The 267630-nt window shown below is 35.4% G+C and overlaps 9 protein-coding genes, 1 long non-coding RNA gene and 1 other non-coding gene across 17 annotated transcripts; 3 read left to right on the top strand and 8 right to left on the bottom strand.

Moving 5' to 3' along the window:
- Window positions 1-45742: 45742 nt before the first annotated feature.
- LOC140742509 (uncharacterized) lies at window positions 45743-47251 on the bottom strand. The gene is made up of 2 exons (XM_073073404.1): window positions 47067-47251; window positions 45743-46793 (listed from the first exon to the last, which is right to left on the bottom strand). Exons 1-2 carry the CDS (start codon window positions 47142-47144, stop codon window positions 45849-45851), a joined length of 1023 nt encoding a protein of 340 aa, XP_072929505.1. The 5' UTR covers window positions 47145-47251; the 3' UTR covers window positions 45743-45848.
- Window positions 47252-48638: 1387 nt separating this feature from the next.
- Window positions 48639-50142, bottom strand: LOC140742508 (protein G12). Its single transcript, XM_073073402.1, has 3 exons — window positions 49835-50142; window positions 49463-49532; window positions 48639-48987 (listed from the first exon to the last, which is right to left on the bottom strand). Exons 1-3 carry the CDS (start codon window positions 50081-50083, stop codon window positions 48689-48691), a joined length of 618 nt encoding a protein of 205 aa, XP_072929503.1. The 5' UTR covers window positions 50084-50142; the 3' UTR covers window positions 48639-48688.
- Window positions 50143-51245: 1103 nt separating this feature from the next.
- Window positions 51246-52947, top strand: LOC140742507 (uncharacterized). Its single transcript, XM_073073401.1, has 2 exons — window positions 51246-51780; window positions 52649-52947. Exons 1-2 carry the CDS (start codon window positions 51447-51449, stop codon window positions 52768-52770), a joined length of 456 nt encoding a protein of 151 aa, XP_072929502.1. The 5' UTR covers window positions 51246-51446; the 3' UTR covers window positions 52771-52947.
- Window positions 52948-63810: 10863 nt separating this feature from the next.
- On the bottom strand, window positions 63811-66148 carry LOC140742831 (uncharacterized). The gene is made up of 4 exons (XM_073073866.1): window positions 65764-66148; window positions 65267-65391; window positions 64920-65009; window positions 63811-64356 (listed from the first exon to the last, which is right to left on the bottom strand). The coding sequence occupies exons 1-4, from the start codon at window positions 66044-66046 to the stop codon at window positions 64246-64248; spliced, it is 609 nt and encodes a 202-aa protein (XP_072929967.1). The 5' UTR covers window positions 66047-66148; the 3' UTR covers window positions 63811-64245.
- A 781-nt stretch (window positions 66149-66929) lies between these two features.
- LOC140742833 (cilia- and flagella-associated protein 36) lies at window positions 66930-70371 on the top strand. 3 transcript variants are annotated; one of them, XM_073073870.1, is made up of 8 exons: window positions 66930-66992; window positions 67225-67316; window positions 67477-67553; window positions 67713-67916; window positions 68273-68409; window positions 68690-68885; window positions 69440-69566; window positions 69920-70371. In XM_073073870.1, exons 4-8 carry the CDS (start codon window positions 67722-67724, stop codon window positions 70078-70080), a joined length of 816 nt encoding a protein of 271 aa, XP_072929971.1. In that variant the 5' UTR covers window positions 66930-66992; window positions 67225-67316; window positions 67477-67553; window positions 67713-67721; the 3' UTR covers window positions 70081-70371. The 3 variants fall into 3 exon arrangements, with proteins under 3 accessions (XP_072929971.1, XP_072929970.1, XP_072929969.1); XM_073073869.1 differs by lacking the exon at window positions 66930-66992 and adding an exon at window positions 66999-67140; XM_073073868.1 differs by lacking the exon at window positions 66930-66992 and having other exon boundaries at window positions 66999-67316.
- A 4411-nt stretch (window positions 70372-74782) lies between these two features.
- Window positions 74783-86957, bottom strand: flfl (serine/threonine-protein phosphatase 4 regulatory subunit 3 flfl). 5 transcript variants are annotated; one of them, XM_073073861.1, is made up of 10 exons: window positions 86893-86957; window positions 86079-86492; window positions 84936-85871; window positions 84027-84219; window positions 83209-83351; window positions 82690-82865; window positions 81705-81895; window positions 80474-80674; window positions 78901-79037; window positions 74783-77635 (listed from the first exon to the last, which is right to left on the bottom strand). In XM_073073861.1, exons 2-10 carry the CDS (start codon window positions 86373-86375, stop codon window positions 77534-77536), a joined length of 2376 nt encoding a protein of 791 aa, XP_072929962.1. In that variant the 5' UTR covers window positions 86376-86492; window positions 86893-86957; the 3' UTR covers window positions 74783-77533. The 5 variants fall into 5 exon arrangements, with proteins under 5 accessions (XP_072929962.1, XP_072929961.1, XP_072929966.1 ...); XM_073073860.1 differs by having other exon boundaries at window positions 86612-86938; XM_073073865.1 differs by having other exon boundaries at window positions 78928-79037; window positions 86612-86938.
- Window positions 86958-88013: 1056 nt separating this feature from the next.
- LOC140742828 (uncharacterized) lies at window positions 88014-101840 on the top strand. Its single transcript, XM_073073859.1, has 12 exons — window positions 88014-88184; window positions 88498-88612; window positions 88737-89518; window positions 91508-91726; window positions 92364-92530; window positions 93143-93258; window positions 95293-95539; window positions 98168-98336; window positions 98582-98689; window positions 98898-98987; window positions 99457-99599; window positions 101393-101840. The coding sequence occupies exons 2-12, from the start codon at window positions 88581-88583 to the stop codon at window positions 101444-101446; spliced, it is 2127 nt and encodes a 708-aa protein (XP_072929960.1). The 5' UTR covers window positions 88014-88184; window positions 88498-88580; the 3' UTR covers window positions 101447-101840.
- A 19405-nt stretch (window positions 101841-121245) lies between these two features.
- On the bottom strand, window positions 121246-222179 carry LOC140742837 (uncharacterized). The gene is made up of 5 exons (XR_012102306.1): window positions 222043-222179; window positions 208898-208962; window positions 198226-198383; window positions 176048-176087; window positions 121246-121924 (listed from the first exon to the last, which is right to left on the bottom strand). It is a non-coding gene; the product is annotated as an uncharacterized LOC140742837 (long non-coding RNA).
- A 3672-nt stretch (window positions 222180-225851) lies between these two features.
- LOC140742557 (nose resistant to fluoxetine protein 6-like) lies at window positions 225852-247054 on the bottom strand. Its single transcript, XM_073073460.1, has 12 exons — window positions 246723-247054; window positions 244475-244698; window positions 243346-243560; window positions 236554-236743; window positions 234931-235082; window positions 234023-234191; window positions 233043-233236; window positions 230588-230735; window positions 229532-229715; window positions 227667-227809; window positions 226976-227085; window positions 225852-226281 (listed from the first exon to the last, which is right to left on the bottom strand). Exons 1-12 carry the CDS (start codon window positions 247024-247026, stop codon window positions 226155-226157), a joined length of 2160 nt encoding a protein of 719 aa, XP_072929561.1. The 5' UTR covers window positions 247027-247054; the 3' UTR covers window positions 225852-226154.
- On the bottom strand, window positions 242376-242494 carry LOC140743023 (5S ribosomal RNA). The gene has a single exon (XR_012102336.1). It is a non-coding gene; the product is annotated as a 5S ribosomal RNA (ribosomal RNA).
- An 8304-nt stretch (window positions 247055-255358) lies between the features above and the next one.
- Window positions 255359-267148, bottom strand: LOC140742506 (uncharacterized). The gene is made up of 5 exons (XM_073073400.1): window positions 266982-267148; window positions 259255-259991; window positions 257939-258133; window positions 256596-256847; window positions 255359-256154 (listed from the first exon to the last, which is right to left on the bottom strand). The coding sequence occupies exons 2-5, from the start codon at window positions 259924-259926 to the stop codon at window positions 255978-255980; spliced, it is 1296 nt and encodes a 431-aa protein (XP_072929501.1). The 5' UTR covers window positions 259927-259991; window positions 266982-267148; the 3' UTR covers window positions 255359-255977.
- Window positions 267149-267630: the final 482 nt, after the last annotated feature.

Here is a 267630-nt window from a genome sequence, read left to right as displayed (position 1 = left end):
AAACGAAACCGACGCAATGGTCCATGATACGTCAAGGGTTGTTTTTTATTCAAAAAGATGATAAAATGTTCACCTGAGACAAAAGCTGGCCAGATATAATTTGTTAATATAAAGGCACCATATTCCGAGGTGTTCTAAAATTAGCACCAAATTCCGAGGTATATAGAAAAATAGATTTTACTATCAACTTTTTTCCAAAAATATCAGTTAAATTGCCCTATTGGCTACTAAATGTTTGGGCATTTCATACATTTTGTATATTATTCTTCTATTTTTTAGATTTCTTAAAAATTATGTTTATCTTGGAGCAGTATGGAGCATTACGAATATATTTGGAATCAACAAAAATATACAAAAGCCGCTATTTAACTTTTATTATCCTTACTTAATATTATAAGTCCGAAAGTAACTCTGCCTGTCTGTCTGTCTCTCTGTTTGTCTCTTCTTCACGCCCAAACCACTGAACCGATTTTAATGAAATTTTGTACAAGGATAGTCTGAGACCCGAGAAAGGACATAGGATAGTTTTTATTCCGGAAATCCCACGGGAACTAGGGATAGCGATCTAAGATCGATAAATCGGAGACCCAAAACATCGATTATTTTAATCGATATTAGTAAGGATTGAATCGTAAACATTTGACCAAGTTGACCAAGATGATCTTTAGCAAAGTTGAAGGTACGAATTTTCAGTGTTATATATGTTATGTTATATTATTTCCTTTTAAACGCGGGCGAAGCCGCGGGCAAAAACTATTTTTATATTTTTATTTTTATTAGACAAATATACTCGCTACGCATAGCTCGTAGTTACTCGTGTAAGGTCCAAGTACCTAATTATGCAGCGTCGGACCGAACGATATTTCAAGTTGCGAGCGTTGTTCGTTACAGCGTCACTTTTAATTTTAGAACGTGTCGAGTTGAGTTTATTTTTGCCGTTGGTAATAAAGGGTGCTGGTTGCACAGAATATTTATTTTATATAGCTAACTTACTATGCACAGACCTACATTTGTTTCGTTAGATATAGGTCTGTGTTACTATGCTAAACTTATAATTTCATTGTACTTATCCATTATATTAAAACTAGTTATTTATTAATAAAACTTAAAAGTAACATAAGAAAGTATATTTATTATTTAATTAACTTCTTAAATAAATACATTGTGTTTTTCGGTTAGTTCATTGTGAACTACTACGTCATAAACATCGTCCATTACTGCCGCACGGCTGGGGCCCTCTCACAGTACATACATTAAACCTGTTCTACGCTTACGTCTACTCCACTAGCCAAGTGCAAATAGTAGACTTCATACTCATTCCTGCGTGTAGCAGTGCTATGGTAGTGATAGCCTAGTGGTAAAGAAACTCGGACTCTCGGTCGAGGGGTCCGAGATTCAAATCCCAGGCACGCACCTCTGATTTTTCATTAGAAATTAATTATCACCTGCTAAACGGTGAAGGAAAACATCGTGAGAAAAGGAAGGAGAGATTTATAAAAAAATCACAAATTTATGTGAAGTCTACCAATGCACGCACGCATACGCACTAGGCCAGCGCGGTGGATTGTGGCCTAATCCTTCTCATTATGAGAGGAGACCCGTGCCCAGTGGGACGATAATGGGTTGATGATGATCTCATAGGTTTGTTCAAAACGTTTTCTTTCTCCATTACATCAAGATTACATTACATTACATAATTTATAGATTCTTAGATATTAATAGATTCTTACCTATGTGTACCTGCATAATTTTGAAAAATCAAGGATGAGTGTTTTATAAACAGGTAATGTTTAAAAAACGCTGATCTATAATATAATATATTTATAATTACGTTTAATCTAAGTTCCTTTTCGCTGCCAAGTTATCTTTTAATTTACGAACGAGCATGCATTGGGCGGAGCTCAACGAACGGAATGTACTTATATGTGCAAAGTTTTGGGCAAGATTGGATGCCGCGCACTGAACGCATTGCAATTTTTATATAAAAGATAAAATATAAGAACACAAAATACTAGATATTTGAAGAACAAAAAATAATATAAAATATTGATGATGAGACCTTCTCGGTCCTAAGAAGAACTTGTCTGTAATGCTTATACTCGTAAATAAAACCTGTTCCGTAGAGAGTGGGCCGCAGGAACCACTTACCATCAGGTATGCTGTAAAATCATTTAACTACAATCTTATAAAACATATTTCTGTGACCTGCGTATGTAAACTACCTATTGAATAGATACTAACTACTGTTTCCATGTTTTATACAATACACAAAAAATACTTTATAACTTATAACGATGATTATAACGACGATTATAACGACGACGACCCGCGTGGCGGAGCGGTCACAATACCGGTCTGACGCGCAAAGGGGTTCGATCCCCGGCCAGACAGATGTCTGAATGATGAGTTTAGATTTCTGTTTCTGGGTCTGGGTGTTTGTGTATTTGTCTTTGTGTGTGTCCATGGCACCCACGACACAAGGAATCCTAGTGTGGGGCTGTGAGTGTAAAAAGCGTTTGCGTTTGTTTTAAATTTATAATTAAGTGTTATTAAATTACGAAATAGCAATTACTTTGCAATTACCGAGAAACTCGACAATTTATTATATTCAGTTTCTTTCTTGTATTTGTAGGCACTTATTTTTATAGTTTCTATTATAAAAATCTCGAGACGGCGGCATTGTAGTTTTTGCTACTTTTCAATTCTTGAACATTAAAAATCCATAGCTTCATCTTCGCATTGTGTTCTGTTTGAAAGCTGGCTTTATTGTTCGATGTTTAAATAAACACAATTTTAATAAGCAAAAGTAAAGAAAATTAAAACTAGATAAATAATAATATGATTGAATTTTTTTATGCTTGTATTTTTATGGTTATGAAATAGGGAATTGAGTTAAAATACCAATTAGCTAGCACAACTTTTGAACAATAAAAGCAAATTTGAAATTGATAATATGTAGATACGTTGCTACCCACAAGAACTAAGTTACTATGCCTAAAGCAAAATACCGTTCTCTTGACTATATAAATGGGAACTTATTATTATAAATATAACACATCATGAAAATAACACAAAATAATTAATTAAAATAATACAATAATAAAATAATTTGAATAGATTTCTAACAGTAGCAATTCACGGAGCGTTTTTCTTCCGTTTCTACCACGGACGTGGAGCCGCTGTTTTATTTGAAAATTCACGAAATCGCAGTTTTGTGTGCTACGTTGCATGGAGATCTTTCAAACCTGCTCTAGCTTACGCACGAAACCCCTTAATCCCGTTCTAAGTTCTAGATAGCTAGCTACCTACTATGGTGCACTGAATTATGCGTTTTACGGATCAATTATCAATAATCCTAGTCAGGTTTGTGCGTTCGAATCCTTCTCAAAATCGCAATGAATTTATATATGGGAATTTCGTGCGGCATAAAAAGTCGTTGTCAAATAAGGTAAATAAATTATAAAGTCGTCGTAAGTATTTAGTTAGTGAAAGTAAAAGTCGTCGTATAAATAAGTTATACTTTTCTAACTAATTACTTAACACTTTTAAACCTAATTCCGGCTACGGTCGTAATCGAATCCATATTTTATAACTTTAATCTCGTCACTAAAATTGAATTTGACACTTTTTATTGGATTGTAATATCAAATTTTTCGACAGTGACAAAGCAATAGCAGAGGATTCAGACAGATCTAAACTTCGCTGACGAATACAGCGTAAACTTTTTCAAAACTCAATGCCGATTAAGACACAAAAATAACCGTGATAGAGGTGCCAACGATTGAAATAACAAAAATATAACCCAAATGAGAAATATGATTAAGAAGTATGTGAATGGTATAATTAAACATATCTCTGAATACTTAAGCAATTTGCACAAAACATTCGTTTTCAACCATGAACTATTGCAATGGCTTTGAATTTCAAATTTTAAACCTATTATGACGCTCATATTTCCTCCGCGATTTGCATAAAGGAAGAAACTGGGCAAAGTACGCCTGGCGTTTTGTGGGATAGTCTTTCCTTATTTTGTATTGGACCATAGCCTTTTAAACCACTTCAAAATGCAATATTTCTCTTTCTAGATATAGGACAGTAATTATAATAGTAAATGTTAACTCCATAAAATTCTTAAAGCTTTACTAATAAAAATATTAACAAAATTGCACTAAAAAGATAAAAATACGGTAAAGAGAATGCTGGTTACATAAGGAATTTTGGTGTATGGGGATCACACATGAGTCACATATAAATGTGTTAACTCATATGTATAATTATATTCCGTTTAAAATCATGTCACCTATATACCTATGTCCCCATATTCCAAGTATACAGAAGTTGTCAAATCTCTATTTTTAGTAGGCAAAACATTAGATAGATTGATTATTGAAAACAAGCGTAAATCATATAATCACTTGTTTTAATATTTTTAACACCTTTTTTCTATTAATATCTACTATTAATAAATCTCTAGCCGCAGAAACACTGAAATCCAGACTTAATTTTACATTCATAAGCGTGTTTATTCGTAAAAATAAAACGATTATAACCCCACATATCCCCCCCAACCACCAAAGTGTTTTATAGTCAAACTGAATGCAAATGAGATCAGGCGTTAATCCGCTGGCTTCCAGGGTGTAAGCGTCAACAAGTTATTATTAATAAGGAGTCAGTTCATTATAGCGCCCCCGCTGTCTCCTGTACTATGATTTATGGGGCATTTAACTTTTATGTTCGCGCTAAGTGGCCGACGACTTTCATGGGCGAACTGAGAAAACTCATTTGGAAAGTTAAACAAATAGTCTACGGCTTTTTATGTTAGGATGCATGCAATTTTGTTTAAAATTTTGATTGGAAAATGTTTCACATTTAAGTTTTTTTTGTTGACGTTACCTTTAAAAGTCACATAGCGCTGTGGTAGTGACACCAAGTTATGTAGGACTTTTACTTACTAAAACCGCCCCAGTAGCCGTTCTCAGCGTTACATGGAGGACTCCGGGATCTCCAATGGTACACAACCCTGAACACTGTGTCCTCAGAGCACGGTGCCTATATCGCGCTCTGTATTTACACTCACCACACTTTCGGGTGTTTACGGCGTTATGCCGCCTGTTTTTGACACATACTGTTTTCTTAGGAAAATGTGTCACATTTAAGTTTTTTTGTTGACGAGGCGGATACCTTTTAAAGTTAAAAAGCGTCGTAGGAGCGCCAGGTTATGTGGGAATTTTACCTACTAAAGCCGTGGAGGATTCCAGGAACAAAACCGGAGTCCTTGGAGCGCTATGCCTCTATCGGGCTCTGTATTTACGCACATCAGATTTTTTAGTGTTTATGACGGTATGCAACCATATACCATCATTCTTTCCGGGGTCGTTGGGCAATTCGAGCTCCCACTCTTGCCGCTCGCGACCTTGAAGGTTTTTACCAAGCACTTTTGAGTACACGTTCAGTTAAAGGTGGTAGACTACTTCTTGCTTTCACTGTAGAGACACCACCGCTATCTACACCCGTCTACATTCATGTAAATAGACATTCATGTGTCAGAGACCACAATACATTTATACAAACCCAAGTAAGTCAGCAATCATAAAAAATATCGGAATAAGCTTCTAAAAAAATATCTCTACTTAAGCTCTAAAAGCCTTTTCATAAAAGCTCGGTCTTATTAGCGTCGACTTTCAGCGCATAAACCATTTTGATCGATGGAATCAATAACACGCTTTAACGCCTTTAAAAAGTAGTCTTAGTCAGTGCCTACTTTTAAAAACTAACTAACTTTGTGTCTAGATTTATCGTCTCATACTAGCGAAGACATAAAATGGTTCGATTTTTTTAAGACGCTTTGTATACTTATGAAGGTGGTGGAATCCTTTGTGGCTCGACTCCGGCAGCACCACCGCCACATCTATTTCTGCCTCATAACAGCAGTATTGGGCTGCTTGTATTGGACTGCTGTGTTCCAGTTTTAAGGATGTGGTAAGGGAGACATACTTTTCTGAGGCGTTCCAGCTTAATCCTCAGGGGTAGCGGCGCATCTGTGGCCGAACCCAGGTAGGAATATTTAATCCTTTCTGGGGTTGATTGCATATGACCATGGATGGCAGTAGCCACTTATCATCAGGAGGACTGCAAGGTCGTCTGCTACTCCTATATTATAAAAAAAAATTGTCGGGTACCGAACTAAGAATCCTCTGCGCGCGTCAGACCGGTATAGTAACCACTCAGCCACGAGGCTCGTCAAATTGATGTATACAATAACTTAGGTATAAATACCTGTTTTTTTATGAGATAGTAGTTGCAAACAAGCGTACAATGGTGACATTGTTAAGATTTTTTGGAGTTTAAGTCTTAAATACCGTCTACTACAAGTTGTGCCTACATTGTGATTTATACGTGTAAGCTCATTATTCCTGAAATACTATTTTATACAATAAAATATTCAATTACAACTCCATTATTTATTTTCTCTGACAAATAGACTCTTATTAACATAAATTAACTAAAAAGTATTGTTATAAAAATATACCCTTACATACGTAATACAGTTTTAATTACTTCTTTCTTCCCTTCATCTCCTAAAATCCACCTGATAAGTGGTCACAGCCGCCAATGGACATTAGTAACCAATTTCATATACAGAGATTCTACCTTGAGTTGCAAGGCGTACCAAAGAATGAGACATACATATACACGAAACATTACCTTCCTCAGTCAGTTCAAAATAGTACTCATTTGCTTCCACGGCTGCCACTTGAAGATAAAAGGGCGAAATCGTAGTTCTGAATACAAAAATGAGTAAAGCATTTTAAACGTACATTTTAAATTGGTAAAAGACATAACTAGGTTCATGTTCCCTCTATTTTTCACATTTAATACTCAAAAGAAACGGTGCGTTCCATATACTGAAGTAATACATTATGTATTCAATATGTATAATTTATTTTTGCTATGTACGTATTTTGTTAGTTATTAATTATAAATCGAATTCTTACGAAGCTTAATATACATTTTTATATTGTACAGTAATTATAGTGTTTGCTGTCCACCCAATAATCCTCGTTACTCCTCACGACTAAGTTAGAAAGCCTCGAATAAGTACATCTCTCTTGCCACACCCTCCAAACCAGACCACAGCAGCGCTTAAACTCGATATTATAATAGGTATGCAGGCGGTGCCGAAGTACAACCAAAGGGTATCAATACCGAAATACCTTCATTAATACTATTCGAAATAGTATCATTTACAAAAGCACCCAGATAAATCAGATAAAATTACAATAGCCACCGATCAAATAAAATCCTACATCATTAACCAACATATCGAATATTGGGAGCCTTCTGGACCGACACTTGAAACGTGAGAAAATAGTGAATTAATAGGCTCTACGAAACCTTCCTATCGTATTAAGTTTCCCAATTACGAAGATATTATGCGAATATGATACTTTATTGAAAGAAGCGTACATGATAACGTAATCAATACATGTACAGGTAACAGGCGATATAGTAATTGATACTATATTGTTTAAATAAACATTGGTTTATTTAAACTAATAGAAAATAACTTACTGCATTTATATTTATTTATTACCAAGAAGTAGAATTACTGTTTTTAATAATATGCTTTTAGAGAGAACAATATCTTTTAATATTTATTTAACGCAATTAAAATATATGTCGAGAATATTAATATTTCTTTAAAGTAAACCTCTTCGTATTTCGTTTCGTATAAGCCATATTTTACATTTAAGCGACAAAACGTCATTTATAACAGAACTCTGACATATACGGAGCTTATTCCCCGTTTATAGTACAAGCAGGTTTTTACAGAAACCTTTCAAAAGCTCGTTAAAGCGACCCAGGAACATAATAGTTATTTCCAGGCTTTACTACCGCATCCCACTGATAATGGAAGCCGTCTTTTATACTTCAGTTCACATGTTTTAAATGTCTGCTTCGTAAAATAACTTTCGTTATCGTTTACGTATGACTGATTTACTAATGACTTATTATGTTGCTCGATTTAAGTTGACTTATCTGCACATCGATATCTTAATGAAATTAATAAGTTGGATAAATAGGGTAGGAGGGTGGTAAAAATAATAGGCCAAGTGCAAGTCTAACTCGTACACAGAGAGTTCCGTACCACAATTTTTTTATTAGAATTTACAGAGTATAAATGTATGTAAGTTCAAGTAACCCTATATCAGACAGACAGACAGCGGAGGCTTGGTATTGGGGTTCCGTTTTTACGTTTTGAGTTTGGAAACCTTATAAATGATAAGAGTCCGTGGATGAATACCGGATATTCGAAGTAACAACTACAGTTACAAAATGACATATTTCAAATATATTATGACCATGTATATTTCAAATGCGTATATTGTGACCTTAAATATTTAATTAAACAACATGTCTGCAGATTTTAAAGTCTAATTTATTATTTTAAATTTTTAGTTTTTTAGTAATTGTAATTATAATTGTAAATATTTTTCAGTTTCTAAAACAATTCAGTAATCAACATATCTAACTAATCTTTTCGTTTAAATGTCCTCAAAAAGTTATCTTTGTATAAAACTTCTATGAATAAATAATTCTAATATAAATTATTCTACTAACTTCTAAACCTTTTACCGATGTGACTACACTAAATAAATTGTAAGCCAACTCATTAACTTGACAAATAGCTTCTCTAAAGTAAATTACTAAAATGTAGCATTTATTTCATTCAAATAAACTTACGAACCAAATTTAACCAAACAGTAACTTCTTAATTTATTCGCAAATAATTTAGAGTCAGGTAAAGAAGTAAGTTGTTTTCAACTAAACCTTAATTTCTTGAGTTCACAAAGCTCTTATTTTCAAAGACTTATTTAATTGGTTTTTCGTATAATTAATATGTCTTGTCTGTATATCGTTAAATAGTTTTAGTCCTCTGTTGGGAACAGGTGTCTTAGTGGGTTTAGGTCGGTAACCATCATGGCCAAGCATGGATTTGTAGACATCATTTTTCAAAAGAATTAAATAATTTTGTTTGCGGTTTTTTCTTACGACGTTAACTCAAGTAGAAAGTCAGAGACGTATGTACTTGAGAGTCGAACTCTGGACCTCAAATTTCAAACCACTAGACTATCATTACTTACACTATGTGTATAAATTCATTTACTAATTTATTATGAATATAACAACATATTTTTTTGTATTTTACCTTCTCTGTTTTAGTTTGTTGTATTACGAAGATAGTCCAGAGCTATGCCTTCGGGATTCATAATGCATTCCGGATTCATTTTTTCTTACATGATGATACGCATCTTATTATGTCGCCAAAAGATTTTAATCAAAAAAAATCTATCATATCCCCCAAGTAATCCTTCCCAAATCTTTACCACAAGAAAAGATAATTTAAAATAAAATATTTGCACCCAACCTTCATTCAAATGTTTAACTAAAACATTTTTCGTAAAACCAACAAAACTTTTTAATCGTCTTTAAAACAAACACACGATAAGCCGAGATATGAATTAAATTTATTTGGCTTAGTAAGGGACTTGTCGTACTTACTGTTATCGGATAATATTAAGCGAAATTTTACTCACTCCACTGAAATCCCTTCTTATAAGTAGCCCTTTCTAAAACTTGTTGCATTTTCCAAGGACTAAACTCAACACACACCTGACAGTGATTTTAGTTCACCCATGCAACTTCAAATAGTCCCTTCTGAAATAATTTGCCTAGAATTAAGCTACAACGCCAATCAAAAATATTTTTGATCCTTCTTTAATCCAATTTTCTCAAATTTATTTTTAATTAATTTTTCTTTTATGCTTGTAACCACTACTTCAAGGGTCTCTTACTCACTTTATTGACACGTGGAACAATGTGCGGGTAAGACATGCGTGAAGTAACTAAAATAATTTGAACCATCTAATTATATATGAGACGATGGCACGCATATAGAACAAAACCATACACAGATCCTTACCGCGTGACACGAAAAGCTATCTTTCTGGCCCCATCACAAACTCCGAGCATAAACTGTCCGAGGATAAAAAAAATATCGCCGATTACTAGCGCGTGGTGAAACAACTTAATAAAATAGCAACCTGCACAAACTTTTCCCTAACTTTGATGTAAATGCAAACATTTCCATTAATTCACCACTCTCCATGAAGCTGCAAAATCTTTTAAATCAGTCTCCATTTAAAGTTTGAGTAACTTTAAATTCAAAATAGTATTATACAAGCCAAGTTGCGAGTGAATAAAGTCAGTGGAATAATATTGAATTATTATTTAGTAAAGAAATCTATTTTGATACATAACACGAATAGTAATAAAAAATATTTTTATTTTGTTAAAGCAAAATAACTTTTGACAGTGTTTCTAATCTTAAGTGGGATTCTGTAATTGGTCCCAAGTTAATCACGAGTCTTATCTGTAGTCTATCTCAATTGCACTCCTATGATAACGGAGTAGATGCCTATTTAAAGTTTCATTATAAATAAATATTATAAAAAGGCCTTATTTCTTGGGTGGGTGCTGCCGCCCATGAACATCTGTGAGCACTGTGAGCAACTTCATATAGAATAAAGATTCAACTTGAAACTGATCATGAATACTTTTCCGCTCCTGACTACTATGATGGTCGCCTCATGTAAGACAGCCAGCATCCCCCCCCCCCAAAACGCAGAACTCCTGCACTCTAAAAGTGAGGCCCCCGTAGCCGAACCATACTGGCTCTACCATTTTCAAAGTGGTGTGTGTGTGACAGTGTGTGAAAAAACAGTGATAGCCTAGTGGTTAAGAAACTCGGCCTTTCGCTCGAGGGGTCCGAGGTTCAAAGGTATGTGAAATCTACCAATACGCACTTGGCCAGCGAGGCGGATTATGGCATAATCCTTCTCATTCTGAGAGGAGACCCGTGCCCAGCAGTGGGACAGTAATGGGTTGATGATGATGTGCGTCTGAAGTTCTTGTTTCATCATTATCCTAGTACTCCTTATTATTATATTATTAAACGCTATTATATTAATAACATTTTAATAATACCACCAAAATCTTCTTTAAACCAATTAAGTCACCACATCACAAACCGAAAACCGGCTCACATATAAGCAAGCTAGATAACGTTAGCGCATATTTAAATCGGTCTACCCAAGTGCACTTCACAGCCACAAGCACCTAGCCATCTGAATACCTGCATAACATTATTATGGACTGAGGCGACCACTTGAATCCGGCGAAGGGAATTTTTACACAGGCACGACACGACACCGACACGGCAATGGCACTAACAGTACTTGTAGATACGACACGAGCATTCTTAATTACTAGGATTGCCGATTAAAATACATAATATCGTACTGTATATTAGTCAATTGTACTATTTACAAAATTAAGTACAATTCTACGAAAGATACTATATTTTCATCCATTAAAATGTTCAACTCCACTAAAATGTTCAAAATCCACTAAATATGTCAGTGTGTCTGCGAAGAATACAATGTATTGTCTTGTCAGATATCAGATGATATCAGAGCAAGTTTGAGAAAAATATATGTGTACTATACTTTACCTAGATTTCCAATGTTATATTGTGGTAACTAATATAATGGAACGATGCCTTGGAAGACTTATTGCCGAAATATATAAAATTTTGCGTCCACTTTCAGCGTCGTTGCCGTACCGACGTCGTGACGTAACATTAAAGATCCACCCAAAGTCGTAGCCTAAATTCAAACCACCTCTTACAAGCGCTCCAACTGATCCCTTTGTTATTGTTGGCTTTGCTCTCGCTTATTCTAAGACGTTTTGTTAGCAGACTAACAAGAAAAAGCGGATAATAATGTGATGAATCTGTTTTACTGAATACATTACTCTTTTCAGCCCTTGTAATACATATTTAAGTTAACTGAATCTAGAAATAGGGAGTGACTTTTCAGGAACGTGAAAAATTAGATTTGCACAATGTATCGTGTGACATATCAAGTTTCATAGTTTTTAAAAAAAATTGACCATTGCCCCCACCCCCTTCTTCCTATCTTTGTCTAGAATATGGCTATAATATATATTAGGGCTAGAATTAAATATTACTGGAAAACCTATAGAAATATATATGGTTTAAAAAACAGTAACTCTCTATGTATTGCAATGTTATGCGTATTTTTAAATACTTCCAGATTGTATGCGCTAGCGCCTCACGAAGTTCAATGATCGCGTTCCACTTGAAGTACACGACCAAGCTAAAATTCTTCCACTAACGTTATTATTTTGTTTTTTGTTACTTTTTGTCTAGTGGAACGTGTTAACGACTGCTTTCATGGACGTGCTTACGACGTGGACAATAAAGTGACCTATGCAGTTTCTATTGCAACCAAGTATATCCATAAGTTCAAGGACTTCAAGTTTATGTGAAATGTATTTTATGTTATGTTGTATAACTATGTGGAACATATTTTGTGGTATGTTGAATAACTATGAGAAATAACTAACCTAACCTAACATATTATGTTAGGTAACTGTAGAAAAAAATAATATTACATGAAAATTCTCTATTATCTGTTTTTCTGTAAGTTGTTTTTCTCATGAACATTCATAAACTTTTATTAAAACCACTTTAATCAAAGTTACAACTGATACCAGTAGAAACCACTATGTTCTGTTGATAGGGCTGAATTCTAAAAGTTATTTGAAATACGTCATCTGCTTAACGTGCCCTTTGGTTTTTACATTGTATCTTTTTTTTCTTTTATAATATAGGAGTAGCAGACGAATATAACTGTAATCTGTAACCAACCCCAGATAGGATTAGATACTACCTGACGTCAGCCACAAATGCGCTGCTACCCCTGAGGACTAAGCTGGAACGCCTGGGAAAAGTCTGTCTCCCTTACCACACTCTTCAAACCGGAACACAGCAGCGCCTAACACTGCTGTTATTAGGTAGAAATAGGTATGGCGGTGGTGCCGCCGGAGTCGAACCACAAAGGGTTCCACCTTCAAACTGGCTTGTCAATGTCACCTAATCTAACATATTGCTTACAATATTCGCTTGCCAAGAGCCATAAGATCTATGAGCAATCACTACGCCAAGACAAACAACAAAACAACTCACGACATACCCATTTCAATTTCTAAATTTAAAATCTTTTTAAAATATTAAATCCCAAGATTGAATCGTTTGGAACGCTCCACCGCGCTTTCACTTGGAATAAAATCCTAAGTGCACTTGATACGAACGGTATGCAAGTGGAATATCCGAAATATCTTACAGAACCACCGATTGAATCGCTAGATACATATGTACGTAATGCGACGCCTTAAGAAGGATTTGCCCGCTCCACCTGCCACATACCACCCCACGCTACGTCACTCCGAGGCTTCGACGTCACAAAATGCAACGGGAAAATATATAAACTACAATCTGAAAATAATCGTGTCGGTTTGACTACGGCACTACAGCTATTTCGGCTAATAACGGCATTGTTATTTTAATATAGGAGTAGCAGAAGAGCACGCAATCCACTTGATAGTAAGTGGCTACTGCCGCCCATAGACAGATGTATTCAAACACAGATAAGATTACATGTCTAATCTGAGGTCAGCCATTGGTGCCATCCCTTAAGACTAAGTAGTAATGCCTCGAAAATGTATGTCTCCTTTACCACACCCTTCAAACCAGAACATCGACGCTTAAGACTGCTGTTATTAGGCAGAACTAGGTGCGTTAAGAGTTACTAAGAAGTGGTTTAAAGGATCTGGTAAGGGAAAAACACAAAAGCGTTTCAACATAATCTTTATGGGGTAACGACACAGCTATGACAAAGTTTAGGCAGGTCTTTTCATATGTCAAATAGTTTGAATCTCACAGAAAAAAAGTTCAAACATGTCGTTATAATCGTACTATAAACTAAGTGATTATTTGACTGACAAAACGGTGTGGTCTTAAGTAGTTCCAGCTCCACCTGTACCATTAGGTTAAGTTTAACATAGTAACAAACATTTTTTTAAAATATGTGTGTTACGCAGTTTCTTTCGCCGCTTCTTCTCCATAACAAAACACCTTGTGAAGTGGTGGTAGCTGTATTGACATTCAAAAAGTGCTCAGTAAAGAACCTATTGAATAAAAAAAATGATTTGATTTGATTTGCAATCTCCACGGGTGGCAATGACCAGTTACCATAAGACATGCTTATTTAAGATTTCAATTTCAATAAAACTATTTTAAATCTATTTTTATATAAAAAAAGATATTTTTCTGTCCTTTGAATACCATTTGGATTCAATGAAATTGGAATCGTCTCCACAAAATTGATTAAAATTATAATAGAATTAGACTAAATCCAGCCAGACTTGTAAAGCTGAGCGGTTTATTGGCCAACCAATGGTCTACAGTCCAGAGAAATATGTACCAATAGATATGGCATCGACGCGAAGCGCGATTTATAATTAAGCATAATAAAATTATGGCAGACGGTATTCTTTATAAGGTTTCGTAAACAAAGGCTAAAAACGGAAACCTATTAATAAAACTTCGCTGACTCTCCGTTTGTCCGTCTTTCACAGGGCTCAGGAACCGTAATAGACAGACACTTGAATTTTTACGGAGGATGCATAACGGTGGCCGCTATAACAACAACTACTAAAAATAAAAAAGTTAAAATAAATGGAGGTCGCCATACAAGAAACCGTTTTTTCTGGTTTTCGCTTTATCTATTGAACCGTAATAGTTCTAATTTTCACAATATATTTACTTCAGTAGCTGCTACAATATCAAATACTAAAAATAAAAAATGAAAATGTTGGTGATACGAAACCCTCCGTGTGCGAGATCGACTTGCACTTGGCCAATTGATTATTATAGTTAAAGACATAGATTAGTAAAGATACTTCCCGCCTTGTAATTAAATGAAGCCACAAACGGCTTATTTTAGTATGTTCTTTTTTTGAATTCTTGACAAATAAAAACATTTTTAGAAAAAAATTACGAATAAACTAATACTGCATAATTTACGTAATAAATTAATAATTATTTCAAATATTTTAGGGATATTTTAGCACGGAGACGCAAAACAAAACTTTTTTACGCAACTATTTCAATTCTCAAAACTGGGTACATTTTCTTGTTAGGAGTGAGTAATCTTTACTAATCTATGGTTAAAGATAACGATATGACTGATGGGCTACCTGATGGAATGTAGTTATCTTCGTCTATCGACATTTGCAATGCCAGAGGAGTCGCCAATGTAACGCCGGCTTTGGGAGTTTCTTTTTGAAACTTTTTTTGCAAACCCACTCACTATATTTTATCTGTGATCCATGTTATGTTTTACGAAAAATAGCAGTTATTATTTCAATATGATTATCAGGTGTATTATTTATATTTACCAATGAATATATTTAATTTTGAAGGTGGTAGAACCCTTTGTGGTTCGACTCCGGCGGCACCACCGCCACTCTTTCTGCCTAATAACATCAGTGTTAGGTGCTGCTGTGTTCCGTTTTGAAGGGTGTAATAAGGGAGACATAGTTTTCCGAGGCATTTCAGCTTAGTCCTCAGGGGTACTGGCGCATGTGTGTCCGTCCTCAGGTAGGAATATCTAATCCAATCGGGGGTTGAATACAGATGTACGTGGGCGGCAGTAGCCACTTACCTACCATTAGGTGGACTGCATGCTCGTATACTAATCCTAAAATATAAAAAAAAATAAAAGAAAAACTATAATTGACTTAAGGACACATTATGGCGAAATGGCTTCGCTCTAAATGGAAAGCGTGGTATTTCTATAGATAGATAGCTGTGGTCTCGATTATTGAATATCAAGTTGAATGCTCGGCAAATCTTGTCAATAGACATTTGAATAAGCTGTCGATTGGAGTTAACTTCTCCGGTGTCCATTATTAGATTTACATCGTTTTGTAAATAGAAATAATACAGAGAAAAAAGATTTTTGCGATTGTATAAGTTTTGATGCTTTTTTACTATTTATTTTGGTAAAAATAAGTTATTTAAACGAAATGACACGCTAATACGATGCAGTTTACTATAACAGAAAACAGAACAATCCAACGCATTTATAATTTTTCGAAATGTTGTCATATCACGAGCCAAATATTTAATTCATTCGCCGTTAGAGCAAATGGAAATAAATTACTATTTAGCACATAATTCATAAAAGTCGGGAAAGCCTTGACTGAGATTCGAACCTCAAGTTACAATGTAAGAGGTCGATACGTTTAACACTATGAATTGATATAATCTATATTTTTAGATAATATCTTCACACCATCCATACTATGTTAGATCCAAAAATATCAAAAATCCAACACATCAAAGTATTCCAAATACGTTTCATATACCACCTTTTGTAGGTATTACAAAAGGTGGTATATGGTATATATGTATCCTATCTCTGCGATTTTTATAATCTGTGTATTATTGCTCGAATTCCCCTTCACACCGTCCGCATTCGTAGAAACTCGAGAAAGTTGCATTTTCTCCAACATTTTATACGGAATGCTCTCACAGCGATGTATGAACGTAGGTATGTGTATGTATTCTTTGGAATAAGTTTACTTGAAGGTGATTTTAAAATTAGCTTTTTGTAAAGACGAGAATCTATAAATTAAAATTCATTTTCCTTTACACTGGAATGTTCAAGAAGACAGATTATACATTTTTTACCTATATCCTATCTGTGGATTTTTATAATCTGTGTATTATTGCTCGAATTCCCCTTCACACCGTCCGCACTCGTAGAAACTCGAGAAAGTTGCATTTTCTCCAACATTTTATACAGAATGCTCGCACAGCGATGTATGAACGTAGGTATGTTTATATATTCTTTGGAATAAGTTTTCTTAAAGGTGATTTTAAGATTAGCTTTTTGTAAAGCCGAGAATCTGTAAATTTAAATTCATTTTCCTTTACATTAGAATGTTCAAGAAGACAGATTATACATTTTTTACCTATATCCTATCTGTGGATTTTTATAATCTGTGTATTATTGCTCGAATTCCCCTTCACACCGTCCGCATTCGTAGAAACTCGAGAAAGTTGCATTTTCTCCAACATTTTATACGGAATGCTCTCACAGCGATGTATGAACGTAGGTATGTTTATATATTCTTTGGAATAAGTTTTCTTGAAAACGATTTCAAAATTAGCTTTATGTAAAGACGAGAATCTATAAATTAAAATTCATTTTCCTTTACACTGGAATGTGGAAGAAGACATATTCTGCATTTATCACCCTATCTCATATCCTATCTCTGCGATTTTTATAATCTGTGTATTATTGCTCGAATTCCCTTCACACCGTCCGCATTCGTAGAAACTCTAGAAAGTTGCATTTTCTCCAACATTTTATACGGAATGCTCTCACAGCGATATATGAACGTAGGTATGTGTATATATTCTTTGGAATAAGTTTTCTTGAAGGTGATTTTAAGATTAGCTTTATGTAAAGTCGACAAGCCGTAAAATTTGCTCATTTTCTAGTGGAATGTTGATGAAAGAATATCCTATCTACTTTAATAACATTACATGTTCTGTAACGAAAGAAAACATGTTTCATTATTTAGTAACCCGCGACCCGCGTGGCGAAGAGGTCACCATACCTTTCTGATGCGCAAAGGGTCCCGGGTTCGATCCCCGGCCAGACAGATATGTAATGATGAATTTAGATTTCTGTTTCAGGGTCTGGGTGTTTGTTTATTTGTCTATGTGTGTGTCCATGGCACCCAGCAGGGAATCCTAGTGTGGGGCTGTGAGTGTAGAAAGCGTTTATTTATTTATTTATTAACGGTTTATTAGTATTATTTTTAGTTAGTGTTAATGTTTTTAAAAATTATATCTGCATTTTTAATATTAAATTTAATGATAATACTCTTATACTCATATTGTTATAATAGTATTATGTTTATCAACAGTACTACTACGATTTGAAACAAAAATCGCAACCCTCTATTGCCTCTCCTAGTCCACTGCAGTAGCAAAGTACGAATTGACTAAATTCACGAATAATATCAAAACTTTAAGAACTTTACTTATGACCATAGGTTTAGGACAGTATAATTTCGGAAAATCAGATCTTTATCTAACATTCGAACCATCAAATTTCGAAAGTAAAGCTGAAATTTAATCCACTGGAGAGTCCTATCCGTCACCAACATAAGTACAGAATATAGTGAACTTCAAACGAAATTCCCGTTAAATTTTGAATGCATCAAAATCGCGGCAAAATTATGGCGTGGTTTGCATTACGTCCCTATGACCACATTTACAAGCATATTTATTTAGTACATTATACCGGTGAACTGGATAGGATACATGGCTCTTGGGGGATGCATTAAAACGTAATAGCGTTTTGTTATTGCCATTTCCGACAGATATTTCCAACCCTAAAATATTTGCAGCATCCGAGCTACGTTCTAATATGAACCGCATCATCCCAAATGGATACCATTTTGAATTTCGTTGCAAAAACGTTTTCATGAATCAACTGCTGTAATATATTATTGCGTGTTGTGGCGACACGCACTGTCAACGCAGTCGAACACTATATATTTTAAGAGGTTTTTTAACATTGCAGTGCATGCAAGCAAACGTAGCAATTCACCTGATGACAAATATCGCCCATGGAGATGTGTGGTAATATAACAACGCTATACAGAAAACGGGTCCTATTTTCGATCACAGATACGTCACCACTCCTGAAGACTAAGATCTAATCATTTCTAAGTCAACCGACACCCACAGTCACACCCTTTAACCAAAATGGAAGAACTGCTTCAAGCTAGAAGGTACCACCCCGGTCTCACCATAGTTCTATCACCTTTCGTTCTAGGTTCGACTTCCAAGCTAGGGTTTTATACTTTTCTTTGTATTTGTTGTATTGTATCCACACATGGAATATGGCTAGGAATGTAGAGAGTGTAAATGTACCAAATTCAAATTTGGTAAATACGAAACGAATTTGTGTATTAAACACCATATTTTTATATTCATAAAATTACGTTTTTGTATATAACTATATTAAGGCGTGGTTATTTTATGTAACTTTCCAATGGATTTTTTAATTTCACTTTGCTTAGAAGGTATTTAATAAGCTTACGTGCGCAGCTTAAGAAGATTAGTCTGAGCAAAAAAGTAAAAAAGTACTGGAATAATAGAGAGAAATAATGAGTATTCCATCTTACGATACCATACCATATCACTTCGTATGTAATGTAAGACTATACAATTATAAATGATAGGAGTAGTGGTTAGAAATACGGCTTCTAATTCAGGGGTCCGAAGTTCGAATACCAGGCAAACGTCTTGGATTTTTCAAAGGTATGTGCCTATTAGAAATTAATTATTATTTGCTTGTAATAGAAAACGCATCATATATGATCGGGAAAACTACTTAGGAAACTTCATACATTATACATTTTTAAGCTATTGCATAGCTTCTATCGCGGGCCTTGAGCGTGGAGACCGAATCCAGAAATTCCGTAACGAAAAAACCTAACACCCCCCACTCCGACCGGCACAGCGGTGATACTTTTTAGTAGCGATCTATGCGCCCCGGGGCGCACACGCCAGTTGACGGGTTAATGACATTTTGCATATTGCATAAATAAAATAAATATATAATTGTAATTGCATAAGTTGATAAAAAATGCTATGCAATAGCTTTACCGCGGCAGTCTCCGAGTGCCACACGTATTTTTTTATATATTACACATATAGCAGTAAACGCTAAACTACTACGATTCAGGCTGGCATTATACCTGCATCATCAGAATAGAAGCGCTAAAGGTGAAATTTTTCTGCTCAAACTGCTCAAGAATCTTTTTATGTACGAACGTAAGCTGCATCATCAACGATAAAAAGTGAAAGATCAAATGTGTCATCATATGTCTTTGCTTACAAACCTTTTTTATTTACTAGCTAACCCGGCAAACTTTGTACCGCCTCAAAATCTATTTATCAAATATATTTCACATAAAATATAGCCTATGTTACTCGTGGATAATGTAGCTTTCGGATGGAGTAAGAATTTTTAAAATCGGTCCAGTAGTTTTTGAGCCTATTCATTACAATCAAACAAACAAACAAAGTTTTCCTCTTTATAATATTAGTATAGATATGCCAGCACCAAAAAGGCTAACTTTTCATGATTTAGTCCTACAGATATTTGTGAGGTCCAAATTTACGGTGACCCCCGTTACAACTTTAGTATCCTTCAACTAAAACCAAGTTCTTATCTCAGTGACTTAACATTACGATCCCCGCGAACCAACGTTTTTAGGTTTCATAGCCGCGGAGTCAATTTCAACTGACTGCCAACTTTATTAGAAAAGTTTATTTGTATTTTAAAACGTAAGACACTTTTCTCATCGTCGGCACTTTAAAGTGGAACGAAGTAGCGATTTGGTTAGTACCAAATATTCGATTTCGAATTATATTATATTCGAATTATATTATATAGCGAATTATATAAATATTTCGAATATTAGTGCAATTGCAAACAGTCTCTATTACCTGACAGTGGTTTCTGTTGTATAAAACACCTATAGAACGAATATTATTTAACAATAACCTTCTTCAAGGGTCACATCTTAAGTGACATTTACAATTACGTTTTATTAACCTAGTTAATTATTTAGTATTTTGGACTGGCCAAGTAACGAAGAATATATTTTTTTAGTTGACGTTTTGATCATAAAATACAAAGCTACAGTCACTATTCTTACGTAGTATTTGTGTACTCTTTGGTGACTATTACTCGAATTTCGGTATATATTATTTATTAATTTGGTTACAGGACTCTCGGGAACATTTGTGAAGTGTTAGTGCATGGTTGACCGGTCACCAAGACTACACGGGGAGACGGGAGGTATTTATTATTTTCCTCCCTGCCTTTTAGGTTACAAGTGCACAAAAATCTGAATTATAATCTAATTAACCAGTGACCTAAAATTCATTTTTAATTAATTGGTAATTTTTTTTTGTTTATCTAAAACGTTATATAAATTTTATGTTGTTTTGTAAACAAGAAAGTCATTTTATGTCCGAAATGATCACAGGCGTGTAATTGACACTAACTTGCCGTCCCTTCGATACGGCTTAACAATATCTAATGAAACCTATTAAGTTCCTTCGCTTCTTATCACTGAACAGAATACCCTTCGAGACGACGGCATACGAGTCGTTCAAAAATAATTCCGTAAATAATCTTACAATATCACAAAATCGTAAATATCTATGTAAAGTAACACCATAAGGTGTCTTTAGATTCATCTCAATTGTAGGAGTAATAAAGTCTACATAAATTAAAATATAGCGCCTGCGGATAGAATAAAGTTGTAGAAGAATATTATTATAACCTAACCTAACCTAACAATATTTAATTTCTAGATTAATGATTTCACTACTATTATGCGGTACATACACGTCTCGCACGCCTATGGAACGGTATAGTAAACTGTAGTATCCATAGAATTGTGATACTTATGACACGATCCTTATTTTTTTATAATATAGGAGTAGCAGACGTGCATGCAGACCACTTGATGGTAAGTGGCTACTGCCGCCCATGGGCATCTGTAATCAACCCCAAATAGGATTAGATATTAACCTGAGATCGGCCACAGATGCACCGCTACCCTTGAGGACCAAGCTGGAACGCCTCGGAAAAGTATGTCTCCCTTACCACACTCTTCAAACCAAAACACAGCAGCGCTTAACACTTATGAGGCAGAAGTAGCTATGGCGGTGGTGCGGGAGTCGAACCACCTTCAAACTTTACTATTATGATAGCTTCTTACTAGCAGTGAGACAATGGAAACTGCGTTTTAGTATCACGGTGCATTTTATTCTGTCACGTGTCAAGCAAATATAAAACAGACGCGAGAACGATGCGACATAAAGTTTTCACTCGACGAATCAGGTTCCTCTACTATGTTGCTAACGCGTTTAATGGGCTATGTAAAGTAGTTTATATTTTATTTTCGTATAGTTTATTGGTGGTATGAAATGGTGGTAACGATTCTCACGTCTTTAGGATGTCTTAAATTAGTAATTTATCTTTTTAATTTTTAAAAGTAGTATGTCTTATAACGGAATTCATTACCATAATATTCTATTGAAATCTGGTAATTCAAATTATTGAAAAATCGTACCGATGTTTTAAGGGCGGGGTATTGTGGTTAAGTTCGAATGCAGTCCGAATGTGAGACCTTCTGCTTTGAAGGGTGCGACAAGAAACATTTACACAAGACTTTCCAGCATAGTCCGTAGAGGTACCATGGTCCCTGTAGTTCCGGGACCAGAATAGGGTATCCGCTGCCTGTCGTAAAAGGCGACTAAATGGGGCTTCCGGGGTTGCGGGTGGCAAGAGTGGGAGCTCGAACCGCCCGGACAGCCACCCCGAAGGACGGCTCGCCATACCGTCGTGCACACCAGACGGTATGGCGAGCGTAACGCTCACCTGGGCGGAGCCCGACGGGGCAACGCGCTAAGAGGACTCCGTGTGCGTTCCTCTGGAGATCCCGGCGTCCTCTACGCAGTGCCGAGGACGGCCACCGGACACCGATTTTAGTGTGGTAAGTGGTAAGAATTTAGTGTGGAAGAATGGGTACCTTTTGAACGTTTCCCCCTCGTAAAGTAAAAAAGGGGGTAGCCACTATCTATACCCAACCCCAAATCGACATCTAACCCTATCTGACTTTGATATCTGATACAAATGTCCATAGCAATACCCACTTACCATGGGACTGCTAGTTCATACTTCCATTTCATAAGAATATGTGAAATATCTCAAGCCCGTTTTACATAAGGTCTCTACGGATCCCGCATTACCCTTAGCCAAATTACACTCAAAACCAGTTTACATCCAGTCAGTCAGCATAATCGTTTATCAGAGAATCGGATGATTGAGTTGGCAGCTGAAGAACAATGTAATAAGATCAAGAGGTGTAAAGGGTATCTGAAACCTCTTTTGAAGTCACGTTTCATAGTAATTCAAGTAGGGTTACCATTCACGAATGAAGACAAGGATTTGTAAGGAAATTTTAGGATATTTTGTAAAAGCAGAATATTGTATGAACATAAAAAGCAGGAATAGTTAATAAATCGTAATTATTAAGGTAAGAATAAAACTACTTCGCAACAATCCGCTACAAATACGTATGATGGATTATATTTTAAACCATGCAGTATGTACCACCCCCCCCCCCTCCCTCAAAGGATGCGTGCAGATGCAAAAAATTAAAAATATACACCACCATACGTACCACCACCAACACGTGTTTCGTAAGTTGACGCTACGGCGGTTAATCGTTAAGTGACGCTATCAACCTAATGCATGCCTTTTATAATGGTATCCAAGCCTCGTAATTAAATAAAGGTGGTAGAATGGTTACTGGTTCAACTCCAGAGGCACCTCTGTCGGAACTATTTTTGGCTGATTACAGCAATGTTAAGCGTTGTGTTAAGAGATGTGTTCTGCTTTAAAGGGATACAAGCTTATTCGAGGCGTTACAACTTTATTCTCGTAGCAACAAATTTTAGCCGATCTCCAATACAACGTATTAACAAAGCACGTCTCAGCTTTTGAATTACAATAGGCAACTAAATGATCTTTTTCTTCAATTTAGCAAAAAAGTACTAAGACATTAATATATTTGTGATCTCGACGCTATTCCATCAACATTTGTAAAATAAAAAGTAAAACAAAATAAATTCTAAATCCCTTTTAAATCAGGACATATCCCGGAAAATCAAAAAGTTTGGTAACACGAAATCCAAGCAGTGTCTTGGAAATAAGGAGTGCGTACATTAACCCTTGTTAGATGCTTTGACAACATGGACCCTTCTCAAATAGCACATAAGCGGGTATGCAAATAAAATTTGCGAATGCCTATGACTTTGAACGATAAGGCCGGATTACTGGAACTCTTTGTAACGTAGCGTAGACTTGTTCTGCCTCATCTCTCATCTAAGGACCCTTAAGGTCTATTCAGTACAATATTCTCCATAGTTAAATTGAAAGTATCCATATTTAAACTAGTTAGTGATAAAATATCTATTTTTTTGGCTCGACTTGGCGGAGGCACTGCCGTACCTCCAGATACTTTTTAATGAAATTTTTAATAAAATGAAAATCATAATTTTCATTTTATTTAAAAAATCGCTCATTAAAAAGTGTTTATTATCTTCTCCTTCTATATACAATATAGGTAAAAGCAGCACTCTGACTCACTCACTTACGTATTGGTTTATCATGGCAGAACCTAAACTACTGAAGCTAGAACAATGAAGTTTCGACAATAGGTTCATTTTGTGATGTAGACACACCCTGAGAACGGATTTTTTTGGCCATACTATTTCAATACAAACACTCGTGCACACGCACCAGTTTTAGTGGAGGCCCTAAAAGTAATTTCCATAATTTACCAAGTAATATTGGAAATGTATTTAAGGTTAGTACAACAATATATGTCATAGCTCTATTTTTTCCTCTATCTACGTCATAACATAGTGAAAGGTGAAATGTGTTGCAGCGAAACATTTTCCAAGCTACATTACTAGCAGCCTCAACTTTATCTTTCCGCACGACTGCCTTCCGATACTAGGGAAATAGCAAAACAAAAACTGTAAGGTAGTAACAGGAAAAACGGGAGTAAGGAGTAAGGAAGTAAACCGGTGATATCATAGGAAAAATCTTTTTTTTTTTTAATAATTTACGAGTAGCAGACGAGCGTGCAGTCCACCTGATGGTAAGTGGCTACTGCCGCCAATGAACATCTGTAATCAATCCCAGATAGGATTAGATATTCCTACCTGAAGTCGGTCACAGATGCGCCACTACCCCTGAGGACCAAGCTGGAACGCCTCGGAAAAGTATAACTTTTTCATAAGATTGAAGTAGCAACCTGGCATGAAGTCAATCGGTAAGTCACTGCTGCTCATGACCATCTGCACCTAGCTTCATATTATAGAACAGGAGTAAACCTGAAATTGATCACCGATGGGTTTTCCCTCCTGGGGACTAATGTCCGTCTCAATGTAAAGCTACTTCTTATATATAAAATTCTCGTGTCACAATGTTAGTTACCGTACTCCTCCGAAACGGCTTTACCGATTTTCACCAAATTTTATACGCATATTCAGTAGATCTGAGAATCAGCTACTATCTATTTGTCATACCCCTAAGTGAAAGGGTTATTCACCCTTAACATTTTTTATTTATATGGCAACACAACAATTGCCGAATCAGCTAGTAAAATATAAATATTAATACTTTGTCTGGGACTGATTGGGATTGATCATCAGGTGGGCTGCAAGCTCGTCTGCAAAATAAATTAAATAAAATAAAAATTAAAAAAATCCAAAATTATAGAAAAGTAATGTTAGACGCTGCTATGTTCTAGATTAAAGGGTTAGTTAGGTAAAGGAAAATCCTTTACACAAAATACTATAACTTGTCTGCAAGTAATGCGTATGTTGCTGACCTCAAGTAATAATAGGCAATATAGAATTAAGGGCATTTAAGGGCAGGTGTGACTGCCGTAGTCAAAGAGTAGGTGCCATTCAATAGAAAAACACAAATGAAACTTGCACCTTACGCAGGGTCTTACCACATCTATTTGTGGTGTTATGCTCAGACCATCGGCTATCTAAATCATTTATATTATTTTATTGTTATCCTTATTGACAATCAACTTAATACTCCTTTTATAAATATATTTCTTTCTTTCTTACTTTGTACGATAATCCTGACTAATAAGTTAATCAATCTTAAAAATGTCTGCCATGGTCGTGTCACAGAATTGAACTTTTTCAATCCATAAATATAAAATAAATATAGTTCAAAAAACTAAAAAACACGCTTTTATGATATTATCAACTAAAAAGTAGAAAATAATTATCAATCTAGCAATCAATTAAGGAACAGTCAATAATATAATTGTGAAAAAAGCGTGGGGTGCTCCATTTATCACTTTTCGAAAAGCATTATATAATAAAAGCGTGTTTTTTAGTTTTTTGAACTATATTTATTTTATTAATTTTTAGTATTTGTTGTTATAGCGAACATCATGCATCGTCTGTAAAAAAATCAAGTGTCTATGTATTACGGTTTAAGAAATAAAGCCCTGTGACTCTCGAACAGACAGCGGAGGGTTTCGAAAACGAAAACCCTTTGAGTACGGAATCCTAAAAATCAGTCTACAAGACATTTGAGTTATAGAGAAATAACATTATTATTTTTCAAAACTAAAAATCAATCTAGTAACTATGCGTGAACTTTCTCTAAGGCGCTCAAACAATCTCGCCTCGAAAATTGTTAATCCTGAGGATGTTGATAAGTACAATGGTACAAAATTATTAAAATCGTGTATTGTCATCAGTTTTTGATAATTTTTCAAAATGTTGAATTAAACTGAACATTCAAAGTGGATAGAAATCGGGTTCAAAGATTCCGTTACTCTATTACGTACATACATACATACATACAACCCAAGCTAATAAAAGCGTGTTAAAAAATATCCAGGGGGAAATCTGTCCCTGTAGTTCCGGGACCAGAATAGGGCTACGGTATCCCCTGCCTGTCGTAAGAGGCGACTAAAAGGGGGCTTCCGGGGTTGCGGACGGCAAGAGTGGGAGCTCGAACCGCCCGGCCAGCAACCCCGGGATGGACGGCGGTATGTGTGGTCGCATACCGTCGTGAACACCAGATGGTGTGGTGAATTTCAAGCTCACCTGGGCGGAGCCCGACGGGGCAACGGTGGACTCCGGTTGCGTTCCGTTGGAGATCCCGGAGTCCTCTACGCAGCGCCGAGGACGGCCACCGGGGGGGTTTTAGTGCGGTAAGAATCCCACATAACCCCGTGTCGCTCCCACGGCATAGGGTACCTTTTGAAGGTTTCCCCCTCGTCAACAAAAAAAAAAAAAAAAAAAAAAAAAAGGGGGAAATCTATGGTATGGAAGGTGGTAGAACCCTTTATGGTTCGACTCCGGCGGCACCACCGCCACACCTATTTCTACCTAATAACAGCAGTGCTAGGCACTGCTGTGTTCCGGTTTGAAGGGTGTGGTAAGGGAGACAGACTTTGCCGAGGCGTTCCAGCTTAGTCCTCAGGGGTAGCGGCGCATCTGTGGCCGACCTCAGGTAGGAATGTCTAATCCTATCTGGGGTTGATTACAGATGTCCATGGGCGGCAGTAGCCACTTACCATCAGGTGGACTGCATGCTCGTCTGCTACTCTTATATTATAAAAAAAAAAAAAAAAAAAAAACAATGGAAAATTGAAAATTATTACCCAATGGTGTAACATTTCCCATTAAGAAATGTTGAATTATGCAAGTTGAGTTGTGAATGAAAGTTATGCCACGAAGTATATATAAAGCATATAATATTCGGATATTGTTATTCTAATAATCGAATAATTATTTAATAACAATGAAAAATATACAATTAATATTTTATTTGCTAAACTAGGCAATATAAAACATAAGACCTTATTTCTTATGTATCTTTAAGTTTCGCTTATACTCGCTAATGACTGATGTACTAGTAAATACGAGTAATAGACGACCAGGCAAAATGCTAACCTAACCTAACCTAACCTAAGCACAAATATTATTATGCGATTTTGTCACAAAATGTAGCAAACTAGCATGCATGATGCAGTCCACAGATGGTAAGAGGTCATTGCCGCTTATAGATATCTGTAATCAAACCTAATAACGATTAGAATCCTACTTGAGAACGGTGACAGGGGTAGCAATCCCTATCCCTGTAGTTCCGGGACAAGAATAGGCCTACGGTATCCCCTGCCTGTAAGAGGCGACTAAAAGGGGGCTTCTGGGGTCATGGGTGGCAAGAGTGGGAGCTCGAACCGCCCGACCAACGGCCCCGGGAAGGACGGCGGTATGTGTGGTCGCATACCGTCGTACGCACCAGACGATGCAGCGAGCGTTAAGCTCACCTGGGCAGAGCCCGATGGGGCAACGCGCTAAAGGGAACTCCGGTTGCATTCCTTTGGAGATCCCTGAGTCCTCTACGCAGCGCCGAGGACGGCCACCGGGGGGTTTTAGTTTGGTAAGAGTCCCACATAACCCTGTGTCGCTCCCACGGCATCGGGTACCTTTTGAAGGTTTCCCCCTCGCGAAAAGGGTAGCAATCCCTCAGGACTAAGATGGAACGCCTCGGATAACTATATTCTCCTTCCCTTCAAATCGAAACACAGTAGCACCCAAAATCGCCGTTATTACACAGAAAAGATGTAACGATGTACAACGTTATAATTTTGCGAACATATATTTAACCGACTAGATAGTGTGCAATGACCCTTACGCCGGCGATACGGTGGAAATACTGCCACAATAAAACAGCCTGCATCTATATCGCACTAGCCGCCCCTTATCGGAAAACTGTTACTCTGATTCATAGCCCACCCCTATTTACTTACAGCTCTTAAGGTTGTATGCACCTGAGTTATATAAGATTAACTTGAGCGCTTTTCAATTGTTGGGAACATGGATTATTAGTAAAGATTACTCACTCCTAACAAGAAAATGTAACCTGTTTTGACAATTGAAATTGTCACTGTCATCTATCTTCGTGTTAGAAAAATATTAATTATTGAAAATATTCGTTTTAGAGCATTTACGAATGAAACGATATTTCTCCGCATTTTTTCTTCGATTCCGTGTTGTTTTTGCACCACTTAACCACATGTCGGCATTGTTCTTCCTGATTATCCTGACGAGGACAATCATTATCATCAACCCATTACTGTCCCACTGCCGGGCACGGGTCTTCTCTCATAATGAGAAGGATTAGGCCATAGTCCACCGCGCTGGCCAAGTGCGTATTGGTAGATACTTTAGAATCTATTCTGGATAGAACTTTGAAAAATCAGAGCTGCGTGTCTGGGATTTGAACATTGGTCCCCTCGATCGAGAGGTCGAGTTTCTTAACCACTAGGCTATCACTGCTTTGCACTGTCGAGGACAATGGGACAAAAATATTAAAATCGTGAATTTCCATCGGTTTGTGATAATTATTCAAAATTTTGATTAAATCTGACCGTTCAAAGTTAGTACAAATCGAGTTTAAAAAATCCTTTACATACCCAGATACATACGAGTACATTCAGGTGAAGACAAAAAGAGCGTGGTAAAAAAACATTTTATAACGAGGTAGAAACCGAATGTTCGAAAATAGTATTTCACGAACCGACCTTTAGCAATGTAAGTACTTTTATCCTGCACATTTTGCCGTAGGCTCACTCGTCGAATAGTAATTCCGGCCAACCGGTGTAAATTGAGGGTCTATGAAAACACCCTTCCTAAGAAAACCCACATTCGTCATAGAAACTTCCGTTAAACGGTATGCTAATGTGTGGGTTCTAATGTGTTGTAAGACTGTGTGTTACGAATAATTATGTGTTCTATTTTAACAATTTCTAATTATTTTCTAGAGATTACCAGTATAACAATCAAAAGTGAACATAAATTGACTTATAGTCATATGAATTGTGAACTAAGAATTCAGAATTCTAGTCATAACTGATCTTAACTGATTAGAGTTCTTAATCTAAATCTGATAATTAGATATCAGTTAGTTATGTTTGTATTTATGTGTATGTGTCAAGTACGCATACACTACGTCTGTAAGTGTTAATATTTGTTTTAATGAAGGGTTTTTATATTAATTCATTTTAATGAATGAATTTTGAAGGTGGTAGAATCCTTTGTGGTTCGACTCCGGCGGCACCACCGCCACACCTATTTCTACCTAATAACAGCAGTGTTAGGCGCTGCTGTGTTCCGGATTGAAGGGTGTGGTAAGGGAGACAGACTTTTCCGAGGCGTTCCAGCTTAGTCCTCAGGGGTAGCGGTGCATCTATGGCCGACCTCAGGTAGGAATATCTAATCCTATCTGGGGTTGATTACAGATGTCCATGGGCGGCAGTAGCCATTTACCATCAGGTGGACTGCATGCTCGACTGCTAGTCCTATATTATAAAAAAAAAATGTTGACAAAAATTATGGTAAGATTACATCTCCATTACATATCAGAAAGTTCCCAATAACGTTCTTAAAAGTGTGTCTACCTCAAAAATAAAAAGCCAATCAAATATCCCACTGCTGGGCTTGGTTCTCACCTGGAGACCTGTAACTCCTCTGCGCTTTCCAATAAGGATTCGTCGAGAATACCTCTTAATAGATACCCCTTAGCAGTACATAAATTATTCCTGAGGGTCTTACAGTAATAACCGACACGATATACCCAAATTCACTATGTTATGCAAAGCTTAACATTGATCCAGTTTAAATTAACGGTAACACCCAACTTAATTGGTTTGCTATGACGAAGTTAAATTTAACTTCAGATGTAATTACACTAATTAAAGTATATTTATAATATAGAAGAAGCAGAGGTGCATGCAGTCCACTGGATACTAAGTGGCTACTGCTGAATATGGACATATGCAATCCAACCTAGACAAGTTCAGATGCCTACCTAAGTTTGGCCTCGGAACAGAATGTGTCCCTTACCACACCCGAACACAGCAGCTCTTAATACTGGTCTTATTAGGCAGAAATAGGTAGGTGTGACGGTGGTGCCGTCGGAGCCGAAACACTAAGGATTCTATCCTATTCTTTACATTTTCAATAAACAGTAATATAAAATTATTTCAATCTATGCATATTTCTATTATTATATTAAGTCACTCTACTTCTTTAAATTAGATAAAATTCAAACATAAAAAACGTTATTGGGACTATTGTAATCAGTGCCACTGCAAGTCTAAGTCTAATTCTATTACATAAATCTGAAATCATTCACTCAAACTCAATTAACTTAAGCCTCAAACCTAGCACTCAGTTAGCATTCATCAGTGGATTCCCACAAGCGGTAACCAACGATTTTGATTTAATCCCTTAATCTTAGTTAATAACATTTAAAATTTGCTTCCGTAGTGACGGCTCCAGGGACTAAACAATTGCAGGTTATTGGGTCGCGCGCCCAATGAGCCAAACTCATCGAATTTCCGCTGGACTTGATCTAACAAAATTCGCTATAAAATATTTGATTACTCATCAAAATCAATTTTAGTATTTTTCAACGTCAAATCGTTTTACGTTCTATTTCTAATTGGTATTTTTTATTCCTCTTACTTTTATATTTTTTTAATTGTAGTAGCGAAAGATCATACAGTCCACCTGATGATAAGTGGCCACTGCCGCCCATAAACATCTGTAATGAATCCCAGGTAGAACTATAATCCTACCTGCTGTGATCGTGACAGATGCGTTCCTACTCCGGAGGACTAAGTTAGAACACCTCGTCCAACTATATCTCCCTTACAACACCACACATAGAATTTGTAACACAAACATACAATAGAATCGTCACAATGTCTTATTCAGGTAACATTAAGACGCTATCGAGTTCCCATTAGACTGCACTATTTCAATTACGCTCCGCATGTGCACGTGGCGACTGCGCTGACCGCACGCCGCAGCCATTTGCAGATCACTCAGCTGCACTTGAATTAAATTATTGGAAACCCATGCGATATCCTGGCCCCATTCTATTACATTACAATAGAAATTGAAACCGCGCGGTTTGTTTGAATGAGATTGATCTTAGAATAGTTCTCTTACATACATTTTCTTACACAAATATGCAATAGAAACGTCACAACGTCGTATTCAGGCGACATTAAGACGCTATCGAGTTCCCATTAAACTGCACTATTTCAATTACGCTCCGCATGTGCACGTGGCGACTGCGCTGACCGCACGCCGCAGCCATTTGCAGATCACTCAGCTGCACTTGAATTAAATTATTGGAAATCATGCGATATCCTAGCCCCATTCTATTACATTACAATAGAAATTGAAACCGCGCGGTTTGTTTGAATGAGATTGATTTTAGATTTATTCAGTCATACGTTTGATAGTATGCTCCAAATATTTCGATACTCAATTAGTTAACAATTGAGTAGGAGTTTTGCTCTTTGTGCGTATTTGAAGGATGTCAACCACAAATGTGGAAACCTGTCATACATTTTATTTAAACAATGATAAATTTAAATAAGTAAACAAAATTAATTAAAACTGTGTTTTTGTATTGTATACATTACTAGCTGACCCGGCAAACGTTTTGTTGCCATATAAATAAAAAAAATTAAAGGATGAACAACCCTTATCACTTAGGGGTATGAAAAATAGATAGCAGCCGATTCTCAGACCTACTGAATATGCATGTAAAATTTGGTGAAAATCGGTAAAACCGTTTCGGAGGAGTACGGTAACTAACATTGTGACACGAGAATTGTATATATCTTAAATGCAAGTGGAAAAGCGGAATGACAGCTTTTCAATGAGAATAGCCACTATAGTATATGTATTTAATCTCCTTATTCGATTTTTATTAATAACAATTTATTTTATTAACTAAAAGCCCCACAACGTACTGCAAACCTACTAGTATATTAAAGGGGTTCTAAGACCACTAAAGGCAATTAAAAATTACTAGTTGAAGCACACAGTTAAACAACATGTTACGTAAAGTAAATACCTAGTAACTTACACAGTTATTAACTGAAAATAGTCTTTTATCCCACGTACAAGACAAGCTCATAAAGCAACGAGTGCTTGAGAATTACTAAAAATCGAAGTACATAGTTGTATGCAGTGTTAGGGTATGTTTACACAGGAGGCAATATGGCCATCGACTTCTTTTAAACTTAAACATAATACTTGCTATAATAGGGTAGCCAACCAGTCGAACGTGGTAAAAGTTGACAAAGTTTTTTTTACCAACAAAAGTTCCTTAGTAGCAGGTAGTAAATATCGGGTATGTCTTACAATAATATTGGCTACCTCTGGTTTATACAATAGGTATAATAGTAATATTACTACTTATAGCTGTAGAGTAGTTTGTAAGAACAATTAAAGTCTACTTATATTGTATTCCTCCACTTTGAATAACGTTTTTGTTTTGTTTATTTTTGTAGTAATCTGTGGTTAACGGTGTTGGCTAACGACATACAGTGTTTGTAATTGTTATTCAAATGTAATTTTTGTTGTTTACTGTTTGTTAACCCAAATAAAAAGAAAAAAAATAGCTAAACAGTCGACGCGACGATGTAAATGATACACACAAAATATTGCTAGGATTAAAAAAGTGAACCATTAAACACATATTAGTTTTAAAATGTTTATTGAATTGGATTTTTAAACTTAATGTCCTTTTAATGCAATTAAATATTTTGCGTTCATCAGAAAGACGCACGTTTTTTATCCGCCGTTAAAGACTGGGTGTATAAACGCATCCTTTTCCACAGTGCCTTTGTTACGGTGCAATAAAATATTTCATTACTGTGTGAGGCATCCGTTGGAAACTCCATTTTATTTACTCTTTGAGTGACGGTTCAAAGTCCGATGGGAATAAAAACTGAAAATACAGTTAGAGAGATATTATGAACGTGGTTTCGAGCGCAGTTCCACTCGCATGCATCCCAGTTTAAAACATCTGTGTTTTTAACATTTTTTTACCACGCTTTTATTAGTTTGACCTGCATGTATGTAACGAAATCTTTGATCTCGATTTTTCCCACTTTGAACGATCCCATTAATTTAAAATTTTGAACAATTATCAGGAACCGATGACAATACACGATTTAAGTAATTTTATTCCATTCACCTCATCAAGATCGTCAGGAATCAAGATTAACGATTTTCCTTGTGCGATTATTGCGTTGCTTTTAGTTTTTAAACTATAATTATTTAATAATCTGTATCGTATTTTGAAGCCTGCTTGAATTTGGTTTAAACATTTTTAAAATAAGTAAAACATTCTAGTTCTAACGGCTCTTATTTCGAATCATATGTTTACATGTAGGGATATAACAATTCGGTATTTAAAGTATTGGTTAAATATTATATATTCATTAGTACTAGAAAATATATTTTAATATACTAATTGTTCGTTGCAGTGATCGAAATTTAACCATAACTGATACCTAAATAAAAACTAAAGATATTTATTGAAATTATAATATGAACATAAATTTCAAAATCTTTATATATTTATTTCTTATGTGCGTGTGTATGTCACTGAATTCCTCCTAAACGACTGGACTGATTTTGATGAAATTTGTCGCATGTGTTCAAGGGGACTTGAGAATGGTTTAGATTCATAATTTAGTCCGTGGGAAAAGGTTTTTTTAATTAATTTTTAATTCGTAAGTAGTTATAGAATCGGAAACTATGCATTTGATCAAGTGATGATCTTTAGCAAAGTTGTTATCCAAGAGCCCACGAGGGTTTGGGAGATAGTAAGACCAATTTTCGACAGATGGCACCATTGTCATTCCAATGCAGGTACAAATTTTCCGTTTTATGTATGTCATATCATTTCTTTAAAATGTGGGCGAAGCCGCGGGCACCACTAGTATTAAATGTATTTTTGATAATTCGCAAACATATTTTAAGTCCCAAAACCCTTTTTTTCGCTTCACAAACAAAGCGATTTTTACTGAAACTGAAAAAAAGATAAAATTTACAATTAAATACAAGTAGATACGAGTATAAAAGGAAAATATATTTAAGCTTCATATTTCGGCTGACAGGTTTTTAAGGGCACTGGCTAGTAAACGTTGTTCAGCAGACTATAACAATAATTCTTAGTGCTCAAATGTAATGACAAGTACAGAGGTAGTCGTGCAGAATCCTTTGTGGCTTCACGTGGCTTGTCTGGCAGTGAATAGGGTCTGACATCTCAACATCAGCATCGGTATCGTGGTAATAAATTAATATCGTTAACCTACTGTATTTGGTGTAGACTGATATTCCTTTACCTTGTTCCATACATAGATTAGTAAAGATACTTCGCAGCCTTGAAATTGAAAGAAGCCACAACGGCTGATTTGTAAGTTCTTTTTTTGAATTCTTTACAAATAGAAAGAAAGAAAAAAAAAGAAAAGTAAAGTAAATTAGTATTAGTAAATTCTTTAAAAATAAAACATTTTTACAGTAAATTTACGAATAAATAACTAATACTGCGTAATTTACACAATAAATAATTATTTCAAATATTTTAGGGACATTTTAGCACGGAGACGTGGCAAAACTTTTTTACGCAACTATTTCAATTGTCAAAACTGGTTACGTTTTCTTGTTAGAAGTGAGTCATCTTTACTAATCTATGGTTCCGTCATACAATTATTTTAATTGATCCACATATACAATATGTTCATATATCCTTACCAAAATTCATTTAATTATAACACTTTTTAAGCATTTTTCTGTAATACACTGAATGAATACATGTTTAAATTCTGCATATACTCGTACGTCGTAGGTTTTTTATAAAAAAAAAAAAACAAGAAGCTATCTACATTTTAAATATAATGCCACTTAACATTCTCGACAGGGTATGTTATTATCTATTGATTGAACCCTATAGTACCCTCGTTAGTTGTCACGTAATATGTAATAGCAGTGGTTAGTTAGCTCATATCTGGCCAAAACGTGGTTACATCAGGAAATTATTACTCTGTATTAAATTTAGTCATGTGTGAGAGAATATAATGTAAATTATCATTTAATGTTTGATTATTAAACTGATATTGTTGTGTTCGATATTACGTTAACTATTCATGAGTTTCATAGTTATTTTTGTAACACATAAAATAAATAATGAAATTGAGGAGAATTTCAACTTATTTTTTTATAATATAGGAGTAGCAGATATCAACCCCAGATAGGATTAGATATTCCTGAGGTTGGCCACAGATCCGCCGCTACCCCTGAGGACTAAGCTAAGCCTCGGAAAGTATGTCACCCTTACCACACCCTTCAAACCAGAACACAGCAGCGCTTAACAATGCTGTTATGATACAGAAATAGGTGTAACGGTGGTGCCGCCGGAATTGATCCACAAAGGGCGCTTCCTTTAAAGAAGTAGTTCTCAGGATTACTAACGCATTATAATAAACGAAACTATTCAAAGAAATACGTAAATCTTATAACAAACATTTCATAAACCTCATCACGGTTTACTTAATACATTTTTTATCTTATATATAAAATTCCCAGTGTCACAATGTTAGTTACCGTACTCCTCCAATACTGCATATACAGTAGGTCTGAGAATCGGCTACTATCTATTTTTCACACCCCTAAGTGATAAGGGGTATGAAAAATAGATATTAGCCGATAGTAGCCGGGTCACCCTCAACATTTTTTTATTTATTGGCAACACAACGTTTGCCGAGTCTGCTAGTAAATAATATATTTTCAAAATAATACATGGATATGACACAATATCTGACGTAAGTCGTTTATTCATTAACATATATACAAACGGAAAGCATTATTCAACTGACGAGCAATTACGTAATAATTATGATGCACTAACATTGGTAATGAGTGTAATGACTCGTATTTGGAGGTAACAAGAGCGGGGTTACTCGTGTGGAAGTTCCTTTGTACCTTGGATCGTTACAATGAATAGGGTTTGACAGCTTCCAAGGTAAGGCTGATTGGTAACTGAACAATTTGGTCGTATAAACTATTGATGTCATCTAAATTCATTACTGTTCCATAGATGGGCCTTTTCAGAATAAGATATGTCGTAAACTGTGACGCTGATAAAGTGGAGATGGTTTGACTTCGCACAGCTGTAAGAAATTTTGAAGAAATTATGCTAGTAAATCTTAAGTATTCTCCTTCTTTCGTGGGGCAAACTTCCATGGGTTCCTCTCAACCGCGGGGGCAGCGAAGAGGATATGCCGGACTCTTACCGGGTAAAACCCCACGGTATTCCACTGGACGCCCTTTGCCGGGACCACGGGTACGCTATTCTTCTACTAAACAGGTCTCTTTCTTCTAATCTTCTTTCGTTCCAAGTTGAAACGCCTCGGATTAAGACGTCTCTCTTACCCTTCAAATAGGAACACATCAATGCTTAACACTGTTGTATTAGGCAGAAATAGGTACTGTAAAAATTTAAAAATTCAACAAAAATATTGGATTGTATAAAAAACTTGTTTTTTTGTTTATAAAATCGACTTCCGAATTCCGTTATCATTTGCAACGTGATAAACAACCACGAATATTGCACGTGTTTATCTCAAGTGCAAGTGACACTTGTGTCTCTGTGTCAGTCTTATCTGATACATCTGGGAGATAACGTGATGTGATAAGCTCTTAGTCATGCACTTGCTGTACCGGCTAGAGCTAATATACTTTTATTGTAATAATTACTTTAATATACTTTAATTAATTTAATATACTTTTACAGTCATGTATGCTAGCGTTGCTATGTGTGAGGTTGATCGCTAAGGGATCCACTACAATAAAGAGCTTAACCATTGTCGAGTTTATAACTTGGTGTTCACTAGTCAATAATCCACATAATTATGTAATTGTCTATAAATCTGACTAACCACATGTACGACACTTATTCTATTTGGGGTTAATAGGTTATAGACCACTTATTATCTAACTATCTAAGGGTCCTTACAGACTATTTTTTTAGCAACCGAAACGGATGATGTAATTGCTTTTCAGTGCCCAGATGCAGCAATCAATCCACACTGTAGACATAAAAACGGAGCTAAAGTCGTTAAGTGCGATGGGTGCATGTGATCTCAAATATATGCATTTTCAATACAACGGCCAAATGTATCGTGTCGACTAAACACGATGCAACATGAATACAGTCGCTAAAACGCATACTTTTGATGCGAACGATCGAACGTAACTAATCGCCAAAACACACATCGCTGCTAAAAGTAGCAAGTTCATTAAAGCCAAAGCTTAGTATCCTCGTACGCTTAATTTCAAAATCAACACAATTGACCAAAGTAAGTAAGTCAAAACAAAGTAAATCAAAAACAACTAGCGATCCATTCGCCTCATTGAAAATAGACCTGACCTTAAAATAGCCGCTCTCGTATTTTCCTCTGAAATATTTATCGAAGTTCCATTTCTTCGATGCCTGCACCGTGTTTCCTTAATTAGTGGTGGAAAAGTTTATTCGTCTTACAATCGCCTTCTGTTTACTTTTTAACCTACTTCCGACCAACAAACAAGTGTTTTCTTCTGATTTGCCTCACGCTATTAAATCTTTTGGCGATAAACGTTGTGGAGCGATTTTTTTATTAAAACGAATTGATTTGCTATTTTGTTTAATTTACAATGTGTTATTTGTTTCACTTCGGGAATAGTATTATTCTCTGAATCGGATTCAGTGGTTCGGATTCAAATCGGTACAACCCAAATTTTCTCGACAATTTGAGTTTTTGGAGTTTACTCCTTAAGAAACGATTTGAGTTATAAGGCCCGGTACGGAAATTTTATGAGGAGTAAAATCAAGTGTAACACGAAAAATTGAGGCGTAACGGTAACCAAAATATGAATCAAGAGTGCTTTTATTAATTTAAAATACAGTAAGTTCAAATCCCATATGAAAGTAATTATTACAATAAAAATAATTAGCAATATATAAAACATTAAAACGTCATTAACTAATTTGTTTACATTTTTGCATAAATTAAGTTATAGGTTTGATCATTTATAAACACTGTGAAAAATATGAACATTGGCGCCATAATATGATTAACAATCTTTTATGAACGTTTTTAAAGAAAAGTAACATATAAAATCAGTAAGCAATTGAATAAGATATAATATTAGCAAAATAAGTTTTTAACATAAAGAGGCTTTTGTAAGTTACTGATATATTAATTTAACTTATAAAAATGGATGCATTATTGATCAGCACCATCTATCAACGATAAACGGGCAAAATCAAAACAGTATTATTTAATATTTATTACAGAATTATTGCTAATGAATTATGTTCAAAATAAGTTATATAAAATTAGCAATACGTTTTAAATGAATTCTAGAATTATAAAACATTCAGAAACAATCCAAATTACATATAATAACATGTTTATTGAGTCTCATATAAATTTCATCCGTAAATTGCAACAAGGATATTTTATAGATGGCAAAGAAATTATAATTATTAAGTTTTAAGTTATAAAACGTTTAACATTGTTTTAAATATAAATAATTATATTATATTAAAATTTACTTTAATATAAACACTTATATTAATTTACCATTATAATATTTGGAACCAAAATACATAGATTGATAAACTTGCAAACTTACAATTTATAAAACTTGCCACTAGATGGCGCTATTTTATATTATTTTGTAACATACTTTATGTAATACGCATTATTGAAGTAATATAAATAATCCGAATAATTACAGATATATGTTTCTCTTATCATTTTAGCAGATGCGTTCATTTACCTACCCTTTTTTCTATTCGATATATATCATAATTATCATTCGTAAGGAGTAAACTCCAATCGTGCGTCGTAGCTGACACACACACACTTTTTTTTTTTTTTATACATAAGAGTTAAAGCCATATTCCTACTAATTTACTTGTGAACTATAAAGAACACAACAACAAAAGCTTGGTAACTTGTTGAGCGGTTATCCTATTACGCAGTGTTCCGCTTTCAAAGTGTAGCGTATCTTGCTGAACAAACTTCTTTTTTAGATGTAAAGCAAGATACTGGAGCTAATGCTTTATTAATTATATGTAAAATGATGGCACTTAAAAAAAGGGAAAAAGAGAATAATTATTATTAAAAAACAAAAACAAACGCACTGAGTGTCTTACCGGATCTTCTCTGTAGAGGTCGCGTTCCGATCCGGTAGTAGTTTAAGAAAATATTGTAACTGACAATTTTTAAGTGCCGTCGTTGGGCTATACAAAATAAATATATTTCATTTCATTTCGATTCCCGGCGCATCTAAAATATGAATTTACATTTCTGTTCTGAGTCTATCTTTGTGTGTTCATCAAATGTCATGTTTCAGAAATGTAGCATATCTCCATATTATTTTAAAAACTACAAGATATATATTACCTAGTTCTTCAACTAGATTAAACAAATTCCTTCCTGTAACGACGCCCTATCTAGATTTCTTGGTCGCATCTGTGCAAAATTCTATGCTTGAAAAAGTACAGTGATGCTGAAAATTAGTAATAGTCATATAAAGGTACCTATTGAGTAAGTAGTCATATAAAGGTACCTGTTGAGTAAGTAGTCATATAAAGGTACCTATTGAGTAAGTAGTAATATAAAGGTACCTATTGGGTAAGTAGTCATATAAAGGTACCTATTGAGTAAATAGTCATATAAAGGTACCTATTGAGTAAGTAGTAATATAAAGGTACCTATTGAGTAAGTAGTAATATAAAGGTACCTATTGGGTAAGTAGCCATATAAAGGTACCTATTGAGTAAGGTATACTTCAAATTGTGTTTCAGTGTAAAATAAAGTACAATAGTAGCTTACTTATCTTCATTAAAACCTTATGGGTGACACTAGGTTAAATTTTCACTACCTCATTGCTTTTAAATCGTACACACATATTTTGGGTATGCGCACGATTAGGGGGCTGCAATTTTTTAAATAGGATGCCTTATTCTTTGACAAATATCACAGAGGTACATTTTAGTGTCCTGTACATTTCATGTATATTTAAGACTGTTCGTTCTAGACGACGTTTTTTTGCAGACTATTCGAGGGCGGCAAATTACGCCTCACTTTTATTACCTATATGTACCTATATATACAAATGTTTTCAATCAAAAGTAAGCGAGGTAAGTTATAAATGAGTCAATAAAACTGGGGCAAATTAGAGGTGAATTTCTTGCCTCTGAGTGGCAGCACATCAATCAACCGAGTGACGTGGAGAAATTGAATGGTTATTAACATTATATTGGGATAAAAGTGGGCGCATATTGTCGCGTTCGATTTTGCTTCTCAGTTCCACCTATAATATTTGTAAAGTGTTACTTTACATTTATTTCTGAAACCGTTTCTCACTATGATAACTGTTTCACACACTACAAATGTCCAACAATATCGACGAAATTGGAAATGAAGATTTTGAAATCATATTTTAACACCATATTTACCAAATTTGTAAATAGTCGCATTTTAAAGATTTCCACGTGTCCTTATCCATTCAAAACTAATCTGTCACGCATCTCAGTTCACACACTGTAGAATGCAAGACCCTCCGTACCTCCAGCGATGTAAACCCCGATAGTCTCACCACGTCTACTTTTATACCTTTCCAACCTTTAGAATATGTCCTAGTGAATAATATCACATGTGGTCACATGTGGTACAAACCTTTTCGCATTAAATTGTAACTTTGCGTTTCTATGACTTAATTAATTAAGGAAGAAACGCGCAGTAATGTCTGTGGAAATTGTATCTTATAATGTATTAACGTCATCTTTCTGTGTATGTTTTACCTATATGTGTCAAACGAAATTACAGCTTGCTTAATTTTAAGTTGTTAGTGCCGCCGATGGACATCCATAATCAATCCATCGTCAAGGACAAGTCAAAGTCAAAATAGAATGGAATAGAAATAATAGAATGGAAGTCTGAGGTCAATGTCTCATGCGTGATCCTTGAGTCTAAATTGGAACGCCTTATGTGCCTCTGAACAGTAGCAGTACTACAATACAATACTGCTACTGCCCAATACCCAGTACTCAGTACTCAGTACTGCTCAATACGCAGTATTGAGTGAGTGGCTTACCACTCTCTCAATACTGCTACTGTTATACGACAAAAAATAATGTCAAATCACAAAGCGTTATGTCACCTTTAAATTTAACCAAAACATGAGTAACCCTTCTACTCACGTGAGTTAACCGCTCACCCCAATAAAACCATAAACAAACCTCCATTGGCGCACCCAAAAATGCAAATTTACTTCAAACATTTACAATCGACGCTTTAACGATGCAGAAAACACCCGACAACGATAAACTGATGAAAATTTACCATATAAAAATAAATAAGGCGTTGTCAAACTCAAGAGGGTCGTTTATACCCTCATAAAGTAAGTAAATGGCTACGATCATCCGCATCTACATAATTAAATAGGATCCGCGTGGGAATCCTCCTTGCCAGAGTTTTCAGATGCGAAATAAAATATGCACATCTCGAGATTTCGAGACGCTTTTCGATGTCAAACTCGGCTCGAGTTTAAAACTTGAGAACCTGTTGAAGAATCACAAACTACGCTCGATTTAAATGTTGAAATTCTCATTGTCGATAATACGTAGGTAAATAAGTGAGGGAGCGAATGTTTTCAGAATGCGAAGTAGGTGGAATCGAGTTAAAATCGACTTTGAAAGGAATAGCCACGGTTAGGTATATTAGAATAGATTGTGACGTTAGATTGCTTCAAGACAGTAACCGGTTAAGATTGATCGGATTAATTACCTGTTTATTCAATTTTACGAAATTCAATCGCTGATCCAAAGAGTAACGTTCCATTTTATGATTCAAGGACTCGTAACCATTATAGTAGCTTCTCTGATTTTGTAAATAACATTCTGCCTCCGTAACAACGACACATCAGTGATTAACTTTAGGTAGATCTCCTCACAGTCCTTAGCAGGAACCACTTAAAATTAAAAATACCAATCAAAATAAAAATCAAAAATATCAAATCTACACTAATATTATAAAGAGGAAAACTTTGTTTGTATGTTTGATTGTCATGAATAGGCTCATTACTGGACCGATTTTAAAAATTCTTTCATAATTTGAAAGCTACATTATCCACGAGTAACATAGGCTATATTTTATATGAAATATATTTGATAAATAGATTTTGAGACGGTACAAAGTTTGCCAGGTCAGCTAGTAGGATATAAAGAGTAAATTAAAATTGGGAAATATAGCGAAATTAATCTACAGTTAAGCTCTGAGTATTTAATTAGTTATTAAGCTACTTGATCACCTTTGACCGCTAATCAGCAAAATGAAGGTAAAGGTTACCAGATAAAGATAAATACTTTAGAAATCGGACATTTGAAAATGTCCTAAAAATCTTCAGGCTGAAAAAATATAATTATTTCGGCGTTCTTACAATTCAAAAACTGGACGTCTAAAAAACCTCTATAAATAAAAACATCAGTCTTCTAAAGTAGCCAACTTGGGGGCACAAATATTTTCGAACAATGTGAGTCCGAGCGAAGTCATCTCCTTCAACAAATACAGCTAAGAAAAGTTTAGGAATAAGTTTTACTGGATGTAACACATAATAATATTAAATGTATGATTACATTTATTTTATTGTTTTTTAAAGGTTTTAAGTTCTTAAACATTGTTAAAATACTATAAGAATTGATACATTTTATGAGAAATAGTTTAAACCTTTCATTACATGTCATCATCATCAACCCTTCACTGCCCCACTGCTGGGCACGGGTCTCCTCTCAAAATGAGAAGGATTAGGCCACAATCCACCGCGCTGGCCAAATGTGTATTGGTGGACTTCACATACTTTTGAGATTTGTTTTTTTTTATAAATCTCTCAGGTATGCAAGTTTCTTCACGATGTTTTCCTTCACCGTTTAAGCAAGTGATAATTAATTTGTAATACGTACATAATTTTGAAAAATCAGAGGTGCGTGCCTGGGATTTAAACCTCGGATCCCTCGATCGAGAGGCTGCATTTCTTAACCGCTAGGCTATCACTGTTTTTTACATATATACCTACTGGTAAACATCGTGATCATGACGGTAAAAAACCTGCACTTATAAGTGCTTTGCAATCGTGTCAACATCTCATTGATAATCATAAAAATCAAAATTTTGATGTGTATCTGTTACGTATGAGGAAAATCCGATGTATATCTATGCCTGTTAACTACCTGCCTATACGCCAGACAACGCGATTTCAAGCTTGTTCCTTAAACCATTACTTGTAGATTTAGGTTAAGTTACTTTTAAATTGGATTAAGTTATTGTTCCTAGGTAATAGTACCCACCCCGGGAAGTACGGCGGTATGTGTGGTCGCATACCGTCGTGTACATCGGACGGTGGGGTGATTCAATCTCGCTTGGGCGGAGCCCGACGGGGCAGTGCGCTGAGAGGACTCCGGTTGCGTTCCTTTGGGGATCCCTGAGCCCTGTACGCAGCGCCGAGGACGGCCACCAGGGGGGTTTTAGTGCGGTAAAAGTCCCACATAACCCCGTGTCGCTCCCACGGCACCGGGTACCTTTTGAAGGGTTCCCCCTCGTGAAAATAAAAAAAAGGTAATAGTACCCAAAAATATATATGGAATTCCTCTACCTTAATCTGTGCTACTCTGCCTGTCAAATTTCTGCCTATTTTTCTATGTTACAGTGCATGAAACTTGAAGCGCTGTTCATTTGTAATATTGTCTCTTCCAATAGCATTGAAGCAATGTAGCGTTCTATTGGCATCTCATATCATCTCATATATCTACGGCGCGGAACACAACGATCACTTGCGCGTCAGCTTTGAGAACTCATATCTCGATCCGGGACTGCCATTCCGTCACGCTGCATACATTCAACCACTTTTGAATTAAAAATGCCGTAAATTTATATGGCACGTGTCATTGATAAATATATTAAAGGTATAATACGCAGACGAATGAGTGATAGATACGTATACAGATATATAACATTCTTTTGGGTAAGTTTACTGACTAATTTTATGTTTAGGTTAGGTTACTTCTAGGTTGTCCCTGTAGTTCTGGGACTAGAATAGGGCTACGGTAACTCCTGCCTGTCGTAAGAGGCGACTAAAAGGGAGCTTCCGGGGTTGCGGGTGGCAAGAGTGGGCTCTAGCCGTCCAGTAAGCGATCCCGGGAAGGACGGCGGTATGTGTGGTCGCATAGCGTCGTGTACACCAAATGGTGCGGGAGGAGCGAAAACTGCTCTCCCAGGGCAGAGCCCCATCGGGGCATCGCGCTTGGAGGACTCCGGTTGCGTTCCGTCGGATATCCCGGAGTTTTCCAACAAGCGTTGAGGACGACCACCGGGCGGGTTTTAGTGCGGTAAGAATCCCACATAACCCGGCGTCGCTCCCACGTCGTCGGGTACCTTTTGAAGGTTTCCCCCTCGTTAAGAAAAAAACGAAAACCCCTTTTAGGTAACAGTATACGAGAAGATATAACGTTTATATCTCCGCCAGACTGTCAATTGTTCATTTGTAAGATTGGCGTCTCTTCCAGTAGCAATAGAGCAATGTAGCGTTCCATCGGCTATCTGTGCATCTCGCGCAGTGTTTGCGTTCCATCTCTCGGCGCAGAGGCTGCGGCGCGGAACGCAACGATCACACGCGCGATAGCTTTGAGCGCTCATATCGCGATCCGGGACTGCCATTCCGTCACGCTGCCCCTACACTCAGCCACTTTTGAATTTTTCATCTACAATAGCTCGCTTTTCTTCTCCCATCTCACTAAGGTCACGAGTTAGGGCACGATCTATTGTCGCAGAAAATATGAATAAAAACAATAGGAATACACGTATCCCCCAAGTCGACAATCATTCTTTTAGTTTTAAGTCGTTACGCAATGGAACTACGACCTCGTTTACGGGAATGGAGGAAAAGTTCAAGATTTTTGCAAAGCTGTATTCACTTCACATGTCAAGATGTTTATCAAAACAACGCATCGTCATATATTATCGTAATAAATCTTGTAACAGTTACAAAACTGTGTCCACGTTTGTAATTATAACATGATTACGATACTACAAGATTGGTAAAAATTACATAAATCGAGAAAAATATATTTATTAAACAAAAAACTATACATTTTGTGTGATATACTGTTTCGTTCATTTGATTTTCTGTCTTATTTACTTAAACCACTTAATTGGCCAACCTAAACTAAATTACATCGTTGACTCTCCTTTGGTCACATTTCGTTTCTTTTCCCCTAACTTTGGGGTGACCCTCTTAAATGTATAAATCTCCCACATTTACACCTACACTCCAGATCCAAACGATTGTTTAGATTTCTTATATTAACTTTCTGGCTACATTCTAGACAATATTTCAAATAGTTCAAATTATTGTCATTACGTCTTTGTGATTTTTCTGGGGCTTGTTCTTCCAATGTATGCTGAAACAAATCATTTTCGGAAAAACTGTTTCCATTGACGTCGTTTAATACTCCGGGCATCTTAACTTTAAAGAGTGTATTTTCATAGTTGCTCCTAGAATTATCAGTTTGTTTACTTTTAAATTCATTACGTTGTTGCACCACGTTGTTTGCTTTATTAACTGTTTTAAAATATTTTCTATCATCAGTCGTTTGATCGTTGATCTTGTTATAATCATTAATTATATTATCCACCAGATTCTGCCTTCCACTTGAATATATGTTTTTATTACTTTTTACTGAGGATTTTATCGCATTTTCATTTTCTTGGTGATACTTTGAATGAATATCACTATTACTTTGTATGTTATATTTATCAGACAAATTATTATTGTTCCTATTTATTTTGTTTTGCTTCCTGTGTTCATCGGAGTATATAGCACTCTTTTTAATTTGATCTATTGGCGTTTTTTCAAAAACATTTAAAACAAAAGATCTATTTAAGTGTGAATTCCCTGGTTTAGTATCAACTAAATGAGTCTTAGTAGGTATTTTCTTCCATCGCTGATTCACAAAAACAAAGGATCTTTCATTTATATTTTTATCCTCTTCTAATCCCTCGCTATATAATTCCTTCTTTATTTTTTCTTCTATATTATGATAGAGAAGGGAATCATCTGTTTTGTCGGAATGATTCGTTTCATTTTTTGATTTATCCTCATCCAGCGAAAACACTGCCTCTCTTTTTGAGGTCAACATTTCTTTAGTGAATTTATATACCTGTAATAAACCAAAATTGATTAAAGACGTGATTTATTTTAAGTAATTCATGCGTTTATTTTAAGGCAAAACGAATTGTAAACGAATAAATATGAAACTATTTTTATGCGTTACGAATTACAACTGTGACCTCCCAAATGGCATTGCAATTTCAGAAATAAACAACCCTTTATTAGTCGCAAGAACAACAAACGATGATATTTATTAACCCCACCAAAGTATTTTAGTGCAGTAAGTTCTGAAATATTGTAACTCGGAGACGTTATTACTCACCTCAGAGGTACCAGTGGTAACGATAAATCCGGAACTAAGTCCAATACACAGGGGAACTAGAACAAGCGCATTTCTCATTTTCCAGTATTTCGAAACAAATAAGAAAATAGAAAACGGAGTACACTTTCAAAAGACAATTACGAAGGGTATTAAGTATTTTCAGGAACGTTTGTTTCAAGCGCTGTGATGAGTTGCACTAACGGTTTTCATGTCTCGTTATGAAAATAAATTACTGTTTGTAATTTGTAATTGTAATAAAAATAAACAACCACTGGTGTTTGTTTTGGTGTTAGAAATGGCATCATCATTACAATAAGAACGATGACGGTAAATTTTAATGGTGGGCTTGTGTATCATTGGAACAATAACAATTTATAAGACGTAATCGTATGTCTATTCTTCGTGATATCTCGCACTGAATGCTTGCACTAACAATACACCAACTGGCTGTCTTACATAAAGCAACCATCGTCGTTTCCAGGAATTAGTTTCTATTGATGTTTCGTAGAACTCCTTTATACATAGAATTGGTTACAGAAGTCCATGGGCAACGACGACCTAGTAGAGTTGATTAGTAAGGAATATCATAAGTCAGAGTAGTTCTGTTGTATCGTATTCTTCTGTTGTCTATATACTTATATATACAATATTATAAAGAGGATTTGTTTGTTTGTTTGATTGTAATGAATAGGCTCAAAAACTACTAGACCGATTTTAAAAATTATTTCACCATTCGAAAGCTACATTATCCACGAGTAACATAGGCTATATTTTATATGAAATATATTTGATAAATAGATTTTAATAATAAATAAGTTTTCCGGGTCAGCCAGTATTATATAGACCAGTTAAGTAATAAATAAGAAAAAAATAAAACTTTTTCACAAAAATGACTTAAATAAAACATTTGTAACAAACAAAACGAAAAATAATTATTCTAATGTATGAACATGTGTTTTAAAATGAGAAAGTACAGTCACTTCATAATTGTAACAATTGACGAGAATTCTCGTCTTGTTTCCGAGTACCATCTTAAACTAAGCATCTAGTTGGGGCGCGGAGCAACTTTTTGTGACTGGATGAAAAGACAGGTCCATAGAAAGCTTCAAAGCCGTCCAAGTCCTACTTAAGATGATGAATTAAGAGCCTTTTCAAGCCCGTTATTAAGAGATGTCTACAATATTTTCTAACATTATACAACTCTGGGGAAATTTTATAATTAACTTTGCTTTTTAAAAATTTCAATATTACGGAGTGGATGAGTAAATTAAAACATCTTTATTTTGCTAAGCGCACTTAAGTGTTGTTGTGAAATGTCATGGTTTTATAAAAAATATTGTTATATAATGTAAAATCATAGAAGGTTATGTAATTTTTATATTATTGACCTTTATGCGTTGCAGATTTCATTATCCTATCATGTATTGGATGAGAAAAGTTAGAAATAAGAGACTTCAGTTGAATATTCCTGTAAGCAACGAACAGGTAAGTAGCTATTCAAAACACAATTATATTTTAATGTGACTTTATTGAGAATATCGTAATGTTACATTAAAATAACGTAATGAGGCATTCGAGTTTTGAATATTTACATTTTTGTGACTTTAAAAAATTGAGTATCTTTAGTTCTGGCCGAAGACTGCCATAATCTCGTCGAGGAGCATGTGCATTTCGATGCCGTTATCAGCAAGAGTCTGAACCTCCTTCTGGAAGGTCTCATTCTCCCACAGAGCGGACCAAACGTTGTCCCATTCCTCGCTTTGGAGATTGTCAATGGCAGTTCTGAACTCCTCTTCCTCGGCCATCTTCTGGTCGAAAAGAGCCTGTAACTTAGCCTTAGGGAACTCGGCGATGGCGTCTGTGATGAAAGCGCTAAGGTTTGTTCCACTGATCGTGTGGCGAGTTCTTGGGACAGCTTGTTCTGGAAAAAAATACCAGATTAAATTTAAGTTCAATAAATTTAAAGTAGAGACACGCATCACTTTGTTTTTAACAATTATTGAACACCTTTCTTTTCAACCGGGATTCTTATAAAAATATTTCGATTGCCAATGACTACTATATTACAGATGTTTAGGAAACAACTAATTTTATAGGAGGACTACAATAATATCTATAATGTTTTATCAGTCTCATAAATATGTGATTTTTACAAAATGTTAAATTAATAATTATATAGTTTAAAAACTCAAAACCACGCTAAAATCGCTCAACGAAAATCGTTAGTATTGACGATCAAGTGAATGGGAAAAGATATTAAAATCGGTTTTTGACAAATGTTCAAAATTTGAAATTCATTGGACCGTTCAAAGTGAGTAAAAATCAAGTTCAAATATTCCCTTACATACAGGTCAAGTTAATAAAAGCGTGGTAAAAATAAATGTTTATCAACTTACCAACTAATTCGTTAAACATGTCGATGAAGAACAAAATGTCGATGTTGTCATTTTCTAAGAATTCAACCACCTGTTAAAAAATAATTGTAACATGATTATTATTTAATTTAATTACTAATCTTAAGGACATCAATATAAATAAAACATACTTAAATATCTTATGTAATGGTATACAATTTACAATTAAAATAATAATAAAACAAAAACGATTTAAAATTAAAATAGAAGTAGGTACTACAACTACTTCATTAAAACGCTTTATATAAATCTTACTAAAGTCAGTTTTATGATTGTACTAGTACGTAGTGCTATTATAAGCTGTGAAGCCAAGAAGAGCTGCTACAATTATGACATCGTAACGTTTCAACTTACCGCCTTGAATTCAGGCAACGATTCCATTTCATAAACGAGCTCCTTGAAGTTTGTGGTCTGCACGTAGTCCAGGGATGCTCTGAACTCTTCGAATTCGATGTAGTGTTCGAAAAGATGATCAAGATCGTCTCCGGCTTCCTCGAAGATGATGTTCATGAAGTCATCGAAGTGTTCGTGGAACAGTTTCCTTGGCTGAGGAGCTGAGAAGCCAAGAGCCAGCACGGCTAGTAAGACAACTGCGACCTTCATGTTTAACCGAATTGTTGCTTGAATTCAATGGATGCTGTAACTTTTCTCACCTTTTTATACTCACTGTTATCAATAACGATACCATATCAATAGCTATCATGTTTTGAATCAAGGAATGGATAGCAACCATCAAAAATGTCTGACATGACCGTCTTAACATGTATTATTTAGTTATCGCTCCGTTTGTTCGGAAATTCTAAGCACTCTAGTAAGATTAGAAACTGATGACCTGCCTACTTTGTATTAAGTGCTTACTTTAATATCATGGCTCAAGGAAGTAATGATAAACACTTTTTTTTTAATATTTCACTGGTATTAGTGAATGTTAATATAGGCCTTCTTTTATCATAATATACAAAAATGCCGCAGACGAAACCGCGAAATATTTTTTTGATCACCCGAATGTTGCGCCTTCTATGTTTAGTTTTAAACGGCTGTTTTTAATAATAAATAATTGACAAATAATACGCTTATCAATCCATTTCTGTTGGTTTTGATTTTGATTATTATTATGGTAACTCAATAACTATTTATAATTAAAAGTGTGATATTTATAGGGTTATTCGTTTTTAAATCTAATAATTATTTACATAATTATATTCTATGAAAATGTAATATTAAAGGGATATGAAAGCTATAATGTGGATTTAATAATATGGATGTTTTATTTAATTAATCAAAATGTCTTTAATCATAATCATAATCTTTATTTGCTAAATAAGGTAGAATGGGTGTTAAGACAATGTATAATATCTTCTTATTTTGCCTTTAAGGCTTGCAAATATACAGTCAGGTATGACAAAATTATTTCCAAGATTATTTATAATATTAAGTAACAATTGTCAGATTCATACACACATCATAATTATTATTTACAAATAAATGTCAAACATTATCTGTCATGCAGTTAATTAATATAATAATAACACATTCACAAATGGTCAAAAAATTATTTTAGGCCGTAAAAAATATTTATTGGTTTTCATTTTTAATAAATCTATCAATTATAATAATTTGGGACTGGATGTTCCTTGACGGCTAACTTTTCCAAAAACCTTTATATTTTGCACGTACTTTTTTCAATGTGAATATACTTATTGAGAACAGAGCTTAATTTACCTTATAATTCTAAACATTTTCAAATAGTGTTAACAATATTATTCCTATTATTTAATTTTAATTTCATGCGTTTTATTTGTACATGGCAATTTAATTGGTACAAAGCAAATAATATTCCAAGACATCAGAAAGTATGAAACGAAAAGTGGGTATGTTTAAAAATCATTGCGCAATAAATAACATTCTGTTTTCTCACGATTACAACGCAAAATACTGTTTAGCTAAAATTTGATATTGAATAACGATGAGCAACACGGAAGATAAGACGTCATCAATTTTATCAACGTCAGAGTTATCCGCGGATGATGGCTTCATTGATGACTACTCACATCTGAGGCTTTCGTATTATCAAGCGAGGAGCTTCGAAGACTCGATGACAAGTGGCATTGACATCCATTATGACCCTAATCTCACGGAGGCTGACGTAAATACCACTTGTGACAACACGGTTGAAGAAATACAGGAGCAAGAACGTAGGAAGCTTCGGGAGTACCATGTTTCTCAAATACCTGACCTTCCGCCTCCAACTTTTACAATGGCTTCGATTGTATCGTCTCTATCTAGTAAGATGAATTCAGGTGGGTGCTTTTATATTCAGTCAATATAAGGTGAATTAATTTGGATTTTTTTTTATAATATAGTAGCAGACGAGCATGCAGTCCACCTGATGGTAAGTGGCTACTGCCGCCCATGGACATCTGTAATCAACCCCAGATAGGATTACATATTTCTACCTGAGGTCGGCCACAGATGCGCCGCTACCCCTGAGGACTAAGCTGAAACGCCTCGGACAAGTCTGTCTCCCTTACCACACCCTTCAAACCGGAATACAGCAGCGCCTAACACTGCTGTTATTAGGTAGAAATAGGTGTGGCGGTGGTGCCACCGGAGTCGAACCACAAAGGGTTCTAACTCCGTTAAAAATAATAAAATAAAAATAATAATATAACATTATATTTAAAAGAAATTCTTAATGGCTAGTTTAAAGGTGTTAGAACTTTTCGTGGCTCGGCTGCGGCAGCGCCATCAATGTACCTTTTTCTGATTAATAATAACAGCTGTTGCTAAAGATGCTGTATTCTTGTTTAAGAATTGTTTTCACTTAATTATTCTTATATGAGGCGTTGCAATATAATCCAGGAATTCATCTCTTATGAACTTTAATTGGGGTACCGACTTTATTTAAGTCTTAAGTCTATGTGCAATGACCACTTAACATCAATTTGGGTGCAAAATTAAAGTATTTTTACGTATATTCTTATAAAATTTATCTAAGTGAGTGTTATACACACATCTGTTATCAACCTAAGTATCTAGTCTTAAGAAATAGGTGTGGCGTTTTACTGCCGCAGTAGAATAATGAATAACGCTTAACAAAAATAATGCGTTGAAAATAATAAATGTGTTACAATCGACCTTTATTTCATTCACATATGTTTATTACAGGTCAACATAATTTCAAGTACGAGTCTCAAATTGAGCATGGTATAAATACAAATGGGCGTGATGCAGAAAATAGGTTTGCCCCGAATCGCAGGTCGACGTTAAATCCACAACCAAGAAAATAAATCAGTAATCTGTAGACTGTAGGTATTCATAGGTAATGTTATATTCGCTAAAAATCATAATTTCGCTCTCTCTCATTTTTACTTTATAAAAATTGAAAAACTACTTTATTCATGTTTCTTAATTATTTTTAATGTTATCGAATAAATGTAATAATAATAATTTAATATCAGAAAAGATATTCGTGTTTTCTTTTCAATTTATTTCAGTATCTTTTTCCAAAACATATGACTTATTAAATACAATACGTTAGTAAGTCTTTTATGGTAAATCGATTATTAATTTCAACTCTACTACCTACATCTTAATTACGTTTTTTATATGAACAAATGTTCAGACCTGTTTAATAGCAAGAGATTTGTTTGTAAGTGACCCTTAGTTTCCAAAGAAGTCTATTCCTATTCGCTTCAGCTCTCAATTTTTAACACCGTACACATAGATTAGTAAAGATACTTCGCCGCCTTGAAATTAAATGAAGCCACAAACAGCTTATTAGTAAGTTATTTTTTTTAATTCTTGACAAATAAAAACATTTTTAGAGAAAATTTACGTATGAATGACTAATACTGCGTAATTTGCGTAATAAATAAATAATTATTTAAAATATTTTAGGGACATTTTAGCACGAAGGCGTGGCAAAACATTTTTACGCAACTATTTCAATTCTCAAAACTGGGTACATTTTCCTGTTAAGAGTGAGTAATCTTTACTAATCTATGACCGTACACAGTAAAACCAAGGACGAAATTAGTAGAAAGAAATCGTCAGCGCATCACAAAAAGAGCACAAAACATGTAATTACTGAAGCGGTGATTTCCCAGCGGAGCGCAGCTATGCAGAAAACAATTCTCGCTGCTGACATTTTTTACAATTTACTAATATTTTTTATCTGTGCAAAAATATTGTGACACAGATTAAGTATAATATCATTATTTTTTATATTAATAGTAAAATATTTATATTAATAGGAGATTATAAAATATACCTAGATTTATTATACGAGTCATTTTGAACTTACTTTACGTACTGATTCGATATAAAATAATAATAGTTATTATTCGCCGTAATCATCATCATTCAATATAAACGGATTTTTTTAAACTTTCATTAACCTAATTAAGTTATTAGATACTGTTTTAAATGGAATATAAGTAAGTAATTAATTTCATGGATTTAAATACACTGCAGGTTAAATTATTATATTATTACAAAGAAGTGAAATATAATCAATGAATAAGAAAATTACTTACCCATATTAAATCATGATAATAAAATTAGGTAATTTCACTCAACTGGCAGAAATCTATCGTTTTAAAGGAAGAAATAGCATTGTGTATGTATACACACGTAAGGTAGGTAAGTATTCTTAGTCTTAGGGATAGCTCAACGCATATTCTGTGACTGACAATCCTATTGGAATTGTTGATACAGATGTCCACAGGTGGCTGTAACTTACCACAACATGGAGTAAGTTTTTGAAGGTGCTAGAACCCTTTGTGGCTCGTCCGGCGGCACCACCGCCACACTTATTTCTGCCTCATAACAGCAGTGTTAAGCGCTGTTGTGTTCTGGTTTGAAGGGTGTGGTAAGGGAGACATTTTCCGAGGCGTTTCAGCTTAGTCCTCAGGGATAGCGGCTCCTGTATCTGTGGCCGAGCTCGGGTATTAATATCTAATCATATCTGGGGTTACAGATGTCCATGGGCGGCAGTAACCATTTACCATCAGGCTGACTGCATGCTCGTCTGCTACTCCTATGTTAAAAAAATATATATACTCATTTGCTGATATATAAATCTGGTTCGATATTGTAGTCATTAAAAAGCATCGCTGTCGTTGCAACAAAACGTGTAACTACTGAAGTTAGTGATTTCCCTTAGGAATACGATTCTTCTTTCGTTGGCTTTAAAACCACAAAATAATTATTTCTATCACAGAAAAATAAGGTAAGGTTTATGATTACAAAGTATTTGTTACAATTAATATTTTATAATAAAATAATATGTACCATATTTTGTATGGATATAAAATACAATAGGGAAACGAAATCAAAATACAATATAAATAAATAATAATAATTATTATTAGTATTACAGATATAAATAAAATAAAAATGCATTCAATCATAGTTGTATTTAAAAACGTTATTTATTTGCTAAAGTATGTAGTTAATAACCTTTTTATTACCTATTATGCTAATTTTTAATAATATTTTGGAATCCTATGATATATGTTTTACATACAGACATTTTACTTATATGTAGGTAGGTCTCTAGGTACAGGGAGTACCGCAACGCGACCGTGGCGCTTCAGACTGCCATCTCTGATAGCAAGTCTCGAAGCTGGTCGGGACTCCTGGACGAGCTGGATAGGGACCCATGGGGGCGCCCTTATAGGTTGGTGCTTGGAAAGCTGCGTCCATGGGTCCCACCGTTAACGGAGACCATGGATCCCGACTTTGTCATGGTCGTTATGGGAAACCTGTTTCCTTTCACTCCGGATAGCCCCGATGCCGCGACAGGGCCGTCGGTACTGCCCGAGTGGACGGAGGAGTTGACAGTCAGTGAAACAGAACTAGGATGGGCTGTAAAACGGTTGGCCGCGCGAAACACCGCACCAGGCCCTGACGGAATCCCGGGTCGGGCCTGGGTGTTGGCCCTGACCGTCCTAGGAGAGAGAGTGCGGTCTCTGTTCACTGACTGCCTACGTGCCGGTCGCTTCCCAATGGAATGGAGGCAGGCGAAGGTGGTACTCCTCCACAAACCGGGCAGACCTTCAGACTCACCCTCGGCTTACAGGCCGATATGTCTGCTGAACGAGTTGGGAAAGCTTTTCGAGCGGATTATTTCCGCCCGTATCAGCAGACATTTGGCGTGCAGCGGTCCGGATCTATCCGACAGTCAGTACGGCTTCCGAAAGGAACGCTCGACTGTCGATGCTATACTCCGTGTTCGCGCAGTGACAGAGCAGGCCGTATCCAGTGGCAGAGTGGTTCTGGCTATAAGCCTGGACATTGTTAACGCTTTTAACACTCTGCCCTGGAAAGCGATAAGGGAGGCCCTCGTATACCATCGGGTGCCTCCCTATTTGCGTGATGTGCTGACGGCCTATCTGTCGAACCGGAGTATAAGCTATCCGGGCCGTTACGGGAGTGTCGGGGAGAGGCGTGTCGTGTGCGGGGTTCCGCAGGGGTCGGTCTTGGGGCCACTCCTGTGGAATCTCGCATATGATGTCGTACTGCGGACGGGGCTCCCTCCTGGTGTAAGCGTTATTTGCTATGCCGACGACACTCTCGTACTGGTCGAGGGTGAGTCTTTCGAGAGGACGGCGAGGTTGGCCGAACAAGGGGTGGCACGCGTTGTCGCGAAGATACGTGAAATAGGCCTTAGCGTTGCCGGCAATAAGACCGAAGCGCTATGGTTCCACGGCCTACGGCGGGGCGTGGAACCACCCTGCATGTCAGTGCGGGTGGGTGACGCGGATATCGAAGTGGGCAGGTGCATGAGATATTTGGGGCTCGTGTTGGACAGCCGCTGGCGCTTCGACGAGCATTTCGACCGCCTGGTCCCCCGGATTCACAAGGTAGCGGGTGCTTTGCACAAACTGCTGCCAAATCTAGGGGGACCGAGGGAGGAAGTCCGCCGCCTCTACGCAGGCGTCGTGCGCTCTGTCGCGCTCTACGGTGCGCCCGTATGGTCTAATAGACTGTCGGGCTGCCGGCGCCGCGCGGCCAAGCTGAATGCCGCGCAGCGTATGATCGCGATCAGAGTCGCACGAGGATACCGGACGATATCGTATGAGGCGGCCACAGTCCTAGCGCGATTTCCGCCCCTGGACATACTGGCGGATATGACCGCAGAGATCTTTTTCAAGATCCGCGGTCTCCGCCAGAGTGCCCACCCTCCTACCGATGAGACGGTCGAAGTGCTCCGGACGAGAGCCAGCTGGCGCGCCCTAAGACGCTGGCGTGATAGGCTCCAGGAGCCACGGGGCGCACGCCAACGCGTGGTCAGTGCGATCCTGCCCAACTTCCGTGCCTGGCTAAAGAGGAAGAAACGCGTCACTTACCGACTGACACAGGTGCTCACCGGACATGGCTGCTTCGGTGAGTACCTGCACAGGATAGGCAGGGAGGCCTCAGCGCGGTGCCACCATTGTGGACATGCCCAGGATTCTGCGCAGCACACGCTCGAGGAGTGCCCAGCGTGGCAACCTGAGCGGCAGATCCTGGTGCAGCACATAGGGCCGGACCTCTCCCCGGAGAATGTTGTTGCTGCGATGGTCCGTTCTGGCGAAGCGTGGGATAGCGTGGTCGCGTTCTGCGACCGCGTTATGCTCGCAAAAGAGGACGCCGAACGGGCCAGGGAGCGCGCCGATCCCGCGCGGAGACGGAGACGCCGTAGGCGTCGATAGCGCCCACTGGCGCGGTGTCCCTGTAGTTCCGGGACTAGAATAGGGCTACGGTATCCCCTGCCTGTCGTAGGAGGCGACTAAAAGGGGGCTTCCGGGGTTGCGGGCGGCAAGAGTGGGAGCTCGAACCGTCCAGCTAGCGACCCCGGGAAGGACGGCGGTATGTGTGGTCGCATACCGTCGTAAACACTACATGGTGTGGGAGGAGCGAAAACTGCTCCTCCAGGGTAGAGCCCGATCGGGGCATCGCGCTTGGAGGGCTCCGGTTGTGTTCCGTCGGAGATCCCGGAGTTCTCCAACAAGCGTTGAGGACGGCCACCGGGGGGGTTTTAGTGCGGTAAAAATCCCACATAACCCGGCGTCGCTCCCACGTCGTCGGGTACCTTTTGAAGGTTCCCCCCTCGAGAAAAAAAAAAAAAAAAAAAAAAAAAAAAAAAAAAAAAAAAAAAAAAGGTAGGTCTCTAAATGATGTTGGATTTCCCCGTTCGTCATATCATTATCAAAGAGAGAAAAACCGGTAAATGCCATCACAACAGATAAGATACGTAAAATAATAATTTGTGTTGCTGAATGACTTGACCTCTAACAAGGTTTCTATCAATACAGTTTTGTAAAAATTCAGACAAAAAAAAAAGACCACACCGTAAGCAACTTGATTTTGAAACGCAACTTTTATGCGTGGCTGTGAATGCAATAAGAGACTTCTATAAATTGCAGTAATGAACTTTTAATGTGATGTCCACAACTTAAAGAATACGATACAAAATATCCATATAATTTTGCAACATAATAACTTACTAAAGTTTCCACTTTCTACAGAACAAAATAGGTGCTAAAGTGCTTAAAGGCTTCTTTCATGTCACGCGTATTCATCCTGCACGCATATCCCACAACTAACCTAAATTACCTCGCTGTATTCTTCTCCCAACCTTTATGCGAGTCCGTATAATACGATCGATAGCAAATGACATGCATGCGGGTGGGACACGCGTAACAAGCACGAAAAGAAAGAGGGCCTAATTCTAAGAATTTGGTAAGCATCAATATTTTATTTGACAAGTTACGTCTAGCCATTTTTTTATCAAAGGATAAAGTGTGCAACTGTGCATCCACGGCCCAATAAATAAATATCTTAAAGGTTGCACACAAGTAGGTACAAAACAAAACATTTATTTTACTCCACATCTCACCTTAAAGGATAAGTAGAGCAAGAAACTTTAATGTCCGCTTACACTTTCTGCTGCTCCTGGCGGACCTTTTACGATCATGAAAAACACTCAGTAATCCTGAAATTTCTTCCTTCGGGAACACTATTTATAAGGTCTTAAAGCGAACTGTCAAAGAAGTAACCCCGGGGAACAAAGTTGGGAATGGCGGAAAACTTTTCTAACGTGTCTTTATTTCTGATTGTTACAACAGTTGGATAATGATTTTACTACGCTTTTACGACTGGTGCAGAGCAGTTGCAGTGTACTGCGTTTTGTTAGCAAGTAAAATAAATTTTAGTCGTAGTTGTAGGTATACAAGAATATATTTCGCGAAATTGGTTAAAGTTTTCTTATGAGTCGGTAACATATTTTTTGGTGATTTCAAAATAATAACTTTACACATGTAGTATCTATCTACTTAACATACCTACTTAATATTAAGATTTAGATAAGATGCATTCAAGATCTATGATCATAGAAGGTTTCTACTAACTTACAAATATTTATTTATAATTTGAAGATGTCTTCACATGTAGGTAATAGATTCCATTCATTATACTTGAAATCGGAAACTCTGCCACTATTTTACCACACTTTTCAAACACATTTCGCATATTATTCACCAGAATAGACACATTCGACAACCATCAAGTGGTTCTCGCCAATTCGTACAGAATGCAGCTAAGCTTCACGAACGCGTGGAAATTCGAGAGATCCGAGAGATTCGAGAGATTAGTTATTGGATTCTGTTGAAACCGTAACTGGTAATTCCTAAATGTAATTAACGTTGAATTCCGTCGATGTTGATTTGCACCGCAACGATGCACTATAACGCATCATTTAAGCGCCGATTTGCTTATTTCTAAATTCTAAATTTGCTAAATTCATATTATTTCTAAATTTGCTAAATTCATATTAGGCAGGTAGCACACGAGCGACAATTCGACAATTGGCGACCGTCGATTGTCGACATGAACTGTCGTTTTTGTATTTACTACGTAGCTTTCTTCTTAATTCTAAATGAAAGTTTTAAACGGAAAATCTCTTTAACAATATAGGTAGGTACCTACTTATCTTCCTAGCTAATAATGATGGCGATCGTTGGCGATGATTGTCGATGAACCGTCATTTGTGTATTGGCTACCTTTCTTCTGAATTCTAAATTAAATTAATAAATAAGAAAATCTCTTTAACGATATACTTATCTTCCTAGCTAATAACAAATCCCGGCGTACCAGTATAAATATATTTAACGTAATACACCTATACAGTACAATATTCCACAAAGCCCACACATTTATTTTGTTTATTAAGACCAGCCAGGCGTTGACAGATAAGAGAGCTTTTATTATAGGCACTCATAAGAAAAAGATGGCTGAACGTTAGTGCCACCATGTTGATGTTAGAAATTCTGGGATAACGTAGGCATTGACATTATTACTGTCCCACTGCTGGGCACGGGTCTCCTATCAGAATGGGAAGGATTAGGACATAGTCCTACGCGCAGGCCAAGTGCGTATTGGTAGGCTAGACTTCACCCACCTTTAATATTTTGTATATATCTCTCAGATATGCGGGTTTTCTCACGATGTTTTCCTTCACCAATAAAGCAAGTGATAAGTAATTTCACGACAGCTCTTTTCTAGACGACTCAACGGTCAGATAGCAGATGATACGTAAAAGAGCCATTTTTATCCTTACGGTATCCCGTAACGTTGCCCATATTTGATCTACATATACTGTATTGTTCCTACATTTCATCAAGTTTGGCGACACTACGGACAATATTAAAGAAGTAAGCATTGCCGATCTGCTGTCGCTTGATTGATTGCGTTGTCTCCTCGCACACAATTTATATGCTAATACCGCGAAGCCCGGTCTTTTTAAGGTTCCCCGCATTATGTAAATACACGAAGACTCACCTAATCCGTAATCGGACGTTCTCTAGACTGTTGTGATGTTTTCCGTTCTTATTAAGTAGCCTACCTATCAGCGGACATTATTAGGTTTTTTTCTATAATCATAGATTAATTATTTTATTAATCTTTATCTATAATAAAGGATTAGCAGACGAGCACACGTCCAGCTGGCATGTAAAGACTACTACTGCTCAAAGGACATCTGTAATGACCCCCAGATAAGGTTAGATTTCTTTATGAGGTCAGCCAAACTTATTTCACTACCCCCGAAGACTAAACTGAAATGCCTCGAATAAATATGTCCCCTTTACCCACACCCATCAAACCAGAACACAGCAACGCTTTTATTAAGCAGAAATATGTGTGGCGGTGATGCCGCCGGAGTCGAACTAGGAAGGGTTCTACCATTTTATGCTGTGTTACTTGAATCACCAAACGTAGTCTCCTCAAAAATACTTATTGAGACCAACCCGACAATTCCAAACATTAACTACAATATGAAATAGACAAATAGGTAGTTAGGCTTTGTAACTTAGGTACCTATAAGTCGGTAATAACAATAATTTATTTCCGATAATCGATAACTGTTTGCTATAAATTTGTCCTTAATTGCTTATAAATCGCATTACTCCATTAATCCTTACCAAACTGTCCAACTATCGCCGATAGAATGCACTAATTCCAATACAGCTTTACAACAATTCGGCGGGTTCTGCGTCCTTTAAGGCTATAATTCCCAACCGTTGTTACAATAACAATGTTACAAGTAATTGAAGTAAAACGTATTAATCGCCGAGATTAAATCTGTGTATCTATTTAAATCTAAATATTAAGTATTATTATTTATTACACATTGTTTTAAAATCCATGTTTTCCACGAATGTAAATTTCCATCACTTGCTATTTGAGCAACTCGGGAAATTACTCCAAGCCTCGCTATATTAGTGAGGACTAGTAAGACAGAAAATATGGCGTTCAGTTTTTAGGATTTCCCAACTATGTCGCATTTTCATACTAAAAAATATCTTAAATCATAACTACTAAAAATAAGTACATAGGTTATCTAAATACAAATTTATCCATTAAGACTAGGCACGAGGTTTAGATATAAAGACATCTAAACAAGAACACCCCATTCAGAACACTTAATGAATGAATAAACACTTGTGAACGCGCTTACTATTGACATGTCAATGTGAACATGGGGCGCGTTAATTGGCGCAACCTGTAGACGCACAAAGACAAGGGTTACTGGGAGATTCAAAGCGCTAAAAGTGAATGGTCTTGTAACGTAACATCTCGAATTAAAAGTCAATAATAATATAACTTATTTAAACAACCATTTCTTCAAATGAATTTCAGACTAAAATCATGTTGTTTGTTACTTTATTCTTTTTGCAAAGAGTAAAACTTAATCTACACACTAAGATACCACTGACCATAACATACAATTTGATTTCACCGCAATTACTGAGCGTACAAACGCTTTAATTTACATTCCGAAAGTGTAATTACTGACATGTCGCCGTGAACATGTGACGCGTTAATTTGCAGGGAGTAGAGCGGAGCCGACGGGTCGTTACTGAGCCCAACGTGTTGCTCCTGTTGTAGCAACGCTCATTGTGTAGCTGAAGCTGCATTTAGTGGGGACAAATTGAGATTTACCGATCAGTTAATCTTTAGTTAAACGCAAAGTACGTATGCCGTGCAAACATTTTCTTGTGAAGCAATTTTAATTGCTAGCATGTGACATGTGAAGAACACATGCTCGATATTAATTTAATGAATAACTATATATATCTTTTTTTATAATGTAAGAGTAGCAGACGAGCATGCAGTCCACCTGATGGTAAGTGGCTACTGCCGCCCATGGACATCTGTATTCAACCCCAGATAGGATTAGATATTCCTACCTGAGGTCGGCCACAGATGCGCCGCTACCCCTGAGGACTAAGCTGTAAAGCCTCGGAAAAGTCTGTCTCCCTTACCACACCCTTCAAACCGGAACACAGCAACGCCTAACACTGCTGTTATTAGGTAGAAATAGGTGTGGCGGTGGTGCCGCCGGAGTCGAACCACAAAGGGTTCTACCACCTTCAAAAAATATAAAGTAATAAAACTATATTAAGTCTAACCAGAAGTACTTTATACAAACAATGATTTTATATTAGAGTATCTAAAATAAGTAAACTAGTGGACAAGCCACCGAATTCAACAGATGAATAAACTATTTAGGACCCTTGGTGGGTCAGTTATTTATGAGCCAACACCATATAACCAGTATGTCCATATAAAAAGTTATACCAAGAAAAACATTAATCAAATAATACTGCCATTAGTGTTGTCAGGAGTGGCAACTCATCTGTAATTGTCTTCAAATAGAATCATAGAATTGATTATAGGTGTCCATGAGCGGCGGTTACCACAACAAAGGTATAACCTACTTGTAAAAATACTTTCAATATAACTTTCAGTTATAAAGCTTCAGTGAAATTAATACCATACAAACGAAATAAAACAAAATTATATAAACATTTCATTTAATGGAATGTTGCTTACAGAAGTAATTAAATTTGTAACTTAAAAATACTTTAACAGAAAACATAATTTTCACTTATTAATAAAACATAATATTTTATAAATACAGTTTATACATAACATAATAAATGCATTTATGCACTATGGACACAATTAATTAATGTGTCCAATGAATTAACAATTAACCATCAATAAAATTAATGAGAGCATATGTAGTATTTTAGAATGAACTTTAAGCCTTGTATTCATTAGGCAACATTTGTTTATAAACTTTTAAGGCGTTTATAAACAAGTTTACCGCAAACAATGTTTCTGAAACATTGCAGTCTACACTGCTTACGTAATAATTCATAAGTGTTAATAGAAAAAAAAATGTTTTGTAATGTAAAATGCTTAAGGTTCGAGTAAAATAAACGATCGTAATCTTCGAGTCCTGATTTATTACTGACTACTCAATACTTTCAATACATTCGATCATACTAATCATAGTGCATCGCATAGTACACCACAGTTTTTTTTTTATTTTCTCGGGAATATTGTGAGCGTAAAATATGCATCTTGGTGTCTACCTCCTTTTGAACGAAATATTCAATTCTGCAGCAATATCGGCCCAAACATCATTTTTTAAATTTATTTTTATATTCTTTATTTGAGACATCCCAAAGTATATTATACTGTTGATAAAGCTCTATGAGCATACGAAATCTGGTTGTTGGACCACACTATTTCCATGTTTTTAAACAAGCGCAACATACGTCAACATCTGTCAACTGCTGTTTATAAACTAAATGTTTCGCCTTGCTCCCCATTCAACGTGGGGAGCACAGCAACATGTTTCAGAAACAATGTTTCATCACCTTTGTTTATAAACTGTTTACAGAGATGATGAAACATTGATAAACACTGTTTATAAACAGTGTTTATCAATGTTTATAAACAAATGTTGCCTAATGAATACAAGGCTTTATCCTCTCACCACTTGCCATACATTCAGCAACAAACTCCCAAATACCATCCTACAGCCAATAATAGTTATTTAGCTACTTTTGATATCCTATGTGACAGTGTTCACACATGCTCCAAAACCGCTAAGTAATTTTAATTAAAGTGATTTTTTAATTAATTTTTCAAATAAAAAAAAGAATCTCTGCGTTCACCCAAGATGAACCTTAACCTTTTAGAAACCTTTTTAGAAACCTTTGTAACCTTTTCTATTTTTAGAGATCATGCAATAAATAAATAAAAAATACAAACATACATTTTGTGAACGTCTGTATGGTTACTTCTAACTTGAAAGACCTTTTACACCTGACAACTACAAATATAACCTTTTTTTCTGATATAACACTTGCAAGGACCCACTAATTGAACTATAGAAAATAGTCCAACCATCATTGATTACATTATCCTCTGTCTCCTGAAGCCAGTTCAGAGTTTTCTGTCAACCTCCCAGACAATAATGCTTGCAATTCTGTGTATATTCTTTCAAGCATTGGCAGCCTTGGCTTGGTGTACTGCAAATAGAGAAAAATAATTAATGATATGATATAATAAAAGACATGATATAATATAAGAAATATGTTTAATCATTTATCACTTATAGATGAATTTAATTAATATAGGCACAAATTAATATTTGCACAAATTGTAATGATTACAATTTTTAAACAAAAACCAATAAATATTTTTTTAATCATTATAATAGCAAGTAGTCATGCAATCTACCTAATGGTAAGTGTCAACTGCCATGCACATTTACCTTTCACAATCAACCCTAGGATAGGATTATAATCCTACCTGAGGTCAGCCACTGATACTTACTGATACTTGCTAAGGATTAAGTTGGTAAACATTATAAACGTGTCTCCCTTCACACACCCTTCAAATCAGACCACTCTTGTTATTAGATAGAAATAGGTGTGGCAGTGCCTCTGGACTTGAATGACAAAGGAGCCTACCACATTATAACTAATAAATGGAATATATATAAGGCCTTTGTAAGAACACTTTATATAAAAAAAACTTTATATAATATATGTTATAGCTATATAAATGTGGTTATTTATTAACTTCTTACCTTGAATAAAGGGATTAACTTTATATTCTCTGTTTCTTGGTTTGTGGGGTTAACCTTAACTAGTATAGTTAGGAAGTACAGAACTCGATTCTGAAAACAAAAAGTATAGCCAATACATTATAAAATATAAAAAAATTAAGACATTACATCCAAAATTGTAGATGACATGAAATTCAAAGCATTAAAATATTATCAAATGAAACAAAAATCACTTGTCAGCACTTTATTATTAGTAATGTACCTTACTACTTAATGATGAATAATGTTGGTTTTTTAAATACATATCTTTGTACGCTTATAGGTCCTACTGCACAAATAAAACATCAAAAATGGTATCAATTACTTACTAGTTTAATAACTTCATTTATTATCACATCATCTATGCTCGGCCATGGCACAAAATGATCCTCTTTCCCAACAACATATTTAACTGATAACTGTATGCCCACTGTTGGGATGACCAGGATACTCTCTGAAATTTTGAAAATATTGAAATTAAACTTTTGCAATTCCATTTTGCAGTTAGATTGATAATATAACACCATAGAAATTAAGAGTTTAATAGACTAGCCAAGTATGTTCTAACAAACTTTACAAATTAATAAGAATTTTACAAAGATTTTTATATCTGGTGATATTGTAGCGATAATAGCCTTTACTGTTAAAGCTAATGATAATTCATTGTATTCTAATATTAGCTAAATAAAATAAAATAAAAAATAAAATAAAAATAAAAATAAAAATAAAAATAAAAATAAAAATAAAAATAAAATAAATAAAATCGTTATTAAACGAACTCGGTTTCAAATATTATATTTTATGGTTAAAAGACAGAAATACTAACCTGACTGAACACTATGAGTTACCCAGAAGAAAATAATGAATGCTAGTACAATCAATATGATTAATGTAGTTCTAATACTTATTCTCACAAAACACAGTGCTAATATATTAAATAATATTGCTAGAATTAACGATTGCACTGGCCATATCTTCTTTTTAACGTTACTTTTATATGAAACAGTCGCTAACAATGATTTTGGTGAACTATCACGGGTTTCCAGCTTTAGTGTTAGGTTCACCCCGTTCACGTTTTCGTGGTCCATTATTCTATCATTATTCGACATTTTTAATTAAGTAATAAACTTGTTGTGGGGAAAATCAAAATATCCGCAATAACATCGAAAATGCGCTTCTTACAAGAAGTGTCATTGTCAATTGTGACAAATTGTCAAAAGTGTCAAATTGATCAAATTCATAACCTGGCGTTCAGGTATTTGTCCCCATTTTATAAAAATACGGCGAAGTGTTTTAAAAAATGTTTAATATTTGGATAAAAATAAATATTCATGCTAATATACTAAAATATCACGACAATACATTGCATCGATATTTATCATACTTTTTTTTTTGTTTACGAGGGGGAAACCTTCAAAAGGTACCTAGTGTCGTAGGAGCGACACAGGGTTATGTGGGATTCTTACCGCACTAAAACCCCCCCGGTGGCCGTCCTCAGCGTTGCCAAGAGGACTCCGGGATCTCCTACGGAACGCAACCGGAGTCCTCTGAACGCGTTGCCCCTTCGGGCTCCTCCTAGGTGAGCTTCAGGACTCACCACACCGTCTGGTGTTTACGACTGTATGCGACCACACATACCGCCGTCCTTCCCGGAGTTGCTTGCTGGACGGCTCGACCTCCCAATCTTGCCGCCCGCAACCCCGGAAGCCCCCTTTTAGTCGCCTCTTACGACAGGCAGGGGATACCGTAGCCCTATTCTAGTCCCGGGACTACAGGGACAGATACTTTTCATACTAGCATTAAATTACAACTAAACGTACTAAAGCGTCGTTTACACTGTCGTTCTTCCAAATAAAGCTTTGTAAGTAGGTACTACACTTATATAAAACTACGATTTGAGACCTCTTATTAGAGCTTAGTCGATCTCTCGTCTCGATCATTGGTCGCTCGATATTTGGATTTGATCTGTTTTCATAAATATATTTAGATCTATACCAATAGGTATTTTTAACGAAAACTTACATAAGAAACTGCATTATCTAATCAATAATACAGGTGAGCTACATCCTTGAGTAGAAACAAGAAAAATAATGTCAGGTGACTGTAACTATAGCAACAAATAGGGTAAATAAAAGTTTGTAAATGTCAAGGCGTTAGAAACTGCGTTAGTGCTGCAATAACTCAACTACAAGGAACGTAATAGGTGATATACGTATTTAATGGTAATTGTCATAAGTAGTGCATTACTAAGATATCTGGATTAAGTCTAAATGGATAATTTCGACAGCAATGCATGGGTTTTTGACTCTCTCGTCGGCTTTTTACATGGCCCGGTCTGGAACGTGCCTCTTCAAACATTTATTGAAGAAAAATCCCTGCGTAAGTTGTACAATTGTATCTTATATTAGTTATGAAACTTTATCCGACATAGTATTTCATTTTGGAGTAAATATCTTTCGCGTAATTTGTGTGCGCTTTCAATAAATATTATTAAAATGAACTGTTTATATTGATATTAAATAATTGCATTTATTTTCAGCATTTGAACCCAGTGACGATGGAGAAGTCGTAGATAAACCTGAGTACAAAAAGATCCACAATGAATATCGAAATCTGGTACTCTATCGCTTCTACCATAATTTAGATTGAATCCATCACAGTAGCGCCATCAACTTAACTTCCTTTTATGTCATAATAAAAAATAAAATAACGCTAACGCAATAACGCAAATAACCAACAATTTTATTTTAATGATATTGCTTGAACAATTTGCAGGTAGACGTAATGCTTGGTTCATTCATGGATGACATCGGAATAACGGCGGATCAGTTTGAGGCAGCATGTCGGCTTTCGGCTGGAGACCTCGCTGGTTTGCCTTCGTACTTTCACAAGCGCTTATTCGAACAAATCTGGGCTGCCAATGATTACGAGATGTTCGTCAAGATGATGACGCATAAGAATGTGGAGCTTCAACTACAGGTGAAGGACTTAAAGTCGATTTCTAGTTTCATGGGAGTAATTTCCCAAGTGACATCACTTTACTATATAATATTTGATGATATCTATAATGATAGGTATGGCAAATATTTTTAATTGTCATAAAAATACACATTCGCACAAATACTCAAAATACGGGTTTTCTTGGGCTAAGGCTACGTTTACATGAATATTACCGCAAAAACCTCGTTCACACATCTGGGTCGTTCACACACACACAGTTCATCATTCAGTGAACTGAAACATCACACATGTTTCAGTTTACTGTTTAGTGATGTGTGAACGAGGCCTTAATTTTGAAAATAAATTCAGTAATAATGGTAATTTCTTATATGCAGGCTTTAGAGCTGATAGAACAGCGTTACGGTACGATGCCGAGTTTATTTTCTATGGATCAAGAAGATTTGGATACCTCTAATAGCGACGAAAGTATCGACTGGCCGGACAATGACGACGTTATGACTGAAATAAAGAAGTAAGTATCAACGAATACACCTTTCCACATATTATCTTAACACAATACCTAAAAGGGATAGTAAAAAAACATGTTAAAAGTTTCACGACTCGCCGTATCGTAATCGTAATCGTGACTTCGTAATCAAGACTCCACGTGTTTAGATTATTCTTAGCTAAATTTTGATGGTCCTAATTGACCAAAACTATCAAACTTTTTACGTCGTGTTTGGGATCGAAAAAGTTGACTTATCATACCCCAATCTTTGAATTTTTTTGATTCGTTCAATGTACATTTCCAGATTGCAATTACAAGACTTTGATGACAAGGATGAAATAATCACGGTGGCGCCTGAAGAAGTTGTCGCTGAGAAACAAACGCTTCTTTCCAAATTGCATACTTTCGAAATGAAGGATGAGAAAGAGAAATTGAAACCGATAGCGGTGGAAAAGTTACAGAAGAATACACAACCAATGCCCCCTCCGCAGAAAATTCAAGTATCGTTACATATTTTAATAATTTGCTTGCAATTTACGATTATCACGCTTTTATTAGCTTGATTTGTATGTATGTATGTATGTATGTAACGGAATCTTTGAACTTGATTTTTATCCACTTTGAACGGTCCGATTAATTTAATATTTTGAACACTTATAACCGATGAAAATACACGATTTTAATAATTTTATCCCAATCACCTCATTAATATCGTAAGGAATCAGGATTAACGATTTTATCTTTGTGTGATTTTAGCATGGTTTTTAAACTATAATTATTTTATAGTAACTTTTCATGTAATGACGTACCTACTTACCTGTCTACAAAATTTTGTTGATTCTTTATTTCGTTCTAAATTAACTTTAACCATGAAAAATATGTAGTATTATTTCTTTATCTACCCGCGCATTTCTTTAAGCAATGTACGGTAAATTCCATTTCTACCCAGCTCTTATTGAAGAAAGTCTAGGTCTAAGTCTATAAATATTATGCAGACCATTAAAAAGAAAAACTTTAATTACTTTTCGTCCCTATATTTATTACTCACTATCAGGTAAGCGAAGAAGAGGTACGCGCTCGCCAGGAATACTTGAAACAACAGCGTGATAAACTACTGGCGCTGAAAAAACAAGTGCGCGAGAGAAGACTGGACGCTGTTGAAAATGTAGAGGAATCTAGAGGTATTTATATTCCCTGTTGATCTTGGAACGTAGAGCTTTGCGTGCGTGAAGTTATTTGAAGGTCCGTTTTATGGGGTATATTAATGTGGTGCATAAAAGTTAACTAAGAAAAAAATAAGACTCTTACCGCAAATATGAGCAACTAAATAAACCAGAAAATTATCAGGTTGGCTATACAAGATATTGAGTATCTTCCATTGAACTTAATAATAACTATCGATCATTCATTGTTTTTTTTTATCATTTCAACTAAAATTACACCTTCCCATCTGACCTCGATCCTACTTAACACTTTAGATAGAATTAAAATATTGCAAAAATATTCTGAGAAAACAGGTTATATATTTACACAGATGGCGAAAGTTCTCAACGTAGCGTATCACGGCCACGCTCAGCTAGAGTAGCTCAGGCGGTACTCAAAGGATCTGCTCCGGCGCCGCCTTCGGATGCTATGCAACTGCGGCGTGCTCTGGCCTCGAAGCTCAAGAGTGAAGTAGTTGAAAGTAGCCACTAACTTGATGGATACCGCTAGTTATGCTGGATTGTCGCTAGTAGCAAAAAACAAAGTGTGTTGTTGAGGGCGCCACTAGCGCTTAAGTGTGATATTAGAAAATACTCTATATCTTATATTTGATCTCTCTCTCCCTCTTAATATTTTAATGTGGTGGTAATCTACCGATTAACATTACCATATCTTTTTTTAGGTGGTTACAATATCATCGACTATAAGGCACCAAATTCTTTGTCATAAACGCACATTGTAGTACGTGATAAAATATTTTAAATAAATTATTTGATTCTTAAATGTGTACTTTTTTCTTCTAGCTTTTTTCATCATCATTCAAATTCATTTCTTGTATTAAGTACATGCTTTAGAAAAAGGAAGGGAAGTTGTATAACATGTAATTTTATAACTGTGTCCTGACTCGAAAACTTTGATACCATGTCATTAGTGCGGGTAGTTTCAGATGTATGAAACTAAGTTGAGTACAAATTGCTGTAACGTAACATGTAATGTAACAGAATTCCCATAGTGTAGACGCCTTTCGCGTACAAACCGTGCATACTACGCGCCATTAGTCGGTTTTATTCGCCAAATACAAAGGGGCTCGCAGTTTGCGCGGAGCGCTAGTGTCTGCGGCTCGTGTGTCGTCGTCTATACGGCGAAACGGTATTGTCTTCAGTGTTCTCGACAAACTCTAGTACATTCTCAAATTGTTCGCGCGCCGCGTCCACACTTATTAACTTTCGTGTTACAATGCTCGTTACGTTACAGCATTCTATACCCACCTCTAGTGAAACAGACAAGGAAATAAATCAAAAACCTTTTATAGTATTACCTTATATTTATATTGCTTACTTAACTAGTGACATAATAATAGCATTATAGTAAGCTTATTTATTTTACACAACTTGCCAATAGGTAAATCTATTTTAATTTTAATCTGTGTATAAATTAGTTTATGATGGTCATCCACCTAGACAGATAAAAAATAGTCATTATTACAGTCTACCTTCATCTAGAACTTCGTATTTTAAGGGGAAGATTATTTCAAGGAATATAAGAATCGTGTTATCTAATTGACAGCTATATACTATTATGTACGTACGTGGATGATGGCAGATTTAAAAATAAAGTTATTACATAAAACATTATATATTTACAATTATCTGACAAATTCATTCCACGTATGTAATAATTTAATTTCGTCTCGCATTTACTGTGCATACTTTCACTTTTGAATGCCTATTAAAGTATATTATTAAAATAAATTATTTGAATATATCGCATTGATATTTGCATCGGGAGGATCTCTTTTTAGAAACAGTAAATATTTTTGATAATAAAAGGAAATAAACTAAATAGGGTGCAGTTGTTTGTAAATCTTATAAACCGGTTTCAAAAAAGGAGGTTAATAATTTGACCCGTATGTATGTAATAATTTTGAAATGATAAGAATATTTTGGTCGAAGGGCATATACATTTAACACTTAAGGAAATAAAAAAAAAATATTGTGAGCGTCAAAAAATAACTCCCCGTCCAAATATCGATACGTATGTGTGACCATCACGAAAAAACCTTGGTAGACATTTTTAGTCTATTGTTACAGAGATCAATAGTTTTGTCCAATAGGTATATAAAATTGATATGTATTCCTAGGGCAGATACAGGTATTAAAAAAAATAAATTATACTTTTAAGCATCAATTGTTCAAATGAAGTTGCCAAATAAAAATCACAAACATATCACGTAACGGACAAAATAAATACACGCTGTATATCGAGAATCATAAGAACATGCACGTATATAATATATTCTTTTATTTGTTTATCTATGTTCTCTTTGGAAATCACGAGATAATATATATCTGTACAGAATAATTTGTGAATGACGCTCTCACGTTTATAAATAAATCACAATAAGATTTCATTTTTACACATACACAACATATAGTTTGTTTAAACTAAAGGACGAAGTAACAGAATAATAATTAAATATACGGTAAAGAAGTATGAATTATCATTTAAATGTATGCTATTCATCATTACATCAAACAATGATCACATATTATTATAAATACGCCACTAGAGCGGCGATTTTATTTCAGTAAGGAAAATCAAGGAACTTTATAAAAAAAATATTCAAAGTGTTCATCCGAAAATATTACAACTGTAGCTCGAAATCTATCGCACAAAACTTACTTTGCGAAAATTTTATACGCAAAGCATTGTGATAAGTATTAGTATACATAAATATTGTGATTGCAATTATGTTTGTACAGATTTTCATATTGATTCATCAAATAAATCGCTTGCATTAAGACATATTAAAGAAATCTTAAGATTGTGCGTAACCAATCAACGATAAGGTTTTACATTAAATAAAATATGGTAAGTATTATTTCATTTTTACACGAAATATATTTTCCTTGACCATTTGGTGTCGGATAAGAGTTTTTAGCAACAACAGCGCGAACTAGCGTTTAGCCATTTCGAGTTAGGTGTACCACATACCGCCCGATCGCAGTACTACCGAAAAATCTAAATGATTTTGAGACAATCGTACAAATATCGGTTTAGTCCTCTTTATTATTCAATACTTTTAAAGATTTTCCAACAATTTAGTTAATGTTAGCGCATTTATATACACTTCTATTTACAGACAATATCAGATGAATAGATGCATCTCTCAGGAACTCAGATTTAGGGATCAGCGTGAGTCTGACTATCAAAGTGAACTGTTAAATAATAACTCGATGCCCAGTAACTCCAATGGGCCCCATACAATTAATAATACACACATTACGTAAAAACTGAGATTAGCATTCACGACTTCAATAGATTCAACGTTTTTCTTTTCTAGCTAGCTCATTTAATTCCAAGATTTAATTACACAAGTCACACTGAACGCCCCGCAATTTATTGCGCGTCGTTCGATTTACCAATACGGCCATTACTATTATATGACATGTGACGGTCATAAGACGATTCTTTGTATGCAACGTTTATAATATGCAGGTCAGTCTGCCAGCCGACTGGCAACATATAATGTCAAGAGCTGATGCGACCTTAGAATAGTCATGAATATAATAGCCTATATTACTATCCTGGCTATACTTTTATTCACGACAAATTTATTTTAGATCCCTTCCAAATTACGGAGTTATAGAGGATCAAAGATACATCCTATAAAATTTCGCATTAATAATAATATTCCATTTACATCACACATATTCATACTTAATTAACGATACTTTACAAAGCATTTTAACTAATTACCGAGATGTGTGCACACAAAATAATACAAATAAATTAAGAGAGATGTTCATTTTATAGGTAGGTACATCTTAATCATTAGTGTGTGATTTTAATTCGACTGCTTAACATCGATTTTAGTCCTTCCTAACTACCAAACCAACTTATCGCGTCGGATATCAATTTTAAATACTAATTTTATTATACAAATTCACACTTCAAAAACCGATTATGGTATATCTTAAAATAATAGCATTCGTATCAAAGTACAAAAATCACGTTTTCATCTTTTTAACTAGAGCTATTATTTGGTTTATTATTGTTGATTTATGAAAACGCAGGCAAGAACGGTGATTGAAAAGGTCAAAATAGACAAAAATAATATTCCTTTGGCCGAGTAGTTGCACATTTAGATTTGATTATTCGCGGTAAGAATAACCTTAACTAAGCGTTGAAAACACCCTTCCTAATGAAGCATGAAACTAAAATGGAATCAAATGGAGAATTTCCCATTCTCATACTAATGTGTTTATGTTTATTTAGATTTCGAAGAAAATCCTTTGTCGGACGTAAATTTTTGTTAATCACGTTATCCTATTTGTAAACAATTGTTGTCGGCCAATGTGCAACCACTTTTGTGGCCCTAACAAACTAGCTACTTTTAGCACTGCGATTTACTCGATGCTGCATTACGTTTTTGCGACAAACTGCGTTCAGTCGCAGTGTCGAAGACCACTCATTTTAGCAATGGCATTAATGCTACATTCCGTTTTTCGCGTTCAGTTGCCGACTGAGCGTTATGAATTAGCTGAGACCAGCACTCAAAACGTATGTGGTGCGTAGCATTCGATCGTGCTAAAAGTCGCTAGTCTGCTGCGGCCCATAGCCTTACAACGCAAGCCCGAAGGTAAATGCAAATGTTTATGCATACATTATACATAAGCACTTAGAATGTTAAGTTTGGACCACGTATTGATTTTTAGAGAATATTACGAGTTGTTGAAACTAAGCAGTGTGAAATAAGAATTGCTATTTTATTATTATGTCAATAATATATTATATAGATATATACTAGGGTTATATACAAATAAAAACAATATTACTAGAGGAAATACAGTGTGCTCAGTGACAAATTTAGAAATTTTATGGTGGATATATGTCACTCAATTTCATTGAAATAGGTCAGGAATCTGTTGTACTTGAAAAAAAGAAATAATACTTCTGTTATTCTTCTCTAGTTCTAATTGTTATTCATTATGATATATTCAGAATTATTTTTTGTTTTGTCTGAATGTTCCTTCATTCGAAATATCTTTCAGTTTATATCTTATACTTCCACTATTATATTTTCGCTTACTGAAATCTGCAAAAAAGTATTATGATAATGGTTTTAGGTTCAACTTTGTACTAATTTTGTGGACAAAAGTTAGTGAAATATATAAACATTTAAATTTTTCAATTTGTCACCAGGCATACTGTATGGAATACTCAACAGCTATTTAATATTTTGTCATTTAAAAAGTATTAGTAATATTTACTTTTTTAATGACAAAAATGGGCACAGGACAAATTATAAAAATGACATTATAAATTAGGTTTCAATGTTCTTTTAATGTCGTAAATATGAGAAAAGAAAGTTTCGGAGATGTTTTTTTTAAATTAGCATATTTTGTCTGAAAAATTGTGATGAAGTCATGCACAAATAATTTGCTTGCTATTAAATTATGTTAAATTATTTCAGCTTTACTGGTAATTACGCATGTGTCACTTTCAAAATAGTGTCTAGTACTTAAAAAGCTGCCGAGTATTCTACAAAATCTATAGTTTAATAAAATAAAATGGTTCTTAATCAGATACGTTTATCACATACACATTACTTTTCCAGTATAAAAAAAATAATTACAAATAAAATGTAAGACAGAAAATATTTGTGTAGCGTGAACTGAAGCATAGAATTTAAAAATATATTAAATCGAGGGCCAATCTACTTTCATCCCATATTCTACTCCCATTTCCCGAAAAACTGATTTATTTATGAAATAATCAACGAAATAGTTCTATCAATGGTGCTGAAATGTTGTGGCATAATAATTTGTATCCCACATAATATAACAATAAAATAACTACATACTCGATCATTAAAATTAAATTATAAGTATCAAAATTAAATTTCACATTGGGATCCAAATTAAAATGCAATGTCTACGGAAGGACAAGAGGATCTGAGTATTATTTAATTTAGGGCGTTTGTACACGACGGTTTGTTACGATGTAGTCGTAACAGATAATTAATTTATATAGAAGTCCAAATGTAAGTACACCTAGTCCCTATCATGATATCTTGTTAAAGCCGATCACAGATGAACTACGACGATTTTTTTTTATCAACTATATCTCTCAGACATCCTTGTGTTGTCATTAATTACACCATTGCAAACATTGTAGTGTACAAAGGCCCTAATTGATTTAAATTCATGGATTTTATAAAAAACTTTTCAGTCTATTTATGTATCTTGATGCAATAAAATCAATAACAAATTTGGAAACAGCAAAGATACTGAAAAATACACGTTAAAATCAAATTGTATCGTATTTTTGAGAACAAAACCAGTAAAAATTAGGCAAGTAAATTACAAATCAAAGATGTAAATATCATTCTTATATTATTTTAAAAGACTGTGAAGTTTAACCATTTTTAATGTTTTCCAGAATTTTTGTAAAATTATTTGAAGACCTCCTTTTAGATTTTACTAAATCTAAGCCCAAAATTTTTAAATATTTTTATACTAATTTCCTAATTTGATAAAAAAAAAATCTTTAATATGATTTGCAACTTACTTGCTTAGTGAGTTAATAGTGAAATACAACCAATATTTCTGTTTTATAATCTGTGATATAATCTTTAAGATTGCATTGTGCAAATGAACGAAAAATAATAAAAGTAAGCATATTTAAATTACGAGACCCATGCACACACAACACGAGGATAAAATTAAATATATTTGTGATCGTATTACAAACACCGTAACACTACAACACTCCACTATGCAGCAATTCCACAGCAAACAATGATTTAAGACATCTAAAGAAAGATTGGTCATCTGGTTTTAAACTAATCAGATTTTCATAAATACATACACATTTTATACATGTTCATTGCGCGTCCACGGTGTTTCTCTCATCTATTTATATTATTTGATAGACATTTATAAGTCGCTCATATTTTCTTTGTACTTTTGTGATTACAATCCATCAAAAAACGTAACCTAACCGTTAAAATTATTTCACATTATACACCTCCATAAACCGACACTTTGTTCTACATTCTGATACCATCTGATGTAATTACACTACTAGTATGAACGATCTTCATACGTTACCTAACCGAAGTAAGACACTTGAGTGTCTTTTTATTTACATAAAAATGGACATAAATCAGCTAGTACTTTTCTGCCTAGCAGCTTTTAACTAATCAATAAGTTGTTGTACATAACCCGAACGTGTTGACCGAACATAGTAAATGCACAATATGGAATAGAAGAGTGTGATGCATACAATTCGATGAACACAGTCGGGTAGTGCCGCTAAATTTACGAATATTTATTCGAATGATGTAGGTAAAAAACTAGGGTTGGTTCAAAGGAAAATAATGGTATACTTGGTTGTCGCCCTTCTTAGTACGTTGTTACTTAGTGAATGTATTACTTATTTAGTATAGAGTTTTATTATTTTGTGTTGCGTGAGTGACGGTTAAGTAGTCGACCTTCAAATTGACTTACATTTAGCATTACCAGCATCAATGTTATCGATGCATATCGGTCGAAAAAAGAATATGAAAGTGGATTATCTAAAATGAACCTTACTTTAATATAAACTCTTGCAAACATTACTCTCGAAAAATATATTTAAACTGACACAAACAAGACATCTATTACTTTAAAACTGAAGAGATTTGCCGATTGTTAGCTATAAAATGTATGATACAAATACACCCAGTATACATTTCTTGGGACGTCACAATTTGAAGGTCACTACCAACACGTCACACGCATCACTACAACCGCAACAGCAGCCAAGTGTTACAGACCTCCCGGGAGCGGCGTGGTCGAGACAACTGTCGAGGGGGGGGGGGGGGGGTGTCCTTACGTCATTCTGTGCACAGCGGTTGCGAGACGAGCTCGTTATATTCCTTGAAACACTATCAAGTGAGTTATGCGAGCCGCGGCCGCTTGGCGTCGCGCTCGTCGCCCGCCGCCGCGCCCGCGCCGCCCTCCTCCTCCTCGTCCGAGTCGCCGTCGTAGTCCACTAGACCCTGGGGGGAGACACGTAACAAATAACACGTTAATACTCGCCGTTGATAAAGAAGCATTCCATATGCGTGACACGTGAAAAAGAAACGTCTAAATAAAAACACAACATACAACGTTTATTGTACTAGATTTGTCTAAGGGATATCTACGTGTTTTTAAATGAAAGAATGTCACATTCACATTATTGTCACAATATTAATAAAATAATATTGTTATGACAAATTGTTTATAATATGTGATAAAATGTAACACGGAAATCATGTATGTCATTCTAGACCATATGCAATTCACATACTAGTATCATTATGATAATATGATATAAATATTATTCTGGGGCATAATGTTATATGTCAAACAGTGCAATGTGAAAAGAACACAAACATAATTCAATTTTAATATGTCAAGCAAAACTAAACAAAATAATAAAATATGGACAAATAACTAACCAACATGTTATTTAAAAATATAATAATACTATTTATAATATAAAACAAAAACATACAGTTATCCTATAATAAACAATATATTAATAATAATATAACCACACATATAATTATATAGGTTTGCATGCACTTGCCTTTAAAGCTCCAAAATTATGCATCAGCAGAGGTTGGAATATATGAGAATATCTATCGCACAAATTACATATATGTCTAATGGATTTTAAAAACTTTTTAGGTAAATGATCAGGTATAAAAATATAAAGTTAATTAATTAATTATCACAATACACCCAACAAATTCGCATGCAATAAATACTTAACACACATATACTTTAAATTTCCTCAATAATTGCGAATAAGTGCTAACTTGCTTACTCCATTTTTAGCAGAAATATATAAACATTTTTATTATACATTAATCAATCCGAAATTGTAAGAAGAAGGTCTCAGAACCTATCTTTGTTTTGATTTAAATAAAAAAATATTAGGGAAGTTAATTTCATATGAATAATTTAATAATTATATATTTTCATAGATACATAATTATTAATAATTATATATGATTTTCTTTTCTTGTGATCTTTGAACTTAAAAATCTTTGAATTAAAAAATGTCATTAATACATTCCCTGTTAATATCCATGGGTTTGATTAATTTACTTTTCTCTATGATGAATTTAAATGGAGTCAGCAGTTAACCCAAAAACACCGACAAGCACACAACAACATACATATATAACAACAATTATAAATATAATATAATATATACAAGACCTCCCCAGCGAAGCGACAGTAGAGTGGAAGCGTGAGGAAACTAAAAGTTTACCTTATTGAGTAATCTGGGCGTGGATACCTGAACGTCGGCGTGCGCGGGCTTGGCCGCCGCCGTCGTCGTCAGCAGCACTCGACTCGGCCCGTTCACCGTCTCCGTGTTAGTGCACACCTTCTTCTCTACTATTTTACCTGGAAAATAACGGTAGTGTTAGCTATGGGTTGTCATGCAAAATCATAGGAATCCTTCGTAGTTCGACGCCGAAGGACCATAGCAACGCCTATCATTGCTCACCTATTATATGTTACATGCTACTGTTTCTTACAAGTTAAACTATGTGGTAAGGGATTATTACTTAGAAGTCCTTAGAGATAACAACGCATTTGGGGTCGACCTAAAGTACGACTCGATTCTAGGGTTGTTTATAGAGAACCATAGAGGATAGTAACCACTTACCATCAAATGGAATGCATACTCGTTTACTACTTTTATGTTATAAGTCCAATTAGTGTAGGAGGTCGTATAGTTTAATCGCAAACGTACCAAGTACGTTGTTATGTCTATGTGAAAGTTACTGTGTGTATTGAATATTGTATGTTTCCCAAATAAAAATAAAATAAAATAAGTACAAGGTCAAGGTTTTTCTGTCACTCCAAAAGCCTGTCTCGCCTTTAGAAAATATTTAGTCTTTCATTTTCGCACTACATTCATTTCACTTGTATCGCCTTACGTTCTAGTAGATTATGACAAGTATTATAATTTATGAGATTGCTAGAAAATATTAACTATTCAATATTAAGATAATAAGATTTAACTCTTATCAATCTCCAGCAGCAGTACATATGATGTTGTACTTTACGACTATGTAATGTTATTCATTTCAATCTCAGATAAAATCAATAATATAAACTCCTAGGTTTTTAGGGTTTCATAACCAAAGGGTAGAATGCTGTCTGTCTGTGTTAAGATTCCTACATAACACGCGTGGGAGGAGACGCGCGGGCGGAGGAGGCGGAAAACATCGGCGCGGATGGTTCGGGGGCAGACCACTCACGCTTGCGATCTCCGTCGGCCACGGACGATTACTCTTAAAATATTATTTTGACCGGGATAACCCTAATGTAATTAAGCGGCTTATTAAACCAGCCTTATATTTGTACAGTCCACTCTTTTATTTGAGTCTCGGGACCCTAAAAGCTATACTTAACTAATAATAAAAGTTTAAAATTAATGTCATACACGAAACTGCTATTTTCGAAGTTTTTCACTTTATCTAATTACCTATTAGATAAAGTTCAAATTTTCACATTGCATGTACTTCAAATAATAACAAATACTGGGAATAAAAAAATAAAAAGTTTTGGTGGTATGGAACTTCAGTGTGCGAGTTTGACTTGTACTCGTTATTAAGGCCACTTATTAATAAGCAAAGTAGTGTCAATACACTTTATTGACCGACCTAGAGCGTCGAGCGTGTGGTACGGATGGGGGTGCAGGTGGGAGTGCGGCTGCGCGGTGTCGAGCGGCGCCTCATCGTCGTCATTGAACCACAGCTCCTCCTCGTCGTTCGGTTATTAAGGCCACTTATTATTAAGCAAAGTAGTGTCAATACACCTTATTGACTTACCTATAGCGTCGAGGGCGTGGTGCGGATGCGGGTGCGGGTGGGGGTGCGGCTGCGCGGCGTCGAGCGGCGCCTCGTCGTCGAGCTCGTCGTCGTCGTTGAACCACATCTCCTCCTCGTCGTCGGGCGCGCGCGCCTCCCGCCTGTACCGCGTGCGGAGCAGCGACGGCACCACAGCCTCCGCGACCGCCACGCTGCCGCTCACTACGGACGTTATGTATAACTTAGGGTTGAAATATCACTATCCATTCGTAATGGGTGTGTACATAATAAAATAAGCTCATACAACAAATTTCAGTCTTAGATTCAGTATAAGTGATTGACTGAGATGAGTGATGTTTTCACTTTTATAATACCACCGGTCATTACTGTGATTTTGTACAGTTACAAGCTTAAGGGAGGGGGGGAAGAGCGGTCCACCCCAGGCCTCCGATCCTGGGGGCCTCCAAACTTAGTGGCAAAAAAAGGATGTCAGAATCAAACAATCTTTGAAATGTATATCAGTTAGCGAAAAAGAAAGGTCAAACAATCACAGGCAAACTTTTTACACTGGGGGCCTCCATTCATTTTTCCGCCCCGGACCTCCGACGACTTTAGTCCGCCACTGGACACAAGTAAATTTTAATGTCTGTGTTATTTTCAAATTTATTACGAGTGTGTACTTTCCTAACTAATATTATAAATGCCAATGTGAATTTATTTGTTTGCTACACTAGATAACCGATTGTGATAAAATTTTGCACACATTTTATCAGAGGTTTAGAAAAAGACATAGTACCGTTTATGCCGAAAAAAGTATTGTCGACCGCGAGCGAAGCCGTCTATAATTCAGCCTTTCTGGTAAGTTATATTATAGTTAGTTCAGACGCGGCATCATTTCAACGTAAAAAGAGCATCATTGGTGGTAGCGCGTACGAGTCCATAACGGTGCGTCGATTCCGTCGCAAGTAGGTAACTACAAAAGTGTGTTGCAACCTTTCACTTTGCAAATTCAAATTAATAATGGGTTTGAGTCTCAACAAACTAACGAACAACAAGACGTAACGTAGGAAGTCGATAATTTCTTATAAAATCCAATCAATAACAAATGAGGAATTTTGCCATTTCACTATATTATCCACCCCACACACTGCTACATCATGATATGTCATTAAGTTTACTGATAATGGAACACTGGGCGTCATTACTTATCAATCACAACAAATTAAATCAAAATAAATATTGTAAAACTCACCTCTATCCCTTTCCTTGAGTTTGTCCTGGTGTTGATCATACCGTGTTTTTAAAGCTTTGAATGTCTGTACATATTCAACATCTTCAAGAATCTTTCCATAGTTTTCCACAACATGAGAACATAACGATTTAATGTCCTCCAACTTAATGAATTCAAATAGTTCTAGAATCGCCGAGTCTAGTAAGTTGTACCTGTAATATTTTAGATGGAAGCTTTTTAACAAATTAAATCAAATAACAGAATAAATTAAATTATGGCCCTAATAAGTTTTGTTAAACGGCAGAAGGGATTTTGATAAAATTTTAACATAAAAGTAGAGGTCATTTAAAGACAGTTTGAAACAAAACTACTTAAAAAATCAGGAATACTTTCTTTATTTCAAAATTGTCTCCTCAGTTATCCAGATTTGCTATTATCAGGATAATATAATTTTGTCCTGTTGTTGATGTCATATATACTTGTAATATATTATTATTGTAAATTGTAGGTATATAAATCCTTATGTAATTTGACTCACTTATTCTAAATATAAATATGTAACATAAAAAGGATCTAATCAGTTGTTTGTTTACTCCAATGTTATCAAACAATGTCAATATTACATAACACTGTTATCTTTTTAAATCAATGTTCTAAAACAGGAAATTACCTTTCAAAACAAAATTTCTTTATCAAAAGATTTAGAAATAAATTGAACGTCATTGTCAATACAAGAATAAGCTTTACAAATGGTGATTATTATTTGAATAATATTCTTTTTTCTTGATATACTTTGTAGAAAAAAAAAATATTTTCATAAATGCATGTTTATAATCATAGCACTTTAAGATTGTGAAAAGTTTCATCATCAACCCATTACTGCCCTGAGCATGTGTCTCCTTCCAATCCACCGCCGTGGTCAAGTGCGAATTACTAAACTTTACACAAATTTAATCTTTTTAAATGTTATCTTTAACAAAATCAGAATCAGTCCAATTGATCTCACCTGCCATTATTCCTAAGGAAAGCATCTATGACCGGTGCAAAGAGATTTCCCTTGATGATGTATCTGTTGTAGTACTCGTCCTTGAGCGCTATGATCTTCCTCATGAACCTCAAAGCGCCCAGCACCAGAAACGTGTGTGTCGACCTCATCAGCACCAGAATGCGACGGAGGAGATCCTGGAAAATTGTATGGTATTTTAAACTAAATGCACCAACAGTTAAACATCCTCTCTGCTAATCTGTCTGTCTGTCTGCTAATCCTAAAACACAGTAGTTTCAAAGCATCTGTGACCAACTTAACTTAGGATTCCAATCCCAATCCTTTCTAGGGAAGATTACAGATACTTGTGAACAGCAGTGACCATCAGGTGGACAGCATGCTCCATTATTTATCATTAAAGGAACACAGAAGGAATTAATACAATTCAAAGGGCACTCAGCCATTTGGAGGCACCAATTAAGTGAGACCTATGCCCAGGAGTGAATATCAAGAGGCTGATGGATAGGTATTTATACCAACCTTATTCAATATGCAAGTTTTGATATGGTATGAGTGATGTTCGACACAGAAGGAGAGCAGCTCTAAAACCAAGCCCAACAGCTGCACTGTGTGATAATCTTCTTTTAGCGGTTTTTCCCCAGTTGTGTTCTGAAGTAAAGGTGCTGAAAACAACAAGAATAATTGATTCAATTTCTGAAAGAGATGTGTCTGGCAATAGGACAGTTATGCATTCATGATGACCAACAAAGTCATACAATTTTTACATCAATATATCATCATGAGCAATTATTAGATTATCTGTATTTCAATGGCTCGAATTGAAAAAAAAATATCTCATTAACCTTTAAGAATAATCATAAACATTACTACAACAATGATAAATAAAATATTATATTAGAAAATAAATTGTAACAATCTCTTATGCCAAGTAAATGTGACAACTCTTGATTTTCATAAACTACACTACTATGTTGTAGGTATCAAGATACACATCTATACTAATATTATAAAGAGGAAAACTTTGTTTGCTTGTTTGATTGTAATGAATAGGCGAAAAAACCACTGGACCAATTTAAAAAATTTTTTCATCATTCGAAAGCTACATTATCCATGAGTAACATAGGCTATATTTTATATGAAATATATTTGATAAATATATTTTGAGGCGGTACAAAGTTTGCCGCGACAGCTAGTATTAAGATAAAATAGTATAGAATTAACCAGATATTGAATTCATAATTCGAATTTTTGCCTTGCAAAATCCAAGACCTATTGTTGGTCATGATTAAGTAGGACATTGAAACAATAAAACTAAAATTAGGATAAAGAATACATACCTATAAGCGTCTGTATACTGTGTTTGTAGAAGAAATTCAGGAAGTCTGACTTTTCACTCTTATTCACTGACGCAAGCATACTCTCAGGGTCTAGCAGGATACGTAACACTCCCATAAGTTGCACTGCACCACCCAACTCCGGGTCTCTGTCCCTTAGCATTTGTTCTATCACTATGTTTAACAACATTTGTTCCTGAAAAGTAAACATTGCATATAAGAGTCATATATACTTATGTTTTACATACATTGATGCGTGACCCACGTGGTGGAGCAGTCACCATACCGGTCTGAGAAGCAAAGGGTTCTGGGTTCGATCCCCGGCCAGACAGATATTTGAATGATGAATTCTAGATATCTTTTCTGAGTCTGAGTGCCATCTTAGTGTGCCACGGCACCCGTGATACAGTGAATCCTTGCGTGGGGCTGTGAGTGTAAAAGTGTGTAAAAAACGTTTATACTATGATTCTGAAGTGTATTAAGGGTTGTGATATGAGGTAAGGTTTGGATCATTCTTGGTCCAAGGTTCAAAGGCAATATGACATTCACACTGACATTTATGAATCAAATGGACTGGAAAAAGAAAGAAAAGGTGTAGTGAGTTGACTTTGAATCTGTAGTCTGGACAATAATTCTCAAGGAGCCTGTGACATGGCGAAAAAAATGGATAAAATAACTAGATAAATAGGAATGTCCGAACCTGAACAGTATGTCAGCTGCAAAACTATACTTTTACGATTACTTTTAAGCTACTTTATACACCAAAATACTGTATGAAACACATTTTGATGAACTCTAGATAAAAAAGTTTTTAAAATGTTTGTAACTTAACAGTTTTAATAGGACATTACAGTGTCAAAATATGAAAGATACATAGATAGTGAATAAAATACAAAATTTTGATCAACATACCTCTTCAGTACTTATCGCCTGCTGTAGTGTGTAATCCCTTACGACTGAGGGTGAGAATTCAACAATATATGTCAGTATATCTATAGATGCAGTCTTGGTCTTCTGATCATCTATACTTAGTGTAATTTCTAACGATGGCAGGATACCCAATGAAACTAGTGTTTTGTAAAAAGCGTCTTTATCTTGAGGTTGTAAATTTTGTGAAAAATTACAAAACTCTTTTAAAAATAGAACTAAGTCTCGTCTTTTACTGTCTGCTGTTTTATCTTCCAGAAGTATCTTAAACAAGTCCGTTAAAAACCTTTCATCTTCCTCTATAAGTTTCACTATTTCTACTTTATTGAAAAATATAAAACTCGACAATGTGCTTAGCAGATTGTCTTCAAAAACTGTGGGTGTGGGTAAAACTATATCTTGTATATACTGTACTCTGTAAGTTTGATGTATTTTTGCAAGTAAATCTTGATTTTTAATAGGAATGGCTTCTCGGAATTTTGCTAACTCTCGTAAATACTCTCTGTGTTTCTTGGGCTGTGGTAAACTGGGATCATACTCGAGACAGCCCACAACATCAAATATAGTGTCATCCGCAAACATTGTGTCAAACAAATTGTTTTTATTCAGAAGGAATATACTTTTGAATATCTCATAGAGATGATGCAACCCCTCAATATTTTCAATATCTTCACACATGTGAAAGAGGTTTAGTAACTTTTTAATGTAGTGTTGGCTCTCTAGTGCTGCTGCAAGCTTGTCCTTTCTTGCTGGGGATACTAAACAGCTGTTTACTAGCTCACTGATATCCTCCAGCCTTCCCATTTCACAAGCAGGCAGTTCCACCGGTTGAACACTATCTGACATCTCATCAAATCTTTCATCTTCAGATTCTTCAACAATGTCCTGAGTGATTTCAACTGATGGATCTTTACCTTGGACCTACAATTAAGAAATTATTTAAATTAATTAGGCAAATATACAGACGAGACCTGTATTATAGCTTCTCAATGTCAACATTATGTTTGTATTGATTTATTCATATGATATGGTAATTCATTTTGGATTGAAAGATTGAATTGATTATTTAGTATGATTCAAAATAAATAAGAAGACCTATCTAAATCTAAATCAAGTATATATATTTACCTGACAAATCTTTTCCCATATTTCATCGCAGCCAGCTTTTTCTTGAAAACTTAATGCTAAATCAAAGTTGTCACCTTCTGACCAGACTATCAATGTATCCTGCTGTTTCTGATAAGCAGTGTCTGGTTGTATTTTACTCTCCAAAAGGAGGGAACCATCGGACTCTGCCCTCACCAAAAGCGAGGTACCCTTCAATCTCTCCACGTAACATGACGACACATGTCCTGTACCTCTGTCATCCCACTGCCGGTCCGCGTTCAGAGCGTAAAGCTTCACTCTTCGTCTTGTATCCGTCATTATAGTCAACGCAAATATGACTATATACTCAAATAATAAACCGATTATTATGGCGCTACACTTATGCACCGACTATTTATTTATTTAACTCCCATTTGTATGAAAACATATGCACTTCTGTAACAACAAAAATTATATATATATTTTACAATACATAGAACACTCACTCGGGTTTTGTAATTACCGTAATTGTATTCGGATGAATCGCTATAACAAGATCTAAAACCATAACTTACGATGCCAAAACACAAGTGTCTCTCTTCAAGTTAAAAAATTAATACACCGATTCGTATTATAATTAATTCCTAAAGGTTTTTTTTCTAATTTAGTATGACAATGGGTCGCCAAATTATCGGAAATCACAAACAAAACAATACAATCTAAAAACCTTTCACTACACTGTAAATCCAAGTGATTCAACTCAAACTTGTATATTGTTCATGTAAATAAACCGTAAACTCTCCAACAATGTGATATTTACCGGATTACACATTATAGAATCGTCAAATTGACGTACCTTCAAAATACTACAACATCAGATATCGCCATATTGGATTCACAACAACGCTTCGAAAATAGGGGTTCTCAAATCAAATGAGAAATGGCGGCAAATTTCAAATTCAATGTTTAAGTAAGTCAGCTTTGCCAGAGACTTGTGAAAGAGTTAAAATGTTACAAAAATATACAATATTAATAAATAATATGTACTTTCAGAATTAATATAAATATGATTGAATACGTTACTCGCAACATTATTTGGGACATGTAAAAGTGGTAATTTTTATTCCCATGGCAGATTTTTTTATATGACAACCTCATGGTCACACCAATAAAAAATCGTTTGGAACTTTTTAACCAATAAGAAATAATGCATATTTTTGACAGATTTGTTAGTAATACCATCAAAAAGTAAAAATGAAAATTAATATGTGCAAACAGCAGCTGTTATTACAACTTGTATAACCCCTATCAATTTTAAAACAAAAAGCTTTACGATTCAGTCCGATATCTCCAAAAGTGGAATATTCATTTAAAATAAATTAAATACCTAGTTCATATCAAATTATAATATAAAAATATGTTGTAGAATTAAATAAATATATACTTTGTTTGATATATTCTTCATTAGTCTTCTGTATCTAGTTGCTCTTACGCTGGTACTTCCCAATATAATAAAGTACTCTGTGACTGGTACGCAACAAGAAAACGCTGGCGGCGTGCGAAGCCAGACTTTGTGTATAAAAACCATCAACCTATTTGTTTCATATCTATTTCTTTAAATAACTAAATTAAAAAAATAGTATGTAATGATTTAGATTGACATACTGTTATGATTTTGAGGAGCGCTCTTCTTCAATTTAATGATGTTGTGTTTTTGGAAGGGAACATTTTGTGATTTTGAAGATTGTATTGTATTGTGGTATTGCCATATCATGCAATTTTGTTTCTATCGTCAAGCCCGCCCTAGTGTAAAAGGATAATAGTATAATTAAGAAATGTACATTGTTGTTTTAAATTAAAGTTTATGTTATTCCTTAATCAACTTTAAATAAATAAAAAAAATATAATTGATCAAACAAGGTATTATTTCTGAACGTAACCGCATTTTCGCTTCCATTTGCTGTACAGTCTGTCTATTATGTCTGTCATTCGTTTTGATGTTATTGAATAAAAGTTTGTGTTGTAGAAACTATATTATTGAAGAAATTTAAATAAATTGTTGTGTCAATAGTAAACATATATGTGATATTGGTTAAGGCTATAAAGAGTTTTACTGGAAAATGTGCCGTGTATCAACTGTATTCTAATGTGAGCTTTGTACTTCGTAATCGGAAAAAAACACATTACACTTTCGAATTACCGTTATATACTTTTGTTTAATGTTTCGTTAATAACTTGTAATTGTTGTTTTTGTGCATTATTCTCCTCTAAGGGTGAAATTTACGATAATAATCACGAAATTAGAGAACATTAATTTCTAAATTTGACAGATGTCACAGTGATTGTCATTGTATGAAAAGCGTTTATCTTACAAATAATCAAAATAATACGTATTTTGCTGTGACTAACAACATACGAGTTACGTATTAACATCCATTATATAGGCATTTATCCTTTTCAGTATGAAGAAAAGGGACCAAAATAATTTTGTTGCATTTCCCAGTAACAGTTGTTTGTATCATTAGATTGTAAAATGAACACAGTATGTCGTATTTGAGTACATCGGAAAATGTGGGGTAAGTGGTTTGTTACGATATCGCTGTACTGGTATCATATTGACAATCATATCTTTAATATATGCACTTTTATGCTCATCAATATTAATAAACAAAGAATACTTTCTTATGTTTTGGTGTACAGTTTCAGCGGTATTCCCCAAACTATACCAGATGCGAGTTGTGCGACACAGTATAAGATGGCTGTGGAGGGTGTGTCGGGGGGCTGCGGTGGTGAAGTAAACATGTTTATACATGACAGTTCAGGGGATGAGCAAACTTACATACCACACCTCAGCGATAATTTCTTTCACACCAAATTTAAGATAGATCCCAGTGAACTATACACATTTAATGATTCGGACGTGATAGCTAATGAAATAACAGTTAGTCACACTGAAGATAACTTCATATTTCCTGAAACATTAGAAAAAAGTAAACTCTGTCAAAGTCCGAGTAAAGAGTTGGATATTCTCAGTGGAATCAGCAATGGCGACATCCATGACGGGATCAAGAAGGTGGTGGTTACTAACGGTCACTATTCACCTGATCGGAAAATTAACATCATCAATCACAAAGAAATTAAAACAAATGCCAAAGTACAGAAAGCAAAGAGTCAAGGCCAAAAGGAGATCAGTCGGACGAATGGGACAGAAGCTAGGCGACGGAGTATCCACAGTCCGAAGGCTCAGAATGTCACTGCCAATTCAAACTCTCAGACTGGTAAAGTCAGTATTAACAGTGCAAGCACGAATAGTGTTAAGGCTGCAACGGTAACGAAGTCCCTTTCAGGCTCGGAAACGTTTTTGGATGTGTTTAAAAGGGAACAAGGCGTTGTTGAGACCCAAATGCCGGTGGCTAGCATCGAGAAAATTCCGACGCCTATCATCAAAGTCCCCACCCAGGCACCGAAAAAAGTTCCAACACGTAAATATTTGTATATTCGTTTTTAATTTTAAATCTTTTTACTAATATCATATGCATGATAGTAGGTTACTAAATGTATCTAAATATTTAGTTGACATTTAATATCATAATTATAAGTACTAATAATTATTTTTCTCAAATAATTGTTGTCCTAGGGTTGGAGACAGGTTTTCTTTCAGAGTAGAAAAGTGCAGGCCATAGGCCGCATTGGGGAAGTGCAAATTGGTAGACTTCACACACTTAAGATTTATTTTTATTTGTCTCAGGCAATACATTTGCCGAGTAAACTTTCACTTTTGTAGTTTCATGAATTCTTTGTTAAAAAATGTGTTGAAAAGTATTTTAGAAGAAGAATACAAATGTTATCTACTGATTTATGTATTTAAGTAACTAGATCAAATGCAATTTGATACACAATACGAAGATAATGTTCTTAGAAATAACAGGTATGTAATTAGAGTTTCTGAGTCTATAATTAGTTGAAACATAATATTTAATTACTCTTCAACTATATTATTTCAAATAAGGATAAAAATTCAAAAATATGCAGTAAAGGTACCGAGAGTAGTAAGTAATAAGTACATTTGACTAAGTAATCTTTAGTATATGTTTTTGGTTATTTTCTAAAAGTAATGACACAAATGTTAATATTTCTTTGCCATTAATAAAGGATATATATAATAAAGCAAATATGTAATAGTGTGGTGCAAAATTAGATCAAATCTGTAGAAAATAAGTTATATTTTATACATAAAACAACAAAAGTACTAGTTAAAATGTAAACAGTACAATTATAAAATGCCTTTTATCATTTTTAGGGTTCCATATCTAAAGGGTAAAAAGAGAACCCTATTACTAAGACATCGCTGTCTGTCCGTCTGTCCTTCTGTGACAGGGCTCTATCTCTGGAACCGTAGTAGATAGACACTTGAAATTTTTACAGAGGATGCATAATGTTAGCCTATAACAACAAATACTAAAAATAAAAAAGTTGAATACAAAAAGTGGTTGCCATACAACAAACTTCTATTTGATATTTTTCCAAGTAACTTTTGAACTGTTATCTGTAGACAGTTAAAATTTTCACAATGTGTGTACTTTAATGGCTGCTATAATAGTAAATACTAGAAAATTAAAAAAATAGAAAGTTTTGGTCGTACAGAACCCTCCTGGTGCGGGTTTAACTTGCACTTCGCCAATTATTTTTATATTTTGAAAGATACATAAAAAGAAAACTAGAAAATCAATCAATCCTTATAAAATTGTATTTTAATTTTCAGTCTGCTGGGTCAGACCTTTTTTTCCATATTCTATGACATTGCAATATTCTATTGAGTTGCCTTTTGCGATGACTTATATAATACATTTATTATTTATTATGTTCACGCATACACTATCTTGATACCCGGCCATAGTTGATACAGCGACACTGATAAACCCATAAACTATAAAATATATGCTTAATAATAGAATTATATTAATTATCTACACAATTACATGGATTTTGCTAGTTTTATTAAATTTATAATTATTGGAATATGGCTAATAAATCATATATAATGTTAATTATAAAGTTTCAGTACTTATGATAATATCTGAAACATTTGCTATCAAATTGTTCACATTATTTTTATGGACTTACGAGGGTTATGTAAGTCCATTTTTGAAAATATTTTTTAGAGTTAACTAAGAATGCCTCATATGAAAATATATGTTTAGCGGAGAACAAGAACTTTTAGCTAGATAGGTAGATTAGGTAAATAGAAGCTAATACCATCTTAGATATTCACTTGAAACATTGCAATGAAATAGAAAGGTTTTTTGAATGTCAATCTAACATATCTTCAGATCTATGTGAAGTATTGTAGAACTAGTGAGGGTTGCAATCATCAAATTTTTGGTACATTATGGCATGCATAGATTTTAATGTTTTATATATTTATTCACGTTAGAGATCACGTCTTAAGTACCACTTTTTACCATTTACAGCTAAACCATCCCAATCCAAGCCTCGTCGTGGTCGTGGGCCAACAGTCCACGAGGCGTTACAACGGATACCCAACCAACGGAGAGTGATAGCCGTGCCCAATTCAGCGTGGCACGCGCCAGGCGAGGAGATCTTCCGTTGTGGTCCATTGAACGATAAGCAAGCGAACTCGTTCAGACAACTCGATAGTAGCAGTGATGACGACCCTATACCTGATTTTGGTAAGGAATTTATTATATTTGCTGTTAATAAACCATAATATGTAATATGTTTTTATGTAATACAATGTAATGTTTGTGGTAGGTATATTATTGTTACATATCTATACTAATATTATAAAGAGGAAAACTTTGTTTGTTTGTTTGGTTGTAATGAATAGGCTCAAAAACTACTGGACCGATTTTAAAAATTCTTTCACCATTCGAAAGCTACATTATCCACGAGTAACATAGGCTATATTTCATAAGAAATATATATGATAAATAGATTTTGAGGCGGTACAAAGTTTGCTGGGTCAGCTAGTATCAAATATAAAGCTAAGAATAAGCCAAGTAATAATAAGTCATTAATAACTACAGTCACTTTGTCTCCCTTCCCTTTTGGAAATCATATTTGTTTTGATGCATTTGGGAAAAAATATGGGAGTGATTTTTACAAGACCGGCTGCTAAAAATCCACAGCATAATGTTACTTACTAAATATTGCTAATTTTACAGAAAAAATATGTTCGTGTCGTATCACTTGGTACTTTTTTTTTGTTTTGCAATATTTTGAATTCTTGTGCGTGTTCATATCGATACAAGCACACTTTCTTATTTTTTCACCTTTTCTTATGAAATATTTCAATTCCTCAATCAGAATCGGCGTCAGGACCGGTATGCGTGGAAGAGAGCGCGGCTGAATCGCGAGGGGCGAGGCTGGCGTTACGTCGCGCGGCGTTACGACGTCACGTCGCTCGTGCGGCCACTACGCTCGACTTGGGGAGCGATCTTAAAGAATATAAATCGCTCGCGTCGCTTATCAAGGTTTGTTTTCGTTTTAAGGTAAGGTTAAGTTGTTTTAATATTAGGCTAGGATTTTGGAGTTTTTAACAATATTTATAATACATAAAAGGTAAACCAAAACAATGGCAGCGCTGAGCTATGACATCATGACTCTCTGGTGGCGACCACGTTTGACTTATAATTCTCGCTTATCAAGTTTTTTTTTCAATATAAAATCAATATTAATAAAGGTTTGTAATAGACGCGATGTACATGGGCAAGTCGAAGTGAAGTTAAATGCACACTCAACGGTTGCTGGAACACGACTGACTACGATTTAACATAACAGAACGCATCGCGCGGCGTTACAATAGTTTAGGGCGTGGCTTAGCGACCTTTCGGCACCCGTTTGTTCGCGCGATATGCCGCCGGGGGACTATTCTGGAGAGGCCCTATTCTGTAGTGCGTTACAGGTTTTTATTAGTGTATGATTTGAGTCTATAAGAAGTCCGATTTTTTGTCTAATTTTCCTGTCTGTCCTGTCCTGTCCTGTCTGCCTGTCTAATGTTCCTGTGTAATTATATAGGGATATTAAGAAGTATCAAAAAATGTGATACAATTTTATTATATACAGTTTTTTTATATCTTCAACAGAAACAAATAAATAGTCCAGGGTCATCAGCCAATCTCCCACCTCAAACCCTGAACCATTTGCTGGCGATGAGAGGAATGTCTTCTGTGCTAACGATACAAGAACGGAGAATGCTTAGGTGAGTACATACATATTTATGTAACACGGTAAGTATTTTCTGTGATGCTATTAAAATCTCTTTTAGTTTAATGATAGTAGATTTTGACAAGATCTGTTGTGCTATGTACTATGTGAAAGTATTTGTTAGTTACCTCAGTTGGGACATGTCTGCAGTTTTTTTTCATATATTTTGTATATTATACCAATCCCAAATATGATATGAGCCATTAAAGGAAAGATATGTCGTTACCTTAAATTTCCCATATAAGTTATACTATATTGTATATATTTAATGTTTATTACACATTGTTTTACACTGTGTACAATTCTTAATTAAACTATATAATTGTTATAAGTGTCATTGCTCCTAATTTTTCCCTTGATACCACTTATGTATTTTTGAAGTCAAACTTGTAGCTTAGAAATAATATATATATAGAAACTTAGAAGCGTATAGTAGCTTCGAAAATATGAATATATAGAAAAAATATAGCAACAGTTTTGTATAGACAGATAAATATTTCACTGTTAAAGTGACTGTTGAAACTAAAAACATGTTATGTATTTGTAATAATATTATATGTTTTATATAAGTTATTATAAGCTATCTGATTGAAGTATAATTGAAAGAATTATAAGTGAAGTTTGATTTCAACACTCAACACACCTTAGCATAGTTATTTTACTTTCTGAATACCCAAAAATGTAGTTGAGTTTTACTTTTTGTCCAATGTTTAGTGATTAAACCAGACATTCCTGAATTGAGATTTGCTTATAGGTACTGTTCCGAATAGAGAATTAAACTGCATGCACATATTTTGTGAATGGTACAAAATTACAAATCTCAAAATTGTTCGAGTTCCGGTAATTTTCTTTAGTGGAGTTATAAAACGATATAATATTCTGAATACTCGTTTCTTTTGTCAAAATTATTGCTAAAGATGCTTATAGTACCTAATCTGATAGGGCAGTAATAGTAATAGCCAACGAATATGTAATTCATCTGATGTTAAGCGGGATCTACAGCTAACTCTAAGTAGAACAGCTTCATGTGCAAGCCAAGTGGTTTCCACATGAAGCTCACTTGGTATATTGGTCTTGGCTCACTAGGTACCGCTAGTTGTATTGTACTTACATTATGTACCGTTAGTTATTACAATAAGGACCTTAAGTTATTCAACAATGACCAAGTCGGGCCATTTTTTATACCTTCTGTTTAGAGGTTCTTTTGTTATTAGGTAGAAATTTGTGGAGCACAGATATATTTACAGATTGTTAGGTAGGTAGTATTAGCTAGGCTTACAATTGCCTTATTTATATATTTATGAACACACAATACCAGAGTGATAGCTAAAAGTAAGTAAAATAAATTGGTATTTATTATTTAAAATTTTGTTTAAAAATCTTTTTTTGAGTACTTGTAATATGAGACTTCTTTATAGTTAATAGAAAATTCAATCTTAAACATATGGTTCATGATTCCATAAGCCACAATTTCTATTCGTAGGTATACTTAAAATGTGGTAGTAGGAGTAGGTAGTAGGTATTGTTTCTTTTGTCATCTGTTTAGGAGCAATGACCTTATGACTACATAGCTGTATCTGGCAGTTTACTACAAAAGTTCAAAGCACGTGTTTGCGTAGTGTATGCTAATTTGTGAGTCATTGAGGAAATTCAACAAAATGTATTCATTTGCATAATAACGATGGTAGTGTAAAGAGCAGAAATGTAACAATTGAATGTATGTGTATGTTGTATTCGGAGATTTGAATAATGAGGTTAAGGAAGGTATATTGGATATGTTTAACAAATTTCCTTGTTTGACTTATGTATGGATTGATAATAAAATGCGGATGTTCTCAAAATTAAATAAAATTAATGATGATGATATGAATGATATATTCTTGCCAAAAGCAACTTTTGGAACTTGAACTACTTGACTTCAAGACGCCAGTATGCTAATGCCAATGAATCCAATATGTTTGCTTTAATAATAACAACAAAAAGCTGTCCTTCATAATATGTACTTCTAAAGCAACTTCAATTCAAACAGATCATCCGGCTGGTCGGGCGGCGAGAGCGGTCGGTCAATAGACACGCCGGCGACATGCGCAGAGGAGCGCTGCACGGAGTCGCCGGTGCCGTGCGCGCGGTACTGCCTCTCGCACATCACGCTCGCGCCGGAGCAGCGGCTGTACGCGGCGTGCGCGGCCGTGTTCGCGGGCGGCGAGCGCTGCAAGCAGCCGCTGTTGCCGCTGCACGAGCAGACGCCGCTGTGCGCTGAGCACGCGTGGAAGCGGGTGAGTCCCACTATAGTCTATAGTCCGGCAAACTATTCCATGTGCGCGGCGAGCGCTGTAAGCAGACGCTGTTGCCGCTGCACGAGCAGACGCCGCTCTGCGCTGAGCACGCGTGGAAGCGGGTGAGTCACACTATAGTCCTTAGTCCGGCAAACTTTTCTGTGCGTGCGGCGAGCGCTGAAAGCAGCCGCTGTTGCCGCTGCACGAACAAACGCCGCTGTGCGCTGAGCACGCGTGGAAGCGGGTGAGCCACACTATAGTTCTTAGTCCGGCAAACTTTTCTGTGCGTGCGGCGAGCGCTGTAAGCAGACGCTGTTGCCGCTGCACGAACAAACGCCGCTGTGCGCTGAGCACGCGTGGAAGCGGGTGAGCCACACTATAGTTCTTAGTCCGGCAAACTTTTCTGTGCGTGCGGCGAGCGCTGTAAGCAGACGCTGTTGCCGCTGCACGAACAAACGCCGCTGTGCGCTGAGCACGCGTGGAAGCGGGTGAGCCACACTATAGTTCTTAGTCCGGCAAACTTTTCTGTGCGTGCGGCGAGCGCTGTAAGCAGACGCTGTTGCCGCTGCACGAACAAACGCCGCTGTGCGCTGAGCACGCGTGGAAGCGGGTGAGCCACACTATAGTTCTTAGTCCGGCAAACTTTTCTATGTGTGCGGCGAGGGATGCTTTCTGGGTGGGTGGCGGTGTTCGCGGGCGGCGAGCGCTGTAAGCAGACGCTGTTGCCGCTGCACGAGCAGACGCCGCTCTGCGCTGAGCACGCGTGGAAGCGGGTGAGTCACACTATAGTCCTTAGTCCGGCAAACTTTTCTGTGCGTGCGGCGAGCGCTGAAAGCAGCCGCTGTTGCCGCTGCACGAACAAACGCCGCTGTGCGCTGAGCACGCGTGGAAGCGGGTGAGCCACACTATAGTTCTTAGTCCGGCAAACTTTTCTGTGCGTGCGGCGAGCGCTGTAAGCAGACGCTGTTGCCGCTGCACGAACAAACGCCGCTGTGCGCTGAGCACGCGTGGAAGCGGGTGAGCCACACTATAGTTCTTAGTCCGGCAAACTTTTCTGTGCGTGCGGCGAGCGCTGTAAGCAGACGCTGTTGCCGCTGCACGAACAAACGCCGCTGTGCGCTGAGCACGCGTGGAAGCGGGTGAGACACACTATAGTTCTTAGTCCGGCAAACTTTTCTGTGCGTGCGGCGAGCGCTGTAAGCAGACGCTGTTGCCGCTGCACGAACAAACGCCGCTGTGCGCTGAGCACGCGTGGAAGCGGGTGAGCCACACTATAGTTCTTAGTCCGGCAAACTTTTCTGTGCGTGCGGCGAGCGCTGTAAGCAGACGCTGTTGCCGCTGCACGAACAAACGCCGCTGTGCGCTGAGCACGCGTGGAAGCGGGTGAGCCACACTATAGTTCTTAGTCCGGCAAACTTTTCTGTGCGTGCGGCGAGCGCTGTAAGCAGACGCTGTTGCCGCTGCACGAACAAACGCCGCTGTGCGCTGAGCACGCGTGGAAGCGGGTGAGCCACACTATAGTTCTTAGTCCGGCAAACTTTTCTGTGCGTGCGGCGAGCGCTGTAAGCAGACGCTGTTGCCGCTGCACGAACAAACGCCGCTGTGCGCTGAGCACGCGTGGAAGCGGGTGAGCCACACTATAGTTCTTAGTCCGGCAAACTTTTCTATGTGTGCGGCGAGGGATGCTTTCTGGGTGGGTGGCGGTGTTCGCGGGCGGCGAGCGCTGCAAGCAGCCGCTATTGCCGCTGCACGAGCAAACGCCGCTGAGCGCTGAGCACGCGTGGAAGCGCGTGGGCGTTACAATGTAGTCGTAATAGGTTAGGGAATACGGATTAAAATTGTCGGGTCAATTGTGTATGTTAGGGAGTGGGGAGTATTATCGCCTCTCAACTTGAACAAGAAAAGAGACACAAAAGCTAGGCGTAAGTATATTTCTTGATTAGATATTAGTTAAACAGGGATATTAAATGCTAATGGTATATAATCGACGATAATTATTATTATTATATTAATATAAGAGTAGCGGACGAGCATGCAGTCCACCTGATGGTAAGTGGCTACTGCCGCCCATGGACATCTGTAATCAACCCCAGATAGGATTAGATATTCCTACTTGAGGTCGCCCACAGATGCGCCACTACCCCTAAGGACTAAGCTGAAACGCCTCGGAAAAGCCTGTCTCCCTTACCACACCCTTCAAACCGGAACACAGCTGTGCTTAACACTGCTGTTATTAGGTGGAAATAGGTGTGGCGGTGGTGCCGCCGGAGTCGAACCTCAAAGGGTTCTACCACCTTCATTATTATCCCTTGATAATTACTGTACTGTAATTACTGTAAATATTACTCCTTTCTTTATTTCAAAGTGTCAATAACTTGAATACTTGAATTGGCTTGAATACTATTCATATTCACTATTGTTCAAGTTCGCTGACTGTTGAGTCAGCGTAGTACGTGCTCTTGGGCACGTAAATATCCTTATGACATTTTCTCACCATTTATGATACTCATAAAGAAAAAAATATAAATTTAAGTGAAGTTAAAGACCGAAGTCCGAAATTTATACGACAAGCTTAAAAATAATCTGAAACATAATCATGCATAGTATAAGAATGACGTAATATTCCAGGACAACTACGAACAAATGAGCCGCGAGTGCAAGCCCCAGAAGGCGGCCCGCAAGCGTGTGTGGACGCCGAGCGCGCGCGTGACGAAACCCCAGCGGTCGCCCCGGCGGCCGAAGCGACGCCGCCGATTGGTGCCGAGGCGACCGCCCACACAATCGCAAAGTTTGTCAGGTACCATCCGTCCATCAGCCTTTAATAGTCCACTGCTGGACATAGGCCTCCCCTAATCTACGCCACTCCGACCGGTCTTGAGCGATCTTGATGTTACCCGCCGTCCGCTTCAGGTCATCAGTCCACCTGGTCAGGGGGCGTCCTGTACTCCTTTTGCCGTAAATAATAATGTAATAGATAATGTATATATTTACGTACATTTATCAGTATCATTTTAAGGTTATAAACGTTGCATACTTTTACAGAAATCAACGTGTGTTCCAATTCATCCACATACGACAGTTCAGAGGACACGGCAGTAGGCGGTCTCAGCGAGAATGAGTATATTGCGCCGGGGAACTCGCACGAATTAGGTAATTCTAGCCGTGAATTGTAATACAATTTTTAAGCACGCTCCACATTCTCGCTAGAAAAGTACGAGAAACGAGAATGTGGATCCGTTACGATTTTTTTCTCGTGTTCTCGCGAGAATGTGAAGCGGACTTTATAATCATCAAGAGATGTACATATAATAATTATAAAGTTATAAAGTATATATTTTATGTTTGTTTTTCTTTGCAGAAGTAGGGCAAGTGCCGCCGGATGACATACTGGATCCATCGGTTTTGAGTCAGATTCCAGATGAAGCTTTTACGGAGTTTTTTAACCAAGGTATAATTTTATTTAAAATTCTTGTCTTTGCAAACATAACCAGCCGAGTGTTTTTTTTTAAATATATATAAAAATAATAAATATAAATAAAAATAGCAAATAATTTATGTACATTATAATTTATATACTGGAAAACCTAATAATATGATCATTACTGTCATTTACATACCATACATTTTTGTGCCATATGCAAAATCCTTTTGGAACTAACAAAGCATTATATCCTAGTAAAAACTCCATATCATGGTTGGGTTTCGGGAAGGAGAGGAATATAAGTTGAAATCGTTATTTTTGCCAAAAGTAATACCACGAGGCCTTGTGTGGAATTAACTACAAAGGCAACGTTAGTGCGGAGATAAGTTGGATGGGTGAATCAAAAATCTTTACTTTATTTTTATATCGTTCGTCAACAAAATGACACAATACCGTTTTATTTTATCCTATTTATTTTGATGAGTGTGTTCCGTAGCGGAGGGCGGTCCAGCGTTCGCTGAGACCTCTGAGCTGACGGCGGCGCTGGAGGCGGTGCTGGACGAGCGCGCGCTCGACACCATCGCCGACTGCGTGTTCACGCCGCCGCACGCCGCGCCCGCGCCCGCCGCGCCCGCCAAGGTAACTGGGCGCTGAGGGGAGCTCGGGGTGACGCGGCTGGAGGCGGTACCACTACCCTAACTTCAGGTCCGCTCTGAAGTTAATGCGCGCGGGGGTAGTTGGAGAGCCAATGCGGTCGAATACAACTGTAGTCTGATTTATAATTAGGTGGCCAAAATTTAAACAAAGAAATGTCACTGTCAAAATTAACAAGAAACAAAAACTTTAAGAAAATTAACAAAAAACGAAAACTTTAAAAGCTATACACAATTTAACAAACGCGCTATGAAAATGAGAAAACATTCGAGTTCGATCACAATCACGAAAATGAATAACATCAGCTATGAAACTTAAAAATGACGTGAAATGTTTTGGATTCCGATTGTGTTACCATTATCACATTTTAATTTTCTACCATAAACCTTGTTTATTATTATTGTTACAGTATGGAACGAAATTGAGGTAATATAAATATTAGAAAATGTGAATGAAAATGTTAATTTATTTAGATTATTATTTTATTATTGTTGTATTATTTTAATATCGTCCAAAATAAAAACTACCACTTGAAACGTATTTTCTTGATAGGTCAACACCTTTGTTTACATTTTGGACACCTAATTATGAATCGAACTATACAAGCATACTCCATATCAACGTAAGGGCACACTAACGCAGCTATGTACCCGCGGGCGAGAGCGGGCAGCGGACGGGTGCCGAGGGGTCCCGCGTTGTCTTCGTCCCGCTAATATCTACAATTTGCTGTTGCGACGCGACTCATTTTTATATTCAAAGTGGACTAGCAGTTTGGCGCGGACTCTACCCCTGGTACTACGGTACATCAGAGAGTCTACCTATTCAGGTATGCCTGCGCAGGTCAACCGAACTGTGTGTGGGAACAGACCTGTGCAGGTTTTGGAACCTGTGCAAGCGACCGGCGCAAGATTAAAAATCAATTCGTTCGTGTGACACCGTACGGTGTGTTTTTAATTGTCGATGTCATCGCAAACAAAACTGCACATTGTACGGTACACCGGAACGTCCCTGTACACGCTATGATACACGGACGTGCGCTTGACCTGTACAGGTAAATCTGTGCGGGTAAACAATTTACGCGGAACAATGCCGACATGCGCAGTTAAGACACGGAATTGAAGAAAAAGTGCGAAGAAATATCGTTTCATTCGTAAATGATCTTACAACTACATTTTTTAATATTTTTCAAACACGATAATAGATGACAGTGACAATTGTCAAAAGGTTACATTTTCTTGTTAGAAGCGAGTAATCTTTACTAATCTATGCTCTGCTACCCCTGAGGGCTATGCTGGAACGCCCCGGAAAAGTATGTCCCCCTTACCACACCCTTCAAACCACAACACAGCAGCGCTTAACACTGCTGTTCTGAGGCAGAAATAGGTGTGGCGGTGGTGCCGCCGGAGTCCAACCACATAAGGTTCTACCACCTTTCATACACATATTCATAGTAAGTCACATTCTTTGGCGTTGCGCCGTACGCACATCGAACTTACAACGTGCGAGACGTGGCGGAAATGATTTTTTGAAAGATGTGGCTTTATATAAGATTAATTTGGCTAAGTAATGGCAGAGTATAAGTCTATGAGTATCTACTTTAATACAAGTTAATTCACCTGACCTGCTTTAATGCTCATATTACTTATGAGATCGAATACTTGGCAATACTTGGCAATACCGATACTTAATTGTCCTATATATTCTCTATACATGATTCGTATTTGGCAAATATACTACGAATACATATAAAGAAAATTACAAGAAATATTTAATTTCAGGTGCAGGTACCGGCCGCCGTAACCCTAGAAATGTCGTCGAGCGCCCCATCATAATATAGTTATAACGCGTCCTATGTTAAGTTATATTAATTACTTTATTTACTGTACAACCTAGGAACAAATTCGATGACCGTAATCTCAATGGAACATTATATCTTCATGCTTTAAGTTTCGTATGTGTGCGCTGTATATGTAGGATGTGTGAGTAACGTTAATGGGAATAGAGATTGTAATTGATTGTCTTGAAGCGTTGAATTGTGTGGAATATGATAGTTGTGTGTAGGTAGGGACTGTAAGGGAGTTCTGAGAATCGTCGACAATTGTATCTGTATGAAGGCTTTATGTATTTTGTAGGTAAATTTTGTATGAACATGATCGTTCCTGCTGATATTACAAATGCAAGTCGATATTGACGAAATAGTGTCATTGTATGTAATTTATTAATAAAGTTAGGGCTTTTCTTTATTTTTATGTAATTAAAGTTCTATGACATTACTTGCATATTAAATCAACGCACTACTTGATTTTCCAAAAATATGAATAAATAAATAATCATGAAAAGACACTAAAAATCTGCCCTAAAAAATGTGTAACATGCAACATACAACAAAAAAAAAATTGAAGGGTTTCGTTATACATGAACGAGTTTGCGAGTACGATCAATTTTTAACAAAATACTAAATACTCTCTCTTAATGACTAGTGTATGAAAAAAATATGTGTACGTCCTCAAGCTACAAAAGAATGGGGTTTGGTAAAAAATACCCTGCTTTATGTAAACCCTGTCATACAAAGAAACCTAAACACTATGGATGGATTGGTTATGGATATGATATTCAAAATCACTTTTTGTTGGATTTAAAATTGTATTTGTCGTATTTTCGGAGCTCTCTTACCGTTATAGCTTAGGGAATTGTCAAGATGTAGTATGGTGTTGTGACGTCGTTTTACTGTGATCGGTACGGAGCGAGCGAGACAGATGATTCTCTTCTAAGCGGTATTTTTATAGCATTAGCTTCTACGTTACAGAACAAATACAGTTGAAAGGACTGCCCTTAGTAACACGCGTAGATTTTTTTATCGACTCAATGTAAGTTGGTTCTTCGAAGTCGGTTCATGTTTTAATGTATGATTTGAACGTTTTGGTGTTAGTTGTAATTTGTATGTATGTATTTCCCCTATGCCTCTCCCATACATGCGTGACGAAGTGCTGTATAAGATTATATGGACTAAATAGGCGTACTTTGTAGATTATATAGGCACAATATAAAAAATAAATAGGTGCACTATGTAGTCCATACAGGCGCAATAGACTAAATAGGCTCGCTATATAGACATAATAGGGGCATTATGTATACTATATAAGTTCCCACGCTTTGTCAAAATTGCGACTTCTAATGGCATTTAAACTTTAAGATGTGAAACAAACTGTCAAGTTGTCCGTCAAGTTTGATGTCTGTACTAATCTGTCAAGTTGTCGTGTTACTGTCAACATCGTAGGGTCACGCAGATCAACAGTTCATAACTTGACGATAATGGTACCCTTTGTGTACTTGTAATGCCGCTCACAAATTATAAAAAAAGGAATGAGAGACGTATAGAAAAGTCGCAGTTTACAAGCAAGTTTTATCTATGTATATTGCGACCATAGACAAAGTGTCATCGCGACGCAAGTTTGGGAGGGGGTTTATAAACAAATCGTGCGTATCACAAAGTTAGCGTATGGTTGTCATTTTTCTAGCAAGACCACAGCTTATAAAAAGTTTACTCGCAACTAAGTTATTTTCTTGAAATTTGTTTCGAGTATTTACGTTAGGAGTAGTCTAAATTATTAAAGCTTAGTTAACCAGTGCGCAAATAATTCTAAGAGATTATAAAACTGTACGTCAAATTTGTGGGGCATTCGCTTTTACAATATTTATAGGAGCTAGTACAAAATAAATATTTTACAAAATTAGAGGTATTTTTGTGGTTTAGTTTGAAGGTGGCAGAACCCTTTGTGGTTCGACTCCGGCGCCACCCACCACCGCCACACCTATTTCTACCTAATAACAGCAGTTTTAGGCGCTGCTGTGTTCCGTTTTGAAGGGTGTGTTAAGGGAGACAGACTTTTCCGAGGCGTTCCAGCTTAGTCCTCAGGGGTAGTGGCGCATCTGTGGACGGAATATCTAATCCTATCTGGGGTTGATTACAGATGTCCATGGGCCGTAGCCACTTACCATTAGGTGGACTGCATGCTCGTCTGTTGCTATTATATATTATAAAAAAAAAAAAAACCTTAAAAGGTATTCATTCATCTTCATTTATGATTTTATTGTCATTTATTTTTTGTTTTAAGGAATGTAGCTACATCATTCATGTGAAATGGTTACTGCCGACGTAGACATCTATATCCAATCACACGGGACCTGATCGACTTCAGGCAGATTGTATTTTGTCCCACCCTGAGGTCTACAAATTCTTTTAAACGATCACGGATACTTTGTTAGCCCCGACGACTAAGTTGCAACGCTTCATATTAGTAACCTAACCCATACCTTTCAAATAAGCATAACTCTTTAATTAAAAGTATGTTTTGTTCTATCAATGTGACAATCAAACTTTAATATACAATTTCTATCTGTGCCTTTTTTAATGGTAATTGGTACTTCAGTCTGCATTTGTGTAATAATTTCATTAATTTTGGGATCATAATTTAAGATAACATGAATGGTGATTTATTTTTGTACTAGCTCCTATAAAATATCTTCGAACACACAGACAAAATTAAATCGAATTTGTTTCCATTTATTTATTGATCTATCGTTTTAGTTACGGACAGTATAGGTCCTATTAATCGTATTACAATGACTTAGCAATAAATTATTCAAATACTTTAAATAGAATATTATACATAGAACCAAATAAAAAAATATTTTTGTAAAATGTTTATGTTCCTAAATAATTCTTATGTGATTCTCTATGGCTGACGTGTATGCCCTAGGACTTCCTTGATTGGTTATTAAATATGTAGTTTTTTTCAAAAAACTTAAGCGAACTGAACGGAGACACATAGGTAGCAAATTTTTCATTAGCCCCCATTTTAATTTTAACTGACATAAATTAATATTCTTTGTATATAGTGATATGATTGTCTCAATCTTCGTTTAACCTCGAATTAGAGTTATGATGTCATCTTTTTGATTTAAATTTAATGAGACGGAAGGGTGCTGGCTGGCGTCGTGCAGACAACCGACACAAAAGAAATAATTCAAAATTTTCTATCACAAAAATAATTACGATTTACCAAATCAGTTAAGATTTTTTAATGGTCGGTTGTTTGTACGCTTTATAAGGTTCTGCTACGGTAAATGTTATATTGTAAAAAGACGATCATATCAGTGTAACATATATGTTCATACAAAATGTATGAAGAATTTTTAAAATCGCGTTGAGTTTGGGAATAGAAATAGATGGAAGTAGTTTGCACTAAACTTATTTTTTCTATGTATTTTAATCTAATTTACCGCGTCTGTAATGCGAGATAACTCTTAGTTAATGTTGGATTAGGTATTTATATTTATTTAATAACAAGTGTAGCAGAACCACTTTAAATTATTTTACTATGTCCGGCAGGCCTAATATGTTAATTGGAAAAGGGGCGACACAATATTCTCGTATTGTAAAAAAACATTTTCAAGAATTATTTTGTCCATCACATGTACAGTATTTATTGGTCTTAACTTGTATGAGTTTTTGGCTCCTACAAACTAAAAAATATACATTTTTTTAAATGGCAGTATACACATCTATACTTAATATTATAAAGAGGAAAACTTTGTTTGTTTGGTTGTAATGAATAGGCTCAAAAATTACTGGACCGATTTCAAAAATTCTTTCACCAATCGAAAGCTACATTATCCACGAGTAACATAGGCTATATTTTATATGAAATATATTTGATAAATAGATTTTGAGGTGGTACAAAGTTTGCCGGGTCAGCTAGTTATCAATAAAATTAAAAGTTAGGAAGGCTACAAATGACTGATCAACTTAAAGGTTTGTGAAGTTGATCGTGTAATTCTCGAGTGTGGTCTTAACTCTTAACCCGTATTCCGAGAATAGGGTTTTTTTTTTAAAACCAAACCAAATTAAATTGTCGCAACTTTTCCCATTACAATAGGTTTGTAAGGGACATTTTATCATGCGTGTTAAATAAATAAGGCTTCGTCTGCATTGAGACACAAGTCGAGATATATTTTCAGATTTTAACAAACATTTTTTATTTTTCCATAATAATATGTTGTTACTGGTGTCCTAGTGCAGACAAAGTGTTACTTTTAACTTTAGTTTTAATAATGTTTGTATGTTGCTACGAGTACGTACAGACGAAACTTTTTAAGTGGAATTCAAAATACACGGATCAATTTTATGTTGTTATTGGTCATTTTTTATTCCTAAAAACATTCTCAAAATGGCGTAATGATAGACACTAAATTTCACAGTCTAAAAAACATTTTGTGAACATAATTGCGACCTATGTGACCCATGACCAGTTCTCAATGAGTAAACATTAAAAAAGTTTTGCAGTTTTACCTAAACATTAACAAAATAGTGACTTACTGTACTGAATCACTGTCACTTCAGTACTACGTTTAGTCACTGACTAGTGACCAGCCACTGAACTAATATTCTTTAGGAAAGTTAAAAATACTCATATTGGTCACAACAATAAGTTGTCATAGTATTAGTTGTAAAAGCACTATATTGGACAAAATTATTTTAGGATAGCAATGAAATTTTATGTTGTATTGTTGTTGGAAGAATAAAAAATAATGTTAAATAAAAGTAGATTTTTTATATACGAGCTATCTCGTGAGAAATCTGCAAAAGGAGCGCAATTTATACTTGGCATGTTATAACTTTATTTTTCCACATTAAAATAATGTGTTCGTCTGTACGTACGCGTGAGAATGCCAAGCCATCCGCCTCATTACACTCAAGTGGCAACAGTCTGCAACAGGCGACTGATAAGTTGATTTTGGTTGTATGGGATAGTTTGGATAGCTGACAACTAGACTTCAATGTCATTTTTCCCTACTGACTGACTAGTGACTTGCCGTGTGCTGATGAGTAGGTGCAAGTACGAATGTGTAAATAACTGACTCGGGTGTATTAGGCATTCGGCACGACGCTCGTTTGTCTTCCGTGGGGTTGTAGGTTTTTCAGAGCGAACAAAAGGATTACGCGTCTGTCTTCGTGCGTGACGTTTACATAATCCTTATTGTTTAGTAACTCATCAGATTGATCGGCACACTGGTCCTCACAACCAAGATCAAAACCGTCAGTCGTTGGTCGTACGACCGTGTACCACTTTATCGTGTATAATTTAAACATTGGATACGCTTAATTCTCCTTATGCGGTACCTGCACTTTCGTTTTATAACTGTATACAAATAACAATAGAATTAGTACACTTGTAATATTGTAACTATGTATTTTAATTGCTAGTTATTTATTGTTTTTACTTTTGTAGATCAATTCGAACTGACTGCGCTAGGGAGATTAACATAAAAATAGTTTAAGTGAACATTTTGCACCTTTAGTTTAAGACTATATTGTAGTGTACGGCGGTCGCCAGTTATACTAAACTCTTAACTGGGCATTTGTAAGGGATATCTTTTTGGTCCCAACTTTTAATTGACTCTGTTCGGCATCCCAATTTTACTAAACGTTGAACTTAGGTAGAAAATTGTTTGGTTTGCAACGATTTTAGTGAAATTGGGTTTCGTTTGTAGTGATTGGCGTTTTACGAGTGATTGTGTAGTTAAAAAATCTTGTCTGAAACGAGTATAAAGTATGTGGTTTTAAGCCCATTGTTATACCACATAGATGTATATTTATTTCATTATTTCTGTTGTAAGTTATTTCACCGACTAACATCTCATATACTATGGTTGTCGTAAATTTGTTTCCACCTTTATTTGAAACGGTAATGCTGCGATTGTAATGGATATTGTACTTTATAATGTTTTCGAAGTAAAATACAAGTGCTTCCATAAGCGATATTCACCGTATAGGATACGTTCTTGTATCCCGGCTATAATAATTATCTATAGAAATAAATAAACTTTAAGTGTCTGTTTGTAATTCAAAGTTGTAATTTTCTAAGCTCATATGATAGTTTCGTACAAATACGTTGAAAACATATTTTATGTATTTGTCGAGTGATCTTGAAAAAGAGATATCAGACAGCAAAGAACTTTACATGGAGTTCCATAGGACTATTCTTTACTCTGAAAATATTTTGTATTCTTTCTTAAAAATCGAAAATCCCGGTACACCCATTCACGCGAAATCAAGTTATTCATGTATTCCATATGATAAGAATATATGAAATTTGATTAAGTTTAAAAAATCGTTATAAAAAGGTATTCGATAATGTGTAAATATCGTATGCCGTAATTTCGGTTGTAGCACATATTTTATTGTAATTTTTCTATTTTATTAATGAGTACACGCATAATCAATTTTACTAATAATCAGATATATTAAACAGGATATTTTTGCAATTGAAATTATTAGTATTCTAAAGTTAGGCATGCGGGTAGATGACATGAAAAAGTATAAGTTATTTCAATGACGATATTTGTGATATAAGTAATGTACACTGAACCGATTATAATATAGGTTGATGGATATCTGCTTTAAATAGTTAATATAAGAATAAATGTATAAAGGAAAATGTAGGGAAATGATATAAAAATTGACATTTTTATGATGCACAGAAAGCAGCATGAGTTACTCGGTTTTATCTCGATGTTAGGTGTGGGAATGTTCTTTGCCCAATGTCGTGATACAGGCTACTATAACACTGTATGTGTTCGGTAACGTTCGTTTAAATTGCCTGCTATTTATCTTTTAAGAACCAAGAAAAGAAAAAAGAAGATATTTTGCTGCTCCATACTCGAAGATTAAAAAAAATCAAGTAAATTAAATCGTTTATATTTATCATACATTATGAAGTGTGTTAAATATCTAATACAATTTCAGATACCTTTATGCAGGCCCAAACATTTTATCTTTTATTTCGACACGCGTAGTATGAAAATCTTTCTATCTTTTCTAAACTCGTAACTATTTCATCGTTCTCGTATCGCCGCTAGGAATTTTAGATAGGAGTATTTAAAATAGGAATAAAATATGGTTCAGACTAGTGTTCGTGTTTAGAGACGTTCTGATTGGTGAGTCGATGTTAGCGGTTCGCGAGCGTGTTTCAAAAAGATAAAAGATTAAAATAAGAACGATGTAATTATATCGATTTCGGGTCGTTTTGTCCATATTTGTCGTGGACGACTTGTAGGGGATTTATTAGCTTTAACAAATATCATAAAACACCAATAGAAGTACCTAAAGATAGTTAAATTGAATTAATTAAATGTATTTACTTAAAGATTAACTGAATATTTCAAAAATATATTTAAATCAAATAATTGATAATTAACTGCAGGATATTTATAGCTATACTATGACACATCTTAATCTAACATTATAACATTTAAACGTGAAAATGACACGTGCATACTACATTAAGAAATGACTTTCATGTTTTAAGAATACTATATAATATTTTTATTTCTTATTCATTTATTCAAATACTTTATTAGAACACATTGTACACATGATGCATAATGAAAGTTGACAACGCGGCGAGAATTTGTTTAAATTCGATGTCGAATCGTTGAATGAGTAAATAGGGATTAAAAAAAAAATCAATGAACGCATTTATGTATTATGTAAGCCATACACGATACGGTCTACCGGACAGTTCACCTGCGCAGGTTTGCCTGTACAGGTCAACCGCACGTCGTTCCGTGTGTGTGTCACCTGAAAGAATTGAATTATGAACTTTCGTCGGTCGCCTGCACATGTTCAAGAATTGCACAGTACACAGGTCTATTCCCATACACAGTCCGGTCTACCCGAGCAGGCATACCTGAACAGCACCATGTGCAGGTCTCCGGTGCACTATACGTGTATAGCAGGCATAACATATATTAGGTTTTTTAACGGTTTCTACACTCATAGCCCCACATTAGGATTCCCTATGTCGTGTCGTTCCCTATGTAACGATAACATTTACATTTAGGTATATTCCCACACTAAACTCCTAGTCCGCTCTGAAGTTGTTGCGCGTAGGTTTATTTAGCATATGCTCCGTAAGGGCACACTAACGCAGCTATGTATCCGTGGGCGAGAGCGGGCAGCGGAGGGTGCCGGATGTCTACAATTTGCTATTGCGACACGACTCGTTTCTATCATCAACAACAACCCATTACTGTCCCACTGCTGGGCACGGGTCTCCTCTCATAATGAGAAGGATTAGGCCATAGTCCAACGCGCTAGCCAAGTGCGTATTGGTAGACTTCACATGCCTTTGAGATTGTTTTTATAAATCTCTCAGGTATGCAAGTCTCACGATGTTTTCCTTCACCGTTTAGCAAGTGACAATTAATTTCTAATACGCACATAACTTTGAAAAATCAGAGGTGCGTGCCTGGGATTTGAACCTCGGACCCCTCGATCGCGAGGCCAAGTTTCTTAACCACTAGGCTATCACTGCTTCTATATCCGGACCGGACTAGTAGTTTGGCGCGCACTATACTTACCAGGTGAATTATAATTATGAATACATGTCCGATACCGATGCATCTATAGTTTATAAATGTTTAACTTTTCTCAGATTTATGTCGTCTTCAAATTAAATTAATCTTACGGCATGATTTAAACGAATAGTTATACTACATTGCATTTACATAAATTGTTTACACATATCATAGATTAGTAAAGATTACTCACTCCTAACAAGAAAATGTACCCAGTTTTGAGAACTGAAATAGTTTCGTAAAAAAGTTTTGCCACGTCTCCGTGCTAATATGTCCCTAAAATATTTGAAATAATTATTTATTTATTATGTAAATTACGCAGTATTAGTTATTTATTCGTAAATTTTGTCTAAATTGTTTTTATTTGTCAAGAATTCAAAAAAAGAACTTACTAAAATAAGTCGTTTGTGGCTTCATTCAATTTCAAGGCGGCGAAGTATCTTTACTAATCTATGACACATGTAGACACATATGTCGTTTCATATATTTTTAGTGGTTCATATAAATTATACCTAAAATGACATTGCAGATTGTTAAATGTATCAACGAGATATTTTAAGGTTTTACATAATCGTTACATTATATAATATATAAAAACAATAGTAATAATATTGTTAAACAAGGTATATTGCAATATTCATAGAACCTTTGGGTGAGATAAATTGACGTTTTCCATGTACGGGTAATATTCATTTTAAAACATAATATATACAAATTTTCATATTGAAAGTATCACATAAATACGGCCATATTGGATTTGTTAGTGGTATGTCTTGTGAGGTTTTTGTGGATGTAACTTGAAAAAATTGTTACAATTTCCAATTTTCTCTAGATATTACTAGAAAATAATTGTATAATTGCTTATGTAATTTCATTAGAAAACAATTTTAAATTTTAAAATAATTTTGCATTCTCTTATAAATGTTTATGTTAAAGAAATAATTGTAATGCCACAAAAATCTTAATAGATTCATTATGTTGTCATTAGCATTTTCAGTTTGTGCAAAATAACGCGAATTCTTGGAACACACTTCGTTTTCGGAGTTCGATTCGCGATATTTTGCAAAGCTTTATTCTTAACAATTAAGTCTAATAATTAACTGGACAAATATGAGACAGGCGACCACGACGATCGATATATAAATTAAAAAGCTACCTCTTTGAATGCCTATGTTCATGGTCTAATGTCCAATGCGTGTAATTATAATGTTTAAATTTTTAATAAAAGAAAAGGAAAACTGACTCGCTATTCCAATTTACTTTTATATTGTTTTAGCTTTTTCCCAGATATTTGTTTGCTTATTTTTGCCCGTATATGTATTGTAATACTAGAAAGTTGTATAAGTCTTGTATATTCAGTGGGGTACGATAGGATAAGGGAGTTCCAGAGAGAGAGTGCAAAACGAACAATCACAAGCATTTTTGAATAAAGTTCGTTTTTACGAATAATGCGTTGTGAAAATAAATTCTAATTACAATAACAGTAACTAAAACGGAGGATTTAGGTTAATTCATTTTATATAAGAAAAATATATGAGAGGATAAAATCATAAGTGTCCATAAAAAAAAGTATATTCATATACTTATTTGGAGATAGCGATTGATTCTTTAAACAAGAACATCATCTTTTCGCCGAATGTTTAGTCGCTCCGGACAACACAGGCAAAAAAATAATACTGATATGTAGTAGGATGCCTCAAAAGCGCGGAAACCTTTTAGCCTCAAAATGTCCATCTGACTACTGACCAATGTAATATTCATTTACGTTATCCCTGCGAGTAACTTAACCAGTCTTAAATAATTTTAGAACCAAAATAAGCCTATGTTATTGTTAGGTAATCGCTATTTCTATGCGTTTTTGAGTTGTTCCAGAAAAGTAAATACTATAGCTGCTACAGTTCCCTAGAGTGCGTCTATTTGGCAAATAAAAAATATATATATACGATATACCTATATACGATTTAAAATTTAAATTTTAAATTCAATGTCCATTTCGTTTCCGTATAGAACGCCTACGTGCCATCTTAGGCTGACCGCGCACTGGCTACAATCGCTTGGTATCACTGGTAGCTTTAGCGTTTAATGCAAATTATTAATATTCAAGCTATCTAATATATTGCCTATCAAACATCGACGTTTGACAATTTCTTCATACGAGACGTTGTTTCATTTAAATTAACGGAGATAAGTAGGTAACGCGACAGTCAAAACTTCTAAAACTGTTCGGCGGCTATTTAGCAGCTTGTGCATCTATACAGACGCGTAAATTATCGATTGTTGACAGATTTTTCCGAATAAAATCAAACACGTACTGCTTTTCGGTAGCTCAAGCAACTCATGACGTCCGAGCGACAGAACCTAAGCAACTGTTCAGTAGCTCAAACAGCAAGATGGTTATAGCGACTATCTCTCAAGTTTTGAAGGTGGTAGAACCCTTTGTGGTTCGACTCCGGCGGCACCACCGCCACACCTATTTCTACCTTATAACAGCAGTGTTAGGCGCTGCTGTGTTCCGGTTTGAAGGGTGTGGTAAGGGAGACAGACTTTTCCGAGGCGTTCCAGCTTAGTCCTCAGGGGTAGCGGCGCACCTGTGGCCGACCTCAGGTAGGAATCCTATCTGGGGTTTATTACAGATGTCCATGGGCGGCAGTAGCCACTTACCATCAGGTGGACTGCATGCTCGTCTGCTACTCTTATATTATATAAAAAAAAAAAAAATATCTAATATATTGCCTATCAAACATCGATATTTGACAATTTCTTCATACGAGACGTTGTTTCATTTAAATTTTTGGTATAAAAAAATATTAGTAACGGAGATAAGTAGGTAACGTGACAGTCAAAACTTCTAAAACTGTTCGGCGGCTATTTAGCAGCTTGTGCATCTATACAGACGCGTAAATGATCGATTGTTGACAGATTTTTTCGAATAAAGTCAAAAACGTACTGCTCAAGCAACTCATTAGACGTCCGAGCGACAGAACCTTAAGCAACTGCTCAGTAGCTCAAACAGCAAGATGGTTATAGCGACTATCGCTCAAGTCATAGTAGCCAACGGGCGGTCAGCCTTAGGTACCAATAACTACGCAGTTGTTATCGATTCGCGGGCGGCCGTGGGCGGTGGGGTACATAGGTGTGATGGAGATGCACTCGCAGCATCCCTTCATATCGTATTGATTACCGGGTGTCACCCCCACTGACCCCCCCGCTCCGGTAATGAATCTACTGCTATCGAAGTTGTGTTGTATGTAGCTTTGGGCAGGTTTAAATAAATATGTAGATGAAGAAAGATGAAAGGGTTCTTTGTTTCGGACCATTGGTTTCGGAGACACCACCGCTACAGCTATTTCTGACATAACAGCAGTGTTAAACGCTGCTATGTTCCAGTTTGAAGGGCATGGTAAGGGAATATTTATCGCAGGCGTTCCAACTTTAGGGCAACACCGCATATGTTGCTGTGCTCGGGTAGGAATCTAATCTAGGGTTGATTAAAGAAGTCCATGAGCAGCAGTAGCCATTTACCATCAGATGGCATGTTCGTTTCCAGTATTATAAAAAAAATAAACACAAACATAGTTGAAAGGTGCTAGAGCCAGTATGGTTCGTAGACCTCCAGGTATGTGCATGTATCTTCGTAACTAACATATACCTACGCTATACTATTTCGTAAGTATTATGTAAGAGAGTTCCTTAAGTAAAGGTCGCGAAAACACGTTATAAAAGTTCATGTCAACTGTATAGTGATTGGTTGAATGTCATTTCTATAGTAATATTGATTGGCCCTTTAAGGTTTCTCATCTTTATAACACTACACTCATATTCTTCGATTTCACTTCGTTACACAAGACACTTTGACATGTATAATTGTTGGAGATAAATCATATAGGTATAAAGGAGGATATTTAGATAAAGCTAGGCCTCGACACAGCTGTGGGGACATCCTACATCCACTGCCGCGGGCAAAAACTAGTATAGGAATAAAAAAAACATTTTGAAACTGTTATGTGTCCAGAAAATAAAAGAATATAAAATAGAAATATAACACTTGTCGCATTGATAATCCCTCTTCAAGAGAATTTTAAAGATACCGATAGATTTTTAATATAATAATGAAATTAAAAGGAATGAAAATACTCTTGTTTATTTTGTGTAGGCCTACGGAGGCATTTACAAATTGTCAGTTACAGTATGTTTTTCTTAAACTATTACCGGATCAGAATAAATATTTAATACCATAATTCCCCAAAATAATACTGTCTATACACGTCAGGAACTGAATGCAATTAAACGGCGGTGGTAGGTTACCAAATAGACCCATTCTGTCGGCCGTCGGTGCAGTGGCAAAGGAAATTCCTCATTGATTCCGTTCCTGCGCTGTTCCTGTGCTCGTTCTGTAGGCATTTAAATCTATACAACACGTTCTATATCTACTAAGAAAAATGTGTCTCATTTAGTTTTTTTTTGCGTAAATTTGTTAATCGTCATTTAACCTTCTTTTTTAAATCATTTTTTTTAAAGCAGAAGGTACATGATACTAGATAGGTATTATGGCACTCAAAATAGTAATTGTGATGCATTGAAAAAGTGTAATTTCTACCTACCTATCTTTATTCAAGATTAGCTACTTTCGAAGGTAAAGCTGTTAAATTACAAGCATTTTTTCAGCTGCTATCTGCATCTACTATGGTATGTACCTATTGTGTATTGGATAATGTTGTACGAGTATAGTACTATGCTCGTACAACTATGTCCAATACATTGCCTATCTCCTTCTGAAAATATTTACTCTATGAAAGAATTATGAGAGTCGGTTTGCACAATATGTGATACTGTGAGTTCTAGATAATTTCAGAGTAAAAAGTATCCTATGAATGCAAAATTATCTATAGGTATGTCTAAACAATTAATATGTGCACGTACCTATATTACCCACACTTCTACATACATTACAATATTGCAAACCATTATGTAAATGATACAATCGTTCAATTCAATAACAGCAAACATCTAAGATTTTATGTGTATAAATATATTTAATTAATACATGAAGATGTTGAAAAACGCCAAATTCGAGTTCGTAACCGTTTTCTGTAAGCACTTGTGTGTGTGTTCGGTATGTTATTATACGTTAGAATCAGTTATTTTTATAATTAAGGACGCATTTTTAGTTTATAGCATCTGTACAGTATGTAATTTAAAGATAACGGGACATCATTCTCTAAACTTGTAATTTATGTGTAGAAAGGAATAAAACATTTTTAATAATAATATCTTGTTTGTATTTCATCGTATATAAGGTTGCTTTACTATTTTACTGCTTACGAATATTAAATAAATTGACAATTTAAGAAGTAGATGTAAGAGTAGATGTTTGTTTGTGGCGGCACCACATTTCTGGCTGTCTCTGCAATCAATTGCAGAGATTTATGGACGGCAGTCTTACCACCTGACGGTGGCATGCCGGTTTTCTACTTCATTATTTCCTTAATGAGATTTAATAATTATAATCCAAGCCAGAAAATAGAAAATCTGACATCATAATGAAATAATCATTATTTTAATTAAGTAAATTCTTAAATTATTTAGCAAGTAGTCCTCATATTTTACATCTACATTATACAGGCGATAAATACCTAATAATTGCAACTGAGACACGCCAGCACCGCAAAAGTGTTGATTCCGCAACGTGCTATGTACAGTCAGCTTCAAAAGTAGATGAACAGATCGTTCATAAGTAGCTAAGTACAACACCATGATTAGACGAACGCTTTAAAGTTTCAAAAGTAGATGAACACTACAGTGTCAAAAGTAGCTGAACAATGTCATATTATATTAGTGGCGTTGCCCATTTTGCACATATCGGTGTTAAGCTATTCTTGGCGCATTATTGGCGTCTAATTATAATGTAAGAGGTGTTGAGTTATTAATTAACGTTTGGGTGCATAGGTATTTTTTGGAATTCGGACCTGCTCATCTACTAGCTGACTGTATTACAATATACCTACTCTTCTATGAATTCATAGCATTCATAGTCATTGAGATGACTATGTAGCTCAAGAAACGATTCAGTTGTGCACCTATAAGTATAAATCATAGTTCACTTTGTTTAGAATAATCTTGAGAGACTCATTACCGTTTAGAAGTATTTAGCCATAGCTCATACAGCTAAGAGGAAAAAAATATGTGAGCCGTCACGGGACGCCTGGCAGATGTGAAACATCGACATTATTTTGTAAAAGTAATATGCAGAAAAGAACATATTGTGATAGGAACTAAATAATGTCATAATGATAAAATAAAATGGCAATAAATGGCCACACCGTACACACTACTGCATATAGACTGTATATATATACCATCGTATAGCGTGGCGACGCCACGTCAGAAATCGGTTTTACGTGCGGCAATAGATGTTTCACATCAAAATCAATTCCTATTAAAACAAGGAGGACGTGGAATGCATGTGCAGGTAGAAGAGTGAGCTTCCTGAGGTATTACTGGAGCCCTATAACATGGGACTCGTTAAAAAAAATGCAAAGAGAATTCTTCAAAGCCGGCGATGCATTGGCGACTTCTTTTAAGTTGCAAACGTCTATAGGCGACTATGACTGCTTACAATTAGGTAACTCATCTGATTTATTACTACTAATTCTATGAGCACATACAAATACGTAGTTACAAATCATGCTCCGTACCTACTGTGTTTAGTTGATACAAAGTCTCGGATGAGTCGTTACGTGGATAATAAAAGCTTGTAAGAATTACAATGTCATCATGTGTCAACATTTCCGAGTGCGTTCAAAGTTCCTCACATAGTGTAAGTGCTGTAATACAATGTTCCGTAACTATTTTGGCTGAATGTAGCTATGTCTTTGAGTTTATTGTTGGAAACGTATATACTTAGAAACGTTCCGAACATCTGCGAAGCAACGTCTAGTACGTGAGCAGCAGCAGAAGCAACTTTGTTTTCGGAATACCTACTCTTCAATAATGTGTTAATTTTCAACAAAATTATCTAAAGACAATTTTTCCTTAGGTATAATACAAAATCTCACTTACGTCATTTGGTGACGGCAGAATTAATCTCAGTGTGGATTGACCCTTACACCGCACAAGCATCATGCGCATACGCATAAAACAGTGTGCAGTATGGAACGCGCGCGCGCACCACGTTGGCTTACTTCCCGCCAGTGCATTGACGGTAATTGCATATTTATTTCAGTGGCACTGGCAGCGCATGTCACATGTATGCTCACGTAATAAGAACATCATCGGGCTATTTTCATCGAGTTTTAGTTATTCCTATGGCACTAATCTAGTTAAAAATATTTTTCCAACAACTATTCGATTTTTCAGATAAAGCTTTATTTTCAGAATACCTACTCCTCAATAAGGTGACAATTCTCAACAAAATTATCCAAAGACAATTTTTCCTTAGGTATAATACAAAATCTCACTTACGTCATTTGGTGACGGCAGAATTAATCTCAGTGTGAGTTGACCCTTACACCGCACGAGCATCATGCGCATACGCATAAAACAGTGTGCAGTATGGAACGCGCGCGCGCACCACGTTGGCTTACTTCCCGCCAGTGCATTGAAGGTAATTGCATATTTATTTCAGTGGCAGCGCATGTCACATGTATGCTCACGTAATAAGAACATCATCGGGCTATTTTCATCGTGATTTAGATATTTCTATGGCGATAGTTTACTATATTCAATATATATTATTGTATGGTATGATGATGACGTAAAGTATGCTTTGCAGAGGCAACGACAGTTTCTCTATCATAATTGGTTGTGTTCTTGTTCATGAATAACCAGAATAGTCGTCGTCAACCCATTATATACCATAGGTACTCTCCCATGTGTGGGCATACGTCTCTTAGAGTTCAGAGGTTAGATTATATTCTTAAGTGTAATCTATGTACTTTACACACTATTAAGAACTTTTTAAGAACTCTTATATGTGCGGGCTTCCTCACTATTTCTTTTACTGTTGAACCAAGTGAAAAATAATTTCTTATACGCACATTTCTTTGAAAAATCAGAGGCGTGTCTAGGATTCGAACCTCTACTCCTCGACTTTGTACATTAGTCTATCTCTCTTGGATCAGCTTCTGTGTGTTAATAAACTCGCAACAAAATTACACGTTTTCTTTAATCCAAATACTGAGATTGAACCATTAACCAATGTGTGATTGTCATAATATCATGTTAGAAATGAAATATTTTCACTGTTCAGCTATTTCCATGTTCTAATTTTTTAAAGCGTACAGGAATTATTTTGTAGTGGTTGATTTTAAGTACGTAATCATTCTATAGTTAATAAAAAAACTAGGAATAGGAAGAAATTATATAAATGAAATAACGTAATGCCAGCTAAATAGTTTATTACATTTCGCTCAATTGTTTGTCATTATATCACAATTAAAAATCTACTGAAACACAAGTTACATAAGAAACAAAGTGCATTTATACAAAGTAGTTACTATTTAACCAACATTGTAAGATGTGTATTATAATTTGATGTAGATGTATACAAAATAGTAATAAAACATATACACTTATAGACATACATACTCAGGTACACGTAATACTCGTATTTAATAGAACTGTCTCTTTAAATTAAATATATTTTACATATATATTACGTTTAATATTTTTCTAGTAATTTATTAGAGTTTAAGAATAACTTAATTATATTATAAAACGATTTTTCGTGTTATCTATGAAAAATTAATCAGCACTTAATTACACGGATCCATATTTTCCGATCATTTTATTTGACTTTATTTTCGTTACAATCGTAATTTAATTACAATAATAGCACATACACATATAATAGTAGGTACATCTTACTGTTACTGAAAAATACAGAATATTATTGGCATGTACACGACAAATTATTTATAAATACAAAGTAAATTACATAAATATAATAATAACTATGATATAGGGCAACATACATAATATGTGCTAGTCTCCAATTTTTATTTCGACATATGCACAACACAATACAAGTGTATTACTTAAATAAAATAAGAATAATTATTTCTGGAATAACACATAACACGTAAATAGAAATATTAAGTACAACTTGTAGAAATAAACCGAAGATAATAGGTACTACATAACATAGGTAAATACTAAATAGAATATTGCATTAATTTCATATAAGGTTATATCAATTTCGTAAAAAGGTCCTTCTTATGTATACTATTCAAAATGCATATACATAAACTACACACACACACGCACACTCACACACACACACACACGCACACTTACACACACACACACACACACACACACACACATCAATTGTCTATCTATACTAATTGTGTAATATCCTGTTTTGGCTTAATTTACAGCATACTTTTTTTTTATAATATAAGAGTAGCAGACGAGCATGCAGTCCACCTGATGGTAAGTGGCTACTGCCGCCCATGGACATCTGTAATCAACCCCAGATATGATTAGATATTCCTACCTGAGGTCGGCCACAGATGCGCCGCTACCCCTAAGGACTAAGCTGGAACGCCTCGGAAAAGTCTGTCTCCCTTACCACACCCTTCATACCGGAACACAGCAGCGCCTAACATTGCTGTTATTAGGTAGAAATAGGTGTGGCGGTGGTGCCGCCGGAGTCGAACCACAAAGGATTCTACCACCTACATAACTTCATAACATACTGTATACAATGTGTCCCGGCATGTAGTAATAAAACTTTAACACTGGTATCTATGATCCATTTCATCGACGAAAATACCTCATATAGGGGGTCCATTCCAAAAAAAACAAAACAAAACATTGTGTTACCTGTTTCATAGTCATCGAACGAGGTACGCGTGCGCCTGCGAGCGAAGGGGTCTGTTCGGTCAACAATAACTTTTAAAGTAATAGACCTAGAGTAGTGATTGATATATCAATTTGTTTAGTAACTCAAATACTATTATTAAATTATAAAAAAATAGTAGGTCAACGCACTCGTTTGTGCGCTATTTTTGAATAAATCGTCTGGATACGCAAAAATATAGTAAAAAAAATACTTTCTCCCCACAGTAATAGAAGAAAAACATAATTTGCTAGCATTTTTTTATTTTGGTTAGTTACTTTACACATTTGCCTTTGAAATAACATCAAAAGTAAGTCCCTACGAGAGATAGATCACATCTCGCCGTAATTTTTTTGAGTTAAGGTTACTTTTGATAAGTTAAAAACAAATAATACTGTAGTTTGGTGGTGTTTTGGAATGGACCCCCTAAATGAGGTATTTTCGTCGATGAAATGGATCATAGATACCAGTGTTAAAGTTTTATTACTACATGCCGGGACACATTGTATATTGTAAAAATATGATATGTATCGCTGTTGGATTACCTAATAAATAAATAAAGGTATTCAGTAGATTACACATAAATTAGATTTAGTATATAATTAATGAGATAATCATACACAGATACACATGTTTCTGCTTTATAACAGCAGTGTAACGCTACTGTGTTCTGGTCTCCAACTTAGTTCTCAGCGTTTGCAAGGCATCCGTGTTTGGTCTCAGGTAGGACTCCCATCTGGGGTTGATTACAACTGTATTTGCATCAGGTGGACATGCTCATGTGTTACTCAACATAAAAAGCAGGACCAGTTTTGACAACACTTCCACATATTAAAATAACATAAAATACATAAAAATCCAACTCTATGGTAGAAAATATTATATACTTTTACAACACAACTATATTTCAACAAAATTTTAAATTTTAGAAAAATCACTTTAAAATAATAGTAAATTTTGACAAACGAACCCCAGAATTAACTAATAAAGTCCGTAACCAACACCAAACAGCCACCATTGAAGCATGTATAGCCTGTCTCAGTAAAGAAAGTATTCTAAAATGGCATGAGTTGTTTGTTCCTCGCGTAGACGCGAGAGCCAAACAGGAAATCGCTACTTTAGACTACAATCGTTACTGAATCGAGTTATACCTTTTCCCGATGTCTTCTTCTTCTGTCTTCGTTCTTCTTATTCTCCCTCGTTGGACATAAGGGTCAACGCGGGGGCAGTGAAGCTAGTGGTTGTTCCCACAAACACACAACCAGCTAACCACACTGCCAACGCGGCGTACCCTACACATCATCTTCTGCGTCCTTCTTCTTTCTTCTCTTCTATTCTTAATATCTATCGTAGTCTTACCTATCCGCGTCTTGGTTCTATTACTAACGAAGACGCGAATAGGTATAAAGTGGATGCTTAATTTTCTACTTCTATTTTCTTTCTTATTACTTCTAATTACTTCGTAATACTTCTTATTACTTGTAATTATATACTTCACAGGATTCATGGCTTGTAGAATCTGAAAGAGTTATAATCTTGAGAAGACATAATGATAAATATTTATTTTTATTTCCTTGTTTATTTATAAATATGCATTGAATTTCAAAAGGTTATAAATTATAAATGACAGCGTTGACAAATTGAGCTACATCAGGTGCGGTAACCCCATTGATGGGTGACCGATAGTGGTTTAATTTACTGATTTTCTGACTTAACTTGCTCTGATTGTAATATGTTGTAACAATCGCAAGCAATTTATTGGAATCGATTGGGTTATAGAATATGCCAAAGTTGGCATTAACCCCCTATTCCGCCCCTTACTAGTAACTAAAAATAATTGGTTCGTAATACTATAAAGACATGGACCATGGAATCCTACCATGCATAAGTTACAAATCTAATTATAGATAAGGAAATATAGATAAGTAAAGTGCTTAGTTATGAAAATTAAGAATTATCTCCGTAAAAAAATGTTGAACCGAAGATTGTGAACTATCCGAAGACTACCCGATGAAAATTCCCGATGAGGCGATGACTTTCAGTGCACCTGAAAATAAAAAAAGTAATATTAAATACTATAAAGAACCGATAGTAATAAAAACTGTGTGTGTAATTGTGCGTGTGTACGAGTAGATTGTAACTACGTAGGAAATTATACTTAGCTCTATGGTGTAGGCATAGATTAGTAAAGATTACTCACTCCTAACAAGAAAATGTACCCAGTTTTGAGAATTGAAATAGTTGCGTAAAAAAGTTTTGCCACGTCTCCGTGCTAAAATGTCCCTAAAATATTTGAAATAATTATTTATTTATTATGTAAATTACGCAGTATTAGTTATTTATTCGTATATCGTATATAATATCTAATCCTATTTGGGGTTGCTTACACATGTCCATGGGCAGCAGTAGCTACATACCATCAGGTGGAGTGCATGCTCGTCTGCTACTCCTATATTATAAAAAAGATATCTAAGAGAAATACAAGTGGCAGATATGTTCCCTAATGTGGAAAACGCTTCATATTATGGTGATTTATCATGAAAGTTACTTGCCAAGGAAACAATAAAAATGTGGTAGGCGTATTTGTTAATGTCCCTGTAGTTCCGGGACCAGAATAGGGCTACGGTATCCTCTGCCTGTCGTAAGAGGCGACTAAAAGGGGGCTTCCGGGGTTGCGGACGGCAAGAGTGGGAGCTCAAACCGCCCGGCCAGCGACCCCGGGAAGGACGGCGGTATGTGTGGTCGCATACCGTCGTGCACACCAGACGGTGTGGTGAGTAACAAGCTCACCTGGGCGGAGCCCGACGGGGCACAGCGCTAAAGGGGACTCCGGTTGCGTTCCGTTGGAGATCCCGGAGTCCTCTACGCAGCGCCGAGGACGGCCACCGGGGGGGTTTTAGTGCGGTAAGAGTCCCACATAACCCCGTGTCGCTCCCACGGCACCGGGTACCTTTTGAAGGTTTCCCCCTCGTTAACAAAAAAAAAAAAAAAGGCGTATTTGTTAAAAAAAAAAAACAGTGTCTATCTATTACGAATCAAGAGATGACATGCTTTGTGACAGACGGACAGGCGAACAGACAGTTCTAATACAGTTTAAAAAAAAGTGATAATTAATTTCTAATACACACATAATTTTGAGATATCAGAGCCTGACTCGAACCACGGACCGGACGGAGGGGTCAAATTTCAAACGGACTACGTTATCCAATTATACCTAAATAGGTAAATTTACATTTATTATATCTACAAATATGTATTTAAAGTAACAGAAATACTAATAAATATAAAATGCAACTTTAAACAGTAAATTATTAATAGATACTGAAACCTATTAAATTATGTCTATCTCTCTGAGAATTATAAAATAATAGAGCGAGCCAACTTAAGTACGAACAATGGACACAGATGAGAACACCATCGCTATGCGCGATATAGGATGTGTTAGGTAACTTCCTTGTTTTAACAGATTATTAACTCTGGTTAAGTGCTGTGGAAACTAGTAGTATTTTACATTTCACAACTAAAATGCGACACAAGCGACAGTTCATGTCAACGATGGACTACAGACCACGATCAGTAGCAACAAGTGGTGACAGTCGACGACAGTTGTTGACGATAGGTAACTACACTCGGCAACTATAGTCGACATGAACTGTTGCTCGCACACTAGCCGACTGTCGCTTATGTGTTACCCCCTAATCCAGTTTCAAACATCCACTACATCCCCGCCTATTGTATTTTTAAAATTATTAATTTTCCCTGTGTTTTGATTCTGTTTATGGGTACAATAAAGTATATTATTATTATTACATCAGCCTACAATTCGAACCTAAGCTTCAGCAATATAAGCACTCTATTATATGGTCATTATTACTCTGTGGTCCATGTATATTAATCCCAAATAAATCAGCCCCGTTTTTGCCAGTCATTTACGTTACTTAAAGTGTAACGGATTTCCTTTATAAAATTGCGTTTGATTACATCACGAATCATATTTCCGCAGCGCAAGCGGTTTGCGTATTTGTTGTAGATTATATATTTAAGTAAGCAATATTAGTAATTTCTAGGAATTGACTTATTTGTAGGTACCTATGTTTTTTTATAATATAGGAGTATGCAGTCCACCTGATGGTAAGTGGCTACTGACACCACATCTGTAATCATCTGTAATCAACCCCAGATAGGAATAGATATTCCTACCTGAAGTCGACCACAGATGCGCTGCTACCCCTGAGGACTAAGCTGGAACGCCTCGAAAAAGTATGTCTCCCTTACCACACCCTTAAAAACGGAACACAGCAGCGCCTAACACTGCTGTTATTAGGTAGAAATAGGTGTGGCGGTGGTGCCGCCGGAGTCGAACCACAAAGGGTTCACCACCTTCATAATACGTAATATGTTACTGGGTATGAAACGGACAGCAGTCCATCTGATAATCTATTTCCAACGGATATCATTCGTACTTTTTGTGGTAAAACAGTGTACAGTCGACCTGCTATCCATGGACTTCTGTAATCAACCGCAAATAAGGCTGTATTCCTACGTGAGGCTGGCCACAGATGTGCTATCCCTGAGGACTAAGGAACCTCTCGGGTAAGTATATCATCGTTACCAGAGCCTTGGAACAGGAACGCAATAGTGCTTAACATTGTTGTTACAAGGCAGAAATAGGTGTAACATTCTATAGATATTATTCCCAATTGTAGAACTCTCATTTGTTGCCTGCAAACAGGAACATAGTCAGTATATGACGACCCGCGTGGCGAAGTGGTCACCACGCCGGTCTGACGCGCAGAGGGTCCCGGGTTCGATTGCCGGCCAGACAGATTTCTAAATGATGAATTTAGATTTCTGTTTCTGGGTCTAGGTGTTTGTGTATTTGTCTCTGTGTGTGTCCATAGCATCCACGATACAGGGAATCCTAGTGTGGGGATGTGAGTGTAGAGCGTTTTATTTATTTATTTATTTTTTTTTTTATATGTCAGCCTTATACTTCCACCGAAACGCTTCACGCTAGAAATAAGTGTCGCGGTGACAGGTACTTCACCGATCAAACCAGTCTGGCTCTACCATTTTCCATTTTTTTTCAGACCTTTACTAAATTGCCTAATTAATTCCTTGGCCAGTAACATGCATGTTACACTGGATGCAGCTACTCATGCGTTCTGGCCTTTCGTTTATATTTTTCAATACGATTTCTATTGCAGTCACGCGTATAGCTACCTAGCTCAGCTACATAATCTGTTATCCTTGGCATAACGTTTATCATACTTATCCGCTAACCTACAGATTCTATTAATATTCAAAATGAAGATGACTACGTGTATATTCCCTCAGTGTTCAATACATTGTCTATGTATGTATGAAAATGTATATGCATATGTGGTGTGTGTATGTAACGCTCGTGATTGTCCATTTACTAAGTGTTAACGCATCTATGTCTCATATGTAATCCCATATCAACTCTAATAAAGTTCGATTACTTATTAAACTTATTGCTAATGTGGGACGTTTATAGAGAACTGATATTTATATTCTCGTTTTAGTATTATAAATTTAAAAAGCAGTATCACTTAATAAAGAACTGAATTTTCATTCACTGCCCTTAAAACTACTACTACATACATAATACCAAAAATAATTTTTCGGTGTTTATACTTGAGAACTTTCTATTCGTAGAATTATTAGAACATTTTCAAGTAGAAACTGAGAAATTGAACTTAGATATCTATTTTGGTGCGTACACGCGTTGCACATACGAAAGTGGATACATATTGTAAACATAGGTGTATAATATGCGAGGACGTGTGCGTTCAGCCTAGCTTCGCCTTGGCCCCTTACCCCGGAGAGGACAACACGCGCTGTACCGGCGACAGCTGTCAGATGCTCCACAATGCTTAGAAACACGTAGAAGTGTTACACATCGAGTACAATCGTTGCACTTATACGAAAGTTGATTTATGTATACTAAGTGGATAGTATGCGAGGACGTTTGCGTTCAGCCTAGCTTCGCCTTGGCCCCTTACCCCGGAGAGGACAACACGCGCTGTACCGGCGACAGCTGTCAGATGCTCCACAATGCTTAGAAACACGTAGAAGTGTTACACATCGAGTACAATCGTTGCACTTATACGAAAGTTGATTTATGTATACTAAGTGGATAGTATGCGAGGACGTTTGCGTTCAGCCTAGCTTCGCCTTGGACCCGTAGCCCGGAGAGGACAACACGCGCTGTACCGGCGACAGCTGTCAAATGCCCCACAATGCTTAGAAACACGTAGAAGTGTAGTGAAAACCTAGTGTTCGAAATTCGGATCGAGGCGTCGGAAGTTCGAATCCCAGACTCCTCTGATTTTTAAAAATTGGGTGCGTATTAGAAATTGATTATCACTTGCTTTAACGGTGAAGGAAAAAATCGCGAGGAAACCTGCGTAGCTAAGAGATCTAAAAAATGTGTCAAATTTATGTGAAGTCTACCTATACACACTTAGCCAGCGCGGTGGACTATGGCCTAATCCTCACTCTGAGAGGAGACCCGTGCCTAGCAGTGGGACAGTGAGGGGTTGACGACGACACGCCAACGTGCTTTTTATATCAGACTTCCGCGATTCACTCAAGTAGATCACCTATGTACCAATCTCATATTCAAAAATTATGATGATCTAGATTATGTGTTTCATGGGATATTATGTGATCTATGCTATGGTATATTAATGTCCATTATATTGCTACAATACGCCATTTCTATTTCATATATATTCATAGACCTCGATCAGAAACGACGTGACGAATTGTTATTGGCATATTGAGTGTAGATGTTATCTGTTGAAAGAGCGTAGATATACACAACTATTAGCTGATAGTTTTCTGTGTGTGTGTGTGTGTGTGTGATTTTTTATAATATAGGAGTAGCAGACGAGCATGCAATCCACGTGATGGTAAGGCTACTGTCGCCCATAGACATCTGTAATCAACCTCAGATAAGATTAGATATTCTTACGTGAGGTCGACCACAGGTGCCCCGCTACCCCTATGAACTAAGCTGGAACGCCTCAGAAAAGTGTGTCTCCCTTACCACACCCTTCAAACCAGGACACAGCAGCGTTTAACACTGCTGTTATGAGGCTGGAATAAGTGTGACGGTGGTGCCGCCGGAGTCGAACTACAAAGGGGTCTACCCCTTTAAAAATACAGAAATACAATCATAATAGTTAAGGGTGCGCCTGCGCATGTCACAATAACGTCAGTATTTGATAGTCGTATATTTAAAAAGTAGTTTGTAAATAGACATTCAAAACCGCACTATTCATAAAAATATTAAATCTGTAGTTCGATTAATGCTTTGTGAATGCATCTGGACTTTATAGAGTCAAATGACGTAACCTTAAAGGTAGAGTTCTATAAGAGTGACTCGAAATGTAAAAATAAATTTTTAACCTGACTACGGAGTGCATGTGTGTGTGTGAATGTGTGTGTGTGTGTATGTATGTACGATGGCGTGGGAATGACATAAGCTATATTTTTAAGGCATTTTGTTTTTATAATAACTCTCTACATGTTACAAATATGTTACAGTTAATGGTACTGCTGTACTCCAGTCTTAAGAATGATGTTAGACGGAGGGTTAAAATATTTTCATATTCGTCTCTACCAATCGAATTTATTATTTACTTCAAATAGTAATATTTGTAGGAGTAGCTGTGACATTGGCCTTTATATCAGGTGAAAGAGTATTTAATAGGAACTTTTCATATTTTTTAAACTTAAAAAAAAACAATTACATTAAAATGATAATTTGGTCGTCTCAATTAGTTCGCATCAAATTAAGTTTCCTTTTATTTTAAAAGAGTTGTGCAAAGTTTTACGATATCCACTTCCTTTGAGTTCGGATTCCTGTTGCTTTTCGAAGAATAGTCCATATCATTTTGGTTACTAGACTTGGCTTTGTCATTTTATAGCATGGTTTTTTTATATATTTATTTTTCTTAAGACAATATTATTCAAGGTCCAAGGGTTTCTCCCTTCATCTCTTCAACCGTAATAGGTAGAAAGTTCAAATTTTCACAATGCATTTACTTTAATACCCGTACTACTGAAAATAATAAATAAATGAAAATTTGGTGGTACGGAACCCACCGCATAAGAGTTCGACTTGCACTTCACCAATTATTTAAGATTAATTTAATCAGGGTTTAAAATAATTTAATTCAAATTAACGAACTTTATTCACCTAACATTTAATAGAGTCTATAGTGACGAAATAAAACCAGCTGTTTGAATTCTGTTTCAAAGTTATTACTTCCAGCTCCAATATCATTGAGAATCCGATCGCTATTCTAGGAATCTTTTAATGTTTCCTTTATAACCCGCTTTATTGAATCCTAATTTTATTTATCCGGTAATTCTTAGATTTTATATAGAGTTGTCTCTAGTTATTTGGTTTTTGAGCATGAGAGTACTTTAAAAATATTCCAAATTACGGATTTGAACTTCAAAAAAAGGTTTTCGTTTTCTTAAGTTTAAAAAAATCGCGAGATTATCTTTTGATTTGTTTGACCATTATTTACTCTAGTACCTATGTACCGACTCTTATAACACGAAATGTACTAAAAAGTTTATAATATTGAACAGTTGCATATGCGCACGAGATATTTTTTTTTTATTATCATAATAAATTTATTTACACGGTCTGAATTGCCAATACCGTATGATGGTATTCACAATTTTCTGAAGATCTAAAATATCTTTTACTATGACTTTTTACGTTTTACGTTTTATTCGTTCGCATAATATCATGTTAATTAATTAATATTCCAACGTTTCAATTTTCCAATCAACATCTTCCACTTAAATCCGACGAATCTAACCGTTGTTATTAAACCAATAATTATTTATTAACGTTCCAACAACGATTAGATTTGCTCATTACATGCATGTAGACTATTGTGTACGTATCGACGTATCGGACAGAATATCAATAGGTTGAACTCAATTCCTAACTGATATACCTATTAAATATTTATACTGTCACCTACTAACGTACGTCGTGTATTGTGCGTTGACGTGTTATTTAGGGCAAATTATTTGATATCTGGTGTCAAAGGACTCTGTGATACAAGAGATGTATTATATAATTTGCGTAGATTACGTACAATGTTATATTGTAATTACGAACACTTCTCTAATATTAAACCTAAGTATCTACCTAGTGATAAACTGACAATGACAAAAAAATTATAGACTATGTCTTTGCTTCATATCACTCAATAGAATACCTATTTAGCAGTTAGGATGATTTAATAGTATTTTTGTTACCTGATTTAAAAAACAGTTTGTTCAAAAGATCTGTAGACAGACCCTTTAAAGTCTTGATTTACTTATATCCTAGTGAATTGAACGAATTTACTTTTAGAGTATATTTTATGCTGTTTTTTAACTTTATGATATCTATATTAAATTATATAATCTTCATGGTAGGATGAGATAAGGTTTAAAATAATTGCTATTTATCAGAACTGAACCGTCATTAGAAACTAATTAATTTATCAGCGTAACCTTCTGCATCGTGCTATCCTGTTAATTGGCTGAATGCACGTTATCTGTTCCTTATGATACGTTTATAAATGTTATTTGCGGTTTAACTTGATACAAAAGAATGTATCGCGCTTCTATATAGATAAATGAGACGCAAATACAAAGGTCTCGAAATTATGGAATTAAATCTTTATGAAATCAAATTATACTTCGATCTCGCGAGGAAATTAAGTTAAAAAATTAAATCGAAAATGAAGGATATTAACAATTAAAATTAGATAAAAAATTAAAAATAAAACAACAGAAAACACAAAAAATAAATTTTATTTTACAAAAATATAATACAAGTAAAATAATAAAAAACAGTAACGATAAAATAAAACAAAATAATTGTATTTAGAAAAACAAGTATTGTTCCTCCCCTATTGGTAAACCTCTAAAAATTCTGTCCCTGCCTGCTGCCCCTCATGCTATCCCCTAGGTGTCGTAGCTAGGGTCTAGCACCATTATACTAGACTAGCTACTTCTATAATGACATACAATAACAGCATATGTTGTACAAACAATGATATCAAGGGTTTATTTAGCGTAACACACAGCAAGGCTTGTGTGTATAAAATGGGATTAGATGCAAGGCCGCTGCATATGGCTTCCCTCCCGTCTGCTATACTTGACCCACTACATGTCATCTGTAGCATATCCAATAATGGAATAAAAGCTACTATACTACACTTCATTGTGAATATAGACTTCTTGTTTAAAAGAACATGGAGAGTTTAGAGTAAATGTAGTTTTAAGGTACTGCTATGTAAATATTTTTTAATATATAGGACGAGTTATTTAAATCCCTAAATAAAACAGTTCGAAAGTACTGCTCTAACTTTTATATATCATAGTCGTAACGTAGGCATGTTTCAAGGAAGAAGTGAGTGATGTTCTGGTTTAATCATCATCAACCCATTACGATCCCTCTCATGGGCACGTGTCACTTCCCAGAATTAATGTTTAGGATGCAGATCGATACACTTTACATGCCTTTGACAAGTTTTATAGAGAACTCAGACATTTAGTTTTCCTCTGCTTCCTTCATGGATAAAATATATGATAATTAATTTCTAATACGAAAAAAGCATTGCCTGGGATTCGAACCAGACTACCAGAATCAAACGCCGCAATTCACACTATTAAGCTGTCATTACTTTTTCCTGTTACCTTTTGCAAAACTGATACTAATATATTTTTACTTGCAAACAATTACAACAAATCTATACGTAACATTTAGTTGTAACTATTATTTAGTTGCATAACTTATTATAACGTAAGTTATAACTCATCTATAGGGAATAGTTGCGATTAAGGAAGTGAATGAATATTTATCGATAAAATTAATATTCTAATCGCATTACGGCTTTAGCTGCTATTATGTTTGACGATGAAGAACGATTGTATTAAATTTTATCGTGTTATGAAAACAAAGTGTGCGTATTAACCTCGTTTTAAAGCGTTCATAATGGTAAAATTTGCAGCATCCATTCCTAGAAATGTATTAACTTGTAGCCTTAAGAAAGATGTAGAATACTCCGCTCGAATAACGTGTAGTACCTACATACTTATTGACACCACTACTAACTTGCTGACAACTTTTCAGTATTGGTGTAATTGTATGGCATTATAACGGTAGTGGGATAAAAAAACATATTGGAAATGACAATATCTAAGTGCTACCCATAAGTCTATAGAAAGTAAATAGTTTCGATTTCATTTAATGGTGCGATAAAATTAAATTGTATTTCGACCAGTGATGTGCCCAATCATTAATACGTATCTAAATTGACGGATACGGATATAGATCTTTTTTTCTCCATTGACACGACAAGTCAGCACATCACGAATTTCGACTTGTAGTCATAGGTAACAAAGCATCCACGACAGACTTAGAGGAAAAGTACAGGTAGACTTTACTGGTAGAAGTATCCTATGTCGTTTTCCTGTTACGTCACGTAGACTACACACTCGTCTTTAATTTCTTACATTAAAAAGAAGCTCGGTATACCCAAGGCCGTCCAAGAATAGTGCGATCTATGAATACGATCAACATTGTTTGTTAACGTGCTAATTATACCGTGGCCAGTTCCGTTGGTGTCGCCGCGTCAGCTGTCAAAGCACCCGATGACTAGGAATCATGTCACGTCCGCTAAGCAACTGAAATTTATAGCTTCTGTCGAAATTAAATGCGTCTGAATCCGATGTCCTCAAACTTTACTCACATTGAGAATTAATTAATAGTGTTCCCAGGTTTTTTAACTTTATCACGTCTTACAAATGTCAATTTCAATAAATAATAATTGTTCAACTTGGTAGGAATTAAAAGGAAAAAAATCGATGTTGTATAGTAGGTTGAGATTTTAGTTTGAAATATTATAAAAAAAAACAAATCAGACATTGTCATCTAAACTGCTTCAGCATAAAATTATTCTTGGCCTTTTGTTGTCCCATGTAGACCTTCTGCATCTAAAAGGGCGTCATTAGCTTTGAGAATAACTGAGCTAGATATACTGTATTCCAGGCTAGTAACGTGAAAATAACATATTACAGCAACACTATACATTACATAAATCGAGTGTATGTTATGATTTGCCAAAACTATGTCAGTGTCTATTTGCGATAAACTGTCAAGCGATTAATATATTGATGATTAATGCATTCAATTCCTTATAAATTGATTTATACCTCTTTAATACTAATGAATTACTCATATAACATCCTGTTTTATTGTAACTAAGGCTAACCGTTTATTGGCTATTATTGCTTGAGCAACTTGTAGCTTAAGCGATTGTTGAAGTTGTGGTTTACGCGACTATCAAAAGTTGCTCAGTGTTTATTTAGTAGCTTATGTGTTTTTATAAAATTTATAGACAATCGGCTGTTGACAGATTTTTTCGTCAGTTGCTCACACAAAAACTTGATGTCCGAGCGATAGCGGCGTAAGCAACAACTAACAATAGTAGCCAATGGACGATCACCCAGTAAGAGTACAACAACCTATTAGGTTTACTCGTATATTGTAATCCTTCTTAAATTAAATTTTAAAATCTACTCTCAACCCTTTTCTCAACTCATCAAGCTGTCACCAATGCTATCTTCGCAATTCTCCGATAATTTATTATTAAGTAGAAATGTAATAAAAGCGTGTTAAAAACTAACACGATTCCCCTCAAAATCTTCTCCTCCTACGGTTACTTTACTTTCTACAACTAATGTTTCTGCATTAGAATCATGTGTTTCTTTAAGCTTGTTTACGAGTATTACTTTATTCTCAGTTGTCTGTACGTATTCCAGTTATATAGTAACAAGACGTCTATTAACTCGGTCGCAACGTTAGCGAGAGTCGACGATAATTAGCCGGTGAAGGCTAAACGAGGGAACTATGTCCACGGTCTCATGCCTTTATGCATAACTTTATTTGCGATTGCTATATTATTTGTTCATTGCATTACTGTATAAAATTCTAATAATACTACTTAATTTATTTCATAATTGACTGTGTTGTATACTTATTAATTTAGACCGCGGATTGTTTTAACAATCTTGGTAAATATAATAGTAATAAAAATAAATATTTAGATTTAATTGTGAAGATCTCATCCAATTTAGACTACGACTCGCTTCATAATGTTAAGGTTTTGGCAGATAAAAAGAATTGTAAATAAAACAAAGCAGTAACTACTGGAAGGCTGTAATAGAAATGCAAATAAACACATAAATGCAAAGAACAATCAAAATATACATTTATAACAAAATACGATAATAATATTAAATCTAAATAGAATGTCTACTATATAGTAATACAAAGGAAAGTAACTCAACATGAAACATAAGTAAACAATTATAATATAACAAACAATATAAATGGTAAAGTAATAAAAATAAACATAGATCTTTTAAAAAGATCAAAATATACAATTGGAGCCGTAGTATAAGCTATTACTTAAATTTTAATAGCACTTTAACAAATAGTAGTGTAAATATTAGAGTAAAGAGTATTAAACTAGATTTCAACATATTTGATTACTAAGAAAAAGTTAAATACAAGTGATATATTTTTGAAAAATATTATAACATCTCATACTACAGCTTCATAGGGCACAAATTAAAAATATAATAAAAAGCATGTAAATATAAGAAAGTAAATAAATAAAACAAATTCGAAGCACTTTAAGTTCGAACAGTTCATGGAACTGGAGTCGTAGAGTCGATTGGTGAAGACCGTCGCATCACGACCCGGCGTGTCGTACCAGATAGTGCATTTACAGTGTCAACTTTGCCATAACGCAAACTTGTAGTTTTCTTTGCAAACGCACTCCTGGCACGAACCCCGGGACGTATAACCGTCGATATCGATACCTCGTCATTCACGGGACAATCACTAAACCGTCTTTGTTTAACACGGATCGTCTTTGCCGTACAACACTAGAGTCCCAAAATTTCACGTTTCGAAAGCATTGTTAGTTACGTATTAGTGGAAATGATGATTGTTAAATGATTCAATATTAATGTAGTATACATTCGTCACGTTAGATTAATTAGTATTTTCGAACGGTGTGTGTCAATACGTCATATCTTTGATTGACGGTTACATTATTTTCATTTGCATACTATATGCTTGCGTAGCATACATTATGATTACAATCGGCATAAGAGAAATTTAATCCAAGGCTCTATGCAAGATTATGACTATCAGATGTTTTAACTTTTGTTTATTATCGTGATATAAATAGTTATGTACATAAATTATGTTATGTAGTAATTTGTTATCTCTATCCAGCCTATATACTATTACACCCATATTAAAATTGAGTAATAATTTACTAATTTTATATTTAATTTCAGTCCAATTTATTTTAAAAGTGACTTTCATGTGTAAGTGATGGTCAGACGTAATTATTATACAAAGAAGCGTTCAAGCAAGCCCCCAAAAGTGTGATGTGAATTCGAAAGCCTTGTATTAAAATTATACAAATGAAAGTGCGAGAGAAAGTTGGACATTTAAGAGGAAAGATAAAGAAGAGTGCACATAAAAAACCGCTTTTTCTCACGAAACTTATCTCGAATGTACCTTTGCTTATATATTCAAATTTAAATCGCTTATTCGAAGTAAACTACGTTAATTTATGCAAACAGTATACCTATTCGGTTCCATAATATTTTGGAGGTTATTTTTAAGTTAGTACTACATATTTTGTCTCATTAATATCACAGTAATTTTATTAATATGTAACCTTCATTAGTAGATACTAAATGGATTTTAATCTATGTATCTTTAGAAAGCATTATTTCAAAAATAACAAGCTATGTGCAGGCAACACCGCGATGTATGTATACGTAGTGTAATTATTTTAATAAATTAATATTGCGCAGGAGTTGTGTCATGCTACTATTTACTATGTAGGTGTCACGAGTAATGGATTAGATATACTTGTATATCAAATACATGTATTTATTGTGAGTACGTTGTCGGCAGGTGTTTAATGATTCGTTAGAATCTGTGATGAATGCCACAGCGGCATAGATCAAGGCAAATATAAGAACAAGTGTCATATTTCAAAGAATTGCAAGCTGTAATAAAATTTATAAGCTACTGTTTATAGCCTTGTATTTATTGTCTTACTCGTTCAGTTAAAGATTGGTTATTATCATCAATTTGTTTAGGATTGATATATGAATAATCTTTTATTATGTTATATTGTGATGAGTTTAATGCAAGTGTTTAAAAAATGTATTTTACCATTTAACACTGAGCGCGAAAATTGCAACTATTCATTTTTATTCGCGTACATTATATAACCTGTCTGTTTAAAGATTTACACGTGTATGTATCAGACAATGTAGCGTATGTAACAGGCATCGAAACGGCAAACTTACGTGCTCGAAGAAAGTGAATTTATATTAGACATACATGCTAACAGGTTGCGCAAACACAATATTTATCATATTTACTGCGTTATACGGTGAAAGTACTTCAAGTTACACTTTCATGCGTAAATGTATAATATCGTATAATTAAACATTACTTTAATTTTAATTAGTTAGCAGCGTTTAAAATTTTCAATTGTTGTTTTTAATTTATATTACTGATTATATCGTAATTAAAAAGTATTTTCTACCTCGATTCAGCGCAGCGTAAAGTATTTGTGGTGAGAAGACAGCACGTGTAAATGGTTGACTCATGTACTTAGTGAGTAATATTATATATTTAGTAGTGTAGTAATTATTATTTATTACATAATGATTATAGGTGTAAAATCTTATTTTCCGCTTGGAAACAAGAGGTAAAAATTGATTGAGAATCTTGTAAATAATTATGAACGAAATAAGTTTCAATACACCTACAATTCCATTCGTAAATGTAATGTAATGTGTCTGTAATAATTGCCTATCGGAAAAAAATATTAATTCATTCAATTTATTCTAAATTTGAAATAATCGAAATACTGAAGTGTACGTCAAAAAGAAATCGCTCAACTCAGCGCAGCTCAAAGTGCTCGTTGAATGAAAAATAAGAAATCGTTAGATCGTGTGAACTAACGTCAATGGGTGGCTCGTGTAAGCGTGTAGAGTACAATTGTTGGTAATTACTGTGTTATTAGAGATCAGTTTGGCGTGGCAGGAATGTGAAACAAAGGTGAACGCAAGTGGGTCAGAATTGCGCCGCGTGGCCTTGCGCCGGCTTCGGAGACTGACATAGCCCCCCATCCGCTCGAATGGAACATTATAGAGATTAAACGGACCGGGCATTGCATAGAGCAAAATGCATATATTGCAACTTTGTACGGCTAAAATTTATCTAACGCCTGACTTCGCGGTGTTCGCCAAAATAGCTTGTGGCCATCAGAACGCTTTCTTACAGTAAATTATATTAGACACGGATCTGGATATAAACTCCACAACTCATATTTTTCAAGGTATTGGTATTAAATAGATATATTTGAAATCTATATCATTTTCAAGTTGTTAATATCGTAACTTATCGACAAATGTATAAATTCTCTGCCGTTTATAAGAGTTTAAATAAATTCTGATTTGGTGTGATTCCTTGTCGCTAGAAATCGCTGTGTATTTAATTGGACATACAATTGTATTGAGAAACTTTTTCTTTCAATAAATCTGAAGTGAATTTAGTAATATCTGTTACTTCTCTATAAGTAAGTAATTATTATATACAAGTAATCGTATGTTATTGCAATTATTCCGTGTATTGCGTAAATCGTATTCTAAAAGCTATTAAATATATGACATCAGCGTAGCATCTTGCGGTTATTTCCCGTATGAAGCATGTATGTGTCTATTTATGATAGGCAGCAAACAATATGAATATATTTTTTCTATTTATATTTGTATTTAAATATTTTTAGATATCGATTTTTGCTTCTTGCTTTAATTATGAGAATGATTTACTAAATCATAGCTGAGCTGAGATAGTATGAAATTTATTTAAATGGAAAATTTGTTTTCTTAAATGTATTTGTTTTTGTAAGATAACCTTGGGAATGAAAAACCGCTTTGGACAGAACTTTTAGTTATTAGTACACATTTTGAAAATATTTAGGGTTCTTGCGTAATACCGGAAAAACCGCAGAGGGATGGACGTAGGCGGGGCCGCGAGGGAAGCTCGTTAGTCTAACTAAATGGGCAGATCGAATGCACACTGGGACCGCCTACGTGCGCTTGCGCAGTGCTGACGTAATAACTGCAATCGTCCTCTTGCATATCACATATTTACGAGTCATTAGTGTGCCACGGTTTAATCCACATATTTTATCTGTTTTTATGAATACATGGACATTGGACATACATTGCTGCAATTGTGTTTTTTGCTCAACTTCTAATACAAGAAAATGGAATAGATATTTACGTACCTATATTTTAGAGATTTCTGCTTTTTTATATCAATCCTATAGTGAATTTAAAATTTTGATGTTTATGATCAACTTTGTATAGAAGTTATGGAAAATCTGCAGTGTAGATTGGTGGAAACGTGTGTTAGAAGATTGTATGAAGTTTGAATTTGATGGCCTTTGGCAAGGCGTAGAAGGTCCTTCATGACTATTATATTATAATAACATCTAGGATTCTGTTTATAAAAATGGCTGTCACTCATACACAGACTGACCGCGTCATATTAGTCTGTTTTTGTATGTTTGATATTTGTATTTTCGTGGGGCAGAGCCCTAATGCAAACTATAAAGCGTTGTGAAGTAGGGATATAACTGATTCTAGAATAAAATTCTCAAAAAGGCCAAGGAACCTAAAGTGAATCACAAACCCGTTATCCCTTGTGTGGAAAGTTACGATTACTAACATTTACCGATTTACTACATTTACTAACATTTAATTTTTCGTAGAGTTGATTTAGATAAAATAAATTGAATATTATTTAAACCGAAACCCTGAATTTTCCCCTAAATACATACATAAACATTTTTTAAGAACATTTGATATCTAAATGAATAAAAAGCGAAATGAAATTATTTTTATTTTTTATCGTCTCAATTATTTTCCTTGTATTTTTTCCTGATAGTAGGCAAATGTTGTATGCATACAATTGACCTTAGGAGCTTTTTTGCTACTTTGTGGAGGAAAGGGTAAACCAAACCAAGGTAAATACTGCTGTTAGTAAGGCGCGATACTCTATTTAATAACACTAGCTATTGAAGTGAAGGTAAACCGTACTAATACGGTTTCAGTTGCGTTATGTCACGACAATCGCTTGGAAAGTGCATCGATGTAATCGTGCGATCGCTAAACACTAAGAAAGTAGGACAATTAATTGTTTGTCTCTCGTGCGCTAGATAAGCTGCATTGTGCAACACGATGGGAGCGTTCCTGATAAATGTTCATGTACAATATTAATATGTCCTTGAACACATGGCTTTAAGTAGCTCGGGTAATTTATACCGAGTGCGGCTCTACTACGTGCGGGCACGTATAAATTATTAAAACGGTTAGGTTACTTTTACTGAATGTGGACTGGAGACTCGAGTCGAGGAAGCGACCACGCTCGAGCGCGCACTTTCCCTATCCGCCGACGTCACATCGCAGTTAATACGGTTTTAGAGTTTCGACATGCCTCTACTTGTTAGTAGGATATAGAAATCACACCTACATTTCTAAATTTACGACTGTGTGGAGACATCTTGGTATTATTTCATTGTTAGCGTTTCATCAAGTTCTAAATGTCTTCTGTTACGCATCAGATGGTAAGCGTTTTTGCATTTTAGTTCTAATGGTTGTTAGTTAGCTTTACCTATACCTCTGTTTCATGCATATAAAGATTAATTATGTATTGTGAAGCATAAGATAGATATATAGATAATGTTTTTACATGCACAAGCTGGAGTCAGATGATATAAGAATGTGGGTAGTACACATGATCGGTGGTGTTTTGCACGTGCGGAACATATGTACAGATCGTAAGGGTCGCGGCTTCGATTCCGTCGAGGCCGTCAATTTATCTAGTTTAAAATAATCCCACTGTAGGCGTAGGACTTGCGCAACACACAATTCCAATGTTCTAGAAGCGACACTGACACGACACTGGGGACACTTCACTGGTCGCGGGCGTGCAGAGGCGGCGCGCGCGGCCGCACCACTGCGACGCGTTCCACTTTTCCTTCCGGCGGCGGCGTGCGAGCGGCCGCGAGTTGGCAGCGGCACGCCTTGCATAACCGCCGGTTTCGCAAAGCGGTCGGTGCAGCGAGCGAGCCGGCTTGAAATACGCGCCGCTCTGCCAACGGGGCCGCGGTCCGTTGACGCAACCTCGACTCGCGGGCCCGATGCGCCCCGCGCTCCACGCGAGCCGGTGCCCACCTGTTTCCCCCCTACATTTCTCCGGCTGATTTCACGCATATCACTTTCGACTGCGTGCGAGCTCGCTTTCATCCTTAACGCGTTCACGCAATTGTGTCGAGTCGTCGCGAACGTTTACTTTTAGAATCCCACGCGACACATGTAATGAAATTTAGAGAAGATCGCGCGGCGTACGATAGATAAGCGCACGCGCATGTAACCAGATGCATCGGTAACTGGGCCGTTGTACACTCTGCCTTTTCGTTGATTGCACTCTATTTGGGTCGCAATTCAGACTGGTCGGGGCGGCGAGATACGAGCGTGACTAATACGCGCGTCTATATTGAAATCGCGGGTTATCCGCAGGAATATTCGTTAACCATCAAACGTAAGGCTCGTATGTCGGTTACAATAATGTCGCCGCGGGCCTCGACGCCACAAATAGATGCTCCATTTCGACGGCCGGCCCACGGCGATACGCGAAAACATTGCAGAAACATTTCTATTTTATATTCAGGGTTCAACTGCAAACGACCCGAATTAAACAATGGTAAACAGGTTCATTGTCTTCTTACGCAAGCAATACTTTTAGCCGTTTATTACCTCACAACGTATCAGCCATTACGATTTTGTTCTGCGTTTGGTGACTAACGACAGCGATGAGTTCTGAAGGTTCGTTCGCGTGGCCCTAATAACTATGTGTAGCGACCTCGGGACGTCGTTGGTTGGGCGCTGAACCAATAAAATAATATTTTAGTGTTTGTCGGGTTTACGCTATAGTATGCGGAGCTCAAGGCCGCGTGAGTCACGCTCGTCTATCCCGCGCGGAGCACTGGGCGGGCGCGTGCACTAGGGATGGCGATTCTTTTCGAAAAAGAGCGATTCTTGAATTGATTCGAATCAAATTGCAATAAATCGATTCACGAAAAAATCGAGGCCCAAAGAAACAATTCTCCAAAAATCGATCTTCGATCTTTTCAGAGAATACAGGCAAAAATAGCGAAAAACAGGTTATCAGGACCAAATATGCACTGAAATACGTATTGAAATGATCCACTTTCGATTTTCTAGAATGGAAGATCGATTCACTGAATCGACCCAATATGGAAAATCGATTAAAATAATCGATTTTTTGGCCCAAAAGATCGATTCTTCAATTAATCGATCTCAGATCGCCATCCCTAGCGTGCACTGCACGCCTCGCGTCAGGACTTCTATCCACGATTTTATTCAATTTATGCAATGAATGAACGTATTTTTCGCGTTAGACGTAGTGTTGAACATTGTCCAATGACCGGTAATTCGTAATAGTTCCGAATTCGTCACAGTAGATTCATTGCTCGCAGTGCTATCCCGAATATTAAAATCCTCACGAATAAATTTAAAATATTATTCACAATTTTAAAATTTTAAGGGATGAACGATTTCTTCACAAAATTTCCGAAATCCCGACTATCTATTAAAAACAAACGAAAAAAAAACCTAAAATATTTATTTGCAATCCTATCCAAAATAAACTTATTAGCACGTAGAGCTATAAAATGTAGAGCTACTGCAGCAAAAAGTCAATAAACCTGTTGCATTTATTTTATGCGTGCTCTATTCTTTCTGTATTGTGCACTTTGTTCTAATATTTCTCAAGTCAGCTGTAAATTTTTTTCGGCTGTATGTATCGTGACGTGTGACATGTTATTCATCTTGTTCATTAAAAAACATTGAACAGTCCCCGCTTTGAATTTTTTACCGCATTCTTGTCAACTCTTGTATGCAAATGACATCAAATAACGTTTTTTCTGCGTAACAATTAATATTTAACGCAAGGTAAACACGCTAATGATATAGGTACTATTAAAAACATGATTATTAAAGTTTCATTAACATTCATCATCCATGAACCTTTACGTACATACACACACACGTACATACATACGGCAGGAGATCTGAGTATTCCATACTCAGATCTCCTGCCGTATGTCCTATGCCCTAACGAACACATTTCGATCTCATAACGATCACATTGGTCGAAAAACGCTCTATACTTTAAGTGGTCCATAAGCCACTATTTCAGTCAGCTTTGGATGTCTATCTGCTTTATCATTCAATGTTTTATTGTATCTACAACAATATGATTGACTCTACCATTGTTATTTCCAGTTGTTTTCCTTGTAGTGTCCATTGTTAATTTTGTCATTAAAGTTTATTTTTTTATCGGTATTCTTGTTACTATTTGACCATTTTGTTTGACATCAATGTATACTTAGTCTTATACTTATTTCAACGATGCGATTAAGGCCCCATTCTATCTACAGACATTGAACGTGTCGTGTCAGATAGCTTACAATTTTCTATACAATATTTTGCCTAGCACGGCCCGTGTCGGCGAATGTTGCGAAAAAATAAATATGAAAGTATTTATTTTTTATACACATTGTATGGATATTATTTGGTTTGCCTCGGCCCGTGTCTCACACGTACTTCTAGTGTTCTAGTGAACCAGTCAACTTAGACGCTTATTCTCTGCTGTTTATTTTAATCCAATCTACCTGTACTACACCTATTATCCTAATTAATTAATTTGTCAAACAGGAATGAAGACTTGGCACTATATCCTCCCGGGTGTGAAGCGAGCGACGCCGCGTGACGAGAGTAGCTCTCCGGTGTATTTTCGGACCACTGTGTTAGTCGGGTTTGTTGTCAGTTTATTTTAAGTGCCTCACCAAGACTCGAATCTTGGTTAAATTTTGTTTGACTGAAACATTTATTTTTTATTTCTCTCGAGTAGAGATTTTTATGACAGGTTTGTATAGAGCATACATTTGTCACTTTAAATACCATTAATATTTTTTATATTTTATTTTAAAAGTGTTATTTACTATTATTTATTGTATAGTAGTTCTAAAAATATTAAGATAGTTCCCTTTTCAATTATTATTGTTCTAAAAAAATAATTTGAAATTTATTATTTTTAATTAATTAGCTTCATTTCATTTTGAATAAATAGTGCTGATGATTTTTAGAAAGTGTTAAGGTCATATAAAATTATTTAGGTAATTATTTTATTAACTAATTTTAAATAACAAATAAACCTGGTAGAGTCAAAAATCATTAAGCAATATCAACATATTATGTTGATATTGCATAAATAAAAAATATATAGAACCGTAAAGCTGCAAAGTACGAAAGAGTAGGTATAATAATGAATGTAAACAATAAATGATTCATATAATTCTTTGGGTAAAGTCAATGTCCTTTAAAAATCTTCAACGCCTTGTAAATCTAATATGCAAATCCGAATAGATCTAAATGGCCAAACCTATAAATATTTATTGAATGATCCGATGAAACTATTCACGATTTAATAATAAAGTATTAGAGGAGGCTGTATTTAAAAAAAAATCAGCAATCCGTAGACGAACTATCACGTGATCGTAAATTTGAATATAAATCTTCAACTACACAGTATACTAGTACACATCAAATACACAAACAGTAACTAAAGCCAATCAACTAGTGTCCACATTCAAAAGCGGAAATCATTAGGATGTACACTGATAACAATATGAAGTCCCGATACTGAAACTATGAAATAAAGGCACTGGCAAAAAATCATCAAGTGCCGATACTAACACCATGAAATTAAAGGCACTGCCATAAAAGTGGCGAATTAGATGTTAAAATCGCATACCTAATAAAAGACGCTGACAAGAAAATTGTAACTTCCGTGCCAAAACCATTGAATTAAATGCACTGACGATCAAAGTCTTCAAATCTCATAGCTAAGACCGTAAAATGAAAGACTGATATAAAAAATTCATAAAGTCTCGATAGTGAAATAAAAAAAGGTAACAGGTACTTCGTATGGAAGCAGAGAATTGGTATCCAAGATGGCGCTTGATTGAAAGTGTATTGATGTGCTCTATTGGCAATATCGGGGACTTCCTGCGTCCGGGAGTGGGTGGCGGTGGGGTGAGGGGGGGCTGGCAGCGCGCCCAGGGACGCATCTAGGCTACCTAGGACACGCCTCGGTCACGGTCGGGCTAGCGTCGTATCGATCGTCACTTCCGAAGGGCAATAGGAAACAAAATGGCCGGTAGCCGAGATGAATATTTAAACGACGAATGAACGATTTCTATAATGACAGGTTTTACAGATTTTCAATCGACTATTAACATTTTTGAAATAAATTTTACACCAAAGGGAATTATTGAAATGCAAAACAATTTTAGCTTGTGGTTAGATAATAATGCTAGCACAAGGAAAACTAGTGAGCAGTCACTCAATGAACAACTAGATATCCAACCGTTCAAACATAGATCATTCAGGAAAGTAGACGTTACAGAACCAAACACCCAGACTAATTTATTAACATTGCAATCGGTACGCGGTAAACAGCCGACTTTCTACGGATTTGCGAAAATGTTAAAAAAAAGGTAATGACATCGCGTGTCGCGTCGAGGCGTATCGTGAATTACAATGGCCCGGGGGCGATCACCGGAGTTACGACATGGTTTAGAAAGTGGAGCCACGGTCAATGGTCTCGCCGGCGAAAGTTTCGTACGATGTGTCCCGGGCTACATGCGTGGAGTTTCGCAATCTGACGCCATATGCACTGTCAGCAGAAGATGAAAGTGATACGAGACGCCTTTCCATCACTCGCTTGAAGCTCAACCCGTGTGACCTTATGGAAATCGGTGCCGTATTCGCTGTTTTCGCTTGCAGGTACACGACGTTGCAAGTACACCTTACAGAAGTCTAATAAAATAATTACGTTCACTTGAAATATATTCCGTTAAACTCTTATAATTAACACCGCTAATAAAATTTCATCTAATACACAGAAAGCAAATCACGAAAAAATCTAAATACCGAAATAAAAAAACATCAAGAAAGGCAAAAAAAGAAATAACAGGTTGACAAGTATAAACCGTTTATTTAAAACTAGAATTATAATAATTTAGAAATCAATAAGTGCTAACAACATCGACCAAAAAAAAAACGAAGCTATAGTTTGAATTGGTCACTTACCTAAACCCGACTATAATGTTGATAATGCTATTAAGTTGCGGTTTTATGTTTCAAGTATTGTGCGATATCAGCTAATCACGCGTAATGGCAATGTGTTAGTTGCCGAGTGACGAATGGATGATAACTTGGGCTATTAGCTCGGGGTCCAGATGTAAGTCTTCATAGTTGCACTGTGACGATTAGACTGGGAGAAGGGTGGATGCGAACAGACGCCGGGAGGGCCGCGGACGTGCTTTATAGACCTGGAGGTCTGCGATGCACCTGCGCGTTGCGCTCGTGAATCACCCCTCCCCGCCCACGCCACCCCTCGCCCGTGGTGTAACCCACTTCTCTCCCTCCGCCCGCCCCCCTCGCCCATCGCCTGACCTTCCTAGCTGCATCCCTGGCCAGATGCCAGGTGCAGCGAAATACCTCGCAATGAATGTCTTCTATCTTAGATTATTTATAAAAACAACAAGTTTCAGCCATCCCACGACATTAACTCTCGATGTATTTCAAGAAAACAGTAAACACGCTTTTGAGCGTGGTAAAACCACTTTCTAACTGAGATGAGCGTGTTAATGGTAAAAATCGAGAAATAAATCTGTGTCATAACGAGCGCTGTAACGATACTCTGCGTTTTATGAATGTAAAATAGTTACGATTATAAAATGCATTATGTATGTTTAATAGTTATTAATATTAATCAGATAATGTTGAAAGGTTGTTATCGCAGGGGGCGGGAGGCGCGGGGGAATCTAGGCTGTTGTAAGTACGCATCTAGATCTATTCCACGGTGGAATTTCCATCGCTCGTTTACAAGGCATTGAGATATTGTGAGCGTTTTAAATCTCCGATTTATGATTTTACATATTACAGTGAAAAATTACCGTTTTACAGATAAACATATTTGATGTCATAAGCTAGGTGAAGTCATCAGTCGACCAATATAATTGTTTTAAGAAATAAATTGTAAGACACCAATCTATTACGGATTCTATTTCATAGGAACGTTTACAACATACGGAAAACTGGTACTGTGTGAACTTAGCCACACATTCTTACATAGACTTACAGTATTGCAGTATTACCCTGTCATTACGAGCAACAATAAAATGCTCGGATCGAAGTCACATCGGAACATAATTATAATGTCACACTGACATACAGCCGATAAATCAATAGTAACTAGTATTCAGTATTTTCCATTGCAAACCGTACATAGATAGCGCGACTGGTTTAGTGCAAGAGCGGCGTTCCACCGGAATGTGAACGGTGAAAGTAGACGAGTACTGAGAAAAAGAGTTTTCCACGCGATTTCACCTCGCGAGCGCAACAGGTGCCGACTTGAAAACAAACACCACCGTTAAAACGCAAACGTCCGAAAAAACTGGATAGATGACAATAGGTTCGAGAATTGGCTTATAACACACGTATGTATGAATGTAATATATATCAGAGTGCACAAGGCGTGACCGATGCAAGTGTGTACGCGCGCACTGTCGGAGGCGCGGCGAGCGACTGCGGGCGTTGGGTTGCACCGAAATAACTGCTCGCTGCAGCCCGGCGGTGAGGTGCAGCCACCCCCCACCCCCCTCCCCCACCTCCAGGTCACGGCTGCAGGCCGCCACGGCGCTGCGAGCGCTGTATCGATCCAGCTGTTGCTTTAGCCCCCGGGCGCCCTTGACATTAGGAAAACCTCGGGAAAATCTCGCCTCCCTGATAAATTGCGGCGTATTTTTCAGGATGGGCGGGTACAATGGGAAACATATGTTGCGTCACTTATTGTGTAATGCAATACGAGTAGCATTAAGGAATTGTAGTAGAGACAATTAATTATAATATAGAGTTTAAAAATTACAATTACTTCATATATAAAGCCTGTAATGTAAGAAAAATATACTTCGTCAAGAATTTTTTTTTTTTTTATATCAGTCGGCACTTGGGTACTTTTTTATTTGCATTCCGAATGACTAATGAATTGTAACTTAGTCATAATGTTCACATGTAATGAATTACCTAATATTACTTAATAGGAAAATACCACGTTATTAAACTGTGCAAGATACATCTCTCACTATGTTCCCACGTACGGTAATAATGCCGGGGTAGTTTTCCTACTTCAATGATGTAATTACTTAATTTTCTCTACAAGACAAGGTTCATAAGGTTTACAAATGATGATATTCCAGGCAACTAATTGATTGAATCGTCGTGACTCCTGAGCAAAGGTTTTAGGTGCGGTAATTTTTTTTTAAGACGTGTCAGTGGCTTTCACTTCCTTTCGATGTTTTTTTTTCACCGTTTTAAAGCATATTAATTAACTTTTAATATATTCGATTTGCGATTAATAAAGGACAAATAAGGGATCGTCAATCATATTTTATATCCCTGATTCCTAATGATACCAGTCAGCCCATTCCTTTTTCAGCCCTAATGCGTCATGCATTATCTAGTCCTGAAAATATGACGCAATTTGTTTAGGAAGTGACTGCGCATGTCTGGGGTATGTTTCCAGAAGGTCTCAAGTTCACGGTCGTGGGGAGGCAACAGACGGATCGATGCAGCCCGCGCATCGCCAGGACCCCTGCACCCGCTGAGGGCGGATGTACCCGGCGACCTTGAGCTTTAGACCTTTGCGAAACCTCTTCCTCCAAATAGAAGCTGTGTCTTAACGGTGTAATTGAATTTTCTTTTGGAGAATAGTTTAAGACCTCTTTGCCATATTACAGTGTATTTCACGTAATTATGGTCTTCCATTAATCTTTTATTGAAAGTTTTAAATATTAGTCTTTTAAATCTTTCTTTGACAGGGTTTACCTTGTTCTTTTCTTGCATTTAACTCATATTTTTATTAAAGAAAAATATCTTATGTAGCTTAAAAATATAGAATTAAATATGGAATGTAAAGTCTAGTCAAAAACACGATTCTTTCGATACCCTTAAACATTTAACTTGTTTAAAGATCGTTATGCCATAAATATATGTACCTATAAAGTATTTTTCCTGTTATTTGTACTTATTTTACGATTTTTGGTAAACCTTTTTCACTCTGATACGGGCATAATAGGGATGACATAACAATAATGATGTCTAATAGCAAACATAAGTTTTATGCGCAACAGGGTGTGCCCGTTACATAACATATAGGCAAACAGAGCTAGTGGCGTATGTAAGACAGACGGATCGATGCAGCCTACGCGCCCTCAGGACGCTTGCACCCGGCACGAGGACGGATGTACCCAATGCCCTTGAACTTTACACCTTTGCGAAAGTTCTTTCTCTTGATAGAAACAAGATCTGTCGTAATAGTTTAATTGAATTTTCATTGGGAAAATAGTTTAATCCTTCTTTGACATATGTCTTTCACTTACGAGTAACTATGGTCTTCCATTAATCCTTTATTAAAACTTTTAAATATTACTCTTTTAATAAAATTTTAAATCTTTCTTAGACAGGGCATATTTTAATGTAAAGTCCAGTCAAAAACATTATTCTTTCGACATCCTTAAACATTTAACTTGTGCTAAGATCTTTACCCTTATGGAAGCTATGCCGAGTAGTTATATTCTATTTTTCCCTGTGATTTGTACTATTTTTTTTAATTTTTGATCAGTATTTTTTCACTCTGATAAGAGCAATAATTTAATAAAAATAAATCAATTTCAATCAAATGTCATCTTTGTGATTAAATTTGGCAATAGTGATTTTATAATTATAATTTGTGTAAACTTCTGCCAAAGGTAGTACAGAAGAAATATATAAAGCAGCATACGCCTCCCCCTTTTTTCACTCTGATAAAGGCACAATAGGGATAACATTACAATGATAATACCAAATACCACCATAATAACACCATAATAACAATACCAAAACACAAGTTTATGCGCAATAGTGTGTGCCTCCTACATAACGTATAGGCAAACAGAGTTAGTGGTGGTTGAAGAGCAGACAGATCGTTGCAGCCTACGCGCCCTCAGGACGCTTGCATCCCGCACGAGGATGGATGTACCCAACGCCCTTGAACTTTACATCTCTGCGAAAGTTCTTTCTCTTGATAGAAGCAAGATCTGTCGTAATAGTTTAATTGAATTTTCCTTGGGAAAATAGTTGAATACTTCTTTGACATATGCAATGTCTTTCACTTAATTATGGCCTTCCATTAATCTTTTAATAAAAGTATTATTTTTTTTTAACAAAAATTTAAAATTTTCTTAGACAGGGCATATCTTATTTTCAAATGTTTGCTGACGTTCTTTTCTCGTATTTAATCCATATTTTTGTCAAAGAAAAATATTGTCTTGTAAAACTGCACAAAAAATATGAGACTTAAATATGCAATGTAAAGTCCAGTGAAAAACATTATTCTTTTGACACCCTTAAAATTAATATCTTTATGGAAGCTATGCCGCATACATATAACGTAATTCTTCCTGTATTTTTACTTATTTTTTAATTTTTGGTAAACCTTCTTTCACTCTGATAAGTACATAATAGGCATAACATAACAATGAAGTAAAATTGAAAACACAAGTTTTATGCGCAAAAGGGTGTTATAGTTACATAACATATAGGCAAACCGAGCTAGTGGCGGATATAGGGCAGATGGATCGATGCAGCCTACGCGCCCTCAGGACGCTTGCACCCAGCACGAGGACGGATGTACCCAACGCCCTTGAACTTTAGACCTTTGTGCAAACTCCTCTCTGCTTATATAGCCTTTATTTATTTTATTTGCAAAGAAATAGTACATTGATAAAAAAATATCATCATATAGAGCATAAGTCGCTTTGTGTCTTGAAGTGCTATAGTCATTAAATCAATTTTAACTTCATATTAAGAACCTATTTCTATTATTATAACCTTTCTCGGAAGTGAATGACAAGAACAATAATCTTAATATTTTGTTAATCATAATTATTTTTGAAGAAAAAGTTTTTAACTTTCCAAAATATCCTAAAGATTCAAATTTGGCTTAACATGAAGAGGTGAATTAAGGTTTCATTTCCAGGACACATACCAACTAATGTCAATATCATCATAACACAAAAGTACTAATGTGTACTGGTGTGTGTGTAAGTAGTAAAAGTACGTGTACGTTTTTGTGTCATTGCTAAGAATAGGTGCTTATGGTGTAGAGCGGCAAAATATAACTTGCATCATGACACACATTTCCCATAACTAACAGTGACGCGGTGAACAAACAGCTGTAGGCATAAAGCATGACGTTAATATACTTAAAAAATATAGATCAAAGGTAAATATTAATCTATATATTTGACCTTTTAGTTGGTCTCCGGAAGCATCACCTATTTCTCCCTAATAACAGCAATGTTAAGAATAGCTGTGTTCCGTTTATATGGATAAGTATGGGCTTAGCCGAGGGGTTCCTATTTCGTCCTCAGGGGTAGCAATGCATTTGTGGCCAACTTCAGGTAGGAATCTAATCTAGGGTTAACAACAGGTGTCTACAGGCGGTAGTAGCCATTTACCATAAACAAAATATAGAAGTGGTAGGCATGTGAAATTTTTCATTTGTCACAACGGCTAAGAATAGGTACTTATGGTGTAGAGCGGCAATTGGTAGAGGTTTCCCATAGATTGCATCAACATCATTCATATTAATATACGTATGACATAATAAAATATTATATACATAATTAGTCCATTATATTGATAAAAAATAAACATTTATAATCTTGATCTTTTCTTGCTGTTAGGAAATTTTCTTTGTATCCGTATTCTTAAAGACCCTTATATATTTATTATTTCAGTCAAAGTACCCATACCTACCGATCGATAGAACTAGAATCGTCCAGGTAATAATAAACATGACCAATTTTGCTTGTTATTTTCCAACTAGGCAATAACAGATTTTGCGTCCTACACAGTTGTGTATTTCAGGAATACGTAGGCGAAGGGGGGTAGCGCGGGGGTTGAAGGGGATGGATCGATGCAGCCTCCGCACTGCCAGGACACATGCACTCGGGAGGACGGATGTACTTGATGCCCTTGAACTTTAGACCTTTCAGATAGTGCCCGGGCCCTGGTTTATGTTCCGATTTGAAAGGTGTGGCAGGTTTATTTTGACAAAGGGTTCATACTGAGTCTTCTGGGACAATATAAGTTCAGCACTTCAGCACTGATGTTCAGGTTATATGCGTCGCAGTTTCATTAGGTCATTAAGCACAAAACTATTTTTCCAATTTCATATAAATAAATTGAAAAACTTTTTTGAATAACTACATTGGCTGCATTACGTATTAATGGGATATAAATCTATCTTTCTACACTTATAAAAAAATCCTGACTGACTGCCTGACTGATTCATCATTCTAAAGCCTAAAATACTGAAAATGTATGCGTTTACTACATGCTTAGTTCCTTTTATAACGTAGGCACTCGTTAAGGAAATATTTTTCGGTATTTTACGCCTAGATGGGTTTTATAAGAGTTGAAAGTTATTTTATAAATCCGCCAATTTTAAGGCTTATCTAAAATTTGGCTTTCTGGTTATAAATAATCAAACACCTATTTCAAGGATGATGAAAAATTAGCCCTAAGGTGGTAAACATTGGGTGGTAATTGGTGGTAACAATAAGGTGGTAATTTACGCGTATAAAGTCGCATACAAGTACTAGTAGTGCAAATAAAACATATTGTGGGACATAAAAAAAATAATTAGGATTTTTTCTAAAACAAAAATCTCAATATGGGCAATAGAGAAATTCACACTTTATTCAACTGGTCTAGATGCAAGCGCTAGGCCATGCAACATAATTATTAACAAAATAATATTAGAAATATTTTCAATGAAATATCTTCATCTGTATATATTTATTATGTGCGTGTGTATGTCACTGAACTCCTCCTAAACGACTGGACTCATTTTGATGATATTTGTTGTTTTGTGTTCAAGGGGACACGAGAATGGTTTAGATTCACAATTAAGTCCGTGGGAAAAGGTTTTTTTTAATTAATTTTTAATTCGTAATTAGTTATAGAATCGGAAACTATGCATTTGATCATGTGATGATCTTTAGCAAAGTTGTTGTCCAAGAGCCCACGAGGGTTTGGGAGTTGGTAAGACCCATTTTCGACAGATGACACCACTGTCATTCCAATGCAGGTACAAATTTTCCGTTTCATGTATGTCATATTTCTTTAAAATGCGGGCGAAGCCGCGGGCACCACTAGTCTATACTATAAATTTCCATTTACTGAGAACAATCATGTTGTGTAAATGTGAACTTATCAGAAGCAGAGGAAAAATCAGTGTATCCCACGTAGCTACGTATTTGTGGTATACGTAGGCGTATTGTGGGTGATACAGGGGTTGTAGCAACAGATGGATCGATGGAGCCCGTCCACGGCTTTGGGGAAGACAAATATACACTATTCCCTTGAACTTTAGACCTTTCTAGACAACTCTTCAAATGAACAACATTTTGAAAAGATTCACTGATATTTAAATACCTCGTTGTGGATATTGTATATTGCTTAGCGGAATATTTATAAAGGCTTACCGGATATATGACTTAGGAGGCAAATTCCATGGTAACACCTCAATAATAATTTATAACGGATAACATTCCGACTTGGTTCCGTTATTGATTTAATAGTGGGGACGTCAGAATCTGTATTTCACGTTATATATATAGCGTATTTGTATGGGTCCCTTGAATACGAACGAAAACTTACATACGAACGTTCTTAAAGATTTTATAACATTTAATTTCGTCATTGGGCTATATAGCTATATTATTATTATAGCTTAGAAAAGTGTAGGCTGTAGAGTAGTCTCTCAAGAGGAAGATCACCAACCGATTGGTATAACCTTATTTCCGACTTCCGCCTAAATGTCTTTCACAGTAGATAGGCAGATGAGCACAATGGCTAAAAAATTCATATCTGGATAATATAGGTATAATTAAATTAGGCATGTCCTTAGCAATGAAGAAGAAGAACAAAAATTATATTTTAATCATATTTTGAAGGTGGTAGAAACCTGGAACTCATACTTATCCGAGACGTTACAGGTTAGTCCCCATGGATAGGCACGCATTTTGGCCGACCTCTGATGGGAACTCTAATCTTATATGGGGTTGATAACAAAAGTTCAGGTCCAGGAGCTATTTCTATATTATAAAAAGCAGACGTTTAAATATGTTTAGCTCAATACAGTTCTTAAATTAATTGAAAAATATGTATCATTTTTAGTTTATTTTCAGAACATTAAATTATTTTAAAGACTTGTGATAAACAATATAGCGTACAGGCGCACGTAGGCGGAGTGTGGGAGGTGCGGGGATGGGGCAATGGATCGATGCAGCCCCTGCATCCAGGACGCACGTCCCCGCTGAGGACGGATGTACCCGACGCCCTTGAACTTTAGAGCTTTGCTAAAGCTTTTCTTGATGGAAGATGAAATTTAATTATACATTTTTAAAGACAAAAATAAATGACAAACTTTATAACTATGAACTTATATGCATTCGGGCCATTTTTATTTATTTTAAAATGGTGCTTCCTGTAGGCAATTTTGGATGGAGATTCAAAAATATAGTATGGAATATTTTATTTTAGTGGTGATGCTAGCCTCTGAAATGTGTATCTATACACTTTTCGGCTTCTTTTTTAGTTTTTTGGAGTATAGTTTGGTTTACAAGAGGTAATTTTGGTGACTAATTGTCGCCATTTTAAATTTCTCCAAAGACGGAACTATTTCCTGTTTCTAATTTATTTTTTGAGACACCAGTATAGAGCAGCTGAAAACGGGACAGTATCGTTCGCAAAGGGATGTATGTTAGAGTATAATCTTTTTTTTATATAATATAAGAGTAGCAGACGAGTATGCAGTCCACCTGATGGTAAGTGGCTACTGCCGTCCATGGACATCTGTAATCAACCCCAGATAGGATTAGGTATTCCTACCTGAGGTCGGCCACAGATGCGCCGCTACCCCTGAGGACTAGGCTGAAACGCCTCGGAAAAGTCTGTCTCCCTTACCACACCCTTAAAACCGGAACACAGCAGCGCCTAATACTGCTGTTATTAGGTAGAAATAGGTGTGGCGGTGGTGCCGCCGGAGTCGAACAACAAAGGGATCTACCACCTTCTTTAAATAGATTGAAAGATATTTACCATTTTTAGTTTATATCATAATCATCATCAACCCATTATTGTCCCACTGCTAGGCGCGGGTCTCCTCTCAGAATGAGAAGGATTAGGCCATAGTCCACCGCGCTGGCCAAGTGCGTGACTGGTAGGCTTCACATACCTTTAAGATTTTTTTTAATAAATCTCTCAGGTATGCAGGTTTGCTCACGATGTTTTCATTCACCGTTTAAGCAAGTGATAATTTATTTCTAATACGCACATAATTTTGAAAAATCAGAGGTGCCTGGGATTTGAACCTTGGACCCCTCGATCGAAAGACCGAGTTTCTTAACCACTAGACTATCACTGCTTTTTTTAGTTTCATAATATTAACTTATTTTAAAGGCTTGTAATAAATAAAACGAATCAACAAGTTTTACAAGATACAGGCGCACGTTGGCGGATTGTGGGTGGCGTGGGGATGGGGCAATGGATCGATGCAGCCCCTGCATCCAGGACGCACGGCCCCGCTGAGGACGGATGTACCCGACGCCCTTGAACTTTAGACCTTTGCGAAAGCTCTTGCTGACGGAAGATGAAATTCAATTATAAATTGTAAAAGAAAAAATTAAATGACAAACTTTCTATACCGTAATACACTTTAAAATGGGACAGCGTTGAGTAAGCAAGTTTGGTTAAAAATGCAAAAATATATTGTGGAATATTATATTTTAATTGTGGTGGTGGTATAGTTATGTTGGGTTATTATTAGCTATTACCCTCTGAATCTGTATCTATGTACTTTTTGGCAAAAAAAAAGTCACTTTATTTTTCGTTGGTACTTTTGCTCGCTAATTGTCGCTATTCAAATTTTCCCCAAAAACGGAATATTTCCTGTTTATAATTGTTCTAATGTCTTATGGACTAACTTATGGACTAACTTCTTTATGGAATTCATAATTCTACTCATAAAATTTCCCTCCTATTTATTTATGTATCTATATAAATATAGCGCAGCAATTATTAAATTAAAAATTGTACTTTGAAGATGCTTAAAAAAAGGGTTAACTTAATCCCTTTTTTTTGCTAACATGTTATCAACCAGGTTTTAGGAACAAAATGCATATAGTTAGGCGCGGGAGTTGAGCGATGGATTGTTGCACCTCACTAGTTCTCAAGATGTCTATTTTTTTAAGAATAATTAATTGTAAGTGATAGACCAATTTTTTAATCATAAAAATTGTTCTTAAATCACTTGAAATTGTCATAAAATTTAGCTGTTATATTCACATCGTCAATACTAACAAAAATAATTCGTTAAGAGATTATGATATTTGTAGTAGAATATAATAATATAAATAAGTTCCAATAATATGTAAGTCTTAAGAGCGGGTATCGCGGGGGTTGGGGGCTCGGGGCATCAGATTGGATCGATGCAGCCCACACACTATCAGGACGCCCACACTCCCGAGGACGGATGTACCCGATGCCCTCGAACTTTAGACCTTTCAATTGTTTTTCATCTTATTGATGAAATTTTCCTAGACAAAATATTTTGTAACGGTTATTTAAATATGATTAAAATTCCATTAATATCCAGACTTCTATGCTTATGGACTAATTTAATGGTAATTGTACGATGATATGATATACAAATATTTTTATAAAAATATATTTTCAATTTTTCACTTCGTAAAAATTATAATTCCCAAGTGTTTTTTATATATATTTGAGCCTAACGATAAAGCAGACGTGCTACCTGATGGAAAGTAGTCAACGTCGCCTATAAACATTTGCAACACCAGAGGGGTCGCCAATGCATCGCCGGCTTTGAAGGAGAGCTCTTTTTGCACCTTTTTTGAAGAGCCCCATGTCATAGCGCTCTGGGAATACCTCAGGAGGAAGTTCATTCCACATCTTGCACGTTCGTGGCAAGAACGTCCGTGCAAATCGACCGTGTATACTCAAGTAAACACTCAAGACTTTTAAACAAACTGAAACTGAAACTCAAAAAAAATGTTTGGCTATTCATGCTACAACTAATAATGTGAGATACAATAATATAAAATAATTATATAACTGTAGGATAATAAATGCACCCATGCAATAGGAAAAAGGAAAGTGGAGCATTTTTGGGATAAGTGGGTTATTGGGTTCTCGGATATTGACCTCGCCCCAGTGAAGCTACTCAGTATCCCTACAGTCCCTGGGAATTGGGGCAACAGGTCGAGGCAGCTTACGTAGGGGCCAACAACTCTGTACTTCCAAGGACGGAATAATTCTACGGAACCCTGACCCCAAAATTAACAAAAAGGTAGGTTCTTGTAGGAAAAAAAATGATTTTTTCTTTTGCTGAACTGGTTTATGCAAGAAATACGCGGGTCGGTGGTCTACTGTATATCAAATTTGCTTAATAATTTTTAAATAAAATTTACACAATGTCATCATATTTATATTTACTTATTTCATCATTGTCGTTTTTAATTTGGAAAATCGATTTTTACTGATATTTGTAAATGCAAGAGAGGTAATTGTTACAGTTGTAAATATGTAAGTGTATAGAGCACCACTAACACGACAATTTCCATATAATAAGAATGGTAAGAGCTGCTGTGTGGTTTAAAAGGAGACTTGTTTTATCAGGGAGGGACACTTAGACCTCATTCCAATTTCTTTTTCAGGAGTACGGTACCAACCGCAGGTCGAACTTTTAAAATAATAATAAGTTTAAAATGTATTATTGCTAATGTACTCGTAATGTCAAGAGTATTGAATCTGATGCGCAGAATCTGAAGAGCTGACAGGGAGACACAATGTGGGGATATATTTCAAGGGGCGGCGGGGCTTGGGGCAGTGGGGATTGGGCCAACGGGGCTGAGGTGACGGGGGCGGGTAGCGGGGGACAGGGTAAAGTGGGTTATGGACGGGGCTAGGGGCAACGGGCATCGGGTCCACGGGGAAGCGGAGTTGTAATTAGAGGAATCGATCGATGCAGCGCCCACATCCCCAGGATGCTTGCACCCACACATGTACTTATTGCTCTTAAACTATATCAGTTTTATTATTTCTTATTGTACGTGTAATATTTGCTTTCACGATTTGTAGCATATTACGTTGCATTAACGTGCCTAGTAACTTGCCTAAGCAGTAGATGATTTTAACAGGATGCATGTACCCATCAATGACCATCGTACCCATTATTTTAAATGGGAACAATTGTGATAATTAAAAGATCTGTCGTTAGTAGTTTAGTAGTATTTTAGCTAGAAAGCTACACAATCGTGTGGTAAGGAAGACATATGTTTTCGAGGCGTTCCAGCTTAGTTCACAGGGGTAGCGTCGTTTAGGTTTTATATTTTAATTTGATAAAGCAATTAGAATTTAACTATTGATAGAGCCTAGATACATTTAGTACAATCTAAAAGGAGCTGTGGGATGTTTTTTATTCTTATATTCTAGCATAATATATTCTTTAGTGGTGAAACTGATCACATTTTATCAATCCCTAAACAGCGCGCCACACCCAGGTAGTATACATAGAATATGTATAATTCATGATGCAGGCACAAAGAAACGTGGGGCGAAGGGGTTGGGGCCGTCGGGGCGGAACGGAACGATCGATGGAGCTCGTGCATCAGGACGCATGCCCCAAAGAGGATGGATGTACCCAAGCGCCTATTACTTAAATATTTGCATAATTTTTTCAACGGCAAGTTTTAGATTTTATTATGAAGACTATTTATTAACCGTGTGGCTCTGGGCCAATCTGGGCTGTCCAAGATGTGACCTTGCATATTTATATGCAACCCTCCAAAAATCAAGTGATGAATCCATGACTTCCATCGTGACTATCCGTCACTTGATTTTGGAGGAAGTCTACATATAGCAATGGGCTTTTTAGGGCACATGACTGGGTGGTAAGAAAATCGTAAATTATTTTTGGATTGGTAGTTTTTTTTCTAGAACTTGTTAATAAAATATACTTCTTTTTTAACATACATAACTGACATAAACATAAAGTGTAATGGAAAAGAAATGCATTAAAATCTTTGCAATTTAAGTACTACTGGTGAGATATTTAAAATATACAGCATCCGGGTACCTATTAGTAGAAGCGGGAGATAATGGGTGGCGAGGAGGTTGGCGAAGACTAGATCAATGCAGCTCACGATCAGGACGCATATACCCAGTATAGACGGATATTATGATATCTAGATGTTTAATTTTATGAGTTTCTGTAGTCTGAAGTTAGCAGGATTATTTTACGATTTTGAGAACTACCATAATTATAACCTACATAAAGTAGAAATATTAGATGTAATAGAATCGATGCTTACGTTAGATATTAAAATATAATATTTTTTAACTCTAACGTAAATCACTATTTTATGATAAGCATTAACTGCATTTTATTTTAATATACATAACTTATATATTTGATATTGATTTAAATTTTAAAAATAATATTGACTTAAGGTTGGTAGACTGTCGTCGTGTCATCTAATGGTAATCGCATCTCTTTGATCTATGATTAATTTCAGGTAGGTCTCTTTTCCCATTTGGGTGGGTACATGTGGCCTAAGTTTGGAGTGGTTACTTAAGAATACCGTGACGATGGTACCATATACCATAATAAAAAAAAATGAAAACATATCATATATATATAAAAGCCCTTTATATGTTATACTGAAACACCTACGCAGTATCTTGTTTGGGCCTGTTAGTACGAGCTGAGGGAGTGGGTGGCGCGGAGGACAACGGATCGATGGAGCCCGTGCATCAGGACGCATGTCCCCAGAGTACAGATGTACCCAACATGATTCATTCTAGACTTTTCAATTTTCACTTTAAACTGGTTATGATTTATGGATTTATATAACAGCGATAAGAAATTAACAGTTTCATAGCACGCTACGCTGGAAAATGAGTTTTCCCTCCTAAGTCACTGTTTGTTTGTAAAATATTTTTTATCTGTAACATATATAACTTATGATGTATGGTATAATACATTCAACAAATATGTATGTAGATGCACGTAGGCATCTTGATAATAAAAAATGAGACTTGAATGACTATTCGTCATTTAAGCTGCACGTCATTTTGAAAAAACGGTAATATGTTATTTATATATCTTTATAGTAAACTATAAAGGAAAAGATACTTTATCAAGATTTTTTGAGAGGGTAATGAATAATTCGTAAGCTTGAATTACAGTAACACAGCAAACAGCTACACTGAACAACATTTCCTTGTTCGTAGCGTTTTGCTACGCCGGAAAATCTCGTAGCGTATAATTAAACGACTAAAAAAATTTCGTTGGCAATGCGGTATAGATAATGCACTTATTTAGAATTTACGTCATTCTGCAGTATATTATTTGAGTAGCTTTCTGATATATTATTTCATCGTGCATAATACGATACGAGTGAAGTATTATTGACTATTTGCTGTCGATATTTATGTATATTAACTATTCAATAACATATGTATAATATGAATAGAGTAGTGCAATCACTGAAAAGAAATTGGATGCTATTATTATTAAAGGGATTCTGATTTTGATTCTCGACATTCAAATATTTCAATTAACCAAGATTGTTCTTGTGCAAGAATATTAGTAAAATTAGTCTCTTAGCAGCATAAAAGTTGATACAACTATTTTCCAGAATATAATGGTAACAGAAACTTAAATTAAATTAAATTTATCGATTATTATAATGTATGTGGTACATACCTACATCACTACATACTATAATACACGTTTATGGCCGTATTATTTTTAGACAGCACGTCAATTAACTTAATATCTAATATCGTGTATTGATCTTGGACACTAGCTATGCGTGTCATGCATTGTATAATAAAGAAGGTCGTGAGAACTGGGAACGATACGTAACACACACTCGGTTATTTTATATAAGTGAATCTAGCTGTATCATATTGACGGAGGATAAATACGACACAATTTGGGAGAGGCATGTCTTCATGTCCAATAGTGAAACGAGGAATGCTGATCTAATTTAGGAATGCATTCTAAGTCGATATATCGGAATCGACGATATTACTTTTAATGCGTTTTACACTTATAATCTGAGATCCATCTTGATCTCTAATAAATTAATCCACTTTGATACATTTTTAATTTTTATACAGTCATAAACACGAATAAATTTATTTCTTCTACCTCCGATTATCATGCCCGGTTCCATAACAAATATGGCACTCAGTAGGTAGGCCATAAAACTCATTCGAACACTTCTTGTAAAAGTTATACGCTTTATTAAAGAGAGTTTTGCGTATGTGTTAAATATGATTTTGGGCTTGCATCACTGCTTTTATATAGCTATCAATAGTGGCAGAACTTAGGTGAGGCCTCTTATCCCAATTATCTTATTTACGTTTTCTGCTACAATTCATCATGATGGGCAAGGTGAATGGGAAGGCGCGCTGGACGCCGGTAAAAGTCGTAGCAGGGACATCAGGGAATGGACAGGCATGACCTCTGTCGAACAACTGTTTCGCCATGGACAGAGAGAGATTCAAGGAACTAACGGCCAACCTTCAGTAGTGAAGAAGCACATGAAGAATAAGAAGAAGAAGGTATAAATATGAATGTAGGAAATATCTTGACGCCTTCACGCCAGTTATAGATGGATGGCACGGATAAACCCATTTGTACAACTAATCTTGGAAACCAACGCGACACAGCAGCCACCTCGCACAAACGTACCAAATTCTTAATTATAATAATTAATAAATAATTTGTGCCTTTAATTTTTCTGCACATCCCTAAGGTTGACTGGGAGAAAATATTTAGCATTAAGTCCGCCTTTAGCCCCACATTGTTTTTAACATGGTCAATAAAGAGTAAATAAATAAATAAATAAATTCTCGGATATAATACATACGTATTTCGACATCGACCTGCCCTTGTCCATTGCACAGTTTATGCAACCAAGGGCTGTGCCAGATACACTTGGCCGGTGGTGTTGGCGGTGGCACCGCACCAGCCCGCCAAAAGTATTTAGACTGAAAGGCGCCAAGACAATGCGCTCGTTTATTTTGTCCCCCTCATTTGGAACGATGATTGACGTTACGTGTTTATTTATGCACCCGGAACATGTGATATGCGTTTTTATGCTATTGATGTTTATATTTTCTTGTCACAGGTCACACGTGTCGCTGCGAACTTTACTCCACCGAAAAGATGAGCAGATTTACCATTCATGCATGGAAAGTTCTATTTCGACGGGTCCTACGTAAACTGGTGCAAGTGCGTGTTCACAACTTTACAGTAGAGCGATTTGAATGTTCTAATGCGTGTAACTTTAACATAATGTTAACATAATGTCGATTTGGTAATATATTAGGGTAAATATTGCTGATTATAAATATTTCCTACATTAAGGAGGGCTAGAGGTGATGCGTGCGGTGTTCTCATGTGCTTCTCCAATCCAGACCAAAATGAAGAGCTTTGAAGGAGTGAACACAGTCGGTAAAGCCCATGCAAGTTTGCCTATACAATCATCACGTTTGATACTCGGTTATTATTCCCATGAATCCATTGATGGACACGAGTCTGCTCATAAGAAATAATTTAAATCAGGAAAAGAAGCGGGCTGATGGTCTGTGCCTCATCGAGACAAGGCTTGTGCCATCTCAGAATTAGAATGGGTGAAGCAAGTAGCACTTAAAAATGTGAATTGTCAATTACCATCTACTTTCAACTTAAAACCAAAAATCATAGAAACTGTATGTAAGACAATATCTATGTAGTTACATCAACATAGATAACGTTTAGTTGCTACATGGTGGTGTATAAAAACATGTTTTATAGCCAATAAAGGTGTGGCGTAACATTAACCTTACTTTGGACTTAAAGAAGACCTAGATCTAAATACCTTCAGCAAGTTTTAAAGCGATTCACGGCCAGACCTATAAACCTCACATATACCAGTATGTAATTTATTATTTTCCCCTTAAACCATTGAAATAATACTTAATAATACTTGTTATGTATATAAAACTGTAAATAAGGGTACAACCCTCCTTATGTCTAGTCTTCAGGTCGTTACTGCTGTCCATGGATAATCAATACCAAATACAATAAACAAACGCTTTAAACAAACGCTTTCTACACTCACAGCCCCACACTAGGATTCCCTGTATCGTGGGTGCCATGGACACACACAGAGACAAATACACAAACACCCAGACCCAGAAACAGAAATCTAAATTCATCATTTAAATTTCTGTCTGGCCGGGGAGCGAACCCGGGACCCTCTGCGTGTCAGACCGGTATGGTGACCGCTCCGCCACGCGGGTCGTCAAAGTCGTCAAAGTCGAACTAGATTTTAATCACAAGCCTTACTGCTCTTTAGGACTAAATCTAATATATATAGATCATTTATAGGTGTACTACAAATAAGTGTAGTACTGTAGTGTGTGTTTGTATAAGTTAGTCCCGATATATTAACCTGCATCGTAATTCCGTAGTACAATAATCAATATGTCGAAATTCGCGATTTCAGAAAACGGTTCCATTTTCCCCTAATAAATTTTCAAATTTTAAGGAGATAATGCATATTAACACGTCTTTTAACTCTGTCGAAATCTGTAGCGCCATTAACGAAAATAACCAACCAATTACAGATGAACAGATAAAATTTAAGAGGTGTTTTTTATATTTCCTCCTCAATCTGCTCTTGACGGAGCGGTCATGGTCATCTTGTTGGCTTTTATGGCATGCATTACGATGCAGCGATATCTAGCTATCGTCTTCCTGGTGCACATTTAAATACATATAAAAATGCAAACGAGCATGCAGTCCACCTGATGGTAAGTGGCTGCTGCCGCCCATGGACATTTGTAATCAATTAGATAAGATATTAGATATTGGATTAGATATTCCTACCTGAGGTCAGCCACAGATGCGCCGGTACCCCTGAAGGCTAAGTTGGAATGCCTTGGAAAAGTATGTCTCCCTTACCACACCCTTCAAACCAAAACACAGCGGCGCTTAACACTGCTGTTATGAGATAGAAATAGTTGTGGCGGTGGTGCCGCCGGAGTTGAACCCAAAAGGGTTCTACCACCTTCAAAATGGTAAGTGGCTACTGTCGCCCATGGACATCTAAATTCGGTCACAAAAGTCTTGCCACCCTGAAGACGTACGCCTCGGAACAGTATTGCAAAGTTTATGATGTTGATCAATGATAACTTTCTACACTACATCCTTCAAAAAGCAGCTATTAAAATTGCTATGCAAGCCAAAGAAATCTTGTGCTACGGCAGCATTGTACTTCCTTTAAACACAGTATTCACTAAGTAAGTTTATACAGTGGAATTTGAAAAGCTTATTTCTTTAATTTTTTTACTTAATTTAATATTTTCACCATGAAGATGATAGCCGTCGTGGTTTTATGCCTTAACTTTCTCTTGCATTACAAGCAATAAACATGCTTTATCGTATGTGTATGAATGTTTGAGCCTTAAAAAAAAAAATTGTTTTATGAGTGACAAACTCGATTAAACTATAATATAACTAGTGGTGCCCGCGGCTTCGCCCGCATTTTAAAGAAATAATATGACATACATAAAACGGAAAATTTGTACCTGCATTGGAATTACAGTGGTGCCTGAATCTGTCGAAAATTGGTCTTACTAACTCCCGAACCCTCGTGGGCTCTTGGACAACAACTTTGCTAAAGATCATAACTTGATCAAATGCATAATTTCCGATTCTATAACTACTTACGAATTAAAAAAACCTTTTCCCACGGACTAAATTGTGAATCTAAACCATTCTCAAGTCCCCTTGAACACACACAACAAATTTCATCAAAATCAGTCCAGTCGTTTAGGAGGAGTTCCGTGACATACACACGCACATAAGAAATATATATATAAAGATAATATTTAAATAATTATTATTTAGGCTGCTCACGCCTAACTTAGTTGTAATTTATAAAACATACAAATACGAACATATGGTAGGTTATGGCAAATCGTTACCATTCGTCTACTACCACCTAGAGCCTATCCTAACTTACGAGTATGTCAGTAAGAAAGTTCATCACAAACCCAAATCCGGAGTCTATTTACATAGGCCTGAGGGTTTCTACGCTACGTGACATTTACGAGACACGGGCTCTACATGGCTCTATTGCGACAGCGACCACTTTCAATTCTTATGTTGGACTTTACCCACGGTTTCTTATTATGGTGCATACAAGGGCCATGGCAGACAAAATAATATCATTCTATAGAATGAAATGAACGTATTTATGTATTCCGTTATACGACTGCGCACCGTGCTTGTACAAAATATGATTTTGAATGTCCTTAGATATAATCAAAACCTTAAATCTCCGGGGCTTTATGTGCTTAACTTTTCTTTCTCCCTAGAAGGACTTATATACTCTAATAGATGAGATTACAATCATTAAGATTTCAAACCCAATAAACCTAATACAGGCTGTATTTTTGATTTCAAAATTAAACTACTTGATCCCCGTTTATGTATATATATTTTTCATTAACATCTAATTATTATACAATTTTGCTTTTATCAATACTATTATATTTTGAGATTTAAACATACACGTCTTATTGTAAAATTCATGCTGTATACATAAGGTTATACATAAGATATATGTAGGAAGGTACTCTACGTTAGTTCAAATTCGGAGTCTATTTACACACGCTCGCTTACTACCACTACGTGACATTTACGGAGCGGACTCTACACGGCTCTATTGCGACACCGAACACTTTCGATTCATAACTTGGTACGATTTTACTTACGCTTTTCTATTATATCTTTTTTTATAATATAAAAGTAGCAGACGAGCAATCCACCTGATGGTAAGTGGCTACTGCCGCCCATGGACATCTGTAATCAACCCCAGACAGGATTAGATATTCCTACCTGAGATCGGCCACAGATGCGCCGCTACCCCTGAGGACTAAGCTGGAACGCCTCGAAAAAGTCTGTCACCCTTACCACACCCTTCAAACCGGAACACAGCAGCGCCTAACACTGCTGTTATTAAGTAGAAATAGGTGTGGCGGTGGTGCCGCCGGAGTCGAACCACAAAGGGTTCCACCACCTTCTAAAATCTATCTGGAATATATCAGGTTACATGTATTTGTCAAAAATGTGTTATAATAATGTTGACTGTTTGTATGTGCGTGAGTGAAATGAATAAGAAAATTAGTGTGAAACTATGCTTGTAGGTGTGACTTAAAAAAATCATGCCCCATTAAATAAAAAAAAGAATATTCTTATAAAATATTTTAATTTCATTGGATTTTTGGATTACGTTTTAAATAATTGAGTCATTCCAAAGATACATGATGAAGCGGTCACCTTACCGGTCTGACACGCAATGAATTATGGGTTCAATCTCTGGCCAGACAGATATCTGAATGATGAATTTAGATGCTTGTTCTGGGTCTCAGTATTTGTGCATTCGAATCTGTGTGTCCGTCACCTACCACCCAGGGAAAACCCTAGTGTACATAGCCCCACAGAGTGTAGAAAGCGAAATTTATAATAACATTACATATACCTAATACTAGCTGATCCAGCAAACTTTGTAACGCCTCAAAATCTATTTATCAAATATATTCCATATAAAATATAGCCTATGTTACTCGTGGATAATGTAGCTTTTGAATGGTGAATGAATTTTTAAAATCGGTCCAGTAGTTTTTGGGCCTATTCATTACTATCAAACAAACAAACAAAGTTTTCCTCTTTATAATATTAGTATAGATATAGATATATCATAGCACGAGCGTCCGTATAGGAAACCATTCATTTAAATGTTCCACGACAAACAATCTCTACGTGCCCGATCAACGAACCGGTTTCCATCAATCAAGCTACAGCTACGCAATTGTAGAGCTAAAGCTAGATACATACTTGTATAGTAATAATTAATTATTTCAATTTATTCGTAATAAGGACTTCTAACATTGCATGCCTTAAGAGGTGGAACTTGGCGAACCTATATACTTTTACTGTTATCGAATGTTCTACCCATGTTCTTATAATAAACGTGCAAATAAATAAATTGGAATTTGAATGGTATTGGATTTTGTAACTAACAAGACGTCACATAACAGTTGGAATTTGATTTATTTTCGTACTAAAGCTACGCAATTGTAGAGCTAAATCTAGAAATATACTCGTTTAATATTGAACTCTATAATGATAAGTCATAAAAAAAACGAATCTTTTTTTCAAGTTAAATCTACGTAATTGTAGAGTTAAAGCTAGAAACGTACTTGTCTAAGTATAGTATTCGACTTTATAATGACATGTCCAAAAACTATTAAAATGTTTTTTTTTTCAAACTAAAGCTACGTAATTGCAGAGCTAAAGGTAGAAACATACTTGTATAAGTATAGTATTCGACATTGTAATGGCACGTCATGTAAACCTGCAAATATATTTTTAAAGGTGTGCAAGTGTAGGGCTAGAAACATACTAGTCTTTTTATTTCAAGAAAATCCTATGACACGCACATGTAAGAAAATCTTATGATACACCATATAAGTTCGGCAAAGCGAGATACCCCGCGGGGTTAGATGACCATGATTGGGGAGCGGTCCTGATTCTACAGACTTAGTTACTTGTATATGCAAGATATTGAGAAAACTTTAACAGCGTGATTCAAAAGCGCCCTCTCTTGAACAGTTTCAGAAAGTCGTACGTCACGCGTTCAGAAACATGTAGCGCCATCTCTTAGCGAGTTGTGGAAAGTCGTCATATCGTGATTCTACATCAGTATTTGAGCGATTTTATAACTGACCATAAGTGATTACTGTCACCCTTGGACATCTGTAATGGTCTTCTAATGCATATAAGTTTTGCCTGAAATTTGTCACAAATGTGTGCTATAAACATAGACTACTAAAGTTTACTCTCTGCTAACAAGAAAATGTACCCAGTTTTGAGAATTGAAATAGTTGCGTAAAAAAGTTTTGCCACTCCGTGCGTTGCGTCTCCGTGCTAAAATATCCCTAAAATATTTGAAATAATCATTTATTTATTACGTAAATTACGCAGTATTAATTATTTATTCGTAAATTTTCTCTAAAAATGTTTTTATTTGTCAAGAATTCAAAAAAAGATCCTTACTAAAATAAGCCGCTTAGGCTTCATTCAATTTCAAGGCGGCGAATTATCTTTACTAATCTATGGCTATAAATGAAAACTAATTTGAATGTCTCATGATACTCCTATACCGCATATGGATAACTTGCAGCGCTTAACACTATTATAAGGCATAAATAGGTGCACCGGTGGTACGTCAGATGAGCCACGGTATTTCTACTTTTCTTAATAAAATTCGAATTTAAATTGGACTTGCTCAGTATCCACAGATATAATTCTGTTGTAATAACATTGTTGTGGCGGAGTCGTTTATGTATTTAACATCATACCGTGATAGCATAATAATATGTTTCTACCTTAATCAGACTTCCTACGTTCGTTAATACTACGATGACTTCATAATATAAAGGTAGTGTGTAATAAATACTAAATTACAAGCTCATTAATTTTAAATGCAAAAAATCGTTGATCATAAGTGCATTCGTTCACTTTAAGTTAACATAAAGTATAGTTATCGCCAAACTGCTAGTCCGCTTTGAAGTTGTCGCGAGCAGGTGAGTCATACAATTTACTATGGTGACGCGATTAATTTCTATATTCAGAGCGGACTAGCAGTATTACGCGGACTATACTAACACATATACGCATCGTCAACTGAATGTTGAGCATACGTATCCTCTCGTTGTGAGGGACTTAGGCTTTAGAAGGTGGTAGAACCGTTTGTGGTTTCACTCCGGCGGCACCACCGCCACACTTATTTCTGCCTAATAACAGCAGTGTTAGGCGCTGCTGTGTTCCGTTTTGAAGGGACAACACGTAAGGGAGACATACTTTTCCAGGGCGTTCCAGCTTAGTCCTAAAGGGTAGCGGCGCATCTGTGGCCGACATCAGATAGGAATATCTAATTATCTATCTGGGGTTGATTTCAGATATCCATGAGCGGCAGGAACCACCTACCATCAGGTGGACTGTATGCTCGTCTGCTACTCCTATATTATAAAAAAGGCTATAGTACACCGAACTGCTCAAGTCATTAATTCAGTTCACTTCTTTGAAAACGGTTTTATAAGAAAACTTATGTTTGTGTGGAACTCTCTGTTTAAATTAATTGTTTTGAAAAGAATATGATCTTTGATAAACAGAAATACAAGTATTATAATTTATTCTCCTTAATTATGAAATATATTGTTATAGTTAGTAGTGCAATTTTTCTTAATAATTATGCTAAAATTGGAGAAATTATACACCTATAAAGTTGAATTAAGTCATGGATATAATTAATATACTAGTCATATTTCTAATTAATGATAAAACGTGTCAAATTAATTTGTTTCCCATCGAATTTAACGTTAAATAAATATAAATAATGTTCTATTTATGAAAAGAAACAACGAAACAATCATTAATTTGTTTTCATTTATATTAAATTATGTTAATTTATTCTGCTTCTAAAATAGCTTTGATTTACATTTCAGCCTTGAAGCGAAGGTGAAATAATGATAATGAAACAATTTCAATATTTACTTTTAGAAAATATATTTCTTATTAAATTTAACAAAAGTAAAATGTTAATGAAATACATTTTACAATGTTTTCAAGAGAAATATAAGAAGCGATATAAAATCCGTAGTTCGTTCAATACTAATATTCAATTAAATGTGATTTATATTTTAAGATATTTAACTATATACTCGTACTTAGTCGCAATAGAACGGAAACGGGAGGAAAGTCATCCACGACTTATTACCTTGTTAATAACTTGTTCTTAAATATATGACTAACTTCAATAAATCCAAAATGGTGTCAGTATGAAACGAGATGAACGATAGCATGAAAAGCAGTGATAGCCTAGTGGTTAAGGAACACGGCCTCTCGATCGAGGGGTCCGAGGTTCAAATCGCAGGCTTTGATTTTGAAATTTATGTGCGTATTAGAAATTAATTATCACTTGCTTAAACGGTGAAGGAAAACATCGTGCGGAAACCTGCATACCTGAGATTTATAAAAATAAAAATCTTAAAGGTATGTGAAGTCTACCAATGCGCACTTGGCCAGCGCGGTGGACTATGGCCTAATACTTCTCATTATGAGAGAAGACCCGTGCCCAGCAGTGGGACAGTAATGGGTTGATGATGATGATGAAAATCTTGACAATGTTTATAGCCTTACTATTTGATCTCTTTGCTTATATTCTACTTTGCTTCTCAAGCTTATTCTCCAACTGAGTTTTCTTTTTAATTCTCCCTTCTTCGTACCAATTTCTTCTTGCGTCTTCGTACAAAATTCTTCTTTCTTACCTGCAGCTCGATGTTGGGGATAACTAAGGAACAACTGAGATACCACCAGCTGTGTTCACTCATCTAAAATCCCGAGGGAGCACAGCGTGGCACCCGGTCGTTCGATAGCTTCTTCTTTGTAAACTCCACTGGTTTCTTCTCTCTTCCTTTGTTTCTTTGCACTTTTTAAAAATTGTTCTTCATTTAAAAGAATTTATATGTGGAAATGTTCTTCTAGTGTCATTGCAGCGGCACTAACAACGATCTTTTAATATGTTTGTAATAGCTATATAGCTAGATATATTCAACATGTAAGGTTCCTCAAGTTTACGAACTATATATCTACTTTCTAAGTAAAAGTAACTTTTTCAAACGATAGAATACGTTATTAAAGAAAAACATAATTCGAATTAAATTAATTTAAATTTAGAATTAAGAAAAAGTAAATCATTTTATTAAAACTCCGGAAAAATATATTTCATTAAAATCTTTAAAAAATCAGAAACTAAATTCAATTTACATTTTAAATGTAAAAAAAATTAAATACATAAAGTTATAAATTCACGCAAGGTATATTCAAATATGTTTCCAGTTTATTCATTATTTTAAAAATAATTATTGTTATTCAATCGTTTTCAATCACTCTTGGCTCTTATCCGCATTGAAGTTATTTATCGATCCATGGTTAATAACACAGTGAGTGGACACCCCGTTTACTCGACATATGCCATTGGACTAATATTATTGATTGTTTTAATGTAGAATTATTATATGAAATTGTAGGATTTTAGGTTGTAGGAGAAATTGTACAATTATTTATTTTATTTATTTAATTTCATTCGCAATGGTAAAAAAAGTCAGCCCTTAAAATCGAAATATTTCATCCAAAGTATATTCTTTCAATAATTCTTTTTAACTTTAAACTTAATGCCACTTCGCAAGGTGTTTCGATATGCACTCAAGGTGTAATCTCAGTGACCAACAAACTTTCAACAAGTCGCAAAGATATTTCTTTTTTCTCAAAATTAAAAGTGGAAATTTGTAAAAGAGTTAATTATCAGCAAAAATGAGCAATTAAAATGTACAAAACCTAATAACTAATAATACAATCCCGCTAAGTTTAAAGCAAGTTACCAAAACTAGCATTTTCGTATTGCAATACAATTATTGCCAACTAGCGACATCTATCGAATCCAACTGGCATGTAGCGCTAGACAAGTCCGTAACAGTGCCACCTGTGGGTTGGTTTCAAAACTAACTTACTTGTAACTTGCTTCGGGGGAGCGTACTTTCCTTAACGCAATATAGATGGCACTGCTCTGGCGTTGTTGATAAGACTCTATGTAGAAATGATTTTTAATTATTAAAGTATTATTATTCCAAACAATAAATCAAGAAATATTAATTATTAAATGTAAAGAAATCTTCTGTAAAAAAAGGGTATTACTTATTTTTTTAAATTTCGGACTTAATCGACTCTACCAGCTTCATTTTCACTCATTTTCATTTTATAGTGGGTAGCAACTGATTATTGCTGCTAGGAGCATCATTACTTTTATGTAAATACCAGAATTTAGGGTAGTGAGAGTGAGTCAATGATGAGAGCATTATTTGCAAAGCGTCTATAGACAGTGAAACTGCATTTAGAAAGGCTGCATTTAGCTGCATTTAGAAAGGCTGTATCTAAATTATAATTAGTGTTTAATTTAATGTTTAATTTACTTATACTATTTTTTTTCTCTCTTTTTTGTGTTGTTTTATTTTTTGGTATAAAAAGTTTATTTTATTTTCTACTTTTACATCTGTATTGCATGTGATGTTTACCTCTAAGTGGTCGTACATTTATTGCTTGCATTGTAACTAGACTTAATATAAAAATGTGTATAATTACAACCGTTGGTAAACTTAATAAAATAAATAAAAAAAAATTAAACTGCATGAAAAATATCAGCCAGTCTGTCAAAATGTAAATAAAGTTATTTATTTATTCTTTAGTGCTGCAGTACATTCTCTGCCAGTCAACCAGAAACATTGTCTAGGTAGGTAGATAAATGAAATATATTTTGGTTTATAAAATCCGCTTTCCTCATACATAGATACCCGAAAAATTAAACTAAATCTTATATTAAGAATGAATTATAGTTAGGAAACTATAGAGTTATGATAGAGTGGGAGAGCGGACGTCGTCCCTCAGTGGAAAGCACTTCATTTCACGATTTCAAGCAACCGCAACCCAAGGTCTGGGTTAACGTGGGGTTAGGGAGAGTGGAGGGTTACCTCTTGTCTGGTTCCAGCCGTATATGTGTGGCTAGTGTGTGTTTGGGCTTTAGAAGTGTGCGGTCGTGTCTACATATTCGACAAATGCGTTTTCACCTACTTAGTTTTCAGTTCTTACTCTTGTATGCAGAATGTTTTATTGGCGATGATCACAAAATAATTATTTAGTGTTTTTGTTTAAATATTCGGCCTAATAGTTTAACGTGTACAGTAACCATTTTTTCTAGGCTCTCGAGTCTTTACGCCTGATATTTTTTTTTTTTATAGTAACGCAATATTTCGACGTCATTTTAAATGCGCGCAATTTTAATAAGGTTTTTAGCCTACCTACATTTTTCTGTCACAATTTGTAACCAGTCGAGTTAACATCGCTCTGTAAATATATTAAAAATCAAGTATTAAAAGTGTTAAAAGATACCAAAGGTATTTTCATTGTGTCCGATGAGGCATATACAGCGATATACAATTTTTAAACGACTTCCCAAAGGAAGAGAAGTTATCTATTCGTCGCGAATATATATATTTTATGCCATTTAGCGCTTACCAACTGATTTTTTTTCTATTACTGTTAAGAAAGTTATGTCCGGTCTTTTGGGCTAAAGTCCGGTATTTTCTATTTTTGGGTTTAGAAATTTCTAAGTATGACGGATTTATTTGGCATTGTAAGCAGAACACAAATGAAAGTTTTGGACATAGGCGGAGCCACCAGTGTCTGACTGAGAAATGCAACATATAAAGTATGAAGTAATTACATACAGATATCGCCTGATGTTAAATGGGCACTGAATCCCATTGATTCTCGTCAACAAATCTAAATGGAACAGGACTTTAACTTTAGCTACTACTTCTGCCTAATAACAACAATGTTAAGCGCTTCTGTGTTCTGGTTTGAAGGGTTATATCTACCTTACACATTTATATGGGGCGTTTTAAGTTAGTTTTCAGGGGTACCAACCTATGGCCGACTTCAGGTAGGATTCTTATATTATCTGGGATTAATTACAGACGTCTATGGATGGCGACGCCCATTTATAATCGGGTGGATTATTACTTCAATCATATACAAAATCACTTGAAATCAAACCACTGTTGCTATGCGGATTGTAGAGCTAATGTAGAGTACATTAACTTTATTAATATTATGAATACTTATTTGCCTTTCGGATTTCGATCAATAGTAAGAGAGAATTGTGTCCTTGTAACCCTAAAATATATTTGGCCGTCTCAAGTTCAGGGTTAACTTGCGGTGAAAGGGGAGAATTGGGGTCAGGTTACGTTTCTTAATATATAACTTTCATACGGATGTGTGTTCGTACAATCTTAACTTACATCTACACTTCTACACTAATATTATAAAGAGGAAAACTTTGTTTGTTTGTAATGAATAGGCTCAAAAACTACTGGACCGATTTTAAAAATTCTTTCACCATTCGAAAGCTACATTGTCCACGAGTAACATAGGATATATTTTATATGAAACATATTTGATAAATAGATTTTGAGGCGGTACAAATTTGCCGGGCAGCTAGTATATAATATGTATTGTAGTGTAATTAATTCTGGCGTTTGAATTGTTTTATAATTTAGCATTTATTTTGGCTTAATATTTATAAAATCAGTACGAAATGTGACGATAGTTTTGACTACATGGAGATGCTCTAATAAAAAAAACAAAAACAGGTAAATATGCGCAACTCCCCAACTAATTTGTAATTACGATTTGACCTGAACGGGTTTCGAACCTGGGACATTGGACGGTGACTTGGAGTATTACGCTTATTCGGAAAAAAAGTATATATTACTCCAAAAATAATGGAATCGAAAATAACGGAATTTCTATTTCTATTTTCCTACATAAGGTGTAAGCGAGAAACATCCGCCATTTTGGATTCCAATATTATTGTATCAAATAAAATCGCTTTATTCGCGAGAACATTATATTTTTACAAAGATCTTACATGTATAGCGAGTACAAAATGTATCTACATTGGTTATGCAAAATTTATCTTAAGATTATCAAGATCTTAAGATTAGACCATAGATTAGTAAAGATTACTCACTCCTAACAAGAAAATGTAACCAGTTTTGAGAATTGAAATAGTTGCGTAAAAAAGTTTTGCCACGTCTCCGTGCTAAAATGTCCCTAAAATATTTGAAAGAATTATTTATTTATTATGTAAATTACGCAGTATTAGTTATTTATTCGTAAATTTTCTCTAAAAATGTTTTTATTTGTCAAGAATTCAAAAAAAGAACTTACTAATAAGCCGTTTGTGGCTTCATTCAAGTAGTGGAAGTATCTTTACTAATCTATGGATTAGACTATCAATATATACTGAGACTACATTGTAATATAGGGAGCGTTCTAAATTCAAACGCTGTGGGTGGAGATGCGCTCGCTAATTCTAATTCCGAGTCGAGTGCACTTAACATTCTTCGCGACGTCTCAAGTTCAAGGTTAACACGTGGAACGCTGGGGACTCAACACGACCACAATGTATACAATATGAACATATTACACAATATGAGTATAATATACTATACTTGTAATGCCCACGAGTTCGCCCGCGTTTAAAAAAAGTAACATGACATAAATATAACTGAAAATTTGTACCTTCATTGGAATGACAGTGGCGCCATCTGTCGAAAATTTGTCGAACCAACTTAGAAACTTTATAAAGTCACATGATCAAATGTATAGTTTACGATCATTTTATATATCATTATATATATATATATATATATATATATATATACATATATATATATATATCATATTCATATGTCTCATAATGAGACTTATAATATGTATTATGCATATTGTAAGTATACAATTTACAAACATCAGTTGAAATTATAGGTACATTTTCGGCTCATCAATGTCGTTATTAATATTCAATCTATCTAAAGTTTGCGTTTTGGTTACCAAAGATCAACGGATGTAAATAGATATTGCGTGAGTTATGCTTTATGGAGAGGTCAACACTCAGCGTACTGGTTTATTATGCAGGGAGTACCACCGGGTTCGATCCCTGCCAAGACATCTAAATGATGGACTTAGATCTCTAATTTTATCCTGTTCTGTTATTTATGTATTTTTTCATTTATAACCAAATATTAGATATCTGACTATTTTTTGACATTTGCTAGCATAACCACATCCCTGAATGTCTCGAGAAAGTAAAATTGCATAAAAATAAGCTAAGCTGTTCCAATACTTGGGCATACATAAAAACATATTCGGTATAGACAAAAAATTGACAAAAATAATTCAAGTTTTCCTACTTTGATGTTTTATAAATGTGCAGTAACATTATTATAAGTACTAAAAATATGAATTTCCAAAAAAAATATTTTATAATCACAAAGACTTTAGTTTTCATATATTTTATAATACCTACTGTATTTCTATACATTCACACAGAGTTGTTTATCAATGCAGTCATAATTCTGCACGTGTAACTTGTTTCAAGGTTGGGTTGAAGGGAAGGGTGGTATGGGGTATAGAGACCTTTAGATACAGATTTGTAAGTATTATTATTGAGTAACCTAGTATATTTTTAAAAAGCTCTACATTTTGGATACCAACATCTTAATGCCTTAAGATGTTAATATCTAGATTATTTATTTTCTTCGAAATTATCCTTTTTCTTTAGTTTCTCATATATCATTACTTCCTTCCCTTAATTTAAAATATCTTTTTCCCTAGTCAGGAATCGAACGAGTTCTTTTGAAAACAAAAACATCCCGTATTATTACATTATCTGACAGTGTCGCTTATAAAAGATATTTTAAAAAACGAATGTAGTTTTAGTTTTATCAAAATCAGCCTCGTAACTCCTTTTATGATTTTTAGCTAATTCTTATAGTTTCGGATTTGGTCCTAAAGGCCATATTCTAAAGGTCCTATTATATATCGTATGTATCACAAGCTTCAAATAAAAAAGCAGTAGCCCTTAAGGTGGCTGTTATACGGCAGAAATAGATGTAGCGGAGTTTTCCCCTGATTTAACCCATCAAGCGTTCTACCACCTTTAAAGTTAAGTATATTAGAAAAAAACATTCTTATCAGCACTTGATCTTGATGATTATCAACTTTACATTGTGATAACTTGATAAAGTGGGAACGCCTCGAATAAGTATGTCTCTACGACATAATCTCTTATTAAGAAATAGGTGTTGCTGATACCTCTGGAATCGAACCACTACGGGTTCTACCTTCTAACGTAATATCACGGTCCGTGGAAAGCCAGCAATGGAAATTACAAACAGAATTACGTACGCCTTATTTTATGAACGTAAAATTCTTAGTCCGTTCTGATGCATAATACCTATCTGTTTATCGTGCAGTCCACGTGTAGGAGACGTCACGACTCACGACCATAACAGATAATGTGGAGTTGTTTGTTTTGATGATAATGAAATTAGTCATAAGAGTTTGTTTAAAAATATACAGTGTCATAGTTCCTGGGGGTTATTTTCGTGGCATATCACCATACATGTCAGATATGATATATTAAATGTTGACTGTATAGTTATTATAAAAATATAAACATATTTTTTACGTTTTAAATATATATCATAAACTTACCTTTAGGAGCAAATATTTTAATTATATTTTTAATATAAATAAACGTAAAAATAGAAAGTTTTGGAATTCCAGGACCGTTTATTATTATTATTATTTTAACGACCAAATTAACTTATATCGCAAATACGATTTATTTAGTAACGTACCTAGTTGCTATGTTTGTATCTATTCATAAAATAATAAAATAAGACTATTGACCTCAGAATTTATCAGTACCTAATAGTTAGAACAGAGTTATTTAGCTACTACTAATAAAGAGATTCTTTCAAAGATAAATCTTCATAAATAAATAACAAACACTTAACACATATTTCTCTGAAGTTGTATCAACAATGTATTCCTCCTATACTGTGATATCACACTGACGTCATGAAGCAAAAAACGTGTGATGCTAACGCTTATTGTATTTCAACTTACTTGACATAATGGAGATGGCTGCCTTGGATCTGGGTAGTACCTGGGGAAAAAATAGTTTCATTGAATTCATGGTTTGGTTTGGTTGGAGTCTGTTTTTTTTCTTTTTTGTGGTGCATACACCGGGCGCTGGATGTTAGTGAGTATGAACTCGTAAAATATAAGAACCGCGTTTTGTCAACTAATATTACTTATAATATAGAAGTCTCCGACATCTTGTAGTCCACCTGATGTTAAGTAGCTACTGCCGTCCATGGACATCTATAATCAACCTCAGACAAGACCAGATTTTCACCTCAGATCGGCCACAGATGCGCCACTTCTTCTGAAGGCTACGCAAGAATGCCTCGGAAAAATATGTATGTCTCCCTTACTCATATGTTTTTTTTAAACATAGGAGCAGCTGACAGACATGTAGTCCACCTGATGGTAAGTGGCTACTGCCGCCCATGGACATCTGTAATCAACCCCAGATAGGATTAGATATTCCTATGTGAGGTCGGCCACAAATGTGCCGTTACCCCTGAGGACTAAGCTGGAACGCCTCTAAAAAGTATGTCTCCCTTACCACACCCTTCAAAACGGAACACAGCAGCGCCTAACACTGCTGTTATTATGTAGGAATAGATGTGGCGGTGGTGCCGCCGGAGTCGAACCACAAAGAGTTCTACCACCTTCAATATGCGTATTTTATTAAGAATCCTATTTTAGTGTGTTTTTTACCGATTCCGCTCTAATCTATAAAGGAAGTAGACAGATAAAATCACAATCGAAATCGCTGAACCTAAAGACTTTAAATTGTGCAGATAGTTTCTTCATAAAATGTAAGTGAACATTAACGAAAGAATTTTGGAAATTCTAAAAAGTAGGGGTAGATTTTTCTTTCTTTCAATCTGGGGCTAAAATTATTTTTATATGTTTAATATTAGGCTGCCTCTGGCAACATAAAATTGAAACGAAACATTTTTAGCAGAGCACACCCATGTATTCAACAATCAAGAACAACAGACATTAATTAATTAATATAACAATTTAATTAATATATTAAGTAATTATTTCTTTATTTTAACACGTTAATTACCCTATGAAAAATATTTTTATACTTATGACTAATTAGCCATACAGCACTAAAGAGACTTCGTACACAAACAGTAGACTTCCTTTAAAGTACTAATTATAAGACCAAAGTTTCATTGGCGTGTATATTGACAGATGCAGTTGCTATGTATACTAGAAATACAGTTGCTATGTATACACAGAAAATAAATACATGACTATAATGGTAGATTTAGATACTGGCGTCGGCCTAGTAACTGGCTGAAAAATGGCAAGTATGTAAACGCCGCGCACGAGCACAGACGCGAAATCATTTAATATGCCCTGAAAAAACATCAGCCCGCGGGAGACAGAGTAAAGGTGGTACACTTTGTGGTTCGACTCCGGCGGCACCACCGCCACAACTATTTCTGCCTCATAACAGCAGTGTTAAGCGCTGCTGTGTTCTGGTTTGAAGGGTGTGGTAAGGGATGACTGTCCCAGGCGTTCCAGCATAGTCCTCAGGGGTAGCAGTGCATCTGTGGGCGACCTCAAATGGGAGTGGAATCCTATCTGGGGTTGATTACAGATGTCCATGGATGGCAATAGCCACTTACCATCAGGTGGCCTGCAAGCTCGTCTGCGGCTCCCATATTATATAAAAAAAAAAACAATTTAATGATTTCATTGTCATAGTTTTGGAGTTTTTTCTTATATTTTTTATGTTTCTTTATTATGGCGTGAAGCCGATATTTAACTTCAGTAAATAGATTTACATCGAATTCCTAAACATACTAATTGCAATTTTTATATACAACAACAAGAAAAAAGTCACACATATTTATTTATATCCTATAATATCCTTATGAATTTAATTGCATCAGTAATAAACTGAGAAATAATAAAATAAGTATATAGGAATAATTTAAAAATACCGAATACATATATATTAAGCAAATTATTTGTTAGGTACATATGTAAAGATAAAGATACACATTATAGTATTGTAACCTTTTTCCATAACACACATATGGACTATACATCACATGAATTAGTCGGTCTGTGATCAATGTACCTACCTATATAATCTTGCGAGCCGTAAAATATACGAGATAGTAATTATAACAAAATCCATTAAAAAAAATGCATGTCATTCCTTCTAATGGTTTGACGTCAAAGGAATATTTACGTAAAGATTACGTCACTGTAGGAAGTAAGACAAGTACCTATAACTAATTACTGTGGGTATGATACGGATAATTTAATGATTAAAATGAATAGACTTGTTTCTACCCGAGTATATGTCGTCGTCAACTCAATGTCTCACTGCTGGACACGGGTCTTCTCTCAGAATTAAAAGGATAAGACCATAGTCAAACGCGCTAGCCAAGTTTGTAGACTTCGCATACCTTTAAAAACGTTTTTAACAAAGATCTTTCAAGTGCCTATGCAGATTTACTTATGATGATTTCCATCACCTTTCGTTCCTTTTATTCAAACCAAAGACCGCCTAATTGATAAACCAAGTTTCAACCACTGGCTATCACTCCCCTTAAGTACCTATATCATAAAATTTTTGTATATCTACTAAAGACAGGTGCTATAATTTGGCAAGTCGACAAAGTTAAATTAGCGACATCATCAAATTAATCATAATTTTATCAAGATCTGCCCAATCTAATTCAAATAATCTTCTGAACAACTGCCGTACCAAAAAAGGAACAGCTGAAGTCCGGGCATCCTTTTAGTTAAAAAAAAGGTTAATGTGTAGCGTATCTTGCTGAACAAACTTTTTAGTAAATAAATGTAAAGCAAGATACTGGAGCTAGTACTTTATTAATTATATGTAAAAATGATGGCATTCAAGAAAAAAAGTAATAATTATTATGGTATAAAAGACAAACCCACTGAGTTTTTTACCGGATCTTCTCAATTGAAGTCGCGTTCCGATCCGGTAGTAGTTTAAGACAAAATAGTAACTGACAATTAGTTAGTGCCACTTAGTAGGCCTATACAAATAAATATTTTGTAATTTCATTACTTCTCGATATAAAATCTGGATCTAAAAATAGAATTAGCTGACTTGCGTCATCTGCCCACGCTTTGGGGAGTTGGGGGCTACCCGCGGTGGTTCTAGGTAGGTTGACGCAGGCGCGCTGCTACCGGTAAATGTCAAAGGGCGCCCGGGAAGCTTGGTGGATGGAGCTTCGTGAAGCTGAATTGATTTCCTAGATGTACTTGCCCGACCTGTGACATTTAACGCCTTCGCACCTAAATGGAAATGTCGAGAGAAATGTGATTAGTATTTCAGGCACGTTAGACAGTTACAATTACGAAGTGGATGATAAAATATTAGTTTAAAAATATAAATGAAATACTTATTTTGGAGATGGTAGAACGAGATGGTGGTTCGACTTCGGCGGCATCTATTCCTAAGAACAGCAGTTTAAGCGCTGCTGTGTTTTTATTTGAAAGGTGTGGTAAGAAAGACACACTTATCCAAGGCGTTCCAGTTTAATCTTCAGGGGTAGCGGCGCTTAACTATGCATTAGGTACAAATAGATGGTGCAGTCAAAGTCGAACCACACAGGTTTCTTTAAAAGTTTTTACTACAAGAACAAACGTATTAAATGTTCAATACAGTGTATGCAGCATGACCATGCAGGGGATCCTACATATGTACATACTTGTACGTGTGAATAGCCATTATGGAGGAACGAGTCACCATTGGATAATTGGCTCAATTGTTACCAGTTATAGGAATGTGCACACTCAATGTATGGTAATATTGCTTTTTTAATCGCATCAGATTGAATAAAGATTTAGAATGAACTAATTTATTAACTGAACCTTGATAATTTTTAAGTTAAATTAACCTTTCACTTCCTGAAAAGTCCAGGAAAATCCTCATTTTTGCTTTCTATCAAAATTGATTATAGAATAATTATTTTTTTGTTATTGTATCCGAATATTTTAGAGACAAAATCACCAGTCACTTTCCAAAAGTTTAGGAAAAAGCTCACCTTGATTTAACCCGTTAAACTGAGAAGCAAACAAAAAAGCGTATTTTAATTGTATACTTAATGATAAGGCAGACGGGCTACAAATGTAGAGCTCTTTTTGCAGATTTTTGATAACCTCCTGTGATAGCGCTCTGGGATTTACGGGAGGAATTTTTTTAATAATAAGTATGTATATATGTATATACATACTTATGAAGTTTTTTTATAATATAGGAGTAGCAGATGAGCCTGCAATCCTCCTGGTGGTGACTGGCTACTGCCGCCCATGGACATCTGTAATCAGCACCACATAAGATTAGTTGCCTACTTGAGGTCACCCACAGATGTGCCGCTATCCCTGAGAACTAAGCTGAAATACCTCGGTCTGTCTCCACACCTCCACACCACCACACCCTTCAATCCAGAACACACCAGCGCTTAATACTGCTGTAATTAAGCAGAAATAGGCGTTGCGTTGGTGCCGTCGTCGTCTTCAATTACTGTTTAATTTTATACATATTAATCAATTTTATAGCTTGGCATCGCTTAGCCAATGTACACAAACTTTATAACGAGACAAACCGACCTTGAATGCAGTGGACATCCGATATACTTAGATCTTGTGGTCTTAATATAAGGACGCTTCAACGACCTATATACGAACGGGATGTATAGAACGCTCTAGAAAAACCCAGTCACCTATATCTTGTAGGCTGGGTGTAGGGTTGCCACCGATATTACACGTTTTACATTAGCTTCACTTGTAACTAATTAAGTAATAATGTAATAAATCTTGTAAGTAATTTATTTTAAACAAAGATGTTTTTAAATTGCATAAATATAGTTTTCGGAAGTAAAAAGAAAAATATATTTTTTTTTAACCCTTGATTACTTTTCCATGTGTATTTTCATTACTCTTCGATTTTTATCGCAGAAGAACCAGTGTTTTACTTTAAGGGTTGTTGTAAGGTTGTAATCTATGTCTATAGATAGGAATTTATCCGACGCATTCTATATTTGTCCACAGGAGTAGCACACATCTGTGGTCAACCTCAGGTAGAACACTAATTTTATCTGGGTTTGATTACTGTTATTCAAGGGCGGCAGTGGCCACCTTCAGGTGAACTGTCTGTTACTCCTTTATAATAAAAAAAAAGTGCAACAATTCAATTAGCGAGATACATTAGTAGTTTTTCGTAGCCTAATATTTTTCTAAAATATACTCTAAAAAGGGAATAAAATATAATACGTAATAGGCATTAAGGTAAGGGTGGCAACCCTATCAATGCGTCATGGAAGGGTTACAATATGGACTATTTTAGCGCGCCGGACATACTTGTTTGCAAACAGCCTTGAAATAGGTTTCTCTACTTGTTTGTTTTGATTTGCTGTCGATAAGAAGTGAATTTGCTCTTACTTGTTTTGGTTTTTTAACTCACGTCGGGTTAGGTTTCCAGCGTCTTACATTATAACTGGCTTTATTTGTTACGTGAGAACGTATAACAAAATATATAGGTTATAGGTTCAAGTTACCATTACCATTATAAAAAAATAAAAATGTCTACAAGCAGTGATTGACGGGTAGTTTGAAATTCGCTCTCTCAATCGCGAGGTACGAGGTTCGAATCCCAGGTTCACCACTAATTTTTCAAAGGTTTTAGCATATTATAAATTAATAACCACTTGCTGAAACGAATTTTAAACGAACGAAACGAAAACGAAATTTAAAAATCAATAATCCGCAAAAAATTAAAAATCTGCAAAATCCGAAAAGTCAGTACCTACATTAATTACGTTGCAAGTCTATTTAAGAATCTATAGGTATCTATATTCCTTTTTTCAAGGTGCTAAGGTTTGAGATACTTTCATAAACAGAAAAAACAAGTACTCACTTCAAACACTAATGAAATATCAGATCGTCAAACACTACTTCACCATAGCAACGTAACACAAACGTAACGTTTCCGTATTTATCCCATAACGTTCTATACACACTATAAACTTATATAACGCAGTGTTCGTTTACAGAAAGCGCATACAGTACGCACACATGCAGAGGTGACGCGTTGTTGCTAGGTGCGCCAAGGCCGACGCGGCCGTGGCCGTGGCAGTGCTGCAAGCGACTAGCGGTAGCGAATAGCGATTTTAACGTAAATTAAATTACTTTTTATCTTTGACATTGATTAAATTTTGTATTTCTTATAATTAAATTTACGTACATTATTTTTATCTTTCACATTGTAATTTTTTTTTCTCTTTTGTATCTCTTATAATTATTGTATGCCCGCTTGCGGCAGGAATGAAGAGGAATATTTTTTTGTGACTGTACATGTACCTAGCTTACCTACATTCCATAACAAACGAATTTGATTTGATGTGATTTGATTTTTACCCGACTACAGAGGGTAATGTTTTTCAAAAGTATGTATGTGTCATTAATTGTTACGTTATACAGCCCAAACGGCTGAACAAATCGTAACATGCGGTGTCGTTGAATTCGTTTAAATTACGGGAGTAACCATAGGCTACAGTTTAAGCAATTAGTTTTTTGTTTTTATTATAATTGCTAGTGCTTATCAATGACTTTAACCTATTGCAGAGTATAGGTACATTTGTGCAGTATTTGTTTTAACGTAAGTCACATTTTAAACGCGGTGTTCATTTACAGAAAGCGCATAATTATGTACAACACACACACCGCACACATGCACAGCGGTGACGCGTTGTTGCTAGGTAACGTCGACGCGGCCCTGACCGTGGCAGTGCTACTGCAAGCGATTAGCAATCACATTGTATAAGAAGTTTTCTTTTCGTTTAGAAAAACTAATGTGTGTGAGTTTTCCAACAGTAACATCTAAACACACGTCATAATGTTGGCCGGTAAATGTCTCAAGTTTTGCAGAAAAGGTAATATAACAAGTTATTTATTTTTTTTTAAATTGAAATATGATGTGTCACGATACATACCAATAATTTTATTATTTTTTTTGTTTTGTCTATTACAAAACATTACACTTCTTGCGCTTGTACACATTGACGCGTCCTACTAAAAACGCATACACTACACAACACACATGCACAGCGGTGACGCATTGCATTGTGTTGCTAGGTGCAGACGTGGCCCTTGCTGCGGCGGTGCAACTGCAAACGATTAGCGATAGCGTTTAATTGGGGTCAGAATTAATTAATCCATGTTGGGATATAGGTACATATGATAGTTTAGGAATTATCTTATTTAGTGTACATAAGATAATTCCTAAAATTAAATCTTAGAAATACGTATTCTTTTGGTGTATTTAGGTAGAGACACTTACATGTACTATTCTTAGTCGTCATGAGTACTAACACATCTGGCACCTACTTAAGACATGATTTAAATCCTATTTGAGCTTCATTGTGTCCATAGGTGGCATACACCACTACGATAAAGTGGAACGCATGTAAATGAACATTCATGTTCATAAAAAATATATTTATTATCAATTACATAGTAAATTATTTACAACATTAACGCAATAGTAATACAAAAAATATTAATAAAACAGGTTTTAAAATAGTTATGAAAAATAAATTAAATATAATAAGCTTCATCCAAATTGCTGTCCTTTGGTAGAGTCCCTAAAACGCTGGCGACATTACCTCGTTGAATAGCTAAGCTAATAAAAATACCTATTTCAATTTATTCGCGTAATTTATGACTGACGTATCGTTTGAAGTCGCGAAACCTTGACGACAATAATTACCTGCATTCATCATTAAACTAACAATTGTTTTCATAATCATTAGTATCATTGTAATGAACTGAATAAAATTGTGCCAATGGTTTCTTCTCAGAATATGAAAGGTTGAAAACATTACCACGCTGGCGAAATACACTTTATTAGAAGTCATACGTCATTTACAGTGTGTATAAGGGTTTTTTTTTATAATATAGGAGTAGCAGACGAGCACACAGTCCACCTGATGGTAAGTGGCTACTGCCGCCCATGGACATCTTTAATTAACCCCAGATAGGATTAGATATTCCCACCTGAGGTCGGCCACATATGCGCCGCTGCCCCTGAGGACTAAGCTGGAACGCCTCGGAAAAGCATGTCTCCCTTACCACACCCTTCAAACCGGAACACAGCAGCGCCTAACACTGCTGTTATTAGGTAGAAATAGGTGTGGCGGTGGTGCCGCCGGAGTCGAACCACAAAGGGTTCTACCACCTTCGACTGGCTACTATAACAAAAAATACTAAAAATAAAAAAGCGTTAATATAACTATGGGTCACCATACAAGAAACTGCGTCTTATCGGTGATCCTCATATGGGTATGGGGTACAGATACCATATTCATACCATGACGCTATCGCTACTTTCTTCATATTTCCTATTCATATAGAAACTGTTAATTCGGTGACAACCAAAATTATTCACTTGCAAAAAAGTAGACACGGATCGTAGAAATACAATTATTTATATCATCATCACACCTTTGTATTTTTGCTTCAGACAGCAATTTTGTTTCAAAATAATGAGGTACTAAAGTGCTAAATTTTGATCTTAACGTATTTTGAAGGAGAATCATATATAATCTATTGTAATAAATCTAATAACATATTTTATAACACATATAGTTTACTAAATACATTATGGATTTTAGTTACCACGTAATTTAATTTAGAAATATTTTTTAAAACAAAAACACGAGCTACAGTAACTTCAAACAAATTTTGTATTCACCCTTTAGATTGTAAACTCTCAACCAACTCCATGCCGGTACTGTGCTAGTGTGCATACGCTGACGTAACCATACGTTCATATGCACACATACATACACACAAGGGCTTGCATATGTGGCCGATGAATAATGGGTATTCTTGGTTTTGTTGAAATTCGCATGACGCTCGATGCCCCTGAAACTCTTTAACAGGTCTGCAGCTAGGGTTATCACACGTATTATAATTGTACTATATTTAACACAGTTGTACTCAAATCATATAACTTGGCAACACGTGTTTAGATTATAGAAAATGTACTATATTTTTAGTTATTTTTTTATAGATGAAGATTGACGAAAAATAAACTGGTAGTAACGAAACTATAAGCTATGCCATTTATCCTATATAATATAGAGGAAGTGAATTAGACATTACTAAAAAGGGAAAACCCGAAACCCTGTTTAGGGTGATTCATTGACAAGGAAAGTAATAAAACCTCTGTCACTCCCTCAATTCAGGGAAATCCAACGACACCCCGCGTTTTAAATGAAAGTTTGGAAAGTTTTTGTAAGGCAAAGAAGAAGTTGGCAACCCTACCTGCAGTCTGCATTGTCTCATTTGCCGTGCGAGGGAGTGCACCCTATTATCACTGTGTACCACAAAGTACCATCTTTATGATGCATCTGTCTATACATTACAGGTCATTTATATGCAAACTTTGTTGTGCTGCGATATAATTAGCATTCATTATAATATTAGCACGCGTTTGTGCTACATTTGAGACACTAAATGCAATTTGTATTTTAATTCGCTGCATATGTTCCGCATTATATAAAAAAATGGGATCCGGTGTAAAATATAATAAACCATTCGAAAATGCAAACACAGGCCTGGTCGGAAATACGTTAACCTGTTTAATTTTGATAAATAATGAAGTAAAAACAAAGATGCAGCTAATGGTATATGGCGACTGCCGCACAAATACATTTGTAATCAACTTTGCTTAAGAAAAGAGTCCTACCTGAGGTCGGCCACGTGTGCGCCGCTTTCCACGAGGACTAAACTACTGCGGAATACTTCGGAAAAGTATCTATATCTCCCTTATCAAACCAGAACACAATAAAGCTGCGCTTAACACTATTTTGTTAAGTAAAAACAAGTGTGATGGTCTTCGGATTCGAATCACAAACATCTCTACCTTTAATATAAATAAATTTCCATCCGCAGAATTTAAGGACCTTTTCCTACTGCGATGTCGAAAAATTATATGCGCTTAAAATAGTAAAACACTAGATATGCATAGCCTAGTAGGTAATAAATATGCACGTAATGAGTTCAAAGACCTTTCATATCAAAAACATCTAAAGTTTTATTATTCCGTTGATATGATCAGATACAGGTGACTCAGAAGCGGTCGCTAATTCAAAGATGGAATCAAAAGGACATCTTGCAAATGCAACGAGAATCGTAATATGTGCATTTTGTACATGTTGTATGCCGGGTGAATTAAATGTTAAAGTATACGTTAATTTCATTCAAAAGTCTAGGCAGTCTGAATATACGAACAAAATTCCTTTTGTTGTTTAAACTTAATGTTATTGTTATACCGTTTATTTATCTTTTATTTCTTAAGCAAAATATACAAAGTATTCTTTTAAATATTTTATAGTTTAAAATTTTAATTAAATGTGTGTTTTTTTCAATAATAAATATTAAATATATTTTTATGTGGGTATTTATTCGATAACTATTTCATGTATTTATTTATTCTATCACCTCTTACCACGAAACCGTAACAAAAAATGAATAAACGTCTACCAGTCACTCTGGGTGGATGACGCTCTTTATTCTTCAACAAATACGGTGCCACCATTTTTCTTTGCAACCTTTTAATAGGTAAAATGCAAAAACGCATCGTAAAACACCAATTCTAAGCGGATAAGTATATAACTCTACCCAAGATCACTACAATCGTATATCTATCCTTAAGTGCTATTTACCAAAAAATGGTTATTGGACAAAGAAACATGTAGTTTTCGATCAATACCCTATTCACGTGCTCATACGGCACAAAATCAAATGCACTTCAGCCGCTGCATGTGCATAATACGTATACTTAGTTACACCCCCAACACAACCCTTGTAACAATGGGGATGCTGCAGGTACACGAACGGAATAGGGGAAGGGGAACAAATAGAATGAGATACGCGAAAAGTAAAAAAGTTGACTTAATTAAAAGGATGCTCTCTTATCTTTTTTTGAATAAAGTAGACCCAAAATGAAAGGTACTAAAGTGACTTACACGGTATGCTTTTTAAAAAAATTATAATTTATTTTCACAAGTAGCCTTAAACCTTTTTAAATTGAAAAGCCTTGTCTTTCTCTTTTATTTTTATTACATTCAAATGTACTCGTATAAACATGAATCTACACTAATATTATAAAGAGGAAAACTTTGTGTGTATGTTTGTTTGTAATGAATAGGCTCAAAAACTACTGGACCGATTTTAAAAATTCTTTCACCATTCGAAAGCTACATTATCCATGAGTAACATAGGCTATATTTTATATTAAATATATATGATAAATAGATTTTGAGGCGGTACAACGTTTGCCGGGTCAGCTAGCCCGTTAAACACAATATACAATACCAGTTATATTTCACTGATCCTTTCCATCAGCCTTTATAAGTCAATTGATCATGGTCTGCCTTTGATAAAAGGATTCGGCTACAGTTACTGCACATTTTTTTATAAAGGACCCATGGACATCTGTAATCAATCCTAGATAAGCCACTGCTGTTATTAGTGTGGCGGTTGTCTACCGGAGTCAAACCACAAAGTGTTCTACCACCTTTAGAACTTAACAGGGTTTTGGTGACTGTAAATAACTTTGACAGCTACAGCCCATCTTCATTTAATCACTTATTTGCCTTCTACGATATCCACAAGTAAGCGAGTCAGGAATCGAGGCCGGACACTATGGATTCTATTTATTTGAAGTAGGCCAGGTAAGTCTGACCTATATTTGATAACCAGAGCACCTAAGGTAGGTTACGCTGGAGTCACCGTGACCCCGTTGCTTGACCTGTTTATCACAAGGACTTCAATCTGAAGGTCCGACCTAATAAACTTAGTAACCTGTCTAACCTAAAAAAATGTCAGTGAGAATTATTTATTTCCCCAATTCTGTTTCACTTCTATGAGAAGGAAGGAAAGAAGGCGTTAAAATCATTCTTAACATTTTTTTCTCAGAACTGTTCGATGAAGAACTTTGGAAAAAATCCCGCAAAGAAGCTCTCTTATCACTATGCTATTTATTCAGTACTGCTTGTTTCAAAAACATCAACATATTTTTAAGGGTTAAAATACTACCCTTTTTCACACGTTATTTAGCTGCTATAACATTTAAAAAACGTCTTTCATACAATGCTTTAACAAACCTTAATCTTGATTTAACATATCACATATAATTAAAAAATATAGTCGTTCTCAGGGTGTCACATTCAACAACTATATATTGTTGCTTTTATAATTATTATACATAATGAATTAGAATCTTAATTTAAATAAAGTTATTACTGCATAATATAAATACATAGCAATTACAGGAACCATTTCATATTCCATAATATAAAATTGACATAGTTTTATCTTACTTGGCAGTATAATACATGTGTATCTATTTGAATCTGGAATAAACTTCTCACGTAATAGCCTTGGCCTATTTATCTATGAAGACCTCAAGTTGACCCTACCTAGTACTATCCTTGACATATCTTGTAGATATTACTACCTATCGGATTTATTGTTAGGTAAAATAGTATTTTTATTAAAGTTAGTGTCAAGGTAGTTTATTAAAGTTTAGTTTTAAGCGCTGCTGCGTTCTGGTAAAGGGTGTGGTGGGTTAAATATGTCATTCTTAACATATTCAAAGTAATTGACGGATTTGTAGTTAACATGAAATTGATATTACATTTTATAGAAAATAAATATGTGAAATAGAGCTCTATCTCTGAAAGATAAAAATTAACCGAAATATGGGATTTTATACTTTTTCGTAGCATAGATTGACTTAATCTTTGTCACTTCATTGCTTTACTTAGTATTAAATTTTACACTTGTGTAGTCTGCGCCAAATTGCTAGTCCGCTCTGAAGTTGTTGCGAGCAGGTGTTGTCATACAATTTGCTATGACAACGCGATTCATTTCTAAATTCAGAGCGGACTAGCAGTTTTATCCGGACTATAACATACATTTCCTCTCGACGTTAGCGTTAAAATCAACCAATACTATTTAATCCATACTTTGCTTACGGAAAAAATATTGTTTTTTATTGTATTATCATCGTGTGTGGCAGCCTTACGCGAACACGTGTCGCGCTACATGTGTACGCGGTTTGGCACAAGTTATTCATTTATTAGCGTCTATCACACCGTCCCCACGTGTCCGACGAGTATGTAAACCACATACAATGTTAGCACCATATTTGTAGGGTGACGTTGGAGTTATGTAGTCGTAGTGATGGGATTATGAGAACAAAAGCGTAAAGTATTAGATAACCTTAATAGAGAAATGTTTGAATGTTATTATTTTACCAAATAATTAACAAATAATAATAATATGTTATTTATAATAGGTAACTCTGCCTTATCTTATAATAAACACGGACATTTCATGGAACAACACTTTATTTCAATTTGTTTGCGTGTGAGATAATGTAATTAAAGTGCTAAAAGGAAATCTTAAGATGCGGCTACCATTTAGTAATTGATTTTTGTAAAAATATATGAAAAAAATAATAACTTAATTACATCGAGATAAGCAAGCCTCTCCATATCTTATTTCTCGGATTAAAATAAGTAGTTTAAAAGTTAGGAGGAAAAAGATACACATATATTTTTTAAATATAATATAGGAGTAGCAGACGTGCACACAGTCGATCTGATTGTAAGTGGCTACTGTCGCCTATGGACATCTGTTATTAACCCCAGATAAAATTAGATACCTCAACCCAATAAAAATAGATGGGGTGGTGGTGCCGCTGGAGTCGAACCACAAAGGGTTCTAACATCTTCAAATATACATACATACCTATAAACAGACTGAAATGTGGCGTTTAAAAGTTACACTTAATAATTCTATGAATATAATTAATATCCTTCAGTTTCAAAGGTTACGTTTTGAAGTTGTATACGTCACCGACCTTCAATCTCGCTATACCTATTGTGGCTTAAACATAATATATTATACATACCCGTTTAATGTGATATTATGAGTAATGCATAAAGATAGGCACACACCAAGTACTCAGTTATATAAACATATTTTAATAACATCATATTTTGATTGAATAGTAGGTGTACATATAGAAAAAAACAAGGAACATCAAATATTATTTAAAAGATATCCTCTAAAACATAAAATAAAATAGCTTCTACAGTATATTTTATTAAAGATTTCAGTTTAAATTGTTATACGAGCAGATAACAAACAGAAAACAAAAAACTGTAAAAAGAAATAAAAAATTGGACACTGTAAAGGCAATATTGATTATAAAATATTCGTAACTTAAAATTTCACTTGATCTTATTAGCGTTAACTCTTAGCATGTTGCATTTTAATAACTTAAAAATATTTTATTAATTTATTATTAAAAATTAGCTTACTAATCTACATTCTATATCAAGATATACATCACCTTTACCATCTGAGAGAAAAGAAGGATCTCTACATAAGTATCTATTTTTTACTATTTTGGGCCAAACCGCTATATTTATTTACCAAACAAAACTTGCGCTCGGTACGCCTCCGCCCTAACGTTGTAAACAGGCGGCCATGTTGGCGGCCATGTTGTCGAGACGTCAACGTGACGTGCCGTCAGCTGATATTGTTGACGCGTGTCCGAGCTCATGCTACACACACAAGTACAACGTAAGGCTCTATTTGCACGTTATTTTACTTACAGTGAGATTTATGCTAATATAAACGACTTTACTGTGTATTACAGCAATATGTGTTGAATTAATCCGCATAATATTTGAATATGAAAATGAAATTGTATAGTAAATATATAAAGGGCTTCAGAAAGGGCCTATTACACCGCAAGCTGGTAACATAAAGATTACAATTTATCTAAGAATAGAAATATTTTGTTTATTTGTTTTATCATTACTTTTTCAGTTACAGCGAATCTACTGCACTTGGGCTTAGATTTTAATACGCTTAACCAGCCAGCATAGTGGACTATGGCTTAAACCCTGTTCACTTTGAGATTTTCAGCAAGTGGGGCAAAAATAGGTTGACGATAATGACGACTCATATATTACACATAACATTTAACTTAATAGTGTGAATAGAGCCTACTCCGAAGGCTACGAGATCTCTCCGTTCGAGCATAAACAATACGTACGAACCAACTCGCAAACAAATACAGGTATTTGCATACGCCGAGCCGGTTTTAGAACCAGCCAAACAGTAGCTCTTGAATAAATCGCTCGGGGGAATTGGATTATATCATAATCCATCAAATGGAAAATGGAAAAGTGCTTTATTTGTACAAGAAAATACGGAAAGAAAATATTGGCTGCTGTTTATTCTGTCAGATTTATAACATTTGGAAGTAGCTATTATTATAAAAAAAACGCGACTTAAAAATATAGCCTATGTCACTCTCGCAATGTAAACCAACGACATGTCATATTTTGGTATGATCTCTTAAAAGGATTTATGCTAACTACCTTCACTATTCTAACGCCTATTGGCAGACTTCATTCTCATTTAAAAATATTATGTAGAGTGTAAGGTCTCAAGGTATTTTCTTTCACAGGTAAACCAAGTGATGATTAATTATTAACGAACTTAACCGCTTGCCTGAATTTTAATTCCTAAAGCACCCATATAGACTTTTCGAAACGCCTTTTCAAAGAGCCTAATGGGCTCTTACTGCTACTCAAAGATATGCCAATAATCTACCACCACTTCGCAACGTGTTTTGTTATGGACAAAATGTGACACAAACTCCATAACACACGTTTTTAAAAAAGTTTCACCCACATTGTCAAACCCAAGATAATAAAATTGATCATGGAGCTGGAGCTACTTCACAAGTTTTTATATTAATATTGTATGTGATTGTTAAGTGGATATTACTAACACTATGATACCGACTTGTTTAATATTTGTTCAACAAATTTTAGTATCGAGTTGAAATATGTAATAAAAATAATCATCATAGTTTTCCTTAACCTAGTAGTATTAATTAATTTAAAGTTACATTTTAGACGTATTTATGTAAAAAAAATTGTGGAGATTCTATGCTTAACATTCATGTGTTGTGTACTCACAGACCTGTATTTGTTCAGATACAGGGGGCCTACCACCATCTTTTAAAAACCATCATAGTTCAGGAAAGTTTTATTTCAATATTGCTTTAACATTATTTTGTTTCTTACCACGACCTCCTTAAAACAATATTTTCAATGTATGATTAAAATAATATTGTTTTAAGAGATGGTCTGTGTGTTAGTACTACTTCTATTTTTAAAATTATTTTTAAGCCATTAAACTACTCGCATAAACGTGGTAACTACTTGTAGATGTAATTATATTCGTATTTAAAAAAAACATACATAATGTATAATACTTTTATTGTGTGATTATTATCTTTTCTGCCTTCGCTACTTTCGTACATAAAATGAAGAAACTGTCAGGGCCTGGGGTTTTAAAATCCGGTAGATCTGAGTTTCAAACTTCAAACCCCAGGCACGTACTTGGATTTTTCAAAGTTACATTCGTATCAGAAATTAATTAACACTTTTAAAAACAAAATTAAAAGTAAAACATCATTAGGCAACCTACACATGAAGGTTCTTAAAAAAAGTTTTCAGTGTATATTTGTATGAAATCTAGTAATTTGCATATGTATGAAGTCTAGCTATTCACACTTGGCCAGACTATAGCCTAAGCCATAAACCAGCCTTACTTGGGAGAAGCATACAGCATTGGAACAGTAATGACTGGACGACGAAATAAAAAACAGACCTGCAACAATACATGAAGATAGATCTGTTTTTTCGTAATTCCGTGTCTAGTTTGCTATTGACGTCAATTAGTTCCGTCAAATTCCAAGCTTAGATAAGTGCAGAATCACCGCCTCGCCGGAACAAAGTTGCAACTCATAACCGACTGATCTATCTTTTAAGATAAAATTACCGAATTATATATAATATATTTGAAGGTGGTAGAACCCTTTGTGGTTCGACTCCGGCGGCACCACCGCCACACCTATTTCAACCTAATAACAGCAGTGTTAAGCGCTGCTGTGTTCCGGTTTGAAGGGTGTGGTAAGGGAGACAGACTTTTCCGAGGCGTTCCAGCTTAGTCCTCAGGGGTAGCGGCGCATCTGTGGCCGACCTCAGGTAGGAATATCTAATCCTATCTGGGGTTGATTACAGATGTCCATGGGCGGCAGTAGCCACTTACCATCAGGTGGACTGCATGCTCGTCTGCTACTCTTATATTATAAAAAAAAAAAAAAAAAAAATAATATATATTAATGTGTTTTACGTTAACGAAAATTATATTTATATAATTTATATTAACAATGTTGGAATAAAATTTTGATGACATTTTATTAGAACAAATGTTTCAAACTATCTATCTGTCAATTCTACTTAATTATTAAAAACTACAGTTAATGAATTATAGTGTTAAAAAGGATAGAAAGACACCTTGGTTTCATCTATTTATTTTCAAGTGGATCAGTATCTAATAAGTATATAACTCTAAGTATATAAAACAAATAAACCAGTTTACTACCTGACATATCTTGTTATAGATACAATAAATTGAAAAAAGGTGGGTAAACACTTTTTATGCGATAGCATAGTAAAGAGTACCTACGAGTATATGCATAATGTGACCATATTCCTGCTAAAGTTGGGACGGTTGGGGCAGATTTTAAGAAACACAATTTTTTGGTATTTTTCCAGCCTTTATAAAAACAACACCATGTATAAAATAGCCTTCTTCAAAAATAACAAAGTGTATACTAACAACAAAACGTTAAGAATGACAACGTTTATTCGAACACAAACATAAAAATGTACTTTATATTTAGAACCTTGCTTTATATTTTCCGACATTTTTTTCATTTTATTTGTTTGTCACAAATAAAATTTAAAAATATCAAATGTATTATAATTTTATAGAACAAAAATATACGACCAATAATTATTATTAATCTTATCAATCTCTTCCCATCAAAGATTGAAATTTGACAGTGTATGAACAAATTTTCAAAAGTCCACTTTTGGTGGACAAAAATTTTATAGATTGATTTTTAATAACGTGGGATATATTTAAGTTCAATTGGTATATCATAACAAAGCAGGACTGTCTCTCCCAAAGTGGGACATATGGTCACATTAAATATGCATGGCAACAGTATTATTATTTTCCGTAATTGTTATTCAGGCTTCGCGGCCGAGTTCAAGGCTGAGTGGGAGATGTTTATTTTAATTTGAAATCATATAAAGGCTATTTTTGTTTTTTACCTACATTGTGGTTGTAAAGTGAAAATGTTAGTATCACGTTAAAATAACAAACATATTAATCATATTATCATTAAAGGTATCCGGAATTGAAATTATACGAAGTCAATGTCTTATGACTTTGTTTTCGCCTTTATTTGGAATGCGTGACTATTTTGGGTATATTTGTAATTCAATGTTAATAATTTTTCAATATTTTTTGAAAAATTGTCAATAAATCGAGGAGTCCGAGGTTCAAATCCCAGGCACCTCTGATTTTTCAAAGTTATGTGCGTATTAGAAAATAATTATCACTTGCTAATCGGTGAAGGAAAACATCGTAGGGAAACCTGTATACCTGAGATTTATAAAAAAAAAATCTCAAAGGTATGTGAAGTCTACCAATACGCACTTGGCCAGCGCGGTGGCTTATTGCTCTACCTCTCATGGTTCCGGCGAACCGTCGAACAGCCTGACCTACATATTTTTAAATATTTTAAATGTTTACTGTAGATGATGATGATGAAGGTTTTTTCATAAATATTGCATTTGACCGATACATATAAAACTAGAAAATATTACTATCTATGAGTATATATATTGCAATACCAAAAAATATTTGTTATTCACCTTTGTGAACAATTTTTGTAGAGCTGTTATTTACATATCTAAACATGATAATTGAATGATTATCCTTTGTAAAGTCTATCTATAAAATATATAAAGTCGCGTCTATAAAGATCAACCCAACATACTATTCCCAATAATATTTATATAATAAAAAACATTGACTATTCCATATTTATTCTGTAGCGTGGGGACGATTGACTCTATATTTTATTATTGTCTATTCTTGGACGACATCTTTGTATTTTTTTTAAAATTAGGAAACGAACATACCTAATAAAGTTTTGTGGTAAATAGTCACTGCCACCCATGGGTCAAAGCCTACTTGAAAAATTCACCCTGTACAATACGAGACAATACGTTAGGAATACTGAAGATCAAGTACACTTACTTATTTAAGAAAAGGATTACCTTTATCTCCGTGTAATGCTGATCTATCTCCAACAAGTGCGTGGTGCTGCTAACACGAAGTATTCTAATTGCTCCATTCTAATTGGAGTTGATCAGGTATACCCATGGGTATACCTGATCAACTCCAATTAGAATGGGTTAAAACCCATTAACATTAACCCTGAAGATTAAGACTAAGATGCCCCCACCAAAATGTGAGCTACTTCACGCTACAATACGATGCTTGCGATGCTTCACGCATCTGTGGCCGACCTCAGGTAGAAATATCTAATCCTATCTGGGGTTCATTACAGATGTCCAGGGGCGGCAGTAGCCACTTACCAAATTATATCAATTATATTATAAAAAAAACCCGGTCAAACTATAGCTCTATCACTTTCCAAACTATATTTTACTAAAATTCTATATCATCTTGTTTCCATATTTATCAAATATAAAATTATTTCAATATTGTCATATATTCTCAGATACTTAATTTCATTATCATTATCATCATTACCAACATCATTAATAATCCAATCATTACTATACAACACTTCATATAAAATCACAAACTTGGTCACTAAAGCGTCGCGAAACTCGTTCGTTACATTCAAACTGAATGGTATCAACCTATAGTATAGGTCCCATACTCAATACTTGTTTGTACAGCTATAGACTAAAGTGATTACGTAATACATCACAGGATATACGAGTACGACAATAAACGTTAGGGCTGCCTATCAATAAAAAATCTATTTATCGGTTAATATTGGAAAACTATTTAATGAAGGTCCATCTATTCCTGCTGGGTTCGGATCTCTTGCATATCAGAGGGCTTTTAGGCTTTTGTCTACTGCGCTGTCAAAGTGCAAATTGGTAGACTTCACAACCTTCATACCTTTTTTTTTTTAATTTCTTAGGCGTGTGGCTTCCTCAAGATGTTTTCATAATTTTTAATATGTACATAATTTGAAAAGTGGTAAAAACCCAGAGGAAAAAAGGTTGAAGGACAGAATTGCTAACCGGGTAGGCGCTACGTACTAGGCTATCATTATTTAATTAATATCATAATCAAAACATATTTATGTATTTCATTGTACTTATATGATTTTTATTCAGGATCGCGGTTACCCCTCCCTCACCCCCTTCTTTCTAGATCCCAAATCTCTATTTATATTCGTTTTCTGAATCCATATAAATCAAGAATATTTTTTAAAACTCCAACGTAACAGTCTTCATGACCTTAATCATGAAATGCTGTTTTGTGGTTTATTGTCCTTATAATCTTAGGCTTAGCTTGGATTGAATACAACAAGTTATAAGTAATTGATTCATTACCTTATTATATCGTATCACATTTTATTGCCTACTTTTTTTTGTTAGAGAACCTATGTTGCCTCAGAATCAGATCGAAGATCGGTTATAATTTTTATAATCGTAGTTTAGTTCAACGGATATACTGGTTTCCTTTTATTATAATTAAATTGGTTTAATTAGATAAGTCACCACGATGGCAAATCTCGTACATTGGAGAGACTTTGATATAATATGTAGAGCTAATTTCAAATTCTTTTGGGATTATTGTACAAATAATAAAATTATTACAGACCTAAATAATTTAGGATGGACGCATGGACGAACAGGAAAAATAAAAGATGCCTTAATTATTTATTCAAGTATACATATACAGATATCAAGTATACAGAGAACCTCGAAGACTAGACTATCACTGCTATACTACAATTTCATTATCTCACTTATATACATATGCTCTAATCGCTACAGTTTTATTTAGGTACCTGTATTTCAATATAGAATATACTCTATATAGATATAGGGGACAATTTCGTTTAAATTGCACCCTATATTCACCATAATTTTTCCTGCTTCCTAAGACGCTCAAATATTTGAGGTTAGGTAACAACAAAAATTAGTATATAACCGTTATAGCAAACATAACAAATTTTAACAAAATATTAATTACTGGGAAGCGCTTAAACAAACCTTTAATAAATGGACTTTAGTGGTAGCAAAACGTCCAAGTAACAAGTGATCACTCCGGCCGCTAGCCCGCGCTGGAATCACCGGCTCGCCTTGAACTCGCGAGTTCGACATTTTTTGCTAATTCTACAACAGGATACGTCGCAACACTCTAGGCCCTTAGTGGTTTCTTGATGCCCTTGATGCCTGTTAGAAATTCGGCAGCCATGTTGCTTTTTAGCTTGCCTTTTTATACGAAACAATGGACGCCGCTTCATCCTTTAGCTAACAATATACACTACAGATATTAAGCGTTTCCGCGAATAATTTAATTAAACCATGTGAAAATATGATCTCATATTAAAGTAGGTACTTATTATAAATACATTATAGTTAAAACGCGATGCGAATAAATCTTCGTTCACTGTTCGACTCTGCTGAGTCTAACTTTAACCATTAAATGTTAATTATTTATTACCTTCACGTATATTATATTGTTTTACTTACTGTTTACTTTGAATAGGTACCTATATATCGGCTCTATGTTGTTAGTTATTTGCGGAATAATGTGAAGTAGTGATAAGAGAGGGCTTCAACGTGATTTAAAGTGACGGCGGAACGTTAGACAGTATTGTATAGAGTATTATAAAGTACACCTAGACACGTCCGAGTCTAGAACAAATATGGCCACTTGCGGCTTGTGTGACGCTCGCAACGTTTTCCTTAAATCGACTTAACCGCGATATAATTATATGGTTAATACTTCATACGTACTTGCGTTCCTTTCATTTCCTTCAGCTGGTTCGACGTTGGTTTTTCGGCATAATAATTACTTAACTTTCTGCTGTACTGCAATATGGATACGTATACGTCTAAGAGTATTAAAATGGTATTAAAATCACTTACCGGCTCGAATGTTTCGTACAAGCAATCATTGCATAACAATTGCTCGGAGTAGGTCCGGCGCGCGTCGTCAGCGAAATGCACATGGTGTACACCGAAGGAATTCCGACACGTCGCGGTACGTTCGCTCGCTCGCACGCACGCGGGTCACAACGAGTCACCTGAAAAAGCCAGAATGATTTCAGTGGGGCCGTAATTTCGGTGATGGGGGTTTTGTATTCGGTGGGTAATCAGGTGGCCCATTGTGACGCGTGAGCGGTGCGGTGTGCTTCGCGCTCGTCGACGAGGCACTGGCGGCGAGTCGGCCGCCGCCGGCCGCTCCTGCATTGCGGCGCGCAGCCGCACTCGCTCGCGCATGACCTTGGCATTGAACTTGGCAATGGGCCGGCGCGGCGCGGGGGCTCGGGGCCCCGCCCGGCCCCGATGATGCACCGGCAGCTGCACCGCCCCGCGCCCCGCACGCCCCGCACTCCTTCCGCCTCGCCCGCCTCGTCCGCCCGACGCAACCCTTCTCTCATTTTAAATTTAGTGTCTCACAGCCATGTTCGATACACGGCACAGCCCAACCTCGCAACCGACATCTGGGAGCTACATTTGTAGCTGGAATTCGCACATGTGGTCCTATTAATGAATACGCGCGACTGAAATTATTGACGGATATCCGAAATAAACTTGAAGCCAATATTGAAGCGAAACATTCGCATTATGATTTGCGCTCGATTGAATGTTATTGTTAGGTTTAAAAGTATTTCATTAGGTAATTATTAATAATTACACCGGCAGTATATTCCAAAGATTAATTTCATTAATAAATACAAAGGTAGAGATCGAAACTCTACATTGCACTTGCTGTTAACAAAATCCGATTACGCCAGAGCCCCACAGAAGTACTTACTCCAGTGACAGGCGTATAATTTAGTCACGAATTGCAAATGGCGATTGCTATTACGAGTATAACTCCATTGAGCCGTAGGAAAATGAGTTATTCGGGTGATGTGGCGTCTTCCTACGCTCGTGGGGGGTACGGGTGGCTAAGGGGGGATAGGGCGAAGTTTGGAGATCGATGAAGCGCGCATGCGTACCGTACCGCCGCGGAGCCACTACATCCCGGCCGGTAGAACCTGAATACTGAGCAAGTACTAAATGGTTTCCCGCATTCGGTAAAAGGTCACAATAAATTACATAACCTATCCACCGATTTAGAGACAGCCGTTACTGCATAACAGTAGCCAGTAACATTGCAAGTGTATAAATAGGTTTTACCCCATAACGCTTCCCCTTGCATCCGCCTCATTGAATATTCATGACATTTATAAGGTTTGCTCAGATTTCTTAAGCTTTTATAGGTTACATTGTATGTAGCTTGTCTCTAGGGTGGCTTAAAAGGAAGGATAATATGTTATGTCATATCAAGGTACCTTAGTGAGATGATATTTATATGGACTTGAGTAGGGAAATCTGATATTTAGATAAAAATTGTCACAGATAGCTGGAGGCCTTCGCCTGATGGACAAGTTCTGGTATAACGGATTGGCCAGTAGCCAATTGCTAGAGGTAAGTAGCATAGAGGACTTACTGCTGATTCCCCGAATTGTAAATACCTAAGCAAAATAGCAAATCGGATGAGTAAATGGAGATTTTCTTTTAAGATTTTTCTTATAATTCCATTTCATATAATTCCATATAAATAACCATCGAAACTTCAGAGTTCGATTTATATATGTAGAATTATCTTTTTAATAATATACAAATAGTAAAGGAGTAAACAGTCCTGCTGTTAAGTAACTCCATATAATACCTGAAGCCGATCACAGATGCTACCCCTGATAACTAAGATACTCACATTATTATGTGGATTAATTATTAGTAGGTATGTTTAATATCTATTTTACCTGCTTAGCAACAACGTCTGTAATGATCAGGAAGTATTGGCACATCGTGCAGCCCAACGAATTCTCAGAGGTAACATTGTAACTAATCTTAGATATTATCTGTCTCATAAAGCTATAATCATTTGCCGTATATTCCTAGCCAACTTATGTTAAAAAAAACATATGTATGGTCGAATTGAGAAACCTCCTCCTTTTTTGAAGTCGGTTAAAAATCCGTCAATCCGTTTGGGCTGCAGATCGTGCGGAAGAATGAGACATATATACATACATACATATATGTAATATACAGTTTAAAAACATTACCCTCCGCAATATCGGAAGGTTGTTCCGAATGTGCTTATCCTATAATATTAAATAATTAAAAAATGCCTCAATAAAGATTGAAGGTAAAGCAAATATTCTTACACCTGATTAGTAGATTTTCAGGCTTGGACTGACACCATTTTCTGAGTTCTCATGGATTTCTCATATTTACTAATTCAATCCAGAGTATGATACTAGCAAGGGTGTAGAATGCGGGTAAATTAATAATGATGGCATTTTATTCTAAGAAAATGGCGCGGATGTCGGGTAGTTTCATAATTAAATAACTTATCAACGGAAAGCAGGTAGTTCACTACTCAGTTTAGATGAGACCACCGCGCAGTAAAGACGCGAATTCTGCATGCTGCAAGCAGTAGACTTTTCAATTGATTGATTTACATATGAATAAATTGATATACTAAAGTTGCCACTTAATCACTTTATAGTTTTTGCTTACATTGTGTTTCTTGTTATAGTTTGCCAATTATTTTATTTTCCTTTTATTATGACGTGTTACACTAGTGGTCAAAAATTAAAGGATAACGAATTAAATAAAAACCTTAAGTAATAATTTATCTTTTTTCTAAATATTTATATTTAATGCCATTTGCACCATTCAAAATTTCTTAGTAACTATTTTTTTCCACCACATACAAAAAATCCATTACTAATAAAAATACTTTATTTCGGGTTTAGCGAAATATGTAAATTACTGGAACCAGTAAAAGTACTCGTAAGAACTAATCTGTATGGATTAATAAAATTGACATCAAAGTTGTTTACTTGTGTAGAAAAGCTGCCATATTACATAATTTAACTTTGAAAACACAACAATAACTTGGAAAGTTTGTGTTATAACGTTGTTTTCTCATCTTTTGTTTTTCTTATAATAACAATTTTAGATTTTAGATGAATACTTTCGCGGAATTGACACATTTTAATATGTAACGGATACTGAATAAACGCGATTATTAATTTCGTTACTGTCGATACTTTGACCCAGTTGCAAATATCGTGGTTACAGCGAAACTAAATGGCATTAAATGAATTAAAAACGGCGTATCGTGTTACCTATTACTATTTAAATTATAATTATTTTTATGCAATATTTATAATTTTAAAGGTTTTAGCGAAGGATCGACTCCGGAAAGATTTTGGTAGATTTACAGAAATGGATGATGGTAAAGTTTCTATGTTAGGCTTTCACGGCACAATTAACCAACTAACTTTCCTGAAATTGTGCCCACATATAGTCTACGTTACAATTATTCCTGATAAAGTAATGAAAAACACTATATTTAAGTATATAACATTGTTAGCATGGCATTTCTTTAGCAAATTCGGTCAAAAGCCGTCTCGCTTAAATTACATATTTCTTAATTATTGCATGCAAGTGCATCATATAAATTTCGTGACTTTGTTAAAAGCTCACGAATAACTAATTTCACAATTAGTTAATCTGGACTTCAAATATAGCTACATAGATGCGCGCTGCGAATAACCTTAAAAACACGAAATAATACAATAAACATAATAAATACCGACAATAAAGCTCCAAAGTTAACGCTAAAACACCATTACGTCACAAGGTTACGATCGTAGTGCAAGTTTTATAACGTATCCGAGTAGCAAGATGTCTTGCGTCACATGAAGGTAAGTAGCGAAGTAGCGTAGCTTGCGTCACGCAAGGTGCCGTGCGTCAGAATCGTCACGGGGTGAAACTGTGCGTCACGGGACTTAGCTGTGAAGCTGTTCTGGACCAGGATATCATGTTAAGTTTTACAATTATATTGTATTGTGTAAAGTCAAAGTAATTTCTTTTTGTAAGATAATATTTAGGTTTGCCTTATATAAAAAACGTTTATTGTAAATATTATTTTATCATCTTCGTATATTGGAACCTATATAGATATAATTGGAATAATATTTTCTGTTTTAATTTATGTTTTTTTATTTGTAATTTATTTAATTTATTCGTTTTAGATCGTTTTTTTCTGTTTCTATTTTTTTTAACTGAATTCATTAATTCTTGATAGTAATAATTCTAAGAAAATGCCACTCCAAGAAAATAGTTTTTCTTCGTAACTAATTAAATAGAGAATTAATATGAAAACAAACAACAAGACAAAGAATAAGGCTTTAACAAAATAAAACACACATAAGTAATCTTAACTAAACTGTTGGACGAAATTCACTACGCCTAGTCATACTGTGTTTACTCATCAAAATATTTTTCTTGTTACCTATTCTTTTGTGGGTAAAAACAATGAATAAAAACAAAGTCATGAACTTATTCACGTCATAGGGATTTCCCGGATTCATAATAATCATTTCTCAATTCAGTACTAGTTAATTACGCAACAGTTACTATTAGTTACAAATTAGTTAGCACTGATTGTTATGGAGATGTGATGGCCTAGTCGTTGGGTGGGTCTGTCAGTCGGGGGGAGAAGAGGGGGGTCTAAGATTCGAATCCTAGGAACATCAAGTCAAATCAAATAACTTTATTGTGGAACATAGGTTTAAAAACATAGGTGTACATTAGGTAATTATCCGCCATATTTTGGCCTCATGGGCATACAATATTATTATAGAAAATTATAACTACTATTAATATTACCATTAAACATTAACGGACTCACTCATTTAAAGTCAATATGCATAATCAATCACTTAGCAGCATTTTTAACATTCAAAAATTCCTCAATTGCATTTTTGTACAAGAAACTTATGAAGTGTATTTTTGAAAAAGTTTCTATCAGTAATAGTACCTTCCTTTTTGTTTTTATTTGTGTTTTAGAAATCAACACTACTTGATTTTACGGTGTAGAAAAAACTTACGTAGGTAACTACTTAAGTTAGAGGGACTTGTCCTAATCGTCAATTTAAAAAATTGCCAAAAGTGTGTGAAGTCTACCAATCTGCATTTAACTACTCTCACTTTGTAGAGCACCCGTGACCAGCAGTTGGAGAACGATTTGTACTTGGCTATGTCCACTACATCTTACCCTCTTCTTACTTTGAGAGAAGACTCGTGCCCAGTACCCTTACCAGGAGTTTTTACGTTTCGACAAATATGACTCTTTTGGTATTTGCCCATACAAATTCCAATGAGCGCCCCTAGCGGATTGTTTCAGAACTAGGAAATCGTATTGGCCCATACGTAAACAGATACCAAAACAGTCATTTGTCGAAACGTAACTCTCCTGGTAAGGGTACAGCAGTGGCACAGTAATGGATAGAGGATAATTACGCAACATACGAGTAGTGGGCGAACTTGCTCTCGCTAAGATCAATAGATGCGCGCTCTATATCGCCGCTTTGTTAAACACTTAAGATTTATTTTGATTCCGCATATAGACAAAAATAAAATATACAAAAATAAAATCTCGTTCCACAACGAGAGGTCGCCATCCGATGTCGGCTGTACGGTCCCTTTGGACGAAGCTTTTAAAGAGAGTTTTTAGTGGGTTGGTCCTCCCTTCAGGAGGTTCTTCCACGAGCCCCACACGACGCAGGCACTGGCCGTCGCGGCCTGTAAGTGCTTGGATGCATTTTTACTCCTCCCTCTCCGCAGAGAGTTAACCCTGTTTTCCACCTATTCGTCTGGGCACTCAAAAAAAAAAGTACAAATATTTATTATGAGATTAGGACCGAAATTATTATGCGGTAGTTGGCCCTTAATTTTTCATGTGTGTCTTACATAGAGTCTTAGAGAAAGATAATTATTCAAGATCGCTTTTCATCAATCTTGCTTTTTGTGAAAGATGAATCTGGCTCTTTTTAATTACATGGAAAATGTTGTGAAACTAGATTAAGTTTGGTCTGTCATTTACATTTTGATTCAAACTATACCGCCCTTAATTCAAAAACCTATGCGTAAATCCCTTGTACTAGTTACTACGCATCAAAGCGTGGGCGACCTTGCCCTTGTGATCGATAGGCTTAGGCTTTACACTTAACACGTTTTGAGCTGCATTTGTATCTAGACATAGCGTGGCAGACACGAACCATGCCTGTAAAAATATTGTATAAAAATGATTTTATATATTTATATAAGAATAAAATAAATTTCCGGTCTAGACAGAATACATAGGTATACAGGGTGAATTTTTCAAATAGGCCTTCAGGGCTAAATCCGAAACTATAAGGATTAGCAAAAATTGCTGAAAGGAGTTACGAGGCCGATTTTGATAAAAACTAAAACTGCATCGTTTGTTTTTTTAAATATCTTTTTCGTTAGCCGGGAATCGAACGAGTTCATTTTGAAAAAAATACAACCTCTATATTATTCAACAATCTTATAGTGTCGCTTATAAGGATCAAATTCTGGGAAGTAATGTTATGTGACAAATAAAAGGAAAAGGAAATTTTTGAAGATAATGTATACAGATTCAGTTTAGATATATTATTAGTTTATTACTGACTGCATTTAAAGGTGTTAGGGCTCTTCATGACTTATCAGCGCTGCTGTATTCTGTTTTATTGAAAGGGGTTTAACAACGCTTCCGACAACGACTTTCTTAAAAAGAACTACAATATTTGGATTTTGTTACAGATGTTGCAGTCCACGAGCCATCAGAAGGTAGGCTTTATGCTCGTTTACTCCTTTGATAGCATTAATTGATAGCAATTTATGTATTACAAAGTATTAATACATCTTGAATTCGTCTCATCACGTGGTGTGGGCGATCTTGTTCTGGGGGCCTACCACCATCTTTTAAAAACCTTCATTGTTCAGGAAAGTTTTATTTCCTCCTTAAAACAGTAAAATATACCGTCATACACAGTTGAACAAACTTAAACCCTTATTAATTTTTCGTTACCCATTGTAAAAAACCAACTGAAATTGTCATATTTTGCTTAAAAAGTGAAATTTCTTGCAAAAAAGTAAAAGTATGATTAAAATAATTTTGTGTTAAGAGATGGTAGTAACCCTGTTTCGATCAAGGCATGTTCTCTGGTGAAGCTTAATTGAATTAATACTATAGATCATATTAAAATTAGCATATTAATCTACTAAACTCACTAAATGTTACAGCGTGTATATCATTACAGCGTGGGCGTCCTTGCTCTTACGACTACTCTGCCTAAATTGGATCGGATTTATTTTTTATCGGTACTTCTATGTTATATACTTAATATTGAATGTGAATTGTAAGTTTATTTAAATTATCTCCTTATTGAAATTTGAAATTTAAATTCCGTATTTACAGAACACAGTTATCACATGGATATTATTTATTTATTTAATGGATTACCCACATAAGAAACAGTGTTACAATGAACAAATTTTAAATAAGCTCAAAGGATACATTCCAACTGTTTTTACTATTACGTGTAATCACGTCATGCATTATTAGGTACATGTAACACATTTTTAAAATATTACATTACATACAAAAAATTAAATGTCTTAAGCTAAGAATAATAAAAAAATGTGAGTCGTCACGGGACGCCTGGCAGATGGTTTCACATCGACATTATTTTGTAAAAGTAATATGCAGAAAAGAACATATTGTGATAGGAACTAAATATGTCATAATGATAAAATAAAATATTACGATTTTTTCCAGATAACGATGACTATTTATTGAATTCGATTGCGCATGTACGTACCGTACATACCGTACACACTACTGCATATAGACTGGTATATATATACCATCGTATAGCGTGGCGACGTCGCCACGGCATGCGTCGCCACGCCAGAAATCGGTTTTACGTGCGGATATAGATGTTTCACATCAAAAGTAGTATGTCTCTTAGGGTTTACACATATTGTTTTTATTGTTGTTGTTGAAGAAGGAAACAAAAATGAATAGGTTTCAATAAACCTTTTTTTATTTTTGGTTTACGAGGGGGAAACCTTCTAAAGGTACCCGACGACGTGGGAGCGACGCCGGGTTATGTGGGATTTTTACCGCACTAAAACCCCCCCGGTGGCCGTCCTCAACGCTTGTTGGAGAACTCCGGGATCTCCGAGGGAACAGAACCGGAGTCCTTCAAGTGTGATGCCCCGATCGGGCTCTGCCCTGAGGGAACACTTTTGGCTCCTCACACACTATCTGGTGTTTACGACGGTATGCGACCACACATACCGTCGTCCTTCCCGGGGTTGCTTGCTGGACGGTTCGAGCTCCCAATCTTGCCGCCTGCAACCCCGGAAGCCCCCTTTTAGTCGCCTCTTACGACAGGCAGGGGAGATATCAATAAACCTAACGCTAATATATTGCACGACGCTAATTGCCTGAACTAAAACAGATCTTGTCAATTTTATGACGGCGTGGGTGTCTAGCTATTAAAATCAGTATCGTTGTAACGTAAGATCACATAGGAAAGCGAGCATCGTTTTGCTTGTTCAGTATGTAGCTACTAGGGGTCGCAATACCGGACCATCTAAGCAAAACCGGTATTTTCGGTACTGACCCCAGACAAATCCCGGTATTCCGGTTTTTTCGATATTTTCGAGATTAAGATACAGTTACTAATTTTTACTAAGCCGTTTACTATGTAATGTTAATTTAGTGGAATTCCGAAGGAAAATAGGTCCTATTACTTAATACCAAGTTAATTGCAGAAATTTATGATTTAATAACGACGTTATGAGTTCCGAATTCATAAATAAATGAATTATATGAAAATATATGTGGAAAGCTGGAAAAAAATATCTCTGTAGTCGTGCACTCTTGACAGAGTGGTCGTGGCATGATGATGACAACTGGTCAGTCATCCACAGCTGCCTTGAACAGACGCTATTGCGATCCTTCGCCACCGCCTTCTATGCTGGCCTTGCGGCAACACTCGACGAGGAAACACTGTGTGCTAGATTTTATAAGGTCTGTTCAGCGAGTAGGCGATCTGCCGCGTGACCTCTTTCTATCTACCTTTCACGGAACTACAACCGTACTACTGAGTTCTCGTCCCTAAATATGCGGCCGAAATATTTTAGTATTCTAATCCAGATAATCGTAGATCCAGAGAATAGTATTTCTAGGGCATCAATTTTACGGCGATCTTGCATCCGAATCGTCTACGTCTCTGCAGCGTAGAGAAGGATAGGAAAAACTAGACTTTTCATAAGTCTTATATGTAACCTAACGATAAGGCAGATGGGCTACCTGATGGAAAACAGTCACCGTCGCCTATGGACATTTGCAACACCAGAGGAGTCGCCAATGCATCGCCGGTTTTGAAGGAGAGCTCTTTTTACACCCCTCTTGAAGAGCCCCACGTCATAGTCCTGAGGGAATACCTCAGGAGAAAGTTTATTCCACATTTTGCACGTACGCGGCAAAAATGAACGATCAAACCGAACCGTGGAGGACCGCCACGGGTCCAGTTGATGTGGATGTGACTTGTGTCTTCATGGGGTTGAACTCAACAAGGGTAAGACGACCCCATTCCAAGACCTGCTCCAGAGAGTTCTCGATTTCAGACACAAGTCGGATTCTGCTTTCTTCCACGAATGTCCGGGAGGTGTCCGCACGGCCTGTGTACATACCATCTTCCGTGCTATGATCTGCATAGCAATGAATGCCACCAGTTAATAGCAGCAAATCATTGATATGCAGAATAAAAAGCGTGGGAGATAATACAGACCCTTGGGGCACGCCAGCGTTGATGAGCTCCGTGTCTGAGCAGCACCCGTCAACTACGACCTTAATATGCCGCTCAGACAGAAAGCTGGCTGTCTATGTGCACAACCTCTCGGGAAGACCTTAAGATGGTAACTTCGCGAGAAGGACCCTATGCCAGAGCCGGTCAAAGGCCTTAGCGATGTCCAGGCTTACGGCCAATGCCTTCCCGTTGCTCTCAACAGCTTGTTCCCAAAGGTGAATGAGGTACACAAGAAGATCACCAGCTGATCGGCCCTTGCGACAACCATATTGATCTGTCTTAGTGTTGCGGTTCCTCCAAATCTTATCAAGCCTATCGACAGCAGATCTTGTTAAAGCGAAGATCGTGTTGGCGGGTTGTTTCTTGACGCCTATTGTCATAATTGTCATTGTTATAAAATATTTTGAAAATATATCATAAAAATCCCACATAACCCGGCGTGGCTCCCACGTCGTCGGGTACCTTTTGAAGGTTTCCCCCTCGAGAAAAAAAAAAAAAAAAAAAGGTTGTGTCGATTGTAACGCTTGTTTAATATGGACTTTTGCATTGTGCCAGAGTCCATTGGAGTCAATTTATATGACTATAACTTTATTTTGTTTTATTTTACTAAAAACCGAAAATACCGAATATCCCGGTTTTTGTGAAATTAAAACCGGTATTAATAAGACCTAAATTTGGCCCGGTATCCCGGTATTTTCGAAATCTCGAATACCGGATTGCGACCCCTAGTAGCTACTGATTTTCCCCTAGGTTTTCGTAGAACATAGACCACTGCGAAGTGGCCCATATATTGTATAATATGTGATGACTTAAAAATAAATGATAGAGAAAATGTTTTAATTTAATTACTCCATACTTACTTATATAGGCTCGTCTCCATTGCGACTGCGACAGTTCTGCAAAGTCGGTGTGAAGACACGAGGACCTGTTAACATAATACACGAAATTCATTGGGTTATACAAAGCATACAGAGTAGTAACTCCAGTTCTGAATTTCCCCTTTTACAATAGACGTCCGCGTATAAAAATATTAAAAACAGTTTTTTATTATCCAATAAAACTGAAGGAGTTTAAAAAAAAAAAAAAAAAAAACAGTTTTTAATAATTACATTTCTTCATATTTTCCTCAGAAAACACTTATACCATATCATGGGGGTGCTAACACATTGGGCCGCAATATTGGATTTCATATGACGTCACTAAGCTAATTTTTCATTGTCATCGAAACCAAACGTATGCAAAACCAAAAATCATTTAAAATTGAGTTGCACGTCACCCATACATACTAACAAACAAGTTAAATAAAAGCTTGTAAAATTAACAATACTCAAATATAAAGTTCTTAGAAACAATTTTTACAACCTCAAAAAATATATATTTTTGATAGATTGCACACAACGCAGGAGATATAAGACGTTTTTCAATAGGACTATGTCAACTATTAATAGTATTGTGAAGTAGTATTTTTATGATACAGTCTTCCTCGAAATTCCACTTAACATATTATATCTTTCACGAATTATCCTTATCCTTAATACATTTACATTACAGCTGTTTACGATATTAAGTTTGCTTGTATGTATATAGGTATATGATGATGAATAAATCTTTGAAACCTTTGAATTTTTATTTAATTTAATTCAGTTCCTAATCATATTATAACATAATACTATCACAATCCTTTGAAATTTAAATGGCTGTAAAATTGCGTTATGATGGCAATATTGCTAAGGTCAGTTAAGCAATATTGCCAGCGTTATCTTGCCGCAGCCCGCAATGCGTTGTATCTAATTGTGTAACGCTATGCAATCTAGCCCTCACGATATCAAGCGCAGTATGTTACAATAACATATCTGCAATATCACCGGGCTATATTGCAATGTATAACGTGAGACAGACGAAAGCTCGAGTGCTGTACAAGCTTATACTTCTAGATATAGCTAGAAGTATAAAGTTCGCCACATAACAGCCAGGCTACGTTCTCCGAAATTCATTTTAATTTCCACTCTGAAATGTATATTTTTTACAAATAATATTTTATTTTTAAATGTACATTGGGGTAACGTTTAAGATAGAATTCACCAAGTCAAGCACATCACTCGTCTAGAATATCTTAAAATGCAACTAAAATTACGCTTTAAACATTGTCTGTAATGCATTGATATCCTTTAGGACTCCGTTGAAACGCACCAAGCGCGGTTTACATAACTGGAAACTACAAACTGTATTATGCATCAATTTTTCACAAGGAATAACAACTAGAGAATTACTAATATTATAAAAACAAAAATCCCGATAGCATAAAAAAATTGCCTATGTACTGCATACAATTAAAAACATCTGAAGGTGGTAGAACCCTTTGTGGTTCGACTCCGGCGGCACCACCGCCACACCTATTTCTACCTAATAACAGCAGTGTTAGGCGCTGCTGTGTTCCGGTTTGGTGTGGTAAGGGAGACAGACTTTTCCGAGGCGTTCCAGCTTAGTCCTCAGGGGTAGCGGCGCATCTGTGGCCGACCGCAGGTGGGAATATCTAATCCTATCTGGGGTTGATTACAGATGTCCATGGGCGGCAGTAGCCACTTACCATCAGGTGGACTGTATGCTCGTCTACTACTCCTATATTATAAAAAAAAAATTAAAAACATAACCATCCCAAATCGAATAAAATAATCAATTTACAGCCATATTATAAATTAATACTTTGAATCTAATTCAATGATTAACTGTATAAAATTATTGATTCTTAAAAATAAGGTATAAATCATACAGCAACAGTAGATATTGCACAGACTGAGTTACGTTTGATATACGTCCGGGTGTACAGTCTATGTAGCCTTGGCAATGAACGGATCGATCTGCGCGCCTCACCCCGCGCTACCCGGCTGAGCCGGACTGAAGCGTTGTAAACAAAACCTGGCGTTGCTTTACATCTATCTATATTTTTATTTCTCATGTTAAAACCTGAGTAAAGGATTTTTATTCGAATTATAGGTATGATTTGAAGAAGGTGTTTGAAGTCTCTGTAGTTCGACTCTAGAGGTACCACCATTAAACTCTATCAAAAATGATTATGATAAATCAGTCCTTAAATAAGTTATCATAAATCATACAGCAAATGTAGTGATTGCACGGACTGAGTTACGTTTGATATACGCTCGGGTGTACAGTCTATGTAGCCTTGGCAATGAACGGATCGATCTGCGCGCCTCACCCCGCGCTACCCAGCTGAGCCGGACTGAAGCGTTGTAAACAAAACCCGGCGTTGCTTTTTCACGTTAAAACCGAAATAAAGGGTTTTTTATCCTTATTATAGTTACGATACTGTTGAAGCCTCTGTTGTTCGACTTCGGAGGCACCACCGCCAAACCTATTTCTGCCTTATAACCGTAGTGTTTTGCGACACATATTATACGAGGCGTTCCATCTTTGTTTCCCGGGGCTTCATCTGTGGCGGACCTTAGGTAGGAACTTATCTTATCTGTGATTCATGGGCGACACAACTGTCGCCCATAAGGTAGGTGGCAACCCACTTATCATCAGGGTGACTGCATGGTTGTTTGCTGTTTTCTAAAAGATGTCTCCATAAAAAAAGGGAATCGCTTCTAATATACGCCCAGGAGTATGTAGTCATGGAAACCAAGGGATCGATATGGATCCGGATTGAAACTTTGTAAAAAAGAGCGATACAAATAAATAAATTAGATAATAAGCAGATTAATAGGTGGCGGTGCTCTTGTAAAATCAACTGGTATCGTCAACTCTTATTACATTGGTAAACACACTGAAGGTACTGCATTAATTTTAAATGGGGTCACGTGTCCACCATGGCTTCCGAGAGTCTAGATTGAAAAATGAGTTACAAAATATTTTAATACTTATATACAAGAGCATTATTAATTCGAGAACATTTTATACTGACACTGCTGAGAGGAAACAATAACTTCCGGCCTTCCTTTGTCTTTGCTTCGCCTAATGATATGTAATCTTTTAATAATAATTTTCTTTAATATAAATTCTTTGGCGTTACGGAAAACAAAGTGTGGTAAGTGTGTTCACTTACAAAATAATTAAGTTGTACCAACTTTTTCCTCCTGAAAACTGTATCTAAGCATATATTTTTAGGTCGTAGTTTAAGACGCTTTATTAAAAGTATTCAGAGACACTTTGCTGAAAAACGTTTGTCATCATCGCCTTTTAGTGCGCTCTGTCAATCGAAAAACAGCTGTCTTACTGATACCTACTTACATAAGACGACTATCCTTACAATGTAACACAAAATGAGCTTCGCATTCAGCGGAGCTCCACACCCTTCCCTATAACATTTTATTATTTCACCCTTAACTGACTTTAAATTGCAGTCTATGTAACTTTGCAAAATAGTCCCATTTAAATCAGTTAATCCATTTTATATATAAGGAATAAATCTGAAATTAAGCACGTTTAATCATACGGCAGTGATTGTCCAGACATTCGCCGTGTGTGACTGTGTAACAACTGAGTGCGTAGTAACACTTAAACAACATAATTCGCCTGGTAGCATAGCTTCCTTTAATAAATAAGCGCCCGGGCGAGTTAGCCTTGGCATTGAAAAGATCGATTGCGTCCGCCTCACCCCTCTGTCCCGCCTCACCCCGCGCTACCCAGCTGAGCCGGCTGGAGCTTTGTAAACAACACTTACTTTTTATAAGATTAAAGTATCTTTTTATATTATACGAGTAGCAGACGAGCTTCAGTCCACCTGATGGTAAGTGGCTACTGCCGCCCACCGACATCTGTAATCAACCCCAGATAGGATTAGATATTCCTATCTGAGGTCGGACACATGCGCCAGTACCCCCGAAGACTGAGCGGAAACGCCTCGGAAATGTACGTCTCCCTTACCATACCCTTCAAACCAGAACACAGCAGCGCTTAACACTGCTGTTATGAGTCAGAAATAGGTGTGACGGTGGTGCCACCGGAGTCAAGCTACAAAGGGTTCTACCACCTTCAATTGTATTAAATTCTATTGCTAACTATAGTTCCAAAATGGTTCCAAACCTGAAGCTGATCACAAATGACTTGCCACTCCTAAGAACTATGGTTGCCGCATATGTAAGTCAATCAGCATCCAAAACTTTTAACGGAATTACAAGAACAGCGTCAGAAATAAGTGTAACGGTGGACCCGACAATCGGACTATAAGATTTACATTTGAAAACTAACTGGTAAGAATTGTAAAAGTGGTAAACCCTGATCATAACATTTTAATATAAGCTTCGTCCACAAGCACTAGTAACATATTTGGGATCTAGCGTAGTTACTTCTCGATATTAGATCGGCTTTTAAATAGTGTATTAGAAGTTAGAACATCGTCACTTCCAAAAGGTAAGAAATCATTAGGTAAATTCATAACATGCCTGATATTACCTATGATTTAACACAATTAACTTCAAAGTTATCTTAAATATTCATCTCTATATTTTTAAGATTTTTATAGGAAAAAAATAAATGGTTGGTTAAAAATTAAATATAAAATTTATGTTTTTCGTTTGTTACTGCTACTACAAAAAAGGTAAAAACTTTGTTTAGATCGTCGAAACAATAATGGTACGGGGTTGTGTCGTAATTGATACAATCAGGGATAAGTACCTATGTATGTATCGGGGTAGCCATGTAATTGCTGCTAAGTGATTTTATTTTAAAACTTTTAGTTTTATATACCTTGATAAATCAATGTAAAAAATAACTTAGAGCCTATGAGTATCATACGATATTTATAAGCTGTGTTCTTTAAAAAAACTGGTGTTCATTGCGCGTTTTATCTTCTTATAGTAAAATTAATTTCCGAAGCCCTAGTAGAGTCTGTATGTTTCTTTCGAAACCTACTTTCCTCGAAGCCCTAAAATTTTGACGGCTTGTGGTGTAACTCCTGTTATTAACAATCAATCTATCCAATGTTTTAACTACCATTTGATAACATATATGTGGGAATTGTGGAATTTTGATATTTTATATCGATTAATAAAGGGCGTTAGTCGACATAACCTTTAACTAAAGATAACCTTTACGTAAGCCATACATAACGTTGTTCCCACATTACTGTTATTTAGTATATTGGATCCACCTTTTAATAAATAACACCGAGCGTAGGTGGAAATAGGATCGATCGACGCGTTTCACCCCGCGCAGCTCAGCGGTCTGGGCGGTAGCTACCCGTAACTACGTAGACAGGGTACATAGTCCAGATTCCCTTTTTTACCCACTGCAGAGGGTAATGTTTATGAAAGTGTATATTTGTCATTTTTTGGCATTCGGTCTAGCATAAAGGGCCTTGACGGATTCTAAATTCCAAAATATGTGGTGTCGTTTCGTTTAAATTGTGCGAGTGACGTAGGGTAGGTCTAATTGTAAGCAATATTTTTTATAATACATCTCTTATTATTTAATAGCATTAAAAACGACCACTAGACCCCTGCATTTTAACTCTAAATAAATCAGAAGACCTGCTGTCCGTCATTGATTCGTTGCTACCCCTGAAAACTAATTCGAAATGTCTCGTGTAAGTTTATGGATTACCACACTCCTCTCCATTTTGTGCAGATTACGTTAATTCGGTAATTAGCAGTTAAAGGTGGCAGAACTCTTCATGGTTATACTCCGGAGACACCACCTTAAGACACCTTTTAATAAATAACACCGAGCGTAAGTGGAATTGAGATCGATCGCCGCGTTTCAACCCGCGCAGCTCAGCTGTGTGGGCGGTAGCTACCCGCAACTTATCCCTGTAGTTCCGGGACAAGAATAAGGTTACGGTATCCGCTGTCTGTCGTAAGAAGGGACTAAAAGGGGGCTTCTGGGGTCGTGGGTGGCAAGAATGGGAGCTCGAACCGCCCAGCCAACGGCCCCGGGAAGGACGGCGGTATGTGTGGTCGCATACCGTCGTACGCACCAGACGATGCGGCGAGCGTTAAGCTCACCTGGGCGGAGCCCGGCCGGGCAACGCGCTAAGAGGACTCTGCGGAGGGTAGGTAATGTTTTTGAACGATGTGTATTAGCAATTGGAGGTGGTAGAACGTTTCATGGTTCGATTACGCACCATCGCCATACATTTATCTACCTTAAGTATAAGAGTAGTGTTAAGCTTTAATCTATTGAGGATCAGGGAGAGACTAATACGAGACATTATATAATATAGGAGTAGCAGACGAGCATGAAGTCCACCTGATGGTAAGTGGCTACTGCCGCCCATGGACATCTGTAATCAACCTCAGATAGGATTAGATATTCCTACCTGAGGTCGGCCACAGATGCGCTGCTACACTTGAGGACTAAGCTGGAACGCCTCGGAAAAGTCTGTCTCCCTTACCACACCTTTCAAACCGGAACACAGCAGCGCCTAACCCTGCGGTTATTAGGTATAAATAGGTGTGGCGGTGGTGCCGCCGGAGTCGAACCACAAAGGGTTCTACCACCTTCAAAGTCACATAGTTTAAAAAAAGTTACGTGTAGTAGGTACATTTATCGCCTGATCGAACAGCTGATGGCAAAAAATCGGTAGGGTCTATATAAATTGTATTTGCTCCATAACGTAATTACATAACGGCCATCTTGCGGCGGTTACGTAGCAACTTATGACATTACCTTTCTAACCTATTGCGTAATCATAACAAACTTGCTCTCTGTAGGTCAGTGAGTATGTCAAGCTAATATCGTCCGTAATTAATAACCGATCTATCGAATGTTTTGCCAAAAAGATTAAAGTTTGACAATGTTTAGTCTGAAGAAATTGTCAATAATCGTTAATAATTATTGACAAAAATTGTTAATAATAGGTCATAAGGCATAAGTCTCATAATAATTATCAGTCAAGTTTTAGTGGTTGTGTAGACATATTTAGTTCAATAACATTTTTTTATTCTATGATATTATAAATAGAAAAATAGATGTCAACACATCAGGTTGCCAGAACAGTTGTGTCCTTTTTCAACAAAAAATCCTATCCTCCCTTACCTCCCTAACCTCCCTATAATACCAACGCTTTTTTGATAAAAAAAACCTACAGCCGAATATAACAGCACCTTCTTTTTTCGAAGTCGGTCAATTACTTTTGGACGTTTTTGTGCGGAAGAAATTACAATTTCATTTTAAATAAGGTTTTTTGTGAAAAACCAACTTCAGTCTCTCGGGATAATTTTATTGTTATTCAAAATTAACCAAATTATTTAGTTATTTTTGATTCCAATCGGTAGATTACATTTTTCATAATAATGTAGGTAACCATGTATAAATAAGTTATCTGTGATGAACACATTAAAAAAATCCAAATAAGAGTAAGGATCAATCCTGTTACAATCTGCCGCCATGTTATGTGTCGTAAAGTAAACCCTTAGAAAAAAGGGCTTTCAAAAAAGGAGCCAACAGGTAGCCTGTTGTCAATGGCGCAATATCGATAAACATTTTTTTATCTGTAGGCGGGCTAGGACGGTCGATACAGGCCCAACAAAATGAACGCCTACGCCACCCCATTCTGCCTCCGTCAGAGGGGATGAGCGCAAGCGTACTAGGATAGGCTGTCTTTCATTTTATAACTTACGTAGGAAGTGGTGATGTCGAAGAGAAAATTAAAAAATATTCAAGAAATCGCCATATTTATGTGTTTTTTGAATTGTTAATTTAAAAAGAATATGCCAAAAAAATGAACGCCCACGTCACCACTTTCTACCTCCTTACCCTATCTGTAGGATCCGTGATCAAATGGATATTCAAAAAGTGTCCATTTTTTATATACCTTAGGTAGCGCAGAAATCAACAGGAAAATATAATTACAAAATTTAGAAGGTCAGCCATTCAACGTAGTATCTAAAGAGTTGATTTAAATAAAAAAATGAACGCCTACGCCACCCCGTTCTACCTCCGTTACCTTAGAGGGGATGAACGCAAGCGTACTAGGATAGGATCGGCGGGCGAATGGATTATTCATTTATGTTCTGTTTTTAATTTTATAACCTACCTAAGAAGCGCTGACGTCAAAGGAAAACTAAAAAAGATTAGAATAACCGCCATTTTCATCCCGGTTTTTAAAGTAATTTTAAATTGTAACGAGTACTCATCATAATACGCGGTTTTAATTTCTTACAGTCGTAATTTAAGCCAATGAAGTGCTCGATAAAAAAAATCACAAAAAAATCAACGACTATACTACCCCGCTCTACCCTATCTATTGGGGATGAGCGCACTCGCACTAGGAGATGACTTGTGGGCAAATGGATTCTTTAGTATTTTTTTATTTTTTTTAATCTATCCAAGTAATCCTAAATATCAATCTGTCAATACAAAATGTTAGGTTTTGGGCTCTATTTTTAAAGTAAAAAAGTTACGGAATAATAAGCTGAACGCCTATGCCACCCCTATTCTGCCTCCGTGCCTATCTATAGGGGATGTGCGCACGCATACTCGGATGTATAGGATGCTGTTACCATACGTTTTCAAAACATCCCACAATTTTACGTTACGTTTACTCAATCCATTATTCTGTTCCGTTTGCTTCAGTAGAGTGAGTAAACGTAACAATAAGTAAGTGCTCTAGTCTTTTCTTTTCTTTTAGTTAGTGCTCTTGTCTGCCTAACATGTTCGCAAAAAAGAGAGACAAAACATAAAGCGCCATTCTGTCAATTTAGACATTTAATGTTACGTTACTGACACTATAGTTCTGATACAATCCGCTAGGGGCGCTAATTGGAATTTGTATGGGCAAATATGTAAAAAAATATGAAAACAGTCATATTTGTCAAAATTTAAAACTCATGGTAAGGATAATGTAGGCGAATGGATTATTAAATAATGGTTTTATAAACAAACTTGAAAATACTGAAGTCAACACTGAAAAAATAAATAGTCCTTTTTCTAAGATCAATTTTAAAGAATGCATGTTTTAAGCACTCCTAACAAGAAAATGTAACCAGTTTGGACAATTGAAATTGTCACTGTCATCTATTTTCGTGTTTGAAAAATATTTAAAAAATGTAGTTTTTAGAGCATTTGCGAATGAAACGATATTTCTCCGCACTTTTTCTTCGATTTCGTGTTTTTGCACGTCTTAACTGCACAGATCGGCATTGTTTACTTACACCATGACAGTCATTAAGCCGCTGACACATTTTTCAGCCGTTTAAACCATTTAATGGCTTCCTTCAATTAGGAGGTGGTGAGATATCCATACTTATCTATGGGTTTAAGGAATACCTACCTACTGTACATGTGAGTAGGTACTACCATTACTTACATGTAAAAAAATCTACGTCATCTTAACGCCACGTAAACAATTAACCTGGCACTTTAAATAAGTGTTGGCATGAATTATTTGAAAAAATAATTCACATCCTAAAGTTCTTAAGAGACAAAAAAGTTTTAATTTATATCATTTCAAATATTTTAGAGTACCTAAATTTAAAACGAGATTACTAGCATAAATTCAAATTGATATTAACTGAAAGTGTCATAAGCTTTCCCTCGAACTGTCATTAATTTATCATTTAGGACAAGGTTTTACAGCCAGTTCATGCTCTAATTCTATGTTAAAGTTTTAGTTAAAATCATGCCAATTTTCTAGTTTTAGTTTCGATAGTTTTGAACCAATCATGATGAATCACCACAAAATTTGGAGAAAATTTATTATCTAAAATCTACAAAGCTGTTCAATCTAAACTTTTGAAATAATTTTGAGTATTTAACATAATTACATTATTTTGAATAAAAATCCGTAAATGTTCCTTTCTATTGACTCAAATTCAGGAAGGGTGATCAAAATATGCCTAATTTATATAATTTAATTGTTATTTTTAGTACTACTTATATTAAAAACAATTTAAAATATGAAAATTGTTTTTAATATAAGCATATAATTACAAATATTGTTTTTAAATCTGTAAGGTTTCCTATTATGACACTACCATATTTAAGTAAAGTAAAAATTGCTCTTTTCTATTTTAATAATGCCCAATTGTTATTAGATATTTGATCTATATACCTAGTATACCAACAAGGTGTACCTAATCTTTGCTAAGTTAAAAACTATATTTTATTGAATAAATATAATTTGTGATTAGTTTTTACGGCCATCACCGTTATACATTTAACAGCACTGTGAAGGGCTGTTATGTTCTAGTTAAAAAAATATATAAAAAAAATACGTGTGGCACTCGGAGACTGCCGCGGTAAAGCTATTGCATAGCATTTTTTATGCTATGAAAACGCTCAGAAGGAATTCCAGAAATACAATATATTCTTCCATAATCATCAACATTTACATTAATACATCTTTATCCACTATTTTATCATATCTCCATTATATAAGACATTGCAAATATCAGCTGAAATTTCATAACTCCAAGCAAGACTGAACATTCTAAAATATAAAATAGAAAAGTATTTAATAAGTGACATAAAGTATTAACAACCAGCAATATAAATGGATCAATGCGATGTGCCTGTGACATTTGGCCGAATGTTACAGGTACATCGCATTTTTCATTAATAAATGCACTTTGTTTATTCATATTTAAAACACATTTTTTACACAAATTATTTGTACCATAAATCATAATGGCGTTTTGATTTTGTGCTGTCAAGTCTGTCAGTTGTAATTGTACGTTTAAAAATAACAAACACTCTTTTACGTTATTTTATCAATCCAGAATTCAACATAGCTTATGTTGATAAAACATATTATTTGGATAATATGGTAATATAATTTTGAATTTTATAATGGGAATATAAAAAATACTTCACGCAATTTTAAGATTCTGCACGTATTATAAAAAAATGTGTATTACTGCCATCTGTGTTCAAGTTGACGATAAGGTTATCAAATAAAATAATAAGGAATGTAAAATAATACTTTATTCAATTATATCCATATTTTTCTATTGACAGTCAACAACTCGGTTGCCTGGAGACTTGATATCCAACAGTCCTCCACCGCTATTTTCACTTACACCACCAGGGGCGCCGGCAGCATTTGGTCAAGGTGACGGCGCACCAGTATGCCATTTTCAGTTCTGACTTCATAATGGAGTCTACTTAATCTTCGGATGACGACTCCGAACTCCCATTTAACTCTTGGGTTGGTGTAACTGCGGACTTGTACCTTATCACCTTGTCCGAACTCCTGCGTTGGCGGTGCATTGTAATGTAATCTGGATAGTGGGGCGGATTTCTTAAATAAGGCATGCATATAGGTTCTTACCTCTCTGCCGAACATTAACTGATAGGGTGATAACTCTTTTGTATTAGGTGTACGTCTCAAGCGTGCCTTGACAGTTAACAGTTTATCAAATAAACTTCCGCTCTTGCTGATATAAAAGAACATTCAGGTATTAGCCGATTATTTTCTTTTTGTACATTCAAAAATTTAAATTTTAGCTTTGTATATATTTCTTCAAATTCGTACCTGTACCTATTTTATTTCCTCTTCTAAATTTTCTTCTTCTGTAAGCCATTCAATTTTTCCTTGAATCGCGTAGAATTTGTTCAAATTTTCTTGTAAAGAATTCAGTCGTATATTTATTTCTTCAATGTCAATTTTTTCTATTCCCGAAATGTAATTTTCGGTTCGTTTCATTAACCCACGTAATGTGGCTCGTATTTCCTTATTGTTTTTTAGTTCATTCGACATCTCGTCGCCAATATCAAATAAAATAATAAGGAATGTAAAATAATACTTTATTCAATTATATCCATATTTTTCTATTGACAGTCAACAACTCGGTTGCCTGGAGACTTGATAGTTGGATATCAAGTCTCCAGGCAACCGAGTTGTTGAAAGGTGTTACTTATTTTCGTTACGGAATTTCTCGATTCGGTCGCCGCGCTCAAAGCCCGCGATAAAAGCTATGCAATAGCTTAAAAAAATAGGGAAATACGGGACATTCCAACTTAGAGCTCAGGGGTTGCACCGCATTCGTCCCCAATTCAGGTAGAACTTCACGTAGTGGCCACCAGGTGGCAGGTGGACTGCATGCTCGCTTGCTACTCCTATATTATAAGTAAAACCGGTTTACCAAAGTAGTTATAGTTATACAATTAACGTTCAAAGAGATGTGTAATATGTATGAATTAATGTCATATGAATTAGAATTATAATCTAGAATGTAATCTTTTATCCATTGTTTACATTACGTATGTACTTAATGTACCTATACCTACATAATACCGTATACGCCCACATAAGACAAATATGGCGTCATGTCATAGTCAAAGAAGATATTGTATTTATTGTATTAATTATCAGACTACATCTGAACGAATTCTTGTAATTAACTGTTATAATTAAATTACACTTTAAAATATACATAAGTAGTATGTTCTTCATGTATAAACCGCGTAGGTACTAAAGTAACTATTTATTAATCTGTGGTACTAAGTAGGTAATGTATTCATAAATGACCACTACTTATGGGTCATACTGGGACAACACTGGTTACAGTGTTCTTAGACATAACTCGATGATAACATTGCAGGGTATGATGAAAAAGTAAATCAAAAACCTTTATAATTATTAGAATGAGAGAAAAGAAACAATGAAGGTACATTTAAATTCATTCCCGTTCCACCCTCAAGCCGTTCACCTTCAAAATCTACATTTAGAATGATGTAAATATGAGACCTTTACTATTATTTGAAACATATTTCATATAGAATATGTTTATCACAGATAACTATTGTTCTGAATTACAGTTGTTTGCTGAGGCGATTAGCGTTTAGGATGACGTGAGACGTGCAAGAACAGCACAAGGTGATGTGACCAATTTCGCACATTACTTATCCGTTTAACTATTTTCATTAACTTTACCAATGGAATTCACCAGTATATTTCAATTGTGAGGTTAGCCTTAGCGCGCACTTATCTATGGTAGGTGTGCTCGTATCTATAGATACGTAGATTACAAACACAATAGATCGACGCGGCAGCCGAATTCGGCGTTCGGTGGGAAATAAGTACTATAATATTGCGTGGACTTACCATAATCAATTGGGGGTTGATCACTCGCGACGTTATTGCGCATTATCCCTCAGTTTCCAGAATGATTTAGCTGAGAGGGCGCGCGAGACCTGCCGACGCGGCGGCGCGCGGCAGAATCGCGGCCTCGACCTTGGCCGTCAAACCCGCGCATGCGCCCCGCGCCCCCCACCGCCAATTATGTCATTATGCTTGCTGCTGTTGTTGCTTGTTGCCAAACACAGTCGCGCTTCGCTGGACTGGAGCTGGTTCCAGATTCACATACGCGAATCGCGGCTTTATGTGCGGTTTTAGGCGACCAAGCACTGTCGGATATCGGCATCTAACAACAATCCTCAGTTTCAAAGACACTATCGTTTATGTTTCGTTTGCTGATATATTATGATTTACAAGTAAATAATATCAAAAATATCTGCTGGGTGTAGGTTTCCTAGAATTAGGCAGTCTGTTTTAATGATCTATGGCCAGAACACATAAGCACAAACACATCACAAACATAAGGTACTACAATAACGTTGGTAATATAAGTCCTCATTTAAAGGTACAAAGGTAATTAAGTAGATAAAATATATTTAAGCATAAAACTGACATACGACTATGTTATGACCAATGTATATAAAAAGTAACGCCGCCAACATTCCGTTCAATCATCATATTATGATGATAATTTTTATTAAAAATATATCATTTCATTATTTAAATAAATTATTTGAAGTAGTCAGTTAGACAAGAATTGCATGCACATCATGATAGTTGGGATATAAATCAAGACGAAGCAAGTCAAGTTCTTTAAGCTCCATCTATAAGATCTTCCAAACAACTGCGAACTTGTTTTAAAACTGAATACATCGTAAGTAGAACACAAAAAAGGTGCTTAATTAAAAAAAGACAATCGTAATAAGCAATTATAATAAATGTGCTTCGATCACTAATAAGAACTGTGTTATTATTAATGTGATGTGTGGCCCTGTCTTTTGTCACAACTTAAGGCGATTCTTTATAGCCACAATTTTTCTTTAATTTGATTACTTCTATTACGTACACCTTAGGGTACGTGTTTATGGGGTATTGTACTCTATTTCGAGATATCTTGTCTTATATCATTAGTCGGTGCGACTAGTGAGGATCTGGAGCTACCCTTATTGGATACATCTAATTTCTAAAGTTGACTTTTAATCGACTTATCGGTGATTTTCGTTGCTTTATGTGATGGCGGTATCTCCGGTCGCAGTCGAACCACAACGGATTTTACTTAATGTCCGAAAGATTGAGAACCTCTGATTATTAGAATGTTCGTTACAAAGTTGGAACTATGAGTATGAGTGCCTTTCTTTGATATCAGCATGTCTCCACAATCGATATTTCTAAGTCGATGTTATTTATAAGTTTCAGGGTCAGACATGGCAGTGCTTGGTAACAGCTGTAACCACCCACCCACTCAGACAATATGTACCTTTATATCATTATCTTGTCAATTGACACTTGAGTAACATTTTCTAGTTTCAGAGTGGTTTAAACATTAGTATGTATACAGTAATTGTCTACCAATCTGTATTTAGCAGTGGTTAAGAAATTCGGCCTCTCATTCGCGGGGTTTGAGGTTCAAATCTCAGATTTTTTTAAAAATATGTGCCGATTATAATTATTACTTGATTTAACGGCGAAGGAAAACATCCTGATGAAACCAGGGTACCGGAGCAATTAAAAAAAATGTTCTGAAAGGTGAAGTGAAGTCTACCAATACGCACCTGAGGTAGGAGTGTTATCTGATCTAGAATTGATTACAGATATACAGGGTGAATTTTTCAAACGGGCCTTCAGGGCTAAATCCGAAAGAATAAAGATTAGCGAAAATGCTGAAAGGAGTTACGAGGGCGATTTTAATAAAAACTAAAACTGCATCATTACTTTTTAAAATAACTTTTTCCTTAACCGGGAATCAAACGAGTTCATTTAAAAAATATATGTATTATCTCCTCTCTCCTCTATATTATTCCACTATCTGATAGCGTTGCTTATAAGGATGAAAATCTGGGAAGCCTTTCAGCATTTTTCGCTAATCCTTATAGTTACGGATTTGGCCCTGAAGGCCCGTTTGAAAAATTCACCCTGTATATGGTCAGAAATAGCCACTTACTATCCGGTAGACTGCATGCTCGTTTACGTATAAAAATACTTCTGTTCATATTTAAGCCCAGCCAAGCTCAGCAATGGAACAGTACTTAATTAAGTGTGGCAAGGGAGACATACCCATTCGAAGCTTTAAGCTCAGATAATAGTTTAATCTTGTCTAGATTACAGATTTCCATGTGCGGCAGTTGTCACTTACTGCTACTATTATATATTACTAGCTGACCCGACAAAGTTGTGCTGTGCCATATAAATAAAAAATGTTACGGGTGTGAGACCCTTATCAGTTAGGGGTATGAAAAATAGATAGTAGCCGATTCTCAGACCTACTGAATATTCATATAAAATTTGGTGAAAATCAGTAAGGAGTACGGTAACTAACATTGTGACACGAGAATTTTATATATTAGATACTAGCTGACCCGGCAAACTTTGTACCGCCTGTATGTTGATCGTGGATAATGTAGCTTTCGAATGGTGAAAGATTTTTTAAAATCGGTCCAGTAGTTTTTGAGCCTATTCATTACAATCAAACAAAGAATAAAAGTTTCCTCTTTATAATATTAGTATAGATGAAAAATACACAATCATGATGGCTACAATTGTACACAAAATTTTATACAAGAAATAGTAAAATACTATTTTGTTGATTCTTATACTATTATTCCTTAGTTTCGTACTCCAAAGTTAAAATCAATATTTAAATCATTTGCCTATACCGCCAACAAATGTTTATCCTTATTTTACCGCAAGAATGATATAGATCTGTGTTTCCCCGAGTTATTCTTATTGATTATATAACTTATTAATATATAATGTACCTCATCAACTGCCACTTGATCTAGTCTGTCTAATAATAATTCTAGCATCACACCGCTACCGGTCTGACGTAATTGTATTGTTGATTTACTTAGGATACAGATAAATTATCAACTGACTTACTATAACTTACGATCTAGTCTTATTTTATGATGGGAACATATATTAAGATTAATAATAGAACTGACGGAAGGGAGAGTTAAGGGTAGTAGAGGACTAAACTCTTTGGCTAAACTCTCTTAAAAGATCCCCTAGGAAGAGAGTCTGCTAGTGGTTAAGGGCCGAAGCCTTCCAAATCTACTCCAAACCTACTCTCAAATCTAAATTTGTGTATTTAATGCATCTGTTACCTTTCTATAGTCGTCAACCCACTATTGTATACAGGTTTAATCTTAGAGTGGGTTAGAGGAGTTTAGACAATTCAGGTACCTATATCACTGTTAAAAATTCTCTACCGGTGAGGTTTTCTCACGATGTTTTGTTTGATAGCAAGTGATGATTAATTTCTATACGTACTCATTTAGATACTTAACTTTTTTAATGCAAATTTTATGTTTTCGTCCATGAATAGTTTTATGTTAAGTATTGTGATTTTTATGTAAAGGAAAAATATGAAGAATCAATTAAGTATGAAGGTTTTAATTACGTATCTGTAGGTATAGAATTAAAATCATATTTAGTACTTTATTTGTATCAACGCCATCTGTTATAAATACCCTGAACTAATTCGTTCTCTACATAACATGCAACGCAGCTGACATAAGTTTGTAAAACTTCCGAACAATATAGATAGATGGCAGTGCTAAATATTGCACGGCTATCATTTTTTATTAGTGGAAAGAGGTGTTTATTAATTGTACACGTTAATCATTATGTTTTATTAAAGTAAAAAACCATAATACAAGAAATTAAGACTCATTTATAACTGTAATCAGTCGTATATTAGAGTAACAGCTTCCACCTTCCTACACGAACTCAGTACCCTTACCATGAGTTTTTACGTTTTGAAAATATGATTGTTTTGGTATTTGTTTACGTATTGGCCCATACAATTTCCAAGTTCTGATACAATCCGCTAGGGGTGCTCATATTTGTCAAAACGTAAAAACTCATGGTAAGGGTGTAGGTACGAATTATTTCACAAATATTATTGGATCGCACGTTGCTCATATTTTTGAGGAATAATAAATATCGTTTGGTAGATTATCAGATAAATATGATTTATTCTCCGCTGCGAGTGAGGTTCGGTAGCCATTAGGATTCACGTTTTCTTCGGCTATTGCTGATTTTTTTCTGGAAGGAACATACATTATTTTATATTAATATATTTTTTATTTGTGGACGAAAAACAATTGACCTCTTACCTGATTCAGAGCAAAATACGCAATATAAAGAAGTAGGTATATTCAAGTGGATCTACATAGATAAGTAAAGATTACTCACTCCTAACAAGAAAATGTACCCAGTTTTGAGAATTGAAATAGTTGCGTAAAAAAGTTTTGCCACGTCTCCGTGCTAAAGTGTCCCTAAAATATTTGAAATAACTATTTATTTATTATGTAAATTATGCAGTATTAGTTATTTATTGGTAAATTTTCTCTAAAAATGTTTTTATTTGTCAAAAATTCAAAAAAAGAACTTATTAATAAGCCGTTTGTGGCTTCATTCAATTTCAAGGCGGCGAAGTATCTTTACTAATCTATGTGGATCTATAAAAAGTTATTTTCTTTCATCCCGTAGTTACTATCTATCTATCTATCTATCTATGTATATGTAAAAGACGGAGTTACCAATGAGAAGTCATTGATGGGTAAATTTGCCCCAAATTTACCTTCCCTAAATTTACTGCCTCAGGCTCTAGCCTGCTCAGTCACCAATTCTTTGGGCGATCGAGGTGTCAAGCTCTCATCAATAGAAATATATAGTCCTCAATAGAAAACTTATACTTAGTGTATTGTTTCCATACAGTTCAGTCTCATTAACTTACCTTGGTTTAAGACAGATCGTAAGTAGGTTATTAATCGGAGCTTCAGCAACAAGCCAAATCGCTAAGGCAGCAACACATCCCCAAAAAATGACTCCTGCCGTAGAATTCAACTGGAATTAAAATACGTAATTAGATAATTTAAATTCAATTACGATTCAGTACCCTTACTAGGAGTTTTTACGTTTCGACAAATATGACTGTTTTGGTATTTGTTTACGTATTAGCACATATGATTTCCTAGTTCTGACACAATCCGCTAGGGGCGCTGATTGGAATTTGTATGGGCAAATACGTAAACAAATACCAAAACAGTCATATTTGTCGAAACATTAAAACTCCTGGTAAGGGTACAGATGATAAATTAAATTCAGTTGAATTTAAATTATCTAATTACGTCGTTATATTAGCAAAAAGCTATGTACAATTTGATGCAAGTAATATTATCTGAACATTACTGGATATACCTTTGTTTTTTTTTGGTTGGTACTAATTAGGTAGGTATAGGTACCTATTATACTAAAATATTAGGTTTAAAACAGTGGTAATTTTTAATGTCTTACAATCGAATTTACAAAGTAGATTTTTGATGGCGATGTATGGATTTCTTATGTCAATTGTATATTTTTTAAATGAAAGAAAACATCTGAAATAATTTGAAAATATCGGTTAAAAGTGAGAAACATAATCTCACCAGAATAAGGTAGTCGGTATGTTGTGGACTCCTGGTGATCTGAACGTTCCTTGTGATGATGAGAGCGTGTGTGAGGTACAGGCCATAGGCGAGCCGGCTTAGAGGTACCCACGGGTACCAACTTAAGAAATTCTTCACTATTGCTGAAAACAAGAAAATTATAGAATAAAAATAAAATCATAATGATAAGGCAATAATAAAAAAAAGTGTGTGTGTGTCAGCTACGACGCACGATTGGAGTTTACTCCTTACGAATGATAATTATGATATATATCGAATAGAAAAAAGGGTAGGTAAATGAACGCATCTGCTAAAATGATAAGAGAAACAAACATATATCTGTAATTATTCGGATTATTTATATTACTTCAATAATGCGTATTACATAAAGTATGTTACAAAATAATATAAAATAGCGCCATCTAGTGGCAAGTTTTATAAATTGTAAGTTTGCAAGTTTATCAATCTATGTATTTTGGTTCCAAATATTATAATGGTAACTTAATATAATTGTTTATATTAAAGTAAATTTTAATATAATATAATTATTTATATTTAAAACAATGTTAAACGTTTTATAACTTAAAACTTAATAATTATAATTTCTTTGCCATCTATAAAATATCCTTGTTGTAATTTACGGATGAAATTTATATGAGACTCAATAAACATGTTATTATATGTAATTTGGATTGTTTCTGAATGTTTTATAATTCTAGAATTCATTTAAAACGTATTGCTAATTTTATATAACTTATTTTGAACATAATTCATTAGCAATAATTCTGTAATAAATATTAAATAATACTGTTTTGATTTTGCCCGTTTATCGTTGATAGATGGTGCTGATCAATAATGCATCTATTTTTATAAGTTAAATTAATATATCAGTAACTTACAAAAGCCTCTTTATGTTAAAAACTTATTTTGCTAATATTATATCTTATTCAATTGCTTACTGATTTTATATGTTACTCTTCTTTAAAAACGTTCATAAAAGATTGTTAATCATATTATGGCGCCAATGTTCATATTTTTCACAGTGTTTATAAATGATCAAACCTATAACTTAATTTATGCAAAAATGTAAACAAATTAGTTAATGACGTTTTAATGTTTTATATATTGCTAATTATTTTTATTGTAATAATTACTTTCATATGGGATTTGAACTTACTGTATTTTAAATTAATAAAAGCACTCTTGATTCATATTTTGGTTACCGTTACGCCTCAACTTTTCGTGTTACACTTGATTTTACTCCTCATAAAATTTCCGTACCGGGCCTTATAACTCAAATCGTTTCTTAAGGAGTAAACTCCAAAAAACCTTTTTATTTTTACACCCATGTTGTGAGACAGACAGGCAGACAGACAGACAGTGTGATCCGTCGAGGTTTCCGAGCTCAATTCGCGGCTCGAGACAGATATACATATATATTATTGTATTCAAATTTTTCTTTTAGTTGATTGGTTATGTTTAGGTTTGTGTGTGCGTGCTCACCACCCTATCGAGATAGGATTGGGTCGATGTGAGTACCAGTTAGGTTTTTTTTTATAATATAGGAATAGCAGGCGAGCATGCAGTCCACCTGATGGTAAGTAGCTACTGCCGTTTGCTACATGGACATCTGTAATCAACCCCAAATAAGATTAGACTTCTACGTAAGGTCGGCCACAGACGCGCTGCTAGCCCTAAGGACTAAGCTAAGAAGCGTCGGAAAAGTATATCTCCCTGACCACACCCTTTTAATCGGAACACAGCAACGTTTGTTGTTATTAGGCAGACATAACATGCTTATCCCTGACAAATAAGTTGAAACGCCTCAATATAATTTCTAATTAGTAAAAACTAAAAATACTCACGAACTTTGCCTAAAGAACAACAGAACACCAGTATAGCAAGACTTAAAGTCCACACTGGTCTGTTGAGAGCAGCGTATATAGCATCTACCACCAGGCCGTAACTAGTCCACACCAGCGCTGGGCCTGAGAGCATCACAAACAGCATCACAACTATACTGATAGTGGCACCGAATACTGACCATTTCTGAAAATAAAACAAATTTTTACTATCTAATTTATATTAATAACTAGCTGACCCGGCAAACTTTGTACCGCCTCAAAATCTGTTTATCAAATATATTGTATATAAAATATAGCCTATGTTACTCGTGGATAACGTAGCTTTCGAATGGTGAAAGAATTTTTAAAATCGGTCCAGTAGTTTTTGAGCCTATTCATTACAATCAAACAAACAAACAAAGTTTTCCTCTTTGTAATATTATTATAGATTACTCAATAAATAAATAAAAAGGTAGTTGTCAGTGTGTATATTTAATACATTAAATAGAAATTACATTACTATCAATGATTATCATTTGCCCATCTAAAACGACAAACAATAACAAATCCAAATTTTTCCTACTTGTTAGGGACTTAATAATTAAGCCTTTTTATTTTTCATTTAAGGACTTTGTCACTGTGGGTACTTAAACAGCAAGGCTTTGTTATGGAATTTGGAATACTTGATTTTGGAAAAAGGAAATGTGACTGTGACGCGACATTCACGCTCAGATATTTTATACTGAAAATATTAATGGGATAATAAACCTTTCACTTGTAAAATACTGCAACAACAAACTAATAAAAAAAAACAAAAAATAATACTAAGTAAGTGTGTGCGATTAGTTTAGATTTTCCTAACACACAGTACGAGTATGTTTAATATTGATTAAATATATTGATAATTGAAAATTTAAGAGATCTTTCCTGTTTAAATCTCATGCCTATAAGTGCAAGTATAACGAATTTATGAAACGGGGAAAACGCACTGAAACCTTTCGTGTAGTATACAATACTGCGTGAGTTGCTAAAATTTGGGAATGCATACATTTGATTAAATCCATTTAAATATCTTACCCGTGATATACTTTTCAAGTCTCCAGAAATACTTCTAGTAGTAAAGTAGTAACCACAGAAGAATCCAATTAGATACGACGCGTACCGATTGTGGCTCTTTATGTAGGATATGTGGAACTGTGTCTGATTTCTTGGATTTGTTAGAAATCTGCAAAATTTAAAGACCAACGGTCAAATTTGAGACCTAGTGAAGATAGCGCGCAAATGAAAAATTGCTTATCAAATGCATATTGCTGAAATTCGGACAATCTTATATTGGGGTAGGCATGTATATTTCAACTTTATAATATTGTTCCCATTAAGCACTACAATTGGTTTAATTTTTAATTTTATTTTCTTTTTTATCTTCTTTAATTTTCTTATTTTTTTCATATACATAGCTTAGCTATGCCAAGAAAATAAGTACGTGTGGTACATGATAATCTTTTGGTTAAATATTTTATACGCATTATTAATAACCATGAATTTGACCTCAGTTTTATTTTACTTTCATTAACATTGAATCCTTCTCTTTCTGAGAGAAGACCTGTTCCCAGCAATGACACCGTAATGGGTTGTTGATGATGATGATGAAGATTGAATATTATGTAAACTGAGTAGTAAAATAGTATCATAAATATTCATAAACAAATAAAGTCATGAAAAGTAACTATGTAACGATTGCAAATTAACTTTTATGAACTATTCTATGCAAATTGTGTTTACCGCTAATAAATTACACCAATAATGAAAGCATTAAGTGACCTAACCGATTTGCTGGCATAATCAATAATTAGTTATCGTTGAAATATTAATTGAAGCCATTACAACAATGGAAAATTGTTTTTCCCACAAAGAATCAATGAATGAATGGAAGATTACAAGAAAATTAGTTGCAGTTAAATACGAAGTATTCGAGAAAAATGTTTCATCATCTTTATCAACCCACTGACAGAGTAAAGGAGCCTCTGGTCCTGTGGGCCCCGAATGTCTTCAAGTTTCCTTGTAGTGATTTATAAAAACTTATAAAATGAGATTTGAATTTGATTGATGATTTTGAAGGTGGTAGAACCCTTTCTGGTTCGACTTCGGCGGCACCACCGCCACCCCTATTTCTACCTAATAACAGCAGTGTTAGGCGCTGCTGTGTTCCGGTTTGAAGGGTGTGGTAAGGGAGATAGACTTTTCTGAAGCGTTCCAGCTTAATCCTCAGGGGTAGCGGCGCATCTGTGGCCGACCTCAGGTAAGAATATGTAATCCTATCTGGGGTTGATGACAGATGTCCATGGTCGGCAGTAGCCACTTACCATCAGGTGGACTGCATGCTCGTCTGCTACTCTTATATTATAAAAAAAAAGAGTTAGATTAGTGTTAGATTATAAAAAAAATCATCTTCTTAGTCTGGGGGCCTCATCTAACTTTCCGCGCCGGGCCTCTCATAAGCTTAGTCCGCCACTGTATCTATATATTTTAATACTATTGGCCTTAAACCTTAACACAACTTTGAGAACTTTTTTACAGGACTCTTAAGCATGTACTCGTATTATAATTGCCTTCACTTTATTATATATTCGCTGATAAAGGAATGTAATTAAGATAAATCTTGAACTTTGATAAATAAAACCAAGTCGATTAGTTATAAGCAGTCTAGGAGGCCGAAATTTATACCACTGAAACTTTCGGTGCTTTCCAAAAACTGTTAGCTTTGAGAAAAACTTTTAAAGATAGAAATGTGAAAACTGGTATTTGAGGACCGACCGACTTTGAGGACTGACCACTAATGACTGCTTAATTATACTTATTTAGCTTACGTAATTAACTCAGTCAATCTTTTACACACAGTACATAACATATTTTCTGTACTGTAATCAACCCCAGGTAGGTATAAATATTCCTACCTGAGGTCGGCCACAGATGCACCGCTACTCGTGAGGACTAAGTTTACTCTTCAGTTTCCACAAGGGTCCTACGCAAAGTTGATATTTAATGAAATGATACATTTAGTCGGTTAATCTTATGTTCACTAAAATAGTTATTTTTATTTACTTCCCTAATTATAATTAATATCGAACTGTAAAAATATTTAAATAAAACACTTATAAATATTCATTTTCGTATTTATTTCAACCTTAAAAAAACATAAACAATTTATTTTGTTCAGCAAAATACAGCTAAACGACATAAAATGTTTTTTTTTTTTAAATATATAAAATAAAATATGAAGCGAAAGATGTTAAATTATTTTTGCACGTATAGTATCTACTTTTGACGTGCTAGTGTACCTACTCGTATACCTACTTTTGACACTTTGCGATGTTACTCTAATTATGACGCTATGGGTGTTAACTGACTCATGAACGCGTTGGTGTTATATATACCTATTTTTGAAATCTTAATCTGTTAATCCACTATTGAAGCTGACTGTACATACTTTCTAAACTGAGTCAAAAATCAATAGAAAAATGAAAATACTTACTCATACGTAAACAGTTGTATGGCCGGCAATTTGTACACATAATTAATAACTCCAGGGACGATGATCGCAGCTATTGTTACGATTGTGATACAAACAGATCCGAATCCAGGAAGTTTCTTGTAGATGCAGTACAAAAGAATGGTGATTACGAAAAAATGGAAGTCGCAGGGTATGTACCAGCTTATGACGAAGCACTGGAACAACAATGTTAATAATTATCGCGGAAGATTACGATTAATGATGATATGCACGATGATCCAGGGTTATGACCTCTTAACACGATTTGCTTAATCGAGTAGATGTTAATCGTTTAATCAGTCAATAATAATTGTACACGATTCTAAACTTACTGTAATTTTTCTATTTCTACCTAATAACAGCTGAAGTTGGAGAACCCTTTCTGGTTCGTCTTCGGCGGCACCACCACCACACCTATTTCTGTATATTAATAGTAGTGTTAAGCGCTGTTGTGTTCTGGTTTGAAAAGTGTGGTGAAGAAGACATACTTTTTCCGAGATGTTGTGGCTTAGATCTGGGGTAGCGGCACATCGGTGGCCGAACTCAGGTAGGAACCTAAAGAGGTCCTAACATAATCCTATCTGGGGTTGATTACAGTTGTCCATGGGCGGCTATAGCCACTATTAAATTCATCTAAATCTATCAATGTTTAGGTCTCGAGTATTGGATTAGGTTTTGAGTGAAGTGCAAGCTATCCACAGCCATTGTCATAACTTCGTTAAGGGAGTCTAAAGGCAGAGGGCCGAAAAAAGATTCTCTAAATTTTCTCTCATCTTATGTTATGGTGAGAATGGGAGGAGGAGGGTCAAAATAAATATCATCAGCTATTCAGTGGAAATTCGCAAAAAAAGAAAAAAGTCCTCCTGTTAGAATAATGGGATCCTGATCCCCTGTACCCTTTCATATAGATACACACGTTAAGTTATCTATCTATTTATCTAAATTCATCAACATCTACTTACCATATTATTAGAATTGACATAGTTACTGAGCATCAGGAGACTAAGCCACCAGTTCTCAAGGCAAGGTTCGGTCTCACCAGCCACTGTCCTGTTCCACAAAGGTCCACTCCCTGTGTACGGGAATACGCCAACTATGAAAAATATTATCGCTGCGTATGCTACCACTAATCTGAAAAGTAATATATTATTTAATACACAATATTCAGTGTCTCAAGGTGGTAGAACCCTGTGTGGTTGGACTCCGGCTCCACCACCGATTCATCTATTACTGCCATATAATAGCAGTGTTAAGTGCTGGTGTGTTCTGATTTGAGGAGGTAAGGGAGATATACTTGTTTGAGGTAATCCAGCTTAGTCCTCTGAGGTAGCATAGCCTGACCTGTGGCTGACCTCAGGTAGGATTCTAATCTTATCTTGAATTGATTACAGACATCCTTGGGCGGCAGTAGTCTCTTAGCGTCAGGTGGACTGCATGCTCGTCTGCTACTCCTATGTTATAAAAAAATATTTTTTTGAAGCATTCACGCTTAGTCCTTAAGGGTAGCGTAGCATCTGTAGTCGACCATAGGTCGACCATCTAATCTTATTATTGGTTGATTAGAGATTTCATGGACGGCAGAAGCCTGTTAGTATGGAGTGCACTGCATGCTTGTCTACTATTCCCACATTATAAAATATATCTACATTTTTATTCGCCTGAGTCAGATGGTAATGTTTTCCGAGGGCATGCATCTACGTACGTCTCATTCTTAGGCCCGAGTGCAATTGAACATGGTATTTGTTCTCTATATCCGACTCCGGAGGGTAATGTTTGTCTATGGTATGTTTAAAAAGGCTTCACGGATTTTAACTTCTTAAGTGGCGTTGCATACGTCCAAATTGTGTGAGAAAATATAATGTACCCTTACCTGACATATCTTTTAAGGAATATAATAAAGATATTGGGAATCCGTTTAAGCTTCACGATTCCTTTCGCTGCTAAGAATCCAGAAAGGAAGAAGAAAGCATCCACAACGATGTCGTCGTGAAGAAATATCATTCCTATTATTGTCATTGCATCCTGTAAAAAATATTCTCGGTGACCATAGGAAGCTGTTGTGTATGTCTTTTACATAATCAGTAAATTATTTATTCAGAAATTGGTATGCATATGGACGTATCTGTGGCTATAGTACCCGCACTAAAACCTCCCTGGTGGCCGCCCTCAGCGCTTGGTGGAGAACTCCGGGATCTCCAATGGAGCACAACCGGAGTCCTCCGAGCGCGGTGCCCCGGTCGGGGTCAGCCCTGAGGGGAGCACTTTACGCTCCTCCCGCACACCTGGTGTTTACGACGGCATGCGACCACACATGCCGCCGTTCTTCCCGGGGTTGCTCTCCGGACGGTTCGAGCTCCCACTCTTGCCGCCGGCAACCCCGGAAGTCCCCTTTTAGTCGCCTCTTACGACAGGCAGGGCATACCGTAGCCCTATTCTAGTCCCGGAACTACAGGGACAGGGAATAGTACCCAACTACATTAAAAGTAAAAGCAACTTTAAGTCAGTCGGCAAATGGATGAATTATAGTGCTACAGAACGAGCTACATAATACACATATGAAGCTCGTGTGCCTTACGTAACAAGTGCATATATATGGGGCGCATTCGTCTCATTTGTACACACCCTAAGGATGTTTTTTTTGTCGCGCATGTGGTTCGACTCCGGCGGCACCACCGCCACACCTATTTCTGCCTAATAACAGCAGTGTTAGGCGCTGCTGTGTTCCGGTTTGAAAGGTGTGGTAAGGGAGACATACTTTTCCGAGGCGTTCCAGCTTAGTCCTCAGGGGTAGCGGCGCATCTGTGGCAGACCTCAGGTGGGAATATCTAATCCTATCTGGAATTGATTACAGATGTCCATGGGCGGCAGTAGCCACTTATCATCAGGTGGACAGCATGCTCGTCTGCTACTCTTATATCATAAAAAAATCACATCCACATTATTTATCTGTATGTGTATATATGGATGTAATCTGTGTGCGTGTAACGAACGGATACTAGTGCCAAAAATACGCGCGACAGGAAAATGGCCCTAGCCCCCCCCACCTTGCTATACCAATTTGTATGTGCAACTTCAAACCTTACCAGTTATGGAGGGAGATCGTTACCCTTAGTATAAGTTTTTGTATTTGTTTACGTATTTGCCCATACGTTTCCAATCAGCGCCCCTAGCGAACTGTATCAGAACTGATTGGAAATGTATGGAAAATACGTAAACAAATACAAAAATAATCATTTTTGTAAAAACGTAAAACCTCATACTAAGGGAACTGTGCCCGAACAGTGGGTCATAAAAAGGATTGCAGTCAATTGTCATTATTTCATTAATGTATTTCTTTGCATCAAAATTTTAGAATTATTTCTATTATCTATTTCTATTATCTATTATTAAGGTAGAATAAGAGACGATGTAATTTATAAATTAAGATCATTTTATGTACCTTATCCTTATGCAAATAAAGAAATTGAATTGAATTTTTCTATGTTTTGAGTACCTTGTCCACATTATATCCATTGGATACAGGGCCCCCACTAAACATCCCATACTGATGTCCTATCACAATCACACACATCGATAGAAACCGCACCCCATACAGCACTTCCACGCCATCTTTCTGAACTTTACATAAACTGTTAAAGTTCTCTCGAAGGCAGCACGCTTGGATGATCTCACGACCTACAAATAAAATAAATTTATTACTATAATGGCTAAATACACTCCTTTGCAAAAAAAACGGGCGGGTTTGATTTTTTAACATTATTGGTAATAATTTAGTTCTTCAGAGGTTTTAATAGCCAAACTATGTTACTGGCACTTAATAAAGAGTCTGGGTATGAAAAAAAGTTCATTCCAAATTCAAAACTTTTGTTTTTTAAATTATTAATCCCTTTTTCATTTTGTGACACTTTTCGCGGGTTTGCGGTTAAAAGGTTATCAAGCAACTAAAAGTAACTTTTCGTTATTTTTAGTACAACAATTTATGTTTATCGCATAATTCTGCCTTATTGTGACTTAAAACAGATATCTTTGTGTCTATCGTAATGGCAGAAAAAGCAATGAGAGCTAGTAAAATTATAGCGCTGCTGGAAGAGGGGTGTAGCCAATGTTACGTCTCACAGCGGTTAAACGTGAGTCGTTCAACCGTACAAAGAACCTGGACTCGATACCAAGAGACAGGTTCCGTTCAGAGAAGGCAAGGTTCTGGGAGAAAACGTTGCACACAGCCGCGAGACGATCGCTTTTTAGTGACTCAGGCGCTGAGGAACCGCAAATGCAGTTACATAGACCTCAAAAGAAACCTTGAAGAGGTACGAGGAGCACAAGTTAGCCTATGGACTGTGAGGAGAAGACTTTTAGCTGCTGATATACGTAGTCGACGACCAGCGCGGGCCCCCAAGTTACTCCGTGAGCACCGGATTGCGCGGTTGAGGTTCGCTAGAAATTGCCTATCTTGGACACCAGGTAACTGGAGTAGCGTACTCTTCTCCGATGAGGCTCGAATTTGTCTGCATGGTGAGGACCGACGTCGGCGAGTGTTACGAAGACCAGGGGAACGCTATGCCGATGTGTGTTTTGAAGAAATCACCCCTTATGGTGGAGGGTCCGTTATGTTTTGGGCGGGCGTAACTTCCAACTATCGTACCGAGATAGTATTCATAGAAAATGGCTCACTAAATGCGCATAGGTACATAACAGAAATCCTTTCTCAAAATGCACAACCCGCACTGACTGTAATTGGTGAAGATGCCATTTACATGGACGATAATGCTCGGGCCCACCGTTCTGGCGACGTAGATGCTTATATGCAAGAGGTCGGTATTCGTCGTTTGGATTGGCCAGCGCGGAGCCCCGACCTTAACCCCATTGAGCATGTTTGGGACCTCCTAAAAAGGCGAGTACGATCTGTCCAACCACCTCCACAAAACATCAGAGAGCTTAAACGTGTAATCTCGACTGAGTGGGAACACATTCCACAGGACACCATCAAAAGCCTGGTGGGAAGCATGCCAAGACGATTACATGCCGTAATCGCTGCAAGAGGAGGTCATACTCGTTATTAATTTTTATTTTTTAATGTCTCTTTTATTAAAATACCATAAAAATACTCGTAGTCTTAATTTCATTATACCCATAAAAATGTCCATTTTAACACGGCTCTCTGTTTACATTGACTAAAACACCGATACCAGGATAAAAGTGTTAAAAAACTAGATTCTCATTGATAATAAGAAATTTCTAGTCATCCAAGCTAATGACATACTAAAAATATAATAATATTTACCCATAGAAAAGCTAAGGTAAAGTGTGTGTGTAAGGTGCCCGTTTTTTTTGCAAAGGAGTTTATAATTGATAAAGAAACAAAAATATTGACTCCTTAAAACTGATGAATTATACTATTATCTTTATTTTCTCGATGACAGATCGACGCCCATGTAATTTTGTGTTGTTTACGTTAAAATCTCCCACATATAATACTGTACTTCATGGACAGGTAGTGATGTGCTACACGTAATGATTACTATAGGAGCTATAACGATAAACGTAACACAATAACAGACCCGGTTTTTTTTACAAATGTAAGAAACTAAACTACTGCCGGATACTTTTGTACAAATTTCGAGACCTCATCTTATAAATAGCTCTAATGGCTCTCTTCTGCAATACAAAGATTTGATCTATGCCGGCTGATTTACCCCAGAGCAATATCCCATAGGACCTAACACTATGAAAATACGCAAAATATATAAGCTCACCAATATCAACGTCAGTAAATTGTCTTATTTATCTTACGGCGTAAGCTTTGTTGTATTTGTCTTTGTTAAAAATACATATAATTAATATATGCGATCGATATCATTTCTTATTTGGTCACAACACTACAAATAATTGTTAGCGAGAAAATAAAGAAATGGAATAGTATAACAAGGGAAACTTTCCTTTTCAGTTCACTGTCGAAGTATAGTTGAAAAGACTGTATAGTTATGTTACTCACTACCTCATTATGTTACTCAATTTATACGAATCCAATGACCCCATATGTTAAAATCTGTCAAGCTGTTTAGGCTGCAAAGCATGGCAAATAATAAGAAATTTATTTATTTATTTATTTAAAATTTATTGCATCACCTCTAAAAAGAAATGTACAAAAGGGCAAACATAATGCCTGATGGCATTCTCTACCAGTCAACCCTGGGTGGATGTAGAGAATTTGCAGCAGGTGTTAGAAAGCAACAAAAAAAAATAAAAAAATATATATATACTTTCAAAATACATTACCCTCGGAAGTCGGATAAAGATAACAAATACCATGTTCAATTACACTCCACTGAGTTGGTTTCTTATTTTTGGACGTAATTTTTTAAAGATATTACTAATTCTACTCACTAATTGATGATTCACGTGTTTCCTTATGTTCTTTGCTATTTAAATATGTACATATCAAAACTATTAAAAATAGACTTCCCATTGTGCCTCTGTAAGCAAAAGAAAGAATAGAAATTAACAATTGTGTTGGTGTTTTTTTTTATAATATAGAAAGAAAGAAAGAAAAATAAACATTTATTTATATAGGAGTAGCAGAGGAGCATGCATTCCACCTGATAGTAAGTGGCTGGTCATAGACATCTGTAATCAATCTCAGATAGGATTAGATATTCCTATGTGAGGCCGGCCACTGATACACCGCTACCCCTGAGGAATAAGCTGGAAGAACTAGGAAAAGTATGTCTCTGTTACCACACCCTTCACACCAGAACACAACAGCGGCTAACACTACTGTTATTAGGCAGATATATGTGGGGCGGTGGTGCCGTTGAACTCGAGCCTCAAAGGGTTCTACCACCTTCAAAGTGTAGGTACTAGGGTTGTAGAGAATATAAGCATCAGCATCAGCATCAGCTGATTATCAGCTTATTTATTAATATCAGCATCAGCACCCGCATCCGCAACAAAAGATGCTGATAATTAATGCTGATATTCGAGTCGTAACGTGTTCGTTGAAGGCGGAATCTAGCATAAGTCACCTGGACTTTCAGCTAATCACAGACTGTTAACATACACAAGTTGTCACTTGTTCCCTCATTTGATTGTTTCGTCAACGTAATTTGGTCAGACGTGACTTTCGATCATAGTTCAATCAATTAATAAAATAATTAAGAATTCAATTCATAATGCCTCCTCCAATTAAAAGTTGGTGAACAAAGATACTGCATAGTGTAGTATTTGTCAAAGGACTATTCTCGTAAGGGACTCACTAATCGTTAAAAGTTAAAGCATCCAGAAGAATATACCTTTTATTAAGTACTGAGATCGAAAACCAACAATCTGCTACTAAACTCCAAGAATGTGTAAGGGAAGTATTCACTACTTCCCTTTGCACGCGTATCACGCAAAAACTACTGCGAAAAATTGTGACCGACACGACAACTCACGTACTTATGTTTATCGTGATAAAACGATTTGATTGAAAAAAATTGAATTGTTAGCTCACAAGTTAAAACTTTTCTCTGAAATTTAATTTAATTTTATGTTAATATTATTTAATTTAACTTTTTTTGTATAATTTGATATCTTTTTTCATGCTGTCTTTGCCTATAATTATTATAGCACTTATCTTGGACTTTTGTGTATTGTTTAATTTAAAATGTAAAGGTGTAATGAATGTTGGCAACCTTTAAAAAAAATAAAAAAAAAGTTGGGATTAATAAAGGGCTTTTCTTGGAAAATTGTCAGTTTGGAAGTTTTGTTTTAATATTTTTAAATATCAGCATCAGCATCAGCATCTGCTGATATAGTAAAAACCTGCATCAGCAACATCCCTGGTAGGTACTATACTTTAATATTATTCGCTCTAAACTTACAACTAATGTCTACTTATCACATTGTTATATCAATAAATGAAAATAAATTTGTTCGTATTAAACCTTAACGTGAAGCAAATGTCTATATTTAACTTTACTAGGTTTTTTATTTTCCTTTTTATTTACGAAGATGGTAAAACCCTTTGTAGTTCGACTCCGGCGGCACCACCGCCATACCTATTTCTGCCTTATAACAGCAGCGTTAAGGGCTGCTGTGTTCTGATTTGAAGGGTGTGGTAAGGGAGACATACTTTTACGAGTCGTTCCAGCTTAGTCCTCAGGGGTAGCGGCGCATCTGTGGCCAACCTCAGGTAGGAATATCTAATCCTATCTGGGGTTGATTACAGATGTTCATGGGCGGCAGTAAACACTTACCATCAGGTGGACTGCATGCTCGTCTGCTACTCCTATATTATAATAAATATAGTTCAAAAAACTAAAAAACACGCTTTTATGATAAAATCAAAATTATTTTCTACTTTTTATTTGATTTTATCATAAAAGCGTGTTTTTTAGTTTTTTTGAACTATATTTATTTTATTAATCTTTAGTATTTGTTGTTATAGCGACCATCATTATGCATCGTCTGTAAAAAAATCAAGTGTCTATCTATTACGGTTTAAGAGATAAAGCCCTGTGACTCACGAACAGACAGCGGAGGGTTTCGTTTTATCCTTTGAGTACGGAATCCTAAAAATCATTCTACAATATGGCATTATAGATATGTTTCAGTACATTTGAGTTATAGGGAAGTAACATTATTATTTTCCAAAGCTAAAAATCAATCTAAAAATCAAACTTTGCCTGAACGCTCCATAAGGCGCTTTCTCTCGCCTCGAAAATCGTTAATCCTGAGGATATTGATAAGGACAATGGTACAAAATTATTAAAATCGTGTATTGTCATCGGTTTTTGATAATTCTTCAAAATTTTGAATTAAACTGAACGTTCAAAGTGGATAGAAATCGGGCTCAAAGATTCCGTTACTGTTACGTACATACATACATACAAACGTACAACCCAAGCTAATAAAAGCGTGTTAAAAAGGAAAGGTATTTTTAATTCTTATGAAATTGTGCTGCAGAAGAAGTATTAAAGTGTAACACTACGTTGTCACCGCCCCGCTGATAGATGGCGCTGTTTGCATTTAAAGGAATCTAAGCAGATGATGGCGACACTGCACTGCTAATGGATTTTCAGTATGAATTCGGACGAAAAAATATTGTACAAAAATGTTGTCAGAAAAATATTGTCTGGTAATTTTATAAAATAAATTTTAAAAAAAGCTGGTCACGAACTAAAATTCGTTATTCACTTATATTTTACAAAAATGTATCAGTTGAGAATGAAGCATAATGTACAAATATCCTATAAATCTTAAAATATAAATAAATATATATAATGTCGGAAATTATACAATTTTGTAGGCGAAAAAGGTGAAAAATATATATCAAAAAGCCAACGACACGCAGTGTTCCCAGGCGGTCACCCATCCAAGTACTGACTGCGCCCGATGTTGCTTAACTTCGGTGATCGGACGAGAACCGGTGTATTCAACGTGGTATGGACGTTGGCAACCTGTACTGCGAATTTCTGGTATACATTGTTTAACAGTAAATAAAAAAAAATCACCATGAACATAATTTACAATACATATAATTTAAAATAAAACTAGTGGTCGCCCAGAGGCCAAAATTCAACCATAATTATTTAAAAATTATTATCATAATTAACATATTGAACAAAACAGCCATATACAAAAAGTATACATGAGTACGCTTTTTTTGTGTTATTGTATGTGTGTAATATTTGCATCCATGTCGGTTGTATATAATGTTAATGTATTTTCGTGATAAAGTATAATAATGTCTGTTAAAATATAGGATCGTGAAATACTTTAAATAATAAAATCTTATTTTCATAGCTCAGACACATTTTTATTTCTTCAAATATTTGACAAGAAGAAGTAATTCAGAAAACATTACCAAAGAGATTAGTAACCTATAACAATACTTTTTGGATCACCATAGATTACTATTATTTTCTACTTAAACGAAGATTATAATATTTACTTATTTACAACAATGTCAATGTGTCATTTTCCTTAATGTTAAGGTAGCCACATTTTATAAGAAAAAAATATTTACATAGTCTGTGAATTGTATGTGTCTATGTCAAATACGTGGTAGTGTGTGTATTGATTTTATTTATTGATTTAATGTACTATCTATGCATTATTTTAAAATAATATTAGCCTTCTGCTCTTTTTCTCTATATAAACTGGAAGTGTGGCAAGTATCATATTCATTCGTTCGCGTAATTTTTCGTAAAAAGGGGTACAAAGGCTTTGCTTCACTTAATAATATAAAGATAAAATATATTAGGAATTTATATGAATAGGAGTAAGATTGATCTGATAAACTTACATAAAACCATAAAATAGTCCATTATACTGCCTAGACTCATCCACCTTTTGGCACTCCTCGGTGACAGAGATCCTTGCCCGCAGACCGGCTGCTCCGACATAGCTTCGTGCCAGCAAGATCTCTAGCAGTCTGACTACAGAGGTAGAAGAGCAACTGACAGGGACGCAAGCACCCCATGTTACTCTGTTCAATGGTCGTTTAAATTTGGAGGGAGACTGGGGGGAAAAATATATGAATAAATATAGACAATACATAGAGTTCCTTCTTTCTAAGCTACAACACACAATGATCGAGTATACAAACAGTCAACTTCATTTTTTTCTTCTTCATGTTTAACTTCACATTGTAGTTCGATCGACTTCGATGGCACTACCGTTACACTAACTTCAACTTCTTAGTTCTGTGTTCTGGTTTGAAGGAGCGTGGTAAAGGAGACATACTTGTCCGAGGCGTTCCAACTTAGTCCTGAGAGCTAGCAACGCATCTGTGGCCGACGACAGGTAGGAATCGCATCTTATATGGTCGAATACAGACAGTGATAGCCTAGTGGTTAAGAATCGGCCTCTCGATCGAGGAGTCCGAGATTCAAATCCCAGGCGCGTACATCTGATTTTTCAAAGTTATGTGCGTATTAAAAATTATTTATCACTTGCTAAACGGTGAAGGAAAACATCGTGAGGAAACCTGCATACCTGAGAGATTTATAAAAAAAAATCTCAAAGGTATGTGAAGTCTACCAATACGCACTTGGCCAGCGCGGTGGACTATGGCCTAATCCATCTTATTATGAAAGGAGACCCGTGCCCAGCAGTGGAACAGTAATGATGATGATGATGGTTGAATACAGACGATCATGGGCAGCAGCAGTAGTAGCCTTTTACCATTATGTGGACGGCATACATGTGCTACTTCAATATTAGAAAATAATGGATTATTCATCACAAATTCGATAAGCCCCATATTATGAAAAAAACTTTAATTATGAATCTTTCTTCACAAATTCAATAAGCCTGGTACATAGTCTACGGTTAGTCTTACAGGCTCATGTTTGTAAATAATGTCAATGCTTTATGTCATGCTTTAATGTCAATGTTAATTTAAATCTTTGTTACTTTATAGAACCGTTTACCTCTATATAGTTCAAAGCAGATCCATGTGGATTGTAGGGATCCTGGTGTCGTTTCACTGGCTTCTTATCATGTCGTTCCAGCACTATCTCAGCTAAGCAATACTGGGTTCGAAGATCTGGGTGCGTGTCATGCCAGGGGGCACTTAGACATTCGTCGAAATTGCCCAGGTGGTACCGGTTGCCGAAGAGGATGCCTTCTGGCTCGGATGATGTGGAGTCCCATTCTAACGATTGTTAAGGGTTGTGATATATTTTTTTTATAATATAGGAGTAGCAGACGAGCATGCAGTCCACCTGATGGTAAGTGGCTACTGCCACCCATGGACATCTGTAATCAACCCCAGATAGGATTAGATATTTCTACCTGAAGTCGGCCACATATGCGCCGCTACCCCTGAGGACTAAGCTGGAACGCCTCGGAAAAGTATGTCTTCCTTACCACACCCTTCAAACCGGAACACAGCAGCGCCTAACACTGCTGTTATTAGGTAGAAATAGGTGTGGCGGTGGTGCCGCCGGAGTCGAACCACAAAGGGTTCTACCACCTTCCAAATGTGATAGTGTTTCGATGAAAACATAATATTGATTATATATGGAATCAATAACATTTAAATATTGTGATTATTTCTTAACAGATAAGAGTTAAAATAAAATATTTTGGGCTGTTAAACCGAGGTATACCACGGAATAGAAATTTCATAGACTTGTTTCTAATTTCAATTTTTGTAGTTGTTTTTATCAATAAGCACGTTTTGCTTCGGATTTGACTAATTTGATACTCAATTAATATCGAAATCATTTCCCGAGGTACTGCTTTGTACTGCATTACCTAATTATATAATATCAAAGATGACCTATCTATGTACTTTCCTAATTTCTTCTATGGGACAATTAAGGAGAGAAAATGAAGTTCAGCCAGGTATGGATGTAATATTGAACAAGTATTGTATATTATTATGTACATATTTTAATAAAGCATCTTTCTGTCTCTAAATTGTGTAAAAGTCTTTTATTATTTAATAATCGGAATTTGGAAACGTGATTTTTAGTTGTGAAACGCTATTCCGATGTATGTAAGTCGAAATTAGGTTATATGGGCACATTAATCCGCAGCATAACCGCAAAATACTATACAGGGTGTTTAAAGTTTTCATCGGTTTTTAAGAACATTTCTATTGTTTGTATCAGTAATTCGCTTTATCCTAATTAATGAAGAATTAACATTGTTATACGATTTTAATGGATATTTAAATAAGAACTTGAACATTTCACGAAGTTTTCATTTGATTAAATTATTCAAAATTAAATAATTATATAAACCTCATGACGGTATTTCATATTATTATTATTTATGGTGTACGATAATAAACCTTAGTAAAGTAGGTACACGAAGAAGAATGTCGAAAATTGTATTGCAGATACACGAATTGACTGCAGTTTTAAAACAAATACATAATATACATTAGTAAAATTAACCAATCAAGAAACTATACTATAAAAATGTTTTATTTCGGCAGCGTCCCTTTAATCATAGCTAAGAATACTTTTGATAAAGCTACTCTTTAACTAATAAAAAAAAATTAAATCGAAATTGAAACTAAATTCAATAAATAACATTTATTTTTATACACCATGTAGCAGTCGTTCTATCTCTTTCACTCCCTTATTTTGTATACTCGGAATTAGGAAACAAATACATCGGAATAAGGATTTTTACATCGGAATTAGGGTTTTCTGACTTGGTTCATATTTATTTAAAATACACATTTAAATCAATATTAATCGTAAAATGTCCAGTCTATTTCAAGAGTACAGATAATAAAGATTCTAATAAAATTATCTACTTCTTTATTAAGCCGTAGCAAATGCTTAATATCTGACGCTCTTTCTAGTTTTGGTGAAAACACCGCGGAAATAGGTGACTTTACCTTAGTAATGAATCGATCACTTTTTATTTTATGCAAAAATATTAATTATTTTTTACGCAATCCGTCAATAAGTTAACGAAAAATTTAGTAGCCATTTTCTAAAAAAAACATTTTTCGCGGGTGAGTAACAGTAGACAAGTTGTCCATGTCAAAGTGAATGGAAGTGTTAAACCCATAGATATATTACGTCAGTAGGATAATATATCTATGGTTAAACCAAAACAGTTTCTTTGTTGAATACACATGTCAAAACATATTTCATTTATCGATGCTTTAAGTTTGATTTTTTAAGTTCATTAACAAATGTAATTCGTACTTACCCCATACAGCCCATAAAGTAGAGTTCTGTAGATTGTAGAGTAATCGTAGCGTCTGATCCAAACAAGGTTGTTCATCCTGCGTCCAGTTTTGATGTTTCAACGCAAAAATCACGTCATCCAAATATATAACACTGTCATCTCTCATCAAATCTTTGGTAGAGTTCAGCTTATCGTTTTTGATGGTAGAGTCAGCTTGATTTTGGGACACAGTTGTGATTTCTACATCTTTGGTCGGCGCTACGACGTAGCATTTTGATTTAGTTAAAACAGCGAAAACAACATAAACTAAAGTAAAGAATTTCATGTTATCGTCAACCGACGCCCGTTGTCTACAAACTGAAGAGTAGTTCTTACTGTGTTTTGTTATAAGAGGATAAATTGCATAATTGTACACGCAATTAGCCTTCGGTAATTATAAAGACTATTGTTATAAGTAATGCGTCGTAAACAAAGTAGTGGAATGGTTTATTGATTTCGATATTAAGCTTTTTAATGATTATGTTGTCAGGTTTTCTGTTTAATGTTCTGTGAGGAGTCATCGGTTTGGTACGCAGAGGGTTTATGATTCAATTCTGGGTGAGACAAACTAAATTTCGATTGATATTTCTGATATTGAGCTTGTGGTTTGTGTTCTCGTGGTGTGTGTCTGTGTATATGTGTGTATATAATCTCTCACTCTCTGTACTCTTTGTGTGTGTTCACTAGCGTAGCGAAAAAATTATAAGTCTATGGTGTTCACTCTGTGTTTGTTTATCTCATCTATGACATAGAGAATCCTGTGCTTAAGATGATATGTGGATATAAGAGGGCAAAAAACGTCGCAATCACCTAAGAGCCGATTTAAATGTAAATTAAATATATCCTTACTAATATTATAAATGCGAAAGTAACTCTGTCTGTCTGTCTGTATGTCTCTTCTTCACGCCTAAACCACTGAACCGATTTTAATGAAATTCTGTACAAAAATAGTCTGAGATCCTAGAATGGACATAGGATAGTTTTTATCCTGGAAATCCCACAGGAACTAGTTACTATTAATCGGAGAATCGATGTTTTTGACCAAAAAAATCGATTCTTTTAATCGGTCTCCAGTAATGGATCCTACCTACGGTTGTGAGTCTTTTGGCATACTCTAAATAACTGGCGATTCTTTCCGAAAAAGATCGATTTTTGAATCGATTCGAATCGAAGTACAATAAAACGATTCACAAAAAAATCGAGGCCCTAAGAATCGATTCTATCTTCGATCTTTTTTCGAGGATAGCGAAAAAAAGGTTATCAGAATCAAACAAGCACTGAAATAATGTATCCGACAGTAAATCCTTACTTCCTTACTAATCCTTACTAATATTATAAATGTGACTCTGTCTGTCTCTTCTTCACGGCTAAACCACTGAACCGATTTGAATGGAATTTTGTAAAAAGATAGTCTGAGATCCGAGAAAGGACATAGGATAGTTTTTATCCCGGAAATTCCACAGGAACTACCGATGGCTATCTGAGATCGATTAATCGGAGAATCGATCTTCTGAACCAAAAAAAACGATTATGTTAATCGATTTCCAGTATTGGAAGGATTCAGTGAATCGATTTTTCAACCCAGAAGATCGAAATTCGATTTTTTCATAATTTACCTACAGTTACTTTACTTATCCATGTTAGTCTATCATCTATTTATTTATATAAAAATGAATATTGGTCTATATATATTATAGAATCGGAAACTATGCATTTGATCAAGTGATGTTCTTTTGCAAAGTTGTTGTCTGTCATTCCTATGAAGGTACAAATTTTCTGTTTATGTATGTCATATTTCTTTAAAATGCGGACGAAGCCGCGGGCACCACAAGTGGTTCTATATGAAACAAGTTATTTCTTTTTAATACCCTACAGTTCTTAATTTTCTTGATGAAATTATTAATTGACCTTAAATAATTGTACATAGCACCTTCAATCAATTGTTCATGAAATATTTTACCCTTATCCAACGCACTCTAGCGGTAGTCGTATGAACTGTTTGATTTACTAGTGGACGTAGGGTAGCCACCCTTATCTGAAATGGGAATGATGAATTGAGAATTTAGTTTTCCATTCAAATCATAGATGGCGGTGTTAGGTGTAATCATAGATTAGTAAAGATACTTCGCCGCCTTGAAATTGAATGAAGCCACAAACGGCTTATTATAGTAAGATCTTTTTTTGAATTCTTGACAAATAAAAACATTTTTAGAGAAAATTTACGAATAAATAACTAATAATGCGTAATTTGCATAATAAATAAATAATTTATGATAATAATTTTAAATATTTTAGGGACATTTTAGCACGGAGACGTGGCAAAACTTTTTTACGCAACTATTTCAATTCTCAAAACTGGGAACATTTTCTTGTTAGGAGTGAGTAATCTTTACTAATCTATGGGTGTAATACAAAAAAAAACATTTAACACAATTAGGTACTACGTATTTAATAGAAAATCAGAAACACATATATACTTTTTTAAGATTTCGCTATGTAGAAATAAACAATTATTTTATAATGTCAGTTTATTAAGTATTTGTTAATGATATATGTAACACGAATAAGGTATGATCCAATTATATTACTAACATTCTATAATGGAGCTCTTCCGTTTTAATAACTGACCGCTCATTTCTAGTGTATGAGTCAGTCGAGGCTAAACTGGAGAGACATGTCTTATGTAATAAGGTTAAATATAAATTCACTTAAATTAATGTTAAATTATTAAGGTTAAATGCATAGATTAGTAAAGATACTTCGCCTTGAAATTGAATGAAGCCACAAAAGGCTTATTTTAGTAAGTTCTTTTTTTAATTCTTGACAAATAAAAACATTTTTAGAGAAATTTTACGAATAAATAACTAATACTGCGTAATTTACGTAATAAATACATAATTATATCAAATATTTTAGGGACATTTTAGCACGGAGACGTGACAAAACTTTTTTACGCAACTATTTCAATTCTCAAAACTGGGTACATTTTCTTGTTAGGAGTGAGTAATCTTTACTAATATATGGTTAAATGTGTTAAAAATATTTTGGGAGGTACTACCGCTACACTACACTTGAAGTAGTTATGCGTTTCAATTCAATTAATATATTTATCAGATTACACGATTACAGGGATCCATATCAGATTGCAGCTGACATATGAGACGACCATGTTAATTCTTATCATAGATTAGTAAAGATTACTCACTCCTAACAAGAAAATGTAACCAGTTTTGACAATTGAAATAGTTGCTCGTGTCCGTCGTTGCGCGTCTCCGTGCTAAAATGTCCCTAAAATATTTAGAATTCTTATTTATTTATTACTAGCTGACCCGGCAATTGTTGTACCGCCTCAAAATCTATTTATCAAATTTATTTCATATAAAATATAGCCTATGTTACTCGTAGATAATGTAGCTTTCGAATGGCGAAAGAATTTTTAAAATCGGTCCAGTAGTGTTTGAGCCTATTCATTACAAACAAACAAACAAACAAAGTTTCTTTATAATATTAGTGTAGATGTAAATTACGCAGTATTAGTTATTGATTCGTAAATTTTCTCTAAAAATGTTTTTTATTTCACAAGAATTAAAAAAATAACTGACAAATCAGCTTTTTGTGGCTTCATTCAATATCAAGGCGGCGAAGTATCTAAGTAAGTATATAATAGTAAGTAAGTACTTATCAAAGGTCCTCATGAGTAGCATCGCATCTGTGATCGGCTTCAGGTAATATCCTTGCTCTATATGCACTTTTTTATAATATAGAAGTAGCAGACCAGCATGCATTCCACCTGATGGTAAGTGGCTACTGCCGCCCATGGACATCTGTAATCAACCCCAGATAGAGATATTCCTACCTGAGGTCGGCCACAGATGCGCCGCTACCCCTGAGGACTAAGCTGGAATGCCTCGGGAAAGTATGTCTCCCTTACCACACCCTTCAGCGCCTAACACTGCTGTTATTAGGCAGAAATAGGTGTGGCGGTGGTGCCACCGGAGTCGAACCACAAAGGGTTCTACCACCTTCAACATCGTAGACATTAGATCGTAACAGATGTCCAAGTGATCAAGTTTACAATCATTTGTAACTTTAATTATTTAAGAATAATATTTCTAATAATACAGAAGCGCTTAAGATTACCTACTGTTAAAAGACAAAGCGAAAAAAAGTGAAATAAGACGATGAACGTAATCATGCGGCTAGATCTTAGTTTATGTAAACATCTACAATGTTATCTTCATTAACTGCATGAGCACCCTTTTATTAGGGTTCCGTATCCGTAAGACCGTCCGTACAAACGGAAACCTATTACTAAGCCTTCACTATGTGCCCTTCTGAACGTAGAGTAAGTATAGACAAGAGTTTCTATCTCTAGAACCATAATAGATAGACATCTTTACTGAGTGTGTCCAAGTATGATCGCTATAACAAGAAATACAAAATAAATAAATAAATAGATAGTGGTTCTTGCACTGCTTGTCTATAGTGAAACACTGTTCTCTTGCATAAAAATAAAAAATGTGAGCCGTCACGGGACGCCTGGCAGATGTGAAACATCGACATTATTTTGTAAAAGTAATATGCAGAAAAGAACATATTGTGATAGGAACTAAATATGTCATAATGATAAAATAAAATATTACGATTTTTTTCCAGATAACGATGACTATTTATTGAATAAACATTTATTTTCATTAAATACAAAAATTTACGCCACGGCATGCGTCGCCACGCCAGAAAACGGTTTTACGTGCGGCTATAGATGTTTCACATCAAAAAGTTGCGTATAGCCCCATACAAGAAACCGGTATTTATCGACATTTTTGGAACTATCTGTTGAACACTTATATTTTCAAAAGGCATGTAATTTTATAGCTGCTTTGATAACAAATACTAAAAATAAAAAATAATGTATATTTAGTGGAACACGGAACCCTCCGTGTGCGATTCGACTCGCACTTGGTCAATTATTGTTAATTTTATGAGGACAAAAAGTTTTGTTGTACTATCAAAAGCGTTCAAGGTGATCAAGATCTTAGGTACAACACAATATGATTCTTCAATTGCTGTTATATTGCACGCAACTTGGTGTTGCAATTATACTTTAATGGAAATGAAGTGTATAAACGTCATGCGGTCCACGTGGTCTAGGGCTACATCAAATGAATCATAATCCTTATCCTTACTCCTTACTAATATTATAAATCCGAAAGTAACTCTGTCTGTCTGTTTGTCTGGTTGTCTCTTCTTCACGCCTAAACCATTGAACCGATTTTAAAGAAATTTTGTACAAAGATAGTCTGAGACCCGAGAAAGGACATAGGATAGTTTTTATCCCGGAAATCCCACAGGAACTAGGGATGGCGATCTAAGATCGATTAATCGGAGAATCGATCTTTTGGAACAAAAAGTTGATTATATTAATCGATATGAGTAAGGATTGAATAGTAAACTATGCATTTGATCAAGTGATGATCTTTAGCAAAGTTGTTTTCCATGAGCCCACGAAAGTTTCAGAGTTGGTACGATCAATTTTCGCCAGATGGCGCCACTTTCATTCCAATGAAAGTACGAATTTTCAGTTTTATGTATGTTAGTATGTTCTTTTAAACGCGGGCAAAGCCGCGGGCAAAAACTAGTACGCATTATTCTTTTCCGTAACTCATACTCAATTCTAAAATCACTCTGTAGTTCCCTGGATGATGCGTGTTATACACAAAGAGATGACGTTATATTTTTTTCGTTTTCTTCCATTTTCACGACAGATTAAAGTTTTGTAAATTCATACTTCACCCTTTGAGTTCCCTGGATGATGCGTGTAATATAGGTTAACGACAGTGTCTTACTCATTATCTTCTGTTTTCACAGCAGATAAAAACCAAAAAAAATCATATAATTATGAAATTTAAAAGTTACATTTGGTATTTATTGTGTTGAATGCTTGGATGAACTTTTTAGCATGAAATTTTGCTAAGAAATTACTTATACAATTTTAAATATTTTTTCACCATTTCTCAACGCACTAAATATAAATGAAAGGTAACCGAATGATGAAAGGTAATGAAAGTGGGACAGTAAAGAGTTTAAAATAAAAAAAAAACACACATTTAAATTTTAATAATTTAATTTAGTAATTAACACACTACATTTCTAATAAGAATACAATCGACTATAAACATTGACAAATTATTTCCGAATAATGATTTTTTTACTTATCTATAATTAAAAGTGCAACTCTACAATCTATTATTCTTGAAGTTAAAACTACGTGTATATGTTTTGTCTAATGTAAGTTATATCGGTAATTAGTGTTGTGTTTTATTTTAAAATTATTTTTTTTATTATTATTTTTATTAGTAGGTACTCGTACTAAAGAAACAGCAAAATTTTTCTATTGTCTTTAAATTATTTGAAATTCAGTAAAATTATAATTTTAGGATTGAATACACAAACAATTGTTGTAAAAAAATAAAGTAAATAATGTATACGAATCTTAATATTCTATTACATACTACGTATTTGTAATACCTAATAAAGTTTTCTATAATATCTATATACATTGTAAATTATGTTAAATAAATGTTAGTTTTAGTAAAATTATAAGCATCTCTTTTTTTACATCTTTAGTATATTGGTAAAAAAATTTAAGAATACTTTTTTATGTTTTTCGAAACTGTTTTCCAAAATTCCCAAATTAAGGTTTGATATAGATTTTTATAAAAGTTGTCATCTATTTAGTTGCAAAGAAATTGAAAATATTTATGATAAAAATCGTTTTATACTATTTCCTATATCTAAATACAAAATTAAGGTTTAAAAGAACACAATAAATAATAATAAATACTTACCTAATTTGACAATAAAATATAGCAATATAATACAGCAAGCAAACTGTAAAACTTATTTTTTAAATTTAGCATTATAAATTTTCTTCATACATAATTTGGTGAAGTTTTGTACATATAAAAGTAAAAAAAATATAAACACACAAATAATATTAAAATACAATTTCTACTAAATTAAAAGTTAAAATAAATTAATTTATATAGCGTTTTCTTATATACAAATCTTTGGAACGCGTTACTAAGAACACACTGACTAGATTCCACTCGATAGAGAACTTTTATATATTTTATATATAATATCTCTAAATATACCTCTTATAATATTTATTACTACTTCTTATAATGTACCTTTAAATTATATATTACATAATTTTATTGATTTTAAAAATAAAATATGAACGATAAATTAAATAAAGTTTACTGATTTTAAAGTCAAATAATTCAGTTTTGGCAGTTATAAAAGTTTGTGACAATAGCATGAAAAAAAGGATTAAAATTATGTTGAAAAATATTGCTTCTTGGGGTCACTACAATCGGAATATATTTAATTTTCAATATAATTTTGACTAAGCATTATGACTAAATATTGTTTATTGAGATCGACTTTCATATAAACTTGACTAAGTAATTTTGACTAGACATCGACAATTTTTCGAGATTGACAATTAAATGAGACTTCAAAATATTCATATTTTAAACTTACTATGAGAATTGACTAGATTATCTTTGGTAGTTTAAAATGTCCTTTCTTGACTAGACTGACTAAAATTTAAGTAAAGTTTCCATAAGTATATCTTATGTAGACTAGATATTTATGACTAGATATTTTGAGACCAAATAAATAAATTATCTTTATTAAATTTCTTAAAACTACTTTACTAGCAGAATAAAATGACTCTTCTTGTTCAAATAAATTGTTTTTCGAAATGAAACCAACAGCAAAAGCTGAAAACATATCTCAAAAACCTAAAATTATAAAGGACTAGTTAAATATATTTTAAATGACTAGACACAAAATATATTTCGATTCCTAATAAAAAAATATTATTTTACGTAACTTCATCTGTAAATAGGTGTGACTAGAATTCAATAAAATAAAATTTCTTTTGACTAGAATAAAATAAAATGTATTTTAAATATTAATTTTATATATTTTTGTTTTAAAATGACTAGATTTGACTTAGACGTTATTTGTTAAATAAAAATTGTTTTGTTTTTTAATATGAAAAATTTTGTTACTTAGAAATTATGACTAGATATGACTTAGATGTGTCGCAATTATAAAATAAAAGAGATCTATACATTGTATATCTAAATGATAATAAAGTTGAAATGTTTACTAATATTAACTTCTTCAACTAAACTTAAAATTACTGAAATTAAAAAAGAACGAATTCAAAAAGAACGAAGTTTACTTTAATAAAATCCGAAACAATTAGCTAAGAAGTGGAGGCTTCTTCTACCGATATGGGACAGCTATTGAAAAAAATATTAGACGTTATAGCCGACGGTGCATCTAAAAATATGTCCGTGCATCGATTGTAGTGACCCTTCGTGACTTGAGGCGATCGTATTGTTCTTTGTCAAGACTATTAGGGATTTGGAATAGAATTTACATACCATTCGATATTGTTTTAGGTCTTTTAGTAATAATCAATTTTCACAAAGTTTTGCCTAGCAAAGATCAAAATTTGACAATTGTTAAAATAAAATTTTTGATAAGAAAAATAATGGATAGATTGATTATATTAATTAAGAAAAAATAATTGGCGTGAGTAAAAAATACGAAAGAAAAAGATAAATTGAATAAATTAATAACACACATACTATTCTACTTAAAATATTATAAGTCACGAAATGTGTTTAACACTTCCGTTAATTTGGAATGATGCTGTAGGAGATCTGATATGTACAAACTTAGAAGAAATTGAAATACCTACAATCTACATAACTACCAAACACACGCTATTTACAAGCATTATTGAAACCTACTATACAAGAACGGTGCATAATTAAATATTTCTATATTAAGTGCAACATTACTATAATTTAGGCAATATTGATCAACAAAGATTACCGATCAGATACTATCAGGTATTTTTTTGTATTTATCATCATCATCTACGTATCTTAAAGGTTTGTCTTTTGTATATTCCATAAAGATTGTAATAAGAAAAGTTGGCATTTCTATTTAGTATTTGCGATCCACTAAAAGGCTTTAAAGAAACTTTTTCTTAACAGAGATTGATCCGCTATCTGTACTGATAGTATCTGGCCGATTGCTAGAAACCATCTAGGAAAAGTACATATGCGAGCCATCGTGCCCATATGGGGTGGTATACGGGTAGAGGGTAGCATAAGGGAATCGCGGCACTGGCCGCAGAACGCGTCGTCAGCCATCGCCAACACCTCCACCCTCATCCTCGGAACCCGTGACGTCCAGGCTCCTGGAATCCTCGGAAGAGCATGGTGAAGAGCAACGAGCTCGAACCTCATCCCAAGCAAGCTCCTGAGGCGCTGACGGGATCTTGTTCCAGAAATTGTTGAAGTTGCTGTCGCGGATAGTTTCCTGTTGAGAAGATTTTTGTGAGTGGGGAAGTTGGGGAAATAATCTGTCGACTCATTTAAGAGCAGGAAATAAATTATCGAGGTGGTATATAGAGAAATATTTTTTGAGAAGTGTTATGACTCTAGTGTTAATTACTACTAGAGATTTTTGTTCGCCTCTTAACGTGAGTTGAGGTACTGCTAAACTCTCAAACTCTGGTTTAAAAATACTATACCCACATATTTTCATATTTTCAACGGTTACTTTGCCGTAAAAAATATATGTAAGTAGTGAAAACGAAGACTTTATGATCTTAATCAAATACGTTTTTGTCGATCAAATTTCACTATGAACACTGAAAACGTATAAGTGAATATCGAGGAATATAAACTCCAGAAAGCTAAAACTCAATATCTAGAAACTACTACTACTACTTCTACTGCCACCACTTTGAATCCTCACCTGTTGATAGTTAGGATATTCCACATGAACCTGTCTGAACGCAGACGGTTCCTTCTCCGCTTCGGCTTCCGGTTGCTCATGAGCCAGCAGGTGCTTCCTCAGGTACGCTTGCCGTCGGAACAACTTGCCACAGTGCTGGCAAGGAAAGCGGCCAGCGTCAGAGGGTGGTGGATCCCGACGCTTGGTGGCGCCTGGCACGCGGGGCTTGTGCCAGCGACGGTGAGACGCTAGGTTAGCTGGGCAGTTGAAGACCTAGGAAGAATTGATTGATAATCAATTGATTTTAAGAAGAGACAACATAAAAGTAAACCGATCTACTTAAGTCACCTCAAGAACTTTTTATGACTTGTAATGGACAAGCAAAAGTTACAGCATTATTATCGAAGATATTTGTAATATTCCCAATACGCTGTAGAGGAAATATATAGGATAAGTCTATCCCAACAATAAGGGACAATATTACAACAACAATATAGGACAAATCGGACTATCTCAACAATAAAGTAAATATTTATTTTGGTAGCAACAAATGAGAATACAGTCCACATAGTGCAGTGGCAACTGACGCTCATGGATGTCTGTTATCAACCCCAACAAATATATTGAACTGTTGTCCATAAAACCTCCATAGACGTTCACGAAACGATTAATGATAAGATAGTATCTGTTAACACGTGATCGCTTTGTATTTAAATGCAAACTGCGCTTAATGAATCCAACGCCATCATTCGAGATAACGATCGTCACGCACCACATGATGTATCAATTAAGGTGTAACATTGTGACACTGTGAACTCCGGTTCCCATGGAAATGTGCCAAGTGTTTACAATTGCCACCCTCGATTTCATTCATTCCCACACTTTAGTTTGTGGATGATTTTTTTATTTGTTATCGTAATGAATTAATGATGGATGAGATAACGAGATCCACTTCTGATGCAAGGGGTGGTTCCATATTTAGTTTTATTAATGATAATCTAATATGTATAGATCAGTATCAACAATTTGTCAATAATGAAACAATTGTGGCTTTAGCTGTTTAGAGGAACATTTTGTTGAATAAGGGTTATTTTTAATGGCTTAATATTATTATGTTGTGTTGTGCATAGGATATCGATATCCTGGAATGGTATTTTTGTTATATTAAACCTTTTCTAACTGGTAATGGGTGTTTTTGCCTGGATTTGTAGATATAAATGCTCTAGAGTATTCTATAATAAGAAAAATAAAGAAACCGTTGAATTCAGAAACATAAAAATATATAACTATAATAAAATAAACTAATGAATTAAACCAGAAGATGTCAATGATAAAGCTAGCTAAAAATTCAAAGTGATTCCTACCTTATCACATTCCGGGCACCGATATTCAATGTGAACGATCCTAGAGCATCTATGCTGAGCAAGCGCAAACGCGTCACTGTACAGTCTTCGACACAGCCTGCAGATGTACCTCCCAAGACGGTTATCGATGCTTGCGATCAAAGCTTTTGCCTCGTCTGTCACTTCTACTACGTTGAACGCTGGGTCTATGTCACCCTGAGAACAAATATAACTAATTTAGTAATTTCCAGAACGAAGATATTGTAACTGTTACAAATTATGAAGATTTTTTGTTTGACCTTAATTATAATTATTGCTGTGAACTGGCAAGACTTACTTTTTTGGTAAGATTGGAACTATTAGTAGGAATTAAATATTAGTCAAACTTCAATTTAAAATTGAAAGTTATCTTTATTATAAAAATATAAATAGCAGTAATTTTAATAATAATATACGAATGTATGTATGTGTATGTAATAATGTAGTGAGGTCACGTTTTGAATGTAATAAAGGAAAGTGATGGAGGGATAGCAAGAAATGGTGATTAATATCGCAATAATTCTAGAAATTCACCCTCTATTGCGTTGCGGTTTGCCCTTAAAACCCTTAAAACTGTTATTAGCAGAATACAACACAATATGCGATTTCACAGCGTTTAATTTTATTGTGGAAGCGATAAGGAAAATCGCCCTGCAATACTGTAATTCTACGTTAAGAACCTCTAATTAGCAGACCTGTGAAGCCAGGACCGCATTTGAAATAGGGTGAAGCTATTACCCGGAGGTACCACAAGAGAAGGCCCCCTACAGTAAAAATAAAAACATATTTTTTTTTTATTTTCAGTCTTTCTGGATTTTTACCGACTTGTACTTAAGTAATTATTACATACATTATTGAAATAATTTTATTCATTGGCAATTTTTTTTACAGACGGCGAAAGAGAATTGGTCTTTTTGTTCTGAAAATTATACGGGGCTTCCAGACGTCCAAATGCGGCTCTGTGTGAAGCTATACCGTTTATTTTTGACACGGAAGTACCATTTACTACAATCTTAGCCATTAATAATACGTTAAAACAGCCGTTTCAGGCTTTTGTCACAATATAATGCTGTAACATTATCGTAGTTAATTCAAGTCAGTTTTCAGTTTAAGCATGTTATCATCAATAAACCATTACTTTTCCTTTTCTTTATGATATTTTTACTTTAAAAATCATCGCATCTAAAATTTAAGTATTTGCTACATAGTATTTTGTACTCTAACAATGAACGGAAGTTTCAAAAGTCCTATAATTGCTCTTAACTAAGCATACTTATTAAATGACATTGATATCTTACCTTACGAACAACTAATGTCTCGTCTTCTGCAAGGTCTCGTATGATAGTTCCAGAAACAGGAGATGTTTTGTCTTCATCAAACATCAGTTTCCTAACAGCTTTGCTCTTTTTCAATGGTTGTATGGGTTTTGGAGATTTCTTGGGTCGTTCCTCGACATCCCTTATTTCGATTACGTCAGGAGAACTTCTCTCACTTTTAGATGATATTTCGGTTTCATTTGGTAGACACGTTTGAAGTTCATCGAAGAATTGTTTTGTGAATTTCAATTTTTTCGCCTCCGGACTTTCACTGTCATTAGAGTTTTCATCGTCTGATTTCCTCTTCTCTGGTCTATCTTCAGTATCATCTTTGGTTTCTGTTTCTTCGAAGTGTCTGAATATTTTAGGTGATTTTACTGTTTTGATTTCATCAGGAGCTTTCCTTTTTTGTGATGGTGGGGGCGTACAAGGAGGAGTTATCGGGGATGTGGTTTTAAGGGACAGATCGAGAGGTACTAAGGGTTCATTGTAATACGCTAGATATTGCTGTAGAAGGGTGGGTTGTTGCTGTGGAATAAGGTCATGAAGATAGTTGTTGGGGACACGAACTGTGGTGTGGTGTGGTGGGGCAGCATACTGTTGGTAAAACCGGGAGTTGGAGAGTCGATGAAAATGTGGTAACGCCGCTTCCATGTTACAATTGGTTCACCGACTTCATTGTACTATTTTTGAAGATATTTCCAGTTGATTTTTCTAGCCTGTGACAAAGGAAATGGTGTTATATAAGTAAATTCACTAGCAAAAGGTGCAATAAGAGAATTGCTATCGAAGTCCGAACACAAAGACGTCAAGTGGTAAAACGGTGATTCAATTGTGGTGGAGTGGTCCATTCCGCTGATTGTAACTGCGTGAAATGTTTTGCGACGAAATGGCTCTTTTGGGTTTTAGCTATATAAGAAAATAAAAGTACATCAAGAAAATAATATTGCTTAATCGACTTGATTTATTATAAAAAAAACGAGGAAAATTGTTGATTCTCAAAATACATTTATAATGCAAATTGCATTGCTATTGCAATAAAAACTTTTACTGATTGTATTTTTTAGAACTATTATAATTATTAATAGTAATTTAAATAAAATTAGACATCATTTTATTACAATGACGAAGCACATTATTATAAAGTTTCTTAAATCTTTCATTTTTTTTTATCAGAAAGGAACAAAAAACACAACATCTATTAAATTAACGTAATATTACCAATAATCTATTGTTATGAATTTATATTATTTTACCAATTACCAACTCCCCGTATAAGTATTTTTATTTTTTTGAAATATAATATTATTGAACGGTATTTAGTATAAAAGTATCCCATGTTTGTCTATTTATTTATTTCATGTTGCACAAAAGCAAAACATACATGTCACGATGGGATTACTCTAACAATATTGACAGGGTGATCTTGTAAATTCCATGGGGTAGCTCGTGCTAGCTAATTACGTGATCGTGGATCCCACGGTCACCCCGGCACCCCTCGATTATGGTTTAGGAGTAAACATTTTATATCCGCACGTGAAATTTTATTTAGATATCCTTATTAAGTGGAATACTACCTATATTACTACCTATATTAAGTTAAAAAAATTTCGACGACTTAATTAGAGGTTTCGAGATTTGAACCCCAGTCACGCGCTTCCGATTTTCCAAGTCCGCACATAATTTACTATATTTATTAGAATAGACTCGTAATTTCTATTGCTTCTTTTAAAGGAAATCTAAATATATATAACTCAAGACTGACATAGTGATCTATCAACGCACAGCCCAAACCACTGGACGGATCGGGCTGAAATTTGGCATGCAGGTAGATGTTATCACGTAGGCATCCGCTAAGAAAGGATTTTGATTAATTCTACCCCCAAGGGTGCGAAATAGGGCATGAAAATATTACTTCGTAACGCGAGCGAAGCCGCGAGCAAAAGCTCGTCTTTTATAAATCTGTATGAGTAGGTACACAATGAGAGTATAATTATTTATCAATTTCATTTATTTTAAAATCTTCGTACAAATTTTTTATATTACAATTTGAATGTAAAATAATTCGTATTTTATAAATACCTTAAAAAATCATGTCTCATACATAACGATTTTTTTGGTTATATAGGTAATTTCCATAAAATACGATTTTTTTACACCAACCACTAAAAAGCTTTTCTACCTTTATTATTTTATATATATTTTACTATCCCGATATTTATAAATAATAATTTATTCCGATCGCAACTCCCACGCTTACCCCATTATAAGCTCGGGACGCGCGACCTACCCTAAAACTACCCTTACATTTTAGTACGGCGCTATGAATAATTTATACACTAATGGGGTAATAGCTGTGATTCTATAGGTTTTGCTTTTTGACAAGCTTTTGAAATTTAAAACGTAGAATGGTGGTATTGCACTCAGGGATTAACTGTAAAGTACCCTTTAGGTATGTAGGTAAGTGGTAAGGAAGACATACTCTTCCGAGGCGTTCTAACTTAGTTCTCAGAAATAGCTATGCTTTAGTGTCCGACCTCAGGTAGGACTCTTTTACGAATATTTATAAATGGATATGTGATCAAACTTCTTTAATGATTATACATTGGAAATCACTCACTTCCAACCTTAAAAGGATTGAAGTCCCACTTGAACTTAGTTGGAGATACGTTGCTACCCATAAAATTCCCTTTTTCAGGGTAATATGAAACTCTGAACACTTACTATTAAAATAATTTATAAAAAAATCTGAAATTGAAGACGCCCGTTCTAATATAAAGTCGTATACAAATAAACTTTTTTAACAGCCACAATTATACCTTACGTGTAATATAACGGTTAATGTTTAAAGTTTGACACTCATATTTTTAGTAACCGACCAAAAATTAAATAAAAGACAAAAAAATTGTTGCAAATAGGTACATAGTTAGCCAACTATGTTGTTATCCCACAGATAAGTATACCTACTGAGCCTGAAGAGGGTTGATGTGACGCAGAATAACAAAATATTCCATGAATATATTTGGGCGGGACGCATAATCCGAGGGCGGCTGGAGGGCGGGGCTCGGAGTCGATAATATTTATTTATTAATGAGATCATTTTGTAATCGCCTATGTATGTATGCATGTATCGATTCATGTTAAATAAAATAATACATAAATAAATATAACAGAATAAAATTGTTAATAAACATATATGGTAACAATAAAACTACAAATAACAGCGGTCAGAGATTTTTATCTATCACCTTGGAACGGTACTTTTTTCGCGTTAATGTAGTTATGTCCTTATGTCCTTTTCTGAAACCTGGTCAACGTGTTTACAAAAAAAACATAAGAATCGGTTGTGTAGTTAAGGCGTGAAGGTGTAACTAATGAACAAACAAATAAAAAACTAACGCACGTGCATTTTACAATATTAGTTTAGATTTTCCAAATATTATACAATCGTCGTCGTCACACTCGTTTCGAAAAACAAAAGTAACATAAAATCCACTTATTTAATTAATTTAGAAAGTAAATTACAAATTAATGAACTTAATAATAACGTAAAACTTTATAAATACATTAAAGCTACTCTGCATATTGCTACTACTGCTGTGCTTATCAAAGCTCATAATTCTAGTTATACATACTCTGTTAATAAAAGCATTGCAAAACTTTATACCCAGTTCTAACAGCCGTAAAATAAAATAAATCATGTTAAGGAAAAGGAAAACTAAATATTCTAAGTGATTAGGCTTATTGTGGGATTGTAATTCTAATAATACACAGGCTGTATACGATGGTGTTACATTGTAAAAGTTTACATATAGTTCTAACACCCCTAGTTATTTTTCTTATATATGTCGCAGGCAACTAGCTAAATGAGTCGTACAAGTAACAGCCTAGCTTTCTGAATGATATTCAGTAAAACTACTACTCGCTTAGGCTAGTATTTTAAATTTTGTATTAAATAAAGTAATAAAATATGGGTGGCGAAATAACTGTTAATACTTTCAATTGTATAACGTCATAATATTAGGTGATAATCAATATAGGTTAGGTCTGCAACCCTCCATCCAGGTGGGTCTAACTCACGTTAACTCCTTAGTTTAAATCGACTAAAATAATGGTGCCGAAATACCTAATAGTCATATAACGTGTCATTTTATTTGCCCTATAACTGATATAAAATGATGTTACTGCCATTTTTATAAATGGCCTAAGCAACAGTTAGCTAATTCATTAAATGTCAATTAAACGAAAGGGCTGAATTTTTAAGGCAGTTAATTAAATGTCTAAGCGACTTGGCTGCTACACTACAATACACGTGGCGTGCCGGCGCATAGCGTGAATGTTCCGCATCTCGGGAACAATTTATTCTGTAAAGGTCATTGCAGGTATGCAGTAATATGTAGCATGCGTTAAAATGTTACATTGGAGGAAATTGAAGAATACCTATGTTAGGAAACTCTACTCACTAGATTAAGCTTCGATAGTCCGTAAAAAGTGTACAGGCGACTTCTAAAATTAAGGTTCTTTTTTTATAATATAAGAGTAGCAGACGAGCATGCAGTCCACCTGATGGTAAGTGGCTACTGCCGCCCATGGACATTTGTAATCAACCCCAGGTAGGACTAAGCTGGAACGCCTCGGAAAAGTGTGTCTCCCTTACCAAACCGGAACACAGCAGCGCCTAACACTGCTGTTATTAGGTAGAAATAGGTGTGGCGGTGGTGCCGCCGGATTCGTACCACTAAAGGTCCTACCACCTTCAAAAAAGTTCGAAAAGTTAATTAACACTTATACTCCAGTGGTTAAAATTTGATTTCTCAATTAGGAGTTCAATGTCTAACTCCAATGTATTAACATATGTGCTTATTAGACTTCCGTACCCAAAGGATAAAAACGGAACCCTATTACTAAGACTGTCCGTCCTTTTGGTGGTACGGAACCCGCCGTGTGCGTGTTAACTTGCACTTGGCCAATTATTATATGTACACATTTATTTTTACTTGCTATTACGGCGTATTATATATTAAACACGCCTAAGAATTATTGAAAAAAATGTTTTCAAAAAGTGTGTGGAACCAATCCGCATTTGGTTACCGTGGTTGACTATGGCCTAATCTTCCTCTGTAAGACCAGTGCCCAGCAAAGACAATAATAAGTTGACGAAGAGCAACCATAAATCATAACCAGTTATTTAAAATTTACAAATGATTTCTACCTAAATCTGGCTACTTGAAATTTACTCAATTAGCCATTTATGAATAATCCATTCCGCCCCCGGTTACCCCAAGGAATATTTTAACAGCTACACCTATAATTACGTGAACGAAGGTGTTGAACACCCAATTGTAACACCCAGGTAAATGTAACGTTATATTAATTTTCAGATGATTTATTATTTGACTTAAAATAATTTTAAGTGTTTCAAATAGTTAATAGTTAATTGTTAAATAGATGGTCGTTTCTGCAGAGTTGCCTATTTCAATTGCTTTGTTTAAGTGGTACATTCCTAATTGAAAGAAAATAATAAAAAAAAGACTTGAGAGACCTCATTCGAGATATTCCAGTTTAGTATTCAGGAGTAATAAATAATCTATGAACATCACGTGGGACGCATATTCTATTTGACATCAATGAAAATGTTTATGGCCTACTTGTTGATAAAAACAAATTAATTAACTGGAAAGGGAAGTAAAAGCTATTATTTCACTTTATTTATACAAAAAAACTAACGATATTTCGATACCTATGATAACATAATTATGTATATTCAAATCCGTCAAGCCGTTTAAGCCGTAAGGCATGCCAAAAAATAAAACGTACATAACTATATATGATCGAAAAACATTAAAATACAATACAATTTAAAAATGTTTATAATATAAGCAGTTTCACCACATAAAATTAGTTTAAAACATCCCATAAACTATTACAGAAATTACCCCTTTACTATATTGCGTGCGAATATCCTTTCTTTATGATGGCGATAATGATAGGAAATTATTACCGCGAGTGGACACCGTTTTAAAGTCTTTCTATAAAGTTACTGTTCTTGATGGCAATACCATACATGAGTTGGAGGGTGTTAGAACTCTTTGTGGTAGAACCGCCATCACCGCCACGCTTATTTCTACCTAATAACAGCGTTTCTACGCGCTTCTTGATTTTCGAAAACTTATCGCTAATGATTTTAGATTTTAAAAATAAAATCGTCGTCATCTGATCATTGCAATTAAATGACTTAAAGATTCAGTGCCCAACCATAATGTAATTTGTAAACAGAATCTCAACTGTAGTAAATAGAGAATATACTATTTTTTATCTAACACAAATTGAAAGCCTGCAAGACGAAATTGTATCGTTTACATAGTTACAGTTATAATAAGTAAAGTATAGTAAAGTTTAACTTTACCAAAGCGTATACTGTTTCAGACTCCTGCAAACTTTGACCAGCAGTACGAAGAACCACAAGTTACTTTTAGTTCATATAACCGATACTTTGCCGGGATGCATAGCATATCATGTGTACGCGAAAAATGGTAGAACGCTTTAGAACTTTCTAACGTAATTAACAAGTTAGCTAATAAACATATTTCACGAACTCCCTATTATGGCTTTCATTACTTCATTCCCTAAACCTATTTATTTATCGCTAAGTATAACATTTTTTTTAAATTATACGTTGCGATAAATTTGAAAATTCTAACATTAAGAATTTGAATAATATATTTTGGTATTCATTCCAGCCCGAAAATATTTATGAATACGACAATTGAACAATAATTAAACTCATGTGCATAAAACGAACTCTTCAGCTGGATGAAGTCAATTAGAAATTCCGCACGGATTTAACTGAATAGTGAAAAATGGACTGCAATAAATATAATTTCAATAGCAAGCAAATTTACGTGGAAAGGTTACTAAACTTTCTAAATCGTCTACATATAACTTCAAGTTTCAAGAAATTTATTCTCATAAAGACAGTTGACACTTCCATGAGAACATAGTAAGGTAATACAATCAGTTCGTCGTCGCGCTTTATCAAAAGATTATAAACATCTGACGTATTCGTTCAATTATAGTTGTTAAAAATGTTGAATGTTAATTAAAAATGTATAGCACTACATTATTTGGTATTGCTATAGATTCCTCTTGAATACGTCAAATGAATTCACATTTATTTCTATTTATTACATTATATATCATAAGTATCATACAAGTAACTGTTCGTAACAAACTCCTTCTAAAGATATAGATACATTTAATAAGTACTTCTTACTATTCAATTTATTGCATTATGTTTTAAATGTAAGAATCATTAGTTATTTATAACATTATGTACTTGTATCTTAAAAATATGTTATTATCAAAAATATTAAAAAAAAAAACAACAATATGGTGAACAAATTTCAAAAGTACAGAAAAATATAAGACAAGATATAAATGTTACGCGGACTATCTAGCTGTAAGATTCCGAACACATAGGAACGCACCACCTCCACCACAATAAAAAATTACCGCGCTTTAAACAATAATTAAAAAAGTACTTTACGTAAGATAATAACAGTCACATTTAAAAATAGGAAAAGCTGATACGAATATGTAACAAAAACGCCACAAGGATTAGGTACCAAACTTTGTTTCGCAAACTTTCGTACCCTACCACAGGTGGGCCAGGGGTGTTACTATGGCGAGAAAATTTAAATGACTCATACCTGTGCCTGTTCCTCTGCTGACTCAGCCGTCGACACCCCTTCGAAGTCACCAAATACTTTTACAAAAAAAAAAGAAAAACTATAATAACTGTAGAAAAAAGTATCAAAGTTAGGTTTGGTTATGAAGTTAGTAGCGCGGATTTTGTTTAAAAGTTTTCGTGTTTTGGTGTTTAGGGGTGCGCGGTCCGCTCGGTAGGGCGGTCGGGACAGGACTGGCGTAGGGTGCGCACCCTGGCGCGTGCGGTGCCACGAGCGACAACCCTCGTAAAGGGTGCTCCCTTTGTTGAACCGGTTATTTTGTGAATGATTAATTTATGTAAAGGTGTTTGGTTGTGATATGACATGCGTGTATGTTACTTATCAGTTTTGTTAGACAATACTTTTGATACAATGAAATATTATATATGGAAAAAACGATTTGACATTTTTCGTTTGAGAAAATTGCTAATACTAATATGCTTGGATGTACTTAAAAATACTTTTGAGAAGAATTCAAATAAATAGCTAAACATGTTTCACAGTTTTCTGTAAGCTATACTTAGTTAACAAAACTTCTGTATAGGGCTTTATATCGTTATTTTTTATATTTGATGTATTTTAGAATCTTTTGTTACTAATTTCATATTTACATCTTTGTTGTAATTTATAA

The sequence above is a fragment of the Epargyreus clarus genome, unplaced genomic scaffold, assembly GCF_041222505.1.
Source record: "Epargyreus clarus isolate Ecla_fem2 unplaced genomic scaffold, WU_Ecla_fem_2.2 ptg000006l, whole genome shotgun sequence".
Taxonomy (NCBI): Eukaryota; Metazoa; Arthropoda; class Insecta; order Lepidoptera; family Hesperiidae; genus Epargyreus; species Epargyreus clarus.
This window is presented reverse-complemented; position numbering and strand designations above follow the sequence as displayed.

Coding starts and splice junctions, on each gene's coding strand:
- LOC140742509 (XM_073073404.1), bottom strand. CDS start 47,144: ATGAGAAATGCGCTTGTTCTAGTTCCCCTGTGTATTGGACTTAGTTCC. Junction 46,794..47,066: donor TTACCACTGGTACCTCTGAG/GTGAGTAATAAC, acceptor GGTTTATTACAG/GTATATAAATTCACTAAAGA.
- LOC140742508 (XM_073073402.1), bottom strand. CDS start 50,083: ATGAAGGTCGCAGTTGTCTTACTAGCCGTGCTGGCTCTTGGCTTCTCA. Junction 49,533..49,834: donor CGTTGCCTGAATTCAAGGCG/GTAAGTTGAAAC, acceptor ATTTTTTAACAG/GTGGTTGAATTCTTAGAAAA. Junction 48,988..49,462: donor CATGTTTAACGAATTAGTTG/GTAAGTTGATAA, acceptor ATTTTTTTCCAG/AACAAGCTGTCCCAAGAACT.
- LOC140742507 (XM_073073401.1), top strand. CDS start 51,447: ATGAGCAACACGGAAGATAAGACGTCATCAATTTTATCAACGTCAGAG. Junction 51,781..52,648: donor ATCTAGTAAGATGAATTCAG/GTGGGTGCTTTT, acceptor TGTTTATTACAG/GTCAACATAATTTCAAGTAC.
- LOC140742831 (XM_073073866.1), bottom strand. CDS start 66,046: ATGTCGAATAATGATAGAATAATGGACCACGAAAACGTGAACGGGGTG. Junction 65,010..65,266: donor TAAATGAAGTTATTAAACTA/GTAAGTAATTGA, acceptor TTTTGTTTTCAG/AATCGAGTTCTGTACTTCCT. Junction 64,357..64,919: donor AGTTAATCCCTTTATTCAAG/GTAAGAAGTTAA, acceptor CTCTATTTGCAG/TACACCAAGCCAAGGCTGCC.
- LOC140742833 (XM_073073868.1), top strand. CDS start 67,208: ATGGATAATTTCGACAGCAATGCATGGGTTTTTGACTCTCTCGTCGGC. Junction 67,554..67,712: donor ACAATGAATATCGAAATCTG/GTACTCTATCGC, acceptor AACAATTTGCAG/GTAGACGTAATGCTTGGTTC. Junction 69,567..69,919: donor AAATGTAGAGGAATCTAGAG/GTATTTATATTC, acceptor ATATTTACACAG/ATGGCGAAAGTTCTCAACGT.
- flfl (XM_073073861.1), bottom strand. CDS start 86,375: ATGACGGATACAAGACGAAGAGTGAAGCTTTACGCTCTGAACGCGGAC. Junction 83,352..84,026: donor CAGTATACAGACGCTTATAG/GTATGTATTCTT, acceptor TGTTGTTTTCAG/CACCTTTACTTCAGAACACA. Junction 80,675..81,704: donor ACTCAAGGAAAGGGATAGAG/GTGAGTTTTACA, acceptor TAACGTCCGTAG/TGAGCGGCAGCGTGGCGGTC.
- LOC140742828 (XM_073073859.1), top strand. CDS start 88,581: ATGTCGTATTTGAGTACATCGGAAAATGTGGG. Junction 92,531..93,142: donor CGCTCGCGTCGCTTATCAAG/GTTTGTTTTCGT, acceptor TATCTTCAACAG/AAACAAATAAATAGTCCAGG. Junction 93,259..95,292: donor CAAGAACGGAGAATGCTTAG/GTGAGTACATAC, acceptor CAATTCAAACAG/ATCATCCGGCTGGTCGGGCG.
- LOC140742557 (XM_073073460.1), bottom strand. CDS start 247,026: ATGAAATTCTTTACTTTAGTTTATGTTGTTTTCGCTGTTTTAACTAAA. Junction 244,699..246,722: donor TACTTTATGGGCTGTATGGG/GTAAGTACGAAT, acceptor AACAATCGTTAG/AATGGGACTCCACATCATCC. Junction 243,561..244,474: donor CTGCTTTGAACTATATAGAG/GTAAACGGTTCT, acceptor TTTTCCCCCCAG/TCTCCCTCCAAATTTAAACG.
- LOC140742506 (XM_073073400.1), bottom strand. CDS start 259,926: ATGGAAGCGGCGTTACCACATTTTCATCGACTCTCCAACTCCCGGTTT. Junction 258,134..259,254: donor AGACATTAGTTGTTCGTAAG/GTAAGATATCAA, acceptor ATTTGTTCTCAG/GGTGACATAGACCCAGCGTT. Junction 256,848..257,938: donor GGTGCCCGGAATGTGATAAG/GTAGGAATCACT, acceptor AATTCTTCCTAG/GTCTTCAACTGCCCAGCTAA.